This window comes from Spermophilus citellus, assembly GCF_964194105.1.
Source record: "Spermophilus citellus genome assembly, chromosome: 4".
In the NCBI taxonomy this organism is placed as follows: Eukaryota; Metazoa; Chordata; class Mammalia; order Rodentia; family Sciuridae; genus Spermophilus; species Spermophilus citellus.
In genome coordinates this window covers 215863901-216136809 of record NC_138185.1, presented here as the reverse complement: position 1 = coordinate 216136809, position 272909 = coordinate 215863901, and the positions used below count along the sequence as shown (strand labels likewise).

The window sequence follows — 272909 nt, the reverse complement described above, 5'->3', positions numbered from 1 at the left end:
CTTTTAAACTCGGGCTCCTTAATATTTTTCAATTGAAATGGGAAATGGAGTTGTGATCTGGAGTCTAGGGTTCTGGAAAAAAATGTAAACTGGAAAAGATTTCTAATTTCCACTTTTAAAAGTTGCTGTAAAATAGCTCATTTTAAAATGTTTTAATGATTTTATTGACAAGCGCTACCCAAGCATTTTCACCCTTCATGCCTTGCCAGGCAGTTCTCTATATTTTGTTCCATTGTAGGGTTAACTGGAGTAGCATGGTAAAATCAGATTTGTGTGGATGAGTTTCTTAGAAACCTGTAAAAGGACTGGGGATGTGGCTCAGTGTCAGAATGCTTGCTGGGTTCAATGCCTAGCATCAAAAAAATAATAAAAAATAAAAAGTGAATTAACCTTCATTTCTGTACTTAGGATTATCCCGAGAAACAAGGATAATGGCGCTTCCCCACTCACCTGGGCCTCACCTGTCCTCAGGACACAAGGAGATCCTTCTTGAGACCACAGTTCCCATGGTCAGGAGTGTATAGCAGCAGGCGAAACAGACAGGAGAATTTTTCAACTGGCTGGAAATGACTTTTGTCCTAAAAACAACCAATACAGCACAGGGCGGTATCATGGCTGAGGGAAAGAGTAGCTTGAAGTGGCCCAGGAATGGGTGGACGGAGGGAGAAAGGCTGCAGCCAGAGCCAAGCACTGATGTTCTTTTTCTTAAACCTTTGATGAAGTAGGTATTGAAAGAGAAGTGACCACAACACTCAGAGAAACCAAGAGATCTTTATTGCAGCAGTGCAACAGAGGAGAAGAGAGAGCGCGCGCGCAAGAAAGAGACAGAAAGCAAGAGAGAGGGGCCCGGCAGGAGGGAGTTTTATAGCCCAAATCTAACAAGGTCTCTGGGTCTGCAAGCTGCCTTGTTGGCACAAGGGGGGTTACGTGTTCGGCCTTGAGCAGGGGGTTGAGTGTTCAGCCTTGAGCGGGGGGCTTGGGCGTTTGGGCTTGAAGCAAATAGTTGATAAAGAACCAGACAGTGGGTTTGAGAGGCCAGGTCATCCTGCAGCTAACTTTGTTTGGCATGCCCTGCAGACAGCTTACTCAGCCTGTCCTGCACCTAACAGGTATCATTACCATAAATACTCCATGAATCAAGTACTCTTACTTGTGCCATTTTACAAAATAGAAAAACCAAAGCTCCAAGGTCCTAGGTACCTCATCCCAGCAAGGAAGTCAGCAAGGCTTGGCTCACCCAGCCTTCTGAGCTCTAGGCACCAGAGCCCCGCACACCACAGATCTGGTGGAGCCGGGCCAAGCAGGGTGTCCATTTGTTCATGATACCCCTCACCTGGTCCCCACATACCATGTGAGACCGAGACAGAACTGAACAAGACCGTCACCATCCCACCCTTAGCATTTCAGGGTTTCTGGGGAGAAGAGACTTGGGAGAATTATGGAGAGAAGGCTGGGGTTTGACAGGCCCAGGGGCAGGCCGACTTCGGGTGTGGCCATTCAGACCCAGATGAGCAGCAGCCAGGGTCAGGTGGGGGCTGGAGGGCTGAGCCTAGATAGACTTCAGGGCCCAGCTGGACTACGTGGTGGACCGGCTGAGGGGTTTCGGGTTGGCCCTGATGACACCGTGGCAGCTACGACAGGATTTTCAGCAGGGCATCGTCAATCAGATTTGCTTCTTCTAAGTGACTGGCCAAATTGAAGAGAAACAGGAGTGGATTCGGGAAGCCCAGGAGCCAACCAGGGTGAAGCTGCAAATAGCCAACAAAGAGGGCCAACTTGGACCAGGCAGGGTGCCATGCCTCATGGCATGGTGACTGGGGAAGGGTGGAGGAGGCCATCTAGGGGAAGATGAACTGAACGTGGACTGTGTCCACTTGGCGGCAATTGCTAGGCATCTGGCTATGGAATGGCAATTGGGTGTGAGCTGGCATCCAGAGGAGGGGGGCCACATACATGGGTGACAAGTAACCTTGGGAGTCCATACTGTGAGGACAGGGCTGTTGAAAGGAGGGCTCTGATGAACTTGGAAGAACTCCACCCTTCCCAGGTCCCCGAGAGGGGTGTGTGGCCCAGGCAGCCTGATGGCAGAAAGAACCAGCAGTGGTGGCAGGAAGGCAAGCAGGGACTATAAGCAAAAGGGACATGAGTGCATGCATATGCTCCTGTGTGTGGATAAGAGGAAAGGGGGATATGACAATAAAGTGTGTGTGTGTGTGTGTGTGTGTGTGTGTGTGTGTGTGAGAGAGAGAGAATAATTTTGCATTTTGGGCTGGGGACACTTTCAACTGTACTTTTTGTACTGGTTCAATTTTTTTTGTGCTGAGGATGGAACCCAGGGTCAGGCTTGCTGAGCACATGCTGTACTACTGAACTAAACCCCCAGCCCTGGTTCAGTTTTCAAATGATGTCTATTACCTTTCCAAGTTGAATGTCAGAGACAAAGGATCAATTCCTCTCCTTCCCAGAAGTGAACTGTGGCTTCTGCTGAGAGGTTTGAAAGACCAGGCCCTGGAAGGCTTTGGTCCACTCCACAGGCACAGGGAATGGGATGCTGAGAGTGGAGTGGTGGCGGGCTGGGCAGAGAAGCCGTGAGGCAGGCGGAAACTGGAATGGGAGGAAGAGCAGGTGGCCTGTGTAGACCACCAGCTTAGGGTGGAGAGGAGGAACCTTTGACAGCAGTCGATGGGAAGCTGGGTGGTATCATTAGGCCCCACCCCACACCTGCTGGTCCCCACAGGCCTGTCGTGGAGGACTGCCACACACTAGGGCTTTCCCTACCAGAAGACTCCTGAGGTCAGCTCAGCCCCGTCTGCTCTCAGGGACTCTCTTTAGTTCCCACCTGAAGCCACTTTGTGAGTTGAGAAGTCATTCAGCAACAGCTTCCAGTTTGTTTTAGAAGCCTCTGGGGAACATTTGTCAGGTCCAGTCATAGTTTCCAGAATCTACCATCCCCTACCCACAAAAGCAAAGACTTGAGATGATTGGTCCTTTGTAGGGTTTGGGACCCTCCCTGTCTTTTTTTCTTATACTTTTAGTTGTAGATGGACCTAATATCTTTATTTCATTTTTATGTGGTGCTGAGGATTGAACCCAGTGCCTCACACGTGCGAGGCAGGCGCTCCACCACTGAGCCCCAGCCCCAGCCCTCCTGTCCATTTCTTGATCACGCTGCCCAGATGGTCAGTAGCATGCAGGGCCACTGGTCACTCTTGCAGGCCCTGTTAAAGCCCCAAGGTCCTCCCAGCACCTTCCCTCCCGGTCTCACTTCTTTGTGTTGCTGGGTTCACGGGGTGTGCAAGGTGTTCTCTTTGGCCGGAAGGATGGGAATGAGCTGCATGTTCTGCCCTCCCTGTCAAGTCCAGCCTTGCTCCAAAGAGGGCTTTATACATGACACTGATGATGTCATTGGGCTTTTTCATGGGGCTCAACTCTCTTGCCTTCTCTTGGACCCCCTAACAGGGGCCCTTGTCAGAACCTCTTGCCCATGGACTCCTGTTTGTGTACCAGTTCCTCAAATGCCAGCCCCGTGCCTTCCCGCTGCCTGAGGAGTAAGACATCTGTCCTTTTGTGAGGCCTGGCTGGTGGTCTGAGCCCCATCTTGGAAAGCTTCAGATCTGGGGCCATCGTGACATCTCTAAGGGGAAGCTACATCCACAGAGTCCCACTGCTGGACTGTGGCAGGGCCTGGCAAGACACATCAGAGGCCAGGAAACTTGCTAGGAGGAAGGACCTATCGGGAGGGGACCATCAGGGCGCCCACAGGGTGCTGCCTTTACTACTAGGGGCCACAGCACTGGGGCAAGGATCCCAACCCTCAGCCCTCTCAGACCTAAGATGGAGATGACATAGTTCTCTGGCTGGGCGCTGATTCCGGACTTCATGTCTTGGGTCACCCTGAGCTACAGGTCTTATTCCAGTTCTCGGGAAGAAGGGCCTCACAGGGCTGCTGTAGGCTCTGTGGCACCTGTTGACATTTGTGCTCTCCTCCTGGCATCCCTCACCTTCAACCCATGCACCCACAGAGAGCCTCCCCTTCTGGAATCTTCTACTGGATACACCATAAATGCCTCCCCACCCTCCATGACTGAGCTAAAAGCAAATGTTCTTCCCCCTCCTCTGTGTTCTGGCAGATGTACCCAAATTGCTGAGGGTGGCTTGGGTAGTCCAGGTGACCCTGAGAGGACTGAGTGGCCCATGTCACCGCCCCTGGGTTGACGGGGGCTGAGGGCTCTGCCGCGTGCTGTCGGCCGACTCCTCGCCGCTGCTCCTGCCCTGCCCTGGCCTCCCAGCTCCAGCTCAGTGCTCCCTAACTCAAAGGAGGTAAGCTTCAGGCACAGACTGCCTCCAACTTTGGGGCCTCAGACTAATGCAATGACCAATGTAATGTCGCCTACATCTCCTGCCTGCTTCTGCTCATCCCCCCTCTGTCCACCCTCTGACAGCTGTCACTCTTAGGAATCAGCTCCTAGACCAGCACCCTCCCCTGTCCCTCCCTCCTCATCCCCCCACACACTGCTGCCCACAGCTGTCTAAGCATCCTGTTGTCCCCATCCCCACTCCCCACCTCTGCCCACCACACACACCTAGCTCTGGCCAAGGTCACCAGCTAATGACCTTCATGTTGTTGAACTCAGTGGACATAGTTCGCAGACCCCTGCCCACCCTCATTTTCCTCCCTCAGGCCCTCCTGCCTCTCCATGCTGCACCCGTCCTGGCTCCTGTGTTAGATCAGGAAGGAGCCAGGACGAGGCACAGATTGTGAGCTCAGCCGAGAACCAGGTGCCCAAAGAATGGCATAGCTCTGGGAGTGGGCAGCAGGTGTGTCCTGGAGTCCTGGCACTCGGGATCAGGAGTCCACTAACTTCAGGGAAAGCCACCTTCTCCACAGTCAGCTTTTTCAGAAATAAAACGGCAGAGGATCTTTCTGCCTTACATTTTGTCTCATTTCTAAGTTGGTTTAGAATTTATTTAATCTCAACAGACCCTTTTCCTGGCACTCGACTTGGGCCCTGACTCCATGATGCCTGTGGCTCAGCAGCACCAGACCCCGGGTCCCCTCCTCTCCCTCAGGAGCTCCTAGTCCTCTTTCTTCCTTGTTGGTGTTGGTTCCCTGGCATCTACCCGAGGCTTTTCTCCTCCCTTTTCATGTCCCCAAGGCTCATTGACCATGGGTGCTGCTAATACCTCCACCCAACCCCTGCTGTCAGATGCCCAGCAAGTGTCCCACCAGCCCAGCGCATCCTGGCTCCTCGTCCACCTGTCCTGCACCACAGCAGAGCCGGAGGCTCCTCCCAGGGCCCTCCCAGTCATGTGCTGTCTGGGCCAGGGAGGCAGAGGTTGCTGTGCCCAGTTTCCTGCCAAGACCCCAAGTAGCTGCACATTGGTTACCACGGACTTTGGCGGGTTCTATGTCCCCGTGTCTTAGACACTATGTCCTCCAGGCGGTCAGCAGCCCCCAGTGAGTTGCATGGGTCCTCTGGCATGACCTCCAGTCCCCCAAGCTGGCCTCTGCCCCGCTTGGCCTCTGTCTTCCTCTTCGACCGTCCTTACAGGCCTTTGCCTTCCTTGGACTGAGATGTGGTTATAGGACCCATGATCCCACAGGAGAGGACACACGCAGGAGGCCAGGTGAAGGTGACCGGGTGTGATCTAAGTCTTGTCCAGCTCTGAGTCACCAAACCTCAGACACTGACAGAAACTGCACCCCTTACCCAGGACAGGGAGGAATGGTAAAGGGACACTGTTGCTCCAGGTGCCCATACATTCATTTTGAAATACTTAAGGTGTGTGCCTCCTGCACCGTGGAGAATATGGGACAATCATAGCCACTCCTGCTTGCAGGCTGCTTGGTGCAGAGTGTTGGCGTCTTCAAAATACTTCCACCCTGATTTTCCACCCACTCAGCAGCCTCTACAAAAACCCCTCACCAAACAGACTGCATCTCAGAGACCTGGGCTCTGCCTCCACCTTGCTTAGTTATCTTGAGCTCGTCTCTGTTCTCGGGGCCTCAGTTTCCTCACCTGTCAAGTGATGATAACACTAAACGGGCACCCACTCTGGGCCAGGCACTAATCCCCACCATGACCAGGGATGGCAGACACATTATTGTTCCTCAGGAAACTGAGGCAGAGACCAGCAGAGCCAGTGAGAATGGGAGCAGGTCTACCCAGCCTCTGGGGGGACTCCCGCCACTACACTGCACCCTATCCTTGTCAGAGTTGAGGGCCAGGGAGTCAGTGGTCCTACCACGTAGACAGGACTTCCACTCACTCCGTCTCCCCGCTCAGCTGCCAGCCCTGCCCTTGCTGGTGGAAGATCCCAGCAGAGCCTGGGCCTGCGCTGTGAGCACCAGGATCTGCCGGGAGCCTGGGGCTTCCACTTGCCAATGAGCCCTGACCTTGGAGTGAGATGGCCCCTTCCCTTCTTCTCCCCCATCTGAGTGCACGTGTCACCAGCCACCACCTCATCTTGCTTCCACCTGCCTCACTGCCACTGTCCCCTCGTCCTCTGTTCTGTGATACTCCTGATGTGCAAAGGTAGGCGTGACCTTCTCCCTCTAGGTCACCTTCCACACCCAGAGTCACTCAGGGGGAAGCTGTGCTGGTCATGCCTCTGGGAAGGTTTAGAAAAGCCTATGAAGCTGGAAGAGTCCAATTCTGTCCTTGAATTAATTTACCAAAATGAACTCCCTCTTTCCCCAGGGCAGCGATGGTACCCTGTGACCTAAGTGAAAGGTGTCAGTCTCCTCCTAAGGCTGCCAGGTGCCCACCTCCAGGAAGTCAGGCTGGTGGAGGAGAACTAGCGCCTGGGGTCAGGTGCACTGCTTTTCACCAGGTGACACTGACTAGCTAGGGCACCGCAGCCTTGCTGAGCCTCAATGTCCACACTTGCAAAGCAAGGCTGGACGGTCATCTTCCTAGGGTCATTTGTGAGCATCAGTGAGGTAATGCAGGAGCTCCCAGCCACGGGTGCTTGGCAAGCTGTGGGTACATGAGAGCACACTCCTGTCAGTGTACTTGACAAGCCGTGGGGCACCTGTCACATCACGGGCTGGCAGTGGCACTGCCAGCTTTATGAGTGGGGAAGCCTGGCTTTACAGTCTGGTGGGGCAGATCCCAAGTAAATGAACCCTCCAATGTGTCATCCCAACTGGGCGAAGTGCTGCTCCACAGTGGAGTAGGGCCCTGAGCATCAGCCACCTCTGTGTCAGTCATCTCCATCTTGAGTTAAGTGGTCACCGGGGGCAGGAAAGCTCAAATCTGCGGCATTTGACCTGCAAAGAGACCAAGGAGAGAAGCCAGGAAATGGAATCAGTGATTTGTGACTCTGGCTTTTGTGAAGAAACCTTGTGGAGGTGACGCCATCATTCTGCAGTGGGTCCTGTTGCCCGTTTGCTCTGCTCTGCCTATAGCCCCAAGTCTGCTCACTGGGGTGACGTTTCCCTGAGGTGGGTCCTGTGATGGTCACTCCAACACTGTGTACCTCAGCTGGCCTCTGACACTGGGAACCAACTGGTCACTTGGGGCAAAAAAGGACATAAGAATATGCAGCGCCCAGGCCACTGTGATCCCAGCCTCAGGGTGCCCAGGACTCTCCGCACCCAGGGGGCCTCTCTTATTCCATAAACAGTATTTGCTGTGGAAAGAGACCAGATAAATGGGTTGGTTGTAGACCTTTTCAGTTTGGCTCATGTACTGCTGCTCAGCTGGGTTTAGGAGCCCTGAGGCCTAAGGCAACATCCTAGGGAGCTCAGGATGCCAGTCTGGGAGGGAGGGAAACAGTAGCGAGAGTAGGAGAAGTCCAGGTGGGGCCTCAAGTGGACAGTCAGGCAGCGCAGCCACCCAGGGACTAACGAGCCCAGTGAACAGCATCTCTCACCAAAGCAGAAGCACTGGGAGAAGGCTGGAGCCAAGAAGTGGCTGGAAAGCTTCTGGCCTTTGTCCTAGGAAACATCAAGGATTGGGAGAATTGGATGAGTGCTCTATGAGATATGAGAACGGTGTCTACAGAGTCCAAAAGCAGAAGCTAGGAACTGTACTAGTATTCCTTACTAGCACGCAAGCTTCAGGTGAGGTTTGACCCAGCACTCAATGCCCATATCACTAGACCTGTTTCTTTCTCTTCACCTTCCAGGATGTTGATTCTTTGAGATTGGTTTCTCTAGTGATCACACATGCTTGTGGCTGGAAGAGGGACATGGTTAGTGTCCCTCAATCACATAGCAAAGAAGTAGAGGGCCAGAGGGCTAGCCAAAACTTGAGGCACTGTCAATAAGGGCATGGAGGCATGGAATTTGTGTCCAAGCCTAGGGTAGGGCCCCTGGGAGCCTCATCTGCAGAGGACTCTGGTTTCCAGGGATGAGGCTGGAGAAAAACCTGTGATCTCTTCCAACCTGGGGACCATATCCATGGAAGTATGGAGCACCCCATTATCTCAAGCCCATTTCTAGTCACAGAATTCCTAGGTTGGGAGGGGCAGGAGTGAGGTACCATTAGGGATCAGTGCTGGAGGTCCCCCCACAGCTTGCTACTGGGTGGAGCTAGATGACCTCCATGGCAGGGAGGCAGCCTCCCTGGCTTCCAGATCTGCTGGTGTGGTTTCCTTTATTTCCATCTCCCCCAGGTGACACCACTCTTCAGTGGGGGAATGGATCAGGCTACCTCTGGTCCCAGAGTCACTGGACTTACTCCTTCAGTTTTTTTTTTTTCTGCTCTACTAGGGTTCTTTAAGGGAGCAAGGGCTGGGTTTTCTAGCATGGATGATTATATAATCCAAGAGCTGAGCAGCGTCAGGGCTGCAGAGAACACTCCTCTCACCTCAGTTTAACTTGCCATGGGTGACAACCACACTTGCAGAACTTGTAAGGAAGCAAGAGTCGGGGGAGGCCAAAGATGGGCTTTCTTTTCTTTCTTATTTCTTAGTTATAAGTGGACACAATATATTTCATTTTTATGTGGTGCTGAGGATCGAACCCAGTGCCTCACGCATGCTAGGCAAACACTCTACCTCTTGAGCCACAACCTCAGCCCGATGCGCTTTCTTTTGTTTTCTTGTCCTGAACTCTGGAGCTCTGATGATCCTCCAGCCTCAACCTCCCAAGCACTGGGTCTACAGGGGTGTGCAGCTGCACCCAACCATATTTACTTGGAAATAATGGCAACCATGTAGGTGACTTCACCTCTTCCATAGGCTGTGAACCCCTGGCTCTCATTCTGCCATAGCAGGGCCTGCACACACTACCCTCTGCCAGAACCCAGCCCACTGCTTTGCTCTGTTGTTCTAGACCCTTCCCAGCAGGTGCCAAAAAGCCAAAGGGTGAAGGATCTCTCTGCAGAGCTCAGATCAGGTCCATTCCTATAGAATAGCACTAGAATGATGAGCGACCTCACCTTCTGAACCGGCCCCTTGCTTTGAGACCAGGAGCCCAGGACAGGAAGGCTGCTGGAATGCAATCACACTTATTTTCTTATAATCTGCAGAGAGAGGCTTGTAGATTTAAACATGACTAAAAACATTCTGAAAAGCAACTATTTTGAATTGGTTTTATTTAAATTTTACAGAAACCTGATTGAAGTTAAGTATGTAATCATAAGTCCAATAACAATTTCTACAAAAATGCACATACAAGGCCAGAATTCCTTAAAAGCAACTAATACCATATTTTTGTTTTGCATAAAACATGCATTAATATCAACTGCCACATGTTGGCCAAAATCAGTCTCTACAAGAAGAGACGGTCCAATACAGTCAATAAGAAAACTAGTTGTGAACAACAGGTAAAAAAAGAGGTTCTCTGGTTAATAAAAGAAGGAGCAGTACCTTTCATAAAACAAGCCCTTCAGCACTGGGTGGTTTGTACTATTGTGCTGCACAGTGACACATCACCTCTGAGACTCAGTCCTGAACTGTCATAGGAATAAGGAACTTTTGGTGGTTAAGTCAGACATTCAGGAAGATATAAACTTTCAGAATATGATGATACTTAGTGCAATTTTGCAGAAGGGGTTCAAAACATCCTCAGACTTGAAACATTGTCTGCAGACACCTTGAGTTTTTACTGAGCCCTCCTCAATAGGCCACTCAGGGCAAACGCCTGCAGTCATAGGACCTTCGGCTCCACACACTGGTCTTCATGAGGATCTGTAGTTAGGAGGCTCAATGCCAAAGAACATGAGTTGTACCATTTCTCTGAGACCTTCATGTCTGTGGGCCTCGTTCACCTTTTCCAGGGATTGGTGGTTACTCCTGCATAAAACCACTGGGCACAAAGGGAATACTAACACACAAGTGTGGCCCCAAAGTCTAAGACACCTGCTAAGATACCTCAAAGTGTGTCATCTATTGTCAGGAAAAACTGTTCCTCCGGAGGGGGCAACTGAGAGCTCTATATTTATCAAAAGGTGTTTTCCGTATGGACTGAGAGCTATAAAGAAAGTTCTTACCAACTGAAAGGCCTTTCCCTCAAACACAGGGTTTTATACAACATTCTAGAGGAACTTCAAAAGAAGATCCCACAATCAAGGGAAAGCGGCTGTGGATGTTATGCTTCAATATACAAACTCAGCACTCGTGTAGCCTAGGGCTTGTTTGGAGTCTTCTACAGTCTGTCTCTTCCAAAACAGGGCAGTCACCACCCTGCTCACTGCAAGTCAGCCAATATCTTGTCTTCAGCACAGATTCAAGGGGAAAAATAACTTATTAGAGTTCTAATAACATTTTAATAACAGAACAATATCAAAATAGGTCCATTTTAATATATGCTTATGAATATCCCTGATAATATAAGGAAATCCAGAGGACTTTGTAAACCACCAAGATTTCACAGGGGTGATACCCGGTCATTTTCTAGGCAGCAAAAAGGGACCAGTGTACTGGTGACTTTCCCCATGAAGCCCTGTGAGCACTACAGCACTGAAATTCTAATATTTGAGTGCCAGTAGAATAGTGAAGGAAAATTTCACTTTATTAGTAAAATTAGTAACAAAGGTTTGCTTCCTCAACCCTGCCCTCACTTCATCTCCCTGCCTGAGACAGATATCCAAGCCAAAAGTTACCATCAGTCCTGGCAGCTCTGGAGGCTGGGCCCAGAGTAAACAAGTCCCAAGAGCTTTTCGAGCCATGACCCAACCTCAGAAAACAGGGAGGTGGGAGAAAAGGCAGACCACGCTTGAGGAAGCTTTGACCCAAGGCACCACGATCATGGGGTGAGGGACCTAGAGAGGTTCTGCTGACAGCAAGAGAACCTTCCATGCTGCCTGCAGAGGAGGTCCCAGAAGGCAACAACTCTGCAGCCAAGTGCACACAACTCAGGAGTGAAAGAACAAATCATTTAAAAACAAACCAATTGCTTCCTCAAAACCAAATCAAACTTCTTAAAACTTATAAGCAGAAAACCCTGGGTATCCTGGGGCGAGAGAGCTGAAGTCTGTGGAATGAGCTGTATTTAGCTAAGTCATAAAGAAGGCTGCTGCCTGTGAAGTCAGCATAACCCTTGTGGCTACCGTAGTCAAGGAGGAAGGGAGCCTGAGGCGCAGGAGGCCTCTCCACAGAGGAGGATGGAAAGGGGACCAAGTATGAAGTAGGCCTCATTTATTCCTGGAGCAGTAAGTGGCATTTTCATTGGCCTGAATGAGAAAGCTCTGACTCCACTCTAGCTGCAATAATACTGCATTCCTTCCACTCTTCTTCTCTTTTTTGACTGAAATTCTTCAAAGAACTGCTGAATGTCCTCTCTCTTAACAACCTGTTAATGAAAAGTGAGGATTAAGAAGAGAACTAAATCACAGAACAGCAATAAAAGGTTATAACATTCACAAACAAGTGAAACATTGATAAGAATTACAAGCCAGGTACAGTGGTGTATGTCTATAATCCCAGCAACTCAGGAGATTGAAGCAGGAGGATCACAAGTTGGAGGCCAGCCTCAGCAACTTGGAAAGAGCCCATCTCAAAATAAAAAATAAAAGGGCTAGGGATGTAGCTAAGGGGTAAAGTTCCCCTGGGTTCAATCCCCAGTACCAAAAGAAGAAAATTGCAGATACTCCTTGATTCATGATGGGGTTACATATGCATAAACCCATTGTAAGTTGAAAGTATCCTAAGATAAAAATGCAATTAACACATTAATGCTAAGTTGAGCCACTGTAAATCAGGGTCTCTACACTGAATGTGTAATTAGCTATACCAGCTACATTCTGCAGAAGAGTTCAACAAGGCCCCCCAGGCTGAGCTACTCGGTCACACAGGGCACACAGCAGAATGGTTCAAAGTTTAGCTTCCACCACCTGCCTCAGCTTCCCTGTATAAGATAAGAAAGAAACAGCACCTACCTAAGAAGGTCATCTGAAGGTCAAATACACTATGATGCCTATAAAACCCGCCTGGCAGATAGTAAGTGCTATCAGACATTAGCTAAAAAGAAGTGACAGAGCCAGCATCCAAACTAGGACCACAGCATACTCTCACCACCAAAGCTGTCCTTTAGAAATGGCCTTCAGGGGCTGGGGTTGTAGCTCAGTGGCAGAGCGCTTGCCTAGCATGTGTGAGGCACTGGGCTTGATTCTCAGCACCACATACAAATAAATTAATAAAGGTTCATCAACATCTAAAAATTAAAAAAAAAGAAAAAAGAAAAAAGAAATATCCTTCAGCTCCACAAATCACCCACAGAAAACAAAACTTGAGATCTGTGCTTTCTTTTTACCAATAGTGGAGAATATTTTAACAAAGAAAAAAACAAAACCACACACACCAAAAAAAACACTTTTCCCTATCAAGAATCTCAAATTAAAGATGTTTTGCTATACAAACATAAGAATTATTGGGGTTAAAAAAAAGTTCAACAAACTAGAAGCACTACTTTTTGTAAATCCATTTCATGCAATAAAAATTAAAAATTTATCTCCTCAGTAGGAGATTTAGAGCATTATATAAAGATGCTTATAAAAGAAGCACTAAATAAATAAAAAAGCAAACTGGGACAACCCAGGGGTTCCTGCTCCAAGAGGGAGTCTAGGCCAGATGATATGATGGAAAGCTGTTCTAAGGGATCACCATGAGACAAGTTTGTTCATTTATTTTTAATTACATTATTAGTGGGAAAGAAGGATGGTGAGGCAGGAAGAGCAAAGAAAAAAAGAAAATGTGAACAAAAGCAAAAGCAAACAACAGGGGAAAGAGAAAGAGGAAGCAGGAGGGGCGTCAATCATACAAAATGTAAACCTTCTTCTGTTCCCAGGGACAAGTTCGGCTGATCTGACTGAATGGCAATGCTGGCTTACAACTTTCTTGGGGTAGAATACTTATTAGTCCTTTAAATGAAAGACCTTTGTCAGTACTTGGCCACACACCAGTACTTGATACACCAGATTCATAAGAACAAAAGGAAAACTGCTGACCCCTAAGAAATTGAGGGTTTAGAAAGCCAAACAGCCTGAGGTAAGTATAGCTCAAGGCTCTAATGGACTGAGCTAAATGGCTTGGGAAACTATACTTTAAAAATGCTAGTAATAAATATAATACTTGGAAGTTTCAAAATGAAGGATCTGTGAGTCATAAACATTAAACAGCGGAAAGAAGTATCTCTGGTGTGTATACCATGGCAGGAGACCACAAAGCATCCCATTAGAGGGTGCAGTGTTTGGATTCTAGATGTCCTAAGATGGTCACAGCCAACAGAGTAGAAATGCTAACAAAGAAATACTGGGTCTAACAGTAAATCATTTTACTGCTTTGTCTCAGAAAATCTGTAGTTCTAAGTGTTACTTTTTACAGTCAGATACAAACATTAAATAAAACTCCACCATCATCAGAGAACATCTAGATCATACTAACATCATTTCCTGTGGTTGAAGACAACCATGGCAGTAAAGTAATGACAACCTGAGGCTTTCCCCATTCTTAGGTAAAGATATAGTTAGTAATGTTGAGAAATAATTGAAAAATCACATTTTTCTGTCTTCTGAAGCCATCACATCAGATTTAAAAAACTGAATAAAATGTTTTCAAATGTGAATGGGCAAAGATCACGTATCTCATTGTGATTCAGATCTAATAAAGTGCAGAGGTTACACAAGTGAGGTACAGCCTCACTGTTCATGGAGTCATGAACAGTCTTAGTTATAGCAGGAAAGAAGCTCAAGTCACAACAACCAGAGGAGAGACTGTGCAATAGAGAAAACATAGAGTCCAAGAACTGTTCAGAAGTAAGCAACATTCATCAGACCCATGTCCCTGGCTACAGCAGAGCCACAGCTTAACTGTACAGAAGGACAACCTTCCAGAGAAAATTTAAATTTTGTTTTGCATTTGTCTGTGGAAGATAGGTGTCTGTCAGAAATGTATGAATAGTAGAGGACTGTAAAGTATTTGTAAGAAATTTTCTTCTCCAGTGGTAGAGTTCTACTCTAAACTATGGGTCTAGTTTTACTTTTTTGTGCTCAATCATTTTTCCCTCCCACTCCCAAGGACATGTGCTTCAGACAGGATCAGCAGTCAGTATCCCCTGATTCCTCCAGTGGCCTTCTCCTCTGCTACAGCTACTTTCTCCAGACTCTGTGGGACTGTTCCTGCCTCTCATTCCTTCAGCCATTAGGGATTGGTAAGGACTCCAACACATCCCTTGGTATCTCGTCGCCCTTTACTGATTCCCCTTAAAGTCTGCCAACATCCCATAGTTTCTGCATTAAATTTTCAAGTACTCCATTTTTACTCTTCATTTTTTATCATAAAAAGGAAATCAATAGTGTAAAATATACACAGTTATGATTAAAATTCCTTAAACTCAACATACCGTGCCTTCATCAGCAAATCTCTTCAGGTAATCTTTCAGTTCAGTCTTCAAGTCATTGTATTCTAAACCAAAACCACAAAAACATTTGAAATTTAGATAATTAGAAATTAGATAATTAAAAATTTATTTCCTTTTTAGCTGACCTCTTTTTTTTTAACCTTTATTTATTTATTTATTTATTTATTTATTTATTTATTTATTTTTCATGTGGTGCTGAGGATCAAACCCAGTGCCTCAGGTGTGCTAGGCAGGCACTCTACTGCTGAGCTATAATCCCAGCCCAAGGTACTTATTTTAAAAGAAAACATTTATTTGTCACTGATGGTTGAGTATGTTAATAGTTTAAACCAAACTTTGAAATCTGCATATAAACTTACTCTGAATTTCATTCTCAATATCATCATTCTTTTTTTTTTTAAAGAGAAAGAGAGAGAGAGAATTTTTTAATATTTATTTTTTAGTGTTCAGCGGACATAACATCTTTTTGTATGTGGTGCTGAGGATCGAACCTATGTGCATTCCAGGCGAGCACGCTACTGCTTGAGCCACATCCCCAGCCCTCAATATCATCATTCTGATATCCGGGATACTTTAACCACCACCATCAAACTCAAAAAACCCATAAACAAAAACAAGAATAAAATAAATATCCACACTACCATAAAGGTCAGTTAAGATTTTTTTTTTTTTGGGGGGGGGGGTCAGGCACTGGGGATTGAACCCAAGAAGCTTAACCACTGAGCCATATCCCCAGCCCTTTTTATGTTTTTTGTTTTGTTTTGTTTCTTTCTTTGAGACAGAGTTTCACTAAGTTGCTTAGGGCCCTGCTAAGTTGCTGATGCTGGCTTTGAACTCATGATCCTCCTGACTCAGTCTTCTGGGCTGCTGGGATTAAAGGTGTACCACTACTCCTGGCCAGTTAAGAATTTTTTAAAAAGGATTTCCTATTTCTCTGGAATTCTAGTACTTGAAATAACTCTGGACTCATCAAACATTAAATTTTAAAACCCTGGGCTGGGGTTGTGACTCAATGGTAGAGTGCTTGCCTAGCATGCATGAAGCACTGGGTTCAATTCTCAGCACCACGTAAAAACAAATAAATAAATAAAAATTCATCAATAACTAATAAAAATTTAAAAAAATGAAAACCTATTCACCTATTTAATAACAGTTTTTATTACATGCCAAGCACAAGGGCCACAAAAATCTTTTAAATGCAGCCACCATCATTGAAAACTTTTTTAGTCTAATAAAGGCAAAAGGAACTAATCAGTTACAAATAAAAGATACAAATAAAAGAAAGAAGTAATCAATGCTATAAAAGGGACCCAAAGGTGGGGCTGGAGTCGTGGCTCAGTGGTAGAGCACTTGCTGAGCATGTGTGAGGCACTGGGTTTGATCCCAGCACCACATTAAAAAAATTAAACAAAATAAAGGTATTGTGTCCATCTATAACTAAAAAAGATATTTGAAAAAACGGGGGTGGGGACACAAAGATGGTGGCATCCAACTGGAAACTGGCTGGGACAGAAACACGGAAATAAGTTGGGCATGCGAGGAAGAGGCCAGTGGGAGGGGGAGACGTAAAAGCCTACAATTAAGGATTCAGAAACATTTTTCCTTCTAGTGGTTTCCTATGAACCTCTGAAGGAACCTCAAGAACTGACAAAAAAGATGACATACTTTGCTTTAAAAAAAAAATGACATAATGCTCAATGAAAATTATTTCAATTGGTGGAAAATTTTTCTATTCTGTATTCATACATCTACTCTTAATCAAAACAGTACATGTAGTAGTTTCTCAAACATGTAATTACTCTAATATGAAGCTCTGAATCAGTGGTCAGAGCAGTTGAATACTCAGCAATATTAAAATGAAGAAATTATAGTTAAGGCCTACTACGCAACTCAAAATTTTAATTTTCTCAGCATTAAGTTAGAAATATAGTGGTTATCCTCTTTACACTTTTAAAAAAAATGTTTCTGTAGTTGTAGATGGATAGGACGCCTTTATTTTATTTCCTTATTTCTGTATTTGGTGCTAAGGATTGAACCCAGTGCCTCACCCATGCTAGATAAGTCTTCTGCCACTGAGCCCCAGCCCCTATATTTTTAACATCACGAAAAAAAAAAACTTTTGAACTTTATGAATTTTATACATATAAACAGTATTTACCACAAATGAGTTCCACTTGCTGGACTCTGTTCATGCTGTTAAGGGTGTCCATTAAAGGGTCCCTCCTATCAGTTGCCTGGTCAATCTTGCCTTTATTTTCATAGGCCAAAACTGTGTCATATTCATCTGTCAGGAACAGGACATCTAGATCTCCATACATTTTCTTTAAAAAATAAAACCAGTTCTCCCATTAAAACTGTGTGTCATTTTCAGAAAGTCAATTTCATGAGAATTACTAAAAATGTATTTATTATTTTTAAATTAATGCCTAGAAAAATCTGAACCCCCCCCTTCTCTTTTTGGTACCAGGAATTGAACCCAGGGGTCCTTAAAATTAAGCCACATCCCCAGCCCTTTTTTATATTTTACTTAGAGACAGGTCTCACTGAGTGGCATAGAGCCTCGCTAAATTGCTTAGGCTGGCTTTGAATTTACAATCTTCCTGCTTCAGCCTCCTGAGCTGATGGGATTACAGGTGTGCACCACTATACCTGGCAAATCTGAGCCTCTTAACACAAAGCTGCTTAAAGGATTTAAACTTTTTGCCTAAATCTTTTTCAGAAATCTCTCCACTTCCCACGGGATGCTGTATATCATCTACGAAATTTTTATGTAAAAAATCCCTGATTTATTACAACTTTCAAGCAATTTATGTTTCCAAGCAACTTTATTATATAAAAAAAGATATTAGCTATTTTCCACTAAAATTGAGGTAAGTAAATAAAAAGTACTGCATAATTATTATTTTTCCTACAAGGATTCAGACAAGTATGATTTTATAAATTTACTTAACAGAAAAAAAAAACTGAAAGTCTTCTATATTCCTACAATTCCATAAAAACATATTTCAGCACACAAAACATATAAACATTAAATTTAATCAAATACTCACCATACAATCTTGGCAGGTGCACAACTTGCTACGCCAGTTAAAAGGCCAATAGGTGGCAGCATCTCTCTTTATAAACTGCTTAGCTTTAAGCTCCTGAAGTTTGCAGCCAGATTGTGATTCTGAGTTGAGGCTTTGATTCTTAACCACTGTCTAAAAAAAAATTGAGTTTTGAAGTATTTATCATAGTTTTCATAGTTTCTATTTTTGTAGAAGGATTTCTTTAGGCAAAGAAATCCAAAGCTATAGAGCTTACAGAATTAATGTTGTCTAAATTTTATTTTTTTATGGCTTGTACTTCATATATTACCTGGAGATCACATTCAGAAGTAGAGCTGGTACATGGTTCATTTTTCTGCTCTGCCTTAGGATCTTTGACAGCATCCTTTCCAGGTTCTGGAACCTCCTCTTTGAGGGTACTATCTTGGTGATCTCCATTTCCAGGTTTGATAACTTCCTGATCACCTACTCCATCAACATTTAGCATTAAACCATCATCCTCAGCAGATATTTTACTTACTGTGGATTCAATGAAAAAATTAATAAATAAAAACCATATACACCCCACAGACCTATCAGACAATGGAAGTCACTGAATCTAATTTAAAAATATTTTAGAATCTGGAAAAGAAGAACATTCAATCTTAGTCTCTGGTATAGCAAGAAAGGAAACACCAAACTTCTTTAGATTACACTTACCTAATCCAAATAATTTAAGCAATCAATGTGCAAAGAAGAAAAGAATATGCTAAAAAGAGAGATGGAACAATTCAAGAAATGAAGCAGTTGCGGGGGGGGGGGGCATAGCTCAATGGTACAACACTTGCCTAGCATGTGAGGCACTGGGTTCAATTCTCAGTACCACATATAAATAAAATAAAGACCCACTGACAACTAAAAAAAAAATCACAAAAAAAAAGAAAGAAAGAAATGAAGGAGTAAGAAGAGATTTAACTGCAAATACAAATAGAAGAAGGGTAGTTTTAGTAAAAACATGAGTTTTTCTCTAATGTGAGGAGGAAATAAAAAGAACAGGTATAAAGCAGAAATACTATGCAGGAGAGAAGAGAAATGGTGAGGAACTCATGAGGATGATGGCATTTCAATTTAAAAGCAGATGAAGTCATAAAGAAATGGAGAGAGAAGGGGAAAATTAAGAAAACCTCATGAATGAGAAATACAGAGAGGGCCCCTGTCTGAGGAAAGTGAGAGAGATATTCAGAAAGGGCATAAAAGAAAGAGGGAGCATGAAGTTTAAGAACTTAGAGGCAAATCAAAAACATAGGATGAGATCTTAGGTGTAGCTATGCTGTTGTGGATTGTAAGGTAAAATAGTCCTCAAAGGTGTGAAGGGCAAGAAATTAAGAGGCTGGAGCAGCAAACACTATGAAGAATTGCCATCTTAAGAAAAAAGGGGTGGGGATGTGCTTTGGTGATGGAGCACTTGACTAGCATGCACAAGGCTGTGGGTTTAATCCCCAGCTCCACATAAATAAATAAAGTTCATTATCAATAAGATATTTAATGCCCTAACACCATTCATTGCTGATCTGACTCGATATCTTAGTCTATAACAAAAGTACTAGATAACTGTATTATCATCTGCTTTGGTCTGAATGTTCATCTTTCCAAAATCTGCATGTTAAAACCTAATCTCTAATGCAATATTAAGAAGCAGAAGCAAGGCATGGTGGCACATGCCTGTAATCCCAGTGACTTGGGAGGGTAAAGCAGAAGGATCACTAGTTTGAGGCTAGCCTCAGCATCTTATTGCGATTCTGTCCAAAAATTAAAAATAAAAAATTTAAAAAGAGGCAAAGCCTTCATAAGACAATTATGTCAGGAGGTATGGAGTTGGCACCCTTAAAAAGATGCCTAAAATATTCTGGTTTTTCTTCAATCATATAAATCTTTTACTGTGTGCCTTTCCCACTATGTGAAGAAACAAGCACACACCAAACACCAAATCTCTGGCACTTTGATCTTGACTCACCTGTATCCAGAACTGTGAGCAATAAATTTCTATTGCTGATAAGTTACCTAGTCTACTGTATTTGTTATAATATCCCAAATGGACTAAGACATCACCCCTACCCAACCAATAGCATGTCTGACATTTAATGATATATTTTAGTTTCTATTTTTTAAAAATCCATTCAAAATCTGCCTCCTTAATTTTTTCCAATTCTAGTCTCATGCATAGGTGCAACATACCATCTAGGTTCACTTATTCGTGGTAGTTTCCCAACCAATCTACAAGGATTTTATGGAGACGAATCATATCTTATACTGTTTTCTGTACTTCAGTGTCCAAAATAGTTATTAAAAATTCTGGACTGAACATACACATTTCACAAGCACAAGTTTGTGTCATACCAATTTCACAAAGACACCTACCTGCCAACTGTGCAGCATAAGCCCACAGGAAAGAACAACGTTTCATACAAGCCTGGCACACCATCTCTTGGAAATCCCCACTCTCAGGGGGAATGGCACCAAGATGCTGCAGATACACAAAACAAAATATTTTCCTTGTGATTGAACTATCTAAAATGATCATCATTTTATAAACAAATATTGCAATAGTACACTCACCATATCTCTGTAAGCTTTTTTTTTTAAATATTTATTTTTTAGTTATCGGCGGATACAACATCTTTGTTGGTATGTGGTGCTGAGGCTCGAACCCAGGCCGCACGCATGCCAGGCGAGCGCGCTACTGCTTGAGCCACATCCCCAGCCCCCTGTAAGCTTATTTTTAAAAGAGTAATTGTAATGTAAAATAAAACAATTTGAAAGGAAAAGCCTCTAACTTTTTGTGGAGATAATGCCTTTAAAAGGTGAAAATTTTCCTTACCCTTCCATGAAACCAGTCTTCACAGACTACACACTGGATCATCTCATCTGGAACCTAATACAAAAAAATAGTTTGCTTGTTAATGATTATCCTGAATTCTGGGACATGGAAGTAAATCTGGCACACAGCAAATTAAAAATTAAATAATTCTGGGGACTGAGGATGTGGCTCAGTGGTAAAATGCTTGCTTAGCATGCACCAGTCCTGGACTCCATCCCCAGTACTGCAGAGAAAAAAATCTCCACCAACTCTGTGAAACCCCTATCTATGTAATAGTAGTCAGCAGACAAGTAAATTAATTATATATGAACTGATGTTGCAAAGGATTACACTGAGATATGTGAGATATTTTTTGAAAATGTACAAAATTATCAAAGCTCTTTCACATGAACTACTTTAATATAGGATTCTTATTAAACTTTATAAATATGAAGGGAATTCTCCTTTTATATATAAACCTGTGAATTGACCAAAGTAGAATATGAAAACTGGGACTTTTTGTCACAATATGCTATCAAGGAAACTGGAATGTAAATGTCACAATCTTTGGTAATACAGACAACTTCTCTATTTGAATAAATTAAATGGCTGCATTAGGAAAATTAGATACCAAAGGGCAGACTATTTGGAGGATGAGTTTCCTTTCATTCCCAGACTTTCACATTTACTAATTAACTTCCTAATTTTTAGTTACTAAAAATTCTGGACTGAACATACACATTTTTATTCTGTCCTTTTACTGTGGTTTTCTTAAAGAAGGAAAAGCAACTGCATGTCTGCACATGCACACACACACATACATAAAATCAACAAAGTAATTTTTTTTTGCCTGCTTATTTTTCATCTTGTCTTTTGATTCAACAGTGTTATAAGTAACACTTTACCCCATACCTCAAAATATCTAGTTTTAAGGTTTTAATTTTATTAACTCAAACTCAAAAAAATATCTTTAATTTCTTTCTCTATTTTGATTCAATATTTTTTTTTTTCTTTTAAAGATACTGGGGATTGAACTCAGGGGCACTCTACCACAGAGCCACATCCACAGCACTATTTTGTATTTTATTTAGAGAGAGGGTCTCACTGAGTTGCTTAGCGCCTCACTTTTGCTGAGGCTGACTTTGAACTTGTGATCCTCCCGTCTTAGCCTCCAGAGCTGCTGGAATTACAGGTGTGTGCCACTGCATCTGGCTTAATATTTTAAGATAATTAAAATGCAAGAAAGGAGGCAGAAAGCCATTTTTCTAACTATAAAAAGCACTCCGTTGGGGCTGGGAATGTGGCTCAGGCGGTAGCGTGCTCATCTGGCATGCGTGCGGCCCAGGTTTGATCCTCAGCACCACATACCAACAAAGATGTTGTGTCTGCCGAGAACTAAGAAATAAATATTAAAAATTCTCTCTCTCTCTCTCTCCCCTCTCTCACTCTCTCTTTAAAAAAAAAAAAAAAAAAAAAAAGCACTCGGTCAAATCAGCCAATACACAAAACAAAAAACACAACCCAATCAAAATGTGGACTAAAGTTATGAAAGGACAATTCAAAAGATTATTACAAATGTCCAGTAAAATCATAAAAAGATGCATAACCTCAATCATAATCAGGGAAAGAAAAAATTTTGAAAGACACTATTCTTCCTTCATTAAAATGTCAAAATTTAAAGAACTGGTAATAAAATAGGATCAATTAGAGTACTGGGAAAAAAAATGCTATCATATATCATTGGTGGCTGAACCATTTTACCAGATGTGATCACAATTTTAAATACAAAAATCCTTTGACTAATCAAGTCTATTTCTACATATCCATTCCATATAAATACCTGAAGGAGTATACTCAGATACTTTACTGTGTAAGGATGTTCACTGTAGCCTTCTTAGTAATAGTGAAAAATTAGACAACACCATTCTGCTATAGAAGAACAGTTGGGTTAATTAACAGATCAACTAACTTATTTCAAACCATGGGATACACAGCAGCAGTTAAAATGAGGGAAATTTGTGTTGCTTAACATGTCTATGATATACTAAAAAGTTGCAGAAGTGAATATACAGAATTTTCTTTTTGGGGGGGGGGGCGGGGCTGGGATTGAACCTAGGCACTCTTTTATCACTGAGCTACATCCCTAGCCCACTTAAAAATTTTTTGAGACGAAGTCTTGCTAAGTTGCTTAGGGCCTCGCTAAGTTGCTGAGGTTGGCACTTGTAATTCTTCTGCCTCATCTTCCCAAGTTGCTGGGATTATAGGCATGTGAGGCAGAATTTTCACTTTTGTTAAAAGGAAACTACACATTGAAACACAAACTCATTTGAACACTTTTATGTGTACAGAAAAAGACTTGAACATGTATGTGTGTGTGTATATATATATATATATATATATACACACACATATACACACACTAAAGTGTTAACAGGTTATGCCTTGGAGGTGAAAAGCACAGGAATACAGTTTGTACACATTTCTTTCCTTTAAGGAAGACAAGAAGTTGAAGATCATTTCCCATAAGTGTTGGGGAAGGGGTCAACCAGCAGGAAAGGGAGAAAAGGGAATAAGTTCTGGACTTCAGAGAGTCCCCTCCAATATTTCATAACCATGATATAACAATGAGAATAATATGTGAGAGCAGTACCAGTTACAGGTCCAATCCACATTCATTAAAAATAGGTAAATCAGAATTCCTGAGCATCTTAAAATGCCTCCTACAGGGTTCTAGAGCCCTAGATATGACATGAGGCTAAGGAATTAAGGCTAGTGATGACACAATCCCAGGTTTTAATCTCCAATTTTCTTACCTCATCTTCAGGATCAGGATAAGGTCTCTTGCAAATGCAGTATAATCCAAAAAAGTTGTCATTGTACTTATTACAAGAATTTACCTTTGCTTTGTCCTGAAAGATAATATTAATATTAATTTCAGTATACAGTATGACTTAATTTTAAGGATAATTTCATGCATCATAAAATTTATGCATTCGATAAATTTCTGCATTAAATATCTTTCTCCTAGAAGCTAGTCTTAAACTTTCAAAGTCTGAAGAAAATTCACTCCTACTAGAGATACTATTTCCCAGATCTGGGAAAAAAATAAATTTTTTTTTATCCTTTCTGTAGCAATTGGGGAAATTGTTTTCAATAAAACGAAGACAAAAGTTATTCACAAATATTAATTATCAACCTGTGTGAACCACCATTGGCCTAGAATTTCAGTGTACTTCTTTAAGCACAGTTGTGAATAGCCAATAGCTAACTGAGAGGCAAAGAGGACTGGGGTTGTGGCTTAGTAGTAGAGCGCTTGCCCGGCATGTATGTGGCCCTGGCTTGAATCCTCAGAATCACAGCTAAATAAACAAAATCAAAACTCCACTGGACACTGAAAATATTAAGAGGCAAAGAAATTGCCTAGAACTAACCTACAAAGGAATGTGAAAAACATGACAGCTTGGGCAATTATGATGGAATAAGTCACATTCCTTACATTTTATTTACCTCTGTTATTTCATTAAAAGTTATGATATTAGTATAGTATTTATTAGCCAAAGTTCAGTGAAAAGTGCTATGTGGATCTAGCCCCCATTATTACCATTTGATTTATTCAGTTTAAAAGTTATATTCTTTGCTTCAAAAGCCTCAGAGGATAAGCATAACCAACAAAACAAACATGCAGAATTAACACTGTTAAAATGCTCATACCACCAAAAGCAAAATACAAATTCAATGCAATCCTCATAAAAATACTAATGACATTCTTCACAGAACTAGAAAATATGGAATAATAAAAGACCCAGAATAGCCAAAGCAATCTTAAGGCAAAAAAAATGTCAGGCATCACAATACCCAGCTTCAAATTATTCTACAGAGCAATAGCAATAAAAGCTGCAATAGCAACAACAATAGCATAGAAACAGACACACAGCCAATGGTACAGAAGAGAATACACAGGGCAAACCCACACATCTACAGTCATCTGATCCTTGACAAAGGTGCCAAAAACACACAATGGAGAAAAGACAGCCTTTTAAACATTTGAGGCTGGGAAAACTGATTATCCATATGTAGAAGAATGAAAATAGACACTTATGTCTTAACCTGCATAAAAATCAACTCAAAATGGATGAAAGACCTAGGAATTAGACCAGAAACTATGCAACTCCTAGAAGAAAACATAAGGTCAACACTACAGCTTTTAGTCACAGGCAATGACTTTCTCAAAAGGACCCCAAAAGCTCTGGAAATAAGGCCAAGAGTTAATAAATGGGACAGCATTAAATTAAAAAAGCTTCTGTACAGCAAAAGGAGATAATCAGAAATGTGAAAACTCACAGGAGAAAAATCTTTGCCAGGTACTCTTCTGACAGAGGATTAATATCTAGAATATATAAAGAGCTAAAGAAACTTTACACCAAAAAAAAAAAATCAAATAACCCAATTAATAAATTGTCAAATAAACAGACACTTCTCAAAAAAAAAAAAAAAAGAAAGAAATACAAATGGCTAACAATATATGAAAAAATGTTCAACATTATTAGCAATTAGGGAAATGCAAATCAAAACTACATTGAGATTTCATCTCATACCAGTCAAAATGGCAGTCATCAAGAATAATAAATGCAATAATAATAAATGCTGGAGAGGATATAGAAGAAAAGGAACACTTTTACACTGTTGGTGGAACTATAAATTAGTACAACCAATATGCAAATCAGTATGAGGATGCCTCAAAAGAGTAGGCATGGCATGACCATATGACCCAGCTATACCATGTGTCAGTATTTTTGTACTGGGGATTAAACTCAGGGGCACTCAACTAGTGAGCCACATCCTCAACCCTATTTTTTATTTTATTTAGAGATAGGGTATTGCTGAGTTGCTTAGTGCCTCTCTTTTTTGCCAAGGCTGCCTCTGAACTTGCAATCCTCCTGCTTTAGCCTCCCAAACCACCAGGATTACAGGCATGCACTACCTCAACTGGCTCACTTCTCAGTATTTACTCTGAGGAATTGAAGCCATCTTACTACAGTGATATACACATACGATACAGCACAATTCACAACGGCCAAACTATGGAACCAGACTAGGTGACCACCAATGGATGAACAGATAAAGAAACTGTGGTACACATACACAATGGAGTTTTACTCAGCCATAAATAAAAATGAAATTATGTCATTTGCAGGAAAATGGATGGAACTACAGACTACCATGTTAAACGTGTAAGTCAAACTCAGGTTAAAGGGGTATGTTTTCTTTCACATGCATAAGCTAGAGGGAAAACAAAAGGTGGGGGTGGATCTCCTAAAAATCAAAGGGAGATTAAAAACAAAAAGGGACCAAAGGGTGGAAGACACGGAAGGAGGGGAGAAATGCAGGGCAATGATACTGTCCGTATTATATTGTTATATTGTGTGCATGTCCAAATATGTAACAACAAATCCCACCAATATGTACAACTATAATGCACCAATAAAAAATGTGGAAAATAAATAAACCTGAGTCACTATAAAAAATTTCCCTTAGGCTAGGGATATAGCTCAGTTGGTAGAGTGCTTGCTTTGCATGAACAAGGCCTTGGGTTCAATTTCCAACAACACACACACACACACACACACACACACACACACACAAAAATTTCCCTACAGAATGTTATATCAATTGTAGTCTACGTTATAGTCTCTGAACAGGCTATTTTTTCCAACAAAGTAAGAAATGAAATACACATTTGGTTTTAACCCACTCTGGTAAATATTGACTTCAGTTCCTTTAAATGCATTTGTAGTTAAGTTGCTTACTTACAGGAAATAATTTGCATTCCAAATTTTTAAACTTGCTGTTTCCACAATCGCAACGAAAATTTCTGGAAAAAAGGAGGAAAAGCAAATTTTATTTTTCTTTTAAGACTAATGAAGTATTCCTTAAACTCAAATTGTAGCCTTTTGACTCATTTCAACCCTTTAAACTCATTTCTAGGATCTAAAAAATGGCTTGATTGCTGTTCAGGTATCTGATTTGGAACTTCCCCAAGCATATAACAATAAAAGGTTTTATAATTCTAAAATTACTATGTATAAAGACAACTGGGTGTAGTCCCAGTTACTAGGAAGGCTGAGGCAGGACTGAGAGAGCCAAGGAGTTTGGGACCATCCCTGGAAATACAGCAATATCTCATCTCAAAACAAAATGAAAAAGGTAAATATTTATGTGGGGCGTGCACCTGCGCACGCGCATACACACACACACACAAAATAATGTCAGAAGAGGATGAGTAATTTGATTTCGTATCATAATTATATTTTAAAGGTCCTATGGAAAAACCATTCTCTTCCACTTATGTAAAACAATTACATTAAATTTCAACAGTGAAGAATTACTTTGAATGCAAAAGCAAAGTTAAGAAAAACTGTATCTGGTAAATAATCTCTAAATACTCAGAAAACTTTCAGCATTCTGTTTACCTTTTTGTGTACAGCTCAAATAGTTTATGACTACCATGACATTCATAACTGCAAGCTAGACAAATTCCTGCTGGTTCTTCTCCCTCTGGGGTACAGGTACTACAGGCATAGAGTGCCTGTCTCTTTACTGAGCCCTAGAAGACAGCCCAAAACAGAAGAGAATAAGTTAATGAAATAGCACAGTTCATTAATACTAAGATCTCAGAAATAATTAAAATCGGAATGTTTGTGGTCAAGATCTTCCTGTAAAAAACACTGAGACTACTTAAAATTTTTATACAACAGGGTTCCAAAATGCTGCCACATTTCATATATGCTAATTTTGTTTTCATACAATTTTATCTTCAAGAGATAAGAAGCTGAAATTTTCCAATCAGCTGTGAATAAATTGGTCTGCTTAATCAGTTTAACATATGAAGATGCAGGTAAAGGTGTGCAGGTCTATGTATGCAATATCACACTTTAATTTGGGGGAAATGTGTGAAATTCCATCAAAGAGAAAAGAATCCCTTTGATGCATGCTGAAGTATTTAGAAGTGCCGTGTCACGACATGTGCAGCTGATTTTCAAGTGACTCAAAAAAAGCATATTATATATATAAAGGAGTAATGTTTTGAACAACCAACAATAAAAATTAAAATATATATATATATATATATATATAAAGGAGAAAGATAAACATGATAAAATGTTAAAAAGTGAATACATGTAGAAGGCATGCAGGTGTTCACAGTACTATTCTTTTATCTTATCTATAACTTAAAAAATGTTTCAAAACAAAAAACTGAAGGAAAAACGGCAAAACTCTGGAAATCTTGCTAAGGGTTACCCTCCTCTAAGAAGAAGGGAGACATACAAGCAGGCTCTGGCATGCCAGTAATATTCTATTTCTTGCTCTGGGTGGTGGGTGGGTACATGCAAGTGTTGACTTTTTTCAAAACCTAAACATATGATTCATGCAAATATCCATGTTTAACTACAATAAGAAAATTTTATGGATGTCCATTTGATAAAACTGACTACATTTCAAAAATAGCTTATATATAGATTGTGGACCTTTTTTTTAAAAAAAAAAAAAAAAACAAGGAAAAAGTTGTTTTATTAGTGACCAAAGATTTTATATACCAGCCAACATCTGGGACTATCTCTGCCTACCAGGTGTATTCAACAATCTAGACATTTACAGTGTAAACTCAACTTGGCCAATGATGACAACTGTCAAATTATGACTTCAGTCTATATTACAAAATAACTGCAAGTCTCTCCCCTCATTCCCCCATGTTCCCCTAAACCCAGGCCTAAATAATCCTTCCCCTACCAATTTTTAATCCTTGTTCGTTTTCTTCCTACTCATCCTTCTTCGTTTTTTGTACCTAAAAATACAGGATGAGTCACAAAAACACTACATCACACCCCCTCAAACTCTTGTACACAACATCTTCCAAACGTTTCTCTCCTCCCCCCCCCCCCCCTTGTTAGGGCCACCTGCTCTTCTGGTTCCGGTCTATTTCCAGTGGGAGGAAAGTGAGACTGCAGACAGGGAATAGGGTGCTTGCTTTGTTTCTCGAAAAAAGAAAAAAAGGAAAGGAAGAAAGAAAAGAAAGTACTAGCAAGCTCTTAAACTATCGCAGTGCAATCAATGAGCCCATCCCACACAGGGAGATTTTCAAATGCAGGATTCGCTCTCTACTTTGATCCTACCCTTCGATAAGCCAACACTCTACGGATGGGAAAAAGCAGGAGAAAGATGTGTGGATTTGAGAGGTCGTGCGTACGGTTTCGTGAAGAGCAAGCACCAAGGCCAGCAAGGAGGGACTGGAGAGGAAGGACAGAGCAGCCGCTCGAGCGCCGAAGCCGGACGGGGAAGACAGGGAGGAGGAAGGCCCTGCTGAGGAAAGGGGCCCAGGGAAGGCTGAGGATAAAAGGACAGCCTGGGCTGTAAAGCTCAAGAAGAATGGCGGCCCGGACCAGCGCAGAGGGGTCGACCGCGGCAAAGGGGGGGGGGAGAGAAAACGCCGCCGGAGACAGAAGGTTCAGCCGGAGCCGCGGGAGAAGATGAGGCCCGGGCTGAGAGCCCACCTGCGAGTAGGAGCACTTCTCGGAGTCGCTGCCGCCCAGGACGGCGCACGCCTCGTTCTCCAGCTCCTCGTCCTCCTCAAGTACGTCGACCAGCGACACCACAGGCTCCAGCTCCGACTGCCGTCCAGCGTTCCCCTCAGCACCAGCCATCCTCAACTGTCACCCGGGCTCCTAGCTCGGCCCTGGCGGAGGCGGGAAAAGCGGCCGCGAGGGGCGTAGCGGAGGAGGCGGGGCCTGAGTGTCAGGAACCAATCCCAAAGAAGGAAGGCGAAGGAAATGGGAGGAGCAGTTTCCGACAAACGGAAGTCATTCCTCTAGCGGCTCCCGCCCGCGCGGGCCGCGGGCTGGTTTCCGCTTCCGGGTGGCGCTTTTCTGTGGCGCGTTCTTAAAGCTCAGCGGTCGCCATGGAGCTTTCAGGAGAGTACGTTGGCCCGGACGGGGAGCAGCAGCGACTGCGGGTACTCTGTGACAGGACCGGGGACGCCGACTCTCTTCAGAACCTGTTGTCGGGTGTGACCCAGATGAAGGAGCTGGTATCCGACTTCTTTGGTCCCTTGGTACAGCAGGAAGCGCAGGGCCGCGTGGCCCCAGACGAGACGTTGGACGGTGAGCTCTGAGAAGGTGCTGGAGCCACAGGAGGGCGGGGCGGGGACCCGGGAACGTCGGTTGGGGCCGCCCTGTGAGTGGCGGAGTTGTGGAAAGTGAGTCTGGGCGGGCGGGAAGTTGCTTCTGAAAGTGTGGGCACTCGCTGCCCTATGTGTCCAAGCGGTTACTGCCCCAGCGTTTCCCCGACTGTTCATTTAGATCGCAAAAACCGTGCTGAACGCCCACTGCTCTGTGCCCAGCAGGGTGGGTCTGGACTGAGGTCCGGAAAGAATGAGGTGAATACAACTCAGTTCCTGCCCTTGGGAATCAGTGGGATGAGGCAGGCTGACACGGTCGTGAACGAGTGAAAAATTGTGACTCTGGGACCCTCTAACTCCTGCAAGCCGAGAGACCCAAGCAAGGCGTCCCTAGAGTGGCCACGACTTATGAGCTGGGTGTTGGAAACGACAATGGAGTTTGCCAGGTGTGAAATTACAGACGTGTCTGAAAGAGTGCAATTGATTACAGTAGGAGCAGGTTCCGACGAGTGGGGCCGATTTCAGCTTAACCAGTCTTCAACCTCAGAAACTCCTTTCCCATATACCAGTTTCATAGGTGATATTTTGAAAGCAGAACCATGAACTTTTAACTGTGTTCATTTAAAAGAAATCTTAAATGAGAATACAGAAAAAGATCATTCCATTTTTGACTGCCCTGAGTTATAAAAGACAAACAAAATACCTAAGAACTAGATATTTACTCTTCTCATAGAAGAAATTGAACTGTACTTTTCCTTTCCATTTTGTTTCCATTTTGATGATGTGGATGCTGGCTGTTAAAAAGAGCAATAAAAAGTGTCTAGGATGTGAAGAAATTGAACTTGTACATTGTTGGTGGAACTCTAAAATGATGTTTCCACCTACAACAGTTTGGCAGTTCCTCAAAAAACTAAAAAGTTAACATGTGAACCAGTAGTGTCACTGTTAGTCCTCCCAAGAGAACTGGAAACATGTTTAAACAAAAACTCAGAATCTTAGCAGCATTATTTATAGTAGCTAAAAAATGAAAACAACACAGATGTCCCTGAATCCATTAGTGCAGAAGCAAAATGTGGTTATTTGGCATTTAAAAAAAATAGTATTGATACATGCTACAACAGGAATGAATCTTGAAAACAATAAATCAAAATCAGACACAAAAGGCCATATATTGTATGATTCCATTTATAGGAAATGTCCAAAGTAGGAAAATCCATAGAGAAAAGAGCCAGCTGGGTGTGGTAGTTCAGGCCTGTAATACCAGTGGCTCCGGAGGCTGAGGCAGGAGGTCAAAGCCAGCCTCAGCAATTTAGCAAGGCCCTAAACTCAGTGAAACCCTGATTCTAAATTGAAAAATACAAAAAGGGCTGGGGATGTGGCTCAGTGGATAAGTGCCCTGGGTTCAATCTCCAGTACCAAAAAGAAAGTGAATTTTTATGTTAAAGAAATTATATCTCCAAAAAAGAAAGTGATCCAAAAGAGAGGGTTTCTTTGTTTGTTTGTTTGAGAGAGAGAGAGAGAGAATTTAACATTTATTATTTTTTTTTTAGTTTTTGGCAGACCCAACATCTTTGTTTATATGTGGTGCTGAGGATAGAACTCGGGCCACATGCATGCCAAGCGAGCGCACTACCGCTTGAGCCACATCCCCAGCCCCAAAAGAGAGGTTTTAAATATTAAAATCCGCTGAAGTCTTTTTAAAAATCTAAAATAAGTGTGGTTTTAATAATCCCTAAAGTGAAATGGTCTCATTTTGACCATTTAACTTCTATATTTCTTTCAACCCACTGAACATGTCATACAACAAATATTTATTTTAAAAGGTGATGGTGAAGATGATGCAGAAGATGAAAATAACATTGATAAAAGAACTAACTCAGATGGACCATCTGCAAAACGGCCAAAACTGCCTTCTTAGCTATAACTTATGAAATTTTAAAGACTGCTGCTACATCGTAGTTATGATACACTGATATTAAGGAAGACTTATGCTCCATTTTGGGAAAGCATTTAATTTGTTCCCCTGTGACAAGTTTGTCAGAGAGAAAACTTGCTTCTGTTTCTAGCAGAGAAAGATATGATAAATGTTTAGGAATGAAGTTTGTTTTCTTGGGTGAGAAATTCCAAGCCATAGAAAATAAATAGAATACTTAAGAATGTATAAATTCCTCCAACATGGCAACTGAATTTTTCATCATTGTTTTGTTCTTAAAATAGCCATTGAGTTTAAATTGTGTGATGTCTACACCTTTGAAAGAAGGACATTGAGAGTAGTACCAAGGAAATATTGAATTCCCCATCTATATAGCCCTTATATAGACAGCCAGAGATGATCCCACTCAGGGTGAATTAATCATCTGACTTATCTGGAAGCTCGAGATACAAGATGGGGCATGTTTTTATGCTATAATATGGTATATGTACAAGTACAAATATAAGACCTAAGTAAACCAGTTTTGTTGACTGTAACTTAGCTATTTCCTCTCCACTTGTAGCCATACTTTGGCTTTACTTAACAAAGAAATGTTGAAACTTTAAAATATATATATTCCTAAAATACGTGTGTGTGTGTGTTTCTGCTTATCAGTGGAATAAAAGCATTTTTAATTTACTGTCCATTTTTCCTGATTACTTTAGATAGCTAAAATGCAAAGAAATCAAGTAGCACGTACCTAATGAAATACAAATAGTCATAGAATTTTAGAATTGGAAATAACCTTACAAATAATATGACTTATTTTAGAGGTAAACTGAACTCTCAAAATAGTTATTTGCCTCTGTTTACAGAGCTAACCAATGGCAGAGCTGGGTTGCATTTGGTTGGATTTTTGTTTTAAGATGATAAAATATTAAATTATTAATCATATTACATGAATCACTTTTATTATCAGTTAATTTAAATGATATTGTCATTGTACTTTCCCAGCTGCATATTCTGAAAGCTATAGCCTAACAGTACATGCTATTAAAAACACTCAATTTTTATACACTTCATATCATTAAAATATTTTACTTGGAACATTAGCCTTCCACTAAGTACTCTTAATGTAATCAAAACAGTGCCACTAGAAAAGGTTATAAATGGTCAGAAATTATCTTATTTAATTTATGATAATATTTCTAATATTCAACTGATTTATTATAATACTACATCTTAATACTACCATTTATGGTCCCTAAAGAAAAAACATATAGTTGATATTATATGGTTAAGCTGATAGCTGAACTTTTTGTTTCCTCCTTCATTTAGTGTTTTTGAAGAAACTTCAAAACAGCATTTGTGCTGTGGTCCAGTGTTTTAAAGTTCCTGGTTATAGTTTTGATCTTTTAATTAGTTGTAATACTGATTCTAATTCTAATACTTTTTTCTTCATAAGTGAGCCATGTGTTTGACCAAAAGGATGTTTAAAGGACTAGTGTAGAGGAAATGCCCTGTCTAATTTTCTAATCTGTCGCCTTCTAATGGTACAAACATTAACCAGGGGCAAGCAGAACAACTCCAATTTTACTTTTGTACAAGAAAATAGTCCTTCCTAAATATACTTGACACTATACGTAGATAATTTTCTAAATATCGAGTGTTTGCAAAAGGTCTTTTCTAAAAGCAAGGCTTAAGCAATATTTATTTTAAGGAATAGAATTCTGTAGCCAGGAACCTTCATTCTTTTATAATAGGTTGTGGTTGCTTGGCTATAGATAGCATTATAACATTAATTATACCCCCCTTTTTTTTAATTACCTGGGAAGAAAAATTTATTTGGGGGGGAAAGTATGGAAGTAAATTAATGCATCCCCTCCCTCCCGGGCTATGACTTTTGTTTTGCTTTTCTCATCCATCAGGTTTCAGTTTTTAGTTTAATTTCCTCCAGAGGATCGTTTTTTACTTTTCCTTGGGAAGGACTATTTATCTATCCATACTGGGTATTGAATCCAGTGCCTCTTTCAGGGGCCTTTTTATTTTTTATTTTGAGACAGGGTTTTTGCTTAGTTACCCAGGCTGGCCTTGAACTGCTCAGATTACAGCTGTGCACCACCACACCCAGCTAAGGGCCTGTACTTGAAAAGGAAATATAGTTTGTTTTCATTTAGAGGTGTGATTCTGTTTGTTATATAGTACTTTTATCTAGTCCCTATTTAGCCTATTAAAGACATAACTATTTGTCAGTGGAATTGTTCAGTCTATGTAAGTGTAGAATGTCATTTCTTTTTTATCACTATTGTTTTTTTAAATTAGTGCATTATAGTCATACATAATAGTGGTGTTCATTTTGATGTTCATAAATGCATATAACATAGCTCTGTTTTAATCCTCAGTTCTTCCTGTTTACCTTCCCTCTTCTCCCCCAGTCCTCTTCCTCTATTGGTCTTCTATTTATTTTTTTAAATGGGCCCATTAGCTGGGTGTGGTGGCGCACACCACAACCAGCAGCTTGGGAGGCTCAGGCTGGAGGGTCACAAGTTCAAAGCTAGTCTCAACAACTTTGCAAGGCCCTAAGCAACTTAGCACGACCCTGTCTCAAAGTAAAATAAAAGAGCTAGGGATGTGACTCAGTGGTTAAACATCCCTGGGCTCCGTCCCTAGTACCCCCCCCAAAAAAAAAGATACATTGCACATAACATAATTTAGTAAGCTTCATTCTCCTCTTCCCCTTTCATTGCTTGCTCTTATTCTATTGATCTTTATTATTCCTTAAATATAATATATTGCAATAAGGTTTATAAAAGACATCTTGAAAACCTGACCTTTTTTGTATCAGGACTGGTGATACTTACAGATAAAGTGTTTTGGGAAATTAATTGCAGTATGATTGTTATATGGTAATTTTTTCTTGGATATTTAAATATTAGAGTAGAATGTAAAATTCTCTATTGGAGAAATTGGGGGATGTTTATAATAAAACCTTTTTTTTTTTTTGGCAGTGCTGGGGATTGAATCCAAGGGTGCTCTACCATTGAGTCCCAAGGATTTATAGGCATGGCCACTGTACCTGGCAAAAACTGTTTTATTTTAACAAATGAGAAAAGAAACAAATTGGTTAATTTTTGTGGAGAAATTGGGTTTTTCTCCCTCACTCCTTAGAACATAAGAAGTTTCAGGCCAGTAAGTGGGGAGGCTGTGAGACAGGAGGATCACAAGTTCAAGGCCAGCCTGGGCTAGTTAGTGAAGACCCTGTCTCAATTTAAAAAAAAGGGCTGGGAATGTAGCACAGTGGTAGAAAGCCCCCTAGTTCAATCCCTAGTACTACAGAGAAAAAAAAATTCAGATAAATATTAAGATTTTTTGTATAAAAAAGTCCATAAAAATAATAATAGAATAATAGCTTTTATAGTTTTAGAATGAGGAAAAATTTCCTAAGATTTTAAAAATCCAGAAACCATAAAAGTAAATAATAAAATTCCTCCTAAACATTCTTTTAATAAGGTGAGAATATAAAGAGGGGTAAAGTATATCTCTTATGTACCTGTCAGGAAAGCACAGCAGAAATAGGCAAAGGAAATGGACACAGGAAAAGAAATCCACATAGATTTTTAAGTGAAAAAATGTCATTTCAAAAAAATGAAAATTAAAACTATAATATAATACCATTTTTTACTTCTAAGACTGAAAGCTAAATTCTTCTGATGCAATGTTGAGCTAGAGAGGGTGTGGGGACATACCTGTAATCCCAGTGACAAGGAAACTGAGGCAGGCAGATCTCAAATTCAAGACCAACCTCAGCAATTTAGGGAGGCCCTAAGGACTTAGCGAGACCCTGTCTCAAAAACCACACACACAAAAAGAACTAGGAATGAAAAAATGGGGAGAGTGTAGATTGGTATAAGCTCTTTGATGAAAGTCAAGTTGACATTGTTCATCAGCAGAAGACTAGTATAAAAGTAAAGAAATGATAGTACAACCATACTGTGCAGTCATTAAAAAGATCAAGATATGAGTAGAACTATATGCCATTAAGGATCAATCTCTGCTAAATGAAAACTAGTAAGAAACAGAAATCTGTAGAATGCTAAACTACTGGAAAATGTAAGATTGACATGCTTATAATATATATATAATCCAGGCTGATATATAAAAAGATATATAAAAGATATATATCTTTTTAAACAAAAGATATAATCCAACTGCCACTGGGAAGAGAATATAGGAGTTAAGGGAGAGAGGTATCGTTTTCCTTTTATGCCTTTCTGTTCTCTGCTAAAATATATATATATATATTTATTTATTTATATTTTTTTCCCTATACATATGTAGAAAAAAATTGTGAGATTTTTTTTTTTCAATACTGGGGTTTGATCTCCAAAGTCCTTACCCCAAGCTCTTTTGTTTTGGGACAGGGTCTTGCTAAGTTTCCCAGGCTGGCCTCCAACTTGTAACCTGATTCAGTCTTCCAAGTCCCTGGGATTACACAGGAAAACACCTGTGACACCACACCTGGCTAATAACTTTGAACTTAAAAACTCATGCTTTGAACTTAATAAGCACAGATCAGCCACATTAACAGTTTAATACTCTGTCATGTAAATTCAGGGCAAAGAATACAATTTCACATAAAAAGCAACCCCTTCACACCCAAATAAAACACATTTTCCATCCAAATATTTGTCAAAGAGGAAGTATAAGTCAACCTAGAGAAGGTTAGGGAAAGATAGGTTAAATAAAATGACCAAAGGAGTAAGTATAAAAAAGAGAACTGGGATACACCAACGTTTAGAAGGAACCAGCCAAGAAGTCAGAAGCAGGTATAAGGAAGAATTCAAAAGTGGCTAGAACTGAACCATTTAATACTTGCCACGTATGACTATTTAAATAAATATAAAGTTTAAAATTCAGTTCCTCAGTCATATTAGCTTCCTTCATCTAGCTAGCAGCTACTGATTTGAATAGCACAAAGAATATCCATTATCACTAAAGCTATACTGGTTCAGAAACCAACTGAAGAAGGTATCTCAAGGACACAGTATCCAAGAACTGCTGATAGATGATTTGAGAACCAAGACTTGACGGTGGAGTTACTATAAGTGACTGGTGACCTCTTGAGAACAGTTTGGTAATGGGAGGCAGAAGTCTGATAGAAGCATATTTTAGAAAACCGCAGAGAATTTGAAATTAGAAAATACAGACAACTCTAAAGATTTGTAATTAAAATAGATGGGGTGAACTTCCTTCAGAACATTTGCTACATCAGGGCACGGTGGTGCCCACCTGTAATCATAGCAGCTCAGGAGTCTGAGACAGGAGAATCACGAATTTAAAGCCAGCCTCAGTACCAGCTAGATGCTAAACAACTCAGTGAGACCCTGTCTCCAAATAAAATACAAAAGAGGGCAGGGGATGTGGCTCAGTGGCCGAGTGCCCCTGAGTTCAATCCCTAGTACCAAAAAAAAAAAATTTTTTTTTTGCTACAATTATTCCAAAGACAAGCAAATCTGACTGACCATTGCGTCTTTAGTAAATGCTACGTAGAAACACTGAACCAATGGTTCTCAACCCAGATGGAATCATTTGAAAAGTTTTAAGAATAGGATTGGCTGGGGTCCACCCCCAAAATCAGATATAATTGGTTGGTAAGGGACCCTGGCATTGTTATATGAGGAGTTGTGCTTTGATTTGATTTCCCCAGATACTTATAAGGTACAGCTTTATTTTTTTTTTTTTTTTGTCAATGGACCTTTATTTTATTTATTTATTCCTTTATTTATATGTGGTGCTGAGAATTGAACCCAATGCCTCACGTTAGGCATGTGCTCTACCACTGAGCTACAACCCCAGCCCCTATACAGCCTTATTTTAATACCTATTCACTACCTTAAAGTAAAACAAATACTAATGCATGATGATTTCCAATCATGGTCCAAAATTGTATGGGAATTTTATAAGTTGGAGAATTGATTAGGTGATAGCCCATATTTGATGCAAAAAAATGAGTCATGAGATACTGTGGTAATTTTTTTTTTTTTTTTGGTGGTAGTGCTGAGGATTGAACCCAGGTCTTTGTCTTTGTGGGGCAAGCACCCTACCAACTGAGCTGTATCCCCAGCCCCCAGATATTGTAGTAAATTTAGAGATAAGTTGTTAAGTCCATCAAGAAGGAAATCATCTGATCATTTTAAAAAAATTTTTTTTTACTTGTATATGGACAGAATGCCTTTATTTTATCTTTATGTAGTGCTAAAGATAGAGCCCAGTCTCACACATGCTAGGCAGATACTCTGCCACTGAGCTACAGCCCTAGCCCCTCATTTAATCTTAATTAAAAAAAAGATTAACACTATCCATGAACACACAAACTGGTTTGGTTATTTTATGGGTGCAGTCACTCTCATGTGAGCACTTGACCTCATGACTCCACTTCCCTAAAGAAAAGTTTAATTGTGAAGGCTTTGAAATAGAATCAAATTCTAAACTTTAGGGAACCTTTTTTTTTTTTTTTAAAGAAAAATTTCAGTTGTAGATGGACACTATACCTTTATTTTATTTATTTTTATGTGGTGCTGAGGATCGAACCCAGGGCTTCACATGTGCTAGGCAAGTGCTGTACCACTGAGCTACAACCCCATCCCTAAAGTCATTTTAAAGTCAGAAAATTTAAATGTTGACTAAAGCACCATGAATTACATATTTCTGCAATTATCTATTTCTTACACTAGTACTTTAGAAAAATATATATATATTTGACGTTTCAGGATCATTTCATCTCAGATGTAGTTGCAAATGAAATGACATGAAATCCTTGTGGAATATAGCTCTATTTTTCTCATATCTGGAAGCAAATAATTAGAAGTTATGGCTCCTAGGATATCCGCCCTTCCCTAAATCCCTGCAGCAATTAATATTATTTACCATCCAATTCACTATATAATTTTGTATTTAGGATTTCATATTACCTTTCATATTGTGAAGTGAATAGAAATAAAGGATAATCTAGGGGCTGGGGTTGTGGTTCCAAAGTCTCCTATCTATTAATTTAAATCTCTTCCTCAATCCTCCTTTTCATCCTACCAAAGATGTTTTGAACGTAGCTATAAAAAGCCAGGTTTAATTATAAGGAATTCTTAAATAATAAAGCAGACTAACCCTGTAATCTAGAATTTTGTAATTATATTTGGAAAAACTACACCAATCTTACTATTAATTCATATTCCTGTGATCAAGGCAATATGATGTTGATACAGATGGACTGAACATTTATTTACTTACTAAAGCTTAAAATTCCAAAATTAGATAAAATCTACTTCAATAAAAAGGAATTGCCTTTTCACAAGTGGCAGTACATAAAGCATTTATAAGACAAAAAGCAATTGAAATAATTTTCTAAAGTCATCTCCAAATTAACACTGCATCCAGACAAAGCAGGAAATTTCCCAATGATTTTCCTCAAATTTTCCTTTTTTTGAGAAGTAGTTAAGTGGAATGATTAAAAACCTGGAGATCTGAATGTAAACATCCTGGATTCAAATCCTGACTCTTTCCACTTAACTTGCTGTGTGACCATGGACAGATTATTGATTCCTATGTGCATCAAATTTCCTCCTCTGTAAATGGTATTACTACCAATGCAATACCTGCCTCATAAGATTATAAGTGAAGAAACAGAAAACAGTGGCTGCAGCATGCATACATACTGAGTACTCAATATATGCAAATGTTCAAGCCCAGTACTGCAAAAAGAAAAGATGCTAGATTTTTATTATCTAATAGGTATTTCCAACTGCCGATTGTTTGGATTGAGTGTATTATGTCAAGAAACATCAGTAACTGGACCTTTGGAGGTGGTAAGAGAGATTCTGGTGCTTTTGAGTTACCAAGGTACCTGATTTATCTTTTAGATAAAAGTTTGCTGTGGAATGCTCAACCTTCCTTGTGTATCAAATGTGACATAAAGGTCAAATTGCTAAGAAATTTTATTTTCAGTAGCTTATATAAACTGAGAAAACTTTTCTCACTAATATTGCCATTTCCATTCTTTGGCATGACTGGGCAAACAGTAACAGTACTAAAAACATTTATCATCTGTGAAAAGCACTATAGCTTAGCGGTTAAACACAAAGTTATCAGAATGCCAGATTTTGGCAAGTTAGTTAACTCTTGCCTCAGTTTGCCATCAGTAAAACGTGGAAAATAACTGCCATCTCAGAGGAGTTGTAATATAGGAGTTAATTCATGGAAAGCTCTTCAAACAGATCTTCAGAGTAAGCACCCAAAAAAAAGGTTATGATCATTACCGAAATAGTGTAAAATATGTCCTAGTGTTAACATAACTACATATCCTGACCTTACCCAGAAAAAAAAAAAAAACAACTTTTATTTCTTTAGTTGTTTGTATTGGTACCTGACACAAGGTAATATAAATGCAAAGGAGAGGAGGTACAAGAATCACATCCTCATGCAATTGCTGTGGGTGAAAAAATCAGGATGACAGGATGGTAGACTTTAGAAGGGCATCACATCTGAAGGACTAGATTAAATTACCTTCACCTATTCACATCTTCTGTGTAAGTTATTTCTAGACTTTAAAACATTTAGTCTCTTCCCAAGTAGATATTATTATTATTACTATTTTGATACTGGAGATTGAATCCAGAAGTGCTTTACTACTGAGCCACATCCCCAGCCTTTTTTTTTTTTTTTTTTTTAATTTTTTTATTTTGAGATGAGGATCTCACTAAATTGCTTAGGGCCTCCCTATGTTGCCGAGGCTGGCCTGGAACTTGTGATCCTCTTGTCTGACTCTTCCGGTTACTGGGATTATAGATACACACCACTATGCTCAGCCCAAATTTTTTTAAAACCAGGAGCATTAATAATGATTTAGCCAGCGGGGATGGGGTTGTAGCTGCAGTAGAGTGTGCTTACCTCGCAAGTATGAGGCACTGGGCTTGATCCTCAGCACCACATAAAAATAAACAAAATAAAGATATCGTGTCCATCTACAACTAAAACAAAATTTTTAAATGATTTAGCCAGCCATTATCCAGAACAAATTCTGCTTATCAAGACAGGCATCGTAGCTGGGGGATATAGGCCAGTAGCAGCATATGTACTTGCAAGTACCAGACCCTGGGTTCAATCCCTAACACCAAAATTAATAATAAACCATTGTTATTTCAATAGTTTTATACCACTTCCTCAAACTGAAAGCAAGCAAGCATAAGCTTATCTACAGAAGGATGAATTGGTGTGTGTTTTAAGAATCTTAAAGCAAGCCATGTAATTGTATAAAATTTAAATTTTATGATCATATTTGGACCTTTTTACACTTAACACAATGGAAATGTTCATATTCACTTTTTTCCCCAAAGGAAAATTTTCTCAATTGTCACTATGCTGCACAGTATAAGAGAAATGAGTTCAGGTACTTATTCAAGTTTCTAAAGAATACAAATAACAAGACACAATTTTACTTGCAAAACCTGAAGTCATCAACATGATTCTGTAGTACTATATCTCAGGCTTTACCTAAAAAAATCATTATTATTCAGATAAAGATCGTCCCTTAGTCACATTTTTAAAAAGCCTCTGTCGCACCACAGCTTCCTGAGATCTGTGAAGAAATCGCATTCTTGTGATCAGACTCCATAATGTGCTGGCAGTTTCATAATCATAAAGAAAAACCAATGACTGATTTTATGTGTCAATCAGTTGTAGTCTGCTGATCTGATTAGAAGCCTTGACAAATGCTTGGTGGCGATTGCAAATAACTGCCAAGCATATGGGGATGATACAGTAGCCCACAGTTTTGGGATCAGCTCTTGTACAAGAATAAAGGAACAAAAACATCTGTAAGTAAGGTATCAGAAAAATCATTGTCCACAACCAAAAAGGCAGGGAGAGTAAGCGAACTTTCAAGGAGTGTGTCCATGTGGTTCCTTCACCAGGCTCCTCTGGGTGCTGTTGAATGTGCTCCAAAGCCAGCCTGTTGTAAGTCTCATTGATTTCAAAAACATAGTAAAATGCTGCTGCACTTGCTAACAGATACAGCCCCACTCCGATCCACCCCATCCGCTGACGGAAGTTCATCATTCTCCATGCTCTGTGCCTTCGAAGTAAAAAATGAAAAAACAGTTAGGGTCTAGTAATGTTTCTATGGCAACTATTCCAAACGTATTTGTTTTATTTTCAAAAGCTCTAAAATACCCCACTAATATTCAAAATAAATTTTATAAGAAATGTACATAACCTACAGGTGGCTGTTCTATGTAGTAGTTACGAGCAGGTAAAAAACATGCTTTTTATGTGAATTCCACATAATAAATAATTACATCTGCTTAAATAGGTCCTGTACACCTTCACTTCAGAAACTGTAAGTAAGCCAATTTCCTACGGGACATTTCACTTTTACAGCTGAAATGCTTTCTGGCTTAACAGTATTGCTTCAAATCTGAAAATTGGGTTCTACAGATTATGCCAACATTGGAGCCCCCAAGTTATGACAGTAACTCTTAAACACTTACAGTGGTCCCGAAAATCTTCCTGTTCCCACGGCAAGCGTTAAAGAGTCACTCAGTTCTGAATAATCGGGTGGTTTTGGCATTTCAGAACAAGCCACCATGAAAGAAATTCCCTGGGTCACCCGGTTCGGGGAGAAAGGTGAGCGCCGCCAGCCCTGGAGCACAAGCTAACAGTGATTAAGTACAGCGTGACTACGGGTAGTCACGCGGCGGCCCGGCCCCTGCCGCCTCGGGCAGAGCAGGGCTGGTCACCCGGCCGCCCGGGAGGCTCCCGGGCCACTAGGGCCTCCCTGGCGTCGGCCCCGCCCCCTGCAGCTCTCTCCCGCCCGCCGCTCCCGGGCTGCACAGGCAGCGCCAGGCCGTGCCTCGCCAACCTGCAGCGCCGCGAGTCCGGCGCCCAGCAGCGGCCGCCGTCCGAGACAGCCTGCAAAGCTGAGCAGGTCCCGGCTCTCACCTTCCTGTCCCGGGTGGCCCTCCCGCCCGCCGTCCCGGATGCCGCCGCAGTTGGGGCTTCCGGCTTGGGCCGGAAGCGCGCGCGCCCCGCCTCCCCAGGCCCGCCTTCGTGATGTCAGTGCGCCTCCGCGCGCCAGACGACCTGCCAGAGTGCACCCTAGACAGCCGCAGCTGGGCCAGGGCTGACACCGCGGCGCAGGAGGGCGAGGGTCTGGTCTGGCGCCTCGCGTGCTCCGCGCCTCCTCCGCGGTGCCTAGGTCACAACTGAGCGCCTCGTCGCGCCTCGTCACTCCTTGCTGCGGAGAGCAGGGCAGAGGCAGGGCGGTTCGGCATCCACTGCCGGTGGCCGGCGCGCCTCCCGAGCGTCGGTCAGACCCGAGCACGCCCGCACTCCTGCTCCCGGTCGGGAGCGGGCCTAGCGTCTCGGCCCCCCGCAGACGGCGCAGGCATCGCAGTAGATAACGGTGAGGGCAGGTGGGATGGCGAGCCGCTTCACTGACCCAGAGGTGCGGGAGAGGCGGGAGAAGGGAGGGGCTGCTTGCAGCAGAGCGCGGCAGCGGGCTCGCGGGGACCTGCACTTGGGCCCCAGACGCAGACACCCCTAACTGATCTGGCTCCTGTCCCCGCAGGCTGCTGGACCTCGGCACGTTGACCAGACCTGCGTGGGGTACTGCGCAGGATTACTGAGAATTGCGGTGGGCACACGCGCTTCGGAAGAATTAGAACTTAAATCTCTGATTTCGGGCACGATGGCCCTGAGGCTTTTAGAAGACTGGTGCAGGGGGATGGATATTAACCCTCGGAAAGCGCTGTTGATTACCGGCATCCCCCAGACCTGTGGTGTGGCCGAAATCGAGGAGGCTCTACGGGCTGGTCTGGCTCCTTTGGGGGAGTACAGACTGCTTGGGAGGATGTTCAGAAGGGATGAGAACAGGAACGTAGCCTTAATAGGCCTTACTGAGGAGACAAGTCATGATATGGTTCCTAAGGAGATACCGGGGAGAGGGGGTGTGTGGAAAGTGATCTTTAAGCCGCCAGAACCGGATAATGAATTTTTAAGGAAATTAAATGAGTTTTTAGAAGAAGAGGGCATGACAGTGGGTGAGTTGACCAGAGTTCTTGGGTGTGGACATAACCCTTTTGACCAGGGCATGATCCCTGAAATGCAGGCAGCTATGTTGACACAGGCATTAGATGAGGCTCTTCAGCCTGCCCTCCAATACCTAAATTATAAAAAATTGAGACTGTTCTCAGGCAGGGATCCTCCAGAACCAGGGGAAGAAGAATTTGGATCATGGCTGTTTCATACTACTCAGATGATGAAGACATGGCAGGTGTCTGATACAGAAAAGAGAAGGCGATTGATAGAGAGCCTTCGTGGCCCAGCATTTGATATTATTCGTATCCTCAAGATAAATAATCCTTTAATTAAAGCCCATGAATGCCTTCAGGCTCTTGAGACAGTATTTGGGGTTACTGATAATCCTAGGGAGTTGCAGGTCAAATATCTAAACACTTACCAGAAGGATAAAGAAAAGTTGTCTGCTTATGTACTAAGGCTAGAGCCTTTATTACAGAAACTGGTACAGAGAGGAGCAATAGAGAAGGGTGATGTGAATCAGGCCCGCCTAGAGCAAATCATCGCTGGGGCGATTCACAGAACAGTTCACAGACAGCTTGATCTGCCAGAGGATGGTCCAGCTCCAGGCTTACTGCAGTTACTGGCACTGATAAAGGATAAGGAGGCAGCTGAGGAGGAGGCAGCCTTTCTCCAGAGGGGGTTAGAAGGGCATTTCACCTGAATCCCAGGAGAGCAGAGGAATGTCTGGCAATAAGCAGAGCATGGAGGTAGATGAGTCCACGTACTCCAGTGATAGACACTAACCAATCCCCACCTTGGCTGTCAAGTAACTCATTCTGTTCTCAGTGTAAACCGTTTGTCATTTCCATGCCTATTTAATATCCCTTAAATGTGTCACCCCTGTGATTTTTATTGTCATGTAAATTTGTACAAAAGGTCTATCTTGTGTACAGTGCTGAGAGGTGGCATATGCAAACCAGATCTCACTGAGAATTCTGCTTGTTTAGTAGCAGGTGCAAGTGTAGCATGTCACATGTGTGCCCTCAGTGGTTTTTAGGTGTGTATATTGCCCTGCATGATAAAAGAGGAGCATTGGTTGAGCTCCTTTTAACAAAGAGCTATGGTTAAGATATTAAGTTATTTTCTGTGCAAATCACAAATCACTGATTCTGTGCAATCAAAAGGCAGAGCTGAATGCTGAGGTTGATAAGTCTGCAACAGCCATCTTTAATGCCAGATTTCTGATATGTGTCATCAAAGCATCAATTGTTCTGAATATTGTTTTCATGATTGTTATAAAAGTATAGGTGTGAAAATATAAAGGAATGCTAATAAAATGTCTTTAATCTTTTTTCTTTACATTAAGGTTCTAAAAGAGATTTCATGTGAACCAACTGTTCATAAAGTATGAATTTGAAAACCACAGACTTAGTTATGCAAACCTAATTCTTTGAACTCTTTCCTGTTGGTGCCCAGGGGGTAGGACATCTTTTTCTAAGTGAGATTCCCAGAGTAATCTTCAAAGCCATAAAACAATGGAATGAAACAAGACTACACACATAGGACAAGTATAGATCCAGAGACTTCAGTGTATTGAATTTGGAGGGAGAAAGGAAAGAAAGAAACACAGCATACCTTTTCCTGGCAGACTGGACTAAAAGCTTTTCCATGTATTTTCTCATGTAATCCTTTTAAAACTCCTGCAGTATGGACCTGGGGCTAGAGCTAAGTGGTAGAGTGCTGGCCTGGTATGTATGAGGCCCTACCTTTGATCCTAAGGACCACACATCACATGTACAAATCCTGCAACATGGGGAAACTCAGTTTTGGACTGTGGAAATGAACACAGGGAAGAAGAAAAGTTTGCCTGAGTTGAAACAACTAGTCTGTGACTGGGCCAGACTTCTGTTTTACTACAGGACCCAAATTCTTTCCACTGCCAAGAAAGAAGCAATCCTAAGGGTGTCTACCACAGCCACACAAAGGGGCAGGTGTTGTTGGCCAAACTTGACACCTGTACCTCTTATATGCATTGGAGAGGAGTACATTACTCAATCACAATCCAAGTTCCCATAAGTTCCTTTCTGTAGAATGCTGAATTTTAGGTGGTATTTGAACTCTGGATAATTTGAAGGTGTAGTTCTGCTTTTGTTTATATTTGTATAGTGGTTTGAGTGTGCCACGCTCTGTCACACATTTGCCACGTCATTAGTGGTAATGATATTAGCTGTGTTTACACAGGGTTAGTAAATGCTTCACCACCATATGTGTGCCACTGAGCTAAGGACACAAGATTATAATATTAATTTTAGATTATAACCCTTTCCCTGGAGGTTCTTTTGGGGTCAGTTATAATAGCTGATGCTGAGCACCTGTATTGTCCAAACAGCACCACTGAACACATTTGGTCCTACAACAAGCCAAGTCCTCTCTGCCACCTCCATTTTATAGAGGAACCTAAGGCACAGAGAATTGAGTAATTTGCCCAGGGCTTCACAACTAAGCAGTGGCAGGGCCAGACTATTTCCCGGGTCCTTCATCTTTATTCTATGTTGCCCTTTGAAGTCCTCACAGAAGCCCGTCAAAAACATTTTTAGGGCTGGGGCTACAGCTCAGTTGATAGAGTGCTTGCCTCGAATGCACAAGGACCTAGGTTCAATCCCCAGCAACACACACACACACACACACAGTCACATAAAAGAAAAAAAAATACTATTATTTCCCCTAGATTACAGATGAGAAGCTTGAGGTTTACGAAGATTCAGTGTAGGAGCAAGGACACATAGTCTGATTCCAAACAGCTGTTTTTAAGGTATTCTGCCATGTATCTGGTAAATACTACATAACTAAAAAAAAAAAAAAAAAAGTTTTTTTCTTCTTTGCAGTGCTGAGGATCAAATCCAAGGCTTTCAGTATGCTAAGCAAACATTCTACCCCTGGACTATACTCCCCAGCACTTAAAATATGGTAATGGCAGTTTCATTTATAAAAATCACGAAATAATAAAAGAGTGTATATTCTTTTAACTATGTTTCAAAGACACATTAAAACACTGTGTAATTTCCTTTTCTTTCAGTGAAAAATATGCAAAGGAAATGCTCCGAGAAACAAAAGGAAGATGGCAGGTCAAAGGCTACAGGAGCAGCCTGAAAAAGTTACTAGTAATGACAGCTGCAATTTGAGTTACAGAATAAATTACATAGTATTGAGTTGTGACCCCTAACAAATATCCATGCATTTATGCTGATGTAAATAAAGATTGAATAGAAAAGTGTGGGAGAACAGACAAACCTTCCTTCCAGAAGAATTTCAAACAACTTATGTGGTCATTTTCTGCTTTAGAAAGTGGATTTCATTCCTTTTCCCACCTTAAATGTGGGCTCAACTTTGTTACTTGCTTCTATGGAATAAAGAAGAAAATCAATCAGTAGAGAAATCTGGCAAACACTACCTTGGCCAGGTGATCCTGATTTATCATCAGTGATGTCATGTGTCCCTGATATGATGTGATGACAAAGGTATTTCACCACTGTGCTACTCCGTGTTCTACAAAATATCTGACCAGTACTGCCAGGATCTTTTTTTTTTTTTTTTTTTAAGAAATTGTTCCAAACCAGAGCAGACAAATATGGTAAGTATGGTAAGTATATGTCAGGTGGCTTCCTAGAGAGGATCTTGGACCAGATAAAGGACACAAGTGGAAAGGTGAAATCCAAATACAGTTGGGAGTTTAATAACTAGTAGTGCAACAGCGCTTGGAGGTGAGAAATTAACCATGTTAATAAGATGTTAACAACAGGCAATGTAGGTGAGTACACAGGGGTACTCTATCTTTGTAGCTTTTCAGTAAGCCTAAAATTATTCTAAAATAGAATGTTCATTGAAGTGCATGTGTAGATACACACCTAGGAATGAACATGCAAATAACATGAAGTAAGTCCTTAGGGAGTACATCACTGGAGCCCCTCCCTACCCAGCCGTTATTTGCCTAAGAACCACTAGGTGGCGCCGAGCTCTCAGAGTCGGCCCCAGCCAGGCCCTAACTGGAAAAGAGATTCTTAGGCAAAAGGCGTTCTACCTACCAGTCACTTCCAAGGTTGGAAAGTTTTCCAAGCCTTTATGTATTCAATCCGTCACAAGGACTTCCTTTCTAGGTCCATGACACTTCTGGAATCTTTTAATTACCTTGTCAGAGAGGCCTGGACTTGGCAAATGGACTGATTCCCACTCTATACAAGTGAGAGCATCCTGATTCCACTTTACTGATGAAATTGGGAACCAGATCTATTTCTGAAAGTGTCTTATTTTGGAATGAAATTTGAGCTCAAAGAGTTATTTAGCTATTGTGGATTTCTCATATGCTGCCCCTGCCTCTGCTGCCAGCTGGCCCAACTCTACTTTTATAGTTGTTGGCTTTGTTTTGTATACAAGGGGTTACCATGTTAATTGTGAGCATATCAAACAAATTAGTATAATTTAAAACATTGTATTTAACAATTATCAATTCATTATAGAATACACTTGTAAGTCACCAGTGTAGGAGATGGGCTGGGAATCACAAGACTAAGGCCTGAAAGAATAGAATTTTGCAGATGAGCCAATGAGGTACAGAGAAGGTAAATAGCTTGCTCAAGGACGCACAGGTAGGTGGTGGCAGTGCCCAAACTTGAACTCAAATCTGAGCCTGCATTTGTCTTGCTTTCTGACCAAGGTAAGGCTGTTAAACTTCTCTGTGACCTTGGCTTATTTACCTACAAAAATCCATGGTTCTTTTTAGCTTTAAAACTCAGAGACTCAAAGGATTCTTCTGAATATCCTTACTTGAAAACTTTATAAGCTGTTCTTAATGTGCTTAATGTTTGTCATTTAGTGTGTTTCCAAATAGCAGTCTATTTTTTTCCTTGTTTCTTTTTGGTACCAGGGATTGAACTCAGGGGCACTCAACTACTGGGCCACATCCCCAGCCCTATTTTGTATTTTATTTAGAGACAGGGTCTCACTGAGTTGCTTAGTGTCTAGCCATTGCTGAGGCTGGCTTTGAACTCAAGATCCTATCATGTTCTTCAATTCTGGCTGCAACCTTTCTAGATACATTACTATCCCTAATTTTAAATAAGGAATCAGACAATTTGAATAGATAAATTGGTTTGTGCAGATCACACAGCTAGAAAGATACCAGGATCTGTCTACTTCTAAGATAGGATAGAAGAAATAAGGATAAGTAAAAAGCATGTACAGGAAAGGCAAAGACAGCTGGCTATAAATTTAGGATGCTCCATGAACATGCTCACCTTACTCCCCAGGCCTCTTTTCCCCCAGACAGATTCTTTAAAAGCTCATGATTGGGAGACTGAGACAAGAGAATTTCGAGTTCAAAGCCAGCCTCAGCAATGGCGAGGCACTAAGCAACTCAGGTTAAGAGAGAAAATTCCCCATTATATTCTTTGTCTTTTGTATGCCAGAGTCATTCTGAAGGCTGAAACAGACTGGCTTAGGTTTTGTAACCAAAATACAAACAAAATACAAAATAGGGGTGGGAATGTAGCTCAGGGGCTGAGTGCCACTGAGTTCCATCCCCAGTACCCTTCCCCCCCCCAAAAAAAAAGCCCTTGAATCTTGGAGTATGAGTCCAGTTAATGAATACCCACATACTTTGCTAGCTTACACACAGTATTTTCTATACATTAAATAAAACCAAGGATGCCAAGCATAGTGGCACATACCTGTAATCCCAGTCACTCAGGAAACTGAGGAAGGAGGAACACAAGTTCAACACTAGCCTCAGAAACATTGCGAGAACCTGTCTCAAAAACGGTTAGAGATGCAGCTCAGTGGGAAAGGGTCCCTCCGTCCAATCCAAAGTACCCCAAAAAGTTAAAAACCAGGGGAAAAATATTGCCAGAGACCTATGATAAGGGTGCATTCCAAACATTGTCTATTGACTAGATATCAACCCAGATATCCTGACAAAAGCACCCTATGCGCCTTGATTGAGAGGAGCCCACCAGACTGATACCATATACTGTTCACAAAGTTTCCTTTAAGAGTGTGAGACCCCAAAAGGGGGCTCCCTCAAGCACTGCACTCCTCCCTGAATTCGTGATCCTCCTGCCTCAGCCTCCCAAACCACTGTGCCCAGCTGGGGTTTTTTTTTTTATTTCACCTATAAATGACAGTATTCCTCAATTGGAACCAGGTTAAGAGAGAAAATTCCCCGTTATATTCTTTGTCTTTTGTATGCCAGAGTCATTCTGAAGGCTGAAACAGACTGGCTTAGGTTTTGTAACCAGCCTTTTTAGAGTATGGGCATAATTACCTCCTAAATCTACTAAATCTATCTACTCCCAGCAGGAAATGCCCAGCCTCTCCTCACTTTCCCTGATTCCCTCTGATCTCACTTCTGTGTCTGAGCGCCTTTGTGTGTGTGTGTGTGTGTCACCAGGAATGGAGCTCAGGGCCTCTAGCTAGGCAAGGCACCACCACTGAGCCACCCCACCCCCCAAAAGGGTCCTTTTAGAAGAAGCAGCGAGGGCACAGGCTCTTGACACCCTCTGGCCTCTTTCTGAGTGGGAAGATTTACCTTGAACCCACCAGTCTTTGGCCTCTAACATACCACAATACACAACAAGAGCTTTAAGTGTGCATTCCTTCCACTTAACATGTTCCACTTATAGAAATGTAACCCAAGAAACTAATAAGGATACCCACAGAAAATGAGCTTTAAGAGCTGGACATGGGCCAGGCACAGTAGTGCATGCCTGTAATCCCAGTGACTCAGGAGGCTGACGCAGGAGGATGGCAAGTTTGAGGCCAGCCTGGGTGACTTAACGAGACTAAACTAAAAGAATCTTTTAAAAGAATGAACTGTAAGAGTTTTTCATTGCAATATTTTTGTAACTATGTAAAAAGGAGAAACTACATAAAATGTCCAATCCTAAGTGATGGTTGAATAAATGTTGCAGCATCCAAAAGACTGAGAGCTCTGTTGCCACTTAAAAACTTGTACTGGGCCGGATGTGGTGGCACACGCCTGTAATCCCAGCAGCTTGGGAGGCTGAGACAGGAGGATCAAGAGTTCAGTGCCAGCCTCAGCAAAAGTAAGGCACTAAACAACTCAGTGAGCCCCTGTCTTTAAATAAAATACAAAATAAGGCTGGGGGTGTGGCTCAGTGGTCGGGTGCCCCTGAGTTTATTCCCTGGTACCCCTGCCCCAGAAAACAAAAACAAAACTTGGTTTGAAATATGTGCAGTTTCTGGGTTTGTAGGCCAAAGCTGGCTAAATTTTGGTAATATTATATGGTGCAAAACTAATGGGTACTTCTTGATAAGCTTATAACCTACCATTGGGTGAATAAATCAGAATGCAGTAGTATTTATGGGACAATCTCTTTTTTGTATTGGAAAATACATAAACATGTCTGGAAGACCAGACACCAAAATGTTAGTTTGGGAGGCAGAATTATAGGAAATTTTAGCCTTTCTCTTTCTGTTACATTTCTACTTTTCTGCAGTGAATAAGTACAGATTGCTGAATAAATAAAATAAGCAAAATAAAAGGAGAGAAATTACAAAAAGGCAACCCCATTCTCTTATTTGTATTAGTAATTAATCATGTATTAAATAAAGCCAGGGTTGAGTGGCTTCTCTGCCCCAGTGGCTGAGCCCATCCTAGCTAGTTGGCAGGGACTTATCCTAGACCAAGACAATGGCCCAGCTATTCTTTTAAATAAAAGACTCAAAGACCATGGCCTTTTCTCGGAGTGACTGATCCCCACAGAGCTTAGCTGAGACCAGAGCAATTAGAGGAATGCGTGCATCCTCCCGGACATCTACTGGCCTCTCTCCCCGGCCCTTATCCATCCATCTTGTTCCAGTAACAACCCCAGTTTTTTTGTTTGAGGATTCTCTCCCAATGGCATGGCCCTTGTGAAGGGGTGGATAGATAACTAAGCCTATGCCAATCTGTGAGCCACATTCTTCCTGACCGTGGTGATGGGTTGAGAGGTGGGCAAGTGACCAGGTCATCGTGGTCAATCTGGATCTCAGTTCCCTCATTTCTGCTGGATTTTAGTTTTTCAGTTGTAGCTTGGCTTTCCTAGTATTCACTAATAATTGTTTCATTATTCAAATTTAACAACTCTTTGTTCTTATTTCTCTGTTGTATTGCTCATCTTTTATTGCCTGCCTACCCCCAAAACTTAGTGGCTTAAAACAATAATCATTATTTATTATAATTTCTCTGGGCCAGACCAGACCCTGAGACAGGGTGAGAGATGGCTTGTCTGTGCCTGATGTCTGAGGTCTCAGCTGGAAGCCTCTGGAATCACATCAGCCTCATTACTCACCTGGTCATTGATGCAGGGTCAGTTTGGGAGTGCTGTCTGCCAGGCCTTTCCAAGTGGCCGGGCTTCCTCACAACATAGTTGGGGATTCCAGGAGCCAGGCAGAAGCTGTTTCTTTCCAGTGGTCCTGGCCCAGAAGTCCTGCAGCATTCCTTCTGCTCCACGTATTGGTTACTGGCGGGCAGCCATAACTACCCTACTCTCCACGGATGAAAGGAAAGAACCGTACGTCCCACTTGGGTCATGTTGTGAGAAGGGCATGTGGAGCAGGAATGTATCCTACTGAAAAATGCAGTCTGTCTCAGTGGCTGATTATCCTTTGTTATCACTCTCAAGATATGTATTCCAGGGTTTTTTGTTTGTTTATGTTTTAGTTTTTTACCATTCCCTACATGGTCATTATTTTTTCCAAACAGATCCATCTCTCAGATACCAGGCAACTAGAACAGCTGTCTGAGCCCCACACTTGAATAAAAGCTCCCCACTATGTCCCATCTGTGGGTGGTCCTGCATCCCAGTGTCTATTTTCTGTTTTGTTCTCTTTTTCATGTTGGAAGCTTTTCTCCAATGAGTCTGAGGGACATGCAGTGGCCTCTCAACTGAGAGGCTCCTTAGCTGTCTTTTCTCACCTCAAAGTGGAGCACTAAGAACTTGACTGCAAGCACTGCTTTGGTGGGTGGTGCTGGGGGCCTGGAGTGGGCTTTAGCATAAGATGACAGGATAGCAGGCCAGCCTTTTAGTTGAGGAACCCCAGATTTCAGTAGCTGGAGATTTTTTCTACCAGACTGTTCAGTCACCTGGGGAATGACCCTTTAATCTGCACAAGGAATGTGAGGCTGACCCCCTACCTTCCAGGAGCCAGATTACTGTCCAGGGCTGGAAACAGAGGCCATGGTCTCCTTGGTTTGGAATGTAGACCCCCAGTTAAAAGCCTCACCCATACCCCAGTCTGCCTGGGCACCACCATGTCAGGGTCATCTCTACTTCAAGTCCAGTTTGTCTAGAGAACAACCCTCCCATCTCCTGCCAGGGTCGGGTCACAGGTGAGAACAGGGCTCTGGGAGTCTCAGGGCTCCTTACACCTGAATTCCATTCAAACTCCTTCTATTAGTTTTCTGTGGCCACCATAACAAGTTGCCATAAACTCGATGGCTCAGAATGACAGAAAGTTACCCTCTCAGCATTCTGGAGACCAGAAGTCTAAAATCAGTTTCATTGCTCCAGAATCAGAGTGCTTCCAAGGCTGTGCTCCCTGCAGAGGCTTCCCGGGGACAGTTCGTTCCCTGCCTCCTCTAGCTCTGGAGGCTGCCAGCTTGTGGTCACATTACTCTGATCTTCAAGATCATCCTCTTCAAAGCTCTGCGCCATCTTCACATGGCCTTCTGGGCTCTGTGTCAGATGCCCCTCTGCCTCCTGTTAGGACACTTGCTATTGCTTACACAGGGCCACCTGGATAATCCAGGATAATCTCTTCATTTCAAAATCCTCAATCACATTTGCAAAGCCCCTTCTCCAAGTAAGGTAGCATTCACAGGGGCTCGAGATGTGATCTGGTATCGGTGTTCTCAGTTTTTAGTCCCACAGTGTCACTATTCCTGCTGCTGTCTGTAGTCTTTTGGGTGGTCTGAGGGGGGGGATTTGCTTTCAAGTAGTGATATACCCTGCAGGGACTGTTCCTTCACCTGCCAAAAGCATGTTGACATCTCTCCTCGGCAGTCAATCCACCCACTTCTTGTTCTTGTAGGCTTATACTTGTTTTAGTCCTTGACTGTCATTTTGGATGAGTTTCAGGTGGAAACAGAGATAAATATGTGTGTCCAATATATGAAGTTTAACCAAATGTCTCTCCACAGGCTTTAAATTTTTATGAATAGCTTATTGCTTCTTCCATTTGCTAAAATACAATATGCTTATTTTCAAAATATTCACATACCAAAGACAAGTAGACTGGCCACTAGAAATCACACCTCTCACCCAAAAGCAGTGGTTGAAATTTGGTTCTATCATTATGATGCTTTTAAAGCATATCCCAAACATTATGCTTTTGCCCCTATGTACCTTAGTATATACCTCTTCAAAGACAGACCTCTCCTTAAAATGCCAGTATCCCATCTGACAAAATTGTTAATAACAGCCTAGTACCTAATAGTCCATGTTTAAATTTTCCTATCTCAAAAATATCTTGTTAGAGTTGATTTATGGGAATCCAATCCAGGATCCAAACCAGAGCCAGGTTTGACACTTGGCTCTGAAGCATCTGATATGTTCCAATCCTCTCCTTTTCTCCACGCCAGCCATCACCTTGTCAAACCTCCCATCTTAAAAAGACAGCCAGGCGTAGTGGGGCACTCCTGCCGTCCCAGCTACTCAACAGATTGAGTCAGGAGGATTGCCTGAGCCCAGGAGCTCAAGAGCAGCCTGGGAAATCTCTGATGAGCTCGGTGAGCTCTGGGGGAGGGGTAAAATGAGGCCCTTAGTAAAGGGAGACCAGGTCTATGAGCAGAACACAATCAATTTAAATGTCACCAGATTCTAAGACTTACACAGCATACCCACAGCTGATTTATGGCTAGACTGCTTAATCAGGGAGAAACATTCTAAACCCTGAATATCAAATGATTGACATGGGATTTGATTTTCAAAGAAGGTTGTCTGGGAACCTGCACATTTCTCCCCAGGAGACACCTGTAATCAGAGGATAGTCACTTCTCTTCTTTGAGGGGCAAGGGGCAGCCACACCCTGCCTTTGGGGTGCATGTACCTTTGCCGTCCTTTAATCAGTTTTTGCTTGTGCTGTGCTCTGATGCATCTTGAAATTCTTTTCAGTGGCAGAAATCAAGAACCTGCCTAGGGCCAAGTAGAGGTCCTGTCCACTGCTCCTTGGAGAGACCTCCTCCCACCCCCATCCAGTGACATTCCTTTTTGTTGAGACCTGTCTCAAAAATAAAAACATGTACACACACAAAAATACACAGAAGTAAAGTGTACAACTCAATTATTAAAAGAAACAAAAGAGGGCTGGGGATGTGGCTCAAGCGGTAGCGCGCTTGCCTGGCATGCGTGCGGCCCGGGTTCGATCCTCAGCACCACATACAAACAAAGATGTTGTGCCCGCCGAGAACTAAAAATAAATAAATATTAAAAAAATTCTCTCTCTCTCTCTTTCTCTCTCTCTCTCTCTCTCTCTCTCTCCTCTCTCTCTCTCTACCTCTCTAAAAAAAATAAAAGAAACAAAAGAAAATGAAAAACATATAAGAAACATATTTATATCCTCACCTTCTGCAAAGGCCATGGCAGCCGGGGGATGCCCTGGCCACATATCTACTTCATGTACAGATTAGAAGAAATATTGGGGGGCCAGGTATTTGGCTGGGGGTAGAACACTTGTCTAGCATCTGTGAAGCCCTGAGTTTGATACCCTGAGCTGCTAAAAAAGAAAAATAGAAAATAAATAGCCAAGGTTGGGGTGGTGGCTCAGTGGTAGAGCACTCACCTAGCATGTGTGAGGTATTGGGTTCGATTCTCAGCACCACATATAAATAAATAAAATAAAGGTCCATCAACAACTAAAAAAATAATAATTAAAGAAAATAAACAGCCAGTGCTCCTTCCCTTAAATTATTGTTTCAGAATATTACTGATAAACAAGTTTATCTTTTGGCTGGGTTAAGGGATAGCTTCTCCACTTCTTTCTGATATCTGAGGATTGGTTCACTGTGTTAGTCTCCCAAGGTTGCTGTACACCATGAACTGAGTGGCCTGAAACAATAGAAACTTGACCGAGTGTGGTGGTGCTCCTATGGCCCCACTATTTGGGAAACTGAGGCAAGAGGCCCACTTGAGCCAAGGATTTCAAGATCAGACTGGGCAACATGGCGAGATGCTGTCTCAAATACATCAGAAGCCAAGTCTGCACAGCTCTGGAGGCTGTAAGTCTGAAATCAAGGTATCAGAGTAGCCACGGTCCCTCTGAAGGAAAGGATCTCTTCCAGGCCTCTCTTCCTCTGGTGTTTGCAGCAGCCCCGGCCTTCCTTGGCTGGGAGGCATATCACTCCCATCTCTGCCTCTGTCGTTGGCCTCCGCGTCTCTGTTTTCTCTTTGAGGGGCAAGGGGCAGCCACACCCTGCCTCTCTCCGAGTCTCTGTTTTCTCTTCTTATAAGGACATCAGTCATTGGATTGGGGCCTATCCTACTCCAGTATGGTCTTATTTTAACTTAATTAAGTACATCTGCAAAGGTCCTACTTCCAAATAAGGCCACATTCTGAGGCTCTGGGTTGACATGATTTCTTGGAGGACACTAAGGACAATCAAGTACACCCACCTTTGAGTCTTGTGGGGAAACAGAGGATACGTGGGCCCAACTACTTCTACAGAAAATTCAAACACCCAAATGGCCCTGTCAGTCTGTACAGGTGTGTGATCTGGGATTGGGCAATAGGTACCCTCACATAGGATTTTGCATCTGGAGCTATGGATACAAAGAAACATAGGTAGGAGTCTTAAGCTGGTCATGTGTATTTGTCAGCTTTTCTATGGTAACAAATGCTTCCAAATCTGAGTGGCCTTCAGCAACATGCATGTATTTCCCACTCACTTCCATAGGTAAGTTGTAGGTGGACAGTGGGTCATGTGCTCTATGCTGGGTTCTGATGTGCTGGGCCTGGGGTTATAGTTGGGTTCAGGTATGCTCCATGGATCTTATCCTAGGTCTCTGGAAGGTACAGCCAGAGCCTGGGGCCTGATGTCCTCATGCAAGATGGAGGAACTTGAGAGAAAGGCAGAAACCCATGATGCTTCTTGGACCCTCTGCTCAGAACTGACAGTCACTTTGCCCACATTCCATTGATTGGCACGTCACATGAACACACCCAAAGTCAGTGGGCAGGATCAGATGTTTCACCTACAGGGAAGCACAAGATAGGAGAGGAGAGATGGATGTCACGCTAGAAAATGACAGAATGTCTCACACTGTGGCAGGAATATCCAGATACTAGATGGCAGTGATGTCCTCATAGGGCTGGAGCTGGGCTGTGGTTTCTTACCTGGGTTCCTAAACCAGTTAGGTAAGGTTCCTAGTAGCTTTTGGTAAATTCCTTTTCAGCTTCAATTGTCAAAGTTGGTTTCTGTGTCTTGCAACTAAGAGTCCTGAAGGAGATGTAGGGTATTAACCCCTCTCTGGCCTTGAAAATGACCCAGGAATCCTTGGTCTACAGTCCCCCAGCCCCAAGTAGACTCGTCCAGCTGCTCTGGACTTGGGGCTCTGAAAACTGCCTTCCAGACTTCTTGGCCACCTGCTTTCTGATGGGTCCAGCCCACCTGGAGAAAAGACTGGCAGGTGGGAAGACAGAAGGGGCATCACTCCTGCTGCTGAGGCACCTGGTCACGTTATGTGGGCGACAGCAATGAACCCAGCTGAGATTCTTCCAGCGTCTCAGACCCCCTCCATTGTGTTCTCACTTGCACCAGCAGCAACAGAGCGGTGCCCCCTCCTCGGGATTTCCTGAGGGGGTCACCCCATCACTGTCCCAGATTGGGAGACTCTAGCTCAAGAATGTCACCCCTAACTAAGCAAACCCAGAGGCACTTGAGAATGCCACTCCATTGGGCTCCTGGATCCTGGAGTATTAGAAGGGAGAGTCCATACTTCATACCCTGACGGGGCAGAACAGCCTTTGGCATCACTCCATGCTGCCTCTCCTGAGCAGTCCCTGGTGAGAACTTGACTCCCTCCTGTTGCAGGTGACTCCTGGAAACGGAAGCTGGTGAGTTTCTGGTGTAGCCTCGGCCCTCCCTCGGCAGGCCTCGCCGTCCCTCTTCGCGGCTCTACACAAAGCCCTGCTCTCTGTTCTTTCTAGGTGAGCCTTGGTGGCCCTGTGCCACTGGACACTGAACCATCACCCGCTAAATCATGGTTTCCCTTCCTGGAGGGCTGGAAAGACTCAATTCAAATGCTCCTAGAAGGGAAAGATTTGCACCAGTAGGTGCTGGGGGTGGAAGCAGGTGAGGGTCAGAGGAGAGACCCCTTCCTAGACTGGGGTGAGTCCACTGAGGCAGGGAAGAAAGGGAAGAAAACACACCTGTTAGATTATTTCTGCCCTTAAGGGGCTCTGAGTGTTTCCCAGTGGTTAGAGCTCCTGCCTGGCATGTGTGAGCCCTGGCTGGGTCCAATCCCCCTCACGGAAAACCAGACAAGCTGCTGGGGTTGTGGCTCAGCGGTAGAGTGCTCACCTAGCACGTGTGAGGTCCCAGGTTCAATCCTCAGCATCACATAGGAAAAATAAATAAAATAAAGGTATTGTGTCCAAGTACAACTAAAAAATAAATATTAAACATACTTTATATACAACCAGAGATATGAAAAATTGTGCCATATATGTGTAACAAGAATTGTAATGCATTCCGCTGTCATTTATTTATTTATTTATTTATTTTTAAAGAGAGAGTGAGAGAGGAGAGAGAGTTAGAGAGAGAATTTTTCAATATTTATTTTTTAGTTCTCGGCGGACACAACATCTTTTGTTGGTATGTGGTGCTGAGGATCGAACCCGGGCCGCACGCACGCCAGGCGAGCGCGCTACTGCTTGAGCCACATCCCCAGCCCCTGTCATTTATTTTTAAAAGATCAATTTAAAAATTTTTTTAAAAATAAAGATATAAAAAATTTTTTTAAAGTTATAAAAAAATTTAAAAAAAGAAAACCAAACAAACAAAACCTCATATTTAAAAAGTTCATATTCTGCTTAACCTTTTAAACTAAAATAAACTTTAAAATATCAGCAAAAAGTCACAAACTTCAAGTTAACATCATTAAATCAATCAGAGGGATGATGTGTTACTAAAACTAAATCACTGAATATCATCAGTAAGTATGTACTTTAAAGAAAGAGTTTCAACTTGATATCTTTCTTTCATATCCCCCACCTTCCAGGTAATGAGTCATTATTTGAGCTACTGACATTATCTTCATTGATTTTTCTCTGGGTTTTGAATAATGGACTCCTTCCTAACCACTTACCCATTATTTTAATGAGCCAATCTATTTACTTGTGCACCTCCAAAATATAATACAGAAAAGATTTAAGTAGCTTTTAATTAAAATCTTTTTTTTTTTTTTTGGTACCAGGGATTTGACCCAGAGGCACTTAAACACTGAGCTATACTCCCAGCCCTTTTTATTTTTTATTCTGAGACAGGGTCTCAGTAAGTTGCTGAGGCTAGCCTCACACGTGCAAGATTACAGGTGTGTGCCGCCATGCCCGGCTTAATTAAACTTCTTTATTGTCTGCTTGCTACTACACTAACTGCTAATGCATATTGTTGTAGGGAGGTGGGAGCCGCAATATCTATCACCTAGGAACAACTCCCGACTCTCTTGCCATCTTTCTGGTTTTTTCATGATTTTTGTGTTTTGCAGTACTGGGAATGGGACCCAGGGCCTCATACACACTAGGCAAGTATGCTATTACTGAGCTACATCCCTAGCCCTTCATACTTTATTTCCAGAAAGGGTTTCACTAAGTTGCCTAGGATCCTCCTGCCTCAGCCTTCTAGTAACTGGGATTATAGTGTGTATACCACCAGGCCAGGCCATCTTTCTTTTTTAAAAAATATTTTTATAGTAGATGAACACAATACCTTTATTTCATTTTTTTTATGTGCTACCAAGGATCAAACTCAGTGCCTCACACATGCTAGGCAAGCGCTCTACCAACTCAGCTATAACCCCAGCATGAAAGGCCATTTTTCTGTTTTGAACTCTAGAAACATGTGCCTCGGGTGATACTGTACACTGACTCATCTGCCATGAACATGACCTTAACCCAAATGGAAAAAGCAGGGTTTTTTGTTGTTGTTGTTGTTGTTGTTTGTTTGTTTTTGGTACCAGGGATTGAACCCCGGGATGCTTAACCACTGAGCCATATCCCCGGACCTTTTTTGTAATTCATTTAGAGACAGGTCTTGCTGAGTTGCTTAGGACCTCAATAAGTTGCTGAAGCTGGCTTTGAACTCACAGTTCTCCTGCCTCAGCCTCCCACGTCACTGGGATTACAGGTATGCACCACCTCTCTAGGTGGAAAAACAGGTTTTGAATCACGTAGCAACACTGGGTTCTGGGGAAATCATTCAGATGATCCAGAAATGAAAACACAACACTCAAAACTTCTAGTAGTACTCATAGGGCCCCAAGAATATGCCTGCAGACCCCAGATTGAAAGTCCCACCCTGAGCTACATGGGCAGGAAATAAAGTGAAAAGAGAGATTGCTCAGGGGCCACCTGCTTGGGCTCTGAAGGTGTCCACTGCTGACCTGCAGAAGCATCCTGGGGAGACTCTAAGGGATGAAAGGAAGTGGGATGAGTTTCCAAGGATAAGAGTAGACACCTCCTACACAGGCACAGAAGGGGTCCTCCTCCAAGAAGCCTGGTGCAATCCTGGCAGCGTAGGTCCTTTCTGGAAGGAAACACCACAGGTGTGCGGTGGGCTTCTCAATGTTCTTCCTTGAAGTATGAGCTGCAAACGTCTCCAAAAAAAAAAAAAAAAAAAAATGGTAGAGTGCTTACCGGCACAGGTGAGGCACTGTCGATCCTCAGTACCACATAAAAACAAATAAATAAAAAAGGTTCGATTCTTAAAAAATAAAATAAGTTCAGTCTGAAAACAGAAAGGGGTGAAGAAACAGTTAATTTAAAAAAATAGGAACAATGTAGCCAGGGAACGTCATTTCTACCATAATAAATTATGCATCTTAACATAAGTATATGTAATTTATTTTATAATTCATTTAATTAAACTCTGCAAGACCAATAACTGCTGCACAGTGAACAGTAACTACACATCCCAGGTTTTCTGGCCCAGTGCCAAAGTCTGTTCTTTTGTTGAAGTGTCATTTCCCTGGATGATAAAAGGGAATTCAGTTAATCACGGAAAATTCAGAAAACAGAGGAAAGCAGGTAGGAACCAAACCAATTCCCACCACTCAGGGATGATCACAGTTAACATTTGGCAGTGTCTCTCCACTTTTTGTTGTTGTTGTTGTTAGGTATAAATTTCCTTTCTTGAACACAGTTGTGGTCAGGGTGCCAGTGAAATACAGTGGTCTTTTTCTTTCCAGGCAATATTATGGTATAAGAATTTCCTCTGTGGTTCAGTAAAGTCCAGTTGAGTACACACATTTTGGAGAGTCTATTGATATTAAGGGGTTACTAAATTTTTTAAATATCTCATTTAAAAATAATCATAGACTTGCTAGGCATGGTGGCACACATCTGTACTCAGGAGGCTGAGGCAGGAGTATTGCGAGTATGAGGCCAGCCTGAGCAATTTTACAATACCCTCAAAATAAAAGAATAAAAAGAGCTGGGAGTGTATCTCAGTGACAGAGCACTCCTGGGTTCAATCCCTAGTACACCTCCCTTACACAAAGCACAGACTCACTGACAATTGCAAAAATAATAGAATCCCCTGAATCTTCATGAGTTTCCCCTAATGGCAGCATCTTACATAACTAGAGTACTATATCAAAACCAGGAAATTGACATTGCTACAATGTGCAGGACTTATTCAGGTTTCACTAGTGTTGTTCATGTACCTGTTTGGCGGGGGGAGCTTAATTTTGTTTTTAAAGGCAGAGGCCAGTAAGGCTGGTGTGGTATCCACCCACGCTACACAGCTGGTAACTACTGGCACATACACCTAAGTCAGTCTGATTTGAGGCCTGCACAGTTTCTCATCCATCCTGAGGTGAGTGGAAGGGGAGAGAAAGGAAGAAATGACAACGATATATTTAAAATCCAAAGGTAAATGCCACCTGAGTATTGTCTGGATGCAGGAGTGGAACCCGAGCCCTGCACACACGAGGGTGAGTGTTTGCTCATCAAGCCACACCCAGCCCAACGGTCCGTTTTGGTTGAGGTAAGATCCAGGCTTAGTTCTGTCAGGAACTAGGGGACATTAGACAAACTTTGAAAGCTCTGCCAGCTTCATGGTCCTTGTCCTAACATGGAAGTGACCCCACAGTGCCCTCCGCCTGAGGCTGTTGTAACAGCCACAGGATATCCACAGAAAGACAAAAGCACCAGACACACACACTCTGTGACTTTAAGCCCCAAACTTAACAGGTCTCCTACAAATGTCCAGGATGGCAAAACTGTAATAGAAACCCTGAATCTGGAATTAGAAGAGTTAAGCAAATCAAAAATATAATGTAGTTCAGTGTTATGGGAAGTTGAATTGTGGACATCTGAAAGACCATAATGTAAAATAAGAGAAAAGGACCTAAATGTTCCAGGGAGGGATCCTATGTGTAAGTTAGCAGTGAGGCCAGAGCTTGGCGCCTGGGAATTGCAATGCCACAGTATTGTGGGGAGGACCTGGTGGAGCTGACGTTGTGGAGTCACAGGAAGATGGAGATGGTGAGGGTCCGTTGGTGGAAGATGGTGCTCTGTCCCGGGCTGTCTCTGCTGCACCCAGTTCCAGTTCCGCAGAGGTTACCAAACACTGTGCAGAGCTGAAGGAAGAGTGCTCTGTAAACTAGCAGGAAGTGTGCAAGGAACCGAGTGTGTAAATGTGGCTAAAGTCCAGCTTGAGGGGGGTGCGCTCCTGGGAAAGAAGAGCTGCCTGGGTCTCTCACGGACATCTGGGGACAGGACCAAGCACCTTCTTCTTCAGGAAACCGCCCCTTCTACTCACATACCTTATTTCAGAACTGCAAAGCTGCCAGAATGCTCTGTGTGAATGTTCTAGAAAGATCTTGAGGTGGTGATTAGGTCTTTCAAGAACTGACAGGCCTGTGTGTGGCTCTGGGAATATCTGGACCTCTGGGTACAGTATGTGCCATTTCTTCAGAGGGTGGGGGAGGGGGGAATTCACACAAACGCACACACACTCACACACAAATGGTACTGGGGATTGAACTCAGGGGTGCTTTACAACTGAGCTACATCCCTGGTTCTTTCAATTTTTTTTTAATTTAGTTGTAGACAGACACAATATCTTTATTTTATTTTTATGGGGTGCTGAGTATTGAACCCAGTACCTCACGCATACTAGGCAAGCGCTCTACCACTGAGCCACAGCCCCAGCCCTTTTTTGGTTTTTAATTTTAAGACAAGGTCTTGCTAAGTTGCCCTATCTGGCCTGCAACATGGATCCTCCTGCATCAGCCTTCTGAGCCACTGGGATTACATGCATATGCCACGGTGCCCTGCAGGACTGAAAAACATTAAAGGAAACTTCAGCCACAGTTCCACCTAATCATGTGGGAAAGTCTTTATTGAAGGAGGGGATCAGCACAGGGAAAAGACAGAAGCAATTTACCAAGCCATGGCCAATGGATACAGAGTTTCAAAAAGCTGCTAATAAAACATTTGGATGTCACAGTCCAGTGCTTTGACTGGACTAACAGAGATAAAGATCAGATGGAAAAAACTTCTCAGAGTTTACCAGCCAAAATATTCCGTCTTCTTTTCTGAAATTACTACTTCTCTTGGCCATCTTTGAGCCATAAGGCAGGACTTGTCAAGAATTTTAAGGACAACAGTAGCTCTCCGAGGGAAAAGACTGCCGGTACCATCCAGAAGATGATGGGCAGGGCGCCTGACAGAAACCCAACTCCCACTCCCAGGGGTGGCTCCGTGGCACCAAAAATAAGCATAGAGGAGGCTGGAGAGATGGGGGAGTGGGCGAGAGGCTTGTTACTGACATTCGAGTTTCCAGCCAGGAGGCCTCAGAGGTAGCTGTGGGGTGGTGGTTTCAAGGCTTCCAAGCATCCTCATGCACAGGAAATAAATACCAGCAGGACAATAGATACTAAGATGGAGGACACTGTGGGCTTGGTGGCACAAGCCTGTAATCCCGGTGTCTCTGGGGGCTGAGACAGGAGGATCATGAGTTCAAAGTCAGCCTCAGCAATGGTGAGGTGCTAAGCAGCTCAGTGAGATCCTGTCTCTAAATAAAGTACAAAATAGGGCTGGGAACATGGCTCAGTGGTTGAGTGTTCCTGAGTTCAATCCCCAGCACCCCCCTAAAACAAGATGGTGGGCACCATGGTGATACAGACAGTGGCCACAGCAGGACAGGTGCCCAGTGTCCAGCAGGACAGGAGAAATGGCTGCAGAAGACAGGGAGGAGATTGGAGACAAAGGTGGGCCAGACTTGTAACCAACCGAATCAGTGAACAGTGCTTCTGGTGTGGAGGCTATCAGTGTAGTCATGCTGGATTTGGAAGGAAAGATATCCTACTATTTGAGGTTGTAGAACCTTACATTCTACAGAGCTCCGATAATAAAATCTCAGTTTCAGAATCCTGAATTAATGTGAGGTTACAGGTGGCAGGCAGAGTCCTGCTTGGCATAAGCATTTGTAAGTCTTCATTCAATTCTGTTTTTGTTTAATGGACTGGCATCATGAGGTTTATTGGAGAAACATATATATCAAACACAGCTCTCTATTAAAAAAATGTCAGTGTGGGGCCTATGTGGTAGAGCACTTGCCTAGCATGCAAGAGGCCCTGAGTTCTGTCCCCAGCCCTGCAAAAATAATTAATTAGTTAATTAATTAAAAGGTAATTAAGATTGCATTAACTGACCAGTAGACAAATTCCACAATCAGAACTTGAATACTGGGGATGGGGATGTGGCTCAAGCGGTAGCGCGCTCGCCTTGCATGCGTGCGGCCTGGGTTCAATCCTCAGCACCACATACCAACAAAGATGTTGTGTCCGCCGAGAACTAAAAAATAAATATTAAAAATTCTAAAAAAAAAAAAAAAAGAACTTGAATACTCTTTTGAAGAAGACTTTAGCCAGGCTCTGTGGTGCACACCTGTAATCCCAGTAGCTTGAGAGTCTGAGGCAGGAGGATCTCGAGTTCAAAGCCAGCCTCAGCAATTCAGCAAGGTGCTTAGCACTCAGCAAGACCCTGTCTCTAAAACATAAATAAAGGCTGGAGATGTGGCTCAGTGGTTAAGCACTCTTGGGTTCAATCCTCAGTACCAAAAAAAGAAAGAAAAGTTACTTGAATCAGTAATTTGTATGTTTTTAATATTCAATTTTGAAAACGAGACTTCACCTAGACTTTTCTAGATTTACTACCAGTAAATGCTCCTCGTAGTAACAATTCACTTTTATGTGTTTTTCTTGAAGGATTTTAATGTCTGTTTTCTAAGCATTGTTCTGCCCCCGGCTGGCTTCTTATTCGGGTAGGTTGTGCCCCTTTGCTTCCTGTCAGAACCGCTAGGTCAGTTGCTGTTAAATGAGCTCCTCTGCAGAGAGCACATTCAGTGCCTTATTCCGTTGATGGAGTGCCAGACTGTCGGCTCAACTCTGAAAATCTTGAATACCACCCAGATCCACAAAGATTATAAGAGCAAACTAAGTTGTGAAACTACAATACACAGAGGCATTTAGCTAAAATGTAACAATTCAAACTGATCTATATCCATCCAAAACAATTTCCTCCTTCAACCTTACTATTCTTTGAAATCTGCTAGAAGAAACAACTAACTCAAATGTGTGTGTGTGTGTGTGTGTGTTTAATTTGGCGAGGGAGGGGGTACATGCTGGGATTGAACCCAGGACCTCTCACATGCTGAGTGCTAAGCAGGCACACTTTCACTGTGCTACACCCCAGTTCCTTTGGAATTTATTTTATGCATGAGCTAATACCACTGGTTCAGCAAATACAAGTTGGTTTACTGTGGGCAGGAAAAAATTTTTTTGTAATGAAAGAAATGCATTACGAAGTAAGACAGATTTTTGCTTAGTGCAAGAGGTCCTTTATTATTGTCTCAGAAAACAAAAGCCTGGCTGACTTGATGTTTTCCATTATCTTTCTTCTGAAACCTACATGACACGATGTTTCTGGCTGGGTTTTCATATATTCACAAATGTTTGTTAAGTTGTGAAAGAAAATGGCTGGAGGTATACTTTGTGCTTAAAGGTGAGCAATAAAATATTCGTACATTCAAAAATACGAATGGGGCTTCATTCAAAATGCGAACGTCGGCCTATTAAAAAAAATGAATCTACAATTCCTTCATTTCAAAACTTGCGATCCACAGCGTACGCTGTTCATGACGTTACCACGGGGTGGCGCCACTTCAGTAGGTAAACCGCACTCTGGGAACCTCTGCGTGGGTTGGGTGTGCTGGGACTTCCCAGTTTCACCGACACGTTCTGGAAAAGATCCGGCTGGAGAAAGCATCCAGGTTGTAATCACTTTTGTGGAAAGGGAACTGAGATAAAGTGCTCCGAGAGGCCAGCCACTGTGATAGCACTTACTATTAACTTATGTGAGAAAGTTCTGCAAAATACAAGTTGGTGCTGGCAGAGGATCATGTCCACCAACTCAGTTTGTTTTGTTTTGGAGATAGAACCCAGAGTCTGCGCGTGCAACACAATCACTACTAAACATATTCTCTTCCAAGGAGCTACACCCTTCTCCAGAAACCCATCATTATCTTTATTTTTATTATTATTATTTTGCACTGGGGATTGAATTTGGGTGTTCTACCATTGAGCTACATCCCAGGACTTTTTATTTTAAATTTTGAAACAAAGTTTCACTAAGTTGGGGGGGGGGGGGCTGGCCTTGAACTTGTGATCCTCCTACCTAATGTGATCCTCCTACTTCGGCTTCCCACCATCATCCATCTTCTTTAAGTTTTGTTTTTGGTCAGGGATTGGACCTTAACCACCAAGCTTAACCACTGAGCCACATCCCCCAACCTTTTTTACTTTTTATTTTGAGATAGGGTCTCACTAACTGACCTAGGCAGGCTTTGAACTTGCCATCCTCCTTCCTCAGCCTCCCAAGCTGCTGGCATTACATGTCTGTGCCCCTTCATCCTACTTTCATCATTCTCTTTAAATATGATTGATTGTTAAAAGATTCTGATCCCTAGGAGCAGATTACCTTGCCTGATTCCATCACCCCTCCTAAATGCAGCTTCCATGTACAGGATTCTACCAACTGTAATCAAAGATATTTGGGGAAAAATGCATCTGTCCTGAATATGTGGTCTTCCTCCCCTTGTTATTATTTTCTAAATGATACAGTATAACAACTATTTATATATTATTGACAGTAATCTAGATGATTTAAAGTATGCAGCTTCCTGGCCCATGCCTCTAATTCCTGTGACTGGGGAGTTTGAGATAGGAGGATCACGAGTTCGAGGTCAGCCTCAGCAATGCAGCGAAACCCTAAGCAACTTGGCAAGACCCTGTCTCAAAATAAAAAATTGGGGATGTGGCTCAGAGGTTGAGCACCCCTGGGTTCAAACCCTGGTACAAAAAAATAAATAAATAAATATGAGGGAGGATTGTGTAAATTCTATGGAAATCCTATGGTATTTTTTACAAGGGACTCAAGCGTCTTCAGATTCTGCCATCTGAGGGGAAGAGGAGATCCTGGAACCAACCCTCCCAAGGATCCAAGGAATACGTGTGATTTACCCAGGACAGCACAGCGTGTAATCAGTAGGGTTGGGATTTGAACCTAAGTCAGCTTGACACCAAAACCCACCTTGCTCCAGTAAATCCTGGTGCTCCTACACCATGCCTGCCCTCCTATCCCCACCATCAACAAATCACCAGGAATCAGCAGGTGCCCATCTGTGACCAGGGCGGAGAGAAGGCATTTCTCAACAAGATATCATTGCCCCTTCATAAATTACCTGAACATTGTGAAGCGTCCTTGAGCAGGGTGATTTCGAAGATTGGTTAGATGGAAACGGTCACACCTTCTCTCCAGACATACTGTCACCATCGCGTGGTTAAAATGGCAATGGTACGTCAATCAGCAACTTAATCAGTGATTCACTTGCAAGATTTTATTTTAGTGAGTCAGCAGCCTTTACATTTCATGGAGTCAAGGAGAGGTTGATGCAGGTGGGGCAGAAAAATCAGAAAATTGACATACGGCAGCAAAGACAGACTGTCAAATGCTTCCTAAGTCTTTAGGAAATTGGAAAGTTATTTACCCATCCACTCACCAAACACAGATGAGGAAATAAGAGCATGAAATCTGGGGTGGTTCACCCCTTGCCAGATAACAGGCCAGCACTGCCTTATAAAATAGCATCATTCTGAAAGTAACAGTGCCTGTGTTCCTGATTAAATCAAAAATAGAAATGAAATCGAGACTCATAATTATAGGAGACTTAGATAGCACACTTTACTTTTCAAAACCCCTTTACATCTCTTATCTTAATTTATCTCTGCACAATCTCCCTGCTTTGAGCTACTTTATTGAAGCACTCAGGGGCCCCTATAGTTAATGTTTAGTGTATATGTCAGTCTCTCCCGCTGGTTTATGACCTTCTTCAGGGTTGAGACTGCATCAATAAAGCCTGAGCACTTGGCGAGGTATTAGTCAGGACTTGTTGCTAACACAGAAACCCACTGGATGCGGTTTAAGCAAAAGGAGGGCTTTGTTTCAAAGAGCCCCAGGGCAGGGGTGCAGCCACGTCTGGGACGCCCAGGAACCAAGCTCTCTCAGTTCCTCGCGTCTGGGTCTGCCTCATTAACACCTCTGCAGAAGAGTCTCTCCCGGCTTCCTAGTCCATTCCGCTGAAAACCGGCCTGCCAGCATCTCCCGAGTCGACGTGCAACTTGTCCAGCCCTGCAGGGAGCCTCAATGCTCTCACTCCCAACCTCCCCAGTCTCCAGGGGCCGAGACTCTGATTGGTCCAGCCTGGGTGAGGTGTTCACCTCTAGTCCAATCAACGGTGGCCAGAGGGGTGCGGTCCTCCGAGGTTGTTCCTATGGTAACCATGAGTTGGGGAGGGTTGGGGGGGCAGGAAGGAAGAAGAAAGAAAGGGTGAAGGAGCGGGGCGACCCCAACAATAGGGGGCCAGTTCCCGTGTACACTTGGTGCTCTATAAATGCTTACTGATCGGCCTCACTCTAAAGGCTTAGTAAAAAGAGCACCCCGGGAATGGGAAAATAAACAAGGAGAGAAATGAATTACAGTAGATGGGGTAGAGAGAGAAGATGGGAGGGGAGGGGAGGGGAGGGGGGATAGCAGGGGATAGGAAAGGTAGCAGAATACAACAATTACTAATAGGGCATTATGTAAAATTGTGGATGTGTAACCGACGTGATTCTGCAATCTGCATTTGGGGTAAAATTGGGGGTTCATAACCCACTTCAATCTAATGTATGAAATATGATATGTCAAGAGCTTTGTAATGTTGTGAACAACCAATAAAAAAAAAATTAAAATTAAAAAAAAAAAAGAGCACCCGGGGCTCTGTGTGGCCGCAGGGCTTCCCTTTCCTGGTGGCGCTTTTTTTTTTCTTTTTTAATCTTTTTTTTGTTTGTTTGTTCCCTTTCCTGGTGGCGCTTTTTTTTTTTAATCTTTTGTTTGTTTGTTTAAGAGAGAGTCAGAGAGGAGAGCGAGAGAGAATTTTTAATATTTATTTTTTAGTTATTGGCGGACACAACATCTTTGTTTGTATGTGGTGCTGAGGATCCAACCGGGGCCGCACGCACGCCAGGCGAGCGCGCTACCGCTTGAGCCACATCCCCAGCCCCTGGTGGCGCTTTCTTGCCCGCACCTCCTGGGCTTCACCGACTCCAGCTCTTCCTCGTGGCCTGCATTTGGACTCGCCTCTCTTAGGCTTTTCCCCACCCCCCTTCGTGATTTTTAAAAACCCTCATCTTGAATGACTTGCTTAATTCCAGCCTTCTCCCAGAGACTAAGTTCCAGTTGTTCTAGAGGCTCCCCAAAGAATTAATCTGCAGAGGTGGGGGCGGAGAGGGGAGTTAATGACTCATTAAGCAAACCTTTGACCTGTGGGAGATAGGAGAAGTGGATACTTCTTAACCCTTTTCTCCCTAGAGGACTGTCCCAAGGTGAAATGCACGTTGCTTTTGAGAGGGTGGTCCCGAAAGTCACCATGGCCTAGAGAGGTAGCGGCTTCTCACCCCACTGGCCTTGCCCCTCGTCCCTGTGGTCTGGGGACACTTTTCCTAAAGAAGTAGCAAAGAGGACTTCAGGCTGTGCTTTCTGGGTAACTCGGGTGCATTAAGCACCATGCTGAAACCCTGTGTCAGAAGTCCCCTCTCTCCATCTCCAGGCTCTGCTTTTCTCCACACTGTTTTTAATTGCTTGCTTAGCTTTCCCTAAAGTTCCTAAGGGTTGGCATCAGCTCCAGCTGGTTCTTCAGTGTGAAGGATGCTTCTTCTTCCTAGTTGCAGCCCAAGTTCTGGGGACTTCCCTATGGGCTCCGATTGGCCCCTAGAGGGTCATGTGTTCAGCTCTGACCAATCATCGTGGAAAATGGGGACAGAACTTGGTCTCTAGGTATTCTGTCCTTTCTAGTTTCCCTGGGGGGAAGTGATTCCCTCGGATAAGGGGCAAGATGGGAGCTGGAAATGTCGAATTGGGTGTTGGGATGGAGCAGGGAACAACACAGATGCAGAGGACAGGGTCTTCTCTGCTGACCCAATACAGATCCATGGGGCTGGGAGGAGAAGGGGGAAGGGCAGATCTGGGCAGCCAGCTCTGTGCGCAGTTGGGCTGGGAGGCTAGAGCTAGGGCTGGCCATTCCCCAGGAGCAGGCTCTGTGGCCAAGGACCTGGCGTCCAGCTGGGACTGGCTGTCCTTCTTTGCAGCACCACCAAGTTCTCAGACTCAGAGCCTTCCTCCAGGACCCAGACAGACACCTCCATCATAAGGCTGAGATCACTCAGCAGCCAGGGACCCCCCAGGGAAGCCGCCTGGAGGCTCCTCATTCGCCACACACCGTCAGAGAGGTGGCCAGGTGGCGGGAGCCCTTCCCCGGAGACACAGTGCTTGCCCAGCAGGCCCTACCTGAGAAAATCACCTTCCACAGGAGAGTTGGGACTTAGCCAGAAGCTTCAGGCCAGCAGCTCCCCTGACAGCCATCTGCCCATTCTTGGGGTCACCACCCCCGACCTTTTAGGCTTCCTCATGCCCCCATTATCATTCTTACTCTCCTTGGTATGTCTGCAGCTGTGTGAGTCCTGGGTCCCTTCGAGTAAGCTCTCACTCCCTGAGGCCTAAGACAGCCAGTACTCACAGAGCATCTAGTGTACTGGAAAATCATCCAAATGCTGCTGATTGTTTCTTTTAATACATGCAGCAAAACTGGGAGTGGTGTTGCATGCCTGTAATCCCAGCCACTCCGGAGACTGAAGCAGGAGGATCGGGAATTCAAGACCAGCCTCAGCAACTTGGTGAAGCCCTAGGCATTTCAGCAAGACCCTGTCTCTAATAAAAAATATATGTATGAAAAAGGGCTAGGGATATGGCTCAGTGGTTAAGCCACCCTGGGTTCAATCCCTGGCAACAAAAACATGCAGCAAAGACTCTCTGAGAGCCATGTTTTGGCCTTGACCAGAATCCAATCTGAAAAATGTAATCAGTAAAAACATCCAGGGGACCTTTAGTCAAATCTGAATATGGATTAGGGATTAGGTTATGTAAAGAAATCTTTGTTACTGTTGTTCAGCATGATAACAGTATTGTGGCTACTGGAGGAAAACATGTCATTTCTTCGAGCATGCTGAATCATTTAGTGGTGAAACTCAATGATGTCAATGCTTTAAATATCTTAATGACAATGACAACCAAATGAAGCAATATGGCAAAAATGTTGGAAATTGCTAAGTCTAGATGGTGGAATATGGGTGTCCATTATACTATTCTCCACTTTTCTGCATGTTTGAGCATTTTATGATAAAAAGTGAAAAACGGGCTGGGGATATAGCTTTTGGTAGAGGTTTGCCTCGTGTTCACAAGGCCCTGGGTTCAATCCCCAGCACCACAAGAAAAAAAAAAGTGAAAAACGAAAACAGAAAATGAGAGTTAATATTAGCACTCCCATTTCACAGATGAGAGAGCTGAGGCACAGAGAAGTACTAGCCTCCCTAAGGTCACAGAGCTTGAGAATGGCACACTTGTACTTGAACCCGGTCAGCTGCCCCACTGGTACACTCCTGTCTTCATCCGTTCACTTGTGCTGAGTAAGTACTTGTGGGATGGACAGTCGTGGTTTAAAGGATGTTGGCCATTTCACCTCAGGTATGTTCCCGGAACGTACGCTCTACTCTGGGCCCCAGTTCCTATACGCAGCATCTTCCAAGTGGGTCTGTGGATTGGTGCTGTGTTCCTCAGCTGGCTTATTAGCAGTTCTACACCCAGCAGCCGAGAAAACGTCCTGCATGTGATATGAACCTAGAACTGACTACTTAAACACCTTTCCGGGTTTTCCCCCGGACGAGCTTTTGCTATTGCTGTTCCTGTTGTATTAATATCGCTTGCTTCTCTGAATTAGTAACAGTGCACATGATGTAAACTTCAAAAAACTCAGAAGAAAATATAGCAAAAGGCGATTCTCCCTCCTGCCCACTCAACCACCAGGTCCCCTACCTGGAGGCCACCATTCTACATGGTGTGCGGTGTACCCTTTCAAGGATGGCCTGTGTGGATAGAAGCAAGTCGGGAGGGGGAAGGAGGGGAAAAACCCTTTTACGCTCCACCCCACCCTACCTAACACCAACCAGAGGAGCCCATTTTGTCTACACTGTGACCATTTATTTATTTATTTTGGTGCCTGGGAAAGGAATCCAGGGCCTTGTGCCTGCTAAGCACGTGCTCTACCACTGAGCTCTACCCCAGGCCCTAGTTTGGCTTTTTGTGCAAGCTTTCCTAGTACTAAAAAATATCTGAAGCAACTGACTAAAAGGATAAAGAACTCACAGAACTTCTCCTGGCCTGGCCCATTTTTAAAGCCCCAAATCTGCTGTCTCCTCCAAAGCAGCACATGTTCTGGCCCCACATTTAATGCCCTGTGTTTTGTGGCCTGAGGGGTTTTTTTAAATATTTTTTTAGATGTCGGTGGACCTTTATTTTATTCATTTATTTATATGCAGTGCTGAGAATCGAACCCAGTGCCTCACACATGCTAGGCAAGCGCTCCACTACTGAGCCACACAGCCCATGGCCTCAGCTTTGTATGGGGTGTTTCTATAACGTCCTGGTGGTTTTCTTTGTTTATGTTTGGTGAATTCATCCTTAAGATCCACTGTGAATATTGCCTCCTGTGTTAGCAGTCGATGTGTAGCATGTTACACCCAAATTTGCAGCTTAAACCACACATATTTATTATCTCTCACTACTGATTGTAAAGGTTGGGAGTCTGAGAGTGACTGAGCTGAGCCGTTCTGGCCCAGACTTACTCATGAGTCTTATTCATCTTTCCCTTCATTTTCACTCAAGCAATGGCCAGGGCCGCAGTCTCATCTGAAGGCTTGACTGGGGCTGAGTGAAGTGTCTCCAAGCTCCTTCACTGTTGGCAGAAGGCTTCAGTTCTCACCATGTGTGCCTTTCCCATTCAGTCTGCTTTTGGCTCCTCCAGTGTGGGGAATCCGAGTGACAGAGAGCACACCCAAGGTGTGGCTTCCGCCACAGTCCTTCATAGCATTGCAGAAGTTTCATGTCATAACTTCATCTTATTCTACTAGCCACGCTGACCAAACCAGGTACAGTGCAGAAGAGGCCATGCAGGAGTATGAGGTCCAGAGGTGAGGATCACCCTGGAGCTGCCTGGCCTGTTGGAATCCTCTGGGGACCTGCACTTTTACTCACTTTCTGCAAAGCTTTTTCCACCTTGTGTTATAGATGGTTTGCTTCATTCCTAAATCGCAAACTTATTAAGGGCAGTGACTAAACCTTATTCATCTTTCCCTTCATTTTCAGGCCCAAATACTTTCTAACATAGAATATATATTCAATAAATGTCAAATTAATGCCGAATACATGATTGAATGGATATAAATAAGTGAGCAAATTAGTGACTACATAAATGGATAGTTCAAAAGACCAGAGGAGGTAGGATTGACTATGAGATGGTTATCTCCCCCACTTTCTGCTTGTCGAGATAGCTAATGAGTTGGTCACTGAGTCCTTGCTTCCTTTTCCTCTGGCTCTTCTCTTTGCCCACCATTCCCCTCCCCGTGGTCAGCATCGGAGGGCTTGGCCACCATATCGACATAACAACTTCCTGGGCCCAGGTCACAGCCGACGGCGCTCTTGGCCCAAGCCAAGCCCATGGGCTCTTTCTGCAGGGAATTTGCACCAGGAAAGGTCCAACTTCAGTGTGTCTTCTTCCTTGTCAAGAGGGACATGAAAACCAAGAAACTCTTGGTAATCGTGCTTTTTTTGCTCCGTGGACTGGGGAGCAGAGAAAGCCAATGTGTGTCAACAGGAGAAAATGAAAAGAGAGGAATGCAAATGAGAAGGGACGATGGTCAGGCCCAGCTGTGTCTTAGTCCCCATGAGACACTCCTCCATTCTTTTAATAACTCTGGGGAGGGGGCATGGTGTGCGGGAACTCACTTGCCCAGATTATGAAAGCCAATTAGGCATATTCAGTGACAACACGTTGGTGGCTGGAAATGGACACAGGGGCAGGATTTGCACCACAGACATTGGCAAATGCTGTCAATCCAGAATCCCTCCCCGAGAGCTGCCAATAGACCTTCTCCACACACTCAGGGGATTTCTGCAACTTACAGCCCCAAAACACTCCGACGGCTGCTGGGCAAACTCCTCCTCAAGGTTGAAGACCGGAAGATCCCCTGAGAAACCCTTCGGGGGGTGACATTTGCAGGAAGCTAGTTCAGTGTGTGCTCACAGTACCTGAAGGAAGTCGTGAGGCAGTCCAGAACTCTGAGGGTTACGTGACACAGGCCATGCGGGAGGCAGCGACTCCACCTAGGCAATAACCACCCATGACCCTTAAGGCTGAAGTCCATGCTCCTCAGCAGGCGGGCGGTCCTCTGAGCAGTGGCCCATGTCCTCCATGCATCTCCAGGTTCTCTCCTGCCAGCTCCTTCCCTGCCCACCTTGTCACCACCCCCTGACCTGGCCCTTGCCTCCTCAGTGTGTTCCCAGCCTCTATCTCACAAGCTGATAATCAGTTGGAGAGTCTGATAAAGATCCCAGTCCGAGCTGGGCGCGATGTCGCATGCATATCATCCCAGCAGCTTGGGAGACTGAGACAGGAGCCTTTGAGTTCAAAGCCAGCCTCAGCAACTCAGCAAGTCCCTTAATTAAGCAACTCCGCAAGACCCTGTCTCTAAGTATAATACAAAATAGGGCTGGGGATATGGCTCCGTAATTGAGTTCAATCTCTAGTACCAAAAAAAAAAAAAAAAAGAAGATCCCGGCCCGATCCCAGGAGGAACCCACAGACACACCAATGATTGCAGTTTCAGGGGTCATGGACCAAACACCTTCTTGCCTTTAAAGGCTTTTAGGGCCCCTGCATCCCATGTGCCTCTCTCTAAGCCAAGCCCACCTCTGTCTCAGGATTTAAACCCTTCGCTTTCATATTCATTTTCAAGTCTTAACTGTGCTGGGGACATCTCAAAGGAAGCATCCGATTGTCTTATTTGTGAGTATGTGGATGACCAAGGGATGGCAGGGTGTGTCCCAAACCTCAAGTTCTAATCATGAGATCAGGGTGTAGCTGCAGCCACAGCCAGGCTGTCTAAGCACAGAGGTGTGTCACTGAGCATGGTATTGCCATTACTAAAGGAAGCAGATGCCACCCACAGTTAGGCCTGACACCCAGGGAAAATGAGAAGCAGGAATCACTGTGGCCAGGGTGTTCCCAGCACTGGTGGCACGAGAGGCTCAGGGGGTAAGGACCTGCCTTAAGCAAAAGATGGGGAGCCGCTCAAGTGTGGTTCTAGGGAAATAAGTTGAACTTGTAGTCCTGGAGATCTGGGTTCCCATTCTAGCTCTGTCACTTATGGTTTGTGACTGTGAGTGAATCACTTTGTTTCTCTCAGCCCCAGTTTTCTCATCTGCCCAAAACGACTTTATTGAATCACTATTAAAAGAGACAGCTGTATGAAGTGCCTGTATTGCAGGATGGTCAAGAAAAGTTAGCGTCGCCTTTACCCGTGTTTCCTGCATTCTGTCACAGGCAAAGAGTCCATCCCCTCCAACTAAAGCAAAACAAGAAGTGTATTGCAGGAGTGGAAGGGCTAACTATTTCCCAATTTCTTCCATCTCTTTCTTACATGATAAAATAATTTTTACCTAGGTACATAGTTGCTTCGTTAAATACTGCCTTCCTTTTCCCCAGCCTTCCTTGTGGATTGTCACACTCTGGTGACTATGGTCCAGACATTGGAATGTGAACCAAACCGACATGCATAACTTCTAGTTCATGTCCTTAAAGAAAAGGCACATATTCTCATTTTTCTTCTTCTCATATTCTCTCCTCCTCCCCCACCCCTCCTCCTCCTCCTTCTCCTCCTTCTTCCTCTCCTCCCCGCTCCTTGTCCTTATTCTTCTCTGTCCTAGCTAGGACAGGACTGGCGCAGTAGCAGCCATGTTGTCCCATCAAGTAGAAGTTGAGGTTTAGAAGGATGTTAGGTCTCTAGTGATTTAGTAGAGCAGAGGCACCCTACCGGTTCAGACATTAAAGTACAAAATAATTAAACTTGCATTTGTTTAAGGATTGTCAGTCTTTGGGTTTTATTATAGCAATCAAACCCGTCCTCTATCTAACACTCAGTAAGCCACGGGGGAGCTCAGAGCATCCAAGGAAGAGCCTAACCGTCAGCCTTCATGAGGAGCAGATGTCAGGACGGCTCCTGGACACCCTGCCTGTAGATGAGGCTCAAACTGTTCAGGCCTCCACTCTGGGGAGTTCATTCAGTTAACTCCCATATCAGTTCCACACATGCACATCATTTTGATTTTTTGTTTTTTAAGGATTTTGTTACATTTGTACAAGATGTTCTAAGCTCAAGTTGTAATTTTCCTGCTCCAGCCTTGGAATCTGACTTTTCAATAATGAGTTTTCCCTCTTTCAGTGGAGAATGGAAACTAGAAACTAAGATCTGGGCCGCACAGGCTGGCATAGTGGTACCGGCAGTCATTCCTTCCGGGCTTCTAGCAAACCAGAAATGTGAGGGAAAGGAGAGTTGTGTAGACACATGCATATATCTTCATCAATTTCTGCACCTATTGATGTATTTTTTAAAACCATGTATCCCCACCAACCAGTTCCAGTTTGCACCCAGGCCTGGGTCTTGCCTTTCTTCTCTGACAGCAGGAACCGGATCTCATTATCTCCAACTATTTCCCTGTTTGCTCAGCCCCCCAGGCAACCCAGTCCTCTGGGACCTTACAGGTGGCCTCCTCCTGTGCAGCCCTGCCTCACCCACCAACCAGGCCCTCAGCACTGACCTAGCTACAACCCCAGCCCCCTTGAGTATTTTATTTAGAGACAGGGTCTCACTGAGTTGCTTAGTGCCTTATTTTGCTAAGGGTGGCTTTGAACTGGTGATCCTCCTGCCTCAGCCTCCTGAGCTGCTGGAATCACAGGTGTGCATCACTGTGCCCGTCCTCTATGCTTTTTATCGGTGCATTATGGTTGTACATAATGATGGGATTTGTTGCTATGTATTTGTATGTGCACACAATATATTTGTGTTATTTTTATTGCTGTATTATTTTATTTGGGGGATATTTTCAGTCTGAGGTTGGTTGGATGCACAGCAGCAGAGCCTCATAGCAATATTTGGAGGAGGCCCTTTTACTGCGGGACTCCCGTTTTACAGATGGGACTGTGGAGTCTGGGAAGGGGAAGGAAACTGCTTAAGGCCACATAATCAGCATCAGGCCTGGAATTGGAACCACCACATCCCAGCCCACTGTCCTGATCCATGTCCTGAACGCTTCATGTTCCTTTGACTGCCATCTGTTCCAGGCTCACAAATGACGTCAGCGCCAACTTTTTAAAAAATATTATTATGTGATATTTAACACATAGAAAAGGAAATACGGCCAGGTGCGGTGGCGCACACCTGTAATGCCAAGCACTTGGGAGACTATGGCAGGAGGATTGAGGATCTAAGGCCAGTCTGGGCAGTTTAGGGAGAAACTGCCTCTAAATAAACAAAAAACAAATAAATGGAAATATGTAATATGTATTTATAAGTTACCAAGCATCACCACGAAAGAGCCCTCCTGTCTCCAAAGCTTGCCTCCTAACTTGAAATATGCTAACAACGGAGCTGGGGGTGTGGCTCAGTGGTAGTATACACAAGGCGTGGGTTCAATCCCCCAGGAGCTGGAAAAAGTAAAACACAAAAAAACAACAATAACAATAACATCAAAAACCATTAGCAAGTTTTTAAAAAACAGGTTTGCTGGGCATGGTGGTGCACACCTATAATTCCAGTGATTTAGGAGGCTGAGACAGGAGAATTGCAAATTCACAAACAGCCTCAGCAACTTATAGAGGTCCTAAGCATCTTAGTGAGATCCTGTCTCAAAATAAAAAATAAAATGGTCTGGGGATGTGGCTCAGTGGTAAAGCACCCCTGAATTCAATCTCCAGTACCCCCTCCCCCCAATAGAGGCTTAAGATTTACATTGTGTTTTCAGGACACAAAATGTCTCTCCATTTAATCTCCTAACTGGAGACCTGAATCATCCCGGTGGGTTATCCAGCTGTTTCCCTCTGTTACCCTTCCTCAGAAGCCCTGGACTACTCTGTTTTGTTTTGGTGTTTGTTTGTTTGTTTGTTTGTTTTGGTGTTGAGGATCAACCCTGGGGCCTCCAGCATGCCAGGCAGGTTTTGTTTGGAACTGGATGTCCTACCAGCAAATCCTGTGTTTGTCTTTCAAAAGTGAAACACAAATCTGACCATCTCTGGTCTTCTCCCCTAATCCAAGTAGCCTCCTCATTGCTCTCCCCTGGGATCCCAATGAGCTTTTTTTTTTTTATTATTATTGGTTGTTCAAAACATTACAAAGCTCATGACATATCATCTTTCATACATTTGACTCAATTGGGTTATGAACTCCCATTTTTACCCCAAATACAAATTGCAGAATCACATCGGTTACACACTCACATTTTTACCTAATGGCATATTAGTGACTGTTGTATTCTGCTACCTTTCCTATCCCCTACTATCCCCCCTCCCCTCCCCACCCATCATCCCTCTCTACCTCATCTGCTGTTGTTCAATTCTCTCCCTTGTTTCTCCCCCTTTCCCCTCACATCCTCTTCTATGTAATTTTGTGTAACATTGAGGGTCTCCTACCATTTCCATATGCTTTCCCTTCTCTCTCCCTTTCTCTCCCCCCACTTGTCTTTGTTTAATGTTAATCTTTTCCTCATGCTCTTCCTCCCTGTTCTGTTCTTAGTTGCTCTCTTTATATCAAAGAAGACATTTTGCATTTGTTTTTTAAGGATTGGCTAGCTTCACTTAGCATAATCTGCTCAATGCCATCCATTTTCCTGCAAATTCTATGATTTTGTCATTTTTTATTGCTGCATAGTACTCCATTGTGTATAGATGCCACATTTTTTTATCCATTCATCTATTGAAGGGCATCTAGGTTGGTTCCACAGTCTAGCTATTGTGAATTGTGCCGCTATAATCATTGATGTGGCAGTATCCCTATAGTATGCTCTTTTAAGATCCTCAGGGAATAGTCCGAGGAGGGCGATAGCTGGGTCAAATGGTGGATCCATTCCCAGCTTTCCCCGTTATCTCCATACTGCTTTCCAAATTGGCCTTACCAATTTGCAGTCTCACCAGCAGTGTACAAGTGTACCCTTTTCCCCACATCCTCGCCAACACTTATTGTTGTTTGACTTCATAATGGCTGCCAATCTTACTGGAGTGAGATGGTATCTTAGGGTGGTTTTGATTTGCATTTCTCTGACTGCTAGAGATGGTGAGCATTTTTTCATGTACTTGTTGATTGATTGTATGTCCTCCTCTGTGAAGTGTCTGTTCAGGTCCTTGGCCCATTTGTTGATTGGGTTATTTGTTATCTTATTGTTTAATTTTTTGAGTTCTTTGTATACTCTGGATATTAGGGCTCTATCGGAGGTGTGGGGGTAAAAATTTGTTCCCAGGAAGTAGGCTCCCTATTCACCTCTCTTATTGTTTCTCTTGCTGAGAAAAAACTTTTCAGTTTAAGTAAGTCCCATTTATTTATTCTTGTTATTAACTCTTGGGCTATGGGCGTCCTATTAAGGAATTTGGAGCCCGACCCCACAGTATGTAGATCGTAGCCAACTTTTTCTTCTATCAGACGCAGAGTCTCTGATTTGATATCTAGCTCCTTGATCCATTTTGAGTTAACTTTTGTGCATGGCGAGAGAAAGGGATTCAGTTTCATTTTGTTGCATATGGATTTCCAATTTTCCCAGCACCATTTGTTGAAGATGCTATCCTTCCTCCATTGCATGCTTTTAGCCCCTTTATCAAATATAAGAAAGTTGTAATCTTGTGGATTGGTTTCTGTGTCCTCTATTCTGTACCATTGGTCCACCTGCCTGTTTTGGTACGAGTACCACGCTGTTTTTGTTACTATTGCTCTGTAGTACAGTTTGAAATCTGGTATCGCTATACCTCCAGATTCACACTTCCTGCTCCCAATGAGCTTTTTTAAAAAATTTTCTTTTGTGGTGCTGGGGCTTGAATGCAGGACCTTGTGCACTGTAAGACAGGCACTCTACCAATTGAGCTATACCCCCAGCCCCTGCAGTGAGTTTTCAATTAAAAGGGAATCATGTTATAATGTTTTCAGCTGGGCTGGGTGCTGGCCCCTGGGCCATGCCTGTCCTGATCCAATCCTGCATCCTCAGGGTGGTCAGAGAGTAAGGTAAGGGCCTCTGCCTACGAGCTCCTGCATGGCCCCATCCATTCCTGGTTCTCAGCCAACATCAGTGAGATCAACACTTCCTTTTTGCAACATCCTGCAATGCCCTCTCCCATTTACAAGCGCGAAATAAATTCACAGATAATAAAACCTACGTAATTTCACACTTGTAAAGCTCAATAGAATGTACTGGAACTTATAGGAGAAATTAAAGGAATTAACATTTGATGACATGTTTCACATAGAAATCGTCTGGCAGCGAGCGGTCTGGTCCATGCCACCAGGCCACACATAGGAAGCAGGGTGGTGTGTAAATGTCCCGGTGACAAAGATGAACAGATGGAGGTTGATACAGATTCCACAGAGAGGCAATTTTCTTTAACTGTAGACGACTCTCAGACCTGAACAGAACAAAGCATGGCCTTCCCTCCGTGTCCACCAACCTTGAATTCCTGAGCATGCAGGGAGCACTCCATCTGGGTACAAAATTCTTCATCTTTAATTATCAAACCAAGTTGGGTTCTGGGCTCAGATAAATCTGATAATTTTTACCTACAGGGATGTCTGCTGGAACATTCTAGAATGACAAGTAGGAGGTCAATGTCATCCCCCATCCCTTCAACCACCTTGAGGTCTGGTGTCACTGGGCCTCTTTTGGCTCCTAGTCCCTGTAGCAGTGGGATAAGGCCTATGGGCTTTTCCAAAATGTTCACTAGGTGGCGCTGCCGCTCTGGGTGAGGAACAGAGCGGGGGCCCTGGTTTTATTTTACTTTTTTCTCATTGCCCACCAGAGTGTGTTCAGAAGGGGATCCCTGGGCTGGGAGTCAGTGTGACCTATATCAGGCCCTGTTTTCACCTGGTCTCTAGCTTCGTGGGACACTGAGATTTTCCAACAGACTGACCACACCCCCTGCTTGCTCATGCTGCATTTTAGTGAAGTCTCATGGTAAGGATTAGAGATGTTCCTTAAATGCTTGTCCTGGGCCAGGCCCTGAGCAAGCACTGGGGAAGGGTGCTCTCGTTGGATCCCCAGGATCGCCCCTCTGTCTTGTGCTGTTATCTCCCCCACTTTACAAATAAAGAAAGAGGCTCAGTGGAGACCAGATGCCAGATAACCATCTCAATGTCACACGCCCACCCACCAAGCTGGAGGCCACCAGGCTGAACACAAGGGGCAACAGGCCTCTTGAAAAACTTTGGGCAAGATGGTGAGTGATAGTAGAGAGAAGCCTTGTTTGGGAGCCAGAAGACCTGGCTGACTCTGCCCCCAATTGGCTGTGTGATGTCGGGAGTCCACTGAGCCTCGCCTCCTTGCTGATGAAGTAAAGTGGTGGAACCATTCAAAAAAGCTAATGTGACCCAAATCCACACCTGCAGCTGTCTGCCTTCAGTGAGGGAGACTCTGGCTCTGCCTGAGCCAGCCCCAGGTCCAGGGATGTCCAGGGTGGCCTGGAGCAAGCTTGGAAGACAACATCCAGGTGGGGGAGTTGGGGCCTTCAGTTGAGGAAATAGGGCCCTTTCCGCCTGGAGAGAGAAGATGGGGGTACGGGGTGGGGGATCTTGGGGGGAGGAGTGGGAACGATGGGTAGTGGCAGGAGAGTTTGCTGCTTTTTCAAGGGTCCTGATGATACCTGGTGCTTTTAACCAATGGTCAGGGTCCAGGATGGAGGTCTCTGCCCCCACTCTGGGGTCACACTCCTCACAGTGCCCCGAGTCTTAGGTTAGAAGATGAAAAAGTCTGTTTCCATCTGAGGGAACCAGGAGTACGTAAGGCACAAAGAGAGGGAGAATTTTCTAGAAGCCAGGGGCATGGCTGCAAGTCAGGCTTTCCTGATGGAGGGGAGAGCTCTGGGTGACAAAAGGCCAGTCAGGAAACTGGACAGAAGCTTCAGGCAGGTCCTTCAGGTCCTTTCCAACTCCAAGCCGTTGTGTGGATGGCCCCAGACCCCATTGCTTGAACTTGGGGCTAAGAAGTCTTTCCCTTCTCTTCTCATTGGGCCATAAAAATCCTTGAGGGCCTTTTCTAAGCCAGCATGGAAGAAGGTGCTGAGATCTGTTCCACCAACTCTGTGGGGCCCAAGCCTGCCCGGTTATTTCTGGCTTTCCCCAAGGAAAACAAACCTTAGCCCACTAATATAAGTGTTGCCAAAAGCTCAATCCTTATCCTGATGCCAATCCAATAACAAGGACACAGTTTTGAGAAAAAGGAAAAAGAAGGTTTTTTGCTTTGCTAGCAAAGGAGAAACACAGGGGACTCCTGTCCCAAAGGCTACATTTCCGCCCATCAGCAGGAACAGGGGGCTTTTAAAAAGGTGACTCAAAGGCTACGTTCCAGTGTTCTCTGTTGGAGTCGTAATTCATTTGTTAATTTGGGAGATAGTCATTTCTGAGATCTTCTGGTACCATCCCCAAAGTCTGGGTTACCTCATTCTATGGTGCTGTGAGCTCAAGGACAGATAAATCTGTCCTAAAATGGGGAAGAAAGGTGATCCTGTTTCCCCTGAAATTAGATTAAGGAGGAGAGATTAGGGAAGAGCAGGGAAAGAGGAAGAGGAAGAATCATGTCCATTTTAAAAATAAGTTCCAGTGGCCGAGTAGCAAAGGCTATATTCAAAGCATAAAGTGGTCACTGTTACATAAACAGGCAAAACCTTTACCCAACAAACAAGCAAACCAGCTCCTCTAGGCCATGCCCAGCTTCCTAATATGGCACCGGGTACCGTACCCCTGCTGTCAATCAACACCCATACTCCTTCTCCCAGGAGAAGAGGAGTGGGTACTGACCCCAGCTGGCAGATCAAGGTCACAATCACACTGAGGTGGCTTCAAAAGTTGAATAGGCTGCCGGTCACAGTAGCACATGCCTGTAATCCCTGTGGCTCAGTGGCTCGGGAGGCTGAGGCAGAAGGATCCAGAGTTCGAGGCCAGCTTCAGCGAAAGACGGCCCTAAACAACTCAATGAGACCCTGTCTTTAAATAAAATACAAAATAGGGCTGGGGGTGTGGCTCAGTGGTTGAGTGCCCCTGAGTTCAATCTCTAGTACCCCCTTCCCCCTCAAAAAAAAATAGTTGAATAGGCTCTTCAGGGTCAAGTGCTAGATAAAATATAGGAGACTCAGTTATATTTGAATTTTCCATAAATAATGATTTTCTTTTTTGGTGCAAGTATACTCCACAGTCCATTTAGGATGCACTTATACTTTAAAATTATTCATTGCTTGTAAGAGATTCAAATTTAAACGGGCCTCTGTATTTCCTTTGGCAGCCCTCTGGGCAGCTCATAAATATGGCCAATGACCTAAGCTGACTGACAGGTGTCTTTGAGGGAATGGATACCTTTCAAAGCAGGACATTGGGCCAGTAACCCTGGGCTTTGTCACGTAATTAGTTTACATATAAAAACATCCCCTTTTGCACAAACAAAAACAGCAGGAACAGAAATGGCGGCGCTGAAGAGGTGTCACAATGTAGAAGCTGCTCAGGAAGTTAAAGTTATTTTCATTCTTTGGGGTAAGACTTGGGACTTGGAGTTTGACCCTGTTATTCACATAGGAGGAGTCCTTTCCAAGGACATATCCTAGGTAAGCTTTGTGGATAAAGACATCCATCCAGCACTATCTATAGTCATCGTTAATACTTATATGGCAGTGCTGTAATTGAATGAACTGTTTAACCCTCACAATTCTAGTGCCTCAAACTAACCCTGGAGTAACCTGGGTACTCAGTATCGGGGGATTAGTGAAGTGAGTTGATGGCATAACTACTTGGTAGGCAGAGTATTAGGCTGCTGTTAAAGCTAATGATTATTGAAGCTGTTGAGACACAGAGGGTTCTTAAGGTATGATGAAAGAGGGGAGAGCTGGATTAAAAATTACAACATGTTACCTCCTGTAGGAAAGACATGAGAAGGAAATCAATGTGAACTATGATTAGGTGGGGTAAGCTTTGGTGGGGTGGAGGGTGTGCCAGGGATTGAACCCAGGGGTGTTTTACCACTAAGTCACATCCCCAGCCTTTTTTTATATTTCATTTAGTGACAGGGTCTTCCTGAGTTATTTAAGGCCTCGATAAATTGCTGAGGCTGGCTTTGAACTTGCTATACTCCTGCCACAGCCTCCTGAGCCACCAGGATTACAGGCTTGTGCCACTGTGGCCGGCTGATTTTCTTAGCTGTTTGCCCATTTCAGGCCCAGTCCAGGCAATAAGAGGACTGGAGGTTGCTACATTTGCAAGAAAGGGAGTCCCCAAGGCCTCCCCCTGCCCAGGGCCTCCTTTAGTTGTAAATGTCTTCGTGGCATCACACACCTGGATGCCCAGGACATTGGCAGTGGGTGGACTTGAATCCATGTACCAGAAACATCAGACAAGCAACCATTTGGGTGATTGTTCAACTGCCCAGTTAAAAGCAACTGTACACATGTTCAAACTTAGCAGAGTCTTGGAGGAAGAATAGTATACTCATTGAAGTGCAAAAAAGGAAAAGTAGAGAATTTATAAACAGCAAAACCATCTAGAGCAGGGGTCAACCGATCTATTCTGACAAGAGCCAGAATGTCATGATTTTATGCTCTGCTGGCCACCACCTCTGTCACAGCTACTCCACTCTCCCTTTGTGGCTGAAATCCAAAGACAGAACCTAAAGGAACGGGTGTTGCTGTTCTAACAGAGCTTGAGTCCCAGACGCCAAAATAATTTTGTATCATTTTCACTTGCTATAAATTCTTTTTCTTCTTCAGATTTTTTTCCCAACCACTTAAAAACGTAAAAAAAAAAAAAAAAAAAAAAAGGAAATCCTAGCTTGAGGATTTCGGTTGGGTTTGTTCTGACTGTGATTTGCTTTTCCCTGGTGTAGGGTATGGACCTGCAGTCAGCTCCAGCCTCACGTCCCTTACTGTGACCTTGAGGGGCCAGGGTGTTCCTTATCTTTTTAGCCATCACTTTCCTCAGCTGGAAAATGGGAGGGGGAAACACAGGGTCATTAGGAGGACTCTATGGGGGGATACTGGCTGCACACTGCAGGAGCTTCATAAATGCATGCATGGTAGACATTTTTTTTAAATGTAAAGAATATATATATATATATGTGTGTGTGTGTGTGTGTGTGTGTGTGTGTGTGTGTGTGTGTGTGTTGGGGGGGTACCAGGGATTGAACTGAGGGGCACTTGACTACTGAGTCATTCCCAGCCCTATTTTGTATTTTATTTAGGGTCTCACTGAGTTGCTTACAGCTTCACTTTTGCTGAGGCTGGCCTTGAACTCCTGACCCTCCTACCTCAGCCTCCCCAACTGCTGAGCCGCTGGGATTACAGGTGTGTGCCACAGCCCCTGGCTGTAAAGAATATGGAGTGCCTGATTATAAATGATGATGATGATAATTTCATGATTCATTTCCCTCCCAGTATCAGTCCAGGGCAAGAGTTCTCCATTCCTTTGTGTACCCAAATACTTGGGAGAACGCTTTTGCTTCTTGTGATTCTCTAGGTTGATACAGAGGGCGTTGGAATCATACTGTTCACTTCATGGCACATTTTCATCCTTGGTGCATGTGAAGTGCTGCTCTTTCTTGTTTATTTTGAGTAGTCCAACTCTCCCTCCAAGTCCCCCATGCCCGAGAACTCTGATTCGACAGACAGGTCTGGGCTGGGGCCAGACAGAAAATGTGGATTGCTAAGACTCCTCGGTGCAACCATGCTTCAGCTGGCGTAGCGTTTGCCATAGCTTCTAGTCCTCTGTTGAGAAATACAGTCTCAGGTTCTGCCTATGACCTGTTGGATCAGAACCTGCAGTTTTTATTTGTTTTGCTGAGCATTGAACCCAGGGACTTGCGCGTGCTAAGCACATCATCTACCACCGAGCTACACGGCACTGTAACAGGAGCCCCCAGTGGTCTGTGCACTCCTGGGAGTTGAAGATGCATGCACACAGGTTGCGTGCAGGGTGCACCCCTTTCTACATCAACAGGGGCTTGAATGTGATATTGGAACCACACCACACGGCTGTAGTCAGAATCAGGTTGAGACCCCAGGGGATGCTGGTGGCCCGCTGACCACAGAGCCATGGGTGCCGTGAGCTCATACTTTTTTTAATCTAGATTTCTTGTAAAGTGAGGTCCCACAGCAGTTGTCTGTCGGGCAGAGCCCAGAGGGTGGGACTGTGCCAGGAAAAGCAATTTAGGATCCAAGAGGCCACCAGGGGCCTCTTTCCCCATGACCCAGAGGGTGGACGTCACTGGGGCTTGTGGGGCTGGCCAGGGGTGGGCTGTAGATGGCATTTCTTAATATAGTGAGTCAATAGCTGTTTTCCGAGTGCCACAGAGGACTAAAGGAATGTCACTGAATGTTTGGCATGGAGGGAAATGATGGCTCTGAGAGGGACATTTCCCAGGCCTTGGAAGCGAAACAGATATGACAGAAGGGGCGACATGGAGGCCCGTCCCCACATCCAGGCTTCCTCATGCCCTTTTCCCCACTTTGGGTTGGGGCATGCATGGAGAGATGCCAACCGAGCCAGCCTTCCCTAGAGAGGCTCCGACTCGGGGCTAGGTGTTGCAGGGACAGGCGGGGCTGGCTGCCACAGACTTCTCCCTCCACCTTGGTTTATTGGCCTGTACAAAGGGCAGTCGCTGGAGCTAGCTAGGTTTCAAAACCCAATTGAACTGACTTCCTTTCTGAGCACTTCCTTCCCTCTCCCCTCCTGGGTCTGAGAGGAGGATTCCTGTCCTTGACTTCCCTCTGCCTCTCCCACCATAACCATTAGAATGGCAGGGAAGCCCAGCAGGAGAGGCCAGCCCCACTCTGCTGTCACTATGCTATGTCACTCTCAGCTGGGCCCCACAGGGTGGCTATACAAGTGTGCAAAGCCATGGATCTAAGAGTTCTCTGAAAATCAGAGCACAGAATCATTTCTCCCCCTGCAAACCCCATGCTTTCCCTAGCCCACTTTTTCCCGGGATGACAGCCAACTTGAGTGTCTGATCAGTTTTGCCACATCCAAGGAAATCGTTGATTTATTATCATCTGGTGTTAAAATCATTAGGAGGTTTTGATCAACAAGACTGTGGCACATTCATGTCATGAAATAAGACAATAATGGGGACAAGAACTTCACACATGTGATATGTCTGTACCTCACAGGTGACACTGAGGGACATTGTTCAGACTGTACATTTCATTTGTTTGAAGTACAGAGAAGCAGGCAAAAGTAATCTGTGACTTTTGAGGAGAGGAGACTGAAGTCAGAGTAGAAGTTGACCAGGTGTGGGGACCCTATCTGGAGGGCCCAAGCAGGAGCCGGGCAGGGGGCTAGGAATGTTCTCTATCTTGACATGGATGTGTGGCTGGGTGCACATGTAAAAATCTTTACAAAACTAGACCTTATGGCACACATAACACTATTTGAGCCAGAAGATTTTAACTCTAACCAAGACTTGAGATCCAACTTTCAGTTTATAGCAAATGTTATGGGATAGAAGAACAAGCTAAACGGCACTACGAGGAAGAAATGAGCCGGGTGCCATTGTGCAGGCCAGTGATCCCAGTGGCTCAGGCAGCTGAGGCAGGAGGATTGCAAGTTCAAAGCCAGCCTCAGCAATTTAGTGAGGCCCTGAGCAACTCAGTAAGACCCTGTCTCTAAAACTATATATAAAAATGGGCTGGGGATGTGGCTCAGTGGTAAAGCACCCCTGAGTTCAATCCCTGGTACTAAAAAAAATGAAAGAAGCAATGAGACAAATAAGAAAGTTACAACTTCTTCAGGGTAATCAGTCACTTTCAAGAGGGGAAAATGCTGTAGATCAGAAGAAGTTAGGAGACATCACTATCAGATGCCAACTAGGGGCCAGGTATGGATGTGGGTTGGAGGAACAGTTGTAAAGGGAATTTTAGAGGCAATTAGGGACACTGAATATTATATATATATACATATATATATATATATATGTATATATATATGTATATATATATAATTATTTTATTTATTTATCTTTATGTGGTGCTAAGGATTGAACCCATGGCCTTGCATAGGCTAGGCAAATGCTCTACCACTGAGCCACAACCCCAGCCCAATATATATATATATATATATATATATATATATATATATATATATATATATATGTTGTAGATGGACACAATATCTTTATTTTATTTTTTTATGTGGTGCTGAGGACCGAACCCAGTGCCTCTCACTTGCAAGGCAAGCGCTCAATCACTGAGCCAAAACCCCAGCCCCTTGAATATTATATTAATCCATTTCTATTGCTATAACAAAAATACCTGAGGTTGAATGTTTTATAAGGAAAGAGGCTTATTTAGCTTATAGTTTGGGAGGCCCAAGAACATAGGTTTGGCTTCTGCTTGGCTCTGGTGATGGCCTACTGGCTGCATTACAACACTGTAGATGATATCATGGTGGGAGCTTATGTGAGAAGAAATGATCACATGGTGAGACAGGAAGCCAGGGAGATTCTGAGATCTAATAACCTTCCACTAGGTCCCACATCTTAAAGATTCCACCATCAAATCGCCACACTAGGGACCAAGCTTTCAGTGTATGAAAATTTGAGGGACATACTAAAACCATATCCAACCATAGCAAATATAAATTATGTCTTAGATGATGATAAGGAGTCATTTGTAATGTCTTAAAGTAAGATAATGCTAATTAGTTCCAGTGGATTTTTGTGCATGTGGTACCAGCAATGGAGCAGGGGTGTTTTACCATGGAACTATGCCTCCAGCTCCCACCCGTCTTTTTTTTTTTTTTCCAGTGCTGGGGATCTAACCCACGGCCTTGCAGATGCTACCACCAAAACATATCCCTTGCCCTTTTTTATTTTTTATTTTGAGATAGGGTTTTTCTAAGTAGCCTGGGCTGGCCTTAAACTTGCGATTCTCCTGCTTTAGCCTCCCCAGTTGCTGGGATTATAGGTAAGTGCCATCATGTCAGGTTGGAAGATGTTATTTTTAAGAGATCCATACTGGAAAAATATTTTTCTCGTCCATTTTCAGCTTGGAGAAGGATAAGACAACCCATACAGGTGCTTCAGAGGTTTCTCTTTCTGCAAACAGCCCTTTCAACTGGAAATGGACGTTTCTTGGACTTGTGCTAGACCTAGCACATCACACATTTCCCTATTTTATAACAGCTGTGTGTTTTTCCTTGCTAAAACTATTTTTCACTGAAACAGTAATATATGCTTGATGAGAAATATTTTAATAGACTAACAAATATGTCATGAAAAATGAGGCTCCTCTCACCCCAGGTAACTGCTTTCCCAGCTGTTCTTCCAGCAGCAACTGGGACAGATGAATTCCTGTGCATCTTTACAGAAATGAGACAGTCTCTGTTCACACAAATGTATCATTGCACATGTGGGGTACTTTACCTTTACCTTTTTTTAATGCAGAGGCAGACTACCAGCCACCCGGTATAATACTTGCTTTTTTTTTTTTTTTTTTTTTTAAGAGACACTTTCATATCTGCTCTTTTGAAGGCCATAAATAAATTGTTCCACACACTGGACTGCTCCTTTCTTCTAGAAATGCTTCCCTCCTTTGGCTTCTATACCTATACATTCTCGGGGCTTCGATTTCTTCTTCTCTGTTGTTGGTTCCTCTGGTCTTCCCTGACCTCTGAACAGTCACGCCCTTTGACTCCATCCTTGACCTTCCCTCTTCTTGTATGGGGTGATCTCACCCAGTCTTAGGGCTCTAAGAAACATCTCTGTATTGACAACTCCCGATTTTATCTCCAGCCTGAGTCATAACCTGAACTCTAACCTCTTATCTGGACTGCTTACCTGGCATCCCTTCTCTGCTGGTTATCTGGCAGAAGTCTCTAACCTAACCTGTCCAGAACATATCTCCTGACTTGAGCCCTCAAGCCTGTCCCTCCTTCTGTCTTCCCTGTTCAGCTGTCGCTCAGGCCAGGAGCCTGGGACACGTAGGCCTTCCCTTATGCTTCCCTTCTCGGCTGCCCCCCAGCAAATCGCCCTGGCTCCTCCTTTGAGCTCTTCCCACAGTCTGGCACTCCTCGTACCTGGAGCTTATCACCCCAGGGCTGGGCTCAGCTACCATCACTGCTGACCTGGATTGCTGCGAAGCCTTGCAGGTGGTCTCTCTCCCTTCTTCTTCTTCTTTAAAATTTTTAGGTTGTAGATGGACACATCTTTATTTTGTTTATTTACTTTTATGTGGTGCTGAGGATCCAACCCAGCACGTCACACTTGCTAGGCAACCCCAGCCCCTCTGCCCCTGTTCTTGCTCTCGGTCTGTGGCTACTCAACGCAGCAGCAGGTGATCCCGGGGAAACTGGACAAGGCCCCATTCTCCTGTGAGGGATTCCCTTCTCACTGAGAGGATGAGCTCCTCAAGCCTGCGTGACCTGGCCATTCTCTCTGGCCTTCCCTCCAGACACTTCCTCCTTTATTCATTCTGCCCCAGCCTGCCTGATTTCCTTGCTGTCCCTTGTCAACACAAGGCCCAAGCCTACTTTAGGGCATTTGCTATCCCTCTGCCTGAGGGTTTGAATCCCAGATATATCTGCTTAACTCACTCATTCACCCTTGTCACATTTTCGCTCAAATGTCACTTCCCTGTGGCACCGACACCACCTGGTGAAATCCTCACCATAATTCTTCCAAGTAAGCATTCTCTCTCCCATGTTGAGCTCAGAGACTTCAGTGACGTGCACAGGCTGAGAAGAGCTGGACTAGGACCTCTAAGCCAGGTCTTTCAAAGCCAAAGGCCTTTCTTCCTGTCCCTGTGAGAGACACCACCACTCTGACACTTTCCTCTGTCCCCTGGCACCTTCACAACATACAACATGAAGCATCATAGATGGCACAGCCACTGGTATTCAATTCTGAAGTGCTCTTGTGGAGCAGGGCCGATCTTATGAACTTGGATGGGGGATCTGAGATCCCAGGGGCTCTGTGGTCTGCAAGGCCACATAGCCAACGAGTGTTCCTGCATGAGATGGAGCAAGTAGAAGTTTGTGGAAGTCCCAGTGGGACAAGCCTCATTCTGGTTGCAACTCAGATCAGAAGGAAGAGGGTTGTGTTGGGGATGGGTTTTGGCGGGCTGTAACCAGGGGAAGAACGCAGATGCTGGAGCTGGGCCTTGGTGGAGAGGCTTTCTGGAACCCTGAAGATTCTCTGTGCTTTATACATACTGGGCCCTCATATGAGTTCTCTCTTGGCACCTTAAATCATCTCATCAGCCATGTGTGGGGAGCATTTTATCCCCATTTGAAGGATGAGGATACCCAGAGCTTTTCCACCTACCCATTGGGAGGCAATTCTGTGCATGTGCAACCCCATCTCCAGTGTCCTTCCCGACACCCATGGTCCATTGCTCAGGACACATGTCCCTTCTCATTCTATCTTTCCACACCTGATGAGTTACAGCGTTCTCGCTCTTCATTCTTTGAACCTTTGCGCCTGTTCTCCCCTTTGCCTGGAGTGTCTCCCCTTCCTGAACTCCTACTCATCCTTCAAGATCCAGTGCCACACATAGTCCCCAGATCCAACAACAGAGCTGATCGTCCTCTCCCCTTGCATTTCTTTTGTGGCTCTCACCATGTTTCCCATCAGTGGCTTGTATCCCTTTCCTGGGACTCAGTCTCACTCATCTCTGTGCCCCACTGCTGTGAGGCACCAGGCTCCCTGTGTTTGTTGGAGGAAAGCAACCCCAGGAAGCCTCCTGGAGTACCCACCCGGCTGCTCTCTCTGCTCCTAGGAACACAGAGCACTTTCAGCCTTTGCCTGTGTTAAGGGATCTTCTACTATTGATTTGACAGTCAAACAGTGATTGTTGGCCCCTTTCTTGTACCTTCAGTCTTCCTCTTTCCATTTCTTGCCTCAGCCAGGGGGTGTCCTTGCCATGAGCTCTGGGGAGCAGCCTCTCTAAGGTGCAGCACTGACCCTTGATGCTAGCACCCCTTCCTTTCTAGGTGGCCTAGGGTGCAAAGCCCCTCCTCACTGGCTATGTGGCCTTGTAGACCACAGAGCCCCTGGGATCTCAGATCCCCCATCCAAGACGGAGTCCCGACTCCCACCCTTGACTGTCTACTTCCCACTCCCATTCTTTCCCTCCCCTGTTAAAGAAAAAATAAAGGCATTTGTTACAGACAGCAAGGAAGACTTTAAGAAGCCCACTACTCCAATGGGGGTGTGTGTGTGTTACATCAGGGGAGAGACTTAGTGCCACTCGGATGGCAACAGGAAAAGTGGGAATTTATAGTCCAGGAACATTGTAGGGGGTCGGTTTGTGGAAAATTACTAAGCAGAGACCTCAAGGCTCTGGGGATTCTGGCTAAATTGACTTGACAGGATTCTTACTGCAGGCAGGCAAGGGTGATCTGATACCAAAGGTGGCGGATTTTCCTGACTCAGCAGGACTTCTGCTGGAAAACAAAACAAAACAAAAACGACTAGGGGGCCCAAGGACAGAGGCCAAGGTCAGGGCCTAGGCAGAAAGAGGAACTCAGAGGAGCCTGGCTCGAGTTTAGTCCAGTCCCTTACAACTTGGCTCTTTCCTTTCTCCCTCCTCAAGCCAAGCCTTTCTTGTTCTCAGGCCGGAATAATCTTCCTTATTTCCCAAGACCAGTTCACAAGTCTCCTCAAGAGAGTTTCCTGAGCTCTGCACAGGAACCCAGTTTTCCTGCCTGAGAGGTGTCTATTTCTCCTCCCCACACAGGGAGGTCTCTGAGGGCAGGGACGCTGGGTAGTGCCCACAGGGCCTGGGAGGGCAGGTGGGGGTCAGCGAATCCAGACTCGGACCTCGCCCCGCCCCCCGCCCCCCGTCGAGGGAAGGGCCTGCGGGGGGGGGGAGGGGGATGTTCCGGCTCATCCTTGGCGCTTTCCTCCGTCGGTCCACAGGGACCCGGGTGTGGGGTGGTGGTCAACGTGCTAAGCCGGCCCGGTTGGCCTCCTCTGGGATGGGAGGAGATCTCATTCCACGTTCCTGCTCCCCGCTGCAGTTGCACCGAATCGCCTTGGGGGGCTGACAACCGCTCAAGGGATGCGGGCGAGGAACTAAGCTCAGCGGCTTGGCCACCCACAAAGGACAGGCACAAAGTGCCCACGCCACGATTCCCTGCCCTCGCCCACTTAACGTGTCAGAGCACTCGGCCAGGGCCAATCAAAAGCCGTCCTCGCCTCCACCGAGACACATACAGGCGCCCAACAGCTACCAGGGCCGGCGCTGCGCCTTTAAGAGGCAGCGGCGCTGCCCCCTGGCGGCCGCCCGCGCTTCCTCCGCGCGCTGCCCGGCGGCCTCCCGCGGCAGCCGGCCGGGCAGCGCGGGCGTCGCCGCCGGCTTCTCGGCGGGCTGAGCGCGAGGACGCGGCGGCCGCGGGTGAGGACCGCTGGCGGGCGGGGGCGGTCGCGTGCGCCCTGCCGGGTCTAGCTCGAGCGGCGGGGAGGCCCGGCTCGGGCGGCGCGCAGCCCCCGCCGCCGCCGCAGGAGGGCGTGTTGCTCGGGCCCGCGCGGCGCGAGGGCCGGGCGGGGGCGGCGTCGCCGAGGCCCGGCCTCCCCCCTCGGCGGCCCGGCCCGGCGCAGCCCGCGGGCAGGCGGCGGGCGGCGAGCCCCGCGGGTGGCGGGTGGCGGGGGCGGGCGGGCGCGTCGCAGGCGGGCGGGCCACCCCGCCGGGCCAGCCAGTGGCGCGCCGCGCTGAGCCCTCCTCCGCGGGCCGCCCCTCCCCGCCCGCGCCCCTCCCGCAGGACTGCGCGCCGGAGCCCGTTCCGCGTCCCCGCCGCCGGGAGGAGGTGCCCGCACGCTCGCGGCGCGCGCCGGCCCCGGACTCGGCCTGTGGGCGATTTCCTCCGGACCCAGGCTCCGCGCCCGAGGAGGAAGATGCAGACCTTTCTCAAAGGGAAGAGAGTTGGCTACTGGCTGAGCGAGAAGAAAATCAAGAAGCTCAATTTCCAGGCCTTCGCCGAGCTGTGCAGGTAAAGAGGGACGCGGCTCCGACGCCCCGGGACCCCCGGCCTCAGCCCGGCTCAGCCTCAGCCCAGCTCAGCCTCAGCGGTCGCTGGGGAGGCGAGGGCAAAACGGGAAGGAGCGGTGAGCTCGGAGGCTGTGTGCGCGGAGCCAGGTGGCCGTGGGGCCGCCGGCAGGTCGGAGGGGAGCGGTGGCCAGTATGGGCGATGGCTCGGACTGGAGCTCTCAGGTGCACTGTGCCTGGCCCCGAAGCCCCCAGCCGCGCGGGGAGCGCTTCTGGAGGCTGGCGGAGGTCCTGGGCAATCCGGGGGTTCGCGCTGTCAGCTGGGGGTTTGAGGGTACTTTTGCACAGACGTGTTTGTCTTCCTTGGTCACCTTCCCCGTAGTGGAGAAGGGCACCAACGTTTATGGGCCACCTACTACGTGCCACGCGTGTGCTCGGCTCTTGGAGCTGTCATTGCATATCACTCGGTTGAGCCCCATTGAAGCGAGCAGCAATACTTGGCTTGTATGTGGTGATTTGCTGTCTCATTAGAGCCTCACAACAGCCTTGCAAATTGGCTAGGGTGGTGATTCTAGGCCACGTGTCTGAGAAGGGGTACCGACCAGCTAGCGAGAGGGGTGGGGTACTTTCCTGGGTCCCTTGGCTTAGGAGTGGCTTGTGTAAAGAAGGGGCTGTGTAAATGTATGGCCTTCTGCCATCTGCTGGGTGCCCCCCTTCCACCATGCTCAGTGGTGGAAACAGCGTTCGGTAGATTACATTCTTGGTAAATTACAGAAGTATGGAGTCTTGGGTCAGGTGTGCCTTGTCTTGCTCCACAACTGTGGCTTTGCCCCTGAAATACTGTTAAATTCCCTTTTCAATGAAAGCCTGAGAGGCTCTGATTTCCCAAGCCTTTTGCAAACTCCAGGTGGAAACCTTTGTTACGCAGTGTCTCCATTTGGTAGATTTGATTTTTGAAAATGGGCCCCAGTTGCATTTTTGACCCTGTTGAGTGCCCAGACATCTTGGAGAATAGAATAGTTGGGTCTCTTTATCCTTGGTGTGCAGGGCAAGGCACCGTCTGAATTGGCACATGCTGGCAGCACCTGGGTGCTCCTCACTGCTGTCCCCAGGACCTTCTGCACCTCCATCCAGTGCAAGTAGCACAGGCGCTTTCTGCTGGTTGGCTGCCTCTCCCAAGCAGGCTTCGTTGGGATTTTCATGGCCGGCAAGGCATGCAGAGTGGCCCTAGGAGTTTATAAGGAAATCAGGAGGAACTCGGAGCCAGAGCTTTGACGATGGGGTATAGGGCTTCTGGAACATTGAAAAAGGACATTGGAATATTGCACCCCAGATACACACTCTTATGAAAAGGGTGCCTTAGACACTGAAGAAATTTGGAGAAGCCCCTGTGGCTTTCTGGAAGTCCAGTTGTGATGTGGGGCACTGGAGCTCCCCCTGCCGTCATCATGTAAGACTTGGGAGATCCCAGTTAACACTTTGCACCTTTTTTACTGATAGGTGTTGTGTCACTCTTCCTGTAACCAAAGCTTGAGATTTGTCCTTGGGTTGGTAGGTTTTACTCAGTAATTAGCAGCCTCTAGTAAAAGAGTCCTGGCTGACTCAGGGCCGGGACCTCATGCCAGACCTGCTGGCTTGCCTTTCTTTTGGACCCCCCTGCTTTGAAGGGGTAGGGGCTCAGGGCACCCAGAGGGGCAACTGTTCTGGGGAAAATTGGGAGTAGAGTAATTTTTGTAGAAGGGCTGTTGAGTTCAAGGTCTGGTTGTCTTTCTTTGTCCAAATATTGACTTCAAAAAGAAGGCAAAGGCCTCTAGGCCATTCTAGAACCCCAGGAAGCCCACTCTGTTTTCATTACCGAAGCTTTAGATGTTTTGTTGGGTAAGCTTAAGAAGGAAAAGAAAACACCAAAAAGAGTTTTTGTTTCTTCTTCCACTTCCAGGGCAGTGCCCTCTGGTGGCCACATTTCTATGCTGGCTGCAAAATCTTCCAACTGTTGGGATGGTGACCGGGGCCTATGCTGTTTTGTTTGGTGTGAATGTCCATGAGACAGTGTGGACGGTTGTCTTCATCACTCAGACTCTGAGGGTACAGTCCTTCTGTACTGATGGATGATCAGTATTGATGGGTGATGAATTCTATATTGAAAAGTCCAGGGATGTTGGAGATGACTTGATGTTGCTCTGAATGTTTGGGGGCAGTGCCCTCACCAGAGGGAATTGCTGGACTGGACTGGGATGAGTTGTTTAGTTCAGTGTCAGGCCTTATAAAAACCTTATCAAGACAGGGAGAGGTTGTCTGGTCCAGTCTTGTTTTACAGATGTGGAAATGGGTGCCAGAGGGAGCAGACTCCATACTTCTGCTCTTTTCCTGTGCCTTCTGCATTGAGTCCAACCTAGTGACCTTGAGATGTGCTCAGAGAGAAAAGCCTTTCTTTCTGGGCACTTCCAACAGAAGGTGCCCTTGTTCTCTTCTCAGGGTCCAGCTGCTTCTGTTTTGTCCCTAGCTAGGGACACTTTCCTTGCAAGACTGAGTTGTGCCCTCCACAAGTGTAGTGCCCTGTTCTCTCAGAGGTCAATGCCTGTGGGTGGCATCAATAGGTGGTTGAGCCAAGTCATGGGAAGTGCCCCACCTACATGAGGCAGGTACAAGGGCCAGCCCTTTCAGTTGTGAGGCCTGATAGGATGGGGCCTCTGGCCAGCCAGCAGATGAGCCTTGGAATCAGCTTGTTTTCAGTGGTACTGTTTGTTCCTGTTCCTCCTCTGTGTCTTCCCCTCTCTGTGGAGACACAAGGACATGGCTCTGGTTGAGTTCATTTTCCCCTCCCACCTGCCTCCCAGTTCCTAGGCTGGGGCCACCTCATACCCTCTCTTTGTGGCTTTTTCAAGGTGCCTAGAAGAGGCCCCCAAGAAGCAGCGGAGGACTGAAGTTGTGGGTTGGACAGATTGGGAAATTTCAGGGAGCTTCTGTGTTTATTTTGTCCCTGTGGTGCTCCTTTGGGGCATGCTGGCTGGCCTGGGTTCCTCTTGTTCATGTTTTCTGTGCCTCTCCATCAGCTCCTTTTCTGCCGGTGGAGCTACAGGAGGTTGTGACAGAGGCACGTGGCATCATGAAGCCTTCTGATATACCGTGTGGGTGAACATTGTCTGTCTTTACTATAACGACAGCTGATTTTTAATGAGTTGCTTCTAAGTACCTCCTCGCATCTCATCCTTCTAGCAGCCAGGGGTGGAGAGATGGGGAAAATGAGACTCTGCATGCAGAAGGGACTGGCACAGCCTGTCGGAGGGCTTCCCTGAGCTCAGGCTGGAGCCTTGCCACCTAGAGTGCAGCCTCCTTGTTTACTAGGTGTCTCCTTGCCAGCTGAGGCCCAGCCATTGTAGAGGCTCAGCAGGAGAATGCCTGTGAAGTTCTTGTCTTCAGAGCACTCAGAATCCAGCTGGGCCCACTCTGCTTTTGGGACTCATGCTCAGGGAGCCATCTCAAACCATGCACGTTGTTTGTCTGTGTGTCTTTTCCCACTGGGGACCCATTTGTAAAGTTCCCAGAAGGCACCATGGAGTTCACTGATGCTCAGGTTTACTGAAAGCCTTCTAGAATCCATGCTTGGTGTTAGGCTGGGGGTTGGGGTACAGTGCCTAGAGCATGCCAGGGAGAGTAGGTGCTGTTGGGCCTATCCCTTTCCCTTGGGCCCTACATTTCTTCTTCTCTTTGGTAGTGCAAGGAATTGAACCCTGGGCCTTTCACATGCTAGATGAGCACTCTTCCACTGAGCTACCCACCATCCCCATTTTTTCCTTTAAATCAGAGCCATCCTGAGGCCACTGTGTTCCAGGATGGCTTAGCACTTTGGGCTGGAAGTCTTCCAGGAGATTCTGCAGAAGGAGAAAGGAGGCTCTTTTCCAGAATTCAGTGATACCAATCTGGGTTGGTATTTATTCGTTGATTTTAATGGCAGGATTTGCCACCATCTTGGAGGCGTGGAGGTGGGAGGAGGTTCTGACTTAGGTTTCCTTTGTGTGGCACGTGGGGAATATCCATAACTCAACCTTGCAAATAAGCCTTTCCTGCCAGCCTCCTAGGGGGTAGACTGGACTTCTTGTCAGAGCAAATACCCATCTGGATGCAGAATGTCTTTGATGAGGCTGTGAAGGTTTCAGGCCAAGCTCTATAGCTGACTACCATGTGACACCCATTTGGTGGTGTTCTTGGATTTGGTAGTTTGCAAGTGGCCCTGAGGTCTGTGATGTTAGCTGATCATGGGGTGTGGGGTTTGCGGCTTCCCTGATGGTTCTATTTTCCTTTAATGCATGGCCCATCTGAATCCCACAGTGCCCACTCCTGCCCCCATGGACTGCTATTCTCACCATTTTATGGGTGGGGAAGCTGAGAAAATTATTTGACTGCAAGGTGATACTCTCATCTTTTTAAGTGTGGAGATTGGAGAGTTTGTGCTGGACTTCCTGGAAATGCCCTTTCTGTTAGTGATTTAGAACAGGCTTGTGCTTGCGTTTCTCTTCTGGTAGTGAGATGCAGGAATTCACATTGTTGGGGCTGACTAGGCATCACCAGGCAGAGCTAGGCTTATTGGCATGACAGGCTGGGTGCCTTTGGTCTTAAGCATTGAACCACTCTGTCTCCACTAGTTATTTCTCCCAGTGGGCTAGCAGGTTTGGATTATCTAATAAAATCCCAGTGAAGTGCCTTGTAACTACAGTTCCCGAGCAGCTGGATGTAAGCAGGGTTTCTGTCCCCATTTATATTTTGCATTTGGCTGGTAAGTTTACTTCCGAGGGTATGCTGTGGCACCTTCTTCCTTCCTTGGCAGAGCCACTGACTGAACCCCTAACTCCTTCCTGCATGAATTGGGCCTTGGAGAGCTGGCCTAAATTGGTGTGGCCTTGCTTTGGAAGGTGTTGCAGTCCTGGGAGGGAAACCCAGGCCTGGCATGTCCAGAGTCACACAGAGGGGCTATGGCAGAGGACGCCCTGCTCTAGTACCAGGGTTCCTGCCCCCTGCTCACTGAAGCCTCCTCTGGAGGTGGGACCCAGGGTACACGCTGGAACAGGTTGTCCCATTCCCATTGGGCTGTTCAAATCCCTCTGGGCCTTGTCGTCTTGCTACAGGTCTCCTGAGAAAACAGCCTTGTGGCTGTGATTCCCCAGCAGGGCTTCATGGGCTTTTATAAGCCAACACAATGCTAGTTCTTAGGACACCCCCTTACCCCCAACTTTTAGGGGTTAGCAAGGTTGATCTGTTACTGGCTGGAGATTAGAGAAACACTTCCAGGAGGGAGCTCTCGATCCTGGCTCCCCCAGGCCCATGAACACTGGGTGCCCTTCTCTGTTAAACTTCAGGGTGTCCCAGGGCATGCCTGCCAGCAGAGCCTACCTAATGGGCTCTGCTAACCACCAGCTGCCCCTGGAGAGTGAATCAGTATGCACAGTCAGGCCAGAGGCCCTCCCGGCTTCTGGAGAGGTCTTATTTTTCCTCCTTTTGCTTAAGTTGAAGCTTCAGTAATGCTTAGGGAACCCCAGTGGCTGGGCTTGCTCCTTCTCGGGCTATTTGTGTTCACTGTCTTGCTTGTTGTCTGTTTCACTTTTAAAAAATAGATTCCGTGAAGGTAGAGACTTGAGCGGTTTTATTTATTGCTGGAACCCTGTCTACCACAGGCACATAGGAGCTGAAAAGTTTGTCCTGCTGGTTTTGGAAGCCTTTTCCATGTCCCTGTGGCTCAACCAAAGCCTCTTGTGACTCCGCATTCTCTGGTCCAGGAGGAAGCCTCTGGCGTGGTGGCGGGAGGAGCAGGTTGGGGAGCTTGTGGGCCTTGTTCTTTAATTTGCTCAGCAGCTCCCCAGCATCTGCCTCAGCACCCTGTGCTGTGTGCTGGCCTCTGCCTCTGGAGCCTGGGAGAGGAGGGTAAGCAGCCTCAGATGCACTGGACACACTCAGGGTGCAAGCAGAACCAGGAAATCTGCAAACCAGAGAACTGTGGTGGGGTGGCTGCCACCACTTAGCATTCTGTGGCCTCTCTGAGGAGGTGGCGTTTAATGAGAGGACTGAGAGCTCCCTGCAGAAGCTGAAGGCTGGGCAGTGTTCACTGTCTGACTGCCTTGGTCCTGGGTTCTGAGTTCCACATGCACCCAGGGGAGCCACCGAGGGAAGAGGTAGCTCTGGTCATGACTGCAGGCTTTAGACAGGTGGTCAGAGGAAGCATGAGGGTGTCCATGCTGCGTCTGTTCCCTGACAGTGGAGAAGGCCTGGAGGAGCTGCAGCTGTGCTCTGGACTGAGGATCAGACAACGCACTTGGTCTGCCTTGAGTCTAGCCTTTTTGTTCAGGGAATAAGCAGCTCTGGACCTTGGGGTGGGTGGGCCCAGGTAAGCTGTCATTTCCCAGAGCCAGGCTTAGGCCTCAGTGCCCTGGGGGTGGGGTGGGCAGATGCCCCCAACTGATGGCTGGTGAGTGTTCTGGGATGGTTGTTAAGCCACAGTGCGCCAGGCTGATCCCATCAGGACCTTGGGCTCAGGGTTTCTTCATGAGGAATAAAATGGTGGTGGTCTGTTATATTCTCTCTGCAGGTGAAAAACTGATGCTTGTTCTCCTTGGCAGTCATTTGTCACTGCCTAACAGTGCTTGCCCAACAGAAGGCACAAGGAGCACTGAGGAGAGCGGCATGTCCTTGTGCCCAGCCCTCCTCAGACACGAAGCTCTCAGGGGAAGTGACTGTGGTCTTTTTGTGGAGCACCCTGAAGATGCTTCTGGCAAACTCAAACTGCTATTTCCTAAGTGTGTCTCTCGACCTCACTCCAAAACTGTCAGACATGGGAAGCACTGAGTTCAACAAGGCTGAGCCAACACTGCAGGCTTCTGGGGATGGGGATCTCCAGGAGGGTGTTGCAGAGCTTTCCAGGGAGGTCTCTGTCCCCAGTGCTCCTGGCTGCACAGTGTGGATTCCCAACTCTCTCCTCAGCACTTGGGCTGGAAGACCCTGGAGGGAGCCCCATCTGGCCAGGCAAGGCAGGGCACAGCTGCTGCCTAGCTCTTCCTGCTGGTAGCTGCCTTTTGGGAAATCCCTTCTCCCTACCTGTTAGGATTTCTTGCCTCCGGCTTCTGGTTTGCTATAGAGTACTGAACGGTAGATCTGGAGGCTTGAAAGGAGCTAGTTTTGCATGGGAGACCTTCCTGGGACCACTCTGTCTAGATTTGACCCTGATTTCAGGCCTGGACTGGGAGGGGCACTGGTGCAAGCTGAGGTGTTTTCCTCTGCAGGTTGTGCTGTGAATGCATGGATTCCTCGGCTGCTATCTGCCTATGGCCTGGGGAGGGCCCAAGTTGGGACCGAAGGACGCGGAGCTTGTTAGGTGGCTGCTGTGCCTAGGAGGGCTGTTTTACTTCCCCTCTGCTCCTTTGCCCAATGGCTCGTGCCAGATCTCAGGGGGGAGAACCCACCATGGGCCAGACATGATTGTAGATTGGAAACATACCCTCCAAGATGGGTAGTGTGTGTCCATTTGCTAGATGAGAACTGAGGCTCAGGGAGAAGCGAAATGACCACTATGAGTGTCGGAGCTGGGATTTATTCTCAGGGCTGGCTGACTCCTGAAACCATGCTGTCTTTTTCCTGCCACTAAGGCATGGCACTCAACTTCAGAAGAAAACCAAAGGTTCTTTTTTGGGCATCGTCTGTGTGTAGTTGTTGGGCTCTGGGTGGTGGGTGGCTGAGATGGCAGTAAACTCAGCTTGAGACTTGGCCACCTGGCTGCAGGTGCCGGGGCATGTGATCCACCTCGCTGGCTTCTGCTCCTGCATCGTTCAGTCCAGTCCAAGTGGCATTGCACCCTGGGGCTATGAGCACGGTGGTGCCTGGTCAGTGACAGGAGCCCAGCCTGCCTTCTCTTCCAGGGTGGGCCTGGGGTCCTAGGCGTCTCTGGTGGGAGCCCAGCCCAGGCAGCAGGTAGCTCCCCTGCAGTCTTTTTTTTGGGTGTCTTCCAGTGCCACTGACCAGCTCACTGGTCTCCGGGAGGACTGGGGCAAGCGAGGTAGGTGGGTGCAGGGGTGCAAGGAGATCTCTCTGTGGCAGTTTCACTTTCATTTCTGCTTCACACCCTATTTCCACCCAGCAGCCAGGGCTGGGCTGCGGAGGTGAGGAAACATCTGGTCCCCACACTGGGGCATCCACACTGGGGCACTATTCCTACTGCTGGTGCCTGTGCTTACGCACCCCCGGAAGGGATCTGGGGTGGGCCTAGCATCTTCTTTTGAAAGGCACCCCACTCCTTCCTTCCCATGCTCACACACCGAGTGCCTGTTGGGTGCGGGGAGCTCCTGGGTCAGGGACAGCTGGTGAGTGTTCTGGGATGGTCGTTAAGCCACAGTGCGCCAGGCTAATCCCCATCAGGACCTTGGGCTCAGGGTTTCTTCATGAGGAATAAAATGGTGGTGGTCTGTTGTCTTCTCTCTGCAGGATGGACTTTCCTCTGTGCCCTGCATCCTCACTGCCTTACATGAGTGGGACAGTGACTCTGGAGGACTGTGCTGTGAGCCCCGAGCTGTAGAGCCTGCAGGGGCGGCTTAGATTAGAAGCTGGTCTTGCTGATCCTAAAGCTGACTTACTTTAAGATTTTATGAAAGTCCTAACTTTTGTTCTGGGAAACTTGAAAAAGAAAGGAGATGCTGGCTCTCCCGTCAGAGGCTTGTTGTCGCCTCCCTAGAGTGGCCTGGACCACAGTGTGGAGTCCAGTGTGAAAGAAGTTCTGTTTCCTACACCCAGTCCTTACCTCGACCCTGTGTTCAAGGAGATTTGGGTGCCCAGTGCCCTTGGCTGCTTTGCAATTGGCTGAAGCTGTGGGGTGGGGTGGCAGGTCCTGGCCCAGCTTCTAGCCTTGTAAATAAGCAGGCAGGGTGCCCCTGCTGGTGGGGAACGTGCTTCCTGAGCTTGAGGATCCCACCAGGTGCCTATAGCAAAACTGCCGAGTTGTCCCTGGGCTGCAAGATTTTAAGTGGTGCAAGTGGTTTCTGTCAGTGGACCTTGGTTGGTAGCCCCCTCCTGTCAGGGTCTTTCCTTTAGTTTTGCTAGGAATTCTTTGCTTTTGGGATGCTCTCCTGGAAAGGGTTGGGGGAGTGGGATGTTGTCACCTTCCCTAGGGCAGCCACTGGGATGTGGGTAGTTCTGGTGTGCCTTTGTATCAGCAGCAGGCTGGGATTGCCCAGAAAATGAGACCTTGTAGATGGCCGCAGACCTGGTCCCACTGCTGTGTCTTCTGTCCTCTCCCTCTCCACTAATCAGCAGACATGGTGAGTCATCAGGGTAAGGTCAACCGGCTAAGAGGCAAGTATGGCTGATTCCTGCAAGCCGTGGGTGATAGGTTATAACAGAGACCTAGTGCCACTGGATCTTGTGATAAAGGGTGAAGGATTGACTCCCGTAAGTGCTGAATCCTCGGAGGGTTCTGGCTTTGAGCATAGGTGAATTCAGGGGCTCAGTGCTGGTCCTTGGACCTGTGTCTGTGCTCTCCTGTTCTCTCCCACCGTGGCTTCGTTCTCAGGCCCGTGTTGTGGTGCACCGTGTTGTGGTGCACCGTGAGTGCTCACAATGACCTTTACCCTGGGCTAGGCGCTGTGCACTCTCTCTTATGCTCTGTGCCACAGTTCTGTCGGGTGTGTTTAGTACCCCAGTTTCCTAACCAGACTTGCTGGGGTTCCCACAGCTAGTGGTTGGCTGAGCTGAGATTCAGAGCTGGGCAAGTTGGCTCCAAGCCAGTACCCTAGGCCCTAGGTGCACAGGGACCTGGACTCATTCTGATTTGTCAGCCTCAGCCAGTGCCTGTCTCTGCACTGGGGTGGGCTGGGTGTGGAGCTAGGCGAAATCTCCAGAGGGAAGCTGGGAACTGTTCCTGGAGGGAGTGGGGTGAATGTGGCAGCCAGTGGGAGGTGGATGGACCCCCTGGTTCTGGTTCCAGTGGCTGGTGGGGGCCAGGGGGAGAGCAGGGACTACTTTCTATGGCTTCCAGTGTTTTACAGGATTGTGAAGACCAGGGTAGGGGCCTGCGGGTGTACATGTATTGTCCAGGGCCAGGACACTGTTCCCAAGAAAGGGGAGAGTACCCCCACAAATTGGAGCCGAATGTGAGACTTCTGCCTTTACCTTTCTCCTCAAATAAACCCGGTTCTGGTTTATTGCTGTGGCCAGGCCAGCAAAGGCAGATTCTTAGGGTCTTGGCCCAGAAGCCAGGTGGGTGGGCATCCTGGAGAAAGTACTGCCCCCCCTACCTTGGAGGGTGGCATTTTCCAGGGCCTGGGGATAGGTTCCCTGGGGCTCAGGGTGAAGGGTGATGTCTTCTCTGCCCTGCTGTCTCTGTGGGGAACCTTGGTGTTTTGACACTGAAGTGTTTTGGAGTGAAACAGTCTCCTGTTATGTAAACACAATCAGCCTGTTGCTGCTTGGCCCTGTCCCCACTCAGGGAGAGCTGAGGTCTCTTTTTGCCAGGACGCTGAGGATTCTGTGAGCCAGGAGCAGCTGTGGCTGATCGATTGGGGGGTTCTTGGAGCTGGAGGGAGCGCTGGTCCAGGGAGGGCCTCTGACAGGTCCATGACTTGATTGTAGCCATGTGCAAAGCCTGTCTCAGCTGAACAGGCCTGGTAGGAAGTGTGGGGAGGACACCCTGAGAGTGTTTCCACCTGGAAGGGGGAGGAAGTGGTCATTGGACGGCTGCTGGCCACTAACCCAGGCTGTTACAATCCTCAGGGCCAGTCATGTGGGCGCCAGGCAAAGAGAGTTGACCAGAGGCTGGGAGAAGGCTCATGGCAGTTGAGCCTGGCTAGGAGTTTGGGTTCCTCAGGGTCCCTTCTGGAGCCAGTGGGAGGGTGAGGAGAAACTGCTCAAGGCCTCTTGCCTGAGGCTTGCTTGGCCTCTGGGGGGTGCCTCTGCTTGTTGGTCCAGATTCTTAGAGGCCTGGATCTCTTTAGGGATGGCCATGTCAGGGCAGCTAGGTAGAGGCAGTGCTGGTGGGAAAGATTTGGGAGGAAGGACTGCTCAAAGCCTTCCCCTTTGCTGTGGTCACCATGGACAGCAGAGCTATTCTGACCTTTGTCCTCCCCAGAGTAGCCTCTTGGGTCTTTAGGAGCTGTCCAGGGAGGCAGGGATTGGGATTGGAGAGCTTGTGGGCCTGCACTGATGTCCGCATGCAAGGGTCAAGCTCAGGTCCCTGGGAAATGAATTTGCTGCCTGTCAATTCCATTAAGCCGGTAGGACTGCTGAGTGGACAGTGGAAAGACCACAGGGAAGTGCCTGGGTCTGTTGTGTGAAACTGTGAGGGGTCTTCTGTCTATCTGCTGATGAAAACAGCACTGGAAATGGAAACAAACTTGACAAGTTTGGAGACCTGACCCATAAAATTGCAGAAGTCTGGGCTGGGGCTGGGCTCAGCAGTAGAGCGCTTGCCTAGCATGTGTGAGGCACTGGGCTTAATTCTCAGCACCACATAAAAATGTGATAAATAAAATATAGGTATTGTGTCCATCTACAACTAAAAAAATAAAAAAAATTGCAGAAGTCTCAGGGGCAGGCTAATGATCAATTTGTGAATAGCACTAGATAGCTTCTATTAAAAAGTAGTACTGAGCCTGATTGCAGAGCACAGCACATCAGGGGCATGAAATGAAAAGCAAGTGTCCCTCTCGCCAGCCCAGTCTCCAGAGGCAATGTATTGCCACCTTCTTGTGTGTTCTAGACCTGTGCTGTCTTTGTACAGGCAAGCATGTGCACGCATGCACGTGCATACACACACACACACACACACACACACACACACACACACTGTGGCTCTCCTGTGCTAACTTTTTCATTTAACAAAGCTTATAGATGATTCCATATTGGCACCGACTTTGAGCTGTCAGTGGCCAGGAAATAATGTGAATATAGCTTTATTTTGCTGTTCTCATACAGCCTCAGGCTCTAACAAACCCCTTGTCAGTCTCCTCTTGGGCGCTAGGCCCACCCCAAGCTCATGGTTGCTTTTTTCCCTCGTTTCAGCCTAGGCTGCTGTAACAAACACCACCGACGTTCAGTTCTTGCAGTTCTGGGAGCTGAAGTCAGAGATCAGGGCCTGGTAGACTTGGCTCCTGGTGATGATATCCTAGCTTCTTAATGAGTCCATGGGGGGACTGGGGGCACCCTCCTCCTGATTGCATCTGACCCTAATTATCTTCCAAAGACCCCCACCTCCAAATACCATTACTCTGGGTATTAGGGCTTCAAACTTTTGAGTTTGGGGGGTTATGCAGACATTCAGTCCATATCATCCAGGCACTTTAGAGGAGGAGGTAGTATGAGGCTCATCCCCTAAGCCTGGAAGGGGCTTCAGCATGTACAGGTCCCCATGCCTTTTGCTCCTAGTGCATGTGACCCTTAGTACAGGTGCTGTGCTAGAGAAGGCTGTTCGGAGTGCTCAATTAGCCCAGGGCATGCGTGGGCCCCCTGTCCTAGTCTGTAAAACGGGTACCAGTATCCAATTGGGAGGCAGTTTGAGGGATCACAGGAGATGAGGATGGCTTGACAGAGATGGTTTCTTATGCATATGGATGGTCTGATTATAATTTACCCTTATAATTTCCCCCCGCCCCCCACTGAAGATTTATATATATAGTTTTTGGTACTGGGGATTGAACTCAGGAGCACTCCACCACTGAGCCACATCCTGTACTTTGTTTAGAGACAGGGTGTCACTGAGTTGCTTAGTGCCTTGCTTTTGCTGAAGCTGGGTTTGAACTCATGATCCTCCTGTCTCAGCCTCCTGAGCTGCTGGGATTACAAGCATGTGCACCCAGCTTGAAGATATGTTTTTTTTTTTTTTGTTTTTTTTTTTTTTTTAAAGAGAGAGTGAGAGAGGGAGAGAGAGAATTTTTAATATTTATTTTTTAGTTATCGGTGGACACAACATCGTTGTTTGTATGTGGTGCTGAGGATCGAAACCGGGCCGCACGCATGTCAGACAAGCGCGCTACCGCTTGAGCCACATCCCTAACTTGAAGATATGTTTTTGAGCTGGTGATCGTTACTGATCTTCCAGCTGGAAAAGGGAGGGCTGTGGGTGTGGCCCTTATACCAGCAAGGACCCATCTTGGTCAGTATCTCCTCCCTGTCTTCCTGCCAGCCAGGGTGAGAAGATGTGGCCAGTGGAGGGCTGGTGAGGTCCTCTCCACTGCCCAGTTAGTCCCATTTTCTCAGCTGCTCCCTAGTTCCAGCAATACCCTGGAGCCCAGGGTGCTTCTGGGAAGGGCCCCCAGTCAGCCCCTGACTTGTGCCGTGCCTCATGTAGGAAACGAAAGGGTGTCATGTTTTCCCTGAAATGTTCTGTCTTCTGCAAGATAGTTTAACATCATGGAAGAAAAATTTGAAAGGACAGATCGTTCCTCCACCCCCACCCATACACATTTCCTTTTTGTATATTCTCTTCCCTTTTTGTATCTAACTGTCATAGAGTTGAAATCATTGTACATGTAGCATTTTGGTTTCTGCTTTTGGCACATAGCAGTGTAGTGTAAACATTCTTTGTTTATAGTCTTTAGTTTTTCTTTCTTTTTTTTTTTTAGTGCTAGCATTGAACTCAGGCCCTTGCACACAGTAAGCACTTGCTCTGCCCCTAAGTTGAGCTGCCAGCCCCAGGAAAAGTTCATTTTAAGTTTAATTTTTATTCTTTTTCTATGGAAAAATTTTTAATGTATACAAAAGAAAGAATAATAGCACCACAGCACCTCCTTGATACCAAGTGATAGTCACTATAACTTCTGACTGCTATTTTATTTACTTACCTTGTAGTTCTTTGAGGTGAATTCCAAATATCTGATTTCATATGTAAATGCTTTTGTGTGATCTTTTTTTTTTTTTTTTTTTAAGAGAGAGTGAGAGAGGAGAGAGAGAGAATTTTTTTTAATATTTATTTTTTAGTTCTCGGCGGACACAACATCTTTATTGGTATGTGGTGCTGAGGATCGAACCTGGGCCGCACGCATGCCAGGCGAGCGTGCTACCGCTTGAGCCACATCCCCAGCCCCGTGTGATCTTTTTTTAAAAATATTTTTTTAGCTATATATGGACACAATATCTTTATTTTGTTTATGTATTTTTTGTGGTACTGAGGATTGAACCCATGGTCTCACATGTGTGAGACGAGCGCTCTACCGCTGAGCCACAACCCCAGCCCCGCTTTTGTGTGATCTTTAAGAGCTAAGGAAATGTTAAAAAAAATCAGAAAAGGGCATCATCACATCCGAAAATAAAGTACAGTAGAGGAGGATTATTCTGGTCGCTGTGGAACTGGTCTATTGGGTGGAAAATCATGGTCCTCTGGTCCCTTGTCGGGGATCATGAACTTATTCCTTTACCTCTCTGAACCTTGATTTTTCCTCTTAGATGGGGCTGTGGCAGACCTTCCACGGGTGCTGGTGGGATCGGGGGTGCCAGTGGATGCCTTAGACAATTTCTCAATCTCTGCCGGGTTTTCCTATGACCTCAAAAAGCCCCTCAGTTCTGGGTCTTGGTTCTCCTTTGTAGAAAATGGAGGACCCTGTGAGGGGGAGGGCCAAAGCCAGAAGTTATCCCCAGGGAAGAGGGAAGGAATGAAGGCCAGCTAGCACCTGTGATGTTTTAAGATGGAGGCCCCAATCTAGAGTCCCCAAGAGGGCCAAGCGCTAAGGTCAGGGGGGTGAGCTGCAGCGGGGGCCAGGGTGTGCTCTGGTTCTTTGGCTCTTCCCAGGGGTGGAGGCCTGAGAAGCCCAGAGTGGCACTTTTTTCATTGTTCCCAGAGCGGAATGTGAGAAGTATGTATTTGGGCTTGGGCAGAGCTGGGTTGAACTCTGTTCTTCCTCAGCTAGCCGAATGGCCCAGTGGCCTCTGGGCTTCAACTTCCACTTGCAGGTCATTGCTGTCTTGGGTGCTTGATGGGCGAGGGGTGGGATTTGGATGGGACTGTGTTAGCCACCATTCATTCCTCCAGCAGTGCCTGATCACAGATGGGAAACTGAGCCCAGGAGGTCCACAGTGAGGCTACCCTTGTTACTAACTGGTTGCTCTGGAGTCTGATTGCCAGAGATCCTAAAACTAAACAAGAAAGGAAGGAAGAGGGAAGGCATGCTGGCGTCTTCCTGGAGGGGCCCTGAGCCAGACGTGCAGAATTGAGGCTGGGCCCCCAGCTGGTGCTGCCCAGGCAGCTGGAAATGCTTCTCTCGAGCTGTCTGGCCCTGGCGCCTTTGTTGGCTCTGTTACTTTTTGCCTGCAGGGGCCTGAGCAATCTGTGCTGATGGTAAAACATTTGTTGGACTGCCGCTGTAATCACACTGCAAGGGACACTTGGAATTATATCTGCATTTGGAAAGCTAATTTTAAAGAACGTTTTTCCTTCACAATTATGTGCAATCAGCCAGCCAGTGTCGCACTGTTGGGGATTCTCCCTCCTTCTTCAGCTGAGAGGCATCTATTTTTCTCTTCCTGCCTTTCCTTCAGTCTGGGAAGGCACCACCAACCCTTGGCTGCCCGGATGCCCCCATGAAACCTTTCTGTGATGGCTGTGCAGGGCACAGGGACAGGAGATGTGGAGGATGAGGCTAGACTCAGACATGAGCTACAGGATGGGTAGGATGGGTGGTGGATTCTGTTTTCAAGATAGGAGGTTCAGGTTGGTGGAGAAGATGCTGGAATATGTCATTTCAGTTTGGATGTTGGAGTGGCCAGGATCTTTTGGTGTAAATGACAGTAAGCCCAGTTCAGGTGAGCTTAAGCACAGGTGAATTTCTGGGCCCAGGCAGTCCCACCCCTCAGGCCCTGTGTTGTCTCTCCTGTCCCTCCTTGTGTAGCCCAGTCACTGGGATCTTTTCTGCCTTCTGGAAGCTCCTTACCTGCTTTCCCCGCAAGACCTCCGTGCAGCCCTGCCCTCTGCCTCAGCCTCTCCTGCAGACCTTCCAGCCTGTGTCCCACGCTGTTTCCTTGTTTACCTTCCCCTCTGTGCTGCGAACTGGAGGACAGGGACCCTTTCTGCAGTCTTCATGGTCATGTCCCCAGCAGTGAAGTTGTGCCTGGCACAGAGTAGGTGCTTGAGAAGCATGCATGAAACAAATGCCCGCATGCCTTGGGTCAAAAAGTGGCCAGCGGGTCATTCGGAAGAGTTAGTTTAGGAGAACCTTGACCAACCTTGACCTCACCCGTGGTGACCTGTGTTCATTCCCTTCTCTTAAGTTCTTGTCCTGACAGCTGGGGTCGGTGCTGCACACTCACTGGTTCTTGGTCTAGGGAAGTGGGTTGAGGGTGGGACAGACCTGGGCTGGGGAGGAGCCCGGGTCAGGGGAATGTACCACTGCTGGCTTCTAGGTCCTAGGCTGGTGCCCCGCCAGCCCTCCTTGGCCCTTCTCTTTTGTTGCCCCGCTGTGGGGGGCTGTTCCTGGGAGAGGCCTCCATGTTGAGGGTGGTGGCCAAGGGGGGCATTCCAGACAGAGGGGCTAAGGGTGCGGGCAGGTGGCTGGAGGTGTGAAGGAAGCCTCTGTGGGTCAGGGCTGAGTCAGGTGTGGAAGGAGCAGGTAGGGTGGGAATGCCTGGTGGGGAGGTGAGCACCTCTTGCAGGGCTTGAATACCCGTGGCAAGGGAAGCGCCTCAGGAGGGCGTGACTGGGCAGGGAGAGTGCGCCGAGTCAAGTTTTCAACTTAGAAGGCTGCTGACTGGAGGGTGGGTGTGCAGGCATAGCAGGGAGACCTCATGGAGGCCTTCAGGGCAAGGTCTGTGCCTCTGGCCAGCTCACACGTGGTTTTCCCTTTTCCCTTCTGATTGGAATTAGATATTCTTCTTTTTGGTATTTTCCATTTCTGCCCAGGGGCCTGGCTCTTGACATTGGCTTGTGACTACTGTGACCCCTCCGTGTGGGGCTCTAAAGGATTATTTTAGCTATTTGGGGCCTGTTGCCATGACTCCCAGCTGCAGAGTCTGGCAAGGCCTAAAGACTGGGGCATGTGCCCACCTGCTTGGAGCTGGCCCTGGACCCTTGACTCTTGGCAGTGGAGTCCTCTGGCCCCAGGTTTGTCCACCTCTTCTAGAGGTGTAGCTGGCCATGCATTTTCATTGGCTGCCGTACTGTGATCTGGCTGATTTTTCTTTTTGGGGTAAGACTCCAGCAGTGTTATCTCTGCCACCTTCTGCATGGGTTCGTCTCCCCTCTCTGGGCATCTGAAGTCTGCTTGGATTCCTCCCACCATGGGTCGTTCACCACTTGCTTTGACATCCTTCCCCTGAGAGTTGGCAGCCTCTTCCTGAGGTTTAGCTCAGTCTGATTCCAAGCCCCTTCTGCTTCATCAGAAGAGTCCCTTCTGCTTGGAGAGTCTGACGTTGTTATCAGAAGGAGCTGGCATCCTGTTGAAGGGGAGGAATGGGGGTTCAGACCTCCTGCTTCTGGGCCTCAGGTGACACAGGCACAGCCAGTCTTTGTGGTACTGGATGGCTGAGGCCAGACACACCCCGTAGGAAGTGCCCTGAAGCCCTTTACCTTTAGGCCTTTTAGGGGATGCTCTCAGCTCTTGGGGACCCAGGGCGGTGGTGCCCGTCTCCCTGGCCTGTTGGGGCCCAGGGTCTGAGGAAGGATTTCATTTCGCAGTTGGGGCAGTGGTGGGTGGCAGAGGAGAGGCAGCTTTGTCCAGAATAGTCCTTTCCCAGAGATCCAAAGGCCTCACCCCCAGCAGACCTGGAGAGACCCCTGACACACAGGGCTCCTGCTTCTCCAGGGCAGTCGCACAGAGTCGTGGGACCAGGAGGCCTTTGCTGACTGACAGGCCTGAATTTGGACTGTGGTTCTTCTTGCTTGCTGGGAGTCTTGGGCAGGATTCTTTATTGCTCCGAATCTCTCTGCTAGAAAAAATGTGACAGTTATTCCGCTAATGTTGCTGTGGATGGTAAATGTGAGCAGAGTGCCCGTGCCAGGCCTGGTGCTCTGGGCCCTTCTGGGATCGTTGGAGATGTCCTTGGTCCTTTCTCCTGCTTGGTTTGGGGAGAGCAGAGTGGGTGGGAATGAGGGAGCGTTAGTGGTGTTGGCCTCGTGTTTGTGTGGGTCACACTCAGGCCCTAGGAATCCTCCCTGAAATTCAAAGGGCTCAGGGTCATCAGATGAAGTAAGTGATGCCTGTTGCTAAAGTTAGGGTGTCTATGAGTGCGGGACTTCAACAGGCCCCTGCTGGCCTTTCTGGGCCTGGGACTCAGGCCCAAGGGCTCAGGCTCAGACTCTGTTTGAAGCCTGTTCTTGCTCAGAGCACTTGGCAGGGCTAAGGGAGGTGCCCTTCAATGGATCCAGGTGGCCTTAGGATTGGGTGTGGCTGTCCTGGGCATCTCTTCTAGACCTTAAGATGACCCAAGGATCAGGATTTTCACCCCTGTCCCCAATTTACAGCCAGCGCTCCTGGGCCAAAGGCATTCATCACCCAGTCCCTGTTCCCTTCCCTGACCCTTGAGTCCTCCTCCCTGATGTTGCCATCGAGGACCCCTGCAGCAGTGTCTGGTTATACCCAGCACCCTCTGGAACCCTGTAGGCACCCTGTGAGGCCCGTGGAGGCCCCTGTGAACTCCTGGGCATATGCTCACCTGTCCCTTTCTCAAATGTGGACACTTTAGGGAGCGACAGTTTTGTGGGGTGGTAGAACTGCAGGAGTCTTGGCATTGTGGCACTTGGAGCAAGGCCCTTGCTAGTCCTTACCAAAGGCAGACAGCCCTCAGCACCTGTGCTCGGGGTAAGAGGGCACAGTGTGCTACAGAGGCGATTGCTGAGGGTCTTGAGATGGGGAGATGGCCCTGGGTTACCCAGGCATCCCAGTGTACTTGCCCAGGTCTTGAGGAGGAGGAAACGGGAGATGCAGCAGGGCAGGCGGAGGTCAGTCAGCAAGGACAGCAGCCAAGCAGCCAAGGACAGCCTAGGGCCTCCAGAATGGAGAAGGATGGGAGCGGACAGGTGCTTCCCAGAGCCTCCAGAAGGAAGGCCGCTCACTGACCTCTTCAGTCCTGGACCCAGGTCTGTCTGCTTGTGCCTATCCCTGACAGCCATAGTAGGAGGTGCTTGCAGCATTGATACCCTCTGCCTGTTTCAGGGCCCAGGGGGCAGTGCTGGGTCAAGGTCAGTGTGTATGACTACATGGTGTCGGATCAGGCTGCTTGGCTCCCTGCCTCATCCATCAGAGGATAAGGTGGCCCCTGCATTCCTCGGGATGGCCTTCCTGCCTGCCATCTGTGGATGTCTGAGAGGGAATTGTTTAGATAGGGCGTTTGGTGTGAGCTTTCTGAGGTGGCAGCAGGGCTGACTCTCACCTTTGCTTTGATTGATAGCAATTGATGCATGTGGTGAGAGGGGCCCAGGAAACGTTGGTGCCTGATATCTGGCCTTTGCCCTACTGTATGGCACCTGCAGGCCTCCCGGTCACACCCTGGCAGCTCCTGCCCCTGCCTGCAGCTCTCTCCAGCAGCACCCTTCTGAACCCTTGCCTCTGCCTCCTGCTGCCCCGATGTTGGCTGTACTCAGGGCCTGTGGCATACACACCAGTGCATAGCTCGTCTCTCACCCACCTTCCCTGTGGCCACCAGCATCTCTAGGCAGGACTTGTGGCCTACAGGCCCCTATGCACCTGGGCCAGCCCAAGATTGCACAGAGGAACCCAGCAAATGTTTTTTGAAAATTAGCCAGGGAAACCTCTTTGTGCCTGTGGTTGGCAGATCAGTAGCTTGGTAAGTAGGGAACTCCTAAACCTTAGTGGTTGGAGAATCCTCTCGAGGCCTTGGAGCTCAGGGCTGCAGGGTGCTTCCAACTGTAGGATGTGTCGGCCGCGGCCGCGGCAGCAGGCAGCGCAGAAGCTCTGTGTCTGGGGTGCAGCCTTGAGGGCAGGTTTCTCAGTCCCTGGAGTCCCAGGGAGGAAATGCCAGCTCAGGGGCATTCTCCCTGCCTGCAGAAGCCTGCAGAAGCTTACCTCACCAGGCTGAGATTAAAACCGACTTGGCATTCTTGGGATTAAGAGAGTGTTGAGAACAGAGCGGGCTGTGTCTGCGCCTGGCAGGCTGCTGGAGCAGGTGGGGGAGGCCTGGAACCCGACTTCCAGCGTCCCTGGCTTCCTTCTCCAGGGACCATCCCTAATTAGGGGAATGAAAAATTACAGCACCTGCAAGACCCAAAATGATTTCAGGTAGAGAACTTTTGTATTAGAAAACGGATGTGTTTTCACTGTTAAGGGACAGACTTAATATCTGCTCTTGGCTTGAACCAGCAGCACTTAGGTGCCGCATAGTATGTCCTGGGGCACTCTGCAGCCCACTCTGTCAGCCTGAGACTCTGTCCTGAAAACCAAGGGGTGGGGTTGCCAGGCGCCTCTCCAGGAGGCCCAGGAGGGGAGTCACTGGCTGCCCTCCCCCACGCTGGGTTCCAACAGCTGCTTCTAGGGGCCCCACCAGCTTGTCTAGGTCTGAGATCTGGTCCTGATTCAGGCTGCACTGTAGGGCCAGCCTGCCTCCCTCTGGTGGGGCACCGAGGCTAGGTAGGGTCTCTCGTTAAGGTTGGTCGTGTCTGACCAATCGAGGGAAGGACCCTCCCCCCATAAAAGACATATGGCAGCTTCCAGTTTATCTGGTTCTACTCTGGAGCTGTCCAAATAATTCAAATGTTTGTATTGGCTTTGAAAATTCTGTTCATATGTTGTCTTTATGTTGGGTCATTTCAATTTCTGGCATTGTCAGTAGGAGGAAAATCCAAATTACAAAATAATGGGCCAGGGAAGCAGGATGCCATGGGGGAGCAGGCAGCCAGGCTCTGGGCTGAGCTCAGCACTGGGGGGCTGGGAGTGCAGTTTAGGGAGCTGAAATAAAGACCAGTCTCTGAGCCTTGGGGGCTCACTGTCTGCAGCGTGGGATGGCTGTGGCAGGGGACAGGGCAGGAAAGGGTCCCTTGGTGAGGATGGTGTTGGAGCTGGTCTCTTTGGATGACCTGGAGTTTGCCAGGTAGGGATAGGTACTCCAGTGGACAGGACAGTTTGTACAGAGGCATGACCTGTGCTTTTGGAGAAGCGAGTCTCTCTGGGAGGGTTTGAGAGGAAGGCCTGGTGCTGCCTTCTCTCAAATGCTCACGTACAGTGAGCTAGGAAATTGGAGATATAGATAGGCACAAGCCCTGCTCGATGAGGGGTGTTTAATAGTCAGGCAAGGTCAGGTAGGTTGCAGTGGCAGATACACCCCCAGGTCTGAAACAGCAACACTTGATCCAGTGGATCTGCTACCCCCAGGGCTGCCCCTTGTGGATCTGCCACCCCCAGGGCTGCCGGCTGCTCCACAGCAGCCCTGTGTTGTATCTTCTTGGCCTCAGCACCGTTGTCATTTTAGTCCAGATGATGCTGTTTTAGGGTTTGTCTGTGTACTCCACACACTAGATGCCCACAGCATTCACTCCAGCGCAACAATCGGGAATGTCTTCAGGCCTTCCTAAATGTCCCTGGGGAGCAAATTGCCCCTGTTGAGAACCAGACCTGGCCGAAGGTTCTCTTGGTCACTGGTTTCTTTCTGGACCCCACCCTGGCTTTGATGCTGCTCAGCCAGGGTTGTTTCCAGGCAGTAGGTCTGGCTGGCTTTGGTGCCCCCACACTGCTGAGAGGCTGAGAGGACTGGCTGGAGGGCCTTGCACTGGCTCTTGAGTGCTGCTTCCTAGAAGTGTCACTTATTTTTTTTTTTTTTTATAAAGAGAAGAGAGAGAGAGAGAATTTTTTTTTTTTAATATTTATTTTCTAGTTCTCGGCGGACACAACATCTTTGTTGGTATGTGGTGCTGAGGATCGAACCCGGGCTGCACGCATGTCAGGCAAGCGCGCTACCGCTTGAGCCACATCCCCAGCCCGAAGTGTCACTTCTGATCACATGTCATTGACCAGAGCAAGTGTTGTGGCTATGCCTGGCTCTGCGGTGGGGTGTAGCAGGTGCAGTGCGGTGGCACTGAGCATCTAGGAGGAGGAATACTGGTACTGGTGGCCACTGTTGGTGTCTGCCTCTGAGTAGTGAACCTAGGAGTGGGCAGTGCTGTGGAGCCAGGGAGTCCGCTGCTCTGTGCTCAGTGCTGGGCAGGGAAGCTTGGGTGTGGGGCCTCTGAGGCTGGAGACCTAGGAAGGCTGCTCCAGAGAAGCTGACTTGAGGGGGTCGGGGTGTGCTGGGACTGCGGCATTGCCTCTGCACACAGGGGTAAGGGAGGAGGCCCTGTTTCCTATCAGTAACCCCAGGTCCTTGGGAGACATTGTGGGCTCTGGGTGGCATGCAGAGACCCCTGCCTTTGTAGGCAGAGAAAGGTGGGGGATGTAACTCAGGACCGTTCCCCACATGCCTGGTACCTTGAAGTGCTAAAGGGTCCTATTATTCTGGGTGACTGAAATCTCAGTTACCAAGCCGTGCTACAAATTGTTTGGTGAGGTTGCCTGGCCTCCTGTTTTCCTAATCACACCCTTGCCTTCCCTAGGTGGTTGTTAACTTGGGGTGTGGTGCATGCAGCTGCTTTTGTTGCCCACAGGTAGGGGTGGGGGGGGCACAGTGTTTCCAGCAGATCCCTCCTGCTGTGAGATGGCTCCTGGGAGGCCTGGCTGGGTTGTCCTTTGTAGTGGCAGCTGGGCTCTGGAGTGGGCAGTCCTCAGCTGTGCCTGGGAGGGAGGCAGTGGCTCCAACCTTGGATATGGCAAGAAAGCAGTTCTTGAACCTGTGGGATCCTTTTTGGACAAACCTCACTATTCTTTGGTGGCTGCTCTGCTGTTTCTGATTGACAGGAATTCTCTTAGCTGTCAGCAGGCCATTCACCTTGTTGGCAAGAGGGGACCCTCCCTCTCCTACTGCTGATGCTGATGTTCACGGGCCCTGCACCCTTCTGTCCTCCTGGGCTGTGAGGCAGGCTGTGTGTGACGGACTCTGTCATCCTAGAGTGACCTGCATTGGCCTTCTGGATGCCGCGGCCAGTGGCCTTGCATTGGGGCTTTTCAGGGCCTTGTGGTGTGCACCGTGGGTGCCTTTCTGAATCTTACATCACTCTTTCTACTTCTCTTTTTTCTGTTTCTCTTTATTGGGACTCCATTGTTGTCCCTATGCCTCAACACCAGGTCATCCAGGATAATTTTTGTCATCTTCAGGAAGTGGAAGCTGCTGTCACTTCATTGAAAGTCCCTGTTGTTCAGCCTCCAGTGACAGAGACTCATCTTAAACTAGTTTAAGCAGAAACCTGCAGGTGCAGATCCAGAGAGGACTAGATCTAGGCTGGACCAAATCCTGAAACTCCAGCAAGAGGGCTGTGTCCTTGCCTAGGTCCTTCAGCCATTTCTCCTGGTTTGGTCTCTGGTCTAGATTCCGGCCACTAGGAGGCAGGGCCACTTACATTGCTGACAGTCCCCCAGGACCCGTCCTCAGGAGGACCAGGACTGGCACCTTGGAGTCAGAATCATGTGGATAGGAGCAAAAGTAGCAGAGTCTGTTGCTGATATGGGCCTGGTGATGCGCTGGGCCTGAACTCCTGGTCTCCCAAAGTCCCATGGGATGGGTACTAGGACTCTCCCCATGTCACAGGGGAGAGCATGGGGGTAGGTGGCTTAGGGATGGCGGCACAGCTGGGCCTGAGAAAACTGAGGTACCAGGTGCCTTGGGTTTTAATCAATATTTTAATTATTAAGCTTTAACTCTATTGTCACTTTTTTCTGTGGTGTTGAAGTAACATATGCTCACTGTAGAAAACACAGGGCAGTGGAAAGGAAGACCAGCAAACCTCTTTCTTGCTGCCACCAGCCACTGCAGCGTGTTCCCTTCTGGCGTTTTCCCAGGACCCAGGTGTTTCAGTGGGTGCAGAGTCTGCCGAGTGTCCACCCGCAGTGTGGAGGCCCCGCCGAGGGTGCCGCCCAGCTCCTCTGCGAGCAGTCTGTGGAGGCCTCCTGCCTTCCTCAGGAATCCCGAGTGCCCCCCGCCTGGCTTCATCCTTCATTTGGTGGTTGGATCTGTGCCTTCACAGGCATCGTCTCAATGTCAGACCCAGCCAGCAGCCAGGGTTTCACCTATTATTTTAAAAATCGTTAAGAACTCTTTTCCTAGAGTTTGAGAATATGCTGTAGGCACTCTGCCAGAATTCAGGGACGTGGTGAAACGGACATCGTCTTCTCCACGCTGCCTTTGCCCTCTCGCTGGCCGCGCTGTGGTCATTTTCTTGGAGTTGTTTTAGTTTGTTCTGTTTACACACAAGCACACCCTCTCGTCCTGACTGCTGTTCTTCACACCGATGGCTGTGTCCTGCACACAGGGTTTTGCATTTTTCACATGCAGCTTTGTGGAGGTGATTCTCCTCCTGGGCGCAGGGAGGGCTTCCTTGTTCTTTCTACTGCTTCATGCTGTTCTTTCGGGCATGTGGTTTGTTAGTGGAACCTCTTGGGGACATGTAGTTCACTACCAACCTTTTGCAATCACAGACGGGTTGGCAGTGGGATCCCCGAGTCTGAAGTATTTTGCACACTGAGTGTGTCTAGGGTGACAAGGTGGGCGGTGGAGTTAGGGTTTTCAAGAGGGAGCAGCTGGTACTATTCCTCTGTTCCTCATGTCCCTCCCTTCTCCCTCTTGCCCTTTGGCTTCACAGTTCTCTTTCTGAACTTTCTGGTTATGGCAGGATTTCAGGAGCCTGCTCCTGGGGATTTCGAGGTTGCTGGTACCTTTGCTTTTCAGAAGTTTCCGATGAGGGAATGAGCCCTGCCTGACAGGTTATTTCCCAAGAGGAGGTGGGGTAGTGCACCGGGCTCCACTACCAGAGGGGACATGGTTTTCCACCAGTGTTCCCTGTTCATCCCCTTACAATGTGGCCCTGGAGGCCAGAGGTGCTAGCCCACTGGGTGCCACCACCCACTGTGCTACACCTGGCTGTGAATGCAGGTGGGGCAGACCTGGCTCTGGCCAGCTCCTGGCTTCCTGAGTCCCCTGAACTTCTGCTTACTCACCTGAGCAGCGGGAAGCCTGTGCCCTCCCTCCTCGGGCTGCAGGAGGAGTCAGCGGGCAGGAAGGGTTCAGGTGTGTGTGACCTGACGTGGACTGAAGGGAACCAAGCCCCACTTTTTGCCAAAGTTCCAGTTTATCCTGTTTTAGGAGCTCTGAGCTGGTGGGGCTGGTGGGACTCTGGGGAGCTCAACCCCCTGAAGAGTTCAGCCTACCTTTTCTCTTGATTACTTTTGTTGTTGTTGCTTTCTTATTTTTGTGTTCCATCTGTTTTCAAAGCTAGGGATCTTTTTTTTTTTTAAATATTTATTTTTAGTTGTTGTTGGACACAATACCTTTATTTATTTATTTTTATGTGCTGCTGAGGATCGAACCCAGCCCTTGAGCGTGAGAGGCGAATACTCTACTACTGAGCCACAAACCCAGCCCCAAAGCTAGGGACCTTCTTAAAAAAAAAATTTTTTTTAAAGGACTAGATGTTGTAAAATGTGGACTGATTGGAATGACTGCAGTTGGCTTGGTAGAGATGAGAGCCATGTGCTAGGATAATCTGGATGCCAGCAGGATTTTCCCAAAGGGCATTTGTTGTACCCTCAGAGTGCTGGACTGGGCTGGGCCCAGGAGCTGAGCTAAGTTTTCCTGTTTCTATACCTTCATTTACCAGCAACTGTTCATGAGCATGTACATGCCAGGCAAGCACCAGAGCTAGGTGTGGGCACACAGTTTTTAATCTTGGAACGTTCTTTACTCTACGGAGCTTGGGGAGTCAACTCTAGTTCCTGTTGCCTGGTCCCAGGCTTCTTTGAATGGCTGTCAGAGGCCCTGCCTTCTTCCCAGCATGCACACAACATGCACTTCAGTCTTTCTCAGTCCCTACATATCCTGGTAACCCTACCCAGGGCACTCCTAGGTGATGGTGATCCATGCTCTTGCACAAAGGGCTGGGAGAGTAGCAGCTTAAGGTCTGTGGGAGTGTTGCTGGGGGGGTTGGGGAGGGTGCTGTGGGATGACACTGTGCTGTTCCACACAGAGGGGCCCTGGCTATGCTTGTGGGAGGAAATGTGGGGGGCGAGGATGAGGGCTCTGTGCTCTGGGCAGACCCAGACCCAGGCTCTTAGTAGGTGGGCAAAGTCAGGCATATGTGGGGACAGATAGTAGCCTGAGACTATGTGGGAGAGGGGGGAAAAAGGGGGAGGACGTGAGATTTAGACTAGGAGGGGTATGGGTGGACTGGGTCAAGGGACTGGCAGGGAGTCCATGGGGCCAGAGATGGCTGGTACTGGAGACATGTTTGGCCTGAGAAGGGTATGAGGTCAGGATCCTGTGGCTTCCCGTGGGTGAGAGTGTTTTGGGTTGGGTGTAGCAGGCTATTTCAGGCTGTGGCACACCTGGGCGCCAGCCCAAGGTGTTCAGCCTGAGGCTGGATGGCATGGGGAGCCATGGGGGGAGGTTGAGCTGAGCAGAGGCACTGGCGTCCATGGTGAATTTGGTGGTGGGAGAGTCTTGGGACAATGCAGGCTGGAGCCACTGAAGAAGGCCTGGCTCCTGGATCAGAGGGAGGACAGCCATTATGAGTCCTTAATGGGACTTCAGCCAGCTTCACCCTCTCCTCTAGCCCTTGGTGGCTGTGAGAATCCCTGCCCTGGAGAGCATGGCTGTCCGGGCGACATGGAGACTGGTGCCCACTCTCCCAGGGCGGCTCTCAGCGCTGGCCTGCCTTTAGCTGTAGTGGATGTTCTGCTTCCTGCCTGCTGTAGTAACGTGTGTTTTCTTTGTTTTTCTCCACAGGAAGCGGGGGATAGAGGTGGTGCAGGTGAGTACAGACTGCACTTTGACCGCCTTCCAGGTAGCGTGACCTAGTGCTCCCCTTTCCCAACTCCATAGGAGTCTGAGTGCTTGGCCCTCTTGTCACACTCTGGTTGGTAACTTTCCCCTGAGGATTAAATGCCATTTCCTCACCAGGCTGGGCACAGGTGGTTGATGGCTGCTGCCGTGCAGAGTTACTGTGCCTTTTTGGGGAAGGAGCTGGGGTTAGTTTGGGAGTTCTGGGGGTCATGGTATTGCTCGCATTGGGGGTGGAAAAGCTGAGGGTTCAGCAGTCGCCCAGGCAGGTGTCCATTGTTCTGTACCCTATTCTGCCTCATTCCGAGTGGACTTGGGCCAGGAGCTCATTGGCTGGAAACGGAAGGAAGGAAGGATAGATGGAATGGATGGATGGAGAAGAACGGATGGATGAATGGAGAGAGAAGGAAGGGTGGGTGGAGGAGGGTGGGAGAAGGAAGGAAGGAGGATGGATGGCTGGATGGAGAAACTGTCCCAGGACAGGAAGTAGATGCACAGGCTCTGACAGCAGCTGTCTCAGGAGAGCCAGGAGGTCTCACCTATCAGAGAAGAGCCTGGAGTGAGGGGCTGCCTGGGTGCTCTCTGGCTGGTGATATTTGCTGCTGTGGTTATGACTCATGAGGGTGGGAAGGGGGGCATTTTTGTCTATGTAAACACAGATACCTTCAGACCTGCCGTGAATGGCAGGCAGGACATTGCAGCCACAGGCACACCTGGCACCTTGTGGCACGGAGACCCATGGTCACTGGCCCCTGCAGAGAGGGCCAGCCAGTCCAGAAACCAGATCAGGGCTGATGAGGAGCTGGGTCCCCCGTAGGAAGCTTCCAGAAAGCTTGCTGGGGAGCTCTCAGAGGCTGTGTGGTTGGCTTCAGGAGCCCACTGGGAATGACTGCCCCATTCCTGGCAGATTCAGCACTTCAGGCCCAAAGGGGCAGCACAGAGGCCCTGGAGCATCCTCTGCTCAGGGTCAGACTGGGCAGTGGTTGCTCCTGCAATGCTGTCCACAGCTCTGGCGAAGGGTGCTGCATGCCCCTCCTGACTTCCTGCTGGTGGTATGAGGGTTGATTGGTCATCAGAGGGCTGAGGTTTGCTTTGGGGTAGAGAGAGTTTCTGGAAGCCTCTGGTCAGCCATCTCCTGTTCATGAAGGCTCATCTTGGCTTTGTAGAGTTGCATGACTGACAACTGAACTGAATTGTGGACTTTGATTTCCCTGTCCATTTCAGGAATGGCCAAGAGGTGTGCCTCCGGGCCTTCTCTGCTGCCTGGGGGTTCTCAGTGTGCATGGGTGAGGATGGGGGTTGGTGGATAATGCCTGCCACAGACACAGGTGTGTGCAAAGGAGGTGGGTGTGGACCATTTCTTCTCCAGGATGCTGGAGAGGCTTTAGCCCTTTCTGAAGGCTAACTTGAAAACCCTTTGCAGATGTATACCCACTAAGGAACTCTTGGTGCTACTTGGTGCTCGATGTGCAAGGGACAGTTCTGGGCTTCCCTGTGGTTTGCTGTAGCACTGATAAGGGCCCAGGAGGGGGGTCGCTGCTGGGAGTGGTTCCTGGAGGAAGTGAGGGCCTGTGCTTACCAGCAGACTCCCTTCTTGACAGAGGAAGAGAGGCGTTCCTCCTCCAGACCCTTCCATTCACATGATCCCATTCACATGCACAGGGTGTGAGAGACAACCAGGGGCCACAGGAGGTTTTCCGGGCCTCCTAGGAGGCTGTGCCGAACCTTTCCTGCTTAGTCATGGGTGGGACAGGAGACTGGAGTCACTGCTTCAGAATGTGCTAGGCGGGCAGAGGAGGGGCTCTGAAGTCTTTCAAGATGTGTCTGTTCTTCCTTTGATGATGACTCGGGGAAGGAAGTGGTGGCTGGGGACCAGAATGAGGCCAAACTGGACGCTTTCCACTCTGGCATCTAAAAATAAAACCCACAGTAAAGCCTCTCCCTCACCTCCTCTTGACACTCCTGGGTGTTAAATTTTAAGACATTGGGAAAGGCTTTGCAAAATTTGTAAGCCACATCACCTGTCTGGTTTTACAAAATTAGGCTTCTGTGTACCCAGTCCCTGGCTCTGGGCCCTGGTTAAGGTGGTAGTGAGGGTGAGGGTGACCTTGCACCAGCCACCTCCACATCGGCTGTGTCAGGTCCACTTTCCCAGTCTGGAGAGGCACCCAGTGATGGTGCGTCCTCTGTAGAGATGAAGAAACTGAGGCTCAGGACAAAGTGACCTCTTGGGGTGTTCAGCAGTGTTGGGGTTGGTGTGGGCCTGTTGTCTGCTGGGCAGGCGGTCTCCTGAGCATGGTAGTGGGCTGCTCCACTTACTAACTGCTTGCCTGCCTGGCGTTCCTGCCTTTGGCTACATATAAAAGGATGTTGGGGCTGGGTCAGGACCCAAGGCTGAAAACCCTGGAAAGGTCCTGCAGTGTTTGTTCAGGTCATGGAATCATTCCTCTTCCTGCTGTTCATCAGTGTTCAGTACATATGGGAACTTCAGTGTACCAGGCATCGAAGCCATTTACTCTGAAGGAACTTTGTGTATAATCCTTCCCAGGTGGAGGTACTATTTACGCATGTTCACCTCCTCAGGTGCTGGTCCTATAGCTGTGTGCTGGGAAAAGAGCTTATAAACTCCTTTCCTGTCACCCCTGCTACCCCTTCCACATTGTTCCTCCTCCTCTTTCTAGGGACAGTGTTATAGTGGTGTGGAATAAGACCACCCAGGTTTAGGTCTCTGGCTGTGTGACTTGGGACCAGTTGCTTAAGGACTCTGTGTGTTAGTCTGCTCAGCTATGAAGGGGGATAATTCTACTGTCTGTGCCCAGGATTGGTGTGAGGACTCAGTTATTTTGGGTAACAGAGTTGGCACTGGACCTGGCTCTAAGGAACTGGTGATCTGCAGAGCCACGTGTTCTTGCTTCCTTAGGCAGGCCTGAACCCAGGGGTGGACTGCAGGACAGGAAGCCCGCCAGTCATCGTTATAACCCTGGGCCAGGGAGGTGGTCCCCGTTCCTTGTTTGCAACAGAATTGGAAGAGGAACTGCGCAAGTTGTCAGCCGATAGCACGTCAAGAGTGATCTTGGAGGTCTGGGCTGCACGTGGTAGTGTAGTGCTTGCCTAGCACACAGGGCCCCCGGGGCCAGCCAGTCCCCAGCATGGAAAACAAAGATTTGTGATGAGAGATTACTGTAATTCTTGGCATATGATTCTACAGGAATCCAAAGAATTTGCTATGACAGATCTCTTTCCATTTTTTTTTTGAGTAAGTGGTTTTAACACATATCCATGAAAACTGAAAAATGAAGATAGAATTGATAAGCCTGTCTCGTTCCAGCAGTAGATGATACTCATCTGTGGATACAGGAAATGACTTTAAAGGTCCCATTCACCGCCTCAAAGTTGTGTTTCCAGTAAAGTTGTACTTTCTGTGATTCTCATTTGTATAATTTTAAATGTTTCTGTCATGTTTTTCAGTTGTGTCCTAATATTAATTGTAATGAGAAGAAACATTTTGACACTGAAGAGCTTTATGGTCACATGAGAAATGAAGAAAAGAAACATTATCTATACATGTGTATGTTTTGGCTCACTTGTGGAATAATCAGAACAAGGCTTCCCAGCGTGTGCTGTGATTGCATAAACATCCCAATGGAAAGTGGGCTGGGAATTAGAGTCCAGGAAGAAAAAGGAACGTGGTGGGATTTCCAGGTGTCAAGGAGAGCTTGGTTATATAATTTTGAGATGGATGATGGTGGATCTCAGATCACTAAGGTATTTAGATTCCATTGGATCCATTTAAAAGAGAAATAGTAACAGTTTTAGTTTAAAATGTTAATATTTACAGTATGTTGGAAATTACATCCTCTGCAAGTATTTAAACTTATGATGAGAAATATTAGATGTCAACTGTAAATCGTACAAATAGAGACATTGTTTTAGATGCTCATTTGGGGGGTTTGGTTTGAAGGCCATTTGTTTCTCAGGACTAGGTAACTCCTCTGAGAGGGACAGCAGTGGGCCTGGCTCTCAGGCCATCTAGAGACCCCTCTGGGACTTGCCCAGCCCCATGCACCACTGAGACCCACAGGGGCCCTCTGGTTTCCCAGGCTGTGGACTCATCTGGAGGCCGCTGGCTTCCCTCAGCCAGGCCTGCTGGGCTGAGTGATGAGGATGATGAAGGGCACATGGCCCCTCCCTGCTCCTCAGAGAAGAGCTGCAGTGAGCTGGATCCAGGAGGCTGGGGAAGCAGCCCTGCTCTGTGTCTAGCATGAGGCAAGGGCTGTGGGACATGAGACATTGTGTCCTCATCCTGTGTCCTGAAGAGCCGTCTGTCACAACAGCAAGGGCTGCAAGTTTGCCTCAGTTTCCTGCTTCGTAGTGCTGTCCTGAGGAAGCTGGACCCATGGGCCCTGACTGCACTGTTCCAAGTGCAGTCTCACCAGCTGTTGAGGTGAGAGCCCCTCATGGCCAGGAGCCAGCGGGCGGGGCAGGCTCTTCTCAAAGCAGTGGTGCAGCAGCCTCTCTGGGCCAGGCTGTAGGTGCTGGCCCCGCCAGTCCCCTTGGCTCTCTGTGAAGCCTGCGGTAGGCTGTCAGTGGCTAGGTGTGGGTGAGCACATGGGCTTAGGCACAGAAGAGGGCCTGCACCCAGCCTGGTCATTCAGGAAGGCTCCCTGCAGGAAGAACCTGGGAGTGGTGATGAGCCTTGTCCCCCTGACAGAGCTGCCTGGGAGGACAGTCGAAGCCTGCAGGCCCAACCAGGTCTTGACTCACTCCCTGGGCCTTTGACCTTTAAAACAACTGGATGCTACAGTGATCGAGAGCCAGGCAGGGTATGGCTGTCACTGCCATTTCACCCAGTGAGTCTTTGTTGGAGAAAACATTCCTGGGCAGGTAGGGTCATCTGGTCTGGTGGCAGGATATGGTGGCCTGGGGCCTGCCTCAGCTTTGCAGGACTGGGGGCATTTTCCGCTCTGGCCTGATCTGGGGGGAAGCTCAGAAGAGATGGTTACTGGTCCTTGGGATCTACTGCCCCTTTCTAGAGCAGCTCACATGGGTGGGGAAGACCCCAGAAGGAGAGCACTCCTGTCACCCTCCCTGCCTCTGGCCAGTGCCCTTGGGAGAATGTGCTATGTCCTGGCCCCACCCCAGTGTGTTTCGTGGGCTCTGTCCCCGGTTATTATAAAGGACCAGGGGAGAAGGAGATCTGTTAGCATGAGAGGGCTTGGTATTTTATTTGAAAATGCAAGTGAGTGAACCGCAAATGTGAGAAGTACAGTAGCCGATTATAGATTTACTGTCTTCCTTCCAGATTCCCTGAGAATTCAGACATTATGAAACCCTGTCTTGGAACAGCCGCTGTTTCTCAAGCAGGCAGGGAAGTAAATAAGTTTCCCCATTTGCAGAAGGGAGAGGCTGCGGCAGGCCTTTCTGTCATGGTCTCTCCAGAGCTGTCACTTCCTTGAAATGCTACTGTTCTTGGTGTATGTATCTCCTCCTTGCATGGTGGACAGACAAGCCAGGGAGAAAAGGCAAGACTGAGAAAGGCCAGGCAGACGGTTCTCCTCCGAGAAAGGCCATGTGCCCAGGGCTGACGCAGAAGTGGGTACTGGGCCTCTGGAGCTTGGGGAGCCACGGCGATGACCTCCTAAGCTCCTGAAGAGCTCAGTGGGCAGGACAGGCTCATCTGTGCTGTGGGTGGGGCCTTTGAGGGTGGGAATGGGCGCTGGGCAGTGGGCTGTGGTAGGGAGGTCTTCTGGGGAAGTGATGACAGAGGTGTCCATGGATGGGTGGGTATCAGAATGGGTTGAGCTGGAGCACATCCCTGCACACTCCGAAGCTGGGATGGGGGTCTGATGGTGGCCAGTGTTTTGGCTGGTCTAGACTCTTGGGCCTGAGAGGGTTGGCAAGAGACCTGGCTGGAGGTGGTGGGAATGTCAGTCCCCAGAGGGCTGAGGGACTGTTGGATGCTGAGTCAGGGCATTGAATGGCATCTGCAGGGAAGGATGAGTGCTGGAATTGGAGGTGATGGGGGCAATCCATCTGGCAACAAGGCTGGACTGGAAGTGTCTCAGCATGGGGTAGGACCTTGACCTAGGGAGGGTATTGAAGCCTGGCTGGAAATTCTTGTGGTAATGAGGTCTGGGAGGACAAGTGGCAGGGCTTGGTACCTGGGTGGATGTGGGTGTGAGGAGAGAGGGGACCTCCCCCAGATACCTCCTTCATTGCTGCCTAGGGTACCAGATTATGGGGTGCAGGAGGAGGAGCAGCCAGAGGAGGGCAAGGTGGTGGTGACATCTGCCTGTTCAGACAGATGTGCTGGATGCAAGCAGCAGAGACGCGGGTTCAACAGCTGGCCTCCCCAAAGCAGATCCCGCGGGTCCCGAGGTTGCAGGGCCTGCTTCTCTCTGGGGATTGTAATGCTGAGTTCTCCAGTTCAGTGTTAGAACGTGTCCTTGTCACTTAGGGAGTGTTTCCACCTGACTCCAGACTTGTTTCAGAAGCTATGCAGATGCATCATCTGATGATTCATGCCAGCTGTGCGCCTGCACCACACACTCTACAGAGTCTCCAGCGGCTGCCCTTGCTGGATTGTCTCCTGGGGGCACAAGTAGGCTGGGACTTGCCCTCCCTCTTCCTGGTGCTCTGCAGCCAAGGGCAAGAGGCTTTGGGAAAACTGAGTACTTTGCCCTAATTGAAGGCCTGATGTCCTTACATCTAGAAGCAGACATGCAGCCACTTCCCCAGGTAGCAGTAGCTATATGAGGGCCACCTGAGTTGGAGTGACCCCCAGCAGACCTCAGCATCGCAGGAAAGACTGCCAAGGGGTTGGAAGGTTTCCATGTGGTGATTGAGGCTAGTAATGGATGTAGATTGTCCTGGAATGACCCTGGGAGTCCTGGGCTTGGGCTTGAGTTTCTGTTGGTCTGTTTTCTGGCTGCGTGACCTCATTTTCCTCATCTTTAAAGTGGGGATGCCACTCAGCACATGGGACTCGAGAGACCTGACAGGTCCTGAGGGAGTATTAGGTGACTTCCCTCATTCCTTGTCAGGCACAGCAGCAGAGGCGGAGGCAACGCACAGTAAGCTGTGCTGCAGAGGAGGAGGGTTGCTGCTGGAGGACTCCACACCACAGACGTACTACTACTGAGTTTCTAATTATTACAGATTTTAGTTCACTACGTTTTTTTTAAGGTTTTTTTTTTTTTTAAGAAAATTTGAAGTACAGATTTTTTTTCCAAATATAGAAAATTATTTTCACACTCAGTCATTTACTTAAATCTATTTGTTAACTATGTATCTTATCTGTGAGCATGATCTCCATAGTATTTTTTTATAATACTGATACACTGGGTGGGGGAGTTATATAAATCAGTGTCAGCTTTTTGTAGCTATTAAAAACACCACATTTTGGGAGATGGTGTGGGCAGTGATGGAGAGAGGCTGCCGGGAGGGTGGGTGTCGGGGTGGCTTCCCTCCTGTTGGCATTTTTACTCCTGAGCCTTTTAGGCTTCCGTTAGGGACGTGGTGGGGGAGTCCCGGGTGTCCCACGGTGCTGCTCAGTCCTGGCACGGCCCTTCCTGGCCTCTGACATGCTGAGCCAACAGGAGCAGATCCTTATGAAAGCAAGTTCCTGCTTTCCATGTCTGGGTGACAGAGTGGCCAGGAAATCAGAACCCAGGCCACCCACACTGCTGTGCTGAGTTGGGACTCCATTTCCCCCAGCCCCCAGACCCCTGGTCAGCCTTCAAAAAAGTTCACAGTTGCCTTGGAGTGTGCCAGGCAAGCACTTGAGGTAAAACCAAAAAAAGAAGAAAAAAAAAGGTGGATGAAGGCACACGGGGAAATGGGAAGGACCTAAAGGGCCATCGTGGAAGAGCCAGAGGAAAGTTTCTGCTTTGAAAGTAGCCACCTGTCCTGGACACTCAGGGTGAAGTTGTCCAGCGGGTAGCCACCTAAGGTGGCTGTGCAGCCTCCAGCATCGTGGTCCTGTGAGCTGGTGAGCTGGACACGCTAGGGTGGGGAGTTGGGTGCGGGCTCCTGGCTCCTCACCAGGTGGGCCTGTCTGGGCTGAAGGGCACCTCTTGTGGACAGCACAGCAGCAGAAATGGGAGTCTGAGAAGCATGTTGATGAGAAGGTCCTGGGTCATGCTTCAAGCCCAGCTGGGCTCGCAACCATGAAGTCACAGGCAGAAATGCAGACGTGTGTTTCCTCAGCTGGTTGGGCAAGGGGCTGGCTGCTCCCTCGCCAGCTCAGGTGCAGTCTGGCCTGTGATACCTCTTTGCTTCCCGGCAGACCCCACCTTCTCCTCCCCAGAGCTGCCGGTCAGCATGGGCTGATGAAGCCAGAGCTTCCTAGTCTGCAGGGAGAGCAGGTTTTGTTCCATGTGTGCTCTGTGTTTGCTGGATGTGGACGAAGGACTGAGTGGTTGCTGCACCACGTGTGGCAGGCCCTGCAGGTCTGTATTTGTTCAGAGTGACTCTGGGTTATTCTTGTGCTCTGGAAGTAACGTGTACTCCTTCTTGAAATCTTGGGAGGTAAGAGGGGCCTAAAGGTGAAAATCCAGAGGTACACAGTAAAGTCATTTGTTCAGTGTTTTCCTCTGGCTTTTTCTTCCGTCTTGACATAAGCCATACTCTTACGTGTGGTGTGCGCCACGTTGTGCTTTTCTGTCCCTAGTTTTGTGACCTGCATCTGAGGGTAGATGAACCTTTGCTTGTGCTGTTGAATGAAGCATCTTGTAAGTAACTGCTACAGTGCCTGCCTCCATTCTCATTGGCCCTGTGTCTCAGCACCTAGAACCATCCGTCCGCCCCAGAGCCTCATCTAAGTTATTTCTGACTTGCTGTCACTGACGGTGCTGCTGTGGGTATCTTTAGTCTTCAGTTGTGGTGTACCTAAACTATATCTCAGATATTCACTTTGGATAGATTTTTAGGAGCGACTTTGCTGAGTTTAAGACACCAAGCCTTTGCAATATGATGTTAATATGCAGTATGGGGGCTTGCAGTTGTGCCTCTATGACTCCCACCCATGGTGCCTACAAGACTGGGGCTCAGGCCCAGTGTTACTGTGGTGTCCCCACATCTGACTCTGTGCTCAAAGCAGGAGGTTGGGGAGCCCAGGGCTGTGCAAGACAGTGTAAACCTTGCACATCAGGCTCTCACTTCTCTCAGGGTGGTGTGGCCCCACTCTGGCACACTGCCCTGTCACAGTGGTGACCTCCGCTGAGCACACCCTGGGTGCCAGCCTAGGCCATAAGTATTTATGCCCACGTATTCATGTATTCCTTACAATGGTCTGGTTAGGTATATACTAGTGTCATCCCCATGTTAGGTAGCAGAACACTGAAACCAAGGGCGAGTAGCTTACCCAAGGTCGCATGGGCAGGAGGAGGAGGAGGAACAGGCTGATGGGCTCTTGAGGGCTTATTTAGGATTATTTAAAAAGGTTTCTATTAGGAAAAACCATATGACATACCAGAGTCAGGAGAGCTTAGTCTAACACGGTCCATGTGCCCTTCCAAAGCTCTGTGTGTCCACACACGGCCAGGATGGCTCCAGGGAGATCCTGGCTCACACTGGGTTCCAGTGAAGTCTGTCTCAGCATTCTGTCAATTTGCCTATGACGTTTTTGAATGTGACTCTGAAAGATAAGGACTAACCCTTGATTTTAAACCTCAGCTGGGCCACTCAGGACGGGTGGGGCTGCCAGGTGAGGGGGCTGCCTCTGGTTTGATTCTTGCCTCTGGATGTGTGGAGGGTGATGCTCAGCAGGTTTGTGCTGGGCTTTGGGCCTCTGGCATGGCTATTAGATGCATGGGTAAACTGGTCAACACCTCTTAAGGAGTGGTCATTGTGACAGTTGACATGACCACAGCAAATATGAAGTCAGCCTTACTGTGTTTAGGGGCCCTTTCGAAGAACTTGCGTGTATCAACTAATTCAATCCTCACAACTACTCTTATTCTCTTTATAGATAATGTGTTTATTATCATGCCCACTTTAGATATGAGGAAACCGAGTCAGGAGTCCTCATCCTGGCCCCATGGCAAGCAGGTGGTACAGCTGGCACGCCAGCCCATCATGCTGGCTCGTGGTCCATTCCTTTAAGAGTTAATATATATATTTTGTTAATTCTGATTTTTGTGGTTTGCTTTCCCTTCTTTATAGTGCTGGGTTCAAACCCAGAGCCTCCTGTATGCTGGGTGAATGCTCCTGCACTGAGCTACACCACAAGCCCTTTAAAATTAATATTATTTTTAGTTGACACATCATTATGGATGCATATGGAATCCAGTGTGAGGTTTTAATGTGTGTGTACAATGCGTGGCGATTAAATGAAGCTAATTAACTGTGTTACCTCCTTTACCTCTGATTTCACCTGGTGGGACCTTTGACATTTACCTAGTTACTTTGAAATGTGTGTCAGAGCGCAGAACTCACTCCTGCTGTCGCCCTGTGGCCTGGCAGCCCTGCCTGGTAGCCACATTCTGCCCTCACTGCCGGGGTTCAGCTCTTTTGGTGTCCACCTGTGTAGGAGATCTGTGGTGTGTGTCCCTCTGTGTCCGGCTAGTGTCCTCATCATTAGGGCTTCCAGGTCCCTCTTAACTGCCACTGTCAGCTGTGGCTTTCATGTCCCGACGCCAGTGCATCCCGTGGTTCCTTTGCCCAGGTGTCTTGGTCTCTCTCCACTTCCTGACTGCCAAGTGCTCTTCTCACACAGCCCCGTCTTGCCACTGAGTGGCTGCAGGCCAGTCTGCAGGGATGTGACCTGTTCCTTGGAGGGCCCCATGAGATCCTTAGCAGTTGATTCCTGTTCCAGGGACCTCAGCCAGCTCCCACCCACCGAGGCACTCTCCAGGAACCCAGTGCGGAGCCCAGGCATCCACAGGGCCTGTTCCTCCTGGTGTTCCGACTGCTGGACACTCATTGATCTGTCCAACCAGGTTCACAGTCACTAGCTCTGAAGCCTTCTGGGACCCCCCTTCCCTAGGCCTGGTAAGCCCTCTGTTGTGTGGGCCCCCAAATCTACTGTGCATCCTGCCTCCAGGCAGGCAGGTTTCATTTTATGGTGTCATTGAACACTGTGGGGGCTTTCCCTGTCCTTCTCTGTGAGCTCCTTGGGCCACAGGCCACAGCTCATTCCTCTGGGGACTGTGGAAGCCTCTTTTATGTTCTGACACATAGAAACATCTTACCAAGAAACTTTCAGAAAATAATTGAATGTTATAGAAATAGGGGAATTGGAGAAGTTCCCCAGCATCCCACTCCCCAGCGCCCCTGCTGTGAGCTTTCTCTGTGCCTGCACTAACCCATTCTTTTTCCTTCTCTCTGGTTCTGTATTTAAACAACTTTTAGTGCTTTTGAAGTTGATGAACATTTAACATGACTGCTATAACTAAGGGAGCCCTTGAGATGGGACGTGGGGTAGCTGTGCATTTGTGTATGCTGAAGATTCGTCATCTGCGCTTGGTAGTGGTACCTACGGGCTGGGACAGGGATAGATCTTGGATTTCTTTTTCAGCAGGTTGATGTGTCACCTAGCACCTTTCAGTGGCTTGTTCCATGGTATCCATGGGGCATTGGTTCCAGGAACCCCTCTGGGTGCCAAATCCCTCAGATGCTCAGGTCCTCATAGAGCATCCTCAGTGTCTGCCTGTGATGTGCACTGTCCTCCCGTGTATGTCTCTAGAATATTTAGAGTACCTCCAACAGTGTCCACATGGCAGAGGAAATAAGGACGAGGGAGAAGGTTGGCACGTGATCAGTACAGGTGCAGGTTTTTCTGCCAGACGTTTTTCATCTGAGGTTGGTTGAATCAGGGATGTGGGACTGAGGTAACAGAGGCCTCAGGGAACTCATGAACTGGAGACCACTTTCTTTGTTCATATGAGATGCTAGCTTGTTAGGTAACTTGCTATTTGACTATCCTGGAATGGGAAGAATGAGTTGCTTCCATTATTTTTATGGCTTAAGGATGTTCCTAGCTTTTTGGTGTTGTATATACTTTACTTTCTACCTCTTTCCTCAAAGGAAATTGAGTGAAATAGAAGTAGGTCCAAGCCAAGGAACAGAAGATGTTCCCTGTTAGCGCTGCTGCTGTGAGAGTGCCTCAGGATAGATCTGAGCTTCCTGGCAGCCAGTGTGTGTGGGGCAATGAGATTAGTTACCCTGGTGAAGAAGCGTGTTAAGTCTGCAGGAGGGAGACTAAAAACCATGGAGAGGATTGAACTTTTCTTCCTGAAATATTGAAGAACCTTGTCAGTGTCACAGGTAAATCTTTTGTTTTTCCTGGATGAAAAAGGACAGTGGTAATGGAAGCAGAATAGTGGCCTGGCCACATCTTCCAGGAGTCTCTGTTGCAGGGGCATTGTACTTTGGGCAGGGCTTTCCTCTCCTCAGCCCCCACGTCCACTCTGCCTGGTCAGCTTCCATTCTGCAGCATCCTGTGTACCTGCAGCTCACTGTGGTGCCATCCCTCACTTGCAGGACGGCAGGATTTGCATTCATCTCCCAGGATCCAGCTGGAAATAACAGTAGCCAAAATTAACCACGTCGCGCCTCTCCCCTGCCAGAGGTGCTGGAGGCAGGCAGTATAGGGCTAGGTGGGCCTCTTCTGCTGGTGCTATGTCCCCACCCTGCGTTCCAGGCTTTTTGAAGGGAGGTCACCTTGCTGTCCCTGGTGCTGGAGCTTGGGCCATCGTGCACGATTACATTCTAGGCAGGGGGAAGGCAATGAGGGAGTCGGGCACCCCAGCCCCTGGCGTCCAAGTCTTTTCTCACTTGTGGCATGTTAGCTTTCTGATGCTGTGACAAAATATCGGAGAAAATCAACTTAAAGGAGGAAAGGTTTCTTTTGGCTTATCGTTTTGGTGGTCTGAGTTCAGGGTCGTTGGCCCAGTTGCTTTTAGGCTGCCAGGAGGAAAAACATAGTGGAGGAGGCAGGCTGTCAGCTCAGGGTGGCTAGGAAGCAGAGAGTGTGCAGGCGAGGGCACTCTTGGTACAGAGCCCCTCTTCCCAAACCCACTCAGCTGGGAGTCCATGGTGGATCAACCCACTGGTGGGATTGGAGCCCTAGGGTCCAGACACTTCCCAGTGGCCCCACCTCTGAACAGTGCTTTTCTGGAGAACAAGCTTTTGGGGGACATTTCAGATCTAAACCATCACAGTTGGCCTCCCTAGAAGCCCCTTGGTGCACTGCTTCTACCACGCCTGGGTCACAGTTGAGCCACCGGCAGACAGCAGGTGGGAAGCATGGTCTTCAGCATTTGCTGGTGCCACCATCACCATCGTCATTGCCCGTGGCCCATGGAAGATGGGACGTAAGTGAGGTGTGGTGTGGTTAAGTAAGGGGTGGAAGTGAGCCCCACCGAGAGGATCTCTCCTGAGAGTGGCTCTCATGAGGAAAGAGACTAGGGGTACCTGGTGTGCTGTCTCTGGTCTGCCTGAAGCAGGGCTGGCCAGGGGTGACTCCCTGCTGTGGCTGCGTGACGTCTTGGTTTGGTAGCCCTGAGCTCTTTGCCGTATTCAGGAGTGGGTGCTGTTGGCCAGCAGCACTGTCTGGAATTGGAGCAGGGTTTATCCTGCCTGGGCACATTTAGCTGATCTACTTTCTCCCTCTTTCTGGGTTTCCTTGAGTCCAACCATGCCGGGGTGAAGGGGTCCACTCTGAGGGGTGCTGACCCTGGTCTACTCCCATAAATACCCAGTCCCCCTAGCCTGGTGTGCTGCTTATCATTGGCCCAAGAGGATACCAGGGAGTCCTGGGCACAGCGATCTCATGGCTTTTCCTTGTGAGTCCAGAGCTGTAACTTAGCTCTGCCTTTCTTGCCTCCTTTTCTCACCTCCAGGCTGGAGATGATCTCTGGGAACCACGGCAGCCCCATGGTTCCTTTCCCCAAGGCCTCGGCTGCTCTCCTGTAAGCTGCAGGCAGAGTCGGCCCTTTCAGGGACCCAGCTGCTCTGGAGCTGCGCTTCCCAGGCCTGTTTTCCAGCATCACTGTCAATCTAAGTCTTTTTCTTTTTGAGCTTTAGAGAATGGCCCTGCAGCATACCCTATAAGGAGATGGCTCGGGGTGCCCAGCCCTGCAGCTGTGTCCTAGGAACTTGGCTGGTGTGGGGCTCAGTCGGCATTACTCAATGCCATTCGGGAAGGCTGTCAGCGACCCCATGGGAATGGGGTACAAGGACTGGGTGGGGGTTTGATCAGGTGTCCTGGGTCTCTGCAAGGAGACAGCCTGGAGTCTCCTGGGCTGGGAGGAGCCCACACAAATTCCAAAATGCATTTGGTGCCTTTCAGCTGGACTTTTATGACCCAGCCCAGGCAGTAGCAGTGGTCATGTCTATTTGTGCCTTGCCTTCTGAGGGCCAGTACGAGTGTCTGCACTTGCCAGGCGGGAGGACAGAGGCTCCCCAGTGGCACTGTCTTCACCCCATGAGCCAGCAGTAGAACTGGCCCTGGGTTCCAGGTTGTGCAGTGGCAAGGTCAGTACCCTCTTTGCCCTGAAGGCTGCCTGCTTGGTGAGGTCCGTGACTCAGCCCTAGTTCCAGCTCTGCTCCTTTGGAGCTGGGCAACCCTGAGCAAGTGACACTGCCTCTGCGATGCCCATTGACCAGATGGTGGCAAGGTTGACTGAGATGAGGTGAGGGCAGGTAGAAGGCCTTGTGAAACTGTCAGCCCTCCTTGCTGGAGGGGGAGGTCGCTTGAGGTCAGGAGAGCTTAGAGGCTGGGTAGGGTTGTGGGCTCGGGAGACTTCCTAGCAGCTCACTGGTTTTCTTGCTCTGAGATGACTCCAGTCTTGGGAAGTCCACCCTCCTAACTGGGCAGGAGTCTGGCCTTGACTTGGTGTCTCTCCCATCTCATGTAGGTGGGGCCTGGGTGGCCTGGTGTGAAGGGGGTCTTGGGCTCACTCCCTTCTCCCTCTCTGGGCAATACTTTTGCTGTAGGCCCTGCCAGGTGGCCATGTGGTTCAGGGTGTTTTGACAAGCTCGGCAGGAACCTGGGTAGACTGGGATGCCTTTGGGTCTGAGCTAAGAGCCTAGGAGTATGGTGGGGAGGGGCCTGGCTGGGAGAGGGCCGGGGGCCACAGGGGCACACACTGACTGCACTTGGTCAAGGGCAGCACACCCTAAGCTGAGGCAGCGGGCCCTTACGGGAGCTGGCTCCCTAAGCCTGGCTGTTGGCTGCGCGTCCCGGCCTGGGGCTCAGGGCACACAGTTGCCTTGCTATCTGGGGCCTCAGTGCCTTCTCTTGTCCAAGGGGCACCAGGACCACATCTGTCCAGCTTATTTAGGGGAAAAGATGAAAGGCCTCGAGGTCCTGAGCATGGTCAGTGAGACAGACCCTCCAGTTGGACTGCTGGGGACCCATGCTGTTTCTTGGGACAGCACAGAGCATTGTAGCCGGGCCTACTGGAACCCTGCCTCTGTCCAGCTCATTTTCTGACCCTCTGGAAGGGGATTTGAAAGAAGAGCCTCCTGTGTGGCCTGTGGGAGCAAAATGCGTTTCCTTACCACCTGGGGGTGCACGCCATTGCACGCTTTCTTTGAGCATAGGAGTGGGCTGCACGCTCATGCTGAAACCAATTTTGTTTTGATTTTTAAACCAATGTGACCCTGCTGAGATCTGTGGCTGTCCCGGTATGTCCCTGTTAGATGCATGCTCAGGCTGCTTTTCTCCATGGCTGAATGTGTTTTCTGGTGGTGACCGCAGTCACTTGGCCCTCTGGGTGGATGCTGGCTCAGGCTGTGTTGTCACCGTCACCAGAGGTATTACAGTGAGCATCCAGTCCTCGTGTTGTGGGGGCAAGTCTGTGAGGCTGCTTACTGTTCCGGCAGTTTGTTGATGTATCCCTCCTGGGGAGTGGAGCCGGGCACAGGGGCTGGGTCCTTCAGACTTGGGATGCCCTGTTGTCACCTGCGTTCCCTGTCAGTATGCCTCCCTCCTGGAGGGGAGTCCGTGCCCTCCCTGCTCTGTGTGGAGGTCTGTTCTAATCTCTCCAGCTCAAGTCAGTTTCTCTTCTTTGGTGACCCAGACTTTGTCCCTCCTATATTTTAGCCAGGAATCCGCTGGGAAGCAGGGCTCTGAGATGGTTCTGGTGAAGAAACTGGAGTGGAGGAGTACTTTTGGAGTGAAGGCAGGGCTGAGGGAGCAGGGGGACTGGGGAGGGCCCAAGCCTAGCAGCCGTCGGAGCTGTCACTGTTCCTCAGGCTGACACGGGAAAGAAGGTGTCACGGAGATCCGTGATGGTAGCTGGGCTGCCAGGTGGTGGTTGTGGTCATGGCGAGCTGTGACCACTACCCAACAGGGAGAGAGAAGGAATAAATATCTCTAACCCTCTCTCTGCCACCCTCTGGTTTCCTGCCAGTGCCCATCACTGGCCCAGTGCCACTGGAAGGCCAGAGTCGCAAGTGATGCATTCCATAGAGGTCAGCCTCCCAGGCCCGGAGCAGGGCGGAGGGGATGGAGTTAGTGGGCATCGACTAGGGCCTCCTCCACCCCTGCCTGTGACCCTGTGGCCTCAGGGCTGAGCAGGAGTGCATCCTGTGGCCTCTGTCGAGAGGGGACCCAGGGTCCTCGGTCCCACTGACCTCCCTATGTGGCCCTCCAGCCCATTTCCAGGCACGGGTGGTTTGTGATGGACCCTCTGAGGGAGCTGGCAGCTTGCTGGGCAGGGCCCTTTGTGGCTGAGCCCTTCATCCCTTGTGTTGCTAGGTGCTCCCCCAGGCCCTCCTCTGTCGTCTGGGGACCCTAAGATGGCCAAGTCTTTAGCCTCCTCTGTGCTGGTGGCCCCAGAGGGCTGCTTTAGAAGAGCTGAGAAGGGTGGGCCCCTGCCCCCACTCCCGCCCCTTCAGGAGCTGCGGAGGGCACCTGCTGGTGGGTGGTCCCCTCAGAGCTTTGGAGTCTTAGTTACCTGCAGCCACCAAGTGTGGTGACATTGACCACCGACCACCTGTTGGGCATGTCCCTGTGTGTGCCACTCACGTGTAGGACAGAACATGAGGCCCAGGCTGCTGTCTCTGCAGGCTTTGGGCCAGGCTGCAGGAGCCCTCGTTCCTGCTGGCCCTGCTGCTTGTGCTGTGGCCTTGTGTGGCTTGGGCCAGGCTTGCTTCCTCCTCTGTGAAATGGCTGACAGCATCTCTTGGGTCCAGTCTCCCTCTCGCCCTCGGTGAGTCTGACTCTGCAGGGCAGGGATGGGGAGTCTCCCGCTGCTATCTTCTTGTCCGTCTCCTTTCTTAGCCTTTCATCTTGCTGTGTTATTACTGCAGAACGGAAGGATCTGAGCCTCCCGTCACCACGGGTGCCGAGTGCTAGTGTGAGTGTGTGTTGAGCTGCTGGAAGCGAGCTCTTCTGACGGTCTTTCAGCAGGACAGATTTCCAGAGGGTTTGGCCAGCTCCCACATCCACCTCCCTTGGTTACACTATTTTTGTGCACAGTGAACATACACGTGGCTGCCTGCGCCTGTGTGCGTGGGGGATTTGGAGTCAGGCTGACCTTGGTGACATCCTGCGAGTGACCTTGTCTAGATGTGTGGCCTTGGGCCAGTGTGCTGCAGGCAGTTGACTGCCAGGCTTAGTGTCACCGCGCTCCTCATGCTTGCCCCGCTTGCCTGGTAGTGCTGGGAGGACCAGGTGGGTGCGTGTGGTGGAGGTGCAGGTGCTTTGTGTCCGTGCAGCCCCTGCGGGGTGACGCACCCCAGTACCCTGCGCCAGAGGCGTTCCTGAGAAGGCCCCTTTTTAGCCTTGCAACATCATGCTCCAAAAATGCTCGCATGCCGTTTATTTAACTTTAAGTGGGGCAGATTCTGAAATGGGTTGTTTATTGTCCAAGTTGAATTTTTAATTTCTCATAAATATCCCACAAATTGCTGTAGTACATTTATATTTATTGAATCTGTCAGGGTTGTTTATGACACTGAGGCCTGGGCTCTCCGTGTTTGTGGGCTGTTGCCATGGCGACGCCTGGGTCTGAGGCTCTGCGTCTGTGTGGAAGGTTCTGGAATGGGCTCTCTGTGTGAAGAACTAGGACTGCTACCCCAGGAGCTGGCCTTGGGTGGCTGAGCTGTGTGGGATTCTGGTCCTGTTTCGGCTTTTCCTTGCTCTGTTGCTCTGTCCCCCCGAGGGGGTGCACACTGTATCTCCTAATTCTTACCCCAGCCCTGGCTGCTCCAGTGTGGCCTGGGCCTCCAGTTGTGCTGGCCCAGCACCTGTGAGAGGAGTAGACCCTCAGGCCCTGGAGCCATCGAGCCCAGCTGCAGTTCATTTGGCACTGGGGCCTCCTGGTGCAGCCACTAGTGACAATCCCCTCTGCCATGTTCCTCAGAAGCCTGTACCCTTGGGGCGGATGCATCAGCAGTGACTTATTACACTGGGGGCCGCCCAGTGCCACACATCCCCGAGTCCAGAGACACTCAGGCGGAGAAGCATAGTGGTGTGTGATTCTGTGCAGAGGACTGTCGTGAACGGGAAGGTCTGCGCTCTGGAGAAGACAGGCCAGAGGTCTCCCGGGGACAGGGTGCTGGTGGGAGGGAGCCTGCCTGTGCCAGTGGGAGGCAGTTGTGAATGGTCGCCAGGCTGTCCACTCGCTTCCTTATCACAGGCTTTGCTTTGGTAAAATGCTTATAAAAAATAAAAGGCATGAAAGCCGTGGGAGGCGGAGGGTGTGCTGCTTGCTGTGGTATGTACTGTCGGGTTCTCTGGAGCGCCGGCTCTCAAACCCCTGTGCCCGTCCTCCTGAGCTCCCCTTCAGGAAGATGCTGCCCTCCCCAGGAGTGACACGGCTCTCAGGAGAGGCTGTCTGGGGAGCCACAGTCCAAGGGCACCCTTACCCTCCAGCTGCCTGGAGCCTCCTGGTGATCACGGAGGGTGGTACCAGTTCTGCACCCCAGCCCTTGGCCCAGTGTCTGGTATGGAGTGGGCACTTAGGTTTATGTCCTGGTGGCTTCAGCTCATCTTGGGAGCAGGTCTGTTTCTGAGCACAGAGGTACAGGGTTTCTTCTCAAGATTTAAATCTGCCTTTGAGAGGTGCAGTGGCAGGGATGAGACCGTCTTGTCTGGATGTTGCTTTCTGGCAGCCAGTGTCGGGGCTCGTCTCCACCAGGCTCTTTATGATAGCCTGGTTTGTTGTGTGTTGACCTGTGCCACGTGCCAGGCTGTGTCCCGTTCAAGCCCCGCAGGACCCTACACTTATAAATGAGGACAATGAGATCAGCACAGATGAACATGGCAACGGGCTCAGATTCACTCCCTAGGAAGGGGGACTGGTCACACTAGGCAAGGAGGGTCCCAGGCTGCCTGTACCCTTAGTGCATGATGGGAGTGTTCGGCCATGTGGACAGGGGTGTTAGGAGCACAGTTGGATGGATTGTTGGGGTACAGGAAGTGCTGTTTTAAGTCTCTGCCCTTTCACTTCCTTCCACCTCCTCTGCCTCCGGTGGCCAGTGGGACTGCCCTCCTGGAGTTTTCCCTGATGGCTCTGGCCCTGGTGGTTTTACCGACTTTGAAGCCTGGTGTCCCGTCTGCCTCCTAATCATCAGCATGGTTGCCCAGGCCACCTGGATGCAATCACCCAGGAGATTTTCTTTTTTTTTCATAGCAAAATTGGACAGAAGGTACCTGTAGTTCCCCCTGCCCCTGCCACACACACTTGCAATCCTCCTCCACTGTCAGCAGCCCCCAGCAGAGCTGTCTGTTACATGTGATGAATGGGCATGGCCATATTGTCACCACCCACCTTGGGGACCACAGTTTCCATTAGGGCTCACTTGTGGCGTCGTCCTGTGGGTGTGGACGGGTGTCTGATGGGATCACACAGCAGTTCTGTTGCTCCAGGAATCCTCTATGCTCCCTCGTTCTTTCTTTTTCTTTTTAAATATTTCCTGGTTGTCCACAGACCTTTATTTTATTTATTTATTTTTATGTGTTGCTGAGAATCGAACCCAGTGCCTCACACTGCCAGGCAAGTGTTCCACCACTGAGCCCCAACCCCAGCTCCCATCTGTTCTTTTAAAAGTCCTTTTAAGCAAGTACTGATAGGATGGCACGAGGTAAGTGCAGATCTCCAGGCAGGTCCCGAGCATTGGGTGTCCTGAGCTTCCAGGTGATTCCGACTGACATGTAGCCAGAGGTAGAGTGGCTGGATTGGAGCGCTGGCACACTTCAGTGTGTACAGAACCCCTGGGAGTGTGTTGGCAAGCAGGTGGTGGACCCACTCCTGGTTTCTGGGCCCGTAGGTGTGAGAGGCTGAGAATTTTCATCCCTCTCCGGTTTCCCAGTGATGTTGATGTTGTTGGTCTGAGTGCCTCCATTTGAGAACCATGGGTTTTAAACTGTGATGGTGAAAGAAGTGGTGGGGCCTGATGTCCTCCCACAGAATGCCACCAGAGTGCTTTCCACTCCTCTGGGGTGCCTGGAAGGTTATCCTGACCCCTTTCCCAGCTTGCACTGGGAACTGAACCTGGCCGCGGGAGGTGCAGGGCTGTTTTCTACCTCCCCAGGCCCCAGCAGCCTGGTTTGGGAGAAACCATACCATATCATATTGAAAGCCGTGTTCCAGGAGGCCAGGTCAGTCTCGGGGGTGAACTTCCAGTCCACTGACGCTCTCTCAGACCATCTCTGACCTCACTAGGGTCCCTTTGGCCTTTCCACCAGGACAACTGCAGGCTAGCCAGGCCTCCCTGGAGAGCGTGTCAGCCCTGGCCGCCATCAAGTCCTGGATCTTGTACAGAGCCCAGTATCCAGATATCCTGTTCCCCGGGCTCAGGCTGCCCCGGATGCCTGGCATCTGTCATGAAAGACCTTGAGTGGAAGCTGAGCCCGATGTGCTTGGCCTCCTGGGAGCCCTGCAATAAAATCAATGTAAATATAGCCAACATTTGGGAGTGGTTATAAAGCACTTGAAAAAATCCCTCATATAAACCCAAAGTCAGTCCCACAAGATGTAAGGAGGATTGATTATCCCACCTTTTGGCCTTGGAGACTGAAGTTCAGAAAGGTTAACTAGCTTGCCCAAGGCCACAGACTGGGGGAGAGCCAGGAGTCCTGGATGCCCTTCCTCTGCGCCGAGTGCTGTTTACCTGCCAGGTGGGCAGCGCGTGGCTGCCAGGCCCCGGAGAGCGTCCAGTTGGTAAGGAGCTTCCAGCTGGTGGCAAAACAGACTGTCCCGAGTAGACTTGGAGCCTCTCGGCGCCTCTGGGCACTGGCCTTTGAACTTCCCAGGCAGGTGCTCCTGCTGTTTTGATTTTGCTGATGGGACGGCTGGTGGCAGGACCTACTTCCTCCCAAGATAGTGTGGGTGCACCCCTTCCTGGGGACCGCAGGTTGGGGCAGGCCTGCAGTGGCTCCCAGCTCTCTCTATAGTCCCCATCTGATTCTGTCTTTTAAGAATTACTTTTGCCAAACCTCCCAACTTCCTGGACTTTAATTTCTGGTTGAGTAAAAGGAATAAAGCAGAGGCAGAAGAGGGGCCCACAGGAGGAGGGATGCAGGAGTCTCGCAGGCGGGTGGGATGTGGTCAATGGCTGCTGCACTCCGACAGCTCATGTCCTTGAGTCTGCAGACGGGATAGAAGTTGCTAATCTGGGGGCCCTTGGAGAACCCCTTGGTGAGCATGGGCTTTAGAACACATTGCTTGTGTGTGGCTGTGTGGCCCGCCACTGTGACGCCTCTTTCCTGAGCTGCCCCACCCATGCTGCACGGATGTGGTGCAGATGGGAGGCTGCTGTCTTGGGAGATGTTGACAGGTGCCAGCTCCAGGACAGCAGAGCCAGTGGGACCTCTGGCTTTTTCCAGCAGGCACTCTCCGGTGTCACCTCCTCCAGCCCTGCTGTGGCTCTGGTTAAGGCAGCTGGCTGCCCCTGGCTTTCAGTCAGTCCCAGGACGGCTGCTGCTCCCAAGTTCCTTGTGACTGGGTGAAGCCCGGGCAAGGCTGCCCTTCCTGTCCCCAGCAGCCTAGAATGTTTTGGCACCACTAGGCCCAGCTCTGTGACCGACGCCCACTTTGCCCTCCAAACCTCCTGCTTCCCTGTCCTCTGTGTCCTCATGAAGCACCTCCTCCCCAACTTGCAGGTGCAGCCAGCTGGTGCCTCTGTCCCTCCACATCACCCTGCATCCGTTCCTGGGTCCTGAGGCTTCCTGGATGATCCCCCATCCGCTGCCCCAGTCCCTGGCCCCTCTGGCTGAGCCTCTTGCTGAACCTCCTGCACCCACCTGTGATTGGCAGCTATTCTGCGTTGCTGCCCTGCCTTCCCCTTCTGCTCTCCCTGGTCTGTAGGTCGGATCCGAGCTCTGCACAGGGCTTTACAAAAAGCCCTTCCTGGTGAGGCCCAGGCAGCTGGAAGCCACTCCCCAGTGTGAACCCCAACAAATCCCAGCTACCCCTGGTCCACGCCTCCACACCTGCTGCTGCTGGTGCCAGCACCTTGGCACCCTGCACCCTCGACTTCTCGGCTCCCCTGGGTGGTCTCAGGTTGCCTGGCCCAGCTTCCTGTGCTTCCATCAGGCGCCATTGTCTGAGGCTCGCCTCTTCCCCTTCTCCTGTGACGGGCCCCTCCTGTCACTGCAGTACCCAGCAGAGAACCTGGCCCAGGGGAAGCCTCCTTCACAAGGACTCTCGTCAACTGTGGACTCCAGGCCAGGCCAGTTTAGAAGCCACTGCATTGGGTTTTCTGGGTTTCCAAGGGGCAATGGACTCTCTCAGTCTTTAGGATCTTCCAAGTTGCCTTCCCAGTGTGTCTTTACTCTCCGGCTTCCATGAAGTCACTTTTGCTTTGGGTGGCATTGGAATTTCCCACAAACTTGCACTTCAGCCTCCCTTGCAGCTAAGGGTGCCTATTTTATGCATTTCTGATCAGTGAGATGTAAGGGAAACAAGTGTTTCCTCTACTATGGGAAGACAGCTGTTTGGCCCCGCCCTCTTCTTCCTGCCTTCCAGATATCCTGTGGGGGTGTGGGAGCCTTGGCAGCCATGTTGTGAACACGAGTGGACAGGCATGAGGACAACAATCACCCATGGCAAGTACTGCAGAGTAGAAATTTGAAAAGAGCCTTGGTTCTTGATGATTTCAAGCTGTTGAAACACCTAGGAGCCCCCATCTTGCCATACTTTGTTTTTATGATTAAAGCACTTAAAAATCAAACACATCTTCATGATTATGAGCCTGGTGGAACTGTGTTTTGTTATCAAAAAGTCGTATGTACTTTTGTGAGAAGGACGGCCATCATCGAAACAGCTGGGACGAGTAAAACTGGTTGTCAAGGAGGACACCAATGCTCCAAGTGCTGTCCCTTTTGGGACAGCTACTGGGCTTTTTGTTTGTTTGGACATGTGTTATGTTAAAAAACAAATTATACCCTCCATATGAGACAACTTAAAGATTCTTGAGGTTTTCAGCATGAATGAAGAAACTTAAGGAAATGTCAGTTGATAGAATTATTAGCAAAAGGTCCATGGATAGTTCTGACAGGTTTCAGGCCACTGGAGAAATACTCCATTTTTCAGACGCCTTTTGTCTGTGTCTCTGCCAAGTCATGAGAGCTGTGGCCAGTTGCTCCAGCCTCAGCTTCAGAGCCTCACAGGACGCAAGTGTCTCTGAGCAAGATTAGCAGAGGCCCAGGGCCGGCTGTTGCTCCCGAGCTCTAATTGATCTGGCTTATTCCAGGTCTGTCAGTATTAGTTTCCTGGGGCTGCTGTAACATATTACCAGCAGCCAGGTACCTTAAAGAACAGACGTTTACTCTCAGCTCTTGAGAGTTAGAAGTCAGATTGTAGACGCCATGCTTCCTCCAGTACCTCTTACAAGGACACTTGGATTAGAGCCCATCCGATCATCTCCTCCTAGCTTGATAACATCAGGACCCTGTTTCCACAAGGGTCACATTCGCAGGTACCAGGGGTGAGGACTTATCTGTCAGCTGGATCACAGTTCTCTGCTCTAGTCACCCTGGACTAGGAGATGGGATGCTTTCCTTGGCTAGGCCTGAGTCACATGCCCCCTGGAACGAGAGCGCGTCAGTTCCCAGCCCTGGCTTGGAGGTGGGAAGGAAGGTCCCCAGAGGCAACTACTTTGTGGGCAGGCCCAGGACGCCAGCCACAGAAGCAGCACCATGAGGGATTCACCAGCACCGATGTGGCCTCAAGGGCCCCGCTTCTAGGTGTGCAAGTGGTCCCGTGGTCCAGTTCTCTGTGGCTGTCCTGCGTGCTGCTCTCTGGGACGGAATGGGGACGAAGCAGCCTTTCTCTGCACCTGCAGCCCAGCCCATCCATCCTTCGGCTGGTTCCTGAGCCTAGTGATGACCACAGGCAGGGTAGGCTGTGTGGTCCTGAAGCTTGGAAGAGAACGAGCTGCCCACTGGCTGTTCTTTATCGTCGGGGTTTTTAACAGCCATGGGAGGCAATAACAATACCGTGGGGCAGGAGAAGGTCGCCGGAGTGTTCCATCCATGGAGAAATGGAAAATTACCCACTCCCTGGCTCCGCTGCTGGCTTTCCAGTTGGCCACTCATTTGGGGATGGTTTCATTTGCTTAGTTTTTCTCCTGCCCACCTGGTCCCTAGCTCAAAGTCCTAAAGCCCTTGTGCCCAGGCAGGTCTGCGCTGCTCGTGACTTGTGTTCATGCTTCCCACGATCTGCTTTATCTCCTTTACGACAGAGATGTGGCCACCGTTTCCTTTTACTGGAGCATAGGAAGGCACAGGTGGGAGGGAGACAACCCAGGCTCACCCCATACATCAGTGCGGGGCCCTGATTTCTCAGAGCCTCTGGGTCCTCTGCAGAATGGAAACAGGAGTCCCCCAGGCCTGCTCAGTTGTCGCAGTGGCCCCAGCTGACTTCCTGTCGGTGGGTTTGTGCGTGTCTGAGACCCTGCGCACAGGCCACAGGCAGGTCTCAGTAGGCGCTCCCGGTCGGCCTGGCAGGTGCTGTCAAGATGCCCTGGGAGTTGAGAGAATGGAATGTGATTGCTTCAGATCCGACAGGGAGTTGGCAGAAGCAGAGCCTGGTGGTATTGTGTTGCGTGTGCTGCCCATTGAGGCCTAGGGCCAGGCTCACCACCAGCAATGGACTGGTTTGAAGATGCTGTGAGCTGCTTTGGGAGGCGGGGAGGCGTGTGCGTGGAGGAGGCAGTGTGGGTGCTGGCTTAAGGACAGCAGGGAGCCATGGAAGGTTTTTAAGTGGGAAGAGCACGTTCAGGAAAGGTATTTAAGCAGTTCTCACCCAAGGTGAACTGGGGTTTTCCCAGACTAGAGCCTGGATTCTGAAATTAGTTCTGAAACAGCAAAAATGTCTGCACTGGAGAGCGAAGCTTCATCTGATGACTTCTCTGACTGGGGTCCCAGCTGGTTTTGGAGTGCCCTCGCCCTCGTGCATTGAGGGAAGCCCCCTACCCTTTCTACCAGCCTTCCTGCTCTCTGCATTGGTGGCAGAACCTCATCAGTGGGAGGCAGGGCAGGGCACTTGGGCGTCATCAGGGGGTTGAACTCAAAGGCCTTGCTGACCCAGCCACCTTGGTTACCTGTCTGGTCACCTTGGTTACCTGGCTGGCCACCTGCCAGGAGCTGCCAGAGGCAGATTGCTACCAACTGGGGCTGGCCAGGACAGAGGGGCCCCGAGGTTTTCCCAGAGAGGTAGCCGGCCTCTGCTTCCTCCTGAGAGGAGGCTCCGAGTTTGGCTTGACTCTGAGGCTGGTGTGTGCGAGGAGGGCGCTGTCCTGAGTGTCATCGCCAGACTTGGAACTGTAGATGCAGGCTTCCCTCTCAGGCTGAGGGCACATGGCACGGGCTGCCATTCAAGGTCTGATTCTTCAGGGTGGATCTTACGAGGGTAGGCCCTTCAAAGCCCCTGCTCTGGAGCCCTGAAGCCTGCACCTGTCGGGCCCCTGGGTCTAGACCCAGTGTGCCATGGTGTCAGCATATTTTCCTCCTTCTTCCTCTTTCTTGGTGCTACAGGGAACCCTTCTGGCTAGTCCTGCAGGCAGAGGTTGCATCCTCTCCCCAGTCTGCAGAGCTGGTGTGCCTGGGCCACTGACCTTCCCTTCCTTCAAAAATGCTTGGTCCCACACAGGTGAGTCAGTTACTGCATAGAATGACCTGGCACCTCTCAGTTCTTTATCTTCAGAGCCTGTGGCTCCTTTCTGGTCCCTGATAATCCAGCCCTAGAGTGTCCATCAGAGCCTATCCTCAAACCCTCACTTGCTGCCAGGCAGCTAAGCTGATGGCCATGGCCTGGCCTAGGCTTGGGTTAATTTTATGCTGCGACTTCTCCATAATTCCCTGCTTGGCCTTAGCCATGTTCTCCTTCCTTTTGGCCAGACCTCTGCTTTCCCCTCGTGTGCAGGGAGTTGAATCAGATTGACTTTGACTTAGGTATGTGGCCCACACGTGGCTTATTTTTTACCTTCGGTTCTTTGAATTAGTGACCAGCACTCAGGCCGGGTGTCCCCGGTTCTGCCGTTCCCTTTCTCCACCAGCCAGCTCCACTGCTGCGTTTTCCCTGGGCATTTCACTTTGCTCTTCTCCACTGGCTCCTGCTCCATACACCCCCAATTCCCCTGCTGTCTTTGGCCCTCAGGGAGATGAGAGAGAGGAGAGAAGTGAGCAGCTGGTCAGCCATTCACCAGGTGATTGGAGTTGAGGACTCCAGAACTGAGAGGAGAAGGCTCTCTTTTTGCCCAGCACTTAGAGTGGGGACAGTATGTGGATTAGTGGACTTTGAGGCTGTAAGTGGCTGAGGAACAAAAAGTTGAAGCCTGGGCTGTGGCAGGGTGCGAGTTGGAGCCATTGGAGGTAACAGGGAGGGGTGGGCAGGTATTGTGGAAAGGACTGTGAATGGGCTCCAGAGGGCCCTAGGCAGGATGCCAGCCCTCTGCTGCCGGGGTCAAGGGGAGCTTGTGGTTTGGGTGTGACCTCTGGACCCTTGGAGAGTCCTGTAGCAGGTGCCTGGCTCCAGCACCCCCAACCTCGGGCTCACAGGCTATGGTTTTCATCCAGCTGTAGATGAGCATTAGCCTCCTGGCTGGGCAGAAGCCCCCAAGTGGGGTGCACTTTCCTGTCTGGGGCACTCTGTTCCAGGTAGGTGGAGCCCTGTGGGAGGGGCTGTTTTGGAGCCAGGATGGCATTTTCCCTGTTTGCCAGACCAATCCTGTTGGAAATAGCCCCCGAGATAAGAGACTTTCAGTTAGTGGCAAGATTAATGCATGAATTCAGTGTCCTGTGCAGGACCCCAGAAATATGCAGGTGTGGTGATGTCTGTACCTGCTGTCTTCTGCTTTCCTGTGGGCATTTCCTGCCTCTATCCCTAGCTGGGTGATCTTGGGCAAGTTACTTTACTTTATTTGCAACAGGGTCTCCCTAACTTGTACAAGTCGTCCTCCAACTTGGTGATCCTCCTGCCTCAGCTGGGATTACAGGCATGCACCACTTACCACTATACCCAGCTTAGGAGATTTTTTTTTTTTAACTTCTCTGAGCTGGGGCTTTATACCTCTTTAGGCCATGAACCGCCCCTAGCCCACGTGACTAATCCTGGGTCAGTTATTTTGTGCTAATGCCAAGAAATTTCTAAGGCTTTCCTCATAGCCTGTGATGGGAAGTTGGCGGTGGCTGGACAGGGAAGAGTTCTGGCTTCGAGTCACACTTGGGAAAGGATTACAGCTTTTATTTCCTTCTGCTGTTGCCACTCCCCCCCCCCAATTTTTTTTTTCCCTCTATTCCTGAGCTCCCTAGCCTTCTTGGAACCAGAACATGGGTCACCCACAGACCCCAATTCCTGGCTGCTGGCCCAGCAGGAGAAACAGACTAAGCACAGGCTTGAATTCTAGGTCTGTGCCTCAGTGTTCTGTTGGGGCCCAGCTCACCCTTGTCCCACTTCCTGGCCTTGTCTCTGGTCTTAGTATCTGATCAACACCCTCAAAGTGGGTGAAACCTTAGCCTCAAGCAAATCCTGTTGGCAAATGGCTATGAGTCAAGGGGTTTTGGTGACCTCAAAATGAGCTCAGTTCCAGCATCAGGGCCCAGTCAGGGTTGGGAGTAGAGCTGTTTGGTGAGCAGGGGACCTTGTATGTGTTCTTAGCCACAGGTGAGCCAAGTGGCTATTGTCATCAGCTGAGCATTCCCCAGGACCCCGGGCACAGAGGGCAGGGAGTGTCTGCGCCATCTGTTTGCACCTTGGCTGTGCTGCCGGGTGTCCAGGTATCACTGGGCTCCAGCATTAGTTTCCTTAACTGTGCCTCTGTGGGGATGCGTATGAAGGCCCCGAGGCCGAGCAGAGTGCCTGCATGTGGCAGGTATGCGATATTGCCGTTTCGTATGTGGACTGGGGTGTTCAACACCTCGGGAGACACGGGCTGGGGGTGATGGGATCCTTGCTCAAGAAAATTGTGTGAACAAGGGCCAGCAGGCACTGCAGTAGAGGTTGGCTGTGTTTTGTGGTTCCCAGTGTCTTGACTCCTCCCAGTTTATATCTGATGACACTCTTCCTTATGGTGCTGGAGGTGGCACAGAGGACCTTGCCCTGTCCTCCCCTGCAGAGCCCTGTGGGTGCAGTGCTGGTCGGGGTGGCTTTGCAGCAGAGGCAGGAGCCAGGTGGGGTAGGGAGCACTGTGCCTGGGTTTGGGCTGCATGGTGGGCCTGCCTTGGTGTGCTTCTGGCAGGTAGCCTTTGTTGTGGGGGCCTGGCTTCTGAGTGGGGCTCTCCTGACTTCCTTCAAGGCCATTTGCTGCTCAGGTCAGCCCCAGATTGTTTCTGGTGCCAGCATCCCAGGACCTACTGGTTTCAAGGATCCAGAGTAACACATGCACAGAGTAACATAGCAACAGGACAGCCCCGCTGCTGCCCAGGCAAGGTACACACCTGCTGTGACCAGGGACAGGGAGGGGTCCTGCGGAGCTTCTGCTTGGAGCTGTGCATGCTGGATGTCCTCTCACCTCGTCCAGAGGACACCTTATCAGGTGGGTGTGCCTGTCTCTTACAGGTGGGACATGCAACCTCAGGGAAGCCAAGTGACTCACCCCTTCCCCCAGGTTGGCCAGCCCCCTCTGGGCAGGACTGCATGACCAGTTCTGCCTCCCAGGCTTGGCTGTTTCCCACTTTGTAGGCCTGACCTGGAGGGTGACAGTCATAGGGAATGAGAATGGCAGTTGTCCAGGGAGGGCACAGAGCCACTTCTTGCCCAAGGAGTGCTGGGTGGCTTTCCAAGGAGGGAGAGTTCAGAGAAGGCTGCGAGCTGGTGGGAAGGCTGGGGGATGGCCATGGCAGACCCTGAGGCTTGAGCTAGCATCGGTACTGGGGACTTCGGTCTTTGGAGTCTGTAGTGTGTGTGGGGACTGTCCCCAGGCAGGAGTGATGGGCAGGATGCCATGTGCTCTTGTCAGGGACCTCAAACCCATTTTGTCAATGGTGGGGAGAGCCTGGTGGGCAGAGACCCAGAGGTCTTCTCCTCTCCCTCTTCACTCCCCTGCCCTGCCCTGCCCTGCCCTTGGCTTCAGGAGGATCCTGGGCCCTAGCTCCACTTGTGCAGGAAGAAGCAACCGTGCTTCCTGAAGCCACAGCCTGGGACCCAGCTCACCCCTGTCTGCTCTCACTCAGACCCTGTGAGCCCTCAGTCCCCTGGTTCGAATCCCAGGTCTTACCTTTGATCCTAGAAAATGACAAACATAGTGAACCTGCCAGACGTGTGAAGGTATAGTTTTTAAATAAACCAGTTCAACCTAAAAGGAGTGGAGAGTTGCCTGAGTTCATAGATGATGATTGGACATCTTTTTGGTCATCTTGAATCAGGTGAGGCACCTCCTGGGGTGGTCAGCATTTCCCTGCTCTGGCAGCAGGAGGAGGGCCCGTGGAGAGCTGGGAAGGGGTGAGAGCACTCCTGTAGTGTTCTGGAGGAGCGAGAGGGCCATTGGTCTCCTCTCACCCACCCTGCATCTGTGTAGGAAACTGCCGGGCTGGGAGCACACAGAGCTAGGTCGTGTGAGAAGCTGAGGGCCCCTGGCTCCTCCCAAGACCCTGTGAGGTATGGGTGTGCCTCCTCTGTTCCTAGTCATGTAAGGAACACAGTGAGGTTCAGGGGCTTCTCAGCTCTGCAGATTGTGATTTTCATATATATACATATATATTTCTTTCTTTTAGTTGTACACAATACCTTTGTTTTCATTTATTTACTTTTACATGATGCTAAGGATTAAACCTAGGGCCTCGCATGCGCTAGGTGAGCACTCTACTGCTGAGCGAGAACCCCAGCCCTGTAGGTTGTGATTTTATAATTAGATTGTTGAGTCCACGGCCATGACCAGTCATCTGTGCATTGTGAAGATGCATGGCCTCCATGGGCTCAGGTGGGCAGAGCAGGGAGGTGGTGGGCATGAGCAGGGGCAGGTAGAAGGGGTGGGGCAGTGAGGCTGGGGGGCTGGACCCTGGCCTCAGCACACTGGCTTCACTTGGCAGAGTGAGGGGAGTCATGGGACTTTGAGCAGGGACGAGCAGAATGAGCCTCAAGGAGCCGTAGTGGGGGCTACAGATATATGGGGTAGCTCCAAGAATTTACTCCAAAACATGGAGACATCTTTAGGCTCAGTTCTGAGAAAAACTGAGTAAGAAATAGGTTCAGGTTTAGGAATAGTTATTTTCTGGCATGCTCTAAAGTGCCCTTTCCCCTGGTGCCACATTGTTAGGCACCTGGAGCGTGCTGCTGGGTCCTTAGAACTCTCCTCTGGCCTCCTCAGATCCCACGCTCCTCACCCTCTGAGAAAGTGTGTATGGGTTACTGCATCCTCTTTTCTGGGGGATTTGTAATTGTACAATTAGGAGCAGCCAAATGTTAAATGGTGGGAAATTGGTTCAATAAAGTATGCTCCATTGGCCTTCTAGTGACAGTACTTCAGAAGAATATGCAGTGTCACAGGGATATTGTCGTTATAGCATGTTAATTTAAAAGTAGGTTCCAAATTTGTTTGCATGGCATAATTTAAATTTTGGAAAAATGTACACCTAAAATTTGGAGGGGCATATGGTAATATGTTACGAGTCATCTCTGAGATCAATTTAACTTTGGTGTGGCACTGAGGGTGTAAGTGGTAGAGCACTTGCCCAATGTGTGCAGGGCCCTGGGTTCCATCCCCAGCACCAAAAAGAGAAGGTGTGTAAGTAACTGGGAGTGCAGACATCCTTTACAATGGGCATATATTGATTCGATCATGGAAAATCGACCCATTTTTAAAAGCTGCATTTCTTTGCAGTCACATCTGGACTCTTTCCATCTACACGGGAGGAGGCTCTATTCTGACCTCCAGGCCAGCAGGGGCAGCTGTACATAGTCAGCGTGCGTGGCACGAGTACCTGTGCTCCGTCCTGAGCTCTTGGCCCCCCTTGTCTGAGGCCTGGTGTGAAGCTCAGCCCTTTGCTCTCTGGCTGGGTGTCCTTGAGTCTGTCTGGATCTTGGGCTCTGTGTTGTGCAGTGAGGACAGGGGGCGAGGGGGACCTTGAAGATGGATGCCCGGGTGGGTCCTGGAGTTCCTCTCTTTCAGTCAGGGGTTGCCATTTCCTTTTCAAGGGAGGCCCACTCTTCACAGTTCTCAAACTATTTTTAATGCTCTTTGCTGAACTTTGAACTTTGATTAGAAGACAGTGTGAGTTTGGCCCTTGGTCGACTCTTTGAAGAAGGCAGATGCATGTGTGTGCACACAGGTGAGCACACAGGTGGGGTCTGACATCCTGGGCTAAGCAGTGCTGGCCTTGGCCTGCCTTGTCATCACTGTCTAGTTAGCTGCGCAAGGGGCATGGAGGTGGCTTTGTCCTGGGACTGGGGAGGTCTGCTTGGACTCAGGGGCTTCCTGTGCAGCTCTGAGGATTAGGACTGGCCTGGCCCAGAGCAGAAGCCACCCAGGGAGCAGGGGACAACCCTGCAGGGGTCCCCTTGTCCAGTTGCCTGAATGTGCAGGCCTCTCTGAGAACAGCCCTGACAAATAGGGGACACTGCCCTAGAGGAAAGGACGGGGACGGCCAGGGGTCCCGGCCATCCCATGTTCTGTGTGTGTTCTGTGGCTTTCCTGGTGCCCCAACAGGCACTGTGGTCAGGGAGTCCAACCCTGAAAGCAGGCAGATCCCCTTTAGTCCCTCAAGGTAGCTTTGCCTTGGCCTCTGCCAGTGTCTCTCAGCCCCTGCCCTCACTACAGCGGCCCCTGCCTCACCCTGCTCCGCTGTGTTTGGGTGGGAGAGAAGGTGGTGTGCTGTTGGTGATGGCCCCAGAGCTGGGGTCCCAGTGCCGTGTTCTTGGGGAGAGCCCCCTCCCCAGGTGCTGAGCCCATGAGTTGTGAGTGGAGTGAGGTCTCAGAAAGCTGTTGGGACTTGGTGGGAGCTGCGGGGAGGTGCCACCTCCAACAGCCAGTGTGGCGAGGGCCAGTTATCAGAGGAGGTCACGTTTTGTCACTTGTTGGTGTCTGGGATTATGTGGAAGGAGCTGTGGTGTGGCACTTGGGGGCCCAAAGCACGTTTCTGCCCGTGCTTTCAGTGCCGGTGGCTTTACGTGGAACTCAGTAAGATACCGCAGTCCTCTGCATGCTGTGCTGGAGGGGTGGCTGCTGGCCCGACCATGTGCCCTTTGGACATTCTGGTTCACTGCACCTCTGCAGGCCCCCAGGGCAGCCGCTCCCAGTTGGGTGGGGATAGTGGTTGGTTGTGTTGTCTGCTTTGTGGCCTCATGGTGGCTGACTGTGGGGCCCTCAGGAGGGACAGGCTCCTCTGACTCCTCTGACACCCCTCCTCCCCCAGCCATTTCCATCCCCTCTAAGGGTGCTCCTTCGGGACCAGAAAACTTCAAATTGATGATCCAAGTGCCAGAGCCAAACTGGGGTGAGGCAGCCACTTGGCACCACACAACCCCTCCCCCAGCTCATGTAGGCATCTCTCCGCAGCCCTGGGCCTGAGATCCTCACGGACAGGCCATGCTCAGGGTGCTGACCTACCCGGGCCTATGTCTGCTGATTCTAGGAAACAACGGGGCCAGTAACCAAAAGGGAGGCTCTAGCCCCAGCTGCCGTCTGCAGTCCGAGGGAGTGTCCTGGGGAGGCTGAGGGCCTGCAGTGCAGCTCCTGCTGACCCTGGCATCCCCAGGGTTTTCACAGACGATTTTGAGACTCTACTTCTCTTTTTTACGGAATATTAAAAAAAATTAACATTATATCATATTCCAGATTGGAAACTGCCCTAAGGATTCTTTGGGCTGGAAAAAAAGGAATATAGAAAGAATCCTGCTTCTTGTCTTAAGAATGTATGCAGGCTTTGTAGAAATTCTCAAAATGTTCCATCTTTATTGTTGAAGAGAGTATTTTGGGCTTGGAGAATTCCTAGCCCCTTATGGTGGGAGCTGCCGGTTGCCATTCTGGGAGGAACATGGAGATAGAGGCAGCGTTGAGACCCTGGAAGATTTTCCCTGGTAAGCCCAAAAATATCAATCCCGGGCCTGTTGCCAGGGCGGGCAGAGAGGGAGATTTGGGATATGAAGTGGGGATGCAGATGGGAGTGGCAGCTTTCTCAGATCATCAGTTCTTGGAACCAGACCATAGGCCTTGGCATGGCCTGGGACCCTTGTGTTAAAGCCTAGACCCAGGCCGCAGAGGAGGAGGGTGGTGGCCCACGTCACACTGTGGGTCAGTGCCAGGTCCCACGCTTGTGCTGTCTTTCAGAGCATCATGGTTTTTGAAGTTCTTATTTCAGCCTTGTGTTGCACCAGGTTGTGAAAGAGACAGCTGCCAGGTGTCACACGAGGTGCTGGTGATGTCTCTTCCAAGGGAGCCAGGGAGCCGAGAAGCCCCTCTGCCCTTCTGTGAGCCCTCGGGGCTTCCTCCCACAGTGGGAACTGTGGCTTCCAGACCTGTAGTTCAACTCTCTGCAAAACCTGCACCCCTTCCCACATGCCCTCGCCCACCCTGGACTCCATGCTGCTCCCATGCTGGCTTTCCTCCTTGCTCAGAGCATGCCCCCAGGTCTCTCCAGTTCTTCCTCGCTGGGTTTCAGCCCAGACGTGTCCTTAGAGAGGTCTTGCACTTGTTTGCTGGGACAGCTATGACCAAGTACCATGCACTAGTGGCTTCACAGCTCTGTGGATTTTCTCCAGTTTTGGAGAAGGGGGTTTGAGGTCACAAGGTGGGCAGTGCTGCTTCCTTCTGAGGCTGTGAGGGACACTCTGCTGCTGGCCAATCCTGTGGCCGCCGGGGCTCTGCTGGTGTCTTTGACCTGCCTTCTTTCTCCACGTGTCATCCTGCTCTCCACCTTTACCTTAGCATGGCTTTGCCCTGTGTGCTGTGTCCAGGTCTCCCCTTTTGACAAGGATGCCAGGCATATGGGTTTAAGGGTCTGCCCTCTTCCAGAGTGACCTCATCTCTTCCAGTCACATCTGCAGGAGTGAATTTCCAAATAGAGTTACACTGTGGGGCAGTGGAGCTTGGGACATCCCATTTTCATGGAGCACAATTCAAGCTGTGCAGGCCTCCCGTGGCCGGTGCCTGCTCTGCCTCTCAGTGCCTACTCCACTGCTGCGGTGATGTCACTGGCCCCCTGAAATTACTGTTATGTCCTCATCTGCCGTCCTTGTCACCTTCCCTCTAGTGTCACAACTCAGTTACTTCCAGAAGTCATGCACTGATCCACTGAATAAATAAGCAAATGAGCGAGAATGGCCCTCTGCAGCAGGTGCTGGCTCTGCTGAACCCCGTCCAGAGCCTTCATGGACAGCTGAGGCCGCGGTGGTTTCCTTGATTTAAATCCCATGTCCAGGTAGAAGGAGGGTTGTTGTTGCCGCGCACGCACTGTTTCCAGAGTGTGGTAGCAGGCTAGCGCCCTCTGTGTTTTCACACCTGCTGCTCTGCTGAGTGTAAAGATGCCCACCACAGTGCCTTGTCCTTGGTTGCCACCTCTGCCTGGCAGGGAGCACGTGGCTCGTGCAGGCTGCTGTGGGTGTCTGCCTGCTGCCTTCTTACCTTCAGGGAAGGGCACTGGATTTCAGGCTGGTCAGTCCTCATGGGGAGCCCCGATGAGAGGTGGGTGAGGAGGGTGGGAAGGGCGGGGGTCGTCTGGAATGGTGGCAACTGCCTCTGAGTCATCTGGCTGGAGCTCAGGGAAACCCACGCCTCGCTGCAGCTCACACATTCATCTTTGGGACTGTCAGAGGTGGCAAGGAAGTCCATCCATTGGGACTGTCACTTGCTGCCTCTGTGCCTTCTCTTTGCCCACTCTTAGGTCTGGAAGGGTCCTTGTCTGGTGACTTATCTCATCCTTGTGCTCAGCTCTAGACATACTGAGTGTCAGGGTCTCTCCAGACATTCATGGTCGTCTTGGGGGTACATGACAGTCCTGGAAGCTATAATGGTGACCAAGTGATTGTGGCTCCTTCCTCTGCCTCTCTTGTGGTCCTTGTCAGAGCCATGGTACCTCTAGTCCCAGGGATGGAGGCCTGCTGATGTAGCTGAGAACACGGCTGCCTCTGTGGACACTTCTGCTCTGCGAAGTACATGCCCTAGGCTGGGACTGGGGTAGCTCTAGTGTCCTTGCTTGATCTCTGGCCCAGAAAGTCCTGAACTTCTTTTCCCTGCCGGGCCCAGGATGTCTGTTATTCCTGGGGCCACTTGGGACTTGCAGAATTTGTTGACTGAGTGCTTTTTCCAGTGTCCCTTCCTAAGCCACTGTGGGGGATCTAGACCTAGGGGCAGGTGGGACAGTACTGTGTTGAGGTTGATCAAAGTGATGGCTGTTAGGAAGGGAGTGGATAAGGATTTGTGATCAGAAAACGTCTGGGCCTGCCCCTTCTTGGTAGTGACCTTTTGTGAGTTACCTTATCACTTTCAACCTTCATATTTGCTTGACAGATGCTTGGGTGGGTAGATAGGTAGTGGACGTGTGTGTCTGTGCCACCTCAGGAAACTAATTCAGTGCATGTTAACTGACCCCTGGCACTATGCCAGGCCACCAGGAGGAATAGGACATAGTCCTGGCCTTGGTGAGGGCACAGAGGAACAGGCACAGAGAGCTCTTTCTGCAGCTCATGAGGAGCAGGGTTGGCGGGGCTGGGCGGCTTCAGTCCCTCTGGAGTAGGATACTGAATCAGTCAAGACGTCTGAGTGGAGTGGCAGCCCTGCCACCACACTAGGCCCCTGAACCTGAAAGGCAGTTTCCATTTGGCATTGGAGGTGGGGTCTCTCCCAAGAACTGTGGCCAGTGTGGTGCTGGAGGGACTGAGTGCAGAGGAGTGGCAGGAAGGTGCTCATGCCCTGTGCAGGGCCCTGGCTGCCCAAGGCCTGCTCTGGGCCGGGATCCCTGCTGAGGCCCCACTTACCCTCTCTGGTTCAGTGCTGGAGCTGGTGTCATGGCTCCTTGGTACCCATAAGGACATGGGTTCAGTGTAGTCACAAGGACCCAGGCACTGCCCACAACTGCCTGCCCTCTTCCATCGTTCTTGGCTCCAGAAACCAGAATCCTATGGCCACTACTTTGTGAGGGCCCAGGGCAGAGATGCCCTGCCTCACAGGCCTTTGTAGGTCTAGTGAAGTAACACACGTGGCGTGCCAGAGCTGGGCCTGGCATACAGTGGGCATCTGTGAGCCCAGGTTCTCTTTGCACATGCCACTCACCTGGCAGTGAAAGGTTTAGGTGCCTTCAGAATAGCACCGCATGGGAAGGCCCCTCTCCTTGTCCCTCAGGCCCCGCTCCCCACCCCAGGGAGGCTGCCACACAGTGCCTTGGGAACACCTTGAGATGCTCTGTGCAGGCCCAGGCAGGAGAGAGACACCCTCACACACTGCCCTGGGGCTGCTCCTCCTCAGAGGTCGCTTTCCAGGGTTTTCCACAAGTGATTCAATCTGATCCTCCTTCATGGACTTGATTTATTAATTTTGGTGACTACAAACAATGCCTTGTCTGTCAGCCACCAGCAGGATGGACTGACCCAGGGTCCCAACCCCGGCATGCCCAGCGATCCTTCCATGGGAGTGTTCAGAGATGGCTTCCTGGTTGAATCCTTCTGTCTCTCCAGCTGGGGTTCAGACCCACCCCGCTTCTCCTAGGGCTGTGGGCAGGATTGGATGGGGACCTTGTTGTTGGACCCCAGGCAAACATGCTCCTACCTCTGGCCCTGGCAGATCATGCCTTGGATCACATTGTGGCTGCCTGTCACTACAGGGAGGCATCTGGTCAGCTGTACAGTCAGCCCCTTTCTTCCTGAAGAAAGCAGGCGTAAGACCCTGTGTCCTGGAGCACAGGGACCTGGGGCATGGAGGCACCTCCCTTGCTGACGGGTTGCACAGCCTCAGCTTGGTGGTTTTCCCTCCTAGAACCTGCCTTGCCCCTTCTGTAGTAGACACAATGACCCTGCCTCCCGAGGGCATGAAGACCAGGTGAAATACGTGTCTGAGCTGCTGGGTTCAAAACTGGAATATGGTAAGGTTGAGGCAGCTCTGGTGGAAAGATTGATTAGGAAGGCCACACAAGGCCAGAGAGACAGAGTGAAGCCAGAGAAAATCCAGCCTCACGTGAAGACTGATGAAATCCCTGTTGGCTGACCTGATGCAGTGGGCTCAGCTTTGTTCATGGGGTGTTGGTTGGTGCCTGATGGTGACTGTAGGAAGGATGGTTTTCACCCCCACTTGGCAGGTGAGGAAATGGGCTTACGGAGGTGAGGGATGCCCAGGTCTGCATAGCTGGATACAGCCTCTGTCCTTTGACCCCAGCACCCCTCTGCTCTGGGAAGGGGCTCCTCTGTACCTGGGGAAGCTTAGGAAGAAGGGAGTCTGCTCCGTGGAGAAGGGAGAGCAGAGGGCAGGGGACCCTGCGAACCTCCTCCTGGCACAGATGGATCAGTGGGACCGCCCCACCCACACCCCTGCGTGTGTGTGCACACGGTGCCTCTGACGCTGTGGTGCCGTGGACTCCCCGCCGCACTGGCCTGGACCTTCTTGTCCTTCCCTTTTTTCTTTGCCAGCCTGTGACTTGTGCTTTCCCCTCAGGACAGGAAGAGATGCTTCTGGTGACAGGGAGGGTTTGGTTCCTGTTCGTCTTGGGCCCAAGGGCACCACAGTGAACAGTAACAAAGACAAAGCAGCCCACTTGGCCGAGGCACTTGGGATCAAGGGACCCATTGGGCAGATTTAGGGGACGGGCTTTGCCGGATGCTGGAGGACAGCCAGGTCCGTGGTGTGGCTGTGTTTAAGGTTTCTGCCTTGTGATCCTTGGGGATCAGACAAGTAATCTTCCCCTTACAGGATGAATCCCCGTTCCTGACTCCTCCGAATTCTGAACTGTAACTAAAAAATGAAAGAAGAAAGGAAAAAACCCAGCTGGACCGTTTGCTGTCATTTACTTTTCTCCCTATTTCCTGTCCCTTCCCTGTTTATTTTTTCCCAGCAAATGAAAGAAGACAGCATTGGGCTTGAGAACACCTGTCTGGGGGTAGGCTAGACTGGGCAGCTCTGTGTTCACAGATGACCCCAAAGTCCTGGTTGCTTAAGCCCTTGAAACACCCCTCACTTGTGCGCCAGCGCCCGGGACGGGGAGGCTCTGCTTGTCACAGGCAGCCTGTCTCCAAGGTCACTGGGCCTGGCCGGAGAAGGGGAGAGCCCCACCGGCCCTCACACTTGCCATTAAATGCTTTGCCTGGGAAGTGACTTGGGCCACTCTCCCACAGGGTACTGGCTAGAGCTAGTTGTGGCCAGTTTCCCATGACCTAGTAGGGGCAGTGTCCTCGTACCCAGAGAAGGGCTGCTGTCCCTGTTACCCTACTCTGACATTTTGTGCTTCCTCTCTGGTGCTTCCTGTGGCAAATGCCGTTTTACGTGGTTGTAACACAGGCACATGCCCTTGTCCGCTGAGACCCTTCACTGTCATTTAGTGGCTCTTGCATAGCCCCTCGTGGTGGTGGGTGAGCCCATTACTGCACAGCTGTCCCATGTTGGCACAGGTCTTTATTGTGTTTCTTTTTTTTTTTTTTTTTTAAGAGAGAGTGAGAGAGGAGAGGGAGAGAGAGAGAATTTTTTTTTTTAATATTTATTTTTTAGTTCTCGGCGGACACAACATCTTTGTTGGTATGTGGTGCTGAGGATCGAACCCAGGCCGCACGCATGCCAGTCGATCGCGCTACCGCTTGAGCCACATCCCCAGCCCTTGTGTTTCTTCTTGTCGACGTGGCCTCTGAGAAGTTCCCTGGTCCAGAGGCTGCCTCACCTACACGTCCTTCGCAGGCTGACACCCCAGGGATAGGCTCTCTGGGTCAGAGGCGTGGGGTGTTTATCTTTTTAATCTGCTCCTGAGCCTGACTCTGTGGCACTGGGCGCAGACCAGGGCTCTGAGCTCCTGAGAACACAGGGTCAACCTGTTCTCGCAGAGCCATGCTTGCTGGGTGGCTCTTTGAAATAAAGTTGCTGGAAGTTTCCCAGGATGTTGGAACTACCAGGCATTGTCATTTGGCCATTTAATTGCCTTGGCCCCTTGTCTTTTGGAGGGGAAATTTTGTCCACTCCTTTGCTGTGAGTAAGTTGCTGCTGCTTCCCATTACGTAGTAATTGGGAAACAGATTCTGAGAGACCGGGGACCTACGTCAGGGAGCATGTTCACCAGCCTCCCTCACTGGTCCTGGGCTGAGACTTCTGGGAGGACCAGCTGCATCTTGGTCCAGCCTGCTGGCAGGTCTTGGTGAGCTCCAGCTCTGGACCTTGCTGAGGGACACGTGGGGCTCCTTTGGAGTGAGCTGCCTGCTAAGGAAAGCCTTCGTCTCCCTGCCTGGCTACCTTTGGAGGCAAACCCTGCCAGGAGACACACTGCCAGCACTGACTCCAGGGCCTGCTCCCTTTTGGAACCTGTGGGGAGCCCAGACCTGACCTCTCCTGCACAGGAGCTCTGCTGCTGCTTGTGAACCCGAACCTAGTTGGGCAAACCATCCTGATTCTCAGCTCCTCAGGAGGCTGCAGAGGCGTGGAGCAGACCCGCCCTCTCGCCTCTCCAGCCCTGTCTCAGCCTTGGCCAGGCAGCACTTCTGACACAGGGCTTGCACTTGAGGCCACAGTTGGAAGTTCTCTACTCCACAGAGGTGCATGGGGGGAAGGGGGCTGAAGGAAAGCTGGGAACGTGGGAGCCTTGGGAGTGGAGGGTACTTGTCTGGCTTTGGCTGGAGGGACACCTGGGTTTCCATGGTGCTGTGACCCCTGTGCCCATGGGTGTGTCACTAAACTTTTGTGGCTGAGTGACCTCATCTGTGCACCAGGTTGTCGATGTTTGTTAGCCAGCCTGTAGCCCAGGATAAGCCCTTTGTAAAGGCTAATTGTCCTCATGAACCACAGTGGTGAGCTCTGGTGTGGCAGCGCTGTGGGGACACTATTATGAGTCAACCAACGGTTGCAGCATCCAAACTCTGGCCTGTGTTGAGCTCCCACTGATGCCAGGGAGGCTCCCGCTGGCCCGTGAGTGTGAATACAGAGGAGCGGAAACACAATGGCTGGCGTTTCCTGAGTGTGTGGCACTCCTGGGCGAGATCCCGTTACCAGTGGGCATGAGGCCACGAGACGGCAGCAGAGCCTTCAGCCACAGCGTGCCTCCGCATGGCCCTGGTGCAGACAGCTGTGAGGATCGGGCGTCCCTGTGTGCGGGTGCAAGGAACAGCCCTGAGTGTGCAAGAGTGTGCGCGTGCTGGGCCTTGAGGCCACCTGCATTACAGATGGGGCCGCGAAGGTTCCGGGTCCTCCTGTCTGTTTCCCACCGTGGCTCTGTTGTGGCTTTGTGAGCCTCCGGGTTCTTTGGGCCTGTTAGGCCTTTTCAGGAAGTACAGCAGATTCTGTGGTCCTGGGTGCCACGTGCTTCACAGTGAAGGACTCCGCAGCCAGAGGCGATGAGCAGCCTGCAGCGGGCGGGAGTCGCTGCCTGAGTCCAGTGGCTTGTGATCGGAAGTTATGGTGCCATCCTCCAGGGATGTGCCAAGGGTCCTGGGGACATAGTGAGACAGGAGTTCTTCCTGTTCAGGGTGGAGTGAGTTGAGAAGTATAAGGAAGGATTGGACGTTTGCTCTGGGACTCACGGCCGCCCTGTGAGGTATAGGGAGGAGTTGGTGGGGAAACTGAGGCAGCAGGGCTGGGTGGATCTCCAGGTCTGGCTGCCTTGCCCGTCCCTAGTTTCAGTCTTGGGGAGGTGGGCATGTGTCAGGGCCTCACTGGCCTAATTACCAGGCTGGGGATGATTAGGTTAATCATTTTAAAAGTCAGAGGTGACTCTTGGGCCACTGGGGTTTACAGGCCTTCGTCCCACCTCCTAGCCCTGCCCCCTCCTTTGAGCCTTGCTGACCTTGTTGCTGAAGGAAACAGTGTCCCCTTGTTCTCCCCAGCACCACACTGCCAGTGTCCAACACGGGCCTCACACCATGGCGTGACTTGGAAACGAGCACCCAGACTTCCTCTGGCCTCAGCGGGGGCCCTTTCATCCAGACACCCTCACTGTGCCGAGAGGGAGAGATCAGACCCTTCTGCAGAAGAGAACAGGAAGTTCTCGGGAAGCTCCCTTTCCTGAGGGCAGGGTATGGTCAGAAAAGCAGCAGACCACCTGTCCCAGGGTCACTTAGGCCTGGCCCTTCCCACCGCATCTGGGAGTGGGCCTCTGTGTGTCCCCTCCCCTGAGGTACCCCCTTGAGTCCCCTCCTGACCATGTCTCCTTTGTAGAGTCCTCTCCTAAGGGTCCCTCTTCTGCAGCGTCCTCTGCCTCCACTGCCCTCCCCTCAGGTATTCTGGGGGCCTGTCTCCTCTTTCTCAGCTAGTGAGGAGAGACTTGAGGCTCTTGAGGCATTTTCAAGGAACAGAACCCTGTGGGGTGATCGTAGCAAGTGTGGTCACTTGAAGGAGCATGGTGCAGAAGTCTTTAGAGCCACCAGGGCCCCACTTGCACCCTGCAGGAGGCCTCCATGCTGGGGAGGGGCCGGGCCCCTGCGTGTCCTGAGCTGTTGTTCTCCTGAAAGGGCTGCACTGGCATAAAAGTGCTTGGAAAATACACAGAGGCAGGTGGCTGGCTTCCAGAACTCGACTGTTTACCTCAGCAGCTCACCAGGAATGCCAAGAGCTCATTTTCCAAACAGCCCACGGTTGTCAGGTCTACAGGCCTCAGGGTGATGCCAGGGGTGTCCCCTCTGCCTGCCTCCTTCCCCAGTCATTGGGGACCCTAGTTCCTGGCAGGTTGACTTGTTTCCCTGTAGTGTGGGGACAGGCCCAGGGTGTGTGCCAGCATCACTTGAGTGACCCGCTTCTCTGTGGCTCTCTGGGTCTGGGAATACTAGCCTCTTGTCCTGGTGCCCGTCACAGTGGAACATGGCAGAAGCGGGTGGGTATTCCGAGTGCCCCCCTTCTCTAGCTCATCCCACTGGCTTCTGTACCTTCCTTAAATTCAGGTGTCCGGGGGAGGAGGGTCTGGGGTCTACACACAGAGCCAGGAAGGCCCTGGTGCTCTCCTTTTTTCCAAGGCAGAGACTGAGACTGGGGGATGATGAGCTGGTGGCCTGGCAGGGACTGTACGCGGCCTTGCTGCCCAGCCTCTCTACTTCCAGCTGCCTGGCTAGATTGGCCATTTTTCCTTCCTGGGCTCTTGGTGTCCTGGTCTGGGAGGGTCAGAAGGTTGTCCCCTGGCCCTGGCCTTGCTGTGTGGACCAGCGTGTGCCCGAGTCTCAGAAGATGTCTGGCTGGCCCCTCCCCACGGGTGGGGGGGGGTCAAGTTCTTATTGGGATGTCTGGGGCGCCTCTACATAGAGGTGAGCCCTCAGCATCCTTCCTGCAGAGTTGAGGACGTCAGGAAAGAGCTGCCCGTTCTGAAGTTAATAGAAGGGTTGCGGAGGGACTGTGTGTGGCTAGGTGGAGGAGGGCTGAGAGAGCCGAAAAGGGACAGGGTGCCTCGGAGGGAACAGGAGCAGTGGAGGACAAGGAGACCAAATTTGTCATAGGAGCCATAGAGATGGTGGCCGTTATGGGAGAGGAGCTATGACAGCAACCAGGAGTGCATCTGGAGGGTGGCACGTGGGGACAGGAAGGTGATCACCCAACCTCTTTCCTCTCTGCTGTGTTTGCTGGTGCCCTGACCCGGCCAGAGGACCAGGAGCTAGGTGGTGGCCTGATGACAGCTGCTTGGGGCATGGCTGGCACTGGTCAGAGGGCAGTGGTGGGCGGGGAGGGGGATTGAATGCCAGGCACCACTGTGGGTTCCCGTTTGACTCCCAGCAGCACCACTGTTCCCACCTAGATCTTGGTAGGTCTTTAGTCTGTGCCTCGCTTTCTTCACTTGTGAGATCCTTTCCCGGGTTGCTGGAAATAAACTGGCGCAAACACATAAGCCAGGAGCACACACCTGCTTGGAATGACCCTCCCTAGCTGTTATTTGATTCAGCCTCCATCCTGGAGGAAGCTGCACTTGGGGGTGGGGCTTGTGGCCTCCTCTGGCCTCTTTTGAAGCCATGTGGGGGTCAGCTAGGTGCAAGGCTGACACCACTGCCTCCAAGGGATTGTCCTTGCAGGTGGTGGCCATGTGCCGGCAGCAGACAGCTGGCGGGTCAGGAAGCCTAGAGGCAGGTGCTTCTGGCTCTGGTCAGGTGGTGCTGGCTGTCAGCCCCTAGCTCTGGCTCCCTTGGGGCCTGATCTTCCCAATCCCTGTCCTCTTAAAAAAACAAACACATTCCCAGTGAGCAGGGTGAGCAACCCGGACTTCCAGACAGCCCACACACCTCCGCCAGTCAGGCCAAGCCCAGATCTCGGTATGCAGTGAGTAGCCGCTGTTACTTGAGGCAGCAACTCCTAGATCTGCTGAGACCACCAGCTCTGCTGAGAGTTTTTATAGTTTTGTGGAAGGAATATCCACTTAGATCCAGGGTCGAATCTGCTGTCTGACTTGAGTCATTTTATTGAACCTCTCTGAGCCCTGGTTTCGGTAGGTCGTGGGCTGAAGAGACATGTGTAGTAATGCTTTCTCTAGACGGCCACTCCGCAGCCTACTTGGGTGTGTGGATTTTCTGCCCCTGGGTGCTATGGGGCTTGGGGACCAGAAGTGCAAACACAGAGGCTGCCCTCTAGGAATTAGGAGAGACGAGTTGTGGGGCTCTAGGGGTCTCGTCCTGTCAGTGGGCCCTTAGGAGCTTCGTCCTCTCTGGTATGCTGCAGAGGCTTATGGGTCCCATGGCTTGTGCCTGGGGTAGGTAGTAGGGTGCAGTAGCCTTAGGTGCTGAAGTTGTTCTCTGTGTCCCATTACAGCTGAACCTCAGCCGGCCGATCGAGGAGCAGGGCCCCCTGGACGTCATCATCCACAAGCTGACTGATGTCATCCTTGAAGCCGACCAGAATGACAGCCAGTCCCTGGAGCTGGTGCACAGGTTCCAGGTGAGTGAGGCTGGTGCCACCCAGCGGAGGGGCCTGCAGGAGGCAGAGGAAGGCTCAGGAATGGCTGAGTGCCGTCTGAGGGCTGAAGCAGCCATTTGGATGTGTCATCCACAGAAGTGACTGTGGCACTGGCCGAATGTGGTTTCAAAGGCAGGTACTTCCCTACGAGTGAGGCCTCGGTCTTCTTGGGTGGAGTGTGGAGACTGATGCCGGGCATGGTTGGCACCCTGCCCCTCCTGCCTGTGTAGACATGGCTAGGCCAGAGTGTGGCTGAGTCCAAGTGTGGCCTCTACACCTCACACAGGCACACTGCCCCGACTCGGCATCCAGAAGGGACCCTTTGCTGTGCTTGGAGCGAGGACACCTCTGCGGGCCTTCATGCCAAGGCTTGCCTTGGAGGAGAGCCCCCTCTGCTTGTCACGCTGACCCTGTGTGCTCCTGGATGCACACGGCTCAGCTGTTCCCTGCTCCCCACCCATTTCCCTAGTAGCCTCCTTTTTTGTGTGGACAGATGTGATTCTTTCCTCTAGAAAATGGCTCAGGGGTCACAAGAAACAAAGTCACATTATCCATGTAAAGCACTGAAACAGTGGGTGTCCTCGGCCTCCCCAGAGAGACGGGTGCCTGAGCTAGCACTTTCCTTATGTGATAATTGGAGAGGTGACATCGTTTCTTTCTGTCAGAACAAAGAGGCTCTTGTCACATAATAGCCATCCTGCTGACCACGTTCTTCTCTCCCACGTGTTCAGGGTCGGTGGCCTCAGCCTCCCTCGCTTCCCATGGCTCCCACCCACTCCCTTGGCCGCTCCTTGCTGCAGAGCCCACTTCCCACCTGGGAGTGATGGGGACACAGTGGCAGCTGCTCACAGCCTCCCATGTCTTGGGGGTGGCAGGCAAGGTGGGGTTTGTCCCTGTGTTGTGCTCTCCAGGGCCTCTGCTCTTCCAGCAGCTGGATGTCCTTCCTGTGTGCTAGACTCCTGTCCTTTCCTAGGGCTGAAGCCATGGGAAAGGTGACTTGTGGAGCCTCAGTTTTCTCAATTGTGAGTTTCTTATTTTTCTTATTTCCACTCCTCCCGTTGGTCAGGAGGCCATATGAAGGGAGGTGTGAAGTCACTGTGCTTAGCCCACCACACGCCCATGAGTTCCTGCTGCACTCTGGGAGCTCTTCCCAGCAGTGGGGTGAAGACACGATCCACTGCTTGTCCAGGCCCTGTCCCGTAGCAGGGCTGGGCTGAGATGATGCACTCCTGTGTCCATTTTATCTCTGTAGCCCCTCAGGGCATGGTTCCCCAGCCCTGCTTTCCAAGCCCAGGAGACTGAAGCTTGGAAGCATGCACAGTGCACCCATAGGGACTGGGCAGAGCCAGGGTTCAGTCTTGGCTGTGTGTTCCTACAATTGTGGCATTTATGCTACCTCTTGAGTCCTGGTCTCTATCACCATCCGGGGTGCAACCCCAGCTGGTGGCCAGCAAAGCAGGGCTCTTCCTTGTCCCTGAGCTGTCTCCAGGAGGCTTCCAGGTGTCAGCTAGTGCTGCCTCAGGCGACAGTGTGGGGAGCACGGCTGAGCCTGGCAGCTGCATAGACCTTTGGGACAGGGATTCCTACTGAATCCCTCTGAAGGATGATGGTCGTGCAGGGACCTGCTGAGCAGCTCCATTTGTAAGGCTGGGCGATGTGTAGTGAGAGCAGTTGTGACAGCAGGAAGCTCACAGAGCAGCCACGGGGCACCAGGCCCTGTTCTAAAGCACTTTGTGCACATTGGCGGGTCTGCTGTCGAGCAGCAGGCTACTCTTATTTCCAATGTGAGCGAGGAATGGGTGGAGGAAGGTTGGGTGGCTTCTCAAGTCGCCATCGTTAGAAAGTGGTGACTGGGGTCTGAACTGTGTCGCTGGCTGGACCCCACTCTCCCCCACCTGCCAGACTCCACAGCAGACTCTGGACACATTGCCCGGTCAGTGCCCCCAGCATCAGTTTCCTTGTCATTAGAATGAGGTGCTGGTGGCTCCTCCTTCCTGGGACAGGCAACAGTGTGTGGGAAAGTGCTGGTACTTGGGATAGCTGTGGCCTTCCTACTGTTGGTACTTTAGTTGGTAACATCAAGGGTCCCTGGAGTCACGGAATAGCTATTCCATCCTCATTGCCCCAGACACCCTGAACTTTCAGCCCAGGGCAGGCGATTGCAAACAGCCGTGAGAGCTGCCTTCTGTGTACCTGCTGTGGGCAGAGAGGACACATATCAGGGGGGGCGGGATGTGCAGCTTAAGGCTACCAGGTACAGTGGGGGTCTTGGCTGGGTCTCCAGGTCTGTCCCTTCCAGGGTACACACCCAGTGGTCCTCAGCAGGATAGTGACCTCATGCAAGCTTTCCAGCCCCAGCATTTCTGGGATGAATTTTCATTCATCGTGGGTTTCAGTGAGTAGTCAGATGTCTGATAAGGCCAAGAAGTTTCCTCCTTTGTGAGAACAGTCCCTTAGGGAAGAGTGTGCTCCTGTGCTCTCCAGAGGACTCAGAGGGGAGGAGCCAGCAGCAGGTGAGAGAGTCCGGCAGCTCCAGGGCCAGGACACAGGGGAGGCTTTTGCTGACACGTCGTCGTCCCCTGCCACTGACTGACAGAGGCATAGGCTCAGAGCCGGGTCATGTGAACTCAGGGATGACCCTTGACCTTGACCATGCCCTTTGTTTTCAGAGTCTGTTCGAATGTTCTTTCTTGAGACGTGAATGAGGAGGTGTTGGTGTGGCTTGTGGAATGGGGGGAGCCGGGAGGCCACGATCAGAGGCAGTGGACTTCAGGAGCAGGAAGCAGACCTGGGGCATGGACCTGCAAAGCAGCCCCACCCTGCCTTTCCTGGTGAGCAGAAAAAGCAGAGTTAGATGCTCTGCCTGAAGGGCCTTCTCCCAAGATAGTGTCCAGGTCCCTGGGGAAGGGTTTGGAACTGTGTGCAAAGATCAAGTTTCTGAGCCAGTCCTGACAACCATGGAGCCTTCTGCTGTGGGATGCTCCTGTCCACCTGAGCCCCTGAGAAGTTGAGCTGAGAGCCCAGGTGGATAGGTGGGGATCTGAGCCTGGTTATCAGATACAGGCTGGTGTGCTGCCATGGATCATTAAAGTTCCTTGTTATGGAAACACCCAGTCTGCTTTTTTCTTCCAATTTTGATTAGTCTCACAATGGCTTGGCCTGGACAGTCACTGGGATGATTCAGTTGGTTTTCTACTCCAAGACTCGTGTGAACCAGCAGCCTGGTGCCACCACGGCTCTGCTTGAGATTTGGTTATCAGTGTGCAGCGCTGGGCAAAGGTCCCTTGGTGACCCTGCCTACATGGGCAAGTGGGGCTGGCCAGACCCCAGGGGCCTCCTGGCCTCTCCAGCAGCTTTCTCAGGGAGCAGCAGGAACCTCCTGCTCACTGACCTTCCCAGCACTGCCTGCCAGGTGTGGGAGGGCGCCCCTCCTCTTCTGCCACACCTTCCAGCCCCAGAAGGGTCATTATGCTGACTGCGATCTGCAGGGCCTGGGGATCCTCCTGGGGTTTTCTTGAATGAACCTGGGGAAGGAGGTTGGGTCCAGGTTGAGGCTTCTTGGACCCATCTTACTCAGCTGGAGGGACGTTTGTTGTCCCCGGTGTTCCTGGAGCCCAAGTCTCGCGCACACCCTGGGGCTGCTTGCTGATTGCCATTGCTCTGAGTGCCCAGCCAGAGGGAGGCCAGGGCTGCTGGGGATTGTTCTCATAGCCCGAGCCACGCACTGGGAAAGCACCCTTGTCACAGTGCGGACTGGCTTAGCTTTCCTGTTGTGGTGTCATCAAAGACCAGGACTGTTACTGTGGCCTATGGGTCTGAGTGGCCTGACCACAAGCCTCCCTATGTCCCCTGCTCTGTGCTTGTTGTGCTGGCCCTTCCACAACAGCTGTGGAGCCTGTCCTGCCCAGTGTCTTTGCACAGTGGTTCCTTCACCTGGGCGCCACTTCCCAAGGGGCATCTTCTCTGATGATTGACACAGCTCCTGTCCTTGTCCCTCCTGACTTCGCACTTTTCCTTCAGGCCATTTGAAAGTCAGTTATTCCTCCTCAGTTGCCACCATCCATCCCTCACTGGGCAGGGGTTGTGCCTGCTCCCAGCACCTGGTGTGCCTGGCTGCTGCCCTTGGTGCCTGGTACCCTGGCTACGAGAATGTGTGTGTTAGGAGTCATGTGTCAGCTTCCCATTGCTGTTACACATCTGAGAAAGGCAGCTTTAAGGAGGAAAGGTTTATTTTGGCTCACGGGCTCAGAGATGTTGGTCTGTGGTCACTTGGCTCTTGGTTCTGGTCCTGTGGTGAGTCAGGACATCTTGGTGGGGAGCACATGATGGAGCAGAGCTTCTTAGACTCCAGGAAGAGAGAGCATGCTTGCTTGCTGTGTAACAGAGTCCCGTCCAGAGTCACTGTGGAAGGGCCTGAACCCCCTGTGGGTGGGGCTGGCTGAGCGCCGAGCCCTGACATTCAGCCATTCCCAAGCGTTCCTTCTCAGAGCACTGCTGCGCCGGGGACTGAGACTTCACCACATGGGCAGAAGTGCCTGCAGGGTGCTGGCCTTGAGCTGGTGAGCCTTGTGCAGGGCACCTGATAGCCTAGGTGGGGGACTAGGAGCATGGTGTGTGCCCAGTAGTTGTGCATGGGGATGTCCTGGCAGGGCCAGAGCTCCTCATGCCAGGTGTGGGGCGTGGCCTCTGTTCTATAGGAGAGTCGGGACAGGATGGCAGGTTTAACTGGCAGAGACAGGATCTGCCCAGGAGGGGGACCTGCCATGCAAAAGGAGCAGGTGGGGACCCCCAAAGGCAGCCATGACTGGTGTTGAAGATGAAGAGGGAGCTCCTGCCTTGTGGCCCAGTATCACCTGTCCTCAGCTCAGTGTCCTGTGATCCTGAGTGTCCCCTTTCTCAGCCACAGTGGCAGGACAGAGTCCCACTCCCTCTCAGGTCTCTGTCAGTGTTCAGTTGTGTGAAATGGGTCTAGGAAGGGGGCCCCTTACCTGTCCCCAGGGATGCAGGAATCGCTCACACACTTGGCTGTTTGGTTCTTTACTAGCGTTTACCTGAAAGAAGCAGCATTTACTCAGCCTTGGTACTGCCATCAGCCAGGGGACAGGAAGGGGTGGGGCAGGGCAAGGGCAGGAGCCTCTGGTGCCTCCCTGCAGGACGGGTTCCTCTGGAGGGGTGGAGGGCATGGCCTTCAGGCCCTTCCTGCTGTGACTCAGGTGAGGCCTAGCTTCATTGCACCCAGGGCTGCCCATATTAGCTTGAGACTCAAGGCCACGCCTGTCAGGGACCTTGGCCTGAGCGGCCCGCCGGCAGGTCTCTGTGGCAGGACAGTATGGAGGTGAAGCTCAGAATGGCTCTCGGTTTCTGACTGGCAGAACTGGGGACTCTCACACCACCTGGCCCAGAGCGCCTGTGGCCTCTGTGGAGTAGGACCACCTGCTGCAGGCACCAAGTACCCCACAGCTCCTGTCCTCCTTCACAGGGTGTCGTGAGCATCAAACAGGTGGACATATGCAGTGCCCTTAGAACAGCACCTGGTGCAGGGCGAGTGCTGCGTGCATGCGTGCGTGTGCACACGTCTGTGTGAGTGCTGACCACCCTTCCTTTTAGTGTCTGGGCTGTGCTGGTGTGTGCAAGGCACCCCCACACAGGCTTGGCACTTGAGTACTGGGTCACACACCTAACATCACCGTTAGTACGGTGGCAGTAGCAGTACTCCTGGCCTTATCTGTGGCTCCAGCTGACTCGAGGGTTCTCATTTGTAGTTGGAGTTGATGAGGTGGTGAGTTTGAAAGTGTCCCCAAATGGGAAGAGGTGTGTTGTGAGGAGGGCAGCTGAATGTGGAGTGGCAGCCTGAGACTCATGGCTGGGCCAGGGTCAGGGACGTGGCTGCCACCCCTGGCTCTGCTCCTCTCCAGCCAGCCAACCCGCACTCCACAGGGAATATGCAGGCTGGCATGTGAGACAGGGACACTGGGAGCAGCCCTGTCCAGCCCCAGGGCTGCCTCCCTGAGCATGGCCATCACTCCCAAGGCCACAGGTCAGCTTTGCCCCCACCCTTGGGGCTCAGACATGATTGCACCACTGCATTGAATCCATGCTGTCACCCGGTGCTCGCTGATTATTGGGGAGGGGGGCAGGGAGGGGAGACAGTTTTGGCTGTTCTGGGTCCTTGGATCTGGTTAGGAAGATGGCGTCTGAACCTCGAGATGTTTCACAACTCCCAGAATCTAGTGGGTCTCTGTTGGCTTGCCTGTGGGCTGTGGGGTCAGAGCTAGGGTCCCAGTGGAGGGTTTGGGTTGTCGCCACAGAGCAGTGGGAGACCTTGATGGAGTGTCTGCCATGTGGCCTACTCTACCTTGGGCCAGCAACTGAGGGACCATTCCCACCCAGCTGGCTTGAAGGTCAGTATTCACCTGAGGAAGAGGTTGTCACCTGAACCACCTCTGACACGGCTGGTGTCATGCAGTGACAAAATGTTGGCTGTCGGGTGCCATGGGAGGTGGAACTGGGACATCTCGGCCTCAGAGAAAGATCCGTGTCTTGGGGTGACTGCAAGGTCAGCCTTGAGGAGCCTGCTGCCCTGGGTCACAGACCATTCCTCTCATGGTGGAGACGGCCACACAATCTGCCCATTGTGTACTGAGACCTTGCCAGGCCAAGCGGGTGGGGCCTGGAATCACTCTTCCTGCTGCTGGACTTGTGATCATTTAGCGCCCTAGGCTGGCTGCAGGCACTTTCCCATGCCGAGAGGAAGCCTGGACCCCAGGCAGACCTGCTACCCATTACTCCCCAGGGTCAGGGATGATCTTGGTGCAGCCCAGGTGGTGGGTGGCTGGAGAGGGTGCCCTGAAGCCTGAGCCCAGGCCAGCTTGCTGTGTGTGTGTGGACAGTGTTTTGCAGCTCAGAGCATGTTGGGTTTCAGAAATAGAAATGGTTATTAATACATTTCCCGAAGTTGTAGAAAGAACTTCTGTGCACGTTTTCTTTACATTTCCTAGTTTTATTGATCTCTTTGGATAATTCTGTGTTGTTAGGGGTTGCCCTCTGCCATCTAGAATGTTTGGTGGCCTGCCTGGCTTCTGTGGATTCTACCCACTGGAGGCTAGTAGTGCGCTTTCCTCATGCCTCTGTTTTGACCACAATGGCTCCAGATGTGCAGATGTTGGCTGGCACCCCTGGTTGAACGCTGCTGTGCTTTTTTTTTTTTTTTTTTGCTGCGCTAGGGATTGAACCCAGGGCCTTGTGCATGCGAGGCAAGCGCTCTACCAACTGAGCTATATCCCCAGCCCCCCGCTATGCTTCTTGAGGGAGGACTCCAGCATCCCTGAGAGCCAGGGTGGCCCGGAGAGTTGCTCCTATCACAGGCATCCATGCTGGGGCCCCACGCATCAGGCTTCAGCATTGGGATCTCAGCCCATCTTGGGCTTCTTTTCATCTGTAACGCTGGCAGCAGAAAGGGCACCCTGTTTTCCATTTTCCTCCTGGGTTGTGTTGAGACGTGACTTCCTGACTTGTTTCTATGCTGCCTGTGTCGGCTGCATGCTACAATAAAGCCCAGTGTGGTTTCCTTGAACTTCACGTAGTGAGTCACATTGCCACCTCAAGCCAAGAGTACAGCTAGCTGGTAAATTACATGCTGCTGCTCTGCTGACCTTGGTCATCTGAGGATGGACAGAGGACGTCCTCAGAGCTCCTAACTGTGCATCTGTGCAAGGTGGGTCTCTGCTCCCTGCTTTAGGCCTCCACACCCCGTGCTCTCAGTCTCCCCATAGATTGGCGAGATCATTCATCAACTATTAGGTCCACTCAGTTGTTCATTCAGCAGATCTTAGCTGAGCACTCTACGTGCCAGGAATCATAAGACTTGCAGATGCAACAATAAATAGGTCAGGTGGACATAGTCCCTGACTTTGTTGTATTCACGTGTGAGCATGTTGGGGAACAGGGACGAAGCAGACAAAACACCAGTGTACTGAAGAGAAATAACACAGCCTCAGTTACGTGAAGAACTTGGAGGAAAGAAGTCAGGGTTGTGGCAGTGGGAGGTTCTCGACACTGGTCCTCCCTGGGGAGCTGACACTTGAGCTGAGGCCTGAAAAGATGGGACAGAGCCCGTCCTGGTAAGGGGAGACTTGGGCAGGTGGAGGGGAGGGCCTATGGGAGACCCTTTGGAGGGCAAGTTGCAGAGACCCAGGATCTGGAAGACCTGTTGTGGCTGAGCATAGTCCGCAGTGGGCTGGAGGGAAGGCAGGGCCCAGATTGACCCTGTACTATGGTATCTGAGGAGTTGTGGGCAGCTCCTTTGGACAAGTGACATCACGCCATGTCCTCTCTCTGATGACCCTGATTGAACCACAAAGTGCCATTTTCTACTTTCTACACTCTGAGGAGGAAGAGGCCTTGGGCCGTGGCGGGGATCGGTGGCAGGCTGCTGCCTCCCTGGGAGCTTGCTGCTGCTGGCTAGGGGAGGCCACCGAGGGCGGCAGCGCTCCTGGCTGCAGCACATCTCTCGCTGCAGCACATCTCTCTGTTTCCATCAGCCAGAGCCTGCTGGGACCTGGGAGGTCTGGGTGGTTGTGCGCAGAGGTGTGGAGCCTGGCCCTGGGGCCTGAGAGACCCTTGGCTGTCCCAGAGTTCAGCGCACCATTGACTGCACACAATTCCAGTTAGTGATCTCCCCACCCCCGCCCCAAGCAGGGAATCCCTGCGGCCTGGCTGTGTGTCTGCTTGTGAACCGGTCCAAGCCCTGGGTGAATAGGGTAGGGGAGCCTGTGGCTGCCAGGAGGTCTCTGCTGGGGAACCAGCAGATGTGGGCCGTGGGCAAGGGTGGGGGCAGGGGTTCCCCCTGGCATGGGCTCCCCCTGGCATGGGAGTATGTAGGAATGAAGGACTGCTGCTGTGGGGCACACTCAGTATGACCTGGGACCAGGCTCCCCTTTCCTGTCTTCTTCGCCTGGCACAGCTGTTGGCTGTGACAGTGCCCAGGTGACCACTGAGACCCTTGCAGCCCTGACGGCCTGTGGTCTACGAGTGAACAACCCATGGCCTCCGTTCTGTGAGGTCATGCTGCCCCAGGCCCACGCCAGTGTCGCACCCGGCCCTTGCAGGTTCTACAGGCCGCGTGTGGTCTCAGTCTCCTAGTCATCTGGAGGACCTGATTAGTTCTGTGCCCAGTGCTGGGAGAGAGAGCACCGGACATCCGTCAGGTGAATAGCCTAGGCCGTTGCCTTGCCCTTCTCTCGCCAGAGAGGGTGGGAGCAGTTTATAAGTTCAGCGCTGGGCTCCGGGAACAGAAGGGAGGTATTGTTTTCACTGGGGTCCTGGGGGTGGGGAGGGATCTGCTGACTCAAAATAATAGCCTTCAGTTCCTGCCCAGCCTCCCCGTCCACACAGGGTTAGCTTTCGGCTGGAGCAACATTTTTCCTGGGCTTTTCTCTGGCTCTTTAACACCAGTCTCTCCCCTACAGCCCGATTCTCCCAGTCCAAGCTCACACTGCTCACAGGTGGCCGAGGGTGGTTTGTGACATGGTGATGCCTCAGGCCACTTGGGTGGTGACCTAGGTGGCAGTTGGGGCTCGCCTCTTTCTTTGGGCTAGGGGTGCCTGTGCGCGGGAGGCCCTGCTGTCCTCCTGGGTGCTCAGGCCCCAGTCCTGTGCCTTCCCTCATTTGGAATGGAGGTCCCCCCACCTGCTGGTGGCATTTATTCTGGAGGCAGGGCCTGTTGCTCCAACCTCCCCAGGGCCTTTTGAGTCCTTTCCTCTAAGGCAGTTCTCTTTGCCACCTGGAAAGTGACATGCTATTGGTGGCTTCTAAGAAAATGTCCTGTGCCCTTCCTGGACGTCCCTGCGCTCCACTCATCTTTTCCAGCTGAGTCTTACAGAGACTGATGCCGAGGGCCCTTAGACATGGATTTCCTGGTGGCATCTGTGTGGTCCTAGGTGGCAGCTCTGGTTTGGGGGACTCTGTACATGGAACACATTCCTGACTGGGGTCTCTCTCCTGTCCTGCTGCCCCGCCAACCTGTTTCCCTTTGGGCAGCCATTGGCTTCAGGGGCTGTGAGCCTTCTCAAGGCTTCTGGGTGCTGAATATGGTCTCCCTTTGCCACGCAGACCCACTGGCCTGGGAAGTGGCTGGGCGTTGGCCCCCACAGCGCCCTCTGCCTTTCAGCAGTGCCTTGAACGGCCTTAGCCACCTTTGCTAACAAGGCTCTGCCAGCGAGCACTTAGAATGTCTCTGATCACATTTTAGAAGCATGTCCTAGCGACCACCCAGCAACACATGAGGAGTGAACCCCAGGGGTAGAACTGCCGAGTTCGCACATTGTTTATTTTGGCTGTGACCTGGTTTCCTCCATACAACCTATACGGGTTCTGCACCTGCCTTCCATGTGCTGCCTCCTCTGTTTCTGAATATCTTATGTTGGCCCAGAATTGCCATGTGTCAGAGGGGACCAGGTCCCTCCAGTCTCTTCTCTTGCCTGTTGGTTATACCTCTGGGCACTCAAGGCCCCAGAAAGGGCATTGCTGGCCTCATCAGCTTGTCTGGGCCACCTTGCTCCTGACTGTGCTCCCTCATTCAGCTGGCCTCTATTCCACCCCTGTGCTGTTGGAGTCTGGCCACCCCAGCCTGAGCTCCCAGGTTAGTAAGGGGGCTGAGGAGCAAACAGGCCTGGGGTACATGGTGGTTTTCTTTTCAGCTCTACCAAATCAGAGACGGTATTGTGCTCAGGGTCAAGGCAGCCTGTCAATTCTGCCTGAACAGTGAAGCCCAGCACACATGCCCAGCACTGGCCTGACGCACTGCCAAGACCTCATCTGTTCGAAGTTCCATCCCATGGTCTTGCAGACTGTTGGACTGGTCACTTTGTAACTGAGAGCTGTCCCTGTCATCCTGCAGCCAAGGACCCTATTGCTTTAGGATCAAGTCCAGACTCTTGGGTTGGTTTGTCTCCAACTGTTTCTCCTGCCCTTGGCCTATTTAACCTTCCCTTTTGAGACTTATGTCTACTCCAGCTGTGAGCCTCCTTACAGGTCCTCAGGCGTGCTAGGGTGCCTTTCCCTAGGGCTCTGCTTTAGCTGTCCCCTCTGCTTGGAGTGCCCTTTCTCCAGGCCCATGTCCATTACCCTCTGTGGTTCAAAAACAGTGACCTTAGGAAACTTCCTCCCCCCCAACCCTAATGACCAGATTACTTCCCCAGCCCAGTGCATCCCTCGTGTCAACCCTCCAGACCCTGTCACCACCACCCCCTGCACCCTAGCACATCTGCCACTCAGCAGACCCCCGGAGGGTGGTCAGCATTTACATCCAGACACATGCTCACATTCACATGCATGCACCATCACATGTTCACATGCATGCTCACACCCTTGCACACCCATGCACATTTACACACACATTTACACACACGTGTGTGCACACACACAGGCTGGTCTTGTGTGCTCTGGAGACCTCAGACGGTGTTCAGACACGAGAAGTCTCTCCAGAATACAGCTGAGGGTTGGCTGAGGCTAGAGTGTCATGGGGAAGCTCAGCTCTCCCAAGGAGCCACTGTAGGAAAGTCGGGAAGTGGGCAGTGAGAAAAGACCTTAGCCTGCCAGGACTGAAGCCAGGGGAGAAGAGATATGGGGGACAGTCTCAGGGTTGGTCGTGCCTGGGCTAGTGACTGGTCTACCATCCCTGGCAGAGCTGTGGCCTGTCCCCAGGGCATGCTTGTCTGCCTGCTGCCACCCTCCCAGTATGGCATTTGCCTGGCTGGCCACAGGTGACAGGGACCTGTGCTGTGTGAGCTCCGAAGGCTGCGGCCCTGGCTCCTGCAGTGCTCCAGCCTGACCCAGCTCAGGGGCCCAAGAGCTTTTTGTTTGTGCGGTCATCACATCCCAGAACTGGAGCACCTAGGGAGGAGGAGGCAGAAAGGACATGGTGGGTTCTCTCGCCCTCATTGTGCAGATGGGAGAACTGACGGCGGTGCAAAGTGGCTTCTGGAAGCACATGTGGCTGCTCCAGGACTTCAGCCCATTCTAGCCTCAGCTTGCACATTGCCTTGTGTGGGGATTGGGTGGGGCCAGGCCCAGGCCACACTGCAGAGCAGGTCTGGCACCCAGATTGTGCTGTTCAGGCCAGGGCTTCCTTTTTAGAAAAAAATTTATTGAAGTGTAACACATGCATGAAAAGTGTAGATCTCTAAATAAGCTTGGTGGGTTTCCACCAACCAGGCCCACTGTGTACTGCTCTGGATTGGGTAGTGCAGAGCTGCCCACCCCTCCCAGCAACTCGGGCTCCCTGCTGTGCTCTGCTCTTCCTCCCCCACCCCCACCCCACCCTTTTTTGTTTTTTAACCGCCAGGACTGCAATACCTCAGTTTGAGAAGCCTGTCAAAACCCCCTGCATCTCCTGCCTTCTGCATGTGGCCCTTGCACAGAATTGGCAGCCAGGCTCTGTGTTGGTTCCTTTTGCTGGGTAACAAGTTACCTCAAATGTGGCAGCTAAAAGGCAGATGTTTACCATCTCTGTAGGCCGGACACACTGGTGCTGGCCAGGGTTGCATCTCGTCTGAGGCTTGACCAGGGGATTTGCTTCTATCAGGTTGTCTGCAGAATCTGTTTCCAGGAGGGTGGGGTCTTGTCTACTATAGTGTGAACATCTGTAGTTTGGAAGCATGTCGCAGGCCTCACCCTTACTCTGGGGGAGATCATAAACTAGAGCCAGGTGGTCATGGAGCTGGATGGTCTGGTGGGAGGGAAACCCTTCCTTGGCCTGTGGCCACACTACCTGTGTGGAGTGTCTGCCCTCTCTCATAACATCCTTCTGTCCATGGTGGGGTCAGGAACCTTCGTTTCTGGGAGGAAAGAAGGAAGCTGGTCACCATACCAAGAGACAGCCTCCGACATACTTGAAGTTCTCTAATCCTTGCTCTGCAGTGTCTTCTGACCTGGCCCCCACATCGCTGTGGGGGTTCTTCTAAGACTCGCCTCCGGTCCTGCATTGCTCCTGCAGTTTCCCTGTGGCTCCCTTCAGCCTTCAGGTCCCCATGCAGCGTGCCTACTGAGGCCAGCAGTCTGGCACTTGGCTCATGGCCCTGTGTGAGGCACCTTGGCTGCCCTGGAGAGTTGAAGCTCCCTGCAGGCAGCAGGGCAGGCTTGCTCAGGTGAGCTTGCATCAGCTGCCATGTGGGTGCCCAAGAGATGTGACTGTCTAGAGGGCCACCTCTCCTGGAGCAGACCCCTGGAGACCTCTGCAGAGGAGATCCGTTCTCCAAGCCTGCAGGAGGTCTGGACAGCTCCGTCTTCCTCTCTCCCTTGTCCCCTTGCTGGCTCTGGCTCCAGTCCTCTGCCTGCTGCTGCAGACCTGCCTGACCTGCTTGTGCACAGAGTGCTTCAGTATTTCAGTTTCAAACAGTCTTCGTCTTCCTGAGGTTTAAAGGCACTTTAGCCACGTTACCTGTGTTTCAGTGGGTGATGAGATGCACCACAGAGGCCTCAGCTTGACATCGTCATGGTTGATTTTGAATCCTGGCAAAACCCCAGCTAGTTATTTTTGACCTTGAACCAGTCACTTCACCTTTCAGGGACTTGATTTTTTAATTTGTAAAATGGGAATAAATGGATGTTTGCTCTGTAGACCACAAGGTTGGCCTGAGAGCCAGATGCAGTATTTTGGGTGTCTGCCTCATGAAAACCAGGAATGGTGCTGTACTTGCCCCCACATTGGGTCATCAAGATGACCTAAGACATGCATGCCTGAGGAGCTGTTCTGTGGTCCGTAGATACCTACCACAGCTAGGTATCTAGCACAGGAAGTGAACAGCAGTGCACATAAACCCTTACACAGGCTGCTCACAGCAAGGTTATTTGTAACAGCCAAAAAGTGGAAACCAACCAAATATCTTTCAAGTGATGAATAGATAAACAAAGCGTGGTGCATTCATAACATAAAATATTTGGTCATAAAGAGAAATGAGATGTTGAATCTTTCTGTGTGAAGTATGAATGAATCTTGAAAACATTTGAAAGCAAAAGAAGCCAGTCACAAAAAACCACATATTTTGATTCTATTTATATGAACTGCCCAGAATAGGCCGATCTATAGAGACAGAAAGTAGATCCATGATTTCCGGGGCTGGGAGGAATGCAGACGTTGAAACTGATAGAAAAGGGTGTGGGGTTTCCTTTTGAGATAATAAAAATATTTTAAATTGTGCCAATTATTGCACAACTCTGTTAATATGCCAAAGCCCTGAAATTGTAAACTTTAAGTGGGTAAATTGCATGGCATGTGAATTACATCTCAATAAAGTTCTAGAAGGTATGAACTATTGCAGTCTCCATTTCACAGGTGAGGCCCAAACTTAGGGAGGCCCAGAATGGCATGTGAGGAAGGTGAGAGGCCTGGTGGCCCCGGCTCCTTGGCCTGTCTGCTTTTGGCAGCACTGCCCCGCTCCGAGAGAAGGGGGTGGCCCCTTTCCTACCTCCCAGCTGCCCCTTTCCCCAGATGAGAGCTTCCCAGCCCTGGATGGAGGTCTCCCGAGCCCCGTGGGCAGGCCTTCTACTCCAGGGTCATTAGTGGAAGGTGGAACTGGCCACTGGTGAGGAGTTTGGGCCCAGCAGAACCACAGCTGGGGACCTTGTCTCTGACCAAAACCTGTCAGCTCTCAGGGTCCTGAGGGAGACGGGAGAGTCCTGCCACTCTCTCAGTGCTGTCGAGGGGCCCACAAGCCTGTGAGGTGCTTCAAAACCTGTAGGGGCTTCAGGGTGTGCCCAGGGTTCCTCCCAGCACCCGGCTGGGTCAGTGCCTGGGCATCTCTGCCAGGCAAGGTCGCATACAGGTCCTGCTGCTCAAAGCCAGGCCTTTGACTCACGGAGTCTCTGTTCTGGTGATGTCTAGTTGTCCAGCCTTTCCTTCTCTGGCTGTTTACTGCAAGGTCCCAAAGATCTTTGCCATTGTTTTCTTCTAAGAGTTTTATAGTTTTAATTCTTAATCTTAGGACTAATCTTTTATATTAAAAGAAGTGGTGCTCAAAAACCATTTCATCCAGCATGGTGCCTATAGCAAGCCCAGCGTAAGCACCAGCTCGTTTGTTTTTAAGTTGTCCCTGGTGATTGCTATGATTATTTTTACCATGATTATTATTCTTTTGTGCTTCCCATCTGAATAGCTGCCTCCTGTTCCTTCTAGAAAGATAGTGCTGGTGTTCACATCCAGTCTGGCACAACCAGGGGTGGGGGGTAGGAGAAGGGGAGGACCTAGTTGCCCCTTGCCCAGTTTTTGCAGACTTCATTTTAGAAAGGAGTCACGTGGGTGAGGAGAGAGCGAGCTGCAAGCTATTCTAGGGCCACGCCGCAGCTTAGCCCCCAGCTTGGGTTCAGGCTCCTTCCCTCTGCACTCACCTGCTTCTCCCTCTACTCCCTGCCCCTCCTGAGAATCCAGAGGGCAAACACCCCCAGTGAGGACCTCTCCTGCCTCTGGGAGGAGCGGGTGACCCCTTCTGCCTGTGTGGTAGACTTGGTGGTATGGTGGGTTGGTGGACTCCTCTGCCTGGCCACACTGTCCCTGGAGGGCACAGGCTGGGCTTCTTGGGTCTGGGATTGTGTGTGTTCCAGGCATAAGCAAGAGGTTAGCACAGGCCAGGACAGCCAGGTTTCCTGTCCCAAGGTCAGAGCTGGCCTGCTCTTCCATCTGCTGGGCAGGGCAGGGCAGGGCAGGGCAGGGCAGGGCTGGCCCAAGACCTTAGGTGTGGCTCTAAGAATTTGTGTGTTACAGAACCACGAGAATCCTTCTCTGTATCCACCCACTCCTTCCACGTTTGTGAATCCTCAACACCCACAGTACTCCCCGCGATGGCTTTATTCAGACTCAGGCTTACCTAAGGCATTTCAGAGACTTCACTCCAGGATCTTGTTCCCAGACAGACAGCGGCAGGGGTGGGACTTCTGACAGCATCTTCTTCTAGATGAGAACAAAGCCTGCATCTCACACCTTCCTCACTTCCTGCCTGCAAGGACCACAGAGGAAAGGGTATCTCTGATGCTCCTCTCAGCCCTCATTTGGCTTAGATTCTCAGAGGAGAAGCTTGACCCCTCTAGCCCCACAGAGCCCTGATGCCCATGTTGGCATCGTCTTGCAGGCCCCTGGGAGCTTGGGCCTGGGAGGGCACCTGGCTCATCTCTGCCCCCTCGTCCCTGCAGCAGTCCCTTCACCACCCCTCCTGGTGCTGCGGGCCAGACTGTGCGGGCCTGTGTGAGGCCCAGCACTTCCGCTTCCAGGAGCCCGCTCTGGGTATTCCTTGGCAGGCTGGCCCTCGTGGAGCATGTTTGCCGTTTGCTATGGAGACGGTTTGGGCCTTTTCTTCCAGCAATTTGTTTGGTAATTCTAAGAGACTTGTGAAAAATGCATGAGGCCTTCAGTACAATAGATAAACTGAAAAGCCTGGGAGAAACTCCACTTGTGGCTGGGAGGCTATTGACAAAGCCCCTCGCCCGCTCTGTGTCCTCCCGGGAGAGGCGGTGCTGGAGCGACTGTCATCCTGATGCGTTCGTGCAAGTTCCGGAGCTTACGGGCACTTGCTTGGCAGACATTTTTCCTTCTGGTTTCTCATGACCCTTTTCCCCACTGAGTTTGTCTTAAACTCACATGCTGGGTTTTCTTGAATCTTGAAAGGTCACCACCCTGGTGCATAAAGTGGGACCAACGTCAGCGCTGTTTCTCAGCAACTGGCGGATCCTCCTCTGGGGCCCTTTGTGGGGGAGGGGGAGCACACCAGTTGTTCTTAGCAGCCTGGGTTGCCGGGGGAGGACCAGGCTGACCCAGCATGGTGAGCATCTGATACTGAAGGAGGGGAGATAGTATGTGTGTAACCCTGCTGTCACCGCGATGCCTCCCGCAAGTGGCTGTCCCTCCCACTCCAGAGCAGCCCGCAGCCTCAGAGGAACTAGAGGAACCCCAGACCTTGCTCCTGGGGTTCCTCTAGTGGGAGACTCACCCGGCTCCAGTTTTGTCTTTATGAGGACCTCCGCGGTCATCTTCAGTAACTTCTTAAGTCACTGGGAGGCAATAGAGGCCCTGAGGAGCCCAGCACCTGCCCAGAGGTGCACCGAGGTGGACGACACTGGGAGCCTGGGTCTCTTGCTGCTGGCCATGTGCTCTTCGTATGGCACAGGCTCTGCCTGGCTCGTGGGGAGTGGGGGCGGGAGCTGGGTGCTTCCAGGCCCTGGCCCAGAGCACGACCTTGTTGGCCAGGATCACAGAGCAGTGGGCACCAAGTGTGGAAGGCTGCAGCCTGCGTGAGGCCCAGCATAGCCGGCACTGCCAGCTGGCTGAGGGGCAGCCTTTTCACATTAGTGTGTTGCTATGGTCTCATGAGGTGTGTCTCGGGAGGGACAAGCTCTCGTGGAAGCCGAGACCTGGTTTGCAAGAGCACACTGGTGAAGGAATGGTGCCCAGAGGGTAGGTGCCGGCAGATGCCCCAGAGGAGAGGTGGGGGCTCCTCGGCATGCTCTTGGGTGAGGAGGAGGCTGTCGGGGGTGGGGGAGGCTTGAGGGCAGCTCTAGATAATGCCTCCTTAGGCCGCTGCTCAGCTTGTCCCTGAACCCCATGTTGATGGGACGTGGGCATCCCACGTAAGCTGCCTGGCCCACTTGGCCTGAGCAGCTGGCAGCTGGCCCAGTTGACCTGCTGACGGTTTTGTCTTCAAGGAGGGGAAGCAGTGGGGCTGCTTGTGTCCTGCATGTAGGTCCACAGCACAGGTTTGCCGAGAGGAACCCAGGCCTCCCAGCAGTGCCCTGGCCACCACCCAGGGCCCGAGGGGATTGTAGCATCCAGAGAAAAGAGCCTATAAACCACACGCCCTGGTGTGGAACACTCAGGAAGTTGGTATGGACCTGCTTTTGAGTCAGGTGCTCTCAAAAAGATTATTAGAAACCAAAATGGGTTCATGGGGGAAAAAAATCCCAAATGCATCTTGCTTTTTGTTTGTAAGATTTACCAGAAGGGCCGGGGTTGTGGCTCAGTGGTAGAGCACTTACCATGTGCACGTGTGAGGCCCTGGGTTCGATCCTCAGCACCACATTAAAAAAAAAATAAATAAATAAATGATATTGTGTCTACCTACAACTAAAAAAATATTTTAAAAAATAAAGATTTACCAGTAAAGAAGACTTGGGTAGTGCTCCCTGCTGACCTTCACTGACCCTCCAGGGGGTGTGCTGGCTGTGTGGGGACAACCCGGAGGGGACAAAGTGAGCTGGCGTGGTCTAGCCAAGTACCGTGAGCTAGGGGCCTTCGGCTCGGGAAGCCTGAAGCCTGGTCCAGGGGTTAGCAGCTGTTGTTCCCAAGGCTCTGAGGGGCACCTGTCCACCCCTCGCTGTGCTCCTGGTCCTTATCATGTGCCTACGACACTTCAGCTGTGTGTCTTCGTGTGGCCTTTCCCTGTGTCCCGATCTCTGTCTCATTTATAAGGAAGTCGGCGATCAGGCCCACCCATGTGCAGTGGGGCCACTTCCTAAGCTACCACATCTGGAGACTGTTTCCAAACAAGGCCCCACGCACAGGACGCAGAGGGGTAGGAGCAGAAAATGTGCCTAGGGCACCGTTCAACACGCCACAGGGGGAATGGACTTCCTCCAGGCCAGGCTTTTCCAAGACCCTTGCCTTCTCTCCCGCATTCCATGATGTTGTCTTCAGAATCAAAGGGTCTAAAGAGCCAGAGAGGAACAGGCTTTTATCAGTTAGTCTTGCGTTTCCATAGTGCCACCACAAAGGCAGTAGGTATTGAAGGGAAGTTCCTGAGTGTTGAGTAGCCATCTGGGACACTTCTGTCCATCACTCCTTCCCACAGAGTTTCTCATGCCCCCAGCATCCTTCCTCTTTCCCTCTGGCCCCCGTCTCAGTGCTGGGCTGGCTCTCCTGTGGAGCAAATCAGCATGGGGATCAGATCTGGCTTCAGGTGAGGCTTTATCCAGGGGTCAGACAACTTGACCAGACCTGGTTGCTCTAATCCTCAGCTATTTTCTGAGCTTAGGCCTCAAACAGGCCTTGCCTTTAGTTCCCATGGTGATTGCTCACAGCTGCCCAGTCTCCATGTGTCCACCTTCTTCCTAAAGCTGAGGACATTCTTATCCTACCATTCCCCGGCATGACCCCCTGAGCCTGCTTCTGATTGGACAGGCTCAGGATCATCCCTCTTGTCCTGAGCCAGTAGCCCCAGGCTGGGATGCACTGATTGGTCACACCAGAGTCATGTGATGGGGGAGGGACAAGAAAGGGATGGATACACTGGATACACGAGGGCTCAGGGGTGAATCTGTGCCTGTCTCCTTGCTGTGGCCTCAGCCTGCTTTCTAACCAGGATCTGCTTTCCTTCCAGGAATACATTGATGCCCACCCTGAGACCATTGTCCTGGACCCCCTCCCTGCCATCAGGACCCTGCTTGACCGCTCCAAGTCCTATGAACTTATCCGCAAGATTGAGGCCTACATGAAAGGTATAGACGTGTGCTCAGCGTCCGTGGCTCGCAGCCCTGCCTGTGGTCACAGGTGGACAGTGTGTGGGAGGGGAAGGGGTTGTGTCTTTTTAAGCACTTTGGGTGCAGTCATTCTGGGGAGGTCCTTCCTCTCCCTGCTCTCACTCAGAGTGCTATTTGGGAGAGGTTTCTGTTTGCTGTTCTGAACCCTTGGGGTTCACTTCATGCTGTGATCAGGGAGTAGGAGTCCAGGGCCAGTGGAGTTATGCAGCCCGACCAAGGATTCCAACAGAAATGAAGGGCCTTCATCACCACACAGACAGGCAGCAGGCGGCACACTTCACGGGTGCACTCTGCTGGCGGGTGGGAGCCTGCCCCTGGGTGTGGAGCTTCCCCACCTGCAGGCTCTTGTCCCCAAGGAGCCCCTCTCCCTATTCCCGCCCCTCAGGGAGCAGAGCAACTCCAGGGAAGCCCAGACAGCCTCTTAAAGCTGTGTGTCCGCATGCAGGAGACTTTTTGGAGAATCGTGCTCATAACAGCTTCCTAGTTCTCTCTTCTGGGCTCTGGTCCCTACTGGGACTGTTGTTTAATTTTTAAGAAAAAGTGCTCTGCCTGGGCTTGGGGGCTACGTAAGGATTCATCCTGGCATCAGGAGAGGCGGCCTCCTGTCCCCAGCCACACAGACCTCCATTGCGCCGTGGCTGCCTTGAACCCTGACCTGCTTGTTTCCCGTTATGGTGGGACCAGCAGGCGCAGTTTGGTTCACAGGGCTGGAGGCAGCCTGTCTGCAAGGGGACTGTCACAGAACTATGGGGGTGGCATTTGCTGGATATGCACCCTGTGTTCTTAGGTTGGGCAGCCTCCTTTTGTTGTCTCTTTCAGTGCTCTTTGGTGGGCACAGTGGTCCTGCCCATTTCACACAAGTCATGGAGGCTATGTAAGTTAGCTTTTTGTTACTGTAACAAGATACCTGAGACAGGCTACCTTTATAAAAGTAAAGAAGTTTATTTAGCTCATAGTTTTGGAGACTGAAAAGTCCAACCAGCATATTACAGATTCTGGCAAGGGCCAGAACTTGGCTTTGTCACTTTATAGTAGATAACAATGGTGGGAGCAGGCAGGAACAAGCAGATGGTAACATCTTGAACCAGGAGCAGAAAGAGCTGATTTGGGTCAGGTTTGCTCCTTTCATAAGAACTCTTTCACAAGAATTACCCAGGGGTGACAGGAGAACCGGCTCACACCCCAGTGACCTAAGGACCTCCTGCAGGCCTTCGCCCTACAGGTTATCCTCCCTCTCAGAACCACCACCCGGGGACCAAGCCTCCAATCCCATGAACCTTTGGTGGGAGTGGAGGGGCACAAGCCATCGCAGGGTCTGGCAGCTTGGCAGGTGCACTGACATCACACAGCCTGGGCCAGCAGCTAGCCAGGCTCCTAGCTCCTGCCTCCCATCCAAGGCCAGAGGGTGCTGGTCCTGAGAGATGGTGATCCTCAGTTCTCTAAGGACACGCTCCGGGAAAGGGCTGGGTGCCAGCCCCATGTCCTTGAAGGGGTCTGGGGGCTGTTCCTGGGCGCCTGACACTGACAGCCTGGTGTGCAGCCTGCAGAGACTCCCTGGGGCCCCCTCGTGGGCAGGGTGCCTCAGCACCACTGCAGCAGCCTCGCTCCCTGGGCCTGGAGTGGTTTACTTCCCTTCCCTGGTGGGTATAGAAACCAAGATGGGGATTGGTTCTGGAATCAGCCTCTTCCCGAAGATGTGCTTACTGGACACTGGGTAAAGGGGCAAGAGAAGAGCATTTGACATGATACGGCCGACTGGAGGAGGCAGATGGCAGGTCTGCAGCCACCTCTGATGTCCACGAACGGCCCAGTGGAAGTGGACGATTCAGAGAAGGTGCCACAAGGGACTTTCAGAGTAAAACGCGGGCTTTGGAGGGAGACAGACTGAAGATGGGCCCCAGTCTGGGCTTCAGCTGGCTCTGTGTCTTGGACAAGTCACTTGACCTGGCCCTGCCTGTGTTCTGGAAAACGTGGATAACAAGTGGCTCCTCCTAAGGTCCCAGGGTAGGATAACTGGGACAGTGTCTGTGGAGACTTCTCTTGCTGTGTGGCCCATGGGGGCACCTGGGGATGCTTGGGTTTCTGCTTCTGCTGTAGCGGCAAGGCCCAGGCCCTGAGTTGTTTCCCACAGCCTAGGACAGATTTTCACAAGTTGAAAAGCAGGACTGGTGGGGGGTGGGGGTGGGCAGGGCGAGCTGGGATCTGGGGCGCATGCATGTGCAGTGGTCAAGGAGCAGGAGCCTGCTGGTGAGGCTCGGCTGCGGCACCAGGTAGAGGGTACCTACCAGGTGGCAGCAGGGAGCCCTAGCCTGCTTGCGAGGCTCTGGAACTTGATCTCTCCTGAGCAGTAAGGAGTCATGTTGAGACGCTGGAGCCGGGGAGTGCTCCAGTTCTGCTGGGGCTCTGGAGAGCCCACTGGCTGCCGGGTGGAGCCTGGATGTAAGTGGCAACGTCTTGCAGTGAAGGGGCGGAGACAGAAGAGGTCTGCGTAGGACGTGTCTTGGAGGGCAGCCACGCCAGCCGGTGGGATTGCCAAGGGAGGTGGACCAGGACCAAGGTGCACGCTGCCTCCCCTGGGCTTGGCGGTTGCTCCCGGGCCTTCCCTGAGTCCCATGGGAAAGCTGACTCCAAAAAGTCTTGGGGCCTGTGGCCACTCCAGCAGGGGCCCAGAATGGCAGTCTGTCCTCTGCACTCTCCAGGCATCTGGGGGGCAGTTCCTCTGTCTGCAGTTCCTCTCATGGTGAGGTTGCTCTTCTTGTAACCTCATCTGTCCCAGGGTCTGCTTTGCTCACTGCCCTGGGCCCCCACCTGAGACGGAAGTGAGCACTCAGGCTGTTGGCTGCGCCTCTGTGTGAGTTAGTCACCCGGCAGATGCTGAGCAAGGGCCCCCGTAATAAGAAGGCTCCCCAAGCCTGATCCCCTCAAGCCAATCTTTAGGATAGGCCTGTGGCCTTCGGGCTCGAAGCTTCCTCTCTGGCTGTGAGGTTCTTGTTTTCATGGATGGAGACCTGACCCTGTCCTGGGAGTCTGCTCTGGGGTGGAGGCGAGACTGCGATGTCTTGAACTGTCTGCGGTTCTCTCATGCGAAGATGCTCGTTTTTTCACCCCACCTGTGACGTGAGACTCGGGCGACTCAAATCCAGATGGCTTGCGCCTCCGTTCCTGTGGGGAACTTTCTCCCCACGTGCTGATGATAGCTGGGACTTGGGTGGGCAAGGCTGGGGGCTACAGCAACTTGGGCCTTCAGGCTGGGCAGTGTAATGAGCACAGGGAGACTGATGGTTGGGCCAGAGGGTACAGTGAGGGACCTCATTCTTGGGCGGCCATTGCAGGCGCTTGAGCTGGTGAGTGAGGAGATGAGGTCTTAGACGCCTCAGTGCAGAAATGGCTGGAGAAGCTTCTAACGTCCATTTCCTGTGTTCTGTTGAGGGGTGACTGGATCCTGGACATTTGATGGTGGCCCAGACCCAGCCTCAGACTTGAGGGGCTGGTGACAGACATCTGGTGGGAAGAGCGCCAGACAGAGGCTGTTCTGCTAAACTCAAAACCCTTAACCCCAGACACTGCTCAGGAGCCACCAGATGGACTGCTGTGATGGTTGTCCCCAGGAGGCTAGTCCAGCAGGACCCGTGGGCCAGGGCTGCGCGAGCTGCACCCTGGATTTTCCTTACCGTGCGTGCTGAACCTGGCTTGTGTTCTTCCAGCAGGGCGTCCAGAGGCTGGGCCTTCCTGGAGCTCCCTCCTGCTTACCAGGGGACCAGCACTCTGGGTGGGTCTCTGCTAGATCCCCTCCCACCCCTGGCAGGTGCAGAGCCTACCTGGGAGAGGTGTCCCCAGCACCCCTGGGCCCTGCTTGCTGCTATTCTTGGAGGCATACAGCTGTTGTAGGCCTGCTGTAAGTGGCCATGTTGCTCCTGAAGTTCCCTCAGATAATTATAGCAACCCAATGGCACCCCTTTTGTGTGAGAGAGGGGTGTGGCGAGCCTTTCCAAGCCATCAGCATCCTGGGCTGTGGTGACTCCCTGTTTTGGAGAATCTAGACTGTAGGGAAGACTGAGCGTGAGTGCTGCAGGGCTGGTCGGCTCCTGACGGATCTGGGAAGGAGGAGACCGTGGCCCTGACTGCTGTGGCACATGGGAGGATCCCTAGGGATAGCAGGCAGATGTCCCTGTCCCCCTTCTTCATCCCTGGCCTCACCTGTGTGTGACCTGTGGTCAGTGCCATCCCAGTTCCATATTCCCAGAGCTCTTCCTATAACTCAAAGCCAGGAGGGGAAGCAGGGCCCTTCCTCTGCCTCAGATTTGCCAGCTTCCGGCCACCCAGTCAGCATGCAAGTGACTATAACAGTAGAGACCTCAAAGACGGTGGCTTGAATGGGATAGCACTTCCTTCCTCTATAACGTGAAGGCCCAGGGGAAGCTTGTCAGCACTAGAGTGCAACAGTGGGACCCACACCTTCCAGCTCACTGTTCTCCAATAGTCTGGCCCTCCTGGACCACGATGGTGGCTAAACCTCCAGCCATCACGTCCAAGATCTAGACGTGAGGATGAAGAGGAAGCAAAAGGGAGCAAGCCCTAGTTATCTTTTAAGGAAGGTTCTGGAAGCTGCAGCTTGATGCTCCTTTTCTGTTTTCATTGCACAGAATTAGTCACTTGCTGAGTTGCAAGAGAGTTGGGAAATGTGATCCTTGTTCTGCATTTTCAGCTGAAATTTGGGGGATTTTACCATGGAAGAAGAGGTAGATTGAATTTGGGGGATATCGTAGAGGCCTGCCACAAATGTGGCATCCTGCTTTGGGGACTTGCCTTTCCCATGGGTGAATGGCATTTGGAATACTATTCCTCCTCTGGTCAGCCAGGCGTGGCTTTAGCCTGTGACCTCAGCAGCAGTCCCCTCCAAGTAGCAGCTTGACACCATGAGGTCAGGAGGCTTCCAGTGACCTGCCCAGAGCTCCCCCAGATGACTGCTGCTGGGAGGCAGCCACCCAGGACACACCTGCGCCCACACCCACCCCACATCCACAGCCTGTTAGCAGAGACACAGGCAGCGCTGAGCCTGAACGCGGTTCAGGCCAAAGGAGAGGCTGGTGACAAGCCATGGTTTGCCTGGCATTTTTTGGAGGCCAGATTGCAGGGGCAGCCCACTTGGCCACCCGGGGCCAGGATCCAGAGATTAAGGCCGAGGCTGAGCAGTTGTGGGCAAGGTTCTAGCTGCCTGAGGTGACCAAAGCTGTGTGTGAGAAGGCACCTGGGCTGTGATTGGATGACAGGGTCTGTGTCCCTGTCCTTGGGGATAGCAGATCGAAGGGTCTCAGGCCCTGGCCAGTAACTAGAGAGCTCCTCCTATACTCTGGTGACTTCAGGGTGAGGGGCAGCTCTCTTTTTCCAGAATCTCCCACACATGAGCTCTGGACGTGGCAGGTGGCCTGTCCTGCATACCAGTCCTCCCAAGGAGGGTGCACAACACAGATCAAGCTTCTCCACCTGTGGTTTTATGAGAATTTAATCAGGGTTCATCTAGGAGCAGGTTTGGAAGCTGGATTGAAATTGAGTCATTTAGACACCAAAGAAAAGAACACATTTTAGAGCCTAGGAGAAATGATCCCGGAGAGCCTGGCCTTGGGGGGACATTGTGGCAGTGGTACAAGGGTTTCACTGTGGAGCAGGTTGGCTGTCCACCTCAATGAGCTGCCCAGGCTGTGGGGGGGAGGGGGCCAGGGAGGGAAGGTTGGAGGCAAAACCAGCCCCCCCCTTCTCTGCCCCACGTCATGTGGACCCCCTGAGCCACTCTTTTGCAGATCTTGGGTCACTGAGCCAGTAGGGCCACATTGGCCTGGGTACTCTATGGTAGCCTGTGGGAAGGTTTGTGCTCTCGTGCCCCCTTTTAGAGATGAGCACTGAGGGGCATCGAGCTGCCACTGGCACAGGGCCCACTACAGGCGCCTGCAGTCCCCGAGCACAGCTCCTCACCTACATATGACTGCCTCCTGGGCCCAGCTACTGATGGGCAGGGTCCGAGGCAGAGAGGACACTGGGGGTGCTCTGCTGCCTGTGGTGCGTAACCCCAGGCGCTCATGGCACAGGGCACTGCCGGCTGGCATTGTTCTTGTACCCAGGAAGTGATACTGACCAGGGAAGGTCCCTGGTACCCACTAGCTGCTCTGCTTCAGACAGCCACAGGCCTGTACCCCACACGGTCACTGGACAAAACCCCATCTGATCCTTTGAGGGCAGCAGTGTGTTACGTGCACTGATGGGCCTGGCCTCCAACCTGGGCCGCAGGGGCCCACTGAGGGAATGGTGTGCCCCATCAGGGGTCTGGTGTGGGGGAAGATGAGGTGGTCCCAGGCCTGGACAAGCACCCAGAGCAGGTGGCCACCGAAGTAACACTGGCCCCACAAGCTGAGCAGTGAGGCAGGGCTCTTGGGCAGGGGCTTGGCTTGTGGTTCCCCCATCTGGAGCTTGAGGGATGTGTAGGACACTGTCCTCATTCCCACATTGGCCACCTTCCACACCCCAGTGTGGGCAGAGGTCTGGGTCAGCAGAGCAGGAGGGTGCCTGGGCTCTACATTCAGCCCAGAAGCAGGGCAGCCGCACCTCAGCTGAGACCAGGCTGGTGCCACACCAGCATTGGGAGGCATCCCAGCAAGCCCAGGGCCCACATGAGCCCTGTCACCTTAGGGCAGGTCAGCGTCCTCCCTCCTAGAGCTGAGGGGAAGGTGAAGTAGGCTGTGAGCCCTGGGACCAGCCCCAGCCCAGCCCTCCAACACAGCAGGGTGTCCCTCTTTCAGAGGAGAGCCCGGACCTCAGGGTGCCAGAGCTGCCTTGCTCTCCTCCCCACCCTCTGCCAACCTCCTGGGTGGGGCTGCTTCTGTCCCTGGCTCTGGGTCAAAGGCCGCACCTGCTGCCTGGGCCTGGAGCCAGGGGACACTTGGCTGCCACCCAGGCATCCTGTGCTGTGGGGAGTTCTCGTTCTCCTTCCCCGCCCTGCTGACCCACTGTCAGCCCTCAGAGGTCCTGTGCTGAGGTGACCTGGGGATCTTGAATGCACCCGTCCTGCTGGCTGCACACACTGAGGGCAGGGGAGCAGATCCTCAGGCCTGCCCCTGCTATCTGTCCACAGGCCCAGGACCACTCATTCCCCACCAGGCCTGGTCCTTGGTGCCCACCTGCCATGGCATAGCTGAACAGGGAGACAGGGCTTCCTAGAGGAAGATGGGTAGACCTCCTGCCCAGCTCTAGTGCCCTCTCTTCTGTTACCTAGTGCTGGAGCCTGAGCTTGGCTTTTCCTGTACAGGCCTTTGGGTCTGGCCTCCCATTGGGCCCGGGCAGAGATGCTGCCAGGCTCCTTCCTCTTTAGCATGCCTGGCACACGAGTATGGAGGTCCCCAGGAGAGATTCCCAGGAAGGACGTGAGCTCTCCTAGCCATCGGTTAGGAACCACAAGTCCATTCTTAGGAAGAGCATTGTATCTGTTTGTGGAAAGCAAACAAGCCTTCCACGCCCTCAGGACCATGGCAGAGACATACCCTCCAACATGGCAGGAGCACTCCTCCACCCACAGAAACCTCCCAGCCTGCCTAGCTCAGTGGCTTCTGGATGAGATACCCTCCTCCTCGGCCCCAAAGACCAACCAGGCTCCCTGCCCGCCTGCTAACACCTAGAGGCTGCTGGGGCTCATCTTCTCTTGGCCACAGATAACCCCTAGGAGCCACTCCCCCAGCTATCCCACCAGATTGTGGGCTGATCCTGAGCCAATCGGTGAGGTGAGGTGGACTGCTTGGGACCTCTAGCTCCCTCTCCCCAAGTTCCTTGCCCCTCATAGGACCAGCTCCTCCTGAGGGACATCCCTGGGGACCTGCTCCTCCCCTGCCTTGCACAGTCTCCCAGCTCCTGGGTGAGCATCTTCACATCCCTCCCTGGGGTGTAAGTGAGGCGGTGGACACTCAGCATGCCCATGGAGGGAGCTGGCCAGAGTGTCTGGCAGCAGTCATTTATTCTGCAGCAGGAGCGCGAGGCCTGGGCCTGCAGCTGAAGCGATTCTCCATGTCTTTAAAGGTGAGGAGAGAGCCCAGGCAGGTGCCGCTCAGTGCCTTCCAGCTTGATCCAGCTCTCTCCAGGGAACCGCTCCTCCAGGGCAGCGGTGCTGTCTATAGCAGATTCATTCCTCAGGGCACTTGGGCAAGTCATCTAACTGCATCGAGGCTCAGCTTTCAGATTGTCATCCAGGGAGGGATAAGGATGGTGGCCCTCCCTCATCGCCCCAAGACTCCTCAGAGTATAGTCCTTCTCCTGAGTGACAATGCACCGAGGGTTTCCGAGGACCTCTGGTTGTCTTTTGTGACCTTGACACTTTGGAAGAGCCCTAACCATTTATTTTAGAGCGCACCCCTCCATTTGGATTTCTCGGGACTTTCAAGGATCTGGGCGGGGTCATGCATGTGGGGCAGGAGTGGCCTCCCAGAGGTGCCGAGCCCTCTGACCCACCCATCCGAGGCGACAGCGCACCTGTCTGTGCAACAGCCATTATTTGGCTACAGTCTGCAGGTTCTGACTGTAAGTTTCTGATTTCCCTCGTAGCTGTCAGGTACCTTATAAGAGTCACTTTGTGGGCACCCCCCACCCCCGGGTTTGCAGCACCTATCCAAGGTTCTGGCCAGTGGTGTGTGCCAACAGGATTTCAAACACTGCCCGCTCCAGCTACACCTGAAAGCAATGGAACCCTGCAACTTCATAGCCATCCGTAAGGACTGGGTGGAACTTCAGGGAGCCCCAGCATACTCTCATAAACAAAGGGAAACCGAAAATAAGGACGCAGCGCGGGGCGTGTTGGAGTCGCGCGGGGCCATGCGCTTCCTTGCCACAGGACTTCTCAGGGACGTCAGTGTCTGAGTGTGAACCTGCAGGGCGGGCAGGTACTGGGTCTTGCCCTGGTCGTAGGGTGCACTGATTCTTCATATTCCAGTAGAAGGAAAAACTGGCCTGCCAGTCGTGACCTGCCAGGGACTCTGAGACAACCCAGCTGACAGCTGGAGAAACGTGAAAGACGTGCTTAGAAGCAGTGCAGCAGGGCTGGCTGGGGCTCGGTGGCAGAGCGCTGCCTGGCATGTGTGGGCCACTGGGTTCCATCCTCAGCATGGCATAAAAATGAATAAAATAAAGTTATTTAAACAAAAGAGTCAGTGAAACGCCGCAGTCCTCAGCCTTCCCACCCCGTCTGCCGTAGGGTCCCCCCTCCCACTTTTGCAGTGCTTCTGGTGAGAGGCCTGCTCAGGAGGCTCCTGAGAGCTAAGCACCCCAACAATGGAATTGCACATCTTCCCGGGAATCGCCCCTTCGTCTGTGGGACCCTCACTGTTGGGGACTCTCAGATCTTCAGAGGCAGCTGCTGTTCAGTTTGGTAATCCATCCTTCTGGTGCTTCTCACACTTGGCAGAAATATGTGTACATTTAAAAAGGAAACAGAAGCAGGGCCAGGTCGCATGTTTTCTGGTAAAACTTTTATCCCCTCAGTATTCATCTTGACTTCTTTCCACGTCAGCCCATGAAGACGAGGGAGATGAGGTCTGCCCCTTTTGATGGCAACATAATATTTCAGCCTATGAATGAATGAATCACAATTCAGTCAGATTATTTGGGCTCATTATTCCAGGTTTGTTTGGAATTTTTTTTTTTTTTTTCCAACAGACAAGGCTGTTCAGTAAACAGACCTCTGCATGTTTCTGGAGAATTAATCCCTAGAAGTGGAATTTCTCATTTGACGATTCTAAACATTGCTCACATTGGCAGATCTCGCTGGATTGCCCTTCAAAAAGTTTGAACAAATTTTCCTCCTAATCATGCGAGTCACCTGGGGGGCATGGAATCGAGCTCATTTGTCATTATTGGCAGGATCGCCTCTTCCTGTGTTTACTCACGTTTCTTCTGCGAGTGAATGTTTGCATGGCGTTTGCCCATCTCTGCCGCATTATTGGTTTTTTATTATTTATCAGAGCCCTTCTGTATGAAAGAAATTGTCCCATTATTTAAAAAAAAAAAAAAAAACAGGGAACCCCATCAATGCAGCAGCATCCTCCTGCTGGGCCACACTGGTATTTTCTGTCCTGCTTTTAGAACAGGTTCTGCCAGAAACACTCCAAATGTTATTTTTTAAACATCTTGAAAACAAAAGGTCTGCTGAGTTTGGGGAGCTGAAGCTGAGTGGGGTTGATGAGGCTGGCCCGGGGTCCAGAGGGGGCTGTGAGTGACTCACTGAGAACAGCTGCTGGGGAGCTAGTCCGCACTGCAGCAGCCAGTCAGGGCTCAGGAATGTCTCTCTGCCTGGCCAGTGTCTGGCTCCTCCACTCCTGGACTTGAACATTCCAGGTGCAGTGGGCTGTCTGGCCTCACAAGACGAAATGGGCCATTAACTTGGTCAGTTGGGAGGAAAACCACTCACCCTGCTGGCCATGGCAGGCTTCGCCCACCTTGCCATGCCTTCTCCTGCTGGGAGATGCCCCGTGGTGGCATTTGTTTCCCTCTGTCCCTCTCCAGAAACACCCCACCCCCATTGCAGGCTGGTCCCCTACCTCCAGTGCGTTCCCAGAAAGCTCACCTGTAGGCATCAGGGACTGAGGGCCGTTCCCAAGCCGTCCCTCCCCAGTGGCTTTAAATAGCCCCATTACTTTTCTCCCTTGAGAAGGCATGGTAATTGCTACGTTAGTTCCCTGCTGCTGCATAGCAAGCGAGGAGCTGAGTGGCTCATTTCTTATGGCACCATCGGAGAGGTCAGAAGTGCGTTCTCAGGGAGTCATGGGCGGAAACCAGGGGCCAGCCAGGCGGAGTGCTCATCTGGAGGCCTGGGGAAAGAAGCAGCCTCCACTACATTCTTGTGGGCAGAATTCAGTTCAGTGTAGGACTGAGGTCCCCCTCCTTCCTGGCTGTCGGCTCCTTCCTTCTCTCATGGCCCCTCCGTCTCCAGGCCTGACGGGTGGTCCAGCAGAGCTTCTTCTTCAGAAAAGACCTTCTGCTCTAAAAGACCTCCTGCAGTGAGGCTGGCCCCAGCTCATCTCCTAGTCAGAGGGTGAAGTCCACCACATGTGGATGCTGCCCATTGTGCCAGCAGATAGCCATGGGCTCTCCATGGTGACACTGGAGCATTTTCTTTTAGTTATTCAATTGTTTATCATACATAAGACCACACAACTGTACAGATGCATTGGATTTTATGATTTCCTTTATGTAAATAATGGGTTAAAAACAGTTTTATGCTTGGTTTTTTTTTTTTTTTTTTTTGTACTAGGGATTAAACCCAGGGGCACTTAACCACTGAAACCACATCTCAGCCCTTTTTTATATTTTATTTAGGTACAGGGTCTTGCTGGGCTGCTGAGGGCCTCTCTGAGTTTCAGAGGCTGGCTTTGAACTCACAATCCTCTTGCCTCAGCCTCCTGAGCCCCTGGGATTACAGGCGTACACCACTGTGCCCGACTGGATTTTGTTTGTTTTGTTTTTGTTTTTTGGTAAGATGTGGCAACCAGCATAGAAAAAAATGACCTGACCCTTTTAGTGTTTTAACCTCATGTTCCGCATTCCTAAACAGCAGAAGCTGCTGGATTCTATTTGATATTGCTACATTTGTCAAGGTGATGATTCTTTTATTCACTATAAAATTTTATGAACTGCTGAGTTAAAAAAAATCATCCGCAGGCTTGACCTTTAATTGCAAAATGAATATGGATTTTCTGATTGATAACAAAAAATTGTGGTTTATAAAAATGGATATTTCTGGTGCTGGGGCTCAGCGATAGTGCACTTGCCTGGCATGTGTGAGGCACTGGGTTTGATTCTCAGCACCACGTAAAATAAATAAAATAAAGGTCTACCAACAACTAAAAAAATAAAACTAAAAAATTTTTTACAAAATAGATATTTCCAAGTTTCCATTCATATTTACATATTTTTTTAAATTTAATTATTCTAATTTGTTATACGTGAGGGCAGAATGCAATTCATTTCATATTACACACACAGAGCAGAATTTTTAAAATATTTACTTATTTTTAGTTGTAGTTGGACACAACACCTCCATTCCTTCATTTATTTTTATATGATGCTGAGGATCAAACCCAGGCCCCTACACATGCTAGACGAGCGCTCTACCGTTGAGCCACAATTCCAGCCCTAGAGCACAGTTTTTCAAGTCACTGATTATACACAAAATATTTTCACACCATTGGTGTCTTCATACATGTACTTAGGATAATGATACCTAACTCATTCCACCGTCATTCCTACCCCTTTGCCCTCTCCCTTCCCCTCTCTCCTTTTCGCCCTATATAAAGTTCCTCCATTTCTCTCATGCTCACTTCCATCGCCATTATGAGTCAGCATCCTCATATCAAAGAATACATTCAGCATTTGGTTTTTTGGGATTGGCTAACTTCACTTAACATTATATTCTCCAACTCTGTCCATTTACCTGCAAATGCCATGATTTTATTCTCTTTTAATGCTGAGTAATGTTCCATTGTGTATATATGCCAGAGTTTCCCTATCCATTCATCTAGGTTGGTTCCACAGTTTAGCTATTATGAATTGTGCTGCTATAAACATTGATGTGGCGTGTCCCTGTAGTATGCTGTTTTTAAGTCCTTTGGGTATAAACCGAGGAGTGGGATAGCTGGGTCAAATGTGGTTCCATTATCAGTTTTCCAAGGAATCTGCAAATTGCTTTCCAGATTGGCTGCACCAATTTGCAGTCCCACCAGCAATGTATGAGTGTGCCTTTTCCCCCACATACTCACCAACACTTATTGTTGTTTGTATTCTTGATAGCTGCCATTCTGACTGCAGTGAGATGAAATCTTAGTTTTTTTTTTTTACATGAAACTTCATGCACTTTATTGCATTATTCCTCAATTTGTAAAAATCTTTACAAAAAAATTATTCTTTTTTTAAAATTTTTTTTTATTTTTTATTGTTGTTCAAAACATTACATAGTTCTTGACATATCATATTTCACACTTTGATTCAAGTGGGTTATGAACTCCCATTTTTACCCTGTAGAAATCTTAGTTTTGATTTGCATTTCTCTGATTGCTAGAGATGTTGAACATTTTTTCATATGTTTGTTGATTGATTCTATATCATCTTCTGAGAGGTGTCTGTTCAGTTTCTTGGCCTATTTATTGATTGGGTTATTTGTTTTTTGGTGTTAAGGTTTTTGAATGCTTCATACATCCTAGAGATTAGTGCTCTATCTGATGTGCTTGTGGTAAAGATTTGCTCCCATTCTGTAGATTGTCTGTTCACCTCACTGCAGACGATATGATTCTATATTTAAAAGACCCAAAACATTTTATCAGAAATCTCCTAGAACTAATAAATGAATTCATCAAAGTAGCTGGATATAAAATCAATGCTCATAAATCAAAGGCATTTCTGTACATCAGTGACAAATCCACTAAAAGAGAAACAAGGAAAACCACTGCATTTAAAATAGCCTCAAAAAAAAAATACTTGGGAATAAACTTAATGAAAGAGGTGAAAGACCTCTATAATGAAAACTACAATATGCTAAAGAAAGAAGTTAAAGAAGACCTTAGAAGATGGAAAGGTCTACCTTGTTCTTGGGTAGGCAGAATTAATATTGTCAAAATGATCATACTACCAAAAGCACTATACAGATTCAGTGCAATCCCAATCAAAATCCCAATGACATTCCTTATAGAAATAGAAAAAGCAATCATGAAATTCATCTGGAAAATAAGACTCAGAATAGCCAAAGCAATCCTTAGCAAGAAGAGTAAAGCTGGTGGCATTAACATTCCAGACCTTAAACAATATTACAGAGCAGTAGTAACTAAAACAGCATGGTACTGACACCAAATAGACCTGTAGACCAATGGTACAGAATAGAGGACACAGAGTCTAACCCACATAACTACAGTTATCTTATATTAGACAAAGGCGCCAAAAATGTACATTGGAGAAAAGATAGCCTCTTCAACAAATGATGCTGGGAAAACTGGAAATCTACATGTAACAAAATGAAATTAAACCTCTATCTCTCACCATGCACAAAATTCAACTCAAAGTGGATCAGGGACCTAGGAATTAAACCAGAGACCTTGCATCTAATGGAAGAAAAAGTAGGCCCAAATCTCCATCATGTTGTATTAGGCCTCAACTTTCTTAATAAGACTCCTGTAGCGCAAGAATCAATAAATGGGATGGATTCAAACTAAAAATCTGCTTCTCAGCACATTTACATAGTTGTAAGCCTTTCTTTTGTTTCTGTTTGTGTATAAAAACCTGTTTTGTTCAGAAAAAGTCAACCTAGTCAGCCATATGGAGTTGACCCAAGGAAAAGGAACCGTGGTGTTCTGCTGAGTTGTTTGGAAAGGGGTGGACCTTTTTTTTCATATTTATTTCTTAGTTTTAGGTGGACACAGTATCTTTTTTTTTTTTTTTTTTTTTTTTACATGTATGTGGTGCTGAGGATCGAACCCAGTGCCTGTTGCATGCTAGGCGAGCGCTCTACCACTGAGCCCCAGCCCCAGCCCAGTAATGATGGTGACTGACAGGGGGCTGGAGGAATCCCACAGGTCCTCTACTCCACGTTGGCTTCCGTTGAACCCACCTGATCCTCAACAACCTAGGACTGCCCCTCCCATTCACAGAGTGGGAAACCGAGGCCTAGAGAGGTGAAGGAGGCTTCTCAGGGTGACACTTACCCCAGCAGCCGGGAGCAGCCAGGAGTAGGGGCCAGCAGCACGGCTGGTTGGACACCGGCATCTCTGGGTCCCTGAGTCTCTGAGGCAGGGATAGGAGCCTCAGCTCCTTCCAGGCTCAGTGTTCTTCCTGGGAACGATCGGTGGCGAGGAGTGAGGCTCTCTTCCCAAACACTGCCCGTGTGGCTTTGATCTTGAAGGCCTTGGCTTGCTCATGTGCCAAGTGGAGGTTATATAATGGACCTGTGGTTTGCTGTGAGGACCCCAGGAGCTGATGCCCTCCAGCATTTGGCAGGGAGCATGCTGCCTGTGCCCGTCTGGTCGCGGTTCACATTGAGCCCCGCCTGCGCTGTGTGCCGTGCCCGCACAGTGCCCCCACGTGTCGTTTCTATAAGCCTCTGTCCTGCTTGTCTGTCACTGAGCAAGCCAAAACAATGGCTTAAGACAATAACAGGTGCTTATTTTGCTCACAAACCTGGGGCTTGGCTGGGCTCCTCCAGGCCACTCTGCACTGCAGTCTCACAGCCCGCTGCTCAGCAGGGCAGGGACCGAGCAGCCATGCTGCTGGCTTGGTGGCTCAGGGGCCCAGGGCATATGTCCCAGGAAAGAGCCCCTCTTCTGGCCCTGCCTCCTGAGGCTCTGTACTACTTGTCCCTGGGCCTCTTGGGCCAGCCCCCTCAAGGGGACAGGATTTGGAGTCCACTTCACAATTGAAGAAATGGAAATTGGCTCTTGTGATTATGGAGACTGAGAGTCTCAGGATTTTCCAGCCGGAGAGTAGAGATCCAGGAGAGTGGGTCGTGAAGTTCCAGCCAAGTCCAGAACCCTGGGGGCCAGGAAGCCTAGGTCCTAGCTGGAAAGCAGAGGCCAAGAGGAATTCTCGTTCACCCACCTCACCTTCCAGTCGGGCCTTCAAATGATTGGACGAGTCCCAGCACACGGGGGAGGCCAGTAGGCTCTATTCTGTCTCCTGATTCCAATGCCGTCTCACCCAGGCACGCCCAGAATAACGTCTCACCAAACACGCAGCATCCTGTGGCCTGGTCATGCTGGTCTAGAGGGTCATCATCCCACCACTGCAGGCCTGCTGTGTTCTGAGCTGGGTGGCTGGCCCTGGGCACACAGCGGTGAGCAAGGCGGACAGCTCTTGCCCTTTCTGAGCCTCCCTGGGTGTCGGGGAGACAGATGCCAAGTAAACATTTATGACAGGGTGACCAGGTGCCAGGCACTGAGCCCATGTCCAGAGGTGGGAGCTTGACTGAGACCCTGAGTGTAGCTCATGTGGTACATTTGGTAGGGAGGAGGGCTGGCGGTGCAGGCAGGCCCCCGTCCTGGGGCCTGAAGGCTGGAGGAGTGGAGCAGGTGGCTTAGCCTCAGACTGGACTGCTCCTTCCCACACTTGCCGCAGGGACACTCAGGAAATCTGCTTCCTCCCCTCTGTCTGGGTTGGATCTGAGGTGGGAACATAGGCCTGGCCTGGCCTTTGTGGCCCGAGGCTTATAAGGTCACCTCTGGTCTACATGGTTGGAGACCTCTCAGAAGCAGCCCTGGCCTTCCCGACACCCCAGTCCTCATGTGACCTCGCCAGGTCTCAGGCCTCAGATGCTCTGGTGAACTGGGTGGTGGGAAATGCCCAGTCCTGTCTGATAAATGGCTGCTCCAGCTGCCTCCAGTGACCGGGTGCCCCAGGGCTTGTCTGCCTTTGGTCCTGAGAACCCACCAGCCGTGTGGGAGCTCCTCAGTGCCTGGGTGGCACAGTCAGGGCCTTTGGTCGTCCCTATTCCATGGGATTGCCTGAGAGAGAATCTACAGCCTTGGTTATTCCTGGTGCCGGCCCCTGAGGAGCTCCCAGCCCCTCATTCGTCCCGAGGGCTGTAGGGTGGAACTCAGGGAGCACGGGAGGCAAGCCAGCTCCAGTTGGTCACAGCAGTGAAGTCTTGCCTTGGGCTTGCCGTGTGCCACACGTGCTCAGGGTGGTGACTGATGTGCACTCAGCCGTCTTCACGGCAACCCCTGTGGGTGCTGCTGTTGAACCTCCTGCAGGTGGGGAGAGAGACGCCGTGGTTAAGCGGCCACCCGGATGATACGGTGGATCCAGGATTGGGACCTGGCACTTAGTCCTCGGGCCTTTCATGCTATTGAGGGGTTTGGCTTAGCCACAGGGGCCACAGGGATGGCAGTCTGCAGCTCCTGGAGCCAACCCAGGGCTGCAGCAGATTTTCAGTGGTTTCCAAGAGGCTCCTCCTTCCCACATCCCCAGGACGTCAATTTCAGGGCCGGGAACTTTTGATGTCTTAATAAACAAAACAAAACATGTTATTTCCATTTTATCTCATCCAGGACTATTACTGGGCCTTAGACACAAGGGTCATGCCTCTGTTATTCAGTTGTTCCTACTTATTTTGAAGGGACGCATCCTGTTAAAATCCCAGCATGCTGAGGGCCTGCTGGGCCCTGCCCGCAAGGGGCCCTCGGGCGACAGGGAGAGATGAGTCACTTGCCACAAACTGGGCGTAGAGGGGTGCAGAGTACAGATGAGCACAGTGTCCTGACCCACATGTCAGGGAATAAGCAGGAGTGTCCTAGGCCACAAAGAGGCCAGCAAGGGCCTGCAGGGCTGAGGGACCAGCATGCGCAGGCTCCAGGGCTGGAAGGCAGGGCTGCAAGGCAGGGCTGAGTGTGCTCCGGCTCTTGCTTTCAGGGATTTGGTGAGAACCTGGATCCTGTTGCCTCCCCTGGTCCCGCCACCCCCATTCTGGTGTCTGCTGCCCCCATGGGGACCTCACTGCCCCCTTGTGAATAAGACTGCTTCCTGCCATACAGAGAGGGCCCTGGGAATGGGGAGTGGCCCAATAAAGCAGAACTGAGCCTGGCTGTGAGGGGCCGTGTCTGAGGCACCCTGCCAGCTTGCCCCGCACCCCGTGGGAACCTGTGTGTTGACATGGACGTCCTCCTTCAGACAGGAGGTGGGGACGCAGGCTGGTGTCTGGTGCATTCATTTCTTCACTCCTTGCTGGAAGAACAGCCATGGGCTTGATCGGCCAGGCCCCTGCCCTCATGGGTCTGCCTTCTGTTGGGCCTACCCAGTGGGTCAGCACCTCCTTGGCTGGAGGGTTCCTGCAGATCCTGTGCCCTCACAGGCCATTCAGACACCACCTCCGTGCCCTCGTGGGTCTCCAGTGCAGGTGGAGTGATGCCCGAACCCTGGGCTGGCTCTCCTGCCTGCTCCTGACCTGCAGGGAGTCCTTCTGCTCCTGCTGGCCTCACTCCTGGGAGCACCTGGGAGCCCAGAGCTGCCCTTGCTGTGTCCTCGGGAAGGGTGTGCACAAACAGCAGCACCAGACTCGCCCGTCACCCCGAGAGTGGATGCTTTTTTGTCTGGCTTTCGCAGATTCCACAACACTCCTGCCACTCCACAGGTGGACAGGACTGGCTCGCCCCATGCCTGCTGCCAGGCATGCCAGGACCGGGAAGCACAGGGTGTGCACCTGGGTCTCTCTGGGCCTGCATGCAGGACTTTGTTCACTGTTAAGCACTTGCCTGCCCCGAGCTCCCTGCCTGGCCTGGGGCCCCCCAGCTGGCCCCAGGGGGATGGGCTTGTTCATCATGCTGCCCACCCCCTTCCCTCTGTAAAGGACCTTCCCAGATTTCTGAACATGGGATCAGCCAGGGCTGAGGAAGGCATTGGGCACAACAGGTGGTTACTGGCACCACAGCATAGCCCTTCTGTTCTTTTGGGACACAGTATGGCAAGAACCACTGAAATGCTGATTCCCGTGGACCCTGGAACTCACTTCTGGGAACTCGGCTATGGAAGTGATTCAGCGCAAGCCCACAGCCTCGTCAGCCCTGAGATGGAGAAAACTTGTCTGTCATTAGGGGGAAGCGTTGCCCGTCAAGTGGCCGGGAGAGGCAGAGCCACCAGAAAAATAGGTGACAGTAAAAACAAAACTGAGAAGGAAATTGACTTGTTCAGAAAACCAGCAAGTGAGGATGAGGACGAGGCTCTCAAGGGTGCGGCCCTCAGCACCTGGGTGTGTGGTGGGCCCAGGAAACCCAACGTGGACACTGTCCTGACTGCCTGCTCTCCTGGGCTTCCCCAGCAGCCTACCCCACTGTAGGGCGCGCAAGACTCAGTGCTATGGAGTCGTTTGCCAAAGCTTTGGTTGTGATTGGTTGTCCCAGGGTCAGGGAGGCTGGCTGGCTTCAGAGCTGCCCCCGTTGTCCTGCTGTGTCCAGATGTTGTCATTGGTCCTCTTGTTTTCTTGCTAGTGCTGTGGAGGCTGCCAGCATCATGAGAAAAAGGTCACCTGCAGAGTGGGCAGGGCAGAACTGTGTGCCCCGATGCCAGTGCTGGCCCTGGCCCCACCAGGAACTTGGGTGGCCTTGAACCCCTTTCCCTCCCCCTGGCTGGATCGTGACCTATGGTTGGGCTTGCCCCTCTCCAAGGGCCCTCCAGCTCCACAGGCTCTGATCCGAGGGGCGGAGAGGGAAGACGCTGCAGCTTCTCTGGGGGCTGAGGGAGCAGTTCTTAGGAGAAGCAGCCCAACCTCCAGCCAAAGTAGCCTCCTCCCAGCCCCCGCCCAGAAATAAAGATGACAGATCAACAGCAGCAGCAGTGGCTTCCCGGGGACCAGAAATAGCCTCATGGGCTCCCAGGCTCACTTACCAGAGCATCTGCCCGTTTCCATGTGGGCGAAGGGCTGCTGGCGGGGCTGCCCTGAGCTTCCCATGGGTGAGCAGAGGAGCTTCTGCTGTCCCCGTCCCTCACGTGGGCACTGCTGTGTGTCAGCTAGCACCAGGTGGTTGTGTACCCCTGCCCCATGCTGCAGGGCCTGGTTCCCTCTCCAGCCTGCCCCGAGCTGGGTGGCCACTGTGCCTACCTGCTGGACTGACCACAGGGCCCGGATCCAGGCTGCATGAGGTAACGGAGGCATGCTGGGCCCCCAGCCACATGGCCTCTGGGCTGCCCTCCCCCGCCCCTGCTCAGCGAGGCCTCGTGGGGCGCTTCCCTCATGTACCCCATGCTTCCCCTCCCAGCTGTACCACTCCTCTGTGTGGGTCATTTCCCCGCCCGTTGGGCTGGAGTGAGCTCCGTGCAGGGAGGGGTGTCCACGATCACACACTGTCACAGCTCAGAGTTCAGGAGGCGCTCAGTGCGTTTTTGTTGGTGGTGGCGGTGAATGGTCGTCGAAATCAAATAAGAACAGTGGGTAGTGTCCAAGTCCATAGTGATTTCACAGGCAGGTCTGGTGGGCTACAGGTGGCCAGAAACTGGCTCAGGCAGCACAGATGTTGTTGGTACCAGCAGTTCCAAGTGGTCTACAGCCCAGTAAGGGACAGATCCTCCCCTGCCTCAACTCTGCAGGATCTGGGCTGCCTTCACCTAAGATTGGTTCCCTGGGCCTCAGCTTGGCACACGGGTCTCATCTGGCTGTGGGATTGGGCCAGGCTCAGCTCCAGCCCACCCCTCCCCAGAGTCAGTCAGGCATGGATAGCCAGCTACGAATCAGGATAGACAAATAAGAACGTGACTCTGTGGTTGTGCCCCTCTGTCTGGCCCACTTGGCCTCTGCTACCACCGGGGCTGCCATCTTATACACAGGATTTCAGAGAGCTGGGTGTGTCTGAAGCCTAAGAAACTTTTGTGCATCAAGGAGAACTATAAAGGAAGGAAAATGACAACTCATAGAATGGGAAAATATTTGCAAACCATATGTCTAATAAGAGACTAGTGCTGGTGCCACATGTTCGTTGGGAGTATCTGGTCCTTGCAATTCTTCTGAACCTGTCACCTCTCAGGGGAGTGTCCCTGTGCATCACCTCTGGGGGGAATATACCTTCATCATCTCTGGGGGGAGTGTCTCTTCGCTGACTTCACTGTGAACTTGACAAGAGTGGGGACAGACTGCAGGGTTGTTGGAAGGTATTACTTAGCTCACTGTCCCTTGGAGAGCACTCAGTAAGTGGCACTGCTGGCTTTTTAAAAATAAAATTTTTTTAATGGATATGATTCACATTGCTAGGAGTGGAGTTGCCAGGTCACATGGTACCTTTTTAACTGCCCAAGGTCCTGCCAGACTGTTCCCGAAGTGGCTACGTCACTTACATTGCCACTGGCAACGCATGAGGGTTTGAATCTTCGACATCCTCAACACAGGAGTCCCTGATGGTGAATGATGTTGAGCATCTCTTCATGGACTTACTGTCCATTTTTATTTCTTATTTTGAGAACTGTTGTACTCAAAACCTTTGCCCAGGGGCTGGGATCATGGCTCAATGGTAGAGCCCTCGCCTGGCATGCATGAGGCACTGGGTTCGATCCTTGGCACCACATAGAAGGTATTGTGTCCACCTATGAGTAAACAAACAAAATAACAGAAACCTTCTCCCATTTTAAACTTGGGTTGACTTTTTATTGTTTAGTTTTAATTGTTCTTTATATGTTTTGAATACTAGTCCTGTACCCAATATATGATTCAAGAATATTTCTCCCATTCTCCGGGTGTCTTTTCACTTTCTTTATAGTACTTTTTGAAACATGAAAGTTTTTTATTTTGATGGTATCCAGTTGATCTATTTTGGCTTTGATTGTGCTTTTAGTGCCATATTTAAGAAGATATTGCCTAATTCAGACCATGAAGACTCACACAGATGTTTTCTTCAAAGGGTTTTGTAGTTTTAGCTCTTATAGTTAGTTCATGATCCATTTTTAATTAATTTGTATGTGATGTGAGGTAGGATTGCAATTTCAGTCTTTTTCTAATGGGTAACAAGTTGTACTAGCACCATTCGTTGAAAAGAAAATTTTTTCCTCATTAAGTTCTTTTGCAACTGAGCACAGGTGAATGAATTCACATCCGGATTCTCCATTCTGTTCCATGGATCTGCATGGCTGCCTTACTCCTGTACTGTACTGTCTCAATGACTTGCTTTGTAGAAAGTTTCACTTATTTCTTTGTTTTTGTGGGCTGGGGATTGAACCCCAGGCCTTGTGCAGGCCAGGCTCTCACTCTCCCACTGAGCTACACCCCAGCCCCATGGAAAGTTTTGGAAAAAAAAAGTGTGAGTCTTATAGCTTTGTGCTTCTTAAGATGTTTGGATTATTCTGGGTCCCTTACATTTAATGTGAATTTTAGGGTCAGCTTGTTAATTCCTGAAAAAAAGGCTGGTATTTCAATGGGTATTGTGTTGAGTTTATAGATCAAAACATTGCCAACTTAATAATGTTTACTCTGTTCATGAACCTAGTGTGTCTTTCCATTTATTGAAGCATTCTTTAATTTCCTTCAGTGATACTTTGTAGTTTTCAGAGTTTGTTTTGTACTTATTAAATTATTCTCAAATATTCTATTCTTTGTGAAGGTTTTGTAAATGAAATTATTTTCTTCACATCACATTTAGAGTGTTCATTGTTGGGTATAGAAATGCAGTTGTATTTCCTGTGTTGCTTTTGTATCCTGCAGCCTTGGTGAACTTGGTTATTATTAGCTCCAGCTGAGTTGGGAGGGTGTGTGTGTGTGTGTGTGTGTGTGTGTGTGTGTTTCTTGGGATTTTCTGTGTACCATATCATAATATTTGCAAACAGACATAGTTTTATTTCTTTCTATTTTGATGTTTTTATTTCGTTTTTCTTGTCTAGTGGCCCTGTCTAGAGTCTGCAGCAAGGTGTTGACTAGGAGTGGCCAGAACAAATATCCCTGCCTTGCTCCTAATCTTAGGGGGAAAATACCCAGGCTTTCAGTGGTGGATTTGATGTTATCTTAAAGCGTGGGTTTCTGAGGATGCTCTTTATTAGGGTGATTAAATCCCCTTCTTTCTGTTTGTTGTGTTTGTACTGTAAAAAGGTATTAGATCTTGTGAGATGCTTTCTACATCATTGAGATTATGTGTTATGCTTTTGTCCCTTATCCAGGGGGGGTATGTTCTAAGACTCCCAGTGGAAGCCTGGAACTTCAGCTAGTGCCAAGCCCTACACTTACTGTGTTTTCCCTATACTACATCACATGATAAAGTTTAATTTATGGGGGGGTGTGGCTTAGTGATACAGCGCTTGCCTATCACTTGCATGTGTGAGTCCCGGTGGATCCCCAGCACTGAAAAAAAAGTTCGTAAATTAGGCGACAATCTCATAACAAAATAGGACAATTCCAGCATCCCTGCTCTTGCACTTTGGGGCCAGTATTAAGTAAAGCAAAGGTTCCTTGAGCGCAAGCCTGTGTTCTAGGACAGCTGATCTGGTAACTGAGGCGGTGACTGTGGTGTCGTGCTGGACGCAGGAATGAGTCGGGCTGTGACGTGGGTGGTGCAGGCTGGAGAGCCCCTCACTCTGCTTGTCACCCTGCTCATCACCCTGCTCGCCAGGTGCGGTTTAAAGCTCAGTGCTCTGTAGATGGCCACAGGCGGCTGACCCTGTGGAAAGTGGGACTCCGCACAGTGGGTGGCTGGACTGCAGGGGTCGCCTTCGTGCTTCCCATTGCTGAAGCTGCTGCTGTTTCAGTACTGCCACCGAGCAGAGGAGATGCTGTTAGGGACACCCTGAGCCCGCAGCCATGGTCACTAGGCTGGACCTGGAGCCAAACCACCCAGTGTACCCTAGGCCGTACCTCTTTTTCGTTTGTTTGTTTTTAGTTGCAGTGTACATAATGCCTTTGTTTCTATTTATTTATTTTTATGTGGTACTGAGGATCAAGCCCAGCGCCTCACATGTGCTAGGCGAGCGCTCTACCACTGAGCCCCACCCCAGCCCAGGCCGTCCCTCTTGCTCACTGTTAGCTCCACACCGGGAGCGTCTCCATGGTGCCCGCTCCCTCAAATGGAAAGTGGGAGTGATGGTGGTACGTCCTCAAAGGCTCTTTGAGGATGAACGAGTTGCAGTGTAGCCACGTGGAACAAGTGCGGTGGGCCCAGGTCAGCAATCAGCAGTGGTGTGTGACAGTTGGGGTCACTGTGGGAGCCTGACAAGCTCCTGTCTCGTGCCTGCTCCTTGCAGATCCTGCAGTTTACTGGGACCTCAGCATCACGCCCCCACAGCAGAGCGGCAGTGGCTCTGTGACTCTGATCCTGAGCCTCCTGCCAGTCCTCCCATCCTTCATGCTGGGGGAGGGCAGATGAGGCCGGTGTGGGTCACAGCCTGCAGCGAGCACCAGGACCCCCCATATCCCCAGCTTGATTTTCCTGACTTCTCTTCTTCCAGGCTGCTGGGTAGACCTGGCTCCTTGCCCTGGCTCTTTGGTTGACTGTCCTATGACCTTGGGCAACAACCACCCTGGGCCTCTGGTTCTTGACCCGTGCTCCACACGCCGTCACAGCAGCTTCAGGATGGAATGAGCACTGCTCGGGGCTTGCCACCCCTCCAGGGGCCTGGCAAACGTGGACTCCCAGCTGCCCTCCCAGGGCCCCCAGAGGAGCTCCTGTCTGGAGTCCAGACTTCCCCTGGTGGGGTGGGATGCCCAGAGAGGCGAGAAGCTCTTCTGAGCTGCCCTGTGCAGCTCTTGCATTGCTGCTGAGGTCAACAAGGCTGGCTCTCGTGCCCCAGTGTGCTGACCTGGCCAGCCAGGGAGTGGACAGCTCTGGGGACGGCTCTCAGCTGCTTTGCTCTGGGTTTGGCTCCCAAGTTTGGGGGGGGGCAACCTGCCCTGCCCATGTGCAGCCTTTCCCAGCCCTGTGCCAGAGGTATGGAGCCCTGTGCCAGAGGTATGGAGCGGGCCCACCTCCTGGGGGTTCGCAGTCTTTTGGAGGAAGGGGACTATGCTGGAGGGGTGGCAAAGGTGGAAGCGACGTGTGTGTTTTTCTTTTCTGTGTGCTTCAGGTTTTCTAGTTAGCATGTAAGAATTTTATAATTACAGAATATTGCTGGGAAATGTAGTTGAAGAATATGCTGCTCTTGTCACACACACCCCACGCCCCACACAGGGGACCATAAAGCTTGGGACCCTTAGGGCTGGAGGTGGGCAGGGTCCAGGACGGCCCTGGAGGAGGCGCTGACCTCCCCTCCCGCTGTGACCTAGATGACAGGATCTGCTCGCCGCCCTTCATGGAGCTCACCAGCCTGTGCGGGGACGACACCGTGAGGCTCCTGGAGAAGAACGGCCTGGCCTTCCCCTTCAGTACGTAGCCGCGTGCTCAGCCGCATGGCCACGGGCAGGGTGGGTGTTCTAGGCCCGCAGGGTTGGAATTGCTGAGGGTGGCCCAGGCTTTGCCTGCGGAGGGAGGGCACAGCCCCAGGCGCCTCCACGCCTCCACTGCGCAGGTCCTGCCTGGGCTGGTGGCATCTGCCCACGTTACCCCAACTGCAGCACTGCCCCGTTTCCCTTGTGGCTGCAGGAGTTTTGAGGGGGTCCTCTGGGGAGATGCCCTGTGTCCGCCAGTCAGACATCAGGACTCACTGATCCCTCTCTGCTTTCCTCTCTCCAACCCGCAGTCTGCAAGACCAGAGTGGCTCATGGCACCAATTCTCATGAGGTGAGTGGAAGTCTTGATTGTCCCTGTCCCTGCCTCCCTGCACCTGCCACCCCTGCCCTGACACCCCAGCGGGTCTTGCTGGGACCCTGCCAAGCTCCTGGGCACAGCCTCTTGGTGTGCAGCTCCCACCCCGGCTTCCTGGACTTGAGTAGAGGAAACAAAATGTGGCAGCCTCGCAGCCCGTCTCCAGCCTCTCTCGCCTGCTCCTGTCCCTGAGGCTGGGATGGTGCTGGGGCTGCCGTGACAGAATGCCACACACACTGGTGGCTTGAGCAGTAGATGCTGACTCTCACAGTTCTGGAGACACGGGTCCCAGATGAGGGTGGTGCAGGACTGGGTTCTGTAAGACTGCTCCTGGCTTCTCAGTGTCACATGTGGCCTGTACATAGCGTGTGTGCCATCGCGTGAGCAGAGCGTGCCCAGAGGGTGCTCATCTCAAGGTGAGGGTCCCACCGACCTCACCCAAACCTGACTGCCTCCAGACACCCTCATGCTGGGCTCAGGGCTTCAATTCATGGATGGAGGGGCATGTGGTCCCTAGGGGAGCCCAGAGAAGTCACACCCAGCCTGACCTGTCCCTGGCTACATGTTGTCTGGCCCAGAGCGCCAGGCACTGGGCTGGGAAGACTATCTCTGCCCACCAGGTGCTGAGGAGGAGGGCCACGCCCGCTGGCTAGCTGTGCCCCGCTTGTCCACCTGTCCATCCTTCCCTGTGCACTTGTGTCTGACCCTCCTGCAGGTGCCAGGGAACAGGTGCCTAGGCTCCACCCCATCCTTGTGGGAGACAGTGAGTCCTTAGGGAGACTGCACCTGTGGGACATGCGTGGCTGTGAGCTGTAAGCATTTGGGGGTGAGAGAAGCAGGCAGTGGGCAGGGCCCCGAGGTCTCTGCTGCCCTTCCCGCCCTCAGGAACCACAGGGGATGTCATCTTCAGGCCCTGGGCACAACCCAGTTTGGGCCTCCCATTAGGCAGTTGCCCTGGCATGCAGAGTGGGCCCTGTAGGGAAGACCTGTCCCCCGCAGCCCTGCCATCAGAACATCCCCCACCAGGGGAGACTAAAAACAGAAGCCGGCAGCAGTGACCTTTTCTAGATTTATATCATGCTCCTTGTCCCTGGGAGATATTTAGGGGAAATGTCTATAAACAGTGTCAGCAGGGGGTGTGCTGCGAGGGGCGGCCCTGCCCGTGGGAAGGAGATCTTGGCCTGCTGCAAAGGTCAGCGGGAGCCTCCTTGGGCACTGCCTTCCCGTGCTTGTCCTGCCTGGGCATCAGCATGGCCGCAGCCAGGGAGAGGGCAGCCAGAGGATGCCCCTGTGCCTGCTTCCCTCATTGCCAGGGCAGCTTCCTGGCCACCGTCTGCCCGTGGTCACCACAGAGGCCCTCTGTTGGCAGGTCCTGGTGTCTTGGTGCACCCCTGAGTGCCAACGCTGTGGGTAGACCGGTCCATGCCAGGGAAGGCCCCTGGGCAGGGAGCAGCCACGTGGAGCTCCAGGCCACGTGGGGACTGCAGCCTTGGGAACCCATCACTGCTGGATGGCGCTGTCAGCTGTGAGGTGCTGGCAAATGACCCTGCCTCTGAGTGTCTGACCTGCGTTTATGCATGGGGACTTCCCAGTGACTGTGAAGGATGCGGGTTACTGTGGGGCCCACTGTGACCTGGCCCAAGGGAACTGTTTGAAAGCTGGTGTGGAACCAGGACCCAGGGAAGGTCTACATCCAGGTGGGCTCCTCTTGGCAGGCTCTGAGGGGTTGCACGAGCCTCACCCCCAGTGTGGGTCCTCACCCCCAGGGAAGTTCGCACACCCCCTGCCCCGCCTCCATCCCCAGTGCTCTCCCGACCCATGGCAGTAGTGTCCACCTGTTGTCGGCATTTGGACACCCATGTGTGCTGTGGGACTTGGTGCCTGGGGCCTGTTGGCCTCAGAGGGTTGCTCCCTTGGGTGTGGGTGCCCTCCACAGGGTGTCCAGCTGGTTGAGTTGTCCAAGGTTGAGTTGGTGTTCACAGGACTTCTGGGTGTTTAGCTTACAGAGGGTGAAGGCCCTGCCCATGCCCACCTGGGAAGTGCTCGGGGCCTTGGGTCTAGCTGGTTCCCGGGCTGCCTGGCCCCATCACTGTTGCTGGAGGCGAAGGGGATATCCTGGCCCACCCCAGCACACACTGCACTGGTTTCCCCAGCTGGCCTGGATTTCTGCTCTGTCCTGCCCAGCTGAGCACCAGGCATGCAGGGTTGGCAGCTGTTGAGGCGGCCAGCTGTCCAGGCTCTGTGCTCCTCCTGGGGCCTGTGGGTGGAGGGATTAGCCATGACCTAGCACAGTGGCTGGCTCCAGTGGGCCCCATGGTCCTGAGAGCAGACAGACCCCATAGGCCACTACAGACCCAGCCTCCGTCAGAGCCGAGAGGATGTCTGCAGCCCCTCTACCCTCAGTACCACCCCACGTCCTCAACCAGCATGATTGCCCTAGAGGAGCTGGGCACCAGGAGCCAGACATGCCCGTTTGAGACACCTATATGGCCCCTGCATAAGAAGCGAGGCCCATGCTGGGCACACCTGATTCTATTCCAGGCTGTCATCCTCCAGCAGGTCACCGACCCTGCTGTCTTATCGATGACAGGGTGGTGACGCGAGGGTGACACCAAGTGACTCACATGGGTGTTAGAATAGGGGCTTGCAGTGAGTGTTCAGCAGGAACAGCTTGGATCAGGTCCTCAGGTTCATATCCACAGCCTAGTGTCCCACCCCCCATCTTGGATCTTTGTGGAAGAGCCCCCAGATGTCAGAAGGATTGAGTAGCATAACACCTAGGGGCCCCACTCCCTGGCACTGTGAGGAATGCTCTCAGGAGTTGTGCAGTGCACCAGCTGTTCACCCCTACGTGGTGGCCCGGTGCGTGCTGGACTCTGACTCCCGCAGCAGAGGTGACTGATGCAGGCGTTCTTCTCGCAGCCATCTCCATTCACATGTGTCCCTGGCTCAGGATAGGGAATGCTGCTGGTAATGTGCTGTTGTGTTGAAGGCAGGAGGGTGGTGGGCTCTGATGCAGCCCGTGTCCCCTGTCTCCCCAGATGGCCATCGTGTTCAACCAGGAGGGCCTGAGTGCCATCCAGCCACCCTGTGTGGTCCAGAACTTCATCAACCACAACGCCGTGCTCTACAAGGTGTTCGTGGTGGGCGAGTCCTACACGGTGGTCCAGAGACCCTCACTCAAGAACTTCTCTGCGGGCACATCAGGTAACTGCCTCTCGCACTGGGACGAGCACAGCTGTCTGTCCTCCCACTTCCCCTGCCACTCTTGCGACTTCTGGAGGCTGGAGAGATGCCCTGAGGCTGAGTTGGTGCAGCAGATGGATAAAGAGGTCTTGGAGCACCCTGTCCCAGCAGGCTGCTGGGAGACTCTCGGACCACCATCAGCCCCAGAAGGCCCCTGGAAGTTGCCTGTGCCCCAGACAGTTCCCAGGACCCACGGTGATGAGACAGGGAGGGAGGTGCGGGGCGGGCACGGTCAGCCAACTCTGCAGCCACTCGGGAAGCTGGCTGGTCCCCCACCTCCCTGCCTCTTGTCTCCACTACCCCAGCACCAGCTGTTTCTGCAGCCACCGGGGGCACCAGTGCTCTGGAGCAGGCAGCACCTGCTGTACTGAGGATCCCGATGCGGGACGTCAGGTCCCGGGGCAGTCACACCCCCCCTACCTAGTGCAGGGCTGCACGTGTGCACACCTGATCAGCCAGCGTGCCCTGAACCATGGAGGGGGGTCCTCAGTGTCCCTGAGCAGTGATGTCACATGCTGCTGCTGTCCTTCAGGGCCCTAGAGGTGGTCCTCTAGGAACAGCCTCAAGACCCCACTGCAGCTTCCCTCAGCCCTTACCTCCTTCCAGGCCTGGCACCAACCATGAAAAGGGATGGGGTTAAAAACCTGCAGCTGTGGGGCTGCTGTGAGGAATGTTCTGTGGGTCCTGAGGCCACTCTAAGGCGAGTTCCAGACATCTTGGGTGTTATAGCCATGCCTCAGAGTAAGTGGAGCCTTCCAGAGGACTCCTGGGAGGCCCGTGCCTGCCCCGTGCAGCTTGCTCAAGCGCACTGCACGTTTCTCTCTCAAGGGGGATGCCCTCAGGTAGGGCGTTGGCCTGCCCGGGCCTCCTGAGGACCCGCCTGGCTGTCTGCTGGCCTGGAGCAGCTACCCGTCGTCCCCTCCAGCTCTTCTTCCCCTGGGTCACTTTCTTTCCCTTTCTGTGAGTGGACAATGGGGCAGTGTCTTCCTCTCCCTGCCGAGTCTCAGCAGTCTTCCAGGGTCAGGACGCCCCTCCTGACCTGGTCCAGCACCCGCCCTGGGGCGAGGGGATAGTGTGGGTTGGGTCAGTGGACGTGTCCACTAGGGGACATTCTTCCATGTGTGGCCTGAAGAGACTGACATTTCACACAATGTTTTTATTATTTTCCTGATTTTAAAAAATGCACACTTTATGAAGAACGTGAACTATTAAATTAAGAATAGTTAGGGCCGGGACCATAGCTCAGTGGGAGGGTACTTGTTAGCACGCATGTGGCCCCGGGTCATCCCAGAACCACACACTAAAAAGCGCTCTCATGTCTCTCTTGCCTTTTTTACCCAAATCACTTCATTTCTAAGATAAATTTACTGCCAGATCTCCTTTCTCATCCACACAAAAGTGTGTTTGTGTGCTTTTCTTTCCTGGTTGTAAAATGGTGGCCCAGTTCCCTTCTCAGTGCGTGGGGAGCCCTCCTCTCCACGTGTCCCTCCTCGTGGCTGTGTCTCAGACCCGGGCCAAACAGTAAAGACACACAGGACAACCGAGTGACTTCCAGTGATTCTCTGACTCTACCACTGTCTTGCGGTGAATGGGACATGGCAGGGGGCCCGGCGCTCACATTCAGGCCTCTTGGGGGCTGTAAGGCCTCAGTGACGGCAGCTCTGTACGATGCACTGGTTAAACGGGGCTGGGGGGCTCTGGCCACTTTCCGGCACCCACCTAGCCTGTGGCTCCCACCGCCCAGGGTGGCCGGTCCCACACTTCCTGTGTCCAGGCTGGGAGCTGGGCTCCCTGCTCAGGGCTGCTCTTGACCTGGGGGGAGGTAGAGACAAGGACTTGTCTCTCAGCTGCCATTTGCTTTTGATTCTCAGGAATACTTTTTTTTAATATTTATTTTTTAGTTGTAGATGGACAAATACCTTTACTTTGTTTATTTATTGTTGTGCTGAGGATGGAACCCAGTGCCTCACATGTGTGAGCAAGTGCTCTCCCGCTGAGCCCCACCCCAGCCCTCCCAGGAACATTTTTTTCACATGTCAACATCTCCAAAATCAGGTGTGTACTTAATAGCAGTGGCATCCCGCAGACACCTTGACTGGAACCAGAGTAAGCTCTTATGGAAAGGTGACATTGGCCACCAAGAACACGAGGACTGTGCTGTGTTCCTTGCCTGAGGTTCATGTGCTCTCTTCACCACGCTGGGGCAGAGGGACGGCTCTCTTTATTCCCTCTCTCTGTGCAGTGGGGCTTCCTTGACCTGAGGACGCAGGGCCAGGGGTCCCAGCCCTGTGCAGGGGCCTATTATACTCTCCATCCTGGGCCTTTTTCCCTTAGGGAAGAAGAGTGGTACCTCCTACCATGCAGAGCTGGATCTACCAGAGTCCACAGGGTAGATGGCTCCAGTGCTGTCTCCATTACTAAAAGCTGCTGTTGCTGGATGGGAGCAGCCTAGAGATATGTAAATGAGTGGGCGGGGCTGTGCCCAGGGAAGCTTCAGGTTCAGATGCAGGCAGCCTGGCCTCCACTCCAGAGTCTCTGAAGAGGCAGTGAGGTGCTGCGTTCACTGAGCCTGCCGAGGGGGTCCAGCCAGGGGCTAGCCAGCCAGACTTCCTGCCTTCGTGAGTAGATATTCCAGTGGGGGGGAGAGAACACACGGGAGAGAGACCAGAGCCAGTTGCCCCGAGATGGAGACTCCAGGGAAGACATCGCGGCTCTGGACACCTTCCAGTGACGGGAGTAACTTGGAAAAGGCACAGCAGACACAGGCACCTTTGCAGAGGTGGCATCTAGTGGCAGCTGGAAGTTGACTTGGGTTGCCACCCACAGTGTCGTAGCATGCACCTCCTGGGAGCGGCAGTAAACAGCAGAAGAGCAGCAGATTGTGGCTGCAGCTCAGGGCTGCCCCACCACAGTGCCGGGGTCTGGGAGCTACTCTGCTCATTTACTCTTCCTCTTTTCCATCAGTAAGTTGAGAACAAAAACAGTCTTGGCTTCCTTTCCCTGCCGATCCTGTGGAGAGCCGAGGTGGCCCTTCACCCAGGCTGTGTGTCCTTAGGAGTCATCCGCGAACAGGGACTGGCAGGGGCGTCTACGCTGAAAGTGCTTCTGATAGCAAGGCCCTGACCTTTTTCCCCTAACAGAGGGGACGAGGATCTGGGTGCCAGGGCTCTGTCCTGGGCTCAGGCTCCTTCTGACCCACCCGAGCTCCCCACAAGTTCCCATAGTCTCTGGGGACAGGCAGTGGCTGGAAGCTGCTCTCCCTCCTTCCCTCCCTCTGCCCTGCCCGGCTGCATGTGGAGAGCTGCTGGACCTGTCATTGCTGGCTACCCTGCCCAGTAGTCCTCTGGCCAGAGCACCGCAGGCCGGAAGTAGCAGTGTAGGGTCCCCCTTGGAGATCCTGTGCGTTTGGTCTTGCCCCAGGGAGCCATTGTGGGTCACAGTTTGTCCAGTTCCATGGGCTTGGCAGGCCCCTGGGGCAGCTCTGTCCCCTTCCCTCCGTTCTCCTTGCAGCTTCTACAGCTTCCCTGGACTTTGCTGTGACCACCTGTGCATGGTGGCCCTTTCTCCCTCCACGGCCTGCTCTGCCACCCTGTTCATTTTCTTTGGGGACCTGCAGGGGTACAGGTGGGAAGGTGCTCTGAGTTTGGGGGCTGTAGGATGAGGAGATGGGCAGTGCCTCCAGGAGGCCAGACCACTGGCATGGATGGCTGGCACCTGCTCCAGCCTCTGGCCCGCTGGGCTTTGCCACCTCGAAGGCTCCCTGGTGCCGGGAGAGGATTGGTGGGACTGCATGGCAGAGTCCCGCAGGGTGTTTATTTTCCTCAGGCTCCTCCCCAGGACCGTCTCTCGTGCCCCCTGTCTGGACTGGCTCTGGTCGGAGCAGCGGGAGGACTGTCGGGCACACCAGGGTGGCCAGGGGCCTCTATGCCCCGCTAGCGGGAAGGATGCCAGGTACCTCTCAGCGCCTGCCTGCTTGGCTCTGCCCCAATCACTTCCTCTGCATGATCGCTGTGGCGCCGCAGAGTCCCGGAGCTGGTGGGGTCGCGGCACCAGGGCAGGCCCCCCACCCTGGCACACAGGCCCTCAGCTGGTCCCTTCCTGTCCTTCAGCTTGGGGGCCTGGGTCCCAGGGCCTGGCATTGTGTCCTGGGGAACAGGACCCATGATGCTCCACCCTGAAAGGACTCAAGCAGGGCTAGGCCCCTTGGGGACTCCTAGCCAGGGGGTCCTGGCTGTTCTGGGGGTGGGGGAGGCAACAAGGTGGTGACGGCTCTGCCAGACCCAGACCTGGGCTCCTGGCTTTGTGATTCTTGCCTTGACGTGCCTGTGCTTCCAAGTGCCTGAGAACGTGTTTCTGGCTGACCAGCCGACCTTGCAGCTCCTCGGGGTGACCTTGGTTACTCCAGAGGACATTTACAAGTGGGGTGAACGATTGCACCGTCAGCCTGTCGCGCACAGTGTCCCCGAGACTGGTCTCCTGCTGGGCCTCTGTGGGAGTTGGGGGTGGGTGTGATGGCGGCGCACACGCGGGGACTCGCGAGCTGGATGCGGTGGAGGGGGTGTCATGGTGAGCAGGTCATTCTGAGCAGCTTCTTGGATGGGCACCGTGGAAGCCCATGTTCTGGTTTTCTGTTTTTGTCCTAAATAGTTGGAAAACAGCAGAACCTTTGTTTTAAGCTCTCACATGGCGGCAGCCTGGCTGGATCTCCGTAGGAGTTCCATGGGTGGGAGGGGCCTTCGACATCGGGTGCATGGCTTGTCCTGCCTACTTAGCCCCCTTTCCTCCTGGCGCCCTTTTGGTGACATATCTGCAGCATCTTTCAGGATGGACCTTAGGCGTTGGGGAAGCCCAGGTGGGATATCACGAGATGGTCGTGGAGGTGGCTCAGCAAACCGTCATTTTTGTGTGAGAAATGAAATTGAGGCCCTAACTGGGCCAAGTCCATCCCTGGTACACTCCATGGGGTGGGGAGCCCAGCTCCCTGGAGCGCCTGGCCCTACTGCTAGACCTGGAGCCAAGGTGCTCTGGCGTGTGGCTGAGGTGGTGCTGCCCTCTGGTGTTGGATGGCGGAACCACACCCTGGCCTGGAGGCTCTGACCCATACTCCTGTCTGCTTTTTCAGACCGAGAGTCCATCTTCTTCAACAGCCACAATGTGTCGAAGCCGGAGTCCTCATCCGTTCTCACAGAGGTACGTACCACCTCCTTGGTGGCCTGGCACGAGGCTGCCTTCGCCCAGGGCTGGGCATCATGGGAGGCCCTTGTCCACATGCCAGGCCCAGGCCCGTTCCCCAACCCCTCCTGCCTGCTGTCTTCTAGCCCGTGTGCTGGTGGCATCACAGCTGTGCACACATTGTGATGAGCATGTGGGGGCCAGGGCGGGAGGGCTGCAGGCAGCCCCCACGAGCTCAGAGAGGCTTGCTCCTGGCTATCCCTCACTCTGTTCGTGAGTGTCCCTTGACAGCCTGCTGTGTGCTTCTGCAGCACTAGGGTGGCGTGTGACCCCCACCCCTGAAGCCGTGGCAGCAAGCATCATGGCTGGTGCTCAGTGAACGACGCCATGGCAGTGTCCAGCTGGGTGTCTAGCAGCCTCCCTGCAGCCTCGCTGGGATTGGACCCCAGGCCCGCTTCCAAAGCTGGCTCTCCCAGGAAGCCAGGTCGACCTACCACTCTAAGGACTGCTGGGCAGTGTTCCACAGCAGACGGGAGCCTCCACAGGCAGTCTGCCGTCCCTTGTGGGCCTAGCAGGCCAGCGGCTTTGCTCTCATGTCCCCTACACTCAGGACTTGCTGGGGTCCTGTCCCCCCTAGAGTGCGTCCATCTTGGTGTCCTGGGAGCCTTTGCTTTCTCGTGGCCTCCTCCCTCTTCAGGGCTGGGCACAGCCAACCCTGGGGATCTGCCCTGGCCTTGTGTTCCTGGCCCCCAAACCTGGGCAGCCTGTCTAGCTGTTGTTTGTTTCTGGTGTGAACAAGGACCTAGAGGGACACCACTGTCCCCAAGACCTCAGTAGCTATCCCCCAGAAACAATTGAGAAGCGCCGGGCCTGGCTGTGTCGCTGTGAGGCGTAGGTAGATGCTCTGTGCAGGGAGGCTCGGCTCACTCCAGTGTCTCCAGGGCTTCCTCCCGCCGGCCTCGCGGAGCCTTGGCCAGTGTGCTGGGCTGCAGAGGAATTGGCACGGCACAGACTTCCTGAGAAGTTATCCCTGCCAGTGCCCTCGCACAGCACAGGGCTAGCGCCCACTGGGGCTATTCACCAGTACCAGGGGGACACTGAGGGCTGCATGCAGGGTGGCCCACTGGGAGTCACCCTCTTGGATAAATCCCTGTTGACTGTGGGCCTCAGTTTCCTCGTCCAAGAAATAGGAGGGGTCAGCCTAGAGCCACAGCAGGGCCCTTCCTCTGCCTCTCAGACCTACAGTGCCCGCCCCCCACCGGCCTTCGCATGTGACTGCTAGTCAGGAATCTGTCAGGACTAACGCTTCCAAGAAAAGAAGAGGCGATGCCAGCCGCATGGCCTTCCTGCAGGACCACGGCCACTGTGGCCTCCCTCAGGCTGTCCATGTCAGCTCCACCATGGGAACTGGTGTCCAGAATACTCCCTTACCGGTCCTCCTGCCCTGTGCCACCTGGAGCTCTGCCAGCCCTGTCTCAGACCCCCTGAGAGCGCCCTGCAGGGACCCACACTGGCCTCGAAGCCCCACCTCCTTCCCCAGGAGGCCCTAACCTGGGAAGCTCCACTCAGCCTGCAGGCCCCAGGGGCCTTCTACCTTTCAGAGCCCTCATAGGATGTCCTTAGGAGCAGTGGGCCTCCGAGGGCACAGCTCAGTGGTGGGGCACTTGCCCAGCATGCACAAGGCCCGAAGTCCCAGCCCCAGCACCTCGGGAGGTAAAAAAAAAAAAAAAAAAAATTGCTTTTCTGGGAAAAATAGCCCGGGTCGGACCCAAGCTCTGGCAAGCCATGTCATCCCTTTGAGCCTCAGACTCCTCATCTTGCCCAGAGGGAATCCAGGGGTTCTGTGAGTTGCTGTCCAAGCGGTGCCCACTGCCCGTGTGCAGGAAGTTCTCAGTGTTGGCCGTGAGCGGTGGCCCCGGGGCACCCACAGAGCTCCTTCCTGACTCCCCACCTCCTGGTTAGCAGGGTACCTTGGGTGGTTGGTGTTGAATTCCCGGGGAGGAGTTCCACCCTTGTCTTGTCCCAGGCTGGCTGTTTGGGTTTGGACAATCAAATGGCTTCGGAAGGATTTCTGAGATTCCTCAGCTGAGCTGGGAAAGTGCTTTTATAAACAGCTCGTCAGGAGACGCGGGTGAGAGGAGCTGCCTGCCCTGGGCCCGCCTCTGTGTCAGCCCCCAGTCCTCACTGAAATCTCAGGGCGGGGGCATTCTCATTACCCACTTCCGGGGTGAGGAAACAGGGTCCAGAGGTTCGCTACAGCTAGGGCAGGCCCAGGGCATGGGCAAGCCTGGGGTCCACCTGGACCTCTGACTTGGTGAGGATGCTGGGCTGTGGACCAACTGCCGAGCTCCTCTTTGGACTCAGCCTCTGACCCTGAGTGTCCCAGGGAGCTCAGGCGAGCTCCTGTTCAGCCAGACTGCCACTGTCCCTAGGAAGCCCCCAGGGAGACACCAGGGCACTCCTAGGATAGGAAGGTGCCAGCCTCAGGCCCTGGTTGGTGCTCTCCGGGAGTTCCCTGCTGTCCATTTCAGGGCCAAAGGCCATTTGTCTTGGTGACCGGGGCTCAATGCTCAATCCTCTGACCCAGCCTCGCTTTTAAACAAATTGAGGTGAAATCCGCATGGATAAAATTAGCTGTTTTAAAGTGAGAAATCCAGCGCGTCTGGTCTGCTCACATCGAGGCACACCACACCACACCTCTGCTTCCTTCCAGAACATTCCCATACCCTGGACTATGAGCCCCCACTCCCCATTCCTCCACTGCTTCTCTGATTCCTGTCTCCACAAATTTGCGCCTTCCGGAAGTTTTATAAGGATGGAGTCATACAGCACGAAGCTGTCTGTGCCGCCCAGCATACGCACTCGTGATGTCTTCCGAGTTCGTCTGTGCTGTAGCGAGTCGGATTTTATCCCTTCCCACAGACGAACGGCACTTCATGGCACTTACCCTGTGGCTTGTTTACCCGCTGCCCTGCCGATGCTGGTGGGGTGGGTGGCTTCCACCTCAAAGGTGGGGGAGTGAGGCTGTGTGGACGCAGGACTGCGAGGCAGCCCTGGGTGGGACCCCAGGACTGGGCCTGCAGGGCCACCTGTAATTCCTGGTTTGCTCTCTGACTCGCCATATTTGCAGCTGCACCCCTTCCTCTAGCCTCTGAGCTTCAGCTCTAGAACTCCGGTGTTCCATAGGCACCTAGCTGAGCCCTGTTCAGGCTGAGGTCACCCGAGGCTGTCCCTGCCCTGGAATTCAGAAGCAGCCCTTCGGCCATCCAGGCCCCTGGCCTCCATACCTGTCACCCTCCTCCTCCCTCTCAGCAAGTCTAGGATGGAGGCTCAATCAGTCCCATTTTACAGCAGAGTAAACTGAGGCAGAGAGGCCACAAACTTTTCTCCAAGTCCCCGGAGTCGGCAAGTCACTGCAGGATTCACATCCAGACCCTGGGTCCAAGTCCTGGCTCCCAAAGCCTCTGGTGCAGTCTTCTCATGCCCTGGAGGCTCCCACTGGGCCGAGCTCAAGCAAGTGGGTCCTCATGCCTGTCCCAGGCCGCTTGGAGTAGAGCAGAGAATGGGCAGTGCGGGGCGGTCAGGGCAGGGTGGAGACTGTGCACCCGGATAGCCCTACTCCCCCCCAGAAGCTTTGCTGACCGCTGCGCTTGGACCCAAGGCATGCGGTGGGAGCATCCCTGAGCTGCCCCTCGGAAGGAAGGGGGGGTGGAAATGCAAGATCACCCGCCTGGAGCCCTTCAGGGACCAAGACCCATCCCGAACCTCAGCCTCGGGCCGTGAGTTTGCCTGCAAGGAGGGCGCCTCCGCCCTGGCCGCATGCCAGCATTTCCTGCGCCCCTGTGGCTTCTCGGCTTCTCGTCCCGCCCTCCCCAGGCCTCTCTCCCCACCTCACCTCTGCCCCGTCCTCCCTGCTGAGAAATGGGTCTAGAGCCTGAGAACACCGAGGCCCAGACCCTGCCCTGGGCTTTCACGGGCCAGCCCGACCCCCTCTGAGCCCGTTGCCTGTGTGTAAGATGCCAGTGTTGACCCTGTCCCTCGGATGGCAGCCAGCAAGGCCGTGAGCAGCACCCCCCCGCCCAGCTCGGGCAGGACACAGAGGTGATGGCCTGGTGCTGGCTGGGGTGGGTCTGCCCTGCCTCCTGGCCTGAGGGATGGCAGGGCCCGTGGCACCTCCTCACCCCAGCCTGACCCCTGTGTGTGTCGCAGCTGGACAAGATCGAAGGTGTGTTTGAGCGGCCGAGCGACGAGGTTATCCGGGAGCTGTCCCGGGCCCTGCGGCAGGCGCTGGGTGTGTCACTGTTTGGGATTGACATCATCATCAACAACCAGACGGGGCAGCATGCAGTCATCGACATCAATGCTTTCCCAGGTGAGCAGCAGGGCTGGTGGCCTGAGGTGGCAGCCAGCAGTCTGCCACCTTTGCACACCTGGGAACGGGCTCTGGAGCGGGCGGGGGGATGAAGGAGCCCAGTACCGGGCATCCTGCACCAGGGAGGACTGGGCCCAGGCGGCTGGGTCCACGCGCCCTCTCACCTTGTGACCTGAGCCACCAGCATAGCCTCGATGTCCCAATCAGTCCGTCCCTTGAGCCATTCCAGTCTCAGAGCCGAAGGGACTTTGAAGGGCCACAACCTCTGCTGTTAGGTGAAGTAAAGCCATGGACTAGAGGGTCACACAGCACGTTGGTGGCAGGGCGGACTAGAGGGTCACACAGCACGTTGGTGGCAGGGCGGACTAGAGGGTCACACAGCACGTTGGTGGCAGGGCAGGTGCTCCAGGACCGTGCTGCACCCAGCCCCCAGCCACGTGACCTGTGCACCTCCCACAGAGTGACAGGTGGAGTCTGACCTGGCCCCACCTGTCCCCGCAGCAGGCCACTTGCTCACCTGCGCCCGGGCTCCTGGGCTCAGGCTGGCCTGCCTCTGCCTCCTGAGGGCCGGGGCTGCGGGCCTGGGCCCTGCGCCCCACTGTCCACTCTGTTCTCAACAGTGTCTCTTCAAGCGCCTCACGGGAGGGGGAACCACCACCCTCGGCTCTCTCCTTGGCCTGCACCTCCCAGCTCTGGGGCTGCAGGTGCCAGGCACCAGCTAGGTGGCCGTGAGGAGGCTGTGCCTCTTCCACTCCTGGGCACGCACAAGCTGTTCCAGGCAGCACCCCTGTGCCCAGCTAGGGAAACGGACGCTCGGGAGGCCACTGGCTCCTTTTGTCCTCCAGCTGTCACTGACCAGGCGCTGTGGGTCCCAGCTAGTCCAGACGCCAGTACAGAAGTGAGCTGGACTGCCAGGTCCCAGCTGGAGGCCCACGCCATAATTGGGAGGGAGCAAGAGACAGAAGGGTGGGGGTGGCTGGTGGCTCCTCTGTGAAGCTGTGACACCAGAGCAAATCCTGGCCAGAAAGGAAAGAGCCACCCATCAGAGGTGGAGCAGTGGTCCCGGGCTGTGGGCCCCGTCTCTGAGGGCAGCCTGGTGCGGCGTGGTCTCACATTGGGGGCAGCGTCTAAGGTCCGTGTTAAGCCCACGACATTCAGTCTGCCTCAGTCCCCCTGGGTGGAGGGAGAGAGCTGGGGACCTGGGGTGCAGCAAAGGACGTTAGGAATGAAGGGGTGAGGCAGGGCTGCAGGGTGGTCGGGGGGGACTCTGGACCATGAACTGGGGGGGCCACACGTGGAAGTTCTAGGAGGGAGAGTGGGGGGCTTCCCTGTGAGCCCACTGTGTCGTGGGCCCAGGGCAGTCTGTCAGGGAACTGTCACTGAGCCAGTGTGGACAGGGAGGCTTCTTCCAGGAGTCGAGAGAAGGGCCATCCCCCTAGGGCAGGAGGGTCGCGGCTGCGCCCAGCAGAGGCTAGTGAGGAGTCTGCTGCCGAGGTGGCCCCAGAGACCGGGGCTCCAGGGAGCCGGTGCCAGGGAGACGGCTCTGCTTGCCAGCCCTGTAGAGCACTCCTGGGGACAGCAGAGGGGTGGGCGAGCTCAGGGCCTCAGGTGCAGTAGCAGCCCTGTCAAAGAGGCCACCCACTGCCCGGTGGTGTTGACCCCTCTGTGTACCAGGCCTGTGTGGAGACAGGCAGCAGCCAGCCTCCCCCTCCCCACTGCACCCTGGAGGACTGCTGTGATCACCACTTGCCAAGAGGACGAGGCCAGGCACCGAGGGACCTGTCCGAGGTCACGGGTCCCTACGTGGTGGAGCTAGGGCTGCACTCTGACCATGAGATTTGCTGCCTCTTGGCGGAGCCCGGTGCTGAGTTCAAGTCCAGGCTCTGCCTTCACAGTCCACGAAGGCTTGGCCACCTGACCTTGGCCCCATCCATCCCTGCACAGGTGGGAACAGCATCTCCCACCCTGCAGTGTGCCCAGGGCCGTGTGGAGCTGGCTCCTGTCCTGGCACCCCCTCTCTGCGCCTGCTGGTGTCAGCCCACCCCGCCTCCTGCTCCTCCCAGGCCTCGAGGAGGCAGTGGCCTCTGCATGTCCCCCAGCCCCAGCTCTGCGTGGGGCGCTGGGCCTGGTCTGGGAGGAAAGCAGCGCAGTTGCTGAGGAACTGCCTCCAGATTCCCTGGAGACCTGCCGGAGTGTCCCCGTGTCCTTCCTGCTCACACGCCTACCCCGGCTCCCAGCAGCCACCCCCACGATCCTGGGCGCCTCAGACCCGGGTCTTCCCTGCCCTTCACCCCTGGCCGCGGGCTCCCAGCACCAGGCTGTTCTAAGACACTGACAAGACAGTGGCCTTGATCCGATCTCGGCTGTGCCACTTAGGAGCTTGTGACGCTGGGCCTCTGAGCCTCCACGTCCTCCTCTGTAAAGGGGGGCTGTGAGGAGGCAGCAATCAGGGGACGGGATCCAGTCCTGTGGCCGGCACCGCCTGCGTGGCCTGAGGACACTGGCGTGGATTCATCACCATCCTCTCTGGTTAACAGTCCCACATTTTTATCTGTAAAGTGGGCAGGTCTGTGAGGGTGATGTCACCCAGTGCTGGACACGGAGGCACTGTGCGCCAGCCGCATGGCCCTTTCTGTTTCTGCCGTGGGCCTCTCTGCAGCACAGCAGTCGGCTGCTAAGTGATGATTGGACACAGAGGAGCCCCAGCTGGTGGCCCCGCACACGGCCGTGCAGTGTTCTGAGGCTACACAGGGCCATGTCCCAGGCTTTGCCACTCATCTGTGCGAGTGGCTCGGAATGTCATCCAGGGCATGTGCCGGTGTTCAGTGACCTCTCGGCACGGGGTGCAGTATCCAGGGTGGTCCAGCTTCAGTGGGGTTGGCAGTGCCCAGAGCCCCCCAAGCTGGTGGGCTGCAACTCCTGCCCAAGACCTCTCCTGCCCTGCTCGTCTTCCTGGAGCCGCGGGCCAGTTTTCATCCTTCCAGACCCGCCCCCGCAGGCCCCATCTAGATCTGAGGCCTGCTGTGAGGCTTCACATCTGCGTTGGGAGGTGCCGCCCCAGGCAGACACTGGCAGTTCATGTGGCCTGGTGGGCAGTGCCTGGAGGCTGTCTCTGAGTGCAGGGGGCACAGAGGGCCTCCTCCTGTGTTTTAGGGTGAAAAGGAACACTTTGGATTTGGGCTGTGGCTGCTCTGGGTCACACAGCACCGGTGTTCTAGCCCCTCTGGTTGATGCCCCTAGAAGCCTCTACCACGAGATATATCCTCTCAGTGGACAGCTGAGGCTCAGGACAGATGCAGGGGCCAGGAATCAGGCCTGAGGCCAAGTTCAGGCAGACCCCATGGAGTCTGTGTATCATTCACAGTGGGCTTTGGTGCTGCCACCTCCAGCCATCATCTCACCCCCTCGGGTGGGTGTGTTCACCATCTTGCCATTACTGTAACAAAATACCTGAGATAATAAAGCTAAAAAGAAGGAAGGTTACTGGGTATGGTGGCTCATACCTGTACCCCACAACTTGAGAGACTGAGGCGGGACCATTGCAAGTTCCAGGCCAGCTGCGCCATTTTTGTTTCTACCGTGGGCATCCCTGTCTCAAAATATTCAAAAGGCTAGGAATGTAGCTTGGTGGTGGAGTGCCCCTGGGTTCAGTCCCAGTATCATAAAATAAAGAGGAAAGGTGGTTTGCACTCACAGTTGGGAGGTTTCAGTCTGCTCTGTGGCTCTGGGGCCTGTGGCAGAGCAGCATATCATGGGGTGGAGGACACAAGGCAAAGGAAGCGCATTCTCCTAGTGTCTAGGGGAGGGGGGGAGGTGGAGGGTGCCAGGTCCCTGTACCCCTTTCTAGGTCCCCCATGACCAGAGACCTCCCACTAGGTGCCACCCCTCAGGTCCCCCACCTCCAGCACGCGGGCCTTCAGGGGACCCTTATCCACACCATGGCAGTGGCTGGACAGGTGCTCACCACTTCACAGTGGCTCACCACTTCTCAGGGTCAGGGTCAGCCCTTGGCCCCACGGGAGTGACCTGGTCGCTGGTCGGCCTGTCCCCGCTCCCCAGCTCCCCGGCTGACCTGCGCTGTCTGTCTCCACCCCAGGCTACGAGGGCGTGAGCGAGTTCTTCTCAGACCTCCTGAACCACATTGCCACCGTCCTGCAGGGCCAGAGCACGGGTGCAGCCGCCGCGGGGGACGCGGCCCCGCTGAGACACAGCAGGCTCCTGGCTGAGCAGGCGGGCAGCCTGGCAGGAGAGCGGACGTGCAGCGCCAGCCCGGGCTGCTGCATGCTGGGCCAGGACGCGCCCTGGAAGACCGAGGCCGAGGCGGGCGCAGGCAGCGCTGCCAAGCTGCCACACCAGAGACTGGGCTGCACCGCGGGCGTGTCCCCCAGCTTCCAGCAGCACTGCGTGGCCTCCCTGACCACCAAGGCCTCCTCGCAGTAGCCACAGAGCCAGGACCCAAAGGGTGGCGGAGCACGCCACTGGGCATCGGCCCCCAACGGACGCTACTCAGAATTCCCGATGATCTGATGCTTTTTTTAATTTTTAACCTGATTTTCTGATGTCATGGTCTAAATGAGGGGGGAGATGGAAGGGAACAGCCTCGGGGACAGGGACCCTGCTTCCCGCCTGCGGATCTCGTCGGAGTTGACACCGCTGAGTTTCAACACTAGGTCTGAATGTGGGTGTGTGTGCATGAGTGGGTGGTGCTAGGAGCGTGTGCACATCCGTCTGTCTGTCCCCACGGCTGCTGTGGACCAGGCTCTGGGACCCTGGAGGGAGGCCCGCTCCTGGGCTGTGGCCCAGCAGAACGCCGAGAATGGTTCCCCTTCTTCCAAGTCCACCCACGCCCCTGACCCTCCCCTCCCTGTCCACCTTAGCCCTTCCAAGCCGACCCCCCGGGCTGCTGCTGGCCCCTCCCCAAAGCCAAAGGACGACAGGCCCTTGGGGGGAGCTGTGTGAGGCTCTGACCCCTGCCCACGGGAGAAGAGGAAGTTTCCAGTGGGCTGAGGCCCATGTCCTGGGTCGCTGCCACTCCTCACTGCTCCCTGGGGGCCACCAGGTCCCTCCCAGGGTCCCACCTAGCACTGTTGTTCCCTGGACCCAGGGGGGCTGCTGGCTTGCCCAGGACCACTCCCCCAGTCTCCTCCTAGATCCCCTCTCTCCAGAGGGCAGTCAGGGGCAGGGCAGGGCAGGGCAGCTGGTGCTCGGTGTCCTGCCCCCTGGGCAGCCTGCTGCTCCCCCAGCACCCCGGAGGACAGGCAGGAGCCTTTGCTGGGAATCCTGGCCAGAGGGGTCCCTCTTCCTGGGCAGGAGGAGGCTGCCCTGCGGTTCACTCCTGCACACAGTGGGCACTAAGACAGCCACACCACCCCAGACCCGCTCGCCACAGCAGCAGGCCACCACTGGCTGACCCAGTCCGCAGGAGGGGCCACCGAGGGTGCAGCCCAGTGAGGGGCCTGGGCCCAGCATGATCTCGTGTCATGAAGTGCAGTTCACTTGGGAAGAGAAGGGCCACTGAGCTGTCCCGCATGGTCCAGTGGGATGGAGGACACTGGAGGGAGTGCCGAGGGCCCTGGAGAGCCGCTGAGCCCGGCACTCGGGGCAGGGACCTTCCTTTGGGCAGCTGCCTGGCCTCCTCAGAATGGCCCAGGACTGGCCACGTTTACAGGACCTGAGCGTTGACCCTGGTGGATGTCTGCTCGTCACCTGTCCTGGACCTGACCCCGAGCCCGGGACACGGGACGCGTGGCAGCCTCTTGCACTGCTTTGTCTTCAAAATAAACTACTGAGATCAACCTGCATTTCCCACATGTCTCTGGGTGTGGCTCCTGTTCTGTCACCTCCCACAGTGTGGCCTCCTGAGGCAGAGTCCCAGCCCCCGCTGCCTGGAGGACCCCGACGACCTGCATGTCTGTCCCTCTGGTCAGTCCAGGTCACGTGGGTAGCGTCCAGGGCTGGCTGTCGGGGAACTGCCTTCTGGCGCTATGGCCCTCCTCTGGCCTCCACGCAGTGGTGAGTGGGGCAGTTGGTTCCCCCCATGGAGTTGGTCTTGTGAAGGCCTAGGGACTGTTCAGGACCAACCTCAGGCTGGTGGAAGCCATTGGCAACCTGGAGCATGGATGGGCACTATGGATGGTGAGGGGACGCCAACCACCCCTCGGTAGCCAGGTGAGAGACCTGCCTCTAAATGCCCCATGCGCACACTGTCCTTGTTGGTCCCAGGGTGCTGTCCCCACTTGGTTCCCCTGAGGCCTTGCTGGCCTTGGCCTTGGGGCCGGGTGTCGGGGAGACAGGCCCACTGAGGAGGTGGGTGGTAAGAGCTGGCCCCACAGGAGGACCCCGCTAGGCAGAGGCCAGCCCCGCCAGCAGCCTGGGACGGCCGGACTCACACCCAGGCTTCTGTTTCCGAGTTGGCCAGCACGTCAGCCCCGGGGCTTCCCATCTTGCTGGTGTTCAGGGGACAGGGCTGCTGAGGGGCAGCGGAGCAGGTGGCAGACCACACAGAGCTGAGCCTTGGAGTCGCCTGCACGGCCTGCTCTGTCCTGGGCCCAGAGGCATGGCCTCCATCTCTGCCTGAGGACACTTCCCAGGACAGAGTGACTGCATACACATCATGCCCAAATGCCAGCTCTGGTGTCTGTCTTAGACTAGGGTCGTCGTCCCTGGTGTCCTGCAAGTGTGGCTTTGCAGTGCATGGTGGGTGGGGCTGACTTGGGGTCCCCAGCGCCATTTGTGGCAGTCAGATGCCCCTGAAGCCTCAAGGGGCTCTGGGCATCTGGCACGAGCCTGCCCATGCTGTAACCCTAGCAACAAAGGGTCCTCAGAGGCCACCAAGTGGGCTTCACAGCAGGCTGACTGACAGCCCTTCTGGCCGACTGCAGAGTGACTGGTGCTGGCTAGACGGTCACTCTGAGACCAAGGGACCTGAGTCTCCAGCCTGGAAGACATCATTGGCTCTTGGGCATTCTTGCTGGCTGCTGGCCACAGAGAGCCATCGCATGGCCTCACCCCGCCTCACTGATGGCCCTAGGCTTTGTGTCTTCCCTCTGGTCTGTCCCTTGGAAACGGATCACGGACCCAGTGGGACCCCAGCAGCTCCTCTCCTGGTCTGTACCGCAGCGCGCTGGCCCTGGGACCCCGAGCCCCGGAGCTGGGTGCCGGCAGCTCCACGTGGGCTTCCCTGGGGCAGACAGGAGCCCCCCTGGAGGGCAGCCCTGGGTCTCCACCTCCGTGGCCAGCCTGGCCACGCCCACTGCACACACTCCCGCCCAGCCAGTGTGGGGTGACCAAGGCTCGTGCCTCAGGTCCCCCTCACAGTCAGGGTCTGTGCCTCTGCTTCTCTACACACAGCGTGGCCAGCGTGGACGTGGCTGCTGGTTCGCTGGGCAGCAGGGCCTCTGCTGCTTGGGTCCTCTTCCTTCTGGTTGTGTCCAGCTGGGCCTTTCCAGAAATGGTTGCATTTTCTCTTTACTGCCCAAGTCAGCTGAAACCTGGCATCTTGAGGGGGCTGCCCTCCTGCAGGGTGTCACTCGGGACAAGCTGCTCAGGCTGGGTTTTCCCCAGGGTGTCATGGTAGTGCCCACACTGTGCTGGGTGACCAACCCTGTTCGCCAGCAGCTCTACCAGAATCCACCCTGGGCTGCGCTTAGTCTGTACGTCCAGACCACAGCCCACGCGTCACTCTGAGAACATCATGCTTCCCTCCTGGCTCTTTTCAGCTGGCTTGTCTTTGGGATGGGTTATTCTGGGGACAAGGAGACCCTGTGCTATCTCCTTACCAGCTCATCTTGGTAGTGGGTGTCTTGATTGCTGATGGCCTAGAAATGCAGCTGGTGCTGTTTGCTATTCTGTAGCCGTTGCCGCGGGGAAGCTACAACATGGGAGGAGATACACGCCACAGAGCCACAGCCATGCAGAGGGGTGCCTTTGTGCCCCAGGGGTGGGCATTGGCAGCAGCGGGCAGCCTGGCTTCCTGAGCCCCCCAGACAGCTCTGCCACTGTAGTCCTGGTTTTCTGGCTCACCATGTCCCTCTCCAGGCTTTAGCATCGTCTGGTAAGGAGATAGCAAGGATCACCCCCATTTACGGATGCTGAGATGGAGGCTCTGAGACCCAGGAAGCTGCTGAGCTCTTCGGCTAGTTACTGGTTGGACGGGGGATGCCTGGAGCCTAAGGCCCAAACCCGAGTTCTCGCCACCAATATGCTGTGCAGACTGACCCGACAGAGAACTACGGAATCCCACCTAGTACTGGGCACAGTGCTGCATGCCTGTCATCCCAGGGGCTCGGGAGACTGAGGCAGGAGGATCCCAAGTTCAAGGCCAGCCTCAGCAATTTAGCAACTTAGACCCTGTCTCAGAATAAAAGACTAGGAGTGTACCTCAGGGGGAAGCAGCCCTGGGTTCAATTCCAGTACCAAGAAAAAAATCCCAGCTGGCCCTCTGAACGTGGCTCTAGGTCCCCGCAGGTGTCACCAATGCCTGTGAGCCTCACTTGGGTGGGCAGCCGTCCTGGCCCTGGCAGGGGAGAACCAGGCAGGCCCCTGCCAAGGTCGCCATCCTGCAGGGTCTCACCGTCCTTCCTGCGCATCTCACCCTAGGTGCACAGACCAGGGATCTTAGCCCCAGAACTGCCACCTGGAGAGGTGACAGGCCTGTCCAAGACCAATGCCAGTCCAGTCAAACCGTGCTTGAACCTGGCCTCCTCTGCCTCCTGCAGGGTTGGCCTCAGCAGAGGGACATGGGCTTGTGCTCCCTCCTGCTGACCATACGTTTGTCCCAGTGGGTGGCATTGGCTGTGGACGGTCCAGCTTTCCCCACTGGGCAGCGGGCTTCTCAGAGCCAGGGTTTATGCCAGTCCCCTCCTCGTGCCAGGCCCATGAGGCCCAAGGCAGCCGTGCACGAATGTTTGACGGACAACTGAATGACGGGCCCTGCCCCGCCAGCTGGGCCCAGTTGCAGTGCCGCCTGGCCTGATGGCATCATCCTGCACAGCCGGGCTCAGTGCTGGGGGCTTCCCTCCTGCCTGTGACTCGGAGCATTTCACCTTCTCTGCCTCGGTTTCTCATTCTTGAAGCAGAACAAGACCCACGGTGCTCTCATGAACTGTTACATGCACGAGGGCTTCCGACAGCCCCAGTCCTAGGCACACTACAGGCCAGCAATCAGGGCAGGCAGAGTTGGATTCGGCCAAGAGCAGCCTGCAGCTCAGAAGCTCTCGACGGGAAGTCCAAAGCCAGCCCGGTGCATGTGGCTTGGGGAAGGCACCAACTGGGGCCGTCAGGGTCTCTATCCAGCCCACAGGTGACCAGGGACTAGCTCAGAAAGCAGAGTCTGTGTCCCAGCCTGGCCTCACCTCCACACGGCCCAGCTCAGGTGCGGTTAAGACAGAGTGACAAGTGTCACTTCATCCACACAAAACCGCTTCGAGGCAGATCAGCTTCCCCATTTTACAGATGGGGAGACTGAGGACCAGGAGTACAAAGCCACCTGCCTAAGATCCCACAGCTAAGAAGTGGCCCAAAGAGGCCCAGACGGACTGAAACTCCCCTGTCCCTTTGCTCAAATCCTGTGTGTCCACTGGGAGTTGAGGGGGAAAAAAAATTCAAAGAAAAAGGAAAGAGCCCAGAGCAGGTTTTATTTTTCCTTAGATGAACTCTATACAGAACGTATTCTAGTCAGGAGTTTTCAGCTTTCACCGAAAGCTCAGAAGTTATTGCCTCTGTGCCCGGGGCTGTGAACGTGGAGGGGCTTCTAGAAAGCTGCCTGTGTTCAGAGAGCAGGGTCTGCGTGGAGAGCGTGGCCACTCCACAGGAGGCCAGGGCGGGGCAGGAGGGAGGGGAAGGAGCGTGGGGGGGCAGGGTGCCCCGGGCTGCCAGAGGCCACCTCCCTACCGGAAGCAGCGTCCTGGCCGTCTGGGCAGGACCTGTAGAGGGGACAAGAAAGCCAGGCCCACGGGTGCCAGGGGCTCTGGCTGGCCGGCGCCTCAGCCCCGCCGCAGTGCCTGCAGCTGGTGTGCCACCCTCTCCAGCTCTGCCTCGATGGCCGAGAGGCTCTCCAGCTCCTGGTCCTAGGAGAGAAGGTCAGGGTCATTGGGAGCTGGCCTGTGCTGTGGGATCAACAGGACAGTTAGCAGGGCTGGTGGCTGCTGGTTGGCTGCATGGCCTTGGACAGGTGGCTCTGCCGGGGAGTCTCATCTGCACCGCGGGGACATGGCACCACGCTGGGGGCTTGCCTGAGGGCCAGTGGGCAGGCGGGAAGCAGAGGCCCTGGGTGCAGCCTGCCTGGGTGCAGCCCTGCTCCCTCTCAATGGTCCAGGCAGACGGAGTCTGTTCTTTCAGGGTACGTGGACCATGAAGCCCTGGTTCCCTTAAGGGACCCTCCCTTGGCCCAGACCATGGGCGACAGCTCTCCGGGTGGCCAGGCTGGGCGTGGGACTGTCTTCCGCAGCCTCCATACCTGAGGGGGCCGTGGGGACTGCAGCACGGGCTGGACACTGACAGACACCATGTCCACCTGCTAAGGCTGGGCCTGTTCCTGACCTCAGGGGGACCCTGAGTTCCGGCTGCCAGGGTGGTTCAGGGGAGCAAGGGACCCTCCTCTGAGCCCTGCTCTGGGCCCATCTCCCAGAACTGCCAGTCCTCTCGGAGCAGGACCCACCAAGGGCACACCCCCCACTCGGAGCCTGGTTAGGAAGCCACCTCTCTGCCCCTGCCCTGGGGGTGGACTTCCAAGGTCCCACACCACGGCCCACCTGGGCCCAGTTCATGGGATGCTGACAACTGTTGCCTTGGAAATGGGGACCTAGAGCCCCCTTGACCTTGAGGGGCCCTGGGGGGTGAGTTCATTCTTTTGGGGTGTTCTTTTCTGCAGAGCTGGGGTGGAGCCCAGGGCCATTCTGTGTTGGGAAGTGCTTACCCCTGGCCATGCCCAGCCACCCCCCCACCTTTTTTTAATTGTATTTTGAAACTGGCTGTCACTGATTTGCCCAGGCTGGTGTCAAACTTGTGATCCTCCTGCCTCAGTCCACACCCCAGCCTGAGCCACTGGCTTGACAGGCAGCCAATGCGGAAATTTCTAAGACTCCTGGATGGGGAGGAGGTCCCCACCCCACCTTGACCACAAGACTCAGGGGTCCCCACTGCCCCACCCTGCCCCCTGGCCCCCTCTGCCTGTGGAGACCGGAAGCTGGCAGAGTCTCTGGCACCTCATTATTCTGCCGTTTCTGGGGCTGCTCCCCTTGTCCTGGAGGTGGGGCTGCTCCTGGGCCCTTCGCCCAGTCCTGGGGACACGGGTACCTGCCCCTCCAGCCCCAGCTCCAAGGGGTCTTCCTCTCAGACCACCAAGACCAGACCCAGGTCCAGAGAGGTCAGGACCAAAAGAAGGGCCCCTACTTTTCTGGGTGGGCTGAGAACAAACTTGGGGTGAGGGCTCTGGTCCCTGGTGGTCCCCAGAGCACTGAGGCTTGAATCAAGTACCACCAGGGTCTCCTGCCTGACAGGGAGCCCAGCTCCTGGGCGGCTGTGCACTGACCACCTGCTCAGCATCCCAGTGGCCCTGGGAGGCCCAATTCCAAGCATGGAGGTCTCTAGTTGTGATGCTGAGGTGGGCAGAAAGGGGGTGGGGACGTGAGGCTCAGAGGGCCACCACCTGCCCAGGGCCGAGAGCCAGGGAGAGGCTGGCTCAGGCCTGTGGGCAGAGGCCAGGTCTCCCTCCCATTCACACAGGCCCCGAGGGCCAGCGGGCTCTACCCTGCCCCTCCGCCATCATGGGAAGAGGGTGCGCCCGGGCCTCCTGGGAGCCAAGACATGGCCGGGGCCTGGACCCCTAGGCCGGTCCTGCCCCCTGTCCCCAAGCTCTCTATCCAAAGCTGCACCTGTCACTCTCTGACCTGCTCAGACTCCCCAGGGCGCCCAGCAGCTCCCAGGCCGGGCTGAAGGTCTCCTGCCAGCTGCGGGCAGTTCCCCAGGTGCCCGCTGGGAGCCCGGGCACCCCCAGCCCTGAGAGTCCCTGGCTGCGCACCCCTCTGGGTCTAGATTCCAGGGGTCTGGGTCCCCTGCTGGGGGCAGTGATGTCCGAGTGCAGCTGTCCCCAGGCCTGGCCAGGGCCGCTCCCTCCCGTAGCCACCTCTGCTCTGACCTCTGCCCTGCGGTTGGCGCTGCCCTCCTCCTCCTTCTTCTCCTCGGGGTAGCCTCGGGCCTGCAGGGGAAAGCCGGCCTCCACACTGTCCTCTGGGGAGGATGGCCTCCAGCCTCGGCGCAGCTGCAGGCCAGGCCCCCTGGGGCCAAAGGCCCGGGCCCGGAAGGAGAGCTTCATGGAGCGGTCGGGGTCGGGGCCGGGGCCGGGGTCGTCCTCCTCATCCTCCCCGTCCAGCCGCTTCCCTGCCGTCAGCTCCTGGGCCAGCTGATCCATCTTGCTCCACCGAGGGGCCTCCTCCCACACCCTGGAGGGCCGCGGCTCCTGCTCCCCGCTCTTCCCGGCCCGGCCTCGGGAGGCCCCTGCCGCGTCCTCCTCCTCCTGCTCCTCCTGCCTGGGCCGCTCTCCCAGGCCCTCGGGGGGCCGGGCCTCCTCAGCCCCTGGCTTCGGGCCTCCATCCACCACCAGAGCTGCAGACCGACCTGGAGCAGGTGACAGAGCAGGAGGTAAGGGCCAGCAGCTCCCCGTCCCACCGCCCAGCAGCCTCTGCGGGCCACGGTCAGGCCACGGGCTTGGCTTTCAGGGTCGTGCCTTTGCACAGTGTCCACGTGGAGGGCAGGGCCACCCCGATGCCCTGCCCATCAAGACCCCTCAGAGCTCCAGGGTGGGGGGCCAGAGCCAGCTCCTCCCCTAGCCCAGAAGCCTCTGGCCCAGCAGGCCACCCCCAGGGGCTGCCAGGGAGTCAGCTGACCCATCACGGAAGACAATGCTGTCCCCAGATCAGCCTGCTCCCACCTGTCATTCTGTCTCTCTCTCTGTTCCCAGAGCCTGGCCACCCACCCTGCAATGCCCCTCTTGCCTCCTGGGCCAGGGGCGTGCTGTGTGGAACAGGGGAGAGGAATAGTGTGGAAGTCAGACAAACTGGGGTTGGAATTTCAACTTTTACTACAAATTAGCTGTGTGACTTTGGGAAAATTACTTAATCACTCTGAGCTCCACTTCCCCGTCTGGAAAATGGACCTAATACCTACCTTTCAGGATTGTGATGAAGATGGAACAAGATTAAGGATGAGGTTCCCTCCCACCCCACCCCCCCAGACATGCTGGTTCAGGTCCCCGTCATACATACTCTCGCCTTTCCGTGTCTCTTTGTAGCCAAGGCTCTGTTGGGGCTCAGATGCTGCAGTGGGGCCTTCCTCCTCCGGGGAAGCCTTCTCTGCCCCCTCCGCCTCCTCCTCTTCTCCCTCTGTCTGCGACTCTTGTTCTGCACTCAGGCCCTGGGAGGGGCCCTCACTGTCCCCCACAGCCTGCGGGCCCGAGCGCCTGTGGCCTGCGAGGCTGGCTGGTGGCTGGGTGTTAGGGGCCTCCTCCCCCAGGGCCTGGCTGTCCCTCTGCCCAGGCTCAGGGAAGGCCGGGGGCCTGGCTGTGTCCGGGGCCTCGGGGCTCGGCTCTGCCTCTTGGGCATCTCTTCTCTCTGCAGCACCTTTCCAGGATGGTTCTTCTGTCACCTCTGTAAAAACAACAGGGCGAAGTTAGGCCCTGAGGACAGCTGTACTGGGGCCTTCCGGAGGCCACCTGCGGTCGTGGTCATCCTGTGTCTTGGCTTCCAGGAAGCTCGGCCTGAGACTAGAGTTAGGGTTCTCCTCCATTCTGGGCTTGATCTGAGTATACCTGGATTGTGGTTTTTATTTCTGTCTCTTAAAACAGGATGTAACTTTAAAAAACTAAAAATAAAACCCAAAACAAAAAGCAACAGACCCTGAAATGAAAATTAGGACACTGACTGAACTGCTGTGTGATCTTGGGCAAACCACTTAACCTCTCTGTGTAAGAGGCGCCATGACTGCAACTCCATTTTCCCCTCCATATGGGGCTCCTCTGTCTCCCGCACCCTGTGAAAATGCTCAGTTCCTCAGGATTTTCTCAAGGACAAAAAGCCCCCATCATTGCTAGAGTGAGCGCCACTGAGCAAGGCGGCCCCAGGCGCGTTCCACCATTTGAGCTTCGGCAGGTCCCCAGGGCTGGGCACGTGCTCACCCCACGTGCTCACCCCACAGGACACACTGAGCGGCAGACAGGGGAGGCGGCCTGACCACTGCTCACACAGGCTGCAGGCCACAAGTTAAGCCCGCTCCCAACCCCTACACGCCAGCTCAGGGTCCCTTGCGTTGAGCTCTGGGTGCGTGTGCCCACACAGATGCCACACTATGTCCCTCTGAGGCCAGGGCAGGCCTGCATGGAGACCCAGACTCGTTCCCGTGAAGCCAAGATGGGGGTCCAAGCCGCACCCAGTGGTGCCAGGTGGACAGTGTGGGCCAGGCTCCGGGCAGCTGGGCTGACCTGCCGGCTCCCTCCCAGCCCCAGATCAGGGCCACTGGGACCCCCGCTCCTAGAACCGGCCTCATCCACGGCCATGAAAGAGCCGCGCCCTGAAGGTGGCCTGTGGCTCCCCAGGTGGGAGGACAGCGACCGCCTGGCACCGGCCGAGCCACGGCAGCCTCAACCCACCCAGTGCTCTGGTTTCCAGAATGAGGACCCGGTATCCCCAGCGTCCCGGCCGCTCCTCGCACCCTCCTGAGATTGGCTACTCTAAGGAGCCACCAAATCCCGGGAGGGCAGGGGTGGGCCAGCTCTGTGCAGGGGCTACTGGGTGGACCCACCTGCCAGGCCACAGAACTCCCCCCCAGGGCCCCAGCACCTGGATGGACAGTGGGACACCGCGGCCAGGACCCGTGGCTGTGCCGTGGGACCACCCGTGTGCAGCCCACCTTGGGGAGGGGAACAGGAGCTGCCGCCTGTGGCCTGCTGGAGGGGCTCCGGCTCTGGGGAGGCCCTGCCCCTCGGGAGGCCCCGCCCCTCCCGCTCTGGCCAGCAGGGCTGGCACTGACCTTGGGGCTTGGCCTCGCCGCTCTGGCTCTCGAGGACCTCCGAGAGCTCCTCCTCGAAGCTGCGGTGCTTCTTGTGCTGCTGCGCCCTCTCCTTGGCCCCTGGGGAGGAGGACGGAGAGGCCGGTTGGGTCCACTCTGTGGGTCCAGGAGGCCGAAGGTCCCCACTTCCCCATGTGGAGTGGGCGGGTCATGTTCCAGGCCTGCCCAGTGAGACCTCGAGGGGTCTCAGCCAGGGGTGGCAGGTTGGTCCCCCAACCCTCGTCTGGGGCCATCGGGCGGCCACACCACCTCCACAGACTCAGATGCTGCACTGGGAAAAGACAGCGAGCCCTGTCTGGGCGTCGTGGGACCACCAAGGCCCTGAGGGACAGAGGGCTGCAGGGACAGGAGTGGGAGTGAGGGACCCTCAGGATCTGTAGCTCAGGGACCTGGAGCAGGAACAACAGTGACCGCTCGTCTCCTCCGGGTGCTCTCAGCCCAGGCCCCGTGAGAAGCCAGCCCTGCTTGCCCTGAGCCCAGGGTCGGCCGCTGGGGTCCACATCCGTCCTGCCCCGGCCGCGCACTGCCCTAGCTTCCGCAGCCGCCCTGACTGTCCCCACACCCACGCCTCACTCTGGGCACTGGCCCCTCTGCGGGGTCAGCTCTGCAGCTGGAGATGGCTTTTGCCCTTATGGGGACATCTGTGACAGCTGTGAGCCAGGGAGCAGTCCTGGGCCCAGAAAGGTGTGAGTCCCAGGGCTCTGGGGCCACTTCCTCACTGGGTCACCTATACATGGGGCATCGCACAGCAGGTGCCAAGACAGGCAGGGCCGCAGGACAGCATAGGGGCCTAGAGGACGTGGAGGAGTGGGCAGAGGCTGCACCAGGATGGACAGCAGCGACCGCATGGGCCCCGTGCCTGGGTGCGGGTATGCAGGACCCCCTGCCCTCTAAGAGCCTCTGGTGACATTATATTTCATGACATAACTTTAGCTAGTCAGTGTTTAATCTCAAATTTATCGTTTAGTTAAAATATTTAATTTTTAGTCAGAAACCTGAGCCAGGAACCCATGACGACACAGCCCGGGTCATTGGGGCCAGAACGCGCCTCCTCCCCGCACCCTCATCTCTGGCGCCTGCCGCCCAGGGGGACAGCCAGAGAAGGACGCAGGTGAGCTGGGGGGCCGGGTTCTTGCTTCCTCCCCAGAGCTGACCTCTCCATTCTCACACGGCCTGTCTGCTCCAGCAGCCTCAGAGGGGCACCTTCCCGAGCTGGAGCAGCCTTCCTGCCCCCACCAGTGCCACCAGACCCAAGCCCAGGCCTGGGGGGAGCGGGGGAGGACAGGGAGGGAGGGGAGGCCCAGCTCACAGACAGTAGACCGTGGGTTGGTGCCCAGGGTGCCAATGGCCCTGCTCTAGACAAGGGGCCCTTCTCTCAGGAGTCAGCCAGGAGCAGCCCAGCCAGAGCCTGGTCCCGTGTGCCGGGTCAGTGCCGCCTTCCATCAAGATTGAAGGGACCACCTCTGGGGGTGGCGGGAGCCTAATCCTCTAGCCCAGCACTCTGCCAGGTCGCCCTCAGGGACAAGGCACTTGCCACCTCTCAGCCACCCATTCCCAGGAGCTGTGGACTCTTAATGTCTTGGGAAGCCATCGCACTCTGAGAGATGGGGCTTGCTCCAGGGCGCGGCATTAGCCCACCCACTCAGAGGCAGCTGAAGTCTGGCTGATGTCCTGGGGCAGACAAGACCCTGCCTGCCCCCACCACTGCCCCTGCAGAGAAGCTCGCGGTGGGAAAGAGCCCTTCTTCCTCTCTCCTTGAGAAGAGCTGGCTTCTCAGTTTTCAGAGGAAAGGAAAAGGAAAGCTCTCTGCATTCTAGTCTTGAAAGCAACCTCCTGAGATGGCTGAACTCCAGAGGCCGGGCGGCATTCGGAGAGCTGTTCCTGTGTACTGTGTGGCCCTAGACAGGCCACTCAACCTCTCTGAACCGTGATCCCTTTAATGCTATCAGTAACAGATTCAACCAGGTGGCAGAGGGGATCCTACCTTGCTGCCCTGAGATTGAAAACAAGTAACTGAGTGCCCCAGAGGACCTTTGCCAACCTTCCTCCCCAATTTTCGGATTCTCAATTGATGGGATTTACACAGAATTATGTGTAAGGTGACTGGAGCATACCTTGGAGAGCAAGGTCTTGGAGCTCCTTCAGTAAATTCTGGTGCCGCAGGATGGACAGGATCCGCTCATCTGCAGGAAAGGACACAGTCACGGGTGGCTTCCAGAGAACAGTCAGGAGGAGATCAGCGTTCAGCTGAGTGCTAAGGAGTTATTCTGGAAACCCCGACAGGCGGCCAGTCAGATCGCATCCCGAGATGACACTTGGGAGACTGTCCCCCCTCCAAGCCGTCCATCACTTTTCTAGCACCTTAGAAAGGTCAGGCAGGGCCCCCACGGACCTCAGCCCAGGGACAGCGGGCCCTGGGGATGCCAGTGTCTCTCTAATCCCTCCTGCTGCAGCCTCTCCTCTGCACCCCAGTGCCCGTCCTCCACTGCCCCCCTCTGGATGGCCAGCGAGTCTTCTAAAGCCCCCTCCCCAGATGCTCACAGTGCCACCCAGCAGCTGGCCAAGGCTTGATAGCGGGAAAGATTTGGTCCTCCTCGGGTCCCACGGCACCCTTCAGCCACCACAGACCCGCACGCTGACCGCCAGGGGCCAGGGGCCAGACGCTATTCTGACCCTGGAAAAGCACCCAGAACCCCCTCACAGGGAGCTCACAGTCCGGACCTGCTGTTCCTGTCCTGGTTTCACTCTGCCCAGGAGTCGAGTGACCAATCTGTCCCCTCTGCTAGCCCACAGGCTCCAGGAGCGTAAGGCTGTGACCCCTTCCTTGCCCACCCCTCACGCCCCAGCACAGTACCGGCCAAGGCAGGTCCTCACTGGGTGACATGTTGCACCCCAGCCACGCACGCATCCCAGCCCAGGAGGTGGCTGCTCTCCCCAGGCCAGCCCCTACCTCCTCTGAGAGTCTCCAAACACTCCCGGCTGACGGGTGTGGGGCTGGGCTTGGACAGGGTGTCGGAGATGACCTCGACGATGCACTTCATGACCTGGAAGGGGAGCAGAGGTGGGCTGGGACCAGCTTACAAGGGGCTCGGCCCCTCCCAGCGAGCACAGAAGAGCAGCTGCTTTTGTGCTCAAGAGTCCACGGAGGCCTGGCTCAGGGCACGACTCTGCCCTTGGCCAACAGTAATAGCCATGCTAACCCTCCTGTGGTGCCTGCCCTGGGCCAGGCCCTCCAGCTGCATGGCCAGGCCAGCAGGTTCCCCTCTAGGGTAGATCATGGGGGCTGGCATCTGCCGATTCCAAGGTTGCTTCCCTAGGATGAGGAACTGCTTCTGGGAACTGGAAGAATGTCTTTAAAAAGTGCTGCGCTCCTGCAGATGCCGAAGGGCCGGCTTCTCCAGGAAGTCCTCCCAGACTGCCCAGAGGAGAACAAAGACCTCCCCTGGTTCTGCCAGGTGTGACTCTCAATGCCCTCAAAGCTGTCACATGGAGGCACTATCAGTCTCATAGTCTGGTTTCACATCTACCCAAGGGGTACAGCTGGATGTGGGGCACAGATCAGCTACATCTGGGTACCCATCCAAGGCCAATAGCAGCCTATACCTGAAAGCAGTGTCCAGCAAGATGCTGGTCAATCTAAGCATCTGACAACTGGACAATCTTTGACGATGATGCCAACTCTAGTGTGGTATCCTAGCTGTGTGGTCTTAGGCAAGTATGCTTAAGAGACTCAGTTGCCTCATCTGGAAAGTAGGAGTGAGAATGCCTTCCCCAGGACCCTTCTAGGGTAATGAGGCACAGATGGGAAACAGTCTATAAAATGGGAAGTGCCTCACACACCAGGGTGGAATTCACAGCTTCAGACCTGCTTCAGCAGCCTAGAGCTGGTGGAGAAGCAGGTGTCAGACTGCCTGAGGCAACGCTGGTGGGGAGCGAGGGGGTGGAAGTCTTGTCTATGGGATGCCAAGGCAACCAGCCCAAGGGTGCGGGATGGCATCCTGGCAAGCGCTGCACAGCGGGTGCAGTCACCGCCTCCCAGGGAACACTCAGGTCTCAACCGGCTGCTCTTGTGCTCATGAACCTGGGCTGCTGGAACGACACGGTGACCAGAGTGGACCCCCAAACGGGATCTAGCCAGCAGCGCCCAGCAGTCTGGACCCTGACCTCGCACTGGGAATATCAGAGAGCCACCAGTCTGTGAGGGAACTGGGCAGGGGTCCCAGAGGACTGGGGGGTCTAGAAGGGAAGCTGTAGGGAAACAGTGGCCATTTTCTGAGGACCAACCCTGTGCTGGGTACTACACGCCTCACCTCAAGGGAAAGGGAAGAAAGGGGAAGCTCAGAAGCTAAGGAATGTTTCCAAGGTTGCACAGCTAAATGAGTAGCTGAGGTTTAAATTCTGGCCCCTGTGCAACTGGAAAAAAAGGAAACATAATTGAGCACCTTGAAGTTGAAATGTTTTTGATGTTTTTGGTTTTATCTGTAGCCTCTGAAGAGAACGGGCCCTGCAAAGTGAACAGTAGACATCTCTCTGATGCTCAAGTGGAGATATGAGCACCGGAGACTGGAAATCCAGCCCTGGCTCGGGTGGGAATGAACTCCAAGCATGCTTCTGGTGCAGAGTGTTTCCTCCTGCCACAGGAACCCCCACTGGTGACCACCCAAGTCCTTCCCTGGGTGGCCTCCACCATCAGCCCCAGCTGGCAGGGACCAGTTGGCACCGTCGCCAAATATTTCCACTGTGGCCCTTGGGGGCACCAGGTACCTATGAAGTGGAGGGGTGCTAGTGAGCTGGGTGGGCGAGGGAGAGAGGGAGAGCAAAGGGGGAGGCCAGAGCCAGGCAGGTGACAGCTGTCCTTGCAGGTCTGTGGACAGCCCAACCAAGCCAGGCCACCAGCAGCCCACGGTAGGCCTGTGGATGTAGGCGTCAGGACAACAACCGGGCACCTAGGCCCCATCAGACAGGCCCCTTCTGGCCACATGGCCAATCTCATAGAACGCTGGGGAAGTCCCCGCAGCAGGACAGCAGGGAGAGTGAGCAGTCTCTGATATCTTCTTTTACAAGCTGTCCTCAGGTCAGCAGCTGCAGTGCTGGCTCTTGGCTATATGCCAAACTCACTCCTGCAGCTGCCCAAGAGCTGGCCCGAGGTGTCCACCAGAACCTCCTCCCCCATCCCAGGGCATCCCCAACACCCCTCCTTACCTCGGTGTCCCCTTTATTCACAGGGCTGTTGACAGGGAGGGCAGTGACTGGAAAGAAAGAGAGAGCACTGGGGTCACTCCCCCGTGCCCAGGGGAGCACAGTCCTTCCTGACTGAGTTCAGAGCGGGCCACTCACCCAGCACTCCCTGTCAAAACTGTCCCTACCCAAATTAGAGGCCCGGCTTCCCAGGAGGTGGCCCCAGAGGCTGCCCTGAGGGGCCCTGACTCTCCCCTGGGAAGCTGCTCTGGAGAGGGCGCGTGGAGGCAAGTGCTATGGCAACACCAGCAGTAGAGCCGGGGGACCCGGGTGGGACGAATGCAGGGACAGGGAGGGACCCAGACGGAGGGGAAGAGCTGGGGAGGGGGCTGTGAGAGGCAGGAGTCCGGCCAGCCGACGCAGAGGGAGGGGGAGCTGAGGAGCGCCGTCCCGCCCCCTCCCCCCAATGACCTTGGCCGGCCAGGCGCGCAGCCCGCGGGGCCCGGACGCGCTCGAGGCCGGAGCCCAGAGCGGGAGCGGCGGCCGGGGGCCGTCCCGTGGGGCTGGGAGTCAAGCCCAGGTGTCCCTCGGGCCTGGGCGGAGACCACGCTGCGGGGCCAGGCGGAGGCGGCGGGCGGGAGGCGGCGGCGCTGTCCGCGGTGCTGAAACCTGGCGCGCCGAGGGGACGCGCGGAGCAGCGCGGGGACCGGGGCAGGCGGGGCGCCGGGGCCCCTCGGCCGAGCCGGGGCTCACCTTGCCCGGCGCAAAGCAGGAGCGCCAGGACGGCGGCGCAGCGCATGGCGGCGGCGTGGGCAGGGCCGGGCGGCGGGCGGGGCGCTCGGCGAGCGTCCGTCGGTCTGTCCGCGAGCCTCCCGCACCAGCTGGAGCACTGCAGTAGCAGTAGCTGAAGCGTGTGCGCCGCTTATATACCCGCCACCCCCGGAAATGACGTCATGGGGCCGCCCCCTGACCCTTTCCCCACCCCCGGGGTCCAGCTCGCTCCACCTCCAACCTCACCCCTCGCGGGCCCCTGGCCTCCAGCGCTGGTGGGTATGGCTGCGACCCGGAGGTGGCACGGCAGGGCTCAGGTGGCCCTCCACCTGTCGACGGTTCCACCGATTTGCTGTGTGTCCATGAGCCAGTCACTTTGCGAGTCTGAGCCTCGCGTTCCTCCGCTGTGCTCACTGAGGTGACTGCCAGTGCTCGGCGGGCTCCTGCGCTTCCCCCTGCGCAATTGCCTTCTCCCGCGTCCACCCGCTGAGGCACGGTCATCGCCCAGGGTTCCCCAAAACACCGGGAGGTCCCGGAGGCCTCCTTGTGGCGTTCCAGTTTGTGCCTTCGCGTTGATGATTGTGTGTTTCTGGTCTTGAATGAGGGTTACTCGCCATTGCTTTCCCGGTGCCGCGGGCCTCGCGCTCTGGCCCAGTCAGCGGGACTCAGTGATGACAGTCACGTGCGTTGGCTGAAGGCTGAAGTGAGTCTGGGACTCTGCCTGCGCGGCTCCTGGGGGCTCCCTCTCCTGGGCCCGGCCACTGTTGGACACTTTTATGCTGGTGGTGAGGGCGGGGTGGGCTCCGGTTTTTAATGTCAAGCCCACACAGGAGTCCTGTGTGGCATCCGCTCTGTAGCCGGCTTGGGAGCACCTTCCTGCTGCGGCCACCAGCTGTGTTCTGGAACCTGGATGTTTTGGGGAAGGTCTGTTTCCTGGTTGATTCCTTCTGCCCTGGGACCCTCGAGTCTCTGGCCGTATTGCTGCTCTCATCCTGGATGCCAAATTGGGAACCTTGTGCTACCTGAGGCCAGTGTCAGTGAACCTGGCATCTGGGTAATAATTTGGCACTGATTGCCACCTCCAGAGCCCCTCCTTTTTCCTGCCCCTCCTCTGCTGCTGTTTCCTGCTCCATACCTGTGCCCATTTCCTGTCCCTAAATGAAAAACTGGACTGAAATGACCCCATTCATGCATTTATGAGCTTTGTTGTCTGCCACAATTTTTTGTGTACTGCAATGTAAGTAATTTTCCGACCTGTATACTCTGTTTCTCACGATGGAGTCCGGCTTGGTGTCACGCACTTGATTGATAGCACGTACTAGATACTGTGCTTTTGCTGTTATAAAGAACAATCTCATACACAGACCTCTGCAGCATTTTTAATTATTTCATGAACAAGTAAGAGACTTACGAGACTGGCAGGCCAGGCGACAGCGTCCAGGAGCCACAGCTGGACAGTGAGAAGCACACTGAGGCACTTTGCAAAATGTCACCTCTGATCAGATTCACATACGGCAGAGGGAACAGTGGTTGCCCAGGCCTGGGGCGTGGGGGAGATGGGGAGTTCGTGTTCTGTGGGTGCAGAAGATGGCAGGGTCCTGGAGACCATGGCGGTTGCACAATTATGGGAATGTACTTGACACCACTGAGCTGTGCTCCTCAAAATGATCAAATCATAAATTTATATAAAGTTTAATTTACCATGACAAAAATAATTGCTATTTCTATTGATGCAGGAGGGACTGTCTTCTTGCCCGGGGGGGGGGGGGGGGCGGGCAGCAGGGAGCAGGGAACAGGTGTCCTGGCCTCTCTGTGGGGCAGACACTACCCATCTAACTGCTGCGCCTGGAGCTCTCCCGGCACCAAGCCCGGGAACAAGGGCACTAGAGCCCCCGCCAGCTGGTCCCCCAGGACTCCAGAGGGATCCTCACATATGCAGCCCCCAGAATGCTGACACCATGAGAGAGAGACCCAGAGGCAGCCCAGGTGCCTCCCTGGGGAACTGCAGACTCAGGGCTGCCCCCCTAAGCTACTCCGACTCCAGCAGGTGCACCCAGAACCTTGCCCAGCTCCCCTGGTTCTGTCAAAGATCTGACCCACCTCCCACGGCCAGGATCACCCCTTTTGTACCCAAAGCCTTTTTCCATATGATGTTTGGGGACGGTACAGAAAGATCGGGATGCCCCCAGGAGCAGCCCTCGGCAGTGTCTCGGGCATTCACTCCAGCTCCCCCCACCCAGGGCATCATTTTGAGGACGGCTGTTTTATACCATTTCGCAGCGTCTTCAGGTGGACGGAGCTGTCTCTCCTGGTGAGTGGCTCCAGGGCACACACTTCAGTGACAGCGTGTGACAGCATGTGCTGGCCGTAGCCGTGCTTCACATCCTCCCCACTCCTCTTCTGGGGATTCCCCTCTTCCATAAATCTGTGTCCAGGGAACCCAGGCTCAGGTGCTGCCCAGCTCCGGCTGTGCCTGGGGTGTGTCTGAAGGTCCTTGGCCCTGCAGCCACGGGGAGCTGCGTGTTCTGAGGCCTCAGCCCTTCTTAGTCTGGTCTCCTGCAGACTTCCCCTCTGTCCCTGGCTCCGGGCTTCACGGTTCTTCGTAGTCAATTTGGAGATGGTTCTTTAGACCCCTGTCCTACCAAGCAAGTGTCATCAATGCTTGGCCTCTGCCAGGCCTCTGACCAAGGTAGAGGCCCAAAGGCGAGGATGGACTGAGGACGGAACCCTCAAGGCTGGGAAACCGAGCATGCCTCACATCAACCAAGCTGCAGCACCCAGGGAGGGGCTGGGGAGAGCCCAGGCTCCAGGGTCAGGGGAGAGCTCTCTGGGGTAGAACTGTGGCAACTCACCAAGTGCCCCTCAGTATCCACTGTCCCATGATTTCCCATAAGGAGGCAAATGAGAGCAGTTGTATCAGAAGTTAGAAAAGAGCTCAGCAGTGAAAGACTACAAAAGGGCCACACAGCATAGATTACCAGCTAGAGGTTCAGAGGTGTTGTTTAAACTGCCTAACACCACACAGCTAAGAAGGGGCAGAGTGGGATTTGACCGCAAGCTGTAGTTGTAATGTGAAAAAGTTGTAATGTTAAAGCTATTGCTGCTAGATAAAGGGGGTAAATGCTAATACCTGTCAAAAGAGGAAATGGAGACTTGGAAATGAATGGTGCCGTGTCCTGAGTCACACAGAAAATTAATGGCAGGGCCGGGATGAAAGCCAAGCTCATCAGACGCCAGCCTTGGGTTTTCTTCCTGGACAAAGGTCCAGGTGGTGGGGCTCGGGGTCGGGGGCTCCAGATATTTCCTAGGGCAACTCAGTGACCTGGCAGAGGTGCATTCTGAGCACGGATTCTTTTTCACCCATTTAACCAAAGCCATTTCAGGACTGGGAAGAGGAGGCATTTCTGTATCCAGCAAACAGCACCTACTGCGTTTCAGCTCTGTTCTCCCTGGAATATGCTAGTGAAGAACAGAGACAAGCTTCCTGGCATCTTGGAGCTGGTACTAGGAAACAGAGGACAAGGAGTAAACCACAATCAATAAGTATATCATACAGCAGGTTAGAAGTTGGTGGTTGCTGTGGGACAAGGAGAGAGCTGAATAGGGTAGGGAGCTGTGGAATCCCTGGGTGACAGGCTGTGGGCCTCGCTGAGTAAGTGGTCGGGTAGGCCTCAAGGAGACAGTAACTTAAGTAAGGTATCTAGATAGAGAGCAGTACAGATACATAGAGGAAGAACATTCCCAGCAGAAATGAATAGCCAGTGCAAAAGTCCTGTGGCAGGTTTGAGGTAAAGCAAAAAGGCCAAGGCAGCTGGAAGAGAGTGAGCTAGGTACTGGGTGCAGATGATGAGGCACTGTTTAGGCCAGATGCCAAACCTCATGGACCTCCGTGAGGACTTTGGGCTTTTACTCCAAAGCAGATGCTAACAGGAGAAGATAGCCAAAGATCAGGGAGTCACTGGGAGAAGAGGAGCCCCAGGAGGTATGGGGTATTGGGGTACGGCGTCTGACCCAGCTAGTTCTTGCAGTCCTAACACTCCATGCTGTCCCAGGGGCCCTGGACCAGAGTCAGAAAGGGCAAGAGAAAGCCATTGCTTCCTGCTGCCTCTGGTGACCAGAACCAGACCCCAGGGTCTGCCCATCTGTTCCTGTAGCTTGGGTACAGGATGCCTCACGTAGGCAGGCCCTGCCACGGGGTCCTAGGGGAGAGCCCTTGCTGGTCCCCCAGGGAAAGTGGCAGCTGCTTATCTGACAGTGGGGCCTGGGGCGTTGAGCCACAGCGTCAACATGCCCTCGGCCCCCGCTCACAAAATCATATTTTCCAAATGTGCAGCTCCGCCAGCCCCTTATCAGGCCTCCAGGTGGAAAGCCCGGTTGCTGGGCAATGCGGCTTTATCTCCAAGGTCTGCTCAGAGGCCAGTGCACGGTGATTTCGTTAGATCCTCTCCCATCTGTCTCTGCAAACACCCCCAGGGCCTCCAATTAAGGTTTTGCTTTTCTTCTTTGGCAGATGTTTGCTTTAATCTAACCAAGCGGTCCCAGGCCTCCTCTGTGGATGGACAAGGGCCTGGCTGGGTGGGTTGTGGGAGAGGCAGGCAGGGGAGGCTCATATACCAAGCCTTGGGCCCTGGGACTGGCTCACTGAGGACACAAGGTACAGTGGGTGGGCAAGAAGGACCAGGCCTGGACCAAACCCTGCCCCACCTCCTGTCCCACTCCCCAGGGCCACATTCCCACGGGGACCCACAGCAGTGCCTCCCCCTGAGCATGATGTTTTCTAGGGCGACACCCAAGGATCAGAAACTCCCACATCCCAGAGGGAGGTGTTGGGGGTCCACCTGCAGAGGCCCTGCATGGAAGGTGCTGCAGGAGAGCCACTGGGTGACGCACGGGTGACGCACGCTCCGGTGTCACGCCAAATGGACCGGAACACGGGGAGCTGCGGGCCTGGGGGCAGGTGGGGTTAGGTTCAGGGCAGAGGAAGCCAGGTGGCTGGCCTGCCTGCCAGGACCTGGCCTTGTGGTGGGGAAGGAGGAGGGTTAACGCTGCCTGGGAACAGGCCAAAGGAGCGTCTAAGAAGGGGCAGGCAGCTAGGTCTCTGGGGAGGAGGACCCCTTGCCCAGCCCCAGGCCCCAGGCCCTCAACTCCATGAAAACCTGAAGGTGGACTTCTAGAGCCTCCCAGGGAGACATCACCAAGTGACTTCAGGGTGATCCCTGTCCCCACCGCCCTTGCTGGCTGGCGGAAGCAGCTCAGGAGGTGGAAAGAGCAGCTCTTTGGACTGATTTTAAATTCTGGCTCTGCCTAGTACTCTGTGTGGCCTTGAAAAGTCACTTTTCTGAGTCTCTGTTTCCTGTTCTATAAAAATGCCCAAAGCGCTTCTTGTGTGATTTACTGTGAACTTAACTGATAAAACCCAGTCTTGCCAACACTGGGTACCCGGCACGCGGAGCCTGCTCACGGGAGCTAACAGAAGGAAACAGCCAGTTCTCGGCCTTCGGGGGAGCTCAGCACCTGTTAGTGCCCCCGCCCCTCCACAGCATGTCCCTTCCCTCCTCCCCCAGGTTCTGTGCTCTGGCGCGGCCCTTGTTTATGTTGTTCCATTTGGCTGACAAATGACCCAGGTCCTGTAAGCTCCAGAGTCAGCAGGACTGGACATCTCGGCTTCCGAGAGGGCATCTGTCTTTACATCTAAGTAACAGGGCCAGGGATGGTGGCACTGGCCTCCTTGGGCTCCTGCAAGAACGTGGAGTTATCAGGTGTCAGGCCTGGCCCTAGTGAGAGCAGTCCATGTCGGTGGCTGATGGCTGATGTCCAGGCTGATGGAGTCTCCCACGGCTGTGTCGAGCTCCCTGTGCAGGAGAGCCCAGGAAGGAGAAGCTGTTCCTAGGGGACCGAGGGGTGCTGATCCTGGTCCCTATTGAGGGGAGGGTGGTAGTAGGTGCCCCCAGCCCTCAGGGCCTGCCCTTTCCCAGCCAGTGCAGCAGGGGGTCAGGAGCCCAGGCAGAGAGGTAACTGGGGAGAACTGAGTGGTCTGAAGGGGCTCCCGGGGGGCTGGCCCTGCAGGCACTGCTGGGCACTGCTCGCTCCCTGCCGAATGGCATCTCAGAGCCCATCAGCTGAGAGCCTCCTTCCCCTGAATCTCCCAGCCCTCACCTAGGGCCCCCAGCTCAGAGACTGAGCAGTGGGTCACTGTTTTCCCTCCTGCCTCCCCAGCTGCCCCACAGGAGTCCTCCTCCTGCCTGGACCCCCGTCAGTGCAGGTGCCCACCTGGCACCATTTACCTGCCCAAGAATCGTCCCCTGCCCCTCCGCCTGGCCCACCTGCAGCGCTCCCTCCCTCTGCTCGCAGCTCCCCACTGCACCCCAGCAGGAGGTGCCCCGTGTTGGACATCCTCAGTCACCTTCTCTGCAGTGTGTGTGATGCAGGCAAGTGGGGGACAGGACACCAAGCACGTGAGGGTGAAGCGGTGTGACTAGGCAAAGGAACTAAGGAAAGGACAGGAAGGTCTGCCGCAGCTGTGTCCCACGTGGTCACCTCCTGGATGTCTGGCTTCCCCTCTCCCAGTCCCACTTCCCTCTCCCCAGTCACTGTGCCTAGGTCATGCCATCCCCCCACTGTCCCGACTCCTCCGGCCTTCCCTGGTATCTGGAGGTGCCAGGCACACCCCTGCCCCCTCTTTCCCATGTCTCCTGACCAAAATGCCTCCACTCCCACTTTCCTAACCTTCAAGGCTCCGCCATTTCCACTCAATGATTTCCGCCCAAGGCATTTTCTGGTCAGTCCCAAGCCCCCTTCTCTCTCCAGTCTCCCAGATGGCGTAGCCCTGGCCATCACCCGACAGGTTGCTTATCACCCTTTGCACTGGCCGACTGGCATGCAAAATAGATTTCAGGCCTCAGGAGGGAAAGACACTGCTTCAAATCAGTCCGGACTCTGCATTCATAGGAACCGGACTACTTTTAAAAAATCGCTTAACCCATGAGAACAATGGTGGGGTGTTTTTGCAATGTGGGGGGGGGGCCCTATTGGGATGTTTGAGGGGGGGGGTGGGTCCATTCGGGACCCCACATCTGTGTGTCACCCTGTGAAAAGTGTTCACGCTGGCTCCTCAGGTAAAGGCGAGTCCCTGAAGCCCTGCTCCGTGGGCTCCGTCCTGATGCGGGTGGAGCACTGCGCAGGCGCGCTGCGGGCTGCTGTCCGTGGTGCTGAAACATCACCCAAGGGGAGCACAGGCGGTGGCTGGAGACTTGTCTAGATCCCAGGAGACCCTAGTTTTAAGCTATGCCCTTTTTTTCTAGCTGTATAAACTCTAAAGGTTTACATCAAAAAATAAGTAGAATAGTGGCCTTTTACCCCAAAATTCATGGGGTTTCAACATATTTCCAGCAGTTAGACTCTTTCCACTTCCCAGAACTGGAGAATAGAGGAGTGATGTGCATCCCCACCACAGCCCTCCGCACTCCGTGGAGGAGGAGGGAATTAGGTTCTCCTGCATCATTTTGTAGACCTCGTGCCAGCTCTAACTCTTACTGACTCGATGGCCTTCATCAAATCAATCAGTTATGGGTCTGTTTTCCTCTTTTATAATGTCAAAAGAGATGGTGGGAGAGATTGGGACTAGGTTATCTCAGAGATCCCTTTCCTTGCTGACCTGATGGCTTCTGGTTCACCAGCCATCTCCCACACCTCCAGGAGCCCTCTAAAGCAACAAGACGATCTAGGACATTTCTTACCCCCAATTCAGAAGACAGTTTGTTACGGATAATACTCAGAGGGCTCTGCTTATGATCTTAGAAGGACATCCAGACATCTGTTCATCTGCTTCTGTACATTGAGGTGACTAACAAGTTCTCAGCTTTCTCTGTTATAAATCACTTGGTGAGAATCATTTGGCCCTAAATGTAAACAGTGAATTATATTCTACACACATCAACTTTTCCAGAGAAGAACTGTGCCTGAGCAAGAGGCTTTGGGGACAACTAAAGCTACAGAATGAACCTCATAATCAGAGCCTTTCAGCTTGGAGGGCCTCAGAGGCCTTTGGATGCCGCCACACCCCTGATGAGGGGACTTAGAAGCCACAGCACCCCTATGCTCCCAGTTCTCCCAGCTCAGGACAAGTAGTTTAGGACCAGTGGTTGAATGAAGACCTTCTCAGGCAATTTGACCACCTTATCCTGCAACCCCAGTGAGAGATCTCCTTCCAGAGGATTGAATACCACTAAATAATAAATGCCTAAGATCAGAGAATTCCTACCAAAAAATGAGAGCTGTGTCTCAGGCTTGTTTTTCCTGGAGTTGCAGGACTTAGAAAGGTCACCTTGTCTTTAATGGCCTCTCTGCTAACAGAAAGGGAGAATGGAAGACACAGAGAGAACCCCAGGGATCTGCCTAGTCTCCCTCCTAATGAAGAGCAAAGAGTGGCTGGGAAAGGGGCCTGGGGACCCAGGCTCTTCTCTGAGCCAAGAGCTCTGCAGCCTTGGCAGAGTTCTGAAGCCCTTCAGGCCTCAGTCTTTTCATCTGCCAGTTGGAGCTAATATTCCCTGCCCCAGAGAGAGGCAGGGAGAAGAAAACAGTTCAGTGACCATTTGCTATGTCATTTATTTATTCATTAATTCCACAGGGTTTATCCAACACACACTATGTTCCAGGCCTGTGTTTGGTGCTGGAGAAGCAGCGGTAAACAGCACAGTAGGGGCCTTCTTCGTCAGGCTCGCTTTCCAGTATCAGGGAGACCACGGAGGGTGCTGAGTCAGGAGGCTTCCCAGGGTCCCCCTCATCCCAACCCTAGAGGAAGAAGTAGAGGAAGACGGGGGGGATGTTAATGATGATGAGGAAAAATGATGATGAAGTAAATGAACGAATGAAAAGTTTTGTCCTGTTGATCCAGAGCATGGAAGGGAGAGATGTGTTGATGTCACTTACCCACTCAGATTGAAAAGTAGCCAAAACATGTCAGCAAATGAATTTAAAAGTCTTTAAGAAAAAAGCCTTCTGACCCAGATATTTAGCAAGTATGCTAATGTGGATACAAAAGATGTTCATTGCAACATTGTTTACAAAAGCCCCAGATGGAAAACTTTCAGATGTCCAGCTTCTGGGGATCGATTAATACAATTAATATGTATACACCATGGAATGTTCTGCAGGTATTTTCATTGATATTTTAGAAATGTGTGGACATGGCAAGATGCTCATGATACACAGTTTGATTCACACGAGGAATCAAATCACACATGTGTGATTTGATTCCTCATGTGAATGTGTGCATACACACATACATGAACAATGTGCAGAGACATACATCGTGTTAATAGTAGATGTTGAAGGTGGTGGGATTGCGGATGTTAAAACTTTTTCTTTATACTTAGTGGTATTTTCTAAAGCAGTTATGTATTGCTTACAGAATTAAAACATTTTTAAAACTGTAACAAAAATTAACACTTGAAGAGATACTTGACATCTTTAGTTCTTTGGTAATGCAAATTAAAACAATGAAACTCCACTGTTCACCTATTAGAAAGTCTAGATTAGAAAGACTGAGAGCACCAAGTACTTGTGAAGGTGTGGGGGAACTTGAACTCTTGTTCTACTGGTGGGAATGTAAAATGATATAATCATTTTGGAACACAATTTGTTGGTGTCATTAAAAATTAAATTTAGAGGCTGTGGTTGTGGCTCAGTGGTAGAACACTTGCCTAACATGTGTGAGGCACTGGATTTGATCATCAGCAACACATAAATAAATTAGATAAAGGTCCATTGACAATTAAAATAAAAATTAAAAATTAAACTTATACCTCCCATATGGCCTAGCCATTCTACTTCGAGGTATTCACCCAAGAGGAAGGAGTGCATCTGAACACATGAACATGAAAGTTCATGGAGGCTTTTTATTTTTACAATATCCGCAAAGTGGAAACAGCCCAAATATATCCTAACAGGTAAGTGAATGGAAGTTGTAGTCTATCCACATAACCGGATATTACTTCAATGAAAACGAACTACTGGTATACAGAGCAGCACGGATGAATTTCACAATAGAAGCCATACAAAAGAGCATATTCTGTATAAATCCACTTATCTATAATTCTGGGACATGAAAATGAGTCTATAGTGACTAATTAAAAGCAAATTAGTGGTTACCTGAGGATGGGGGTGGGAGGGATGTGGAGTGAGGGAGGGATCACAAAGGGTCAAGAAGGAGTCTTGGGGGGCTGGGGATGTGGCTCAAGCGGTAGCGCGCTTGCCAGGCATGCGTGCGGCCTGGGTTCGATCCTCAGCACCACATACCAACAAAGATGTTGTGTCCGCCGAGAACTAAAAAATAAATAATTAAAAAATTTAAAAAAAAAAAAGAAGGCGTCTTGGGAGAGCTGGATCTGCTCACTGGGTGATGGCTTCACGCGTGTCAGAACTTACCAAACTGTACAACTGAAGTTTGTACAAGTGTATGTCAATAAAGCTGTTTTCTGAAACTTTATTTGCATTTCTTTGACGCTGAATTTACTCCCAGGCTATAAGTTTTTGTTCCTCCGTTTCTTCTGGGATGACTGGTTCTTTGTGCAAGCTCCTCTTATGGTTCAAGAATAATCTGTTCCTCTTCAGGGGGGACCAGCTCTGTGTGGCAGGAGCTCATCTATGGGGTAATTGGCCCTGAGCTCTGTAAGTGTGGCACATGTGGGCACTTTGCTCACCTGGGTGTGCTCCAAGACTAGCGAACCTACATCTAAACCCTGCGACTCCGCCAAACTCTCTGCATTTTTAAGCAGGTGCAGTAAAACTTCTGCATTCTTGTTCTGGGCCACCAACCTTGTGCCCAGCCCTACACCTGGCCTGGGCCCACCTCCCAGTCCCACCACTGTGATGCTGGAATGGCACATACTGTTTCTTTAAAGTGATATCTTGCAGATATTTGGTGATTTTCAGATATGAACACTCTTGATGGCCTGGGAAGTGTCTCAGGTGTTCTTAAAGTGAACCCAAAGATTTGAGCTCTTGATTTTCATGATTTTGTGGGATTTCTGGGTCAAGAGAGTAGGGAACTATTTCCACGGATCACCTAAAGTCCCTTACAGGAAGAGGAAGGGCGGTAAAGCTATCTTTATTTTTTCTTTAAAAAGTCCACCACAAGGACACAGGGATGAGATGTGGATTTCCCCCAGTCTCAAGCTGGCTTGATCCTCCTGGGAGCAAGAGCAATTGTGCCTACCTGACCCACAAAGAACCTGGGACCAGAGAGGCTTAGCACTGGTCTCCACCATCCCTTAGAAAGCCTGGGGCAAACCAGAGTCATGCTTCCTCCTCTGTATCCAGCACTCTCTCTGCAAGGTACTGGCTGTGCTCCCAGGAGCCACGGAGGGCCTGTCAGCACATCCTGAGTCTAGGGACAGGGTGTCCCTGCTGCCTGAATATGTCATCTCCCCACCACTCCTCACTTCTCCCATGGTAGCAGTCCTTCAGCCGCAGGAGAATGGCTTAATTTACAGAGAGAAGCCGTGGTTACAGCATCTCCCTGGGGAAGTAATAAAGCCCAGAGTGAGATAAGGGACAAATGCAATTACCTAATAATGCTTTTGTCTGTTGCAAAGACCAAGCTGGCAATTCTTGCCCCTGTCCCAGCTTCCTGGAGAGACTTCCAGGGCCACCAGCCCTGGAGATTGTCCCAAAACAACGGGTCATGGTGGAGAGTGGAGGGCTTAGAGGATGGGTGGAAATGGGCACAACTAGGGATGGGGCTGCAGGCTGGGCCCAAGCACCCACCCGGCTTCTGTCTGCGTTTCCCTCTCGGCTCTGGGAGTTAGAGTGTTTGCAATTAGAGCAGGAACAGGATCCTAGAGGCCAGTGAGCACAGGCCTTGCACATGGACAGAGCTGGTGTGTGTCCTGGCAGCAGCTGGGCAGGATCCCCACCATGAAATGGGTGTAAGGGTGGTCCCTGTCTTGTGTGAAAACAACCTGTCACATAAGGCCACATCAGCCCTAAACAGTGCTCTCCTTCTATTCCATTTTCTCCCTAAACTCTGTGCACCAAGATGGGACAAGATGGGACAAGCGCATGGGAGTCAGATGGAGAAGTGCGAGCAGCCACTGAGCACTTCCTGCATCCCGGGACTGGCTGAGCCCTCTACAGGGCTTCATCCTCATGACAACCTGTGCTATACCCTCACCACCAACAAAACACAGAGGCCCCATGACGTTAAACCACTTACCCAAGGGCACATGGAGGCAGTCAGGCACAGGTCTTGACCCCACGCAGTCCTACTCTGTGTACCTGGCTTGTGGATGGAGCTCCCTGCCAGGCTCCTGGGGTCTTCCTGCTTCGTGGTCCCCTCCCTCCTGGCTGGGGAGCTTGTCCCAGCAGTGCTCCAGGCTCCAGGTCTCCCTAGACCTCTGTGCCACTCAAGCCATGCTGTGAGTGCTCATCTGTGCACAGCACTCCTCAGTCTACAAAGACTTTCCCGTTCTTGGATCTGAATCACTTGAAAGAAGAGACCTGCTATCATTCCTGCTCCACAGAGCCTCTTGGGAAGATGGTGCAGTCTCCTTCCCAGTGACAAATGCACATTTATGCACAGGGGGCCGTTCAACCGGCAGAACATCCCTGAGAGGTAGACACTGTCAGGCCACTTCATAGAGAAGCAACCAAGGCCTGGAGAAATTAAAAGAGTTTGCTGAAGTTTACAAAGCAAGGCAGCGGCTGAGCCAGCACTTTAGCCCAGATTGGGTTGACCCCAAGCTGTAGCTCTTCACCGCTTAGACCTTGTCTTAAACAGAACCCAGTCTTGTCCCATGAGCCTTGTGTGAGCCCAAAGCAAGAGGTGATGACTAAGCCTGCCCTCCCCAGCCCTCCCAGACGACGGCTCCGAGGTCACTTACCCACAGGTCAATCCTGCCTGTTCCTGAGTTGATCAGACAACACCCACCTTCCATTCACTCGCTCACTCGTTCATTCCACAACTAAGATGGGTAGCATTTGCTGCACCCCAGAAACCAGCTGGACCTTTGATTTCTGAATGTCCTTTATTCATTGACTGCACTTGAAGGACTTGCTCCCTGGTGGAGAAAGAGGAACAGGGTGGGCGAGGAACCTGCCGCCTCTGTTGGGGAGCAAAGTTCAGAGCACCCCCTTCCCTCACTGCTCTTAGCACAGAGAAAAGCTGCCCATTTTGAGTATCAATATTCAGCAGTTTCCATGGATACCAGATCACAATAACTAAACCAAGCAGGTGCAAATCAAGTGTCTCTTTCCATCTTCGATGTCATCCACTGACAGCTTCTACCCACCTGCGCTTCCAGCCATTCTTCCGGCGCCACCAGAGCTCTGGCAGGTTCTGTACTTGAACGCATGCATTTATAGTAATGATCCTAACAAGTGAAAAGCAGCAACCATTTGCTGAGACTGTGTGTGCCAGGCTCTATTCTAGTCACAACAGCCCTTGGAGGGAGGCTCTATTATTATCCCCTACACAGGATGAGGAAACAGAGTGGAAAAGGGTAAAGGTTTTGCCCACTTTAAAAAAAAAAAAAAAACAGTCCTGGGAGGACATCCATCTCGTCTGATTGCTGAGTGATGCCAATATACCTAGGTCTGAGAGTTAAGACTCCCTTCCAGGCTGCCAGGCCGGCTCCTCTCCCTGGGCGAGTCCAGCGTCCCTCCTTCGCACCTCTGTGCCTTGTATATAAAGCTTCCAGAAACAGGAGCACAGGCCCAACTGGTGTGAGTGCTCAGAATTGAGGTGTGTGGGTCTGCCTCCCACCATCCTGTCCCACTCGATGGCTCTGGACAGGAGAGAGGCTCTGAGCAGAACTGGGGTGAACAGGTGGCTCCTTTATCCCCTAGCCTCCTCCCACCCCCGTCACAATCCCCCGCCCTGGTACACACTCAGCCACATGAAGGAGGCTGCGGGGCTGTGAGCAGGGCAGGGTGTGACGCGAGCCCAGCTCTTGTCCAGAGGCAGCGGGAGTCGGGGGAGCAGTGTCAGGTCCTCACAGCTGAAATCGAGCCTGGCCATCTCCAGTCAGTAGAGTTTATTAGAGCCCTGGGGACAGGGAAGTCCTCCTTTCCTGACCTATGCAGCCCAGAGCTAGCTCCCCTAGGGAGCCTCGGCCAGCTCTGCACCCTCACTGACCTTCCAGAACTTGTTGCCCACAGGATCACTGACTCCAAAGGCACCCTGTAGGCAGACCACGGTCACAGGAAAACCCGGATCAGCACAAGGGCTTGCAGAATCAGGGTGAGAGTCCACGACTCCTGGCACCCCTTGGCCTTGACCCTCTTGATTCCTTCTGCACATCTCCAGGATGAGCCTGGGTCATTGGTCACCCCCAGCCTGTCTTCCTCCTGCTTCCTTCACCAGCTCGTGAGATTCTGGTGGGATCTTCCTGTGGGTGTCTGTACCTAGACAGCTGCATTTTGGATTTTTCCAGAAATGTGAGATCAGAGGAGCTTTGGTCTGGGACTCAGAGGAGCTGGTTCAAGTCTGGGGTCTGATGCTTGAGGCACAGAGCCGGGCACGTGGCTTACCCTCTGATTTCAGGTGTGTTATCTGTACCTGTGGATTGGATTATGAGCCAGCTCTGGGGGGTCATGATAATCATGATCGCTGTGCTTTCAACTGGGATCTTCACAGTGTTCTCGTCTCTCCATGGAACTTTAGGGACATGCAGGTAGCTGTATGTTGGGACTGGAACCAGAGACCTCTGCCTCCAAGCCTGGGATCTTCCACCTGACCTCTCTCCCCCAGGGGGTCCTCAGAGAGGCTGCGGGCACAGGAGGCTGGTGGCTCTTCTGTCTCCTGGGAGCCTTGGCATCTGATCACAGGTTCCTGCCAGGAGCACTTCTCTGTCCTTGTCTGTCCCATTCACGTTTTCCTACTTCTGAGCAGGCTGTACCAGAGCCAGCAAGCAGACTCCCTTCCGGGCACCCATGGCTGCCCCCGTCCTGTCCCCATGCCTGGAGAGCTGGCTCCAATGTGCTCCTGTTTCCTTCACTGTTTTCACACGGAGGAGGCACCGCCTTCCAAATCGGGAAAGGAGGTTAGAAGAAATAGCTCTGCAGCTGTCCTGAGCCGCTCGCCTCCGCTGCTGGGCCGGGCGGCTGTTTGTGTTGGGCACCCATCTGGCTCCTGGCAGGCGCCGCCTCTTCACCATCCCTACTGGATGCCACTGTGCCCTGTGCGCCGCGTCCCCTCTGCCCCCCTCTGACATCAGCTGCAGCCTTGCGGGTGGTCCTCGTCTTGCTGGGGCCTCAGCCCACGTCCTGCTGAGTGCCCCGCTTCCTGCTCACAACTTTCCCCAGTGAAGGGTGGGCGCTGCGTCCCCAGGGACAATCCTGTCAGGGGGAAAGTGGTCATCGAGGACAGGCCCCTGCTCCCCGTCATTCAGGGCCGTGCTGAGGTGCCTTTTCATGTCCCCCAGATCATGGAGGGTCCTGGTGGAATCAAGCCCAGCTGCCCTCACCTGGCCCTGCTCAGCAATGCTCGCTCGAGTGGCTCTCTGCTTTGTGGTCTCCCTGCCCATGTGCCCTCCCGACAGCCCCTGGGGACGTCCTCCCAAGCACACTGCCGGGGTCCCAGTCTGTGTCTCAGGCTCCGTGTGGGACGGAAGCGCGAGTGGAGGTGGCAGAGCAGGAGAGGAGGGCAGCGAGGTCCCGAGTTCCCACCCGCAGCAGGGCCCCACGGGCACCCCGCACGGTCAGCGTAAGCAGCATGTCCTTTAGCCTCTGTCACCCTGGGATGACACCAGCCATAGCAAGGCATGTGCCACATAGGAGCAGAAAGGGGGAGAGATGGGGGCTTCTGCCTGCAGGGGAGAAGTGAGGGCACGGGAGGTGGCTTTCAACCTGTGGGGTCACAGGGATGGCGGGTCAGGAGTGACTTCTCTCTGTCGGCGGGATATTCTTGTTTATGTAGGGCTCAGCCCCGAGAGGACAGGACAGGGCCTCTTCTCACTGCCCTGTCCAAAATATGGGTGTGTATACAGTAGGTGCTCACTAGATGTTTATTGCAGGGTTGAGATTTTCTTTTTTTTCTTTTTTTTTTTTTTGAGTGAGAGAGGGGAGAGAGAGAGAGAGAGAGAGAGAGAGAGAGAAAGAGAGAGAGAGAGAGAAATTTTAATATTTATTTTTTAGTTCTCGGCGGACACAACATCTTTGTTGGTATGTGGTGCTGAGGATCGAACCCGGGCCGCACGCATGCCAGGCGAGCGCGCTACCGCTTGAGCCACATCCCCAGCCCCAGGGTTGAGATTTTCCTGTGGGATGTCTAAGGGAGGAAAGTTCTGGGCGGCCACTGATTTCTCTCTGCCCTTCCTGGGCCTGTCCCGCACACCCTCTCCTGACGGAGCTGTTTCCTCCCTTAATTGGGTCCCTGTCAGACTTCCTGCTGCTCAGGGCAGCTCCGATGCCTAATCAGGGCACAGAAAGAGGGGGTTCCTGGAGGGAGGTTGGAGGTGCGCAGAAACAAGAGAAGGCTGTCCAGAGAGAGAACTACTGTATCCCCTCCATCTCACACCACCCTTCAGCACCATGAGCTATAAACTGCCGGCCAGTGGTCACCCCTACATGCACAGCCAGGGGAGTCCTGCAATCAGAGTTACTTTGGAGTTATGATATGGACAGTGGGCTGGGAGGGGTGTCCTGCCTTGACCCAGAGCTAAATCAGGCTTGGGTTGATTCTACAATGGAAAGAGGAGACCCCAAAGCCAGGGCCATTTGGGGTTATATTACCAAAAGTATGTCACTCAACATAAGGGAGGGGATAGTCCACCAATGTCAGGGTAATGAAGTCCTCACTGTACTCCCCTCTTAGGGCCTGGACATCTTGTTCTGAGCCCAGGGCCCTCGAGCTGAGCCTTCAGGGACTCAGTGTATCAGAGCCAAAAGGCACAGGAGTCAACAGATGTGGAGTTCAGATCCTGTTTACATCCCTCTTAGCTGTGTGACGTTGGGAGGTCATAACCTCCCTGTGCTTCACTTTCTAAATGTGCAAAATGTGATCAAAAAACCTCTGGGGTCGTTGCCAAGACCCTGAGGTTATACCGAGAAAGGGGCTAGCCCCAGGCCTAGTACCACCTCCTGGGCCCCTCCACCCTGTGCCTCCCCACTCCCACCCACAGCCTGTCTACACCCCTCTCATCTGCCTTCCCCACCTGACTGGGTGCCCTGCGGGGCCTTTGGAGGACTCTGCTGCCTGGGTTGGGATCCTGGCTCCACCTCATCTCAGCTGTGTGGCCCTGGTGGAGTCACTTCACCTCTCTGTGCCTCGGTTTACAGGAGGTCAGTACCTACTGTGTAGGGTTGTTCCTGCCTCTCCCCCATTGAGAAAGTGTTGGTTGTTACCCAGGATGTTGGGATCAGATGACTGTTTCCACAGGTTGTTAGGGTAGCACGTGGGAGACCAGGGACAGGACTGGACACAGGGAGGGGGCGGTGGCCTATACGGGTGGCGCAGTGGGAATGGAGAGTGCAGGTAGATTGGGCTTTTGGGTGGGCTGGAGGGAGAGGCCGGGCTGGGGGTGGAGGACAGTTTTGCTTGGGGCTCGGGTATCTGATGCTGCCCGTGCTGTGGCCCAGATGAGCAGCGGCAAGCTGGGGACCCTAAGGGCAGCGTTGGCCCTGCTGAGTGGCCAGGGCTGCAGCGCTGACCACAGTGCCAAGGTGCTGATGTGGGAGGGGGTGCAGCGGGAGCCTGGGAGGCTGAGGAGGAGCGTGAGGTTCAGGGCACAGGTGGAGGAGCCACGGGGCTGGCCCGCTGCCCTCGGGTCCAGAAGTGCCAGCTTCTGACAGCAGGCTCCTATGTGGAGTCCTGCCGACCCCAGCCCGGGGTCCACCCCTGCCCTCCCGCCTCGAGCGGTCCACCCCACCTAGGCCAGCCGCACCCTCCTTCCCAGGCACTGGACCTGAGGGCAGGACACCATTTCCCGTAACTCCTGCCACTTCCTGTTGCACAGATCAGCCCTATTTAGCCAATGTCGGGAACCAGGGCCATTTAAAAAGTCACCTTTAAAGAAAGTGGTGCAGGAGGAACATGGCGAGGAGCAGAAGACCCCACCCCTCCATTATTCCTTGTGGTACTTCCTTGGACAAAAATATCCTGATCCTCAATTTCTGCATCTGTGGATGGGACAGTGGTCATGCTGTCCAGACACAATCCTGCGGCTTGAGGTACAGATTGAGGTCCATCTGGCCTTTACTTGTAGGAGTCCACGGTCCTCCACGCCCTTAGACAGAAGGAGAGCCGCTGGGTGTGGCAGGACTGTCCCTTTGTCGGGTGGGAAAAGAGAACTGACTGGCCTCCGGTTACTTTTTGGAGCAAGGGTTGACGCAGAGGGGCCTTCCTCGTTGTGCTGACTCAGGTGACCAGAATCTCCTGTTTTCTGGAAAACCTGTCCTGTTTGGGGTGCCCACCTGCTCACCTGAAGTTCCAATTCAGTTACATGGCATTTAGCACGATGACTCCATCTTGGTCAGGTCGGGTCTGCTGGGGCCTAGGGCAGGAGCTCAGCCCAAAACGAAGGCTTCCCAGAGGGTCACCAGCAGCGCCTGCCCCCAGCGCTGAGGAAGGTGTAGGAGTCCAGCCCACCTTGGGGCACTCTCTTGTGGCTACCACTGTTGTGCTTTCCATCCCTGAGAGGAAGGACAGGGAGGGACAAGTGGCTGAGGCTGGACTCTGTCCACCTCCTCCTTCCCCAGGGCTGCAGGAGCCTCCTGATGCCCAGAGCCCGGGTCTATTTCCCTGGTGGAAGCCAGGGCTCCCGTCCTGCCAATCGACCCTTCCACTCCTGGGGGAGAGGGGCAGAATTATTGGTTTACTTCTGCTCCTCTCCTGCTAGCAACCCTGCCATGGCTGACTCCTGGTTGAAGCGTGCCAGGGGCCACTTGAGTCCCCTGCTTTGGGGGTAGGGAACCGCTTTAAGACTCCACTTACCCCCCAGAGTTTCTGGCCACCTCCGGTTTCTGGCCACCCCCCCCACAACGCCTGCCCTTTTGGTAGCCTATGGGTGATGGGTGATGGGAGTGGGTCCTACTCCTCATGGAACTCAGGGCAGGAAAGAGACGACAGACACATTGAAAACCACTGCTTCACACCCAGGGGCTCAAGACTCCATCCCCAAATTCCTAAGCCTGACCTTGGAAGGTGCAGGAGCTCAAGCCCTGAGCTGGATGTAGTGACCACAGCAGGTCTGCAGTGCCACCCGGGTACAGTCACGCTCCTGCGTGCTTCTCAGCAAACCAGTGCGGAGCCACTGGAATCCTGGGGGCAGGCAGGGTGCCTGGGACAGTGGAATCTTTAGCTTCTGTTTCTGGGTGGAGAGGGTCACGGCAGGAAGCTGGACTGGAGGAAGCCAGAGCCTGGTGTGGAGCAGGTGAGGAGGTGGGTGCTCCAAGCACAAGGCTCAAGGGGCGAGGCCCTGGGTTCCGGGGGTGGGGGTGGAGGCTGTTAGCTCTGGCCTCCACCCAAGGTCCAGCTTGCAGGTTTCCTAGCAACCGTTGTTCATTTAATCAACATTGACTTTGAACATAGAAATCAATTTCCTTTATGACATGAACCAGAGAGCCGTACGAGCCCCCAGGTGTAAACGGTCACTGCTCAGATTCATGAACAAGATGGACACGGAGTACCTTCTGTGACCGGGGGGAGCGTGAGGGGTGTGGAACTGAAAGTCCCCCAGGGGTGTGACTCAACTGAGGCCCTTTCTTCCCCGGAAGCTCTGCAGGGACTGAACACGGGGCTGGAGGCGCAGGTGGGCTCCAGGTGTGCGAGGACCTGAACAAGAGGGCTTGGGGACTGCGGGTGGCTCGGTGGCCATTTTTATTTTACAACGACAAATGTGTGTTGTAACGAAACACACTTCACAGAAACATTACGGAGGGCCACGGGGCAGGATGTGGTGTTCGCCAGGAAGGGGGTTGCCAGCCATTTTAACTTTGTGATCTAGACTTTTAAAACATGAGCATGTCACCTCTTCCACCTGCCAAGACGGGAGTGTCATTCCTTCTTTCACAGGAGGATTGCAGCTTTGGGAACCAACGGGACAGTCTCTCGAGGGGCCAGTGAGGGTCGAGGCTGCGGGGACAGAGTCCTAGTCCCTCTGGGCTTCTATGGATGGCCAAGGGCTTTGGACTGCGGCCGCTGTCCACAGCTCTGGAGACTGGAAGCCCAGGGGACGCAGATCCGGTGTCTGGGGAGGGTCCCTTCCTGGCGCACACCTGGCGCCTTCTCTCCTCCCCAGGGGCCCGCCCTCTTGTCAGAGGGCACATCCCACCATCTGCCCCCCAAGGCGTCCCATCTCCTGAGGCCCAGTGATGAGGTTCCAGCATAGGACCTTCAGGGACACAGGACTCAGACCATGGCAGGCAGCAAGGGCTCTTGGGAGAGGAGCAGGGGAGCAGGAAGAGGAAGGCAGGTTGTCCCCCTCCCTGCCCCCCCACAGTGAGCCCCTCTACAGGACCAGGGTGGGGTGTGGAGGGGAGAGGGAAGGGGACTGAGGAGGGCATCCTGCTGTGCTGGAGGCCAGGCCAGGTCCTCTAGAACCCCAGGAGGCGTCAGGCTGGGCAGGCTGGGGGTGAGAGCCTGGAGGGCCCCCTTCTCCCGCTGCCCCCGTCTCGGGCTGCTGGCCCACAGGTGCTCCCTGACCTTAGCAAGCTACACCTCCTCTGGTGGTCTCAGTCCTGCCTGTGGCTGCTGTCACCAATGGAACCCTGGCCTTGCCTCCCTGCACCCTGAGCCCATCCTTCAGTCCACCCGGGTTGCTAAAGGACACTCAGTCCGTCCCTCTCCTGCCCGAGACTGAGATCCGGGATGGACCAGAAGGAGGCCCGAGGCCTTTCCCACACGCCCCTGTCCTGCCTGGCTCCCTGCCTCTTCTTGGCCTTTGCACCCTGCTGTGACGAGTGTCACCAAGCTCCTGGGGACAGGAGAGCCCACCACTCCACTCCCCTCACCCTGCACTCACTCCTCACAGGCTCTGCTGGTGCCACCTTGTCCACTCTGTTGGGAGAGTCACCTGTGACCTCTGCATTGCTAGATCTAGTGGACGTCTTGGTCATTGGCTTGACATTTGGCCATTTCTTGAAGCCCACTCTTCTCTTGACCCCCAGGAACCTCCCTCTCCGGTTCTCCTCCCCCAACCCCGGCTGCTCTTCGCCTGTCTCCATGGCTGGCCGGTTGCTGCTGTCCCCACCCTCAGACCTCCACCCCCTCTCCATCTGTTGTGGCTCCCTCGAGGGTCACATTAGTTTCATGGCAAACCTTTCCTGCACCCCAAAATGTGACCTTCTTGCCACTGTCCCCATCTGGAGATCAGCGAGGCCACCCTTCCAGGTGCTCAGGGCCAAGGTCGCGAGCCACCCTTGGCTTCTCTACTCCCCACCCGACTCCTCCTCGATTCCACGTCCTGCTGGCTCTGCCTTCCCACGGTACTGAGCCGGCCCCTCCCCACCGCCATGGATCCCGCCAGCCCTGTTTTCCACCCTCCTTCCCAGGTGGTCCTTGCCCTAGTCTCTTCTTGACCCACGGCCCAGTTGATCCTTTCAGGACTTCACTCAGATCCTGTCACTCCTCTGTGCAGAGCCACCCGTGGGGTCTTACCTCACCCATGGTGGCCCTGCCTGCTGCGAGCCCCCCTCCCCATCACCTCTGTGTCCTCCTCTCCATTCTTCCCTCCACCCTCAGGCTCTGCTCCGAGCGCAGGTCTGTCCCCTCCCCCGCAGCACAAAACCTGCCCTCCACGTTCCTTCTGCCCGGGAGGCAGCGTCCCAGGTCCCACTGGGCTGGTTCCTTCTCCGTGAGGCCTCCCTGGTCACCCTCTGTGAACTGTGGCCAGCTTCCTTGCTGCTTCGTCCTTTCTCCAAGACACTGTGACCGGCTGGACGTCACCTGCTCACACATTGGTGCCTGTGTCTCCTCCAGCTGAGGGCGGGGGAGTTGAGGTCTTGTTCTGGCTGTGTCCACGGTGCCTGGAAGCGAGGTGCCTGAGACACAAGGAGGGGGTCCGGGGACGTGGCTTCCCGTGACGAGGAGGCCGTGCTGGCTTCCTCATGGTGTCACAACTCGAGCACCCGCCATCCAGGGAAAGGCACCCAGGAGGGAGGGCAGACCAGCTGGCACTAGGCTGTGGGGCAGGAGCAGTTCATTTGTCGGTCACAGGGGCCAGACATCCTCCCATCAAACCCTCTATCTCCTGGGGTCTGATCCCAGCAATGGAAACCAATTTGGTTAAGTGGCCAGTGGGATCTTGACGCCGCCATTCAGAACCACTGGTCACCTCCACGGTCCACCTCCAGTTGGTGGCTTGGGTCTCCATTCACCTGGAAACTGCGCCTCCCCTAGACCCAGGGCCACGGGCACCCGCAGCTTGGCCTGTGGGGTGGTAAGCTACAGTGTGTCCCCGGCTCAGCTGCAGGGAGAGGGAGCCGGAGCTCCGTCCCTCCCCTGTCCCTCCCCTGTTCTTCCTGACAGTGGGCGCAGGTGCCCTCTGTCTCAGGGACGCTGGGAAAGGTGAGCTTCCTTGCCCAAGTTCAGCTTCACAGCCACCCGGAGCCCTGTCTTGCTTCCTGTGCGTTGGGCATCTCCTCCCATGTCACCTTTGTGACTGAGGCTTTTTCCTCCACGCTCCCAGCCTCTCCAGGCTCCATCTCTCCCCCCCTCGCTCCCAGCGTGGTCACCAGGGTCAGGCCCACATAACTCTACGCCAGAATCGCCGCCCCCACCTGCCCCTATGACCTCGCCCCCATCTTGATGTCCTCCGTGTTTGCTGTGTTACTCTGGAAAGCTGTCGTCCAGAGCTGACCTGGTCCAGTCTCCTCCCTGCTGAAAACTCTAGTGGTGCCCATCACCGGCCGCTGCGTGGGGGCCCTTCGGGAGCCTCAGGGGTGGATAGAGTGACCAGGAGGCCCCAGGGCTGTCTTCCATCAGATTTGTCATCCCCCAGGTCCACAGTAGAGCACCACCATGGCTCCGTGCAGTTCGCCAGCCAGTTCTCAGTCACCATGACCAATATGTGTGGGAAATCCACTAAGAGGAGGAAAGATTTATGTGGGTTCCTGGTCGCAGTGACTTTAGTCCAGGGCCAGCTGACCCCATGGAGGTGAGGGGGACATCATGGCAGGAGGGAGTGGTGGAGGAGAGGTGGAGGGAGGAGGCAGGCGGAGCTGCGGAGAAGATAAGCCTTCCAGGGACCTGCTTCCTGCCGTGAGGCCCACCTCCCAGAGGTCCACCCAGCGGTCAGTGGATGGATCCATCAGCAGAGGCAGGGCCCTCAGGGTCCAGCAGGGCCTAAAAGCCCCAGCTCTGTACATATGAGACTATGGGGGGGATGTTCCAGATCACACCCAAGTTTCAGCACTCAGAGTCCGTTCCTCCTCAGTCTCGATCCGCACCCCTCCCACACCAGCGGACCACCTCCCAGATCCCACTTTCACGTCTCAAGTGTGGCAAGTCCCTCCTACCTTTGCATACGCCAATCTCCCTGCCCCATCTCAATTTCTCACACTCTTGCCCCAAATGCAACCCGTCACCCAGACCCCACTTCTCCTACTTTAGGTCTTAGCTTCAGATACATCTCTTCCCCAAGGTCACTTTAGATCAGGGTCATCTAAACCACCTGAGATGGTTCATGGGTGAGTGGCTTATTAAGGAGTGCTGGGCTGGTGGATGTGAGGGAGACACTGGGAAGGAAGTGAGGAAAGCAGGCCAGGCAAAGGGAGAAGTCAAGCAAGTGTGACAATCTCAACCCAAGTTCCAGACTCAGCCTGACCCCATGGGGAGTTCCAAAAAGTAAGTTGTATCTCAGATGATCTGGGACCCCAAGCAGGGTATATTAGTCTGTTTCCTGTTGTTATAGCACAACACCTGAGGCTGGGTAATGCATAAAGAAAAGAGGTTTATTTTGCTCAAAGTTTTGGCGGCTGAGAGGGTTTGGCCATGGGTTTGCTTCTGGTGAGGGGCTCCTGGGGGTTGGCATTGCAATAGCAGAGCAAGGGCAGAAGACAGACTCGGGGACCAGGCTCGCTTTTTTTTCTTTTATAACAATGTGCTCTTGTGGGGACTACCAGGAGCCCCAGAGAACTACACTAATCCCTTCTGAGGGTGGCACCCCAGTGACCTATCTTCCACCGGCACCCACCTTTTCAAGTTTCTACCACCTGAACTCAGCCACGCTGGGGACCAAGCTCTAGCACGTGAGACTTTGGGGTACAGTTGGAACCATCCCTAAATCAGCACCTGGCATCCACCTGGGCTTTCTCTTTCCCACATCGGTCAGTGGCTGTGAGCCCCACCATAAGCAAGGGGGTGATGGACCCCCAGGACTTCCTGCTCCAGTGGCCCAAAGGCAGTTCCCTGAGGGAAACAGGTTTGAGCTCAAGAAACAAATGGCACTGGGCAGAGGGATGGCCACACAGAAGCTGAGGCTGAAGGGCCTGAGGTGGCTGTGCAGAGTTCAGCATGTCCCAGGACACAGGCCGGAGAGCGCGGATGTACTCAGTCTCCCCGAGGGCTTCCTTACAAATGACCTCTGTGTTTTAGCTACTTGTTTCTTTGCCATTTTGGGGCCTCTCTCCTGCAGGAGGAGGAGGCCTGAGAGCAGGGACCTGTCTGTTTCGTCCACCACTGTCTTTCCAGAGCCTGACTAAGCATTGGTATTGGTCAGCGTCAATAGCCTCCAAGGAGCAGGTGGACAAACTGAAGAACACACACAGGTGGTCAGTGGCAAAGCCCAGGCCCCCTTCAGGGCTCCACGCCCAGCTCCTTACATATCCAGCTTGAGCAGATCCATGGCCAAGAAACACTGGCAGGGTCACCTCGAGCCACAGTGTGTGGGTGCAGTGGGCACCAAGGCCTGCTGTCCCAAGGGGATGGAGCACTTCTGCCCAGATCTCAGAATGAGAGTCACTAAGGCATGTACGCAGTAGAGCCAGGCCAAGGCACCTTGCGCACAAGACGCAAGGCCAGCCTGTGCCACAATGGGTCAGCAGCTGCGCCCAGCAGCCTATGCAAGGCCATTGTCCCTCAGCACCCTTCTCGTACCCCAGGAAGAAGCACTCCGTGGCCTCCTTACAGGCGGCAGACGTGGTGGGGGAGCTGGCCAAGTGTCCCACCCTGCACATGCTTAGGAAGACTCAAGAGGACACACCGAGCCGGACAGGCTGGTGCTGCCCCCACAGCGCGAGGCCAGCACAGGCTGTGAGGTCTCTTATCTCTCCGTAGGAATGTTCCAGGCCCAAGGCCCATTCATGTGAGCTGAGGGGTCCACAGACTACGCCCACAAGACTGCCTGTCCCAGCGAAAGGTTGCTGGGTCAGACACTTTTAATCAATGAATTCTTTCCAACGGTCAAGGGACCATCAATCCCAAGGAACAAACACTCTTTTGGAACACAGGAAAGCAGACAGAGCTGCCTGACCCGAGATTGTGTCTGAAACATACAGAACAAAAACTAGATGGTCTTGAATGAGACAAAACTGTGATACTTTTCCCTAACGTGGTGCCCCCCCCCACAAAGGTCCATCCCATCTTTAGACAATGTCCCTTTTCCTGTTCCTTTCTGAGAGTTATGGCTTGCATTGGTCAATCTCTCTCTCCCCTTAGTGATAGAGCCCTGGTCCCACCTGGGCACAGTGATGCCCGATTCTCAGCAGAAAAGATTCCCTTGCGTATTAAAAGAATAATGTGACATAACCAAGTAGGATTTATTCCGAGGACAGAAATCTATAAATGAAGCATTTATATAACAAAAGATGATAATATCAAGAGTTACTCCAAAATCAACCAATAAAATTCAAGTCTTTATTTTAAAAACACTAAAAACTAAAAATACAGTAAGGAGTATCTCAGATTACATGTTCCTATTACCTTTTACAATGGAACATTAGAGGAATTCTTCCACAATTAAGAATAAAATGAAATGGTTTCTTCACTGTTTTAGGCATCAAGTTTATGAATTACTGAAGACCTGAAAAATGATGTCTTGCATTGAGAGAGGACATTTTCTCTTAAGCAAAAGAAGTCTGGAGGTAGAAAACCCAGGGCAACTCCATTGTTATTAGGAAAGAAACCTTTTTTCTATATTTTTCACCATGCTACTTGACATCAATCCTTAGATCTGTATTAGTTTCCTATTGGCTGCTATAACACATCACCACCAGCTTAGTCATTTATTGTCTTATAGTTCTGGAAGCCAGTTGTCCAAAATTGGTCTCATCTGGCTAAAATCAGGTTGTCAGCAGGGCTGTGTTCTTTCCGGAGGCTCTGGGATGAGAATCCATTGTTCACCTTTTCCAGCTTCTGGAGACTGTCCAAATTCCTTGGCTCACGGCTTCGTCATCCCGACTTCATTTTCACATTGCATTTTCTGCCAATGACTCTTCAGTTTTCCTCCTTCCCTTATGGGGACCTTCGAGATTACTTTAGACCCATTCTGATAATCCTCGTACTTCCCCATTTCAAAGTCTTTAACTTAATCTCACCTTCAAAGTTGTTTTTGGCCCTGTAGATTCTGAGATGAGGACATACACATCTTGTAGTGCCATTATTCTGTTTACCGGGTGTTCCAAGGTGGCAGCTGGAGTTCCAGCCTTTAAGCCATCCTTCCAGCCAGCAGCAGGAGGAAGGTTGCAGAAGACAGATCTTTTCCAGAAGCCCCACATAACACACTTACATCTCATTGGCCTCAGGTAGCTGCAGAGTGTTGTGTGGCAATGGACCCGACTAAGAATTACGATTCTGTCATTGCACAGGAAGTCAGATGAGGTGTGGGCTAGCAGTTCAGGGTCCACCACCGTCACTGTCCTCATTCGATAGTGTTGTGGAGGTTCTGGTCAACGGGCAACCACATAAAACAATGAAGTCCTAACTCTCAGAAAGGAACCGTCAAAGGAACCTTATCTAAAGACGGTATGGACTTTTGTGGGGGAGACACCACCTTAGGAAAAAGTATTACAGGATCTCCTCGGAACTGATCTGTCCTCTGAAAACGTGGATTGAAGGAATTAAAAGAGAAGGAGAATATTGGATAAATCAGACTGAATGCCAGGAAAGGTCCATGATTCAAATTTTTGGCATAAATATTTTAAAGTTAACCTGGGAGAAAATATAACGATACAATATTTAAAAGTCAAAAACAGAAATGAGCCTTCCTGATCTGAAAATATAAAATGACAATAAATAAGATAGCGTGGCACTGGTGCATAGTCAACAGACCCCTGACCAAAATGGGGTATTTGCCCCTGAAACAGGCTGTAAGAGAGGATGTGCAGCTATCAGGGACCCCAAGGAGACACCTGAATAGGAACTAAGTAAGATGTACAGACGGGGGCTTTCAAGAACCAAACCAGAGAGAAGAGATCTGGCTGCAGCCTAACTGAGGAACGTGGAATGTCACGTCATACGTCTGAGCCTTGATTTCCTCATCTTGGTAATAGAGATAATCTTGACTACTGGAAGATAATGAAAGCACTTTAAATAATTAAAAAGGAAGTCAGGGTCTGGGCGAGATTAAGAAGAGCCTGAGACCTTATCACCAGCAGACAGTGGCGTCTTTCCAAAGCCCAATCTGACAATCCTTTCCTTTCAAGTGGAAAATTTAGTCCATTCACCATTATTATGATTAGTGACCATTCGGGTTCATATCTGACCCTGTGTTTTAAGTTTTCTCTTTGCCTGGCTGTTTTATCAATTTTTTCCTTTGTCTTATCTTGGATTGATCAGCTTTCCTTTATTCCTTTTGCTTTTCTACTAGTGTGAAATTATACATTCTGATTCCTTCTTTGGTGGCTCCCCTTAAGTTTTTAACTGACCTGATTTAATAAAGGCTAAGGTTAATCAGGGGTTCTCTTCCATCCAAAGCATAAAAAGACACCATTAAATCATTATCACTGATCAGTGTTTCTATTTTAAACTTCCTCAAATCATTTTTATGATTATTTTCTCTAGTGAATATTTACATAAGTTGATTCATGTTTCCCTATTTATTTGATCAAGGTTCCTTTGAATGAGTCATTCCTTCCTCCTGGCCTGGTTCATCTGTAAGCAGCCCTCATTCTTGAACTGATGCATGTGCTGGAGGAGCACAATAAAGTGTTATTAAATGATCTATCTATAATTCTATAAAACATTGCTGTGATGGAGAGTTCATGTTCATTTGAAGGTGATTTATTTTTCTCTCTGAGCTTTTAAGATCTTCTCTTCTGCTTTAGGGGTTGTGAGGTTTCTCTACACTGGGTCTGACTGTGGGGCCATTTCTGCCCTGCCCAAGACTTTGCTTCTTCAGCACGTCGTGTATCTCTCCTCTAAGACGGAACATTCTCCGCCTCTGCCTTCCCAATAGTGCCTTTCCCCTTCGCTGTATCCTCTCCTTCCCACCCCATCCCAGGCCTCTTA

At 51.5% G+C, this 272909-nt stretch overlaps 6 protein-coding genes across 13 annotated transcripts; 3 read left to right on the top strand and 3 right to left on the bottom strand.

Moving 5' to 3' along the window:
- Positions 1-9528: 9528 nt before the first annotated feature.
- UBR7 (ubiquitin protein ligase E3 component n-recognin 7) lies at positions 9529-29529 on the bottom strand. Its single transcript, XM_081289022.1, has 11 exons — positions 29242-29529; positions 27163-27296; positions 26504-26564; positions 23506-23601; positions 20714-20767; positions 20254-20359; positions 18167-18375; positions 17860-18009; positions 16968-17130; positions 14792-14853; positions 9529-11743 (listed from the first exon to the last, which is right to left on the bottom strand). The coding sequence occupies exons 1-11, from the start codon at positions 29389-29391 to the stop codon at positions 11651-11653; spliced, it is 1278 nt and encodes a 425-aa protein (XP_081145148.1). The 5' UTR covers positions 29392-29529; the 3' UTR covers positions 9529-11650.
- GON7 (GON7 subunit of KEOPS complex) lies at positions 29476-47259 on the top strand. Of its 4 annotated transcripts, XM_081289023.1 has the most exons (3): positions 29630-29847; positions 46731-46812; positions 46922-47259. In XM_081289023.1, exons 1-3 carry the CDS (start codon positions 29646-29648, stop codon positions 47025-47027), a joined length of 390 nt encoding a protein of 129 aa, XP_081145149.1. In that variant the 5' UTR covers positions 29630-29645; the 3' UTR covers positions 47028-47259. The 4 variants fall into 4 exon arrangements, with proteins under 4 accessions (XP_081145151.1, XP_081145150.1, XP_081145149.1 ...); XM_081289025.1 differs by lacking the exons at positions 46731-46812; positions 46922-47259 and adding an exon at positions 31425-31674 and having other exon boundaries at positions 29476-29847; XM_081289024.1 differs by lacking the exons at positions 46731-46812; positions 46922-47259 and adding an exon at positions 31688-32470 and having other exon boundaries at positions 29490-29847.
- On the bottom strand, positions 36358-42891 carry LYSET (lysosomal enzyme trafficking factor). Of its 3 annotated transcripts, none has more exons than XM_081289388.1 (2): positions 42766-42891; positions 36358-41899 (listed from the first exon to the last, which is right to left on the bottom strand). In XM_081289388.1, the coding sequence occupies exon 2, from the start codon at positions 41881-41883 to the stop codon at positions 41488-41490; it is 396 nt and encodes a 131-aa protein (XP_081145514.1). In that variant the 5' UTR covers positions 41884-41899; positions 42766-42891; the 3' UTR covers positions 36358-41487. The 3 variants fall into 3 exon arrangements, with proteins under 3 accessions (XP_081145514.1, XP_081145513.1, XP_081145512.1); XM_081289387.1 differs by having other exon boundaries at positions 42686-42820; XM_081289386.1 differs by having other exon boundaries at positions 42315-42773.
- Positions 42897-45268, top strand: MOAP1 (modulator of apoptosis 1). Its single transcript, XM_081289385.1, has 2 exons — positions 42897-43228; positions 43394-45268. The coding sequence occupies exon 2, from the start codon at positions 43514-43516 to the stop codon at positions 44564-44566; it is 1053 nt and encodes a 350-aa protein (XP_081145511.1). The 5' UTR covers positions 42897-43228; positions 43394-43513; the 3' UTR covers positions 44567-45268.
- A 46815-nt stretch (positions 47260-94074) lies between the features above and the next one.
- Positions 94075-229317, top strand: ITPK1 (inositol-tetrakisphosphate 1-kinase). 3 transcript variants are annotated; one of them, XM_081289375.1, is made up of 12 exons: positions 94075-94225; positions 94590-94817; positions 121583-121607; positions 165863-165988; positions 185365-185482; positions 210249-210347; positions 210662-210702; positions 213768-213933; positions 217798-217923; positions 219095-219162; positions 223354-223516; positions 227613-229317. In XM_081289375.1, exons 2-12 carry the CDS (start codon positions 94723-94725, stop codon positions 227954-227956), a joined length of 1371 nt encoding a protein of 456 aa, XP_081145501.1. In that variant the 5' UTR covers positions 94075-94225; positions 94590-94722; the 3' UTR covers positions 227957-229317. The 3 variants fall into 3 exon arrangements, with proteins under 3 accessions (XP_081145501.1, XP_081145503.1, XP_081145502.1); XM_081289377.1 differs by lacking the exon at positions 217798-217923 and having other exon boundaries at positions 94076-94225; XM_081289376.1 differs by lacking the exon at positions 94075-94225 and having other exon boundaries at positions 94348-94817.
- A 3932-nt stretch (positions 229318-233249) lies between these two features.
- Positions 233250-244709, bottom strand: CHGA (chromogranin A). Its single transcript, XM_081293242.1, has 7 exons — positions 244508-244709; positions 243779-243825; positions 241527-241620; positions 240691-240759; positions 238538-238636; positions 235653-236131; positions 233250-233583 (listed from the first exon to the last, which is right to left on the bottom strand). Exons 1-7 carry the CDS (start codon positions 244551-244553, stop codon positions 233500-233502), a joined length of 918 nt encoding a protein of 305 aa, XP_081149368.1. The 5' UTR covers positions 244554-244709; the 3' UTR covers positions 233250-233499.
- Positions 244710-272909: the final 28200 nt, after the last annotated feature.

Bases quoted from the DNA above. Each gene is read 5' to 3' on its own strand.
- UBR7 (XM_081289022.1), bottom strand. From the start codon at position 29,391: ATGGCTGGTGCTGAGGGGAACGCTGGACGGCAGTCGGAGCTGGAGCCT. The intron at 17,131-17,859 runs GTGAGTATTTGA...TATTTTTTAAAG, and splicing joins GCACCTGCCAAGATTGTATG to AAAATGTATGGAGATCTAGA. The intron at 14,854-16,967 runs GTAAATACTGTT...GTTTTGGTTTAG, and splicing joins GCAAGTGGAACTCATTTGTG to AATACAATGACTTGAAGACT.
- GON7 (XM_081289023.1), top strand. From the start codon at position 29,646: ATGGAGCTTTCAGGAGAGTACGTTGGCCCGGACGGGGAGCAGCAGCGA. The intron at 29,848-46,730 runs GTGAGCTCTGAG...TCTTCTTTGCAG, and splicing joins CCCAGACGAGACGTTGGACG to TGCTGAGGATCAAATCCAAG. The intron at 46,813-46,921 runs GTAATGGCAGTT...CTTTTCTTTCAG, and splicing joins TCCCCAGCACTTAAAATATG to TGAAAAATATGCAAAGGAAA.
- LYSET (XM_081289386.1), bottom strand. From the start codon at position 42,412: ATGGTGGCTTGTTCTGAAATGCCAAAACCACCCGATTATTCAGAACTG. The intron at 41,900-42,314 runs GTAAGTGTTTAA...TTTACTTCGAAG, and splicing joins GGAAGATTTTCGGGACCACT to GCACAGAGCATGGAGAATGA.
- MOAP1 (XM_081289385.1), top strand. From the start codon at position 43,514: ATGGCCCTGAGGCTTTTAGAAGACTGGTGCAGGGGGATGGATATTAAC.
- ITPK1 (XM_081289375.1), top strand. From the start codon at position 94,723: ATGCAGACCTTTCTCAAAGGGAAGAGAGTTGGCTACTGGCTGAGCGAG. The intron at 185,483-210,248 runs GTATAGACGTGT...GCTGTGACCTAG, and splicing joins GATTGAGGCCTACATGAAAG to ATGACAGGATCTGCTCGCCG. The intron at 217,924-219,094 runs GTACCTCTCAGC...CTGCTTTTTCAG, and splicing joins GCTAGCGGGAAGGATGCCAG to ACCGAGAGTCCATCTTCTTC.
- CHGA (XM_081293242.1), bottom strand. From the start codon at position 244,553: ATGCGCTGCGCCGCCGTCCTGGCGCTCCTGCTTTGCGCCGGGCAAG. The intron at 241,621-243,778 runs GTAAGGAGGGGT...CTCCCCTTCCAG, and splicing joins TGAATAAAGGGGACACCGAG to GTCATGAAGTGCATCGTCGA. The intron at 240,760-241,526 runs GTAGGGGCTGGC...CCTTTCCTGCAG, and splicing joins TTTGGAGACTCTCAGAGGAG to ATGAGCGGATCCTGTCCATC.